We start from the raw sequence: 263,656 nt of genomic DNA on the forward strand, positions 1-263,656 counted from the left end.
TTAGGTTAAGAAGCTTCATGCCGATGGCATTCTGACCTCCACCAAACAGCATTTACACACTAGCCACCAAAACTTGCTCCTTTCCTGGGGTTTGCCTTTTACAGTTAAGGTAAATGATAGCAGAGTAAATCTCAGCCTAAGCTTCCTCCTGATTTTAGCTAGTCTTCAAATTTTTCTTGTAGGATTCTTGCACCTTCCTCTGTTTACCTCTGTCTCAGGGAGAAGCTCAAATGTTTTTACTGCTGGATTGGTATACCAACAGGACCCACCTGATCTGGCTGTAAGGTGAGCAGATGTCCCAATAGTAGGGGCTTTATTTTACATAGTCACTCTTCTAATCCTTAATCTACCAGATGTCCTGCAAAAATTTCATTTTAAAACATATTGAATGTGGTCAATACTCCATTGAAAGTCAGACGGACAGCTTTGGCTTGAACCTAGTGGATGCTTGAAAGCCAGAGCAGTGTAAGTAGACATTAATGTAAATGAGAATCAGGCCCATAGTCTCCTGAATGAATTGTATTTTATAGCTCACCACCTTTTTCCCATGGGAACAACATTTTAAAACTCACAGCATTTAAAATAAAATGTTTTAAGTTATAATATCGCTACAGTGCTTTTAAAATTCAATTGCTTTTATATGAAAGGCTGTTCAGTTCTTCGTAGCTGTTCATTGCTGCTTTCTTGTGGGGTTAGTGAATCTGGAAGATTGTCAAGCACAGACAACACAGTTTTCATACTGTCTGCAAATACTCAACTATAGATTTGGAAGTTTTGGTACAAAAATGAAAAATGCCAGCCAGCTCCCTTTAATTAAAAAAAAAAAAAAAAAGACAAAGCTTGTAATACTGCCAGACTAACACTGCCACTGGTTTATCTGAAGAAACTTTTTCTATGGGAATCCTTTTCTAATATTCATTTAAATTCTCCTTTTATGATGAAAGTCTGTCTCTCTTCTCCTTTTGATAACAAAAATATGAACTGGGCTCCACTTTCTTTTACAAAAATAGTGGTGCTTACAAAGTGAGTAATAAGGGATTTTAAACTTTTTTTTTTCAAATTTTTTATGAGATCTGTAAAACAGAACTTTTTGGTTCCATGTAATGTCAAGGAGCTAACTGGGAAGATATTTACCCTATGACTGGCTGTTTTGTAATTAGCAGTGTGGTATTATTCTAATATTTCCATTGCTTCGTCTGTGGCTCTGATGTCAAGTAAAGGTGCAAAGGTGATGAACAGTCAATAGAGATTACATATTTCCCTACCAGACAAACTATAGACCCCAGTTCTGGAAGGCATCTCAATTCAGGTAGAACTTTATGTATCCACTAGTGAAAATTTTAGCAAGGATTTTTGGAACCAGAGATACATATTCACCATACGAATCATTAATTGCATTGGTTAAAAACTAGGGTATAGGTTTTGCAAGTCTACTTTCTAAGCTCCTTTGAAATGGACTTTTAAAGACTACAAATGTACATATGCAGCATCTCAGCTAGAGTTGGATGAATTATTCATTATGAAAAATGCATCTGACAAATACTGGCGCCTCTTGTATTTGAAATAATTTGCAAATCGATTCTGTTACTATGATTGTATTTGTTATCCATAGGTATCCATTGAATACTTTATGAACAAACTCTGGCATATGCACTTTTCATAAGCTATTTTCTGTCACTATTGCTTTGTGTATTCACTACTCATTGTTTGGGGTGTATAACTGATCACTTAAGTCACCTGGTATTACTTATGGCCTGTGACTGGACAGTGAACTTTTAAACAGGATAATAGCGAATAACAATTAACTTCTTGGTTAGAAAAATAATTTTAAGCAAAAAGCTTATTGTATGCAATATAAATTGAATATTTTTATTTCAGGAAGACCCAGTCACAATGGGCCTGATCCATAATCCATTTAATTCAGTGGTAAGACTCCCATATGAGCTGTCCTTTTAATTAAAACTGCTATGGCAAGCATGAATTTTAGGTGGTATGATAAAATTCTGTTAATTTATTTTATCAGTAGGGGCTGGCTGGCCAGCCTGCCCATCAAGGGAGATGAGACGGCCTCGCCTGTGAAAGATCAGCTGCTTCCCCAGCTGATCATGATCTGCTGGGAAAGTGGGCAATTCAGTTATCAGACTCAGCTGGGGAAGAGCTGGGTGACTGCCATCAAGGGCTGGGAAGGCTGAGTTGGTGAGGAGAACTGCATGAGGGAGGCTGTGTTCTGTGACTGGTCCTAGGGAAAGGTTGATAGGGGAGAAGGAGACTCCTATTGTGGGCCTGGGAAAAGGCCAATCCCCAGGCAGATTGCCTGGAGGTAGACTGGGAATAAGGATCCAACCTGGGGAAAACCAGATTGGGGGAAGATTCTAGGAGAAAAGTCCAGAGGGTGAGCACTATGAGTGAATGCAGTGGAAGGATAGTCTAGAAGGGGCAGAATAACCTTTTGTTTTACATTCTTTGGACTAGAGACTGCAGTATTATCCACAAGAAGAAATCCCAAATCATGAGTCAGACCCCCCAAAAGAGTGGGTGCGTGCGTGTGTTTTAAACAGATGATATTGTGGGTTTTCTGGCCGGTCTTGATTTTTGACCTCTCCCTAGCCATCCCCAATGTGTGTGGGTACGTGACAGCTTGTTTTGCCAATTCTCTCAAATTTCTGGGGTAAGATGATTTTGAGCCCCTGCAACAGTACCTCTCATCCCCCACATCTGCCCATCAATTAAGCCTGTCCTCCCTCACCTCCACATCAATCCTGTTCCCCAGTACCTGCATCAGTCATGCTCCCATCTCCATCAGTTCTGCATCCCCAAGCCTGCAATCAGGTCAGCTGTTGCCCTCACCTCCGCTCTTCTGGGGATACTTCACCCCCTTTGCTAGGTCTGAGGGCTGCAGCTGCATCCCCTCCCCCCATTCAGGCTGGGGGGCAGCTCCAGGGAGGAGGAGCCGACGCTGTTGCTCACAGGAGAGGAGGGGGCAGAGCTATGCTGATCTGCTCGGCTCTTTCTGTCCCCGAAGCCTCTGAGAATGGCTTGGGGTTGCTGGGGGGGGAGGGGTAGGAGAGAGAGCTCTTTCTGTGACAGCACTGATGGGTTGCTCTGTCCCGGGAGATGGGCAAGTCGGGCAGCAGCCAGTCAAAGGGTTTTCCCCAGGCAGGGCTCAAATTCGCTTGAGGGCTGAAGCTTTTGGGGTCCTTGTGAGTCTGAGCCCCAGCCAAAACCTGTCATTCGCAGAAAAAACATGAGGGTTGTCAACACTGAGACTGCTGCTTGGCAGGGCCTCGCTGACAGAAGGTAGGCCTCTCACAGGGAAATGGAGGTGGAACCACTGCCACAGTGTGCCACAACGGGGCACAGGGAAGTCAGCTTGCCACAGGCTTTAAAATAGCCCATAGAGCAGGGGTGGCCAAACTGTGGCAGCTCTTTTACAGTTAAAGTGAAGCTGGTGGAGCCGCCCCTTCCCATCTCTCCCCTGTTCTCCGCCTACCAGCCTGGGGACGGGGGAGCTTGGGACCTCTGCCTTGCAGGAGGGTGGTGAGGTAGGAGCTTCTGCCCAGTGAGGAGAGGGATCTTAGGGCTTCAGCCACATGGGGCATGCCTGCCAGGGCTTTAGCAGGAGTGGAGCAGAAGCCCTGAGCCCTGGCAGGTGCCTCACATGGGGCAGAAACCCTGAGCTCCAGCAGGTGCGCCCCGTCTCTCAAACTTCTGAAGATTGTCATATGTGGCTCGGAGGGCCAGTAAGTTTGGCCACCCCTGCTATAGAGTGTAACTGGCTCAGCCTCACAGTAAAGAGCATATCAGGCTCCTGACAGTCTTGTTCCTGTATTAACTGTGAATGCCGCCAAAGCCTGTGCTAGGCTTACTGAGACTGAAGGGGGCCTTCAGATTAATTTCTAAGTTTGCTTTTGTGGTGTATTCAAAATTGTTAAAATTGCAAGCTGTTGCTTTAAAATCTCTAGGGGTTTCCTGGTCCTGCTTGCAGGCTAAGGTGTGATCTTGACCTTGCAGCAGTCTGTCAGTAGCCAGCCTGCCTAGAATAAGGTGGGGTGAGTTGTGCCTCTCTGTTCTAGGGAGCAGACTGCTTTGTTACTTTGTCTTGCGGCAGTTTGGTGTTATCATTCTGAATTCCAAGGAATAAAATATTTTTACGCTGCAACCTTCAAGCAAGAGTATTTTATGTTTTTCTCTGACTTCTCTTTGTATGCTGTGAAACATGTTAAGCCATCTTCTTAGACTTTGTTCTCAAGAACTTTGGGGACTTTTTGAGTCTGGCTTGTGCTGCCTACCTTTTGGAATTTGAGGGTCTTATTATTGGTTTCAATGGGATTGGGCACTATTGGTTTCTGTTGCCATGGTCAAAGTCCTGTGCAGCAAACAAGCCATTGAAAAGGATGTAGCTCCACTGCAGAGCTATAAAAATATCCATGGTTAGTCTTCAAAATTTGTTTGGAATGCAGCCAAGTTTTAAGTAGGAAAACTGTAGGTATTTTTGTTTTCTTCTGTGTGTGGAATCTAAGCAGCGGGGCTGGATAGGGACATATATCTTATAAATACACTATTTATAAAGAGATTACTTCTTTAAACAATGCACACATACTTCCTGAAACTGACACGCACTTAATAGTAATGGCAAGAACTCTGAGTGATTTAATGCTCATCCTGTAATTCTCCTGTCCTCTTTATTATTTAAATAGCACTCAAAAGTGTACTAGGCACTCTACAGAAAAAAATAAAATGGCAAGTTTACTTACAATCTAATTTTCGATGTGACTCTCTGAATGCGAGTCATAAATGAGGGTAGGGTGGAGATGAAATTGAGGAAAGATAAGGGTAATGGTAAAAAGATTCTGCAATAACTCAATCATGGCTATCTTCGTTTGTCTTTTTATGAATTAAATAAGGCTCTCCTCCCACAACTGGCCTTAGATTGTAAACTGTTTTCTGGCAGGGACATTGTCTTCTATTACATCTTATGCTGCATGCACAGTTATGATGCTCTATAAATAATATATTTAATGATATTCCTTATGTATTCAGACTTATATTTGCAAGTTCCTCTGATTTTTAATTCGTGTGCCAATAGAAATAGCAACCTTAAAAAATTCTTTAGCCAGAAAGGATGTTTAAATAACCCTTCCAAGCATCAGAACATGACTGCTAGACTTAGTGTCTTTCATATCCCTTTACATTTGTCATCATTTTGTTGCGTGGCCTCACAATTTGGTAATTTAGTCATTGTTTACTTTTATCTGGAAATCATACACATTAGGAGCCTTTATCCCCATGCTCTGAGCACCCTTTCCCACAATAAAAGCATAGTAATCACCAAGAACACAGAACTGCTACAATTTTCCCTCTGCTACATTCAAAATGAAAAATATCAAATAGTATAAAAACTGATTGTATAGTCGTCTGTTCTTTAATGGGGGTCGTCTTCTGTTTCATCTAAGAACTTAGTTAAAGAAACTGGTTCGTGGAAAAGCAAGTATTTTAAAATAGATTTGTCTCGAAGGACAGGTTACCATCAACATGTTTTGCCTTTTAGCATTCATGTGTAGAACTTTGCCAGGCTCTTATATGGATGTATTTGTTTTGCACATGAGAAACAGCTAGTAAGGGGTCAGCAAAACGGGTGAAATGTTAGGACCTTTCTGCCCCAGCATATTTCTGACTTTAATATTTTGTGTGAGAATTCAGTTGAATGACCTGGAGAACTGAAGGCCTCTTTTTCTCCACAGGACAAGTGCAGCATAAGCAGCAATAGAGATCACTTTTAGAGTAGCCACTCTTAGAGGTAAAAAGGTCACTCAGTCTCCATGCATGTAACTAACGTACAAGCTCAGTATAACACAAAGAAAAGCAGCAAGGAGGCAAACTGGCTCAGTGGATTCATAGATTTTTAAGGCCAGAAGGAATCATTTATGATCTGATCTGACCTCCTGCATAACACGGGCCATAGGGCTTTCCTGAATTAATTCTTGCTTCAAGTCCAACAGCTGTGGGTGAACTTTTTTTTTTTTTTGTAAAGAAAAAAAATCAATCTTGACTTAAAAAATTGCTAGTGATGGAGAATCCACTGCAACCTGTGGTAAGTTCTAATGGTCAATTATCTTCATTGTTAAAAATGTGCACTTATTACTGCTTGAAAGCTTAAGCAGACCTGGTCAGGTGAAGAAGCTAGCTGTGTTTTAAAAATAAAATGTGTGGCTGTCATGGCAAACTTATCTTAAACAGCAGACATTAGGAAAAATAGGATCGCTAGAAATAATTTAAAACAAAATAAAAATCTCTGCTTGGACACTGTCTAACTGCAGTTCATACTTCCTACCAGTGAACTGAATAGCATCCATATTAACACAGAAGTCTTATCTCATGTTGTTGTTTCCCTGTAAGCTGCTGCCTTTTAATTTCTTTTTGAGTTTAGTCAGAAACCCTAGAGCCAGTTTAAGATATTAGCAACCTATAATTGTCATAGAACAACTGGAAGAGTCTCTGCTTGACCTTTTATTTAACAGGAAGGCTGTCTTGCACAGAAATACTCTGCTGCTATAGCTTTTGCAATGTATCATTACAATCAGTATCTTTTGTTCCAAGCTTTCTCAGCATCTGTGAAGCAGCAGCTGGTTACTTGTCTTCATCATCAAAGTGTGTTCAAGGACATTGGTCTAAAAACTTCTAACAGAATTTCATTGGTTTGCAAAATTAAAACTTGGGGCTTGAATGTTTTCAAAGATGGGTTGAACAAGATAGGTAGAAAATAATGGAAGGGATCTTCCATCATGGAAATACTTACGTTGGTCAAACAGCTCTTTAAATTAAATAAATTCTACTTAGCAGCAGGATTTTCATCTCTTTTTCTTAACTTTATTTTAAGATTTTAAAGAGAGAGATGCTGCAGCTAGAACTACAACTACTTACCCAAACCCCCAAATGTTGGTGGTTCAGATAAAATGAAACAGAGGTTGAATACACCTCTGTTTGGGATTTTCTGAGCCACAGTATAAGGGAGGCTTTTCAAAACTCTAACCCTTCCTGTTTCTAAGCATCTTTAATTTTTCTGTATGCTAGAAAACGAATGAGGCAGATTATTTGGCAGCCACCAGTCTAGGTTTTACTACATCCAGCATGGTCTCTAAAAGCTACAGTAGGATTCTGACATCATACAGCAGTCCTCCGCTATTTAGAAGCCATTGTTCCAGGAGCATGTACTTTACCTCGCTGTTCTTATATTTGTGTATTGAAGTGGGGATTTTTGTTGCTTTACTATTTCATGAAGCTTATAAAAAAGAGTTTTTCAGCTGGTAGCTTGTTTTAAGTTGTCCTGGGGAGATTATTTTTCTGTTAGGAAACGTTTGTTGAATGACTAAAAAGAGTGCCGATTCGGCAAAAAAAAAAAATGCTCAAAATGATCAACACATTAAAACAAGCTAATAAAAATAGGCACCAGCAGGAGTTAGTGTAGAAAGCGTGGCACATATGAGAACTGACTGACCTTTTGCTCTATTGTCACTTATGATAAAGCCAGCAGGGGTGATAATAGTAACTACACATCAGTAGAGCCATGCATGCTTCTGAACAGCATTAATAGTACCGTATGTGGGCAGCTGTCTGATCTTTATTAAACCTAGAAATACAAACTGCTGCTTGTTTACAAAAACTCTTTGTAGTGACTGAGACAGATGCCTTTGGAAAGAGATCCAACAAGGTTTGAAACCGGTGAAGTGTTTGTCTACATAATGTCAATGCAACCTTTGCTTATGTGAATGATTACTCTGTCTCCTTCCTGGCTTGTCTTCACTAAGCTGGTTAAGTGTTGCAAAAATGTAGCTGTATGTGATTTTCAAGGTACTGAGGCCCAAATTCTGATCACTTCTGAACATTTGTCCCTGGGAGGTTTGAGAGGCTCTGTTAGGTTCCATACCCACTAGATGCTCAGAAAATCTGATTTGTTTGTTTGGCAGTTTCAGGGAGTTGAAGGGGCACACTTCATTGCAAGAGTTGGCTGGAAGGCTGGGACCCTCCAAGGGGCCTAAGTGAGTTGAGCACTTTCCTCCTCTTGACCTTCAATGAGAGTTAAGTGTCTATTTCCCTGTAGGTCCTTTTGAAAATTTCAGCTTTACTTGTTACTAATGGAATTCTGCTACTCTTTTTTCTTTCTCTTTTTGAGTGTTGTAAAAATTCAGATGAACCATTGATTGAAGCCGTCTGTATTTCTCCCTCAATTATTTCCTTTTTCCAGCAATATCCTTTTTCTAACTAGTGTCTTTTCTGAAATTTTTTTGGCTCTTGAATTATTTGTAGCCTCTCAGGATAAAGATCTCCCATCATATTTCACACTGTGTTTGCATTCTTAATTACTTACTAAAGGTCTCCTGTACAGTACGTTCTCCCAGATAAAGTGGATAGTGAAAGATGGAAAAGAATGTGAACTCCAAATGGGAAAACCAGACAAATGGTTTCTGGCATGGATTTATTTACTAGAACTGTTAATATATCAGTAAGGGCTAAATGTTGAAGTTCTCGCTCAGTTTTTAATCCAGTCTCTTTCTAAGGGCTTGTCTACACTGCTCTGCAGTTTGGATTTTGGGGGTGTGAATAGCAGTGTGCATCAAAGAGCTGTTGTGTAACATGGATGCTGTGGGCATAAATTAAAAGATTTGCATTAACATAGTCCAAATGTGAACAAGGAAACTATTAGTTTGCAACTGAAGCATCCAAATTGGGGAGTTACAGCACAGCACTTTGATGTGCACTGCTATTCACCCTCCCCCCCTACACAGTCTGAACTGCAGGTTAATGTAGACATAGCCCAAGGCAATGTTTCATTGTGGCCAAGGATCTCAGCCTTAGAAGAAATATGGTAAGAGGTTTTTAATCCCATTTATTACCAATTTTTAACACCTATGCATAAAGAGATTTGAATAGTCATTAAGGGATGAGAACACATACTTACTAGTGAGAGCTGATTGGGAGAAACACTTAATTCTTTTATATGAATTGCAGGATATAGAAGAACGTAAAGTATATGTGTCTATGAGATCATGCTTGTATATCAAAACAAATAAGAATGACAGAAAACATTTTTAAGGAGGAATTGAAAAAACAAGGCAGGCTTATGGCTTTCAGTGCAGTCAAGATTTTTAAGTACCACACAATCTATGCATTTTATAGTAATTAGAAAACTATTGTTTACCTATTCCATCTCCCCACCCTTGCTGTTTGCACAATCCCAGCATTCTACAAGTATCTGAGGTTTGGCCAGTCAAATACTCTTCCTGGATGCGCATTCAGATTAGAACCAGGATGCAGGCAACAGTAAGATAGTCTTCTAGAAGAAACTTTTTTTCACCCCCTGATTTTTACATAAATGATAAAGTTTTACCAGACCAATTGGAATGTACCCTTTTTCTTTTTCTAATTTTGTGTAGCTATCACATGCTTCATTTTAATGAAAGGCATGAAGTCTTTGATTCACTGTTGTGGAGTAATTTGTCACCTCCAGATGAAAGTAATCCTGCTTTTTTGCTAAGTCACACACAGTCCAGAGTGTCATTGTCTGTGTCATGTCTCCTTTACCCCGTGGACCACTATCTTCTTCTTTTGTTAAATATGAGGCTTTCAATGGCTTTATTTAGCCATTGAAAGGGAGTTTTTTCACATTTTCTGAGATTTTTTTTCCATCAAAATAACTTTTAGACATAGTTTCCATTTAACCTAGCAAACAACATTCCCAGTTATGAATATATATGTACTTACGTTATGGAAACCCTGGGTCTGCTCCTGCTCCCACTTAAGTCAGTGGTAAAACTCCCTATTTTTTCCACCTTTCTTTCCCTCCTAATATATTTAACAGTTCTATTGGTGTAGGGAATTTGGAGAAGTTTAAAGATTCTCTATGGATACTAACAATTGTGTAGTTCTTAAATATCTGCATTGCTTCAATCATAGTGGGTCAAATTCTGTGGTTTTTAATCGAGCAAAACTCCTGTTGACTTCAATGGGAGTTTTACTCAATTTAACAAATGCAGAGTTTGGCCTATAGCTTTTTCTCTATTAAATTAAAGGGTATAACCATGTTTTCATGAAATAAGCCTACCATTCCTCCCCTCCTCCTCCCTTTTTGCTTTTCCTCTCCAGGAACTCATTTCCTCCAAGGCATTCTGGCAGCCCAAGATTGTCCCTCAGGAGCATTTCCTGGTGCATAAGCCCTGGAATCTTAGTACTCTGTAAAGTTTTATGCCATATCATGTGTGTTTTTAATAATGTTAGGAAAGATAATTTTTCAGTTTGTTCTTATACACACATTTGCAAGACTTTTGCTCTTAACAGTAGCTTGACCAGCTGCCATATGCAGTATCTGAACTACAGGGGATACAACATATACTGCAACTAGTCAGTCAGGTAATCAGTCTTAAAATTAGAGGCCAAACCTCTTCTCTCCTCTGGAACAGAGCATATTAAAAAGTTCATAGCTTAAACCTGGGTCCTTTTTCTCACTGTATTATTTACTTATCTACTGTGAGCTTAGCATGCTAATTAAATGATTGTTCAGCAATATCTGAATGCTCTTAAAAGAAGAGATGAAAACTTAGGGCCTGGTCCATCCCTCACTGAAATCAATGGAGAGATTACCATTGACTTCCATAGGAGAAGATAATGAGGCTCCCTAAGGGCTCTGTACTAAACTTTTTTTTATTTTGCCTATCAATGAGATTAGAAATTTACAACTGAAACCTTGAGGGCAACTGCCCATCTCACATCTTGCACTGCATTGGTGCCCATGACTACTCTGATACGTGGGCCTCCATCCTAGCTGAGCTCTCATACGTTCAAGGAGTTGCAGTTCCCGTTGACAGCTGGAAGGGCTGGTGTGGCTCTTACTTTCAGGCAGTTAGGTGAGCACCAGGTCAACTGAAGCACCCAAGGCTGAGGAGGTGGAGGCTGTAGGTGTAGCAACTGGTTAGGGAGTCAAAGATGCGGGGTGAGTGGGGGGGAGACAGAATACGAGTCTGAAGGGGACAAACTGAGGGGGCAGGGGCTGAAAGAGGAAAAAATGGGGGTAGAGTTCCAGAGGGAGCAAATGAAGGGAGCTACCTTAAGTTCCCCCACAACCTCTACAACCGTGCAGAAGCTTCCTAGCTAGATTGCCCTTGGCTCTCTCTCCCCACACTCAATAACTTTCCAGGCGCTCCCCCGCCCCCCATGGCAATACTAACCCATCCCCATAGTGGCTTCTGTCACCTTCCAATTCCCAGTCCCCATTTGTGTCCCCTGACTTCCCAGGGTGCCTCTCCCCCAAAGGTCCCTTGGCTTCTGAGTAATGCAAAACTAGGCTTCTGCCTCCTTGAAATCTGTGGGACCCTGAGGAGAAAAGTTACAAATGGAGCTGCGCAAAACTTGCCAGCTATGAATCTTTTTATCCAACACTTAAAAGATGGTGTTTATGTAACTGCTGGAGTTTTTACAAGTATGAAGGGCCAAGTGTCTTAATCTGTCATGTGCGGTATCGGTAATCAGCAAAAGCTGAGATTTTTCTCTCAATTTTTTAGAATGCAGAACAGCTTACAATGTTCTCCATGGTTTTGAATACCCTGGTTAGGGTTTGCACCAGAGCAGAGACGTTAAATAGTATGTCACCAGTATACCCTGATAACATGTTGGGGCTGCCACTTGTTTTTCTGAACCTTTTATTCCGTTCCATTTTTCTCCTTTAATAGTGTTTGATGGAATCCTGTGTGTAAAAGTGAATGCACTGTAAAAGAAGGTGAAGAGCCTGTCCAATCCAGCAGTTGTGGGGTTGGCAGAGTAAAGATGTATGTGTTACCTGGGGGTACTGGAGCATTACTGAAAGAGTGCAGAGTTAAGGATGCATGGGGAACCTTACATGTGCATTTTCTGTTTTTTCAGAAGTTTGATTTTTATTCCTCTCAGTGTTCTGCTAGCAGACGACATACAGCCAAGCAACCTTAACTCTGCATTGATGTGGGTTTTTTTGTATTGAATTCCTAGTTTTTTGAACAGGAAAAGATATGTCGTTAGTAGGAGTAAGTAGTCATTTAGTCACTTGTACATATGCCTCAATTAGCAGACCAAGCCAGACGGCCCCCTCCTGCCCACACACACATCAGCTAAGCCACATCAGTCCTGCTTTGGCACATCTCCTCTGCCATGCCCCTGACCCATTCACTCCATTCTCTCTTCCAACCTCATCCCCTCCCCACTACTGTACCTAGCCCCTCCCTGAAAGCAGGGAACCCGTCTCCCTGAAGTCCTTACTCTCCAGTATATAAACATTTCTATTGCCATTGCTTGTCTCCCTCCTGTGACCCGACTCAGATGCAGTGCCTTTAATGACAGACAACTGTATTACAGTGGAATGGTGTTCCTGGTCATGTTTCAGAATAGTTGGAAGGTGGAGTTTGTGGCAGGGCTGGTGAGAGAATCACATACAGGGTTTCTGTTCCAAAATACTGACTGTTTTATGTTTGAGAGAAAGATTCTCTGATCCCTGTCCAGTAGCTGTACCCCATCTCTGAAAAATAGTGAGGTGTCAGAGCTTGTAATGCTTCTGTGACATACAATTTCACACACACATTTTCTGGTCTGTCATGACCCCCTCCCATTTCCCAATTAATGTTCTTCTAACACTTATTAATAGCTTTCATACTCTCGCTGTATTCAGACGCTTAGCCAAATCACAGAAAACTATCACAACTCCTGGACACAAATCTTTGATAAGGTCCAAATCTGATTTCATACATTGTATGAGGTGCACACCAAGAACAAGGCCCCGATCATTTCAGTCTGTATGAATCACCACAATGTCTGGTAGATCACAGCCTCTTAAGTCGTTGGTTAGACATTGCAGAGTGGGCAGAAACATAATGCCAAGACAGTCCATCTCCCAATCAGTATGTAGTCAGCAAAATCCCCATGTTGTAGTGTATTCCATTCTCTTCTGCAAACTTCTGCAACTTCATAATTTAGGAATTACCCAGAATCCATATGCTGGCAATCCTGACAGCGCAGACGTTTCTTTTCCCTTAGCAGTCAAGATACCTGTGCTATCAGTTCCAAACCTCTGTGTTCTATATCTTTGGAAACACCACATTAATCTGCTCTGAAATCAGGAAGTAACCACTCCCTGCCCCCTCCACTCCTCCTCTATGGGCTACTATGATACAGATTTTTCCCAAACAACCAATCCAAGGTTTATGTACCACTCATCCTCATTTCCTCCCCCTCAGCAGCTACATCCTTTGTCCTGTCCCCAAATTTAGATCACTGATGCTACACCATACCCCCATGAGTCACACCAAATTTCAAAGCAATTCAAATAGCCATGTGCATTTTAGAGCAGTTACAAGTGTCAAGTTCTAAAGCATACAGAATGCTGGGCACAGCACGGGTGCTGGAACAATTTTTATAGTGCGGGTGCTGAGAGCCACTGAATCAAATTATAAACCCTCTACGCGATGGGAATCACTGCAAGCCAGGAGGTGTAGCAGCACCTGTAGCACCCCTGGTTCCAGTGACTGTGGGGAACAGTAGCATTCTAGCTGGTTTTCTGTACTGGCTCTTGCACGCTGCAAAAGAGCACATTTTCTCAAACACCGTGCTCAGTTTTGGTCCCCCAAAGATGTAACGGGTGCCAGGCCCTACCTTGGTAAAACTCAACAGAGTGAGTTTCAGTCTGCATCACTTCAACAGTTTGATATCTAGTCCCGTGCAAAAAATCCCCCTCCCCCTCCCCGGTAACTTTTTGAAAAATGGCTATTTTTAAGAGCTTATATGTCTGCAACCTCTAGCTCAGATGACTCCAAATTTGGGTCACCAACCCTAGCCTGAACCCCCCCGAGACACGTGTCTTTGATCTGAGAGGGCTTAGAAATGTTAACCTTTTAAACAGAAGGTGTGACGTGAGCTTAACAATAGTGGTGCTGCCACGCCACTGTTACATAACATAAATGACGGGGTCATAGAATCAATGTCCCTTTTTGCATCCAAGTTTGCAAGATCAGTTGAGCCACACTATTGTTAGGTTACTAGCTATTATAAACAGTTGAGGTAGTCCTACTTACGACAGTCAGTCTAGTCTAAGTACAGCCAAGAATTTTAAACAAATTAACATGATACGCAAGAATTTTACCAAGTCTACATGGGTCCTATGAAAAAATAAACCTGTAGAATGAATGTCGCATTGAACTGAGTGAGCTATTTAGATGGTACACTGCTAAACGTTTACTGTTATGGGGCCCACTGTACAGATTGATGACAGCAGCTGTACTTACACTAAACATTTATAAACTAATTCAAATGATGCAATATCATGAAACAAATGAGAAGAACTATGTTCAAAGCTGGGGTTTTCTAGGGTGCAGTCCTGGCTCCATGGAGGTCAATGGGAATTTTGCAATTCACTTCAATGGAACCAGCAGTGCAGTCCTGATCTCAAGCTCAGTAATAGCTTATAACAAATATTTGCTTATTCTGTATGGAGAGGCCATTGCATAGTACCCATTATTGGGCAATTTTAGCTGCCAGTTGCCTTTGTTCTCTGAGTTTATTGAGCATGCCACATAGCTAATGTTGGCAAAATGATTTGACAAAAATAGACTGACTCATTGTTGAGTAACTCTGAGGTGAGGGTAAGCCTATAGATGTTTTTCTTAATGCTAAATGTACTTAATAAGAATGCCCAGACACTGAAATGTACGTAATGGTAATATTAGTCCCAAATCTCATGTTGGCTTGTAGTTGACATCTTTTAGAGTATAGATAGAGGAGAGATGTGATATGGGCAGAATTGAAACCTCTTGCTCCTGAAATTGTTGATATGGAGACAGTTGTCTGGAAGGCTGGCTTGGCAGGACAATTACACTTTGACATAACACAGGCATGCTTTTGTGAAGAAAAGTTTATAAATATCAAGTTCTTTAAAAATAAATCTTGGAGTCTGTAGGAAAAAGCTAAACTCTCTACAAACTTTCCACACCTGCAGTTTTCCCATCATTTTTTATTATTACCAAAAAGTCATGTTGATTTTAGGCAACACCCCTGCTTCTGTCTTCCAATCTTTATATCTTCTACCGAACCTTCTGTTTTGCCCTTTAATTTAAGGATGTTTGGTCAGCAACAGAGCTCTGCTTCTTGCATAACATAGTAATAACCACAAAAAGCATCTCAAGAATACATACTGCATTTAACAGACTAAAAAAGTTTAATGTATCTTTGTGAGAGTTAAATAAGATATGTGGGTAGTTCTTATTGTCATGTAAACATTTCCCCACCAATCCTTTGTTGCCCAGCAGACCGCATTTCCCCTCACCAAAAAGGAACTCCTTAGCTTAGTACAGAAGCACAATTGTAATGCTATTAGATGCTCTCATACATGTCTCTGTACAGACCCAAGAATTCCAGTGACCTACTTCTGCAAGAGGAAGTGCTGCATATACTAATTCTACAGGAGGAGATGCAATTGGTGCTATGTGATCAGCAATACGAGTAGTTAAATTGACAGGGTACTGCTGGTAGCATCACTAGGGTTGGTCTATATATAAGCATTTAAATGGTTTCTTTTTTCTTACTAAGCACTTTTTTGGGCTAGTCTGAGAAATCTCCCAGTGTAGTGTTTTGAACTCTGGCTCCATATGAACATCCACACAATAGATAAGATTTTGTTTTAACAGCTGTAGAAAGAGAGTAGTACTAATCTTTTGCCAGAGGTTTCCTGCTAATGGAGGGTCGAGATATCAGAACTTGTTAATTGACACCTCAAGATTATGAAGAGTGTAATGAAATCTAACTGCTTTCTCCTTTTTTAATTTGTTTTTCATAGTATGAGAACAAATGTGATTAAATTAAAAGGCTGTACATTTATAATCAATTATAGTAAATACAGGTACCATATCAGTTTGTGAAATGTAGTCAATTTATGGAATTCACAGGAGTTTACCAGGATAAATACTGTGGTTGGATTTGTGTATAAAAATTGGATAACATGATCTTTAATATAAATAGCTATAAAGGTAATGGTAATCCTCTTTTGTGCTTGTGTTAAAGGGGCACTCTTGTAGGAGTCAGGAAAGGACTCATTCATGCTGCTTTTATGGTACTGTATTGCACAAGGAGCTAAGCCAAAATTTTCACACTTGAATACTTGAAGTTAGGAAATCCATATCTGAGCACCTAAATAAGTGGCTTGATTTTCAGAGGCGTTTCTAGGTTAGCCCAAATTACTCCTGAGGTGCCTATTACAGGGTGGCCCTTGAATACTCCAGGGCATAGTGGTTTAAAAGCCACTTTTGAGCTCAGAGACTATAAACAAGCAAACAATTCTTGGTGACAAATTCAGCCTTGATGTAAGCAGGTGCAATTCCATCGACTTCAAAGGCCTTTCACTTACTTAGGCCTGGCTAAATTTGGCCCTTGTCTCCTCCATTTCAGTGAATAGTTTTGAATGCCAAGATGAACCAATTTAGTTTAGCCACCTGTGTGTACAGAAAACAAAAGATAAAATAACCAAATCAATAGTGTAGTTGGCAGCAGTATTCAAGTTAATCAGGCTCTTGATGCTTTTGTCTTCTATGCTATCATGTGTTCTTTAGCTAATCTGGCATTCTGGGACGTGACAAATCCAGAAAATTTGTGTGTTTAAAAATCCAAGCCAAAGCAAATTCTAATGAAGTGTGGGTCAACTTTGTGTTTGTAAGTAGTGCAAGAGGTATTCCTCCTGTTCAGTCATATGATATGGTAATTTAAATTTTAAATGTAAATGCATGAAGAGGAGTGGGGGAGAGAAATCTGATAACACTCTTCAAATATGTTAAGGGCTGTTATAAAGAGGACAGTGATCAATTGTTCTCCATGTTCACTGAAAGTAGGATGAGAAATAATGGGCTTAATCTGCAGCAAGGGAGATTTAGGTAAGATGTTAGGAAAAACTTTCCAGCTATAAGGGTAGCTAAACTGGAATAGGTTTCCAAGGAATGTTGTAGAATCCCCATTATTGGAAGTTGTTTTTAAAAACAGATTGGACAAACACACTCAGGGATGGTCTAGGTTTACTTCTTCCTGCTACAGCGCAGTGGACTGGTCTTGAAGACTTCTTGAGGTCCTTTCCAACCCTGCAGTTCTATGATTCTATTATTCCTTTTAACTAGGAAAATGAGTGACCTAATTTCTTATTAAGCTATCTGACCTTCTAGAACTCTTGGAATCAAAATGAGAAGAATGTTTTTCTTCAATCGATAATGAGATGCTTAAACAGTTTTTACTGCTTTCTCCCTGACACAATTGTATAAACAGACATTTTTGCCAAGTCTTTACGATGATCAAAATCTTGGTCCCTTTTTGAGTAAAGTGCACGACAAATAAATTGGCACACAAATTTACAGTATCATCTTTTCCGTATTCAAAAACTGTCTGAAGCTCATTTGATTAAGCTTAAAAATAACTCTGTGAATGTCATTAGAAGTGCTGATGAATATTCAATGTCAGTTGCCTGCATTTGTATTCTGGTAAGGAATTATTAAATTGCCTGTTAGTCTTTCCTCTTGTAAGAACTTGATTGTACTTGCCAGAGCCTGAAGGAATTATTTTCATATTGAGAGTTTTAAAGGGTTTAAATTTTCCACTTTCCATTGAAGAAGAAAACAGCTGGTAAATTAGTGAACACTTGTTACAATTTATTTGGCTACTGTAATCTTCTCTTGCTTCCTTGGTAAATAGAACTTATATAATACAAATCTTTTGGTGACACCATGTAGTATTTAGAAAAAGGTTGCAGGGGAGGGGAGGAAGAGGGGGAGAGAAGGGAAGCAATGTTCCTCTGAAACCTGTCGAAATGTTTCCACAGAGATTAGTTGGTTATCTTCGTGCTTGACTTTGTTTTTCTTATTCACCAGTTCTCTGCTTCTGCCTTTCTGTCTGGTGGTGGGTTTTGTACTGCAGCACAACTGACTGAACAAGTGCAAAGTCCTTTACAACTGTGCTGGTTCCTACTAAGTCAGCATTACATGGCTGCTTGAGTTACGGAAAATGTCTTCTTTTCTTCATACCTGGGTACTCCTCTCTCTCAAGAGAATAATTGACTGAGGTCCAGAAACCCCATGCCACCTCATTTTGAAATTGAATTCCCATAATGAACTCTTCAGGAGACCAGGGAGAGCATATTTCAGAGGAATTGGACTACAAGAAAAACTATTAGTATGTATAAAATCTAAGTTGTAATGCAGAGAACTACATGTAACTGTTCATACTATTTCTAGAGATCTAAGCACAGCGGGATGTTTTCAGGAAGACGTCTAGGCCTTTTGGCTAAGATCCATGTAATACCAGCGTACTATTATTCACCTTCTGAACTTCCAAGGTGATAGCCTCTAATATCTTACAGTCTTTTCCATATTTAACTTCTATGATCCTCATTTGTTCATAATGTTATAAACTTCCCCCCTAATATGTCCATAGTGTCAAGTGTTTCCTCTGTCTACATTCATGATATGTGCAAGGCCACGGAGATGTAAATTATTTCTTTTTTTCAAAGTAACATAATGGGCCAAATTTTCCCCTGAAGTCAAGGATGACTTTGGTCCAGAGTATTTCATTTAGCATAGCTACTGTTGAAACTCTTCCTAATGGCTAAGGAAAATGAGACTGTGGAACATTATACTACACTATAGAAATTCTAAACTCTGAAAAACAATTAAGGTAAACTTAGATAAATGTATTAAACAGATAAAACTGAAATCCTTCCATGAGGCATTGGGATGGACTAAATGATCCATGTGGTCTTCTATCAATGATTATGCTATCATGTTTGGTAACTGGAAGAATGTTTAACAGAAAGACCTTTTAAATACCCTACTCATTCCTCTTCCATTTAAATGAGGCTACTCTTAATGAATGAAAGTGTTATAAGGAAAAAAGTCGAAGTCAGTTAATTCATATAGGTGCCACATTCCAAAGATCATAAAGGTCAATGGGAGTCTTTTTCATTGACTTTTGGATCAGGCCCATACTGTGCTATATGATCTTACTCTTTCTAGGAACAAATGAAAGATGAATGTGAAATATGTGTAATAAGGTAGTGTGTGCCTCGGACTAAGATCAAGCGACTGGGAGTTGGAACTCCTGGATACTGTTCCCAGCGCTACCACTGGCTTGCTTTGAAGTTTTGAGCAAGTTACTTAAAACTCCTGAGTCTCAGCTTCCCTGTTTGTAAAAGGGGGAATAATACTGTTGCACCGTCTGTAGTGGCTCACAATTGTGAGTGCCTACCTCAGGGCAGACTGTCAGAAATAGGGCAGATTCCCCAAGCTGGTGGTGTGTTCTAGAATTAGATTTCACCAAGTCAGTAACAAATGTGAACTCCTGAATCACTATACCAATCTTACCATGGAGTCACATACATTCCTTAGGCATTCCAGTCTATCTCACCACCCAGATAAACAGAACTTTGTGATAGTGGTCACTTACAGCAAAAATCACACCACATCAGTTTGTTCGCAGTCCTAAGAGACCAGTCTCTTCCCCCAGATCAATTGGTACTCTGGATCCTTCACCAAAGACAATGCTGGCAGCCAATTCTGTAGTAAACTAAGGAAAGATTTATTAGCTAAGAAAAAAGAATGAGAGTTATTCAGAGCTGAAAGCAGGTAAAATATATGTACAGGTGAGTCACACTTTGTAACTCTAACTGGTGGCAGTAATGTAATAAACTGCCAGTTTCCCAAAAGTCTTCTCAGGGTATCCAGATTGTCTCTGGGGAGCTCCGCTTACTTCCCTGTAAGAGTCCAAACAGTCCAGAGATGAAGGCTCTTTCCTTGATTCCATATTTATAATTTCTCACAGAAAGCGAGCGGACAGTTTCTCTCCCACGTGGGCTTTTCCTTTGATGACAGTGAGTGAGGAATGTACTTTGAGTCATTGACCTCCGGTCAACACACCCAATGGCCATTTGCTTTTAAACTAGAACTTTTTCTGATAAAGTCCTTCTTTAGCATTCTACAAGGTTTCTTTGATGAATTATCTAGTTACAGGGATATACACAATGTAAATATTTGCCTCCGCATCATAACAGGATACAGATAAAAGAAAACAATGTGTGTAAAGTCCCATTAGTTTTATGAAGTCTAAACACCAAATACACTCTTCTACCTTCAACAATCACTTTGATCTATACTAATATGCAAGTGACTTGTCCTGAATACACTCCGGCATGACCTGGTCTGCCAGCATCACAGATACGACTTATTGACTTTCTGCAAAGCACACTGAGATGTTCTATTTAAATACAAAGAGTTATTAATCTCATCACATCATCCTCTATTTTAGTTATTATAGAATTTTGTGTATATGTTGTTGTGTGATCAAATTATACAGTTACGATCACATAGTATATGGTACTGATGTATGTGAATTTATGCAGCTACCTCCTTGTGCACTGAGACGAAGTTATGTCTTGGGGATTAATATTTCTCTTAAGTCATGCTTTACACCACTAAGTCTAAAGAAAAATGGATATGATTTATTCCCAGTACTCGAAGCCAGTTATCCTTACTATTTATACTCCTTGTCACCAAGGTTATAAAACATCTTAACTTCAGCTGCTTGGGTGAGGTAGATGCTTAATAAATTGTGATCTGTGTTTTTGATTTGCTGTAATAGCATCAGGGCTGTAGGTAGCACATCACCTTTGTAATATGCTCAGGATTTATCAACCTTAGCTACAGTAGGGTATATTTCCAAACTGGGAAGTGAGACTGTGTCACTTGCTATATAGTTACTGTTATGTATCAGTTTTTATTATACACTCCTGCACTCAGTTGTTCAATTTTCTGAAACTGTAACTTTTGAGGCTGAAATTTCCCAGGCTTGGTATCAGCCCCAAAGTGAATTTTATTTGAAAGTTGAAGAAGTCACGACCATTTTTCTGTGTGAGGATAATAGAGAAGGGGGAGAACCCACTATAATTTTTTCAAACATTTAATTTTTTTTTCTACAGCCAAAAAAGCTAGAAAGACAATTTTTTGGCATGGAATAGCTATCACTCAGAAGAGGTGCCTTTGATCCACTGAAAATTTGTTGTTGACTTGACTGAGTTATGAGCCTTTGGCAGTTGCATTTTGCACATGCGGTATAGCTTTTGAGCATGATTTTTCATTAAGCTGGTAAAGTGCGCAGTCTAAGTATGCCGGCATTGTGTATGCTTGTGTAACTGACTTAACTGTTCATGTAAACTGTAGTTTCCTGATTACTCCCAAGCGCTCAGGCCCCATTATCAAATGTTTCAGAGAAATGCAGGGTCAGGTAAAAGGAATGGAATTTCTCCTTGTAAAATATCCCTTTAGTGTAGGGGAATGAGCACAGGACTGAGAGTTGTGACAGTCTGAGTTTTGTTCCCATCACTTCCTTTCACTGGCCTTAATTTGCTGCACATTAGTAAGGCCTCATACTACGTTCCTAGCAGCAAAATACTAATTTGTAGTCAGGATAACTGAGGTACAAAGACGTTAAATATGTTGCCCAAAGTCACAGAGGAAGTTTGTGGTAGAACTAGGAACCAGAACCCAGATCTTGGAGGCAATAAACCCAGATCTCTGCTGCTAGAGCCCACAGTGCTTTTCAGGAAAAAGTAAATGCCACAGATCTTGGTTAAACTGCCTCTAAATAAGGCTAATCATGCATTCTTGCCCACTCTTGTCAAGTGCTTTGAGGTGTACTATCTTTGGAAAGATACAGCTGCGCTTAAATAATTTTTTATTTATTTTATTATCTGCCCCTGGAAAAGTAGGAGTAGAGAGTACTGCATGGAGCAGAGCAAGCTTCCCTTCCTGAGTTCCAGACCTATTGTCTTACACAAAGCCCAGTGAGCACGGAGGGTTCTCTGGATATGTCATTAGAAGAGAGGGTTGCAGGTTGGATGACAAATGTTCATCACAGATACTTTGTTCTATACAGAGAAAATCTTTAAAAAGAAAATGAAGGGGGAGGGGGGGGAGAAGGTACCCAAAGTAGCAATGAAAACTTAGGCTGGACCAGAGGGGATGTTTTAGTGGCCTAAATAGTAGATCTGCAATGTTTTACCCTTTTCTGGAGCCACAGGTGGTAACGTCTTTGGTGCTTGAACCATCGCTTTTTATTTGTACTGTAAAGCAGGCAAAACGCTTCTGGGTGTTTGTAAAAATAAGAAATACTAACTCCATGCATTGGCGGGCTGTTGTTTTCCCCAGAGCATGCAGCAGTGTCATAGTGCTATAGGTATACAATGTGTAAAGTGCTGTGATGAAAGGTGTCATATAAATTTAATATGTACGTTTACATGTACTCTGCTTTACTGGGACAGAGTATATTAGAATAGCTGTGATTATTAGGTCATCTCTCAGGAAGTTAGCTTTGGCTAATGATAATGCATGGTAACGGCAGTTGCTCAATTGGGACAGTATTAGCTGACAAAGCACTCTCAGTCAAGGGGATCCAACTGTGGAATGAAAATCTAGAGATGGCTAGTTGAATCCAGAGTCTGACCATCTCTAGGAAATGCTACAGAACCCTCTTCTTTGAAAAAGCCTTTCTTCCATAGCAGGAATGACACTCCCACTGTTGACACCTGAGACAGCCCCCTTAAGAAACCCCCAAAACTGAAACAAACACACACGCACACAAAAAAACCCAAGAAGTTGTTTTTACCGTGGAAGGGGAGAAGAGCCAAAGATTCAACAAAGTCCAGCAGGAACTTTGCTATTGTTGTTTCGTGTGGAAGATGCTCAGATACTATGGTGATGTGTGGTAGTTTAAACCCCTTAGATAAGATAAAAGAAAAGGAGTACTTGTGGCACCTTAGAGACTAACCAATTTATTTGAGCATAAGCTTTCGTGAGCTACAGCTCACTTCATCGGATGCATACTGTGAAAAGTGTAGAAGATCTTTTTATACACACAAAGCATGAAAAAATACCTCCCCCACCCCACTCTCCTACTGGTAACAGCTAATCTAAAGTGATCACTCTCCTTACAATGTGTATGCTAATCAAGTTGGGCCATTTCCAGCACAATCCAGGGTTTAACAAGAATGTCTGAGGGTGGGGGGGGGTAGGAAAAAACAAGGGGAAATAGGTTACCTTGCACAATGACTTAGCCACTCCCAGTCTCTATTCAAGCCTAAGTTAATTATTGCAAATGAATTCCAATTCAACAGTTTCTCGCTGGAGCCTGGATTTGAAGTTTTCTTGTTGTAATCGCAACTTTCATGTCTGTAATCGCGTGACCAGAGAGATTGAAGTGTTCTCCGACTGGTTTATGAATGTTATAATTCTTGACATCTGATTTGTGTCCATTTATTCTTTTACGTAGAGACTGTCCAGTTTGACCAATGTACATGGCAGAGGGGCATTGCTGGCACATGATGGCATATATCACATTGGTGGATGTGCAGGTGAACGAGCCTCTGATAGTGTGGCTGATGTTATTAGGCCCTGTGATGGTGTCCCCTGAATAGATATGTGGGCACAGTTGGCAATGGGCTTTGTTGCAAGGATAGGTTCCTGGGTTAGTGGTTCTGTTGTGTGGTATATGGTTGCTGGTGAGTATTTGCTTCACGTTGGGGGGGCTGTCTGTAGGCAAGGACTGGCCTGTCTCCCGAGATTTGTGAGAGTGTTGGGTCATCCTTCAGGATAGGTTGTAGATCCTTAATAATGCGTTGGAGGGGTTTTAATTGGGGGCTGAAGGTGACGGCTAGTGGCGTTCTGTTATTTTCTTTGTTAGGCCTGTCCTGTAGTAGGTGACTTCTGGGAACTCTTCTGGCTCTATCAATCTGTTTCTTCACTTCCACAGGTGGGTATTGTAGTTGTAAGAATGCTTGATAGAGATCTTGTAGGTGTTTGTCTCTGTCTGAGGGGTTGGAGCAACTGCGGTTGTATCGCAGAGCTTGGCTGTAGACGATGGATGGTGTGGTGTGGTCAGGGTGAAAGCTGGAGGCATGTAGGTAGGAATAGCGGTCAGTAGGTTTCCAGTATAGGGTGGTGGTTATGTGACCATCGTTTATTAGCACTGTAATGTCCAGGAAGTGGATCTCTTGTGTGGACTGGACCAGGCTGAGGTTGATGAGATGGAAATTGTTGAAATCATGGTGGAATTCCTCAAGGGCTTCTTTTCCATGGGTCCAGATGATGAAGATGTCATCAATATAGCGCAAGTAAAGTAGGGGCGTTAGGGGACGAGAGCTGAGGAAGCGTTGTTCTAAGTCAGCCATAAAAATGTTGGCATATTGTGGGGCCATGCGGGTACCCATAGCAGTGCCGCTGATCTGAAGGTATACATTGTCCCCAAATGTAAAATAGTTATGGGTAAGGACAAAGTCACAAAGTTCAGCCACCAGGTTAGCCGTGACATTATCGGGGATAGTGTTCTTGACGGCTTGTAGTCCATCTTTGTGTGGAATGTTGGTGTAGAGGGCTTCTACATCCATATCACGTGACCAGAGAGAAAGAATAAATGGACACAAATCAGATGTCAAGAATTATAACATTCATAAACCAGTCGGAGAACACTTCAATCTCTCTGGTCACGTGATTACAGATATGAAAGTTGCGATATTACAACAAAAAAACTTCAAATCCAGACTCCAGCGAGAAACTGTTGAATTGGAATTCATCTGCGAATTGGATACAATTAACTTAGGCTTGAATAGAGACTGGGAGTGGATAAGTCATTGTGCAAGGTAACCTATTTCCCCTTGTTTTTTCCTACCCCCCTCTTCCTCAGACATTCTTGTTAAACCCTGGATTTGTGCTGGAAATGGCCCACCTTGATTATCATACACATTGTAAGGAGAGTGGTCACTTTAGATAAGCTATTACCAGCAGGAGAGTGGGTTTGTGTGTGTGTTGGGGGCGGTGGGGGGGGTGTGAGAAAACCTGGATTTGTGCTGGAAATGGCCCAACTTGATTAGCATACACATTGTAAGGAGAGTGATCACTTTAGATAAGCTATTACCAGTAGGAGAGTGGGGTGGGGGAGGTATTTTTTCATGCTTTGTGTGTATAAAAAGATCTTCTACACTTTTCACAGTATGCATCCGATGAAGTGAGCTGTAGCTCACGAAAGCTTATGCTCAAATAAATTGGTTAGTCTCTAAGGTGCCACAAGTACTCCTTTTCTTTTTGCGAATACAGACTAACACGACTGTTACTCTGAAACCTTAGATAAGATAAGATAATATGGAGGGTTTTCTGGATGTAAATGGATTTTTTTTATTATTGTTATCGGAAAAGGTTCAGAGAAGAAAATAGGAAAGAAAAGGCATAGTATCTCATCCCATAGAACTATCATGAGCATATGTAATTAGTTTATTAAACCAGAAATATATAAGTTGAGGGAGAAGTCTGATCATTTTAATGCTAGAGACTTGATAAAAGAAAGAGACTACTCCATGTACTTAAAGTTAGGCATGTGTTTAAGTATCTTGCTGAACCAGGAGTGGACAACAAGGGATGGATTGCTGGGTGATTGCCTGTTCTGTTCATTCCCTCTGAAGCACCTGGCATTAGCCACTGTCGGAAGCCAGGATACTGGGCTAGATGGACCTTTGGTCTGACCCAGTATAGTCATTCTTATGCTCTTATGACCCCCTTAGAGAATATTACTTTACGTAAAGGGCTAACCTCAGTAGAAAAGAGAGAAGTCATAGTTGTGTTGAAAGCCAAGGAAACGTATTTTGTAACAAACTTAATCTCACTCATTTGGTGTTAATGTGGTGTTCTTGCAATGAGGCACACCCAGTAACTAGTAGGGCTTACAGGACAACAGGGACAATGAAGGAACAGATCAAAGGGGAGCTGTTAAGCATGGTAGACATGGGAATCATAGCAGTCTCAGACAGCCGCTGGGCTTCCCCATTTGTCCCAGTCACAAAGAAAAACCATACAGTAAGCTTTTGTGTGGATTATAGTAAACTTAATGCTGTTAAAAATCCCAGATGCTTACCATATGCCTCATATGGATGATATGTGAGATATACTTAGCAGTAGGGCTGTTGAGATTAAAAATATTAATTGTGAGTAATTGCGCTGTTAATAGAATACCATATATTTAAGTATTTTGGGATGTTTTCTACATTTTCAAATATATTGATTTCAATTACAACACAGAATACAAAGTGTAAAGTGCTCACTTTATTTTTATTTTTATTACAAATATTTGCACTGTAAAAGAGAAAATAAATAATATTTTTCAATTCACCTAATACAAGTACTTCAGTGCAATCTCTTTATCATGAAAGTTTAACTTACAAATGTAGAATTATGTACAAAAAACTGCATTCAAAAATAAAACCATGTAAAACTTTTTAGAGCCTCCAAGTCCACTCAGCCTTACATCTCGTTCAGCCAATCAGTCAGACAAACAAGTCTGGTTACAATTTGCAGGAAATAATGCTGCCTACTTCGTGTTTACAATGTCACCTGACAGTGAAAACAGGTATTCACATGGCATTGTAGTAGCTGGCATCGTAAGATATGTGCTAAAGATTTATATGTCCCTTCATGCTTCAGCCACCATTCCAGAGGACATGTGTCCATGCTAATGACATGTTCTGCTTGATAACAATCCAAAGCAGAGTGGACCGACACGTGTTCATTTTCATCATCTGAGTCAGATGCTACCAGCAGAAGGTTGATTTTCTTTTTTTGGTGGTTCGGGTTCTGTAGTTTCCCCATCAGAGTGTTGCTCTTTTAAGACTTCTGAAAGCATGCTCCGCACCTCTTCCTTCTCAGATTTTGGACGGCACTTCAGATTCTTAAACCTTGGTTCAGGTGCTGTAGCTATTTTTAGAAATCTCACATTGGTACCTTCTTTGCGTTTTGTCAAATCTGCTGTGAAAGTGTTCTTAAAATGAACGTGCTGGGTCATCATCCGAGACTGCTGTAACAAGAAATGTAGGAAAAACAGAACAAGAGACTCCTCCAAGGAGTTCAGTCACAAATTTAATTAATGCATTTTTTTTTTAATGAGCATCAGCATGGAAGCATGTCCTCTGGAATGGTGTCCAAAGCATGTTTAGCACAGGGATCGGCAACCTTTGGCACGCGGTCCGCCAGGATAATCCCCCGGCAGGCCGGGCTGGTTTGTTTACCTGCTGCATCCGCAGGTTCGTCCGATCGCAGCTCCCACTGGCCACGGTTCGCCACTCCAGGCCAATGGGGGCTGCGGGAAGCAGGGTGGGCCAAGGGATGTGCTGGCTGCCACTTTCTGCAGCCCCATTGGCCTGGAATGGCGAACTGTGGCCAGTGGGAGCTGCGATCGGACAAACCTGCGGACGCGGCAGGTAAATGAACCTGCCCGGCCCACCAGGGGGCTTACCCTGGCAGACCGCGTGCCAAAGGTTGCCTATCCATGGTTTAGCATATCTGGCAGGTAAATACCTTGCAACACTGGCTACAAAAGTGCCATGTGAACATCTGTTCTCACTTTCAGGTGACATTGTAAATAAGAAGCAGGCAGCATTATCTCCCATAAATGTAAACAAACTTGTTTGTCTTGCCAATTGCCTGAACAAGAAGTAAGACTGAGTGGACTTGTAGGCTCTAAAGTTTTGCATTAGTTTGTTTTTGAGTGCAATTATGTAATAAAAAAAATCCACTTTTGTAAGTTATGCTTTCATGACCAAGAGATTGCATGACAGTACTTGTATGAGGTGAATTGAAAAATACTATTTCTTTTGTTTATCACTTATACAGTGCAAATATTTGTAATAAAAATAATATAAAGTGAGCACTGTACACTTTGTATTCTTTGTTGTAATAGAAGTAAATATATTTGAAAATGTAGAAAATCATCCAAAAATATTTAATAAATTTCAATTGATATTCTATTGTTTAACGGTGCGATTAATCATGATTAATTGTTTTAAGTGCGATTAATTTTTTTGAATTAATTGCATGAGTTAACTGCAATTAATCAACAGTCCTACTTAGCAGAGTTAAATATTTAACTATTTTAGATTTAACCCACGGGTACTGTCAGACTCCCTTGGATACTGCATCACAGAAAAATTCATTACCATTTTGGGACTTTTTGAGTTTAACGTATTACCCTTTGGATTAATTCACATGGGAGCCAGATTCCAGAGGCTGGTCAATCAGCTGTTACCTGAATTCTAGGCCTTTGTTCTCAGATGATATTCTTATTTAGCAACACCTGGGAGGAACATAAAACGCATGTGGGAAAGGTATTGAAAGGCCTCAGGAAGGCAAGGTGTCACAGTCAAGGTGTCAAAATGTGCGGTGTGGGCAGCAAAAATCCTTGACTTGGGTCATTGGGTGGATGGAGGTCAAATCAACCATGATCCCCTGAATGTGGAAGCTATTGTGAATTGGCCTGTCCCCAAAACTAAAGAATATGGTCAATATTTTATAAGTCTGGCTAACTATTATCGAAAATTTTGTGAGACTTTTCAGTGACACTGTTGCTCCTATCACAAGTCTATGCCAGAAAACAAAACCAGAAAAAGTGGTCCGATCAGATGCCTGTTTAAAGGAGTTTGGATAGAGTGAAACAAATATTATCAAATACATCCATGTTGCCCAGTGCAGATGGTCTCTCCTTTTCCCTCACACATAAAGTTTAGGAAAGGTGATATTTTGTGGTCCTCATCTGCATAACATACTATGTTTACTATAATCTCTCTATTATGGCAAAGAGTCCTGTGGCACCTTATGACTAACAGACGTATTGAAGCATAAGCTTTCGTGGGTGAATACCCACTTCGTCGGATTGCATGGAGTGGAAATTTCCAGAGGCAGGTATAAATATGCAAGCAAGAATCAGGCTAGGGATAACTAGCTTAGTTCAATCAGGGAGAATGAGGCCCTCTTCTAGCAGTTGAGGTGTGAACACCAAGGGAGGAGAAACTGCTTTTGTCGTTGGCTAGCCATTCACAGTCTCTGTTTAATCCTGAGCTGATGGTGTCAAGTTTGCAAATGAACTGAGGCTCAGGAGTTTCTCTTTGAAGTCTGGTCCTGAAGTTTTTTTGCTGCAGGATGGCTACCTTTAAATCTGCCATTGTGTGTCCAGAGAGGTTGAAGTGTTCTCCTACAGGTTTTTGTATATTGCCGTTCCTAATATCTGATTTGTGTCCATTTATCCTTTTACATAAGGACTGTCCAGTTTGGCCAATGTACATACCAGAGGGGCGTTGCTGGCAGATGGTGGCGTATATTACATTGGTGGACATGCAGGTGAATGAATCGGCGATGGTGTGGCTGATCTGGTTAGGTCCTGTGATGGTGTTGCTGGTGTAGATATGTGGGCAGAATTGGCATTGAGGTTTGTTGCATGGATTGGTTCCTGAGTTAGAGTTACCATGGTGCTGTGTGTAGTTGCTGGTGAGAATATGCTTCAGGTTGACGGGTTGCCCATGGGTGAGGACTGGCCTGCCTTCCAAGGCCTGTGAAAGTGAGGGATCGTTGTCCAGGATGGTTGTAGAGCACTGATGATGCGTTGGAGAGGTTTTAGCTGAGGACTGTATGTGATAGCCAGTGGAATTCTGTTGTTTTTTTTATTGGGCTTGTCTTGCAGCAGGAGGCTTCTGTGTACACGTGTGGCTCTGTTGATTTGTTTCCTTATTTCCTCGTGTGGGTATTGTAGTTTTAAGAATGCTTGGTGAAGATCTTATAGGTGTTGGTCTCTGTCTGAGGGGTTGGAGCAAATGCGGTTGTACCATAAGTGCTTGGCTGAAGACAAATGCTCATGTGGTTTGTCCGGGATGGAAGGTGGAGGCATGAAGGTAGGCATAATGGTCGGTGGGTTTTCGATATAGGGTGATATTAACGTGACCATCACTTATTTGCACCATGGTGTCTAGGAAGTGGACCTCAGTGTAGATTGGTCCCGGCTGAGGTTGATGGTGGGGTGGAAGCTATTGAAATCGTGATGGAATTCTTCCAGGGTTTCCTTCCCATGGGTCCAGATGATGAAGATGTCATCAATGTAGGGTAGGTAGAGAAGGGGTGTGAGAGGACGAGAGCTGAGGAAGCGTTGTTCCAGGTCAGCCATAAAAATGTTGGCGAATTGTGGGGCCATGTGGGTGCCCATAGCGGTGCCACTCATCTGGAGGTATATATTGTCCCCAAATTTGAAATAATTGTGCGTGAGGATAAAGTCACAGAGCTCAGCAACCAGTTATGCCGTGACATCATCAAGGAGACTGTTCCTGATACCTTGTATTCCACCTGTGTATGGGATGTTTGTATAGAGAGCCTCTACATCCATGGTGGCTAGGATGGTGTTTTCAGGAAGATCACCAATGCATTGTAGTTTTCTCAGGAAATCAGTGGTGTCACGTAGATAGCTGGGAGTTCTGGTGGTGTAGGGTCTGAGTAGAGAGTCCACATATCCGGACAGTCCTTCAGTGAGAATGCCAATGCCCGAGATGATGGGGAGTCCAGGATTTCCGGGTTTGTGGATCTTGGGTAGTAGATAGAATAACCCCTGTCAGGGCTCTAAGGATGTGTTGATTTGTTCCTGTGTTAGTGTAGAGAGTATCCTGAGTAGATGGTGCAGTTTCTTAGTGTATTCCTCAGTGGGATCTGAGGAAAGTGGCCTGTAGAATTTGGTAGTGGAGAGTTGTCTGGCAGCCTTCTTTTGGTAGTCAGACCTGTTCATGATGACAACAGCACGTCCTTTATCAGCCTCTTTGATTATAATGTCCTCGCCCACAGACAACCCGCCAACCTGAAGCATATTCTCATCAGCAACTACACACAGCACCATGGTAACTCTAACTCAGGAACCAATCCATGCAACAAACCTCAATGCCAACTCTGCCCACATATCTACACCAACGACATCATCACAGGACCTAACCAGATCAGCCTCACCATCGCCGATTCATTCACCTGCATGTCCACCAATGTAATATACGCCACCATCTGCCAGCAATGCCCCTCTGGTATGTACATTGGCCAAACTGGACAGTCCCTACATAAAAGGATAAATGGACACAAATCAGATATTAGGAACGGCAGTATACAAAAACCTGTAGGAGAACACTTCAACCTCCCTGGACACACAATAGCAGATTTAAAGGTAGCCATCCTGCAGCAAAAAAACTTCAGGACCAGACTTCAAAGAAAACTCCTGAGCTTCAGTTCATTTGCAAATTTGACACCATCAGCTCAGGATTAAACAAAGACTGTGAATGGCTAGCCAACTACAAAAGCAGTTTCTCCTCCCTTGGTGTTCACACCTCAACTGCTAGAAGAGGCCTCATCCTTCCTGATTGAACTAAGCTAGTTATCCCTAGCCTTGATTCTTGCTTGCATATTTATACCTGCCTCTGGAAATTTCCACTACATGCATCCGACGAAGTGGGTATTTATCCACGAAAGCTTATGCTCCAATATGTCTGTTAGTCTATAAGGTGCCATTGGACTCTTTGCCGCTTTTACAGATCCAGACTAACACAGCTACCCCTCTGATACTCTCTATTATGGTAAACTTTCAATCTGTTAATATTTACAGTTTGGGGTGAGTATGGTTTCTGTGCAGGGAATACTTCATTTAGTGTCTCTATCATCTCAGAGACCGTCCCATGAGGTCTGCATTTTATGCTTTTTTTCAAAGGCTAATACCAGAACCAAATCACCTATATCAAAAGGCTCTATCACATGCCTTTTAATCATACCATGATTTTTGTATAGCTTGAATTTTTCTAGATTATGCTGTACCAGCTCCATAATAGATTTTAGCTCAGCCCTCAATTTCAAGACAAATTAGACTCATAGATATTAAGGTCAGAAGGGACCATTATGATCATCTAGTCTGACCTCCTGCACAATGCAGGCCACAGAATCTCACCCACCCACTCCTGCAATAAACCTCTCACCTATGTCTGAGCTATTGAAGTCCTCAAATCATGGTTTAAAGACTTCAAGGTGCGGAGAATCCTCCAGCAAGTGACCCATGCCCCATGCTACAGAGGAAGGCGAAAAAACCCCAGGGCGTCTTCCAATCTGCCCTGGAGGAAAATTCCTTCCCGACTCCAAATATGGCGATCAGCTGAACCCTGAGCATGTGGGCAAGATTCCCAGCCAGATACCCAGGAAAGAATTCTCTGTAGTAACTCAGATCCCACCTCATCTAACATCCCATCACAGGCCATTGGGCCTATTTACTATGAATAGTTAAAGATCAATTAATTGCCAAAATCATGTAATCCCATCATACCATCTCCTCCATAAACTTATCGAGTTTAATCTTGAAGCCAGATAGGTCTTTTGCCCACACTGCTTCCCTTGGAAAGCTATTCCAGAACTTCATTCCTCTGATGGTTAGAAACCTTCATCTAATTTCAAGTCTAAACTTCCCGATGGCCAGTTTATATCCATTTGTTCTTGTGTCCACATTGGTACTGATCTTAAATAATTCCTCTCCCTCTCCGGTATTTATCCCTCTGATATATTTATAGAGAGCAATCATATCTCCCCTCAACCTTCTTTTGGTTAGGCTAAACAAGCCAAGCTCCTTGAGTCTCCTTTCATAAGACAGCTTTTCCATTCCTCAGATCATCCTAGTAGCCCTTCTCTGTACCTGTTCAAGTTTGAATTCATCCTTCCTAAACATGGGAGACGAGAACTGCACACACTATTCCAGATGAGGTCTCACCAGTGCCTTATATAACGGTACTAACACCTCCTTATCTCTACTGGAAATACCTCGCCGGATGCATCCCAAGACCGCATTAGCTTTTTTTACAGCCATATCACATTGGTGGCTCATAGTCATTCTGTGATCAACCAATACTCCAAGGTCCTTCTCCTCCTCCGTTACTTCTAACTGATGCGTCCCCAGCTTATAACTAAAATTCTTGTTATTAATCCCTAAATGCATGACCTTATACTTCTCACTGTTAAATTTCATCCTATTACTATTACTCCAATTTACAAGGTCATCCAAATCTTCCTGTATGATATCCCTTTCCTTCTCTAAATTGGCAATACTTCCCAGCTTAGTATCATCCGCAAACTTTATTAGCTCACTCCCACTTTTTGTGCCGAGGTCAGTAATAAAAAGATTGGTCCCAAAACTGATCCCTGAGGAACTCCACTGGTAACCTCCCTCCAGTCTGACAGTTCACCTTTCAGTATGACCCTCTGTAATCTTCCTTTTAACCAATTCCTTATCCACCTTTCAATTTTCATATTGATCCCCATCTTTTCCAATTTAACTAATAATTCCCCATGTGGCACCGTATCAAATGCCATACTGAAATCTAGGTAAATTAGATCCACTTGTGTTTCCTTTGTCTAAAAGATCTGTTACTTTCTCAAAGAAGGAGATCAGGTTCGTTTGGCACGATCTACCTTTTGTAAAACCATGTTGTATTTTGTCCCATTTACCATTGATCTCAATGTCCTTAACTACTTTCTCCTTCAAAATTTTTTCTGAGACCTTGCATACTACAGATGTCAAACTAACAGGCCTGTAGTTACCTGGATCACTTAGTTCCTATTTTTAAGAAAGGGGGGAAAATGTTAGCAATTCTCCAGTCATACGGTACAACCCCTGAGTTTACAGATTCATTAAAAATTCTTGCTAATGGGCTTGCAATTTCATGTGCCAGTTCCTTTAATATTCTTGAATGAAGATTATCTGGGCCTCCCGATTTAGTCCCATTAAGCTGTTCGAGTTTCGCTTCTACCTCAGATATGGTAATATCTACCTCCTTATCCTCATTCCCATTTGTCATACTACCATTATCCCTAAGATCCTCATTAGCCTTATTAAAGACTGAGGCAAAGTATTTGTTTAGATATTGGGCCATGCCTAGATTATCCTTAACCTCCACTCCATCCTCAGTGTTTAGTGATCCCACTTCTTTTTGTTCTTATTTATATGGCTATCGAACCTTTTACTGTTGGTTTTAATTCCCTTTGCAAGGTCCAACTCTACTTGACTTTTAGCCTGTCTCACTTTGTCCCTACATGTTCTGACCTCAATAAGGTAGCTTTCCTTGTTGATCCCTGCCATCTTCCACTCCTTGTAGGCTTTCTGCTTTTTCTTAATCACCTCTCTGAGATACTTGCTCATCCAGCTTGGTCTACAACTCCTGCCTATGAATTTTTCCCCCTTTCTTGGGATGCAGGCTTCTGATAGCTTCTGCAGCTTTGACTTGAAGTAATCCTGGGCCTCCTCTGCCTTTAGATCCACAAGTTCTTCAGTCCAATCCACTTCCCTAACTAATTTCCTTAATTTTTGAAAGTCAGCCCTTTTGAAATCAAAAACCCAGTCACAGATTTATTTTTGTTTATCCTTCTGTTCAGTTTGAACTGAATTAGCTCATGATCACTCAAACCAAGATTGTCCCCTACAACCATTTCTTCTATGAGGTCCTCACTACTCACCAAAACCAAATCTAAAATGGCATCCCCTCTTCTTGGTTCAGCAACTACTTGATGAAGGAATCCATCAGCTATTGCAGCTAGGAAAATCTGAGCCCTATTATTATTACTAGCACTCATCCTCCAGTCTATACCTGGGAAGTTAAAGTCTCCCATGATCATGCAATTTCCATTAGTATTTACTTCATTAAAAACATTAAAGAGGGCTCTATCCACATCCAAATTAGATCCCGGTGGTCTATAGCACACCCCAAGTACTATCACAGGGGAGACTTCAGTAGTTTTCTTCCCCAATGTGATTTTTGCCCAGAAGGACTCTGTCTTCTCCATTCCATCGCTTCTTATTTCTTTACATTCTACCTCATCCTTGATATACAGTGCTACTCCACCACCTTTACCTTTATTTCTGTCTTTCCTAAACAGCACATACCCTTCAATATCTGTAGTCCAGTCATGACTACTGTTCCACCATGTTTCTGTTATCCCTATAATATCTGTTTCACTTCTTGCACCAGTAGCTCTAATTCCTCCATTTTGTTACCTAGGCTCCTCGCATTGGTGTACAAACATCTTAATTTTTGCTGCCTGGCCTCGCTCACATTCTTTACCTGATTAGGCACAGACATTCTACAGCCAGTATGACCTATTAGACTGGTCACTGCCCTTCCTCCTTATGTCCATTCTCCTACCCATGGCTGTATCCTTTCTTACTTTGTTTTCTTCCCTCTCAATGCTAAAATCCAGTGTGGAGATTACCTGGACATCTCCCAACCATCTCCCCCAAATTCCTAGTTTAAAGCTCTCTTAATCAGTTGTGCCAGCCTCCATCCTAGAAGTCTATTTCCTTCCCTACTCAGATGAAGTCCATCCCGAGAGAACTGTCCTCTGTCCATGAATGCCTCCCAGTGGCCATACATCCCAAAGCCCTCCTTATAGCACCACTGCCTGAGCCATCTGTTGATAGTCATAATCTTGTCACACCTTTGTTGCCCTTCTCTAGGAACAGGCAGAATCCCACTGAAGATCACCTGAGCCTTGATTTCCTTCAGCGTCTTCCCCAGCCTGGCATAGTCTCCCTTGATACATTCCAGTGAGAATCTACCGGTATCATTTGTTCCCATATGAAGGACAATCAGTGGATTCTTTCCCTCCCCCTTTAGGATCCTTTGCAACCTCAAGTCCACATCCCGTATCTTAGCACCTGGAAGACAGCACACCCTTCTATTCAGTCATTGGTTTCCCTTCTGATTCAATGTCACCTTCCCACAAGTCTCTGACCAGATCTAGGGGGCCTCTGAGCTTCCTTCCATACACAAAGTTGAATGGGGCAAACCCTGCTGATTCTTGGGGTACTTCTCTGTAAACAAATGATAGGTAATGCAGGAACATATCCCAGTCCCTTGCCTCCTGGTCTATATACATTGCTAGCATGAATTTCAGTGTCCCATTAAATCTTCAACTGAATCATTTGCTTCTGGTGATATGGGTCAGACATGAATTGTTTTACCCCACACCTTTTCCACAATTCAGAGAATATGTGGGACATGGAATCTGATAAATCAGATAATCTCTTTTGGGAAACTCACCTTATTAAATATAGAAAGGAGAGCAGTTGTCACTGTTTCTGTTTCTATATGAGCTAGGGCCACTGCCTCTGGGTATCTTGTGGCGAAGTCAACCACCACCACCATGTGTTTTTTTTTCCCCATTTTTGGATGGCTTAGGGAATGGACTAATAATGCCCATGGCAACATCCTGGAATGCTTCTCCAATTACAGATAATGGTTGCAATGGGGCTTTACAGAGATTTAGTCTTTCTGTTTTTGGGAAAAGTCACAGGACTTATAGAATTCCTGGACTTATAGGTTTATTCCAGACCAGTAAAAATTTTTCTGTTGCCTTTTAAATATCCTCTGTATTCCTAGATGTCCAGCGAATGGATAGTCATGGGCTAAAGTAACACTGACCAGCACTTTTTAGGCACTAGGCATTGTTTGTGGCATTATCTGAGACCCTTGATCTTACCCACTGGGGCTTCCCTATATATCCTACTATCTTTCATAAAATGCCTCCCCCATTATCCTCCATATGGACATTGTTATAAAGTGTTTTCCTAATGCTTTCTAGGAAAGGGTCTGTGTCCTTATCTTTAATAAAGGCTGATTGCCTCTGACTGGTTTTAGAGCTGCTTTGGTAAGAAGAGCTGATGCCCTTTCCCCAGGAATGTGTTCCCACCCTACAATGCAGGCAAGGTGTCCTTCCCTTTGAGGCTTTTGTTTGATACCCATTCTGGCCTCCTCATGCAAAACAGCAGCCCGACCAGCCACCTGCAGTGCATCAGGAGATTGTTTCCCGTATGACAGCTCTGATTTTGTCTGGGAATGCATTCATTTATTCCTCCTGCTTGATTACCTCATCCTATCTAACCTCCCTCAACACCCATGGACTTGAGTTTGAGTCAAGAAAGCTCATCATCTTATACCAGAAGAGAGAGGAAAGGAAAAAGCCCCTTTAAAAAGGAGACTAGAAACTCAGGTCTGCATCAAGAAATGTAGGGACGGTCACTTGGCATGCATTCTCTCTGAAATGTTAGATCCCTGGTACGCTGGGAAACTGTTCAAAGGTAATGGGTAACTTCCTGCTTAGAGGCTATCCCTCAGTTTTTGGATGGTCTTTAGTTCAAATCCCTTCTTTTTGAAAGGGTTTCTCCTTTTTTCCTCTCTCAAACTATGGTGACTCATAGTTATTCAGATTGGGGAAATTCAAGGTTGGATGTCTGAAAGTTCACAAACAGGCTAATCTAGCCCTAACAACTGGGAATGAGTGGGTTGTGTTTAATAAAGGTGAAGCTGGAGATGATGAGGATTTTCGCATGGAAGGCAGTGACACAAAATGTTGGTCTCTACAAAAGCAGGTTTTGGAAGAATGTGAAATGAAGAAGTGTCATTAATGCACGAGAAATGTGTAGTGGAAATATAGATTGTTATGGAGGTTGCAATCCAAAGTTGATTCAATAAAATCCAAATGCAAAACGGGTAAACCCCCCAATGTTTCTGTAAGAAGTGGATTATAAGACAAATGAAGGGCATTAAAAATGCAAAGAGATGGAGGAAAATTGGGAGAACAGTACAAATATGCAGTACAAAGTAAAAACTTAGTAGCTAAAGCTAGGAAGGGCAATAAGAAATGACAAGTGGCAAATTGAAGAAAATATCCCAAATAAAAATAAGGGACCAACTTCAGTTATTGTGTAAGTGGATGCAACTCCACTGAAGTCAATGAATTTGGTCCAAGAGATTTTTCAAATAAGTACACAATAAATAAAGGATAGAAGAATGTTTGGCCTGCTTACAACTGAGAACAGAGAACCTATGCTAAGGGTAAGGAAACAGCAGAGTACTAAACTAGATTCTATTCCCTAAATATAAAAAAATCTACTGGTCAAGATTTTAAAAAGTGATTCTAGTGATTGTTGGGTGCATCAGTTTTTGGGTATCCAACTTCAGACACTTAAAGGGGCCTGATTTTTAAAGGGTAGGTCCTCAGCACCTTCTGAAAACCGTGCTCCTTTAATTGTGACTGGTTGGGCTCCCAAAGTCAGAGTCACTTTTGAAAATTTCAGTCCACTCTTCATAAAGAAAATCAAGAGTTGTTTTTGGGGAACAGCAGGACAGAGGTTTAATATTGACCATCTATATTCCTAAAAAGACAGTGTGCATTTTATTAAAAAAAACTTCAGTACACATCAGATGAAGAGGGTGGAAATTTAAGTGATGGATTCATTTCCCAAAACAATCCAATCTCTTTTTTTCAGTGAGCTAAGGGAGTCTGTCTCTCTCCATCCTCTCCCCTGGGTCCAGTCAGTATTTGTCTTTTCTGTACTCTCTGGTTCTCTGAAGAAGAGCTTTATGGATCTAGAAAGCATGTCTCTTTCACCAACAGAAGTTGGTCCAATAAAAGATATTACTTCACCCATCTTGTGATTCTCTCTAGGCACTCCTATTCTTCTCAAAGATATAGTCTCCTAGGAAAAATCCTCCCCTGTGAGGAGGACCGGCACAAGACCTGTGCTCCACTTTAGTTCCACTTAAAACTGCAAAATAGGGACTTCAGTGGCGCAGACGTCCTTGTGCAGACTGTCTACATGGATGTGACTTTCGCTGTATCTTGTTTCACTTATTGAGATGCATTGTTCATAGAAGATAAATCACTGTTGCTGGGGGGAAAGAGTACCATAAAACCATCCTCACTCTTCTATGTTATATTCATTCAGAATGTATTTACAAGATGTATAATAAAAGACACTATATGAAAGGATGCAATAGGAATCTAAAATTATAAGGGCTTAAACAGAAATGAATTTAGTAATTTGTGACTGAGGCTATTCTTTCATCAACTATTGTACTACAAAAAATAAACACAAGAAAATATACAGGTGAATAAAGTTTCTCCTGACAGATAAAACTGTCCAACTTCTCACATAATATTTGATTTTAAAGTATTTTTAACATTGTGCCCTTCTGCTTTCTGAGCCTCCTCCTTTCCTATTGTCCTCTTTCTCTCTTACATAAGTGCTTTCTGAATAAGTATCTCCTCAAGGAGCAATTGATTGTGAATTGACTTTCTACTCAGCTGTGTCCCAAAACCCATTTTGAGGTTAGGGCAATGACTGAATTAAGATTGCTTTCCCTTACACCAGTATCTAGACCTGGGTCATCAAGAAAAACTTTTTAATCAAAACTGCTATAGATGATTCAATGACCTGCATCCCAGATATTGGGCTCTTTAAGAAAGGAGTTTGCCACTATACCTGTGATCTAACTGAGCTATTAGTAACTTTGTAGTGTTTTGTAAATCTTTTGTCTGTGTTGTTTTTTTTTTACTGTGTTAACGTGGCTTGACATACAATACATATACTGACAATTGTTCATATAAGATCTGAAACATATTGCAAAATATTTAATGCATTAACCTTACACATGTAGTTATCTTAGTTTCTCAGTTCAAATTATGAACAAAATTGTGGTTCAGATCACAAAACCCACACAATTGGTCGTGTCTCTGGCATCTGCATAATGTGCTCAGAGTTACAGGATGAGTGTGTGTTTATTATCCCTGGATCAACATTTTTGAAACAACAGTTTCAATACATTTCCTAAGTATTATGTTAACATGTAATGTTTAAAATTGTTTTTGTTCTATGAAAATTTGTATAGAAATGTAAGTTGGTGTAAAGGAACGATACTACATTAGGGTCAGCATAGGTAAGTACCCACAAACTTCTGGATGACTGCAAAATAAGTCCATCTGCCAGTAACCATGAAGATAATCTCCCTACATCAAACCATATCTCAGCACTAAAACCTAATTTTCTACAGTGTTGGTGGATGTTCCTGTATATAGTTTAGATCAGAGTCTAAACTAGTTTTTTTTCCAGAAAAATCATATATCATTATTGTGTGTGTATATATAATATATATATAATGTGGGTGAGAGAGAGAGGAAGGTTGTTCAATACACAGTTATTAACCATTATCCTTTATTAGACCTCACAGAGGTGTAAACTATACATACAAATACATTAGAAAGATACCCTCTTACAGTAATGCTTCACATTTTGGACCTGATACCAAGAGGGTTGCAAATATTTCAGTACATTCTACAAACCAAAGGGTGCATTAGCCTTTATGTATACAGAATGACAGAGCCCTTTACTGAAATCAAAGTGGATAAAAGTGAAAATCAGTCAGCTAGCTTTTTCAACCTTTGGACCTACCATAATGCATATAAAAGCCTTTAGAAGCATGGATACACTATTATTTATGGAACAATGTTTACTGATTTAGACAGTTTGTAGAGAGAGGGGAAGAAAATGGCTAAAATGGCATTACATGAACTGCAAATTAGCAAGAATCCTTGATTAGCTTTTATATTTGTACATATTAAAAGCTCCTTTCCTTGGACTTGATGTTTGTTACTAGAAAGCCTGTCAGTGCTAAATGGGGAGAATAGTGCAACAAATGACATTGTTGAGGTATTTGGGGGGGTTCTGCAACACGATGTTACATACACAGTATGAAATATTACTTGTCATCAAGTAGTGACATCACATTGTGTGTAAGCACAGGATAATAAAAAAGAATGAATCCAGTTAGAGGTTTAGTAGGAAGTTTACGGGGTTGAAAGTGAACATATAACACTCATCACTGTTGGGTTATAATGATTTGTATTGTTAAAACTAGCATTATTCAGTAGTGATAATCAGAAATTCAAGTGTCCACATTCATGCCTGCATCATGTAAACCCAGGCTTATTCAGGAAATCAATTAAAGTCTAACAATGAATAAAGACAGATCAGTTAATATTTATCTATGGAAAAAGTGGCATCACAATCATTCTTGGATCTTTTGCTGCACTCCCATATATTTCAATTGTACAAGTTCTTCATAAATCAAAGTATACATTGTTTTCATTCACTGAGCGATATTAGGTAGCTTGCATATTTCTATTTTACGCAAACTCCTCACTTAGTGGAAATAATGCTCAATTAAAACATAATTCATCTAGAATACTTATATCTATGTTAATCTGAAGGATTAATTTATTACAGTAAAGTACCAAATCATTAAGGATAAAATTCACCCCTGTGTACTTAGCCAGCATGAGGTTTACAGTGCCACTTAAATCCACAAAAAAGTTCATAAGTGATGTGTGGGCCCCTATATTGGGCCTTTGCACAAGGTGGAATTATATCCTGTAATAGCAAAGTGTGATTAATAAATTAAAGGTAATGGAACACTTATTTACATCTGAAAACTCATCAGTATAATATCCCATTATCAAATATAAATTTGATGCAACAAATCAGCTCTAATTATAGTTTTCTGGATACAATTTTTCTTTAATTCAAGAGTATATTAAACATTACATTCATTTTAAAGTGTTACCAAGATAGAAATTCTTTCAATTCTGCATTTGTTTTGTTCTGATTGCGGGGCAGGAGGGTAATAAGATTGTATTATTGAATTAGAATAAAAGACACTGAGTTTTATTGTATTTTATCAACTATTCTTAACCAAAGCAAAGTGTGAAATCACATGACTCTCTGTCTTAACTGGATTGTTACTGTGTATTTGTTAGAAAGAGCTTTCAATCAAATGCTATGTAGAGGTTTTACATAGATGCAGATTTTTACAAGTATGTTTAGTGTATGCTTCAGGGAAAGAGTGGGTAGCAGCGGAAATATCATATTAGTGATTATCATGAAATGTATGAGCCAAATTGGTAAACAAAATCAGATTAAAGAATAGACATAGATTAGAATTGGTTTTAAAAAAAAAAGTCCTTTCCACTTTTTCAGTATTTGTCTGTGTGACTGGAAGGTCTGAAGTCTTAGAGAACTATTAAGTCCATTTATAAAGCTTATTTAGTTGACATAGGCATAATTCAGATGACAATAAATGACCAAGATCCAAACTCTCCCCAGTTTATAACACCCTTTGTTCCTATGTCAAAAAGGAGACCTTAACAATTTTTGTAAAAAAGGTATGTAATGAAGGATGAAATGAAAGAAAACACTTAGGCCAATATTTTTCAAATTGGGTGCCTAAAGTTAGGGTCTTAAATCCATACTTAGGCACCAAAATAGGTTTTCCTGATTTTTTTTCAATAGAGTCTGTAAATTCACAACATTTTTGAAAATCTGGCCATCTATTTAGAGGCCTAAATATGGATGTTGGATCTATCTTTAGCCACTGATATTTTAAAATCTTGTCCTGAAGTTGGAAGAAACATGGAAGAAATTCATGAGAAAATGTGAAAGAAGCAGAGAAGAAAAATTTAATATGTTATAGGTCAAATTTCACTGCAGATTTTTTAAAAAAGCACAATATACACCCTTTATGCAACCAGTATGAGACTTCCTAATGTAATGTAAGCATTAGGGAGGTCCTTGTTTTTGTCTCTGTCAGACTGATATCTATACTGTACTATATGTAATCAAGTTTCAGATATTATAATTTCCTTCATGTAAAAATCAAACAAAAGATGTGTATATATCGGGTATTGTGTTGGACATTGATCATCCTGTAAAATATTACAATGCTGTGACAAGCAAAACGTGTAGTGTAGGATTAAAATGAACAAAAAATTGCATTTATGATTTTTTCTCTTTCAAGACAGAACTTTGATCCATTTGCTTTACTTTATGCTATTTCCACAGGTAAAATGGATAATTTGTGAAGAGTCTTGCCAAGGCAGATTTAGACTTTTTGTCAATTTGTGAAAAAAATCCTTTAAAAAAACAAAACAGTGATGCAAAGGCATTTTAGCTAGATTTGCCATTTGAAAAAATAACAATGGAAAAGTCTGTTTGAGTGAAACTTTGGCATCTTTAAGATTTGTTTGAATTGAAGAAGTGTTCCTAAAAGAGTAACCAGCTGTATAGGTTGAGTCCCAAATAAATTATCACAATTCCTTTTCAGTCTAAAAATAACTTTAAAATAATTTTAAATAGATGGATTATAACTTCATCAGAACATAAGTATTCTAGCCTATAGGTTCAAAGAATCTCTATTTGGGTTTAACTTACTAACTCTCATTCAAAAAATAATAAAACAATGAACTGTCATTTTTTTGCACATTAAGTTGTCCATAGTGACCGTATAAAGTTAAAAAAAAATTCACAGACTATTAGCCATATCTTTCAACTCTTTCTCACAACTCAGAATTGCTTAGTATTAGAAGATAACCTGTTTTTCATTGGCAATGCTTTTTCTTCATTTCCCAGCATGATCAGAGACATACTTTGCATTACTTTCTGTACAAGCAAAAACCTTATTGTATGGCTTGAGGATAATAGTGAAGGATGGAGGGCTAGGCAGGAGAAATAGGGAGTTCCAGATTAATCATTCCCCTGAATTAGAACCTGGACTATATTGTGTCACTGACTATAAGCAGAACCCACCACTGATTTCAATGATATGGGACCTTCCATTGACTTCAGTGGGCTTTGAATCAGACTCATGGTCTCATGACTTTAAATGCTTTCCTTCATCTGTAATACCCACTTGGAATAAAATGTTGATAATTGTATTGTGCTTGAAAGCCCTTACCCTGGCCCAATCCCTATAATTTAGCAGATTTCTTCATGACTTTTTTGTGATTAAAAAATTGAAAAGTTATGGCTAGACATTTCTATTTCAATAAGCTTATCTATATAATTGTCATTTTCATACTTTAAAAAAATATTTATATGCTTTCTTTTATATTTTAGTCAAGTACTTTCTTAAACAAAACAATAGCACCACTTCGGCATTGTTGGCCAAATCGGTAAAAGGTAACTCAAATTGCTACATGTTCTTTTCTGAACTTGAGTTGTAATGCATTTGCTTGTTGAAACCGAGGGTCATTGAGCCATTGTACTTGGCATACCAGAGGCTTCATGCATGCATTCATACATGCCAACCATCAACAGAAAGGGCAATCTGAACATGGCTACTGCTTATGGATAAAATTCACTCCTGCCTAAGGCCCATACAAGGCCTATGGACCACAAGCCTTACAGACACACCTAGGCTGCATGTTCTCTTGGGCAGGGACCATCTTTTTTATTACATTTGTGAGCTAGTACCGTACAATATGACTCTGTTCTCTGATTGTGGTTCCTATTTATGCCATAATGTAAATAATAATAATAATAAGCCTTGTTCAGGCCCTCCTCACAGGTGTGAATTTCACTCTATATGTACAATTTTCCAGCTGTGCAGAGAATTTATTTGTGCTATCCTTTCAAAACGGTTAATGGTTAGTGCTAATTATGATTGAATGTGGGCTCAAATCTTGCAACCATTGAAGTAAATAGCAAAAAACATATTGATTTCAATATGTAAAAGATTGAGCTCTTTTTGCACTGCTTGTTAGTCAACAGTCAGGTTTAACTCTCTCTTTTCTTTTAAACTTCAGTGAAAGTCTATATAGTAATTAAGTCTTATTTTTGTATCAAATTTTAGAAGGTCAGGATATTTCCTGAAATTTAGTAATTTAAATTTAACACTTTAAAATTTACTAAGGGGTGGAGAGCGCAAAGCTGTCCAGATGCAGGGAGTAGAGCTATGTTGCACATCTTGAAGGGGTGTAGCGTTGTGTGTGCTCCTCCCCATAGTAGGTCATTCTGGTGCTCCCTCTGCAACAGTGTTGGTTTCACAATACCCTTTGTTTCAGAGCTGTTTTAGCCTTGAATCAGAGAGTCACATATGAAGGTTCTGTGAAATGGCAGCGATTAGAAACATACAATCTTATTCCTCCATCAGCAGGGTATCTGGGTGTATAAACGGTACAAAGTTACAGTCTAAAGAACTGCTCTGTCCACTTCTCCTTGCAGATTGTTTTTTCTGTTGTTTGTAACTGATGATCAGGTTAGCTTTTCTGATTTACAAAGGGATGCTGCAGTGTAATTAACACTCGATTTAGTCACATAGGGATGTGGGAAGAAATAAGAGTATGATTAACCCCCGTTATAAGAGCAGAATACTAATGTTTCTTAAGGATTTAGGGCCTGATCCTACCTATTGAAGACTGTTGAAGTTTTTCTATTTACTTCAGTGGGCCTGTGTGTATATGTCTGTGTTCAGAATTACTGTAACTGTATTCGTGTGTTACTATAAATACTAGAATCCAAATCTCAAAAACGAAACTACTAGAACTTCACATCGTTATTTTCTTTTGAAGGTGAGAAACAATTTTGAAATAAGAATCTAAAGCACTGAGTCTTTTAAAAAAATATACTTGTGTTTTTTTGACCTACTTTCTTTTATTTCATCTTTGGCTTAGTTTTCTATCTTTACTTTTACCTTTTACAGTTTTGGCCAGACCCTTTCATATAACAGATTACAAAATAGCACCATTGTACTATAAAAGAGAATTTTACATACTGTTTGATATATGTGTATTATTGATATGCTAAATTTTACATATTGCATTATATGGTGGAAAAAAAGTTATTTATACCATTGCAAAACAATTTGTTACCTGAAACAATCAATGATGGTCTAATAGCCTACATATGCTTTAACTGCTTCTAACAATCATTTGCCTCACAAGTTGCAACTATTTGCATGTTAGCAAGATGTGGAAAAATAAAGCTTTGTCTTAAATGTATTTAACCCATATGCTGTCAAAATGCCACAGATGGAATAAATGGATGTCTAAAAGTTGTGTTACTTTACTGCTGCTGCTACTGGGAATATCAGACTGTGCAAATATGAAAGGGGTAGACAAACAAAGTTATCAGACACTGTAAAACAAACAGCCTGTTCTTGTATAGAAGTGCAAAAAAAAAAAAAAAAAGACCAAACAAAACAAACCCCCAACTCTACGCCAAGGCTGATGAATGACTCCAGCGGCCAGGGTTCATAGGTTAATTTAGTGCAATTGGATCCATCAAAGGCCCATAAATTTGCAGGCTTTTGAGGGGCACAGGATTTTAAGAGTTTTCATGCAGGACATTTATAACAGGTTAATACTCAAGCAGCATTGTACCAACCTCAGAACATTTTTAGCACTGGGTTGGTTTATAACATTCTGCTCTCTAAAGACTTGATGTTGGAATGTTTACTTGCATTGTTTATTGGGAGAATGCCCACTGGTTGAGATTTCATCAAGCTCATTAAACTATAGTTTTTAAGTCTTCCAATGTTTAACAAATAATTTATTTACAGTGAAGTGTCCTGCAGATGGCACATTCATTCTTCATTCTTGTGGATGGCATTTTCTTACATTCTGTAGTTCCTGTTTCCTGTGTTCCCTCTACTTGTATTCTTCAAATGCACTTCCTGAAAGTTTAAAAAAATATATTTTAATGAGTTTTTAATCTGAGATATGGTTATATGAATAACTTGGGTGGGTGGAATTAGGATTAGGAATCATTAACTCCTCCATTCATATCCCTGGTTCTGACAGTGATGCTGTCTGCGGCCTTGGGCAAGTCAATCATGCAAAATCTACCTTGTAGATGTTTGTGGCAATTAATGAAGGTTTGTAAAACAACTGGAAGATGTAACTCCCTAGAGCCTGTGCAGTAGTGCATACTCAAAGGCTGATGGTTTCCAGACATGTTTTCTGTCCACCAATACAGATATGAAGATGCAGATATCCTAAGTGCGGGTGGTATTAAAGTTCTAACACCAAAACATACAGCACTGGGTCCTGCAGTCCCTTTGCACCCAGAACTCCCAGTGCTCCTGGCATCACCAGAAAGAAAATTACATCCAGTTATTTATCTGATTTGATCTGTAATCCTGCTCCAATACTCCTGTACCTTTCAACAGTCTCACCAGATAAAAGTTAGCAATCAAGGGATACTCCAATGATTAGTTCAATGAAATACCTACTCCCCTTTACCAGATATTACTTCTTAATGTCACTAATAAATAGTTGCCTCATATACCTTGAACACATGGGTAGATACATTTAAATATGATCTGGATCCACTATAACTTCAGGTCTCATTTGCAGCTTCCTTGTGGAGCCTGATCTATAGATTATAGATTGATTATATTGATTACTTAAGGATGACCATTTAACACTGAGGGTTGATAGGTTCTTGTCCCAAGATCAGGCCCAGTATTATTCAAATTATTATATAGTTGGGAACCCCAATGTACACAGCTGCAACACTCACACTATAGGAACTCCTCTATATTTACAAATAGTTTATTAATACATTCAGCACAGTCACAAACACCCCAACTCAGTAAGGTACATAGCAATGCTACAGAATGTATATCTGCACATCCATATACTCACACCATCCCTTGTAGAACAACCTGAAATGTTAGCCATCATCTTTCTCATCACCATCACCTTCTTCATCATCATCAGTGGCTATCATTCTGGCAACTCCCAAAGATTACGTCTCTTTCTCCTACTGTCCATAGGCTGGGATGCCCCTTTTATAATATGTTGTACTGATGCCACTATGTCTGATGTTTGTTTAGTAGGGATTTCCCCCCTTTTTCTTATTTGTATATTCTCACTATACTAATGATGCAGTTTTCTTCTCCTATCGGGTGGTGTTATCAGTTATCTCAACTTCTTATAATATACATCAATTCATTACCATGGCCCTCTTGTGGTTCGGTATCTGCTGATGTAGCTCATGTACCTGTTATGTATGTCAAGTCATTGTTATGACGTTCTTTTGATTGGACTCATGTTTCTGTGGTTGGAAATTCCTCTTAAACATTCTATTTTCAGCTCCCCAATACTTGAGGTTTTCCGTTGGGCTGTATATCTGTTCAAAGTTTATCTGTTCAAAGTTCAATGGCCTCAGGCCTTATGATAACTTGCAGAAGCTAATGTTTTTCAGGATACAGGCCTGTAGGTTCCTTGCATTACTGCTGAATATAATAAAAGAAGAATATAATGCAAAACAGTGAATATAATAAAAGTAAGCTGGCCCAATGTACTATACTTGATTTTGCCTCTCCCAGGCTTGGCAAAATAACTTTCCCTACCTGTCTCTAATTTTTCCCAAATGACTTCTCCTCACATACACTCACCCCAGATGAACCCTTTGGTTTTCACTGATTCATGTTGCATTTATGCTGCTGGCCCCATATCTTAAAGATTCCAAGGATCCTACCCTAATCCACCCTGATGACAACAACAAATGGGGAAAGGATAAATTATTTGTATCTTCAGCCTTACAACTTCTGCTATGGCAATGGCTTAAAATACCAGCATGATCATTGTTGCTCCAGGATATGTTCCGCCTCTAAGAAGAATTTACTAAGAGATGGGGAAGGGACAAGTTATTTCACACAATAATTTTTTCCTTAAGTCAAGTATTCCAAAAATTTTCCAAGTATATTATCTATAAACTAGAAAGTAGCACAAATGACTGTTCTTGATCTACAGCCGTATTGCATGGTAGAGGAAATGGCTTCCAGAAACTATTAGACTGATAATGAACCATGCAGTTTCCTAATGAGCAGATATATCTTCTCCACTGTTGTTGTACTTTGAATTTATGATAGCTTAGTCATCAAAGCAAAACATAGATTCTGATGGGCCGGGGTAAAATCATGTTTCAGTACTGAGATATGGCCAAATGAGACATTGCTTATTATCCTGTCATAGCACATGGAATTAGGTTTGAATCTGAGAAACGGTGGAGTTGCTCCTCTGTTCTGGTCATGGCCTCAGCATTTTCATCCCTGCTGCTAGACAGAGGAGGCACTGGTGGCGGTGGCAGCCGCAGTGCATGCCAAAAAAAAAAAAGGACTCTGCCCCAAGTAGCCCATTTCCTACTAACATGAACAGCTGAGACCATTCAAAACTAACTGGAATGTCTGGTTAGTGTTTGGATCATCTCCCAAGGTCTCACATCTGGCCTCTTCATGCAGACAATGACAGCAATAGAGTAAAAGTATGCGGGGAGCTTGGTCTAGCTCGCATCTGCTGGTTCACACATGTTGGTTTTAATTCGATCATGCAGGGTTTTCTCAACAGCGCATGACCTATCCCAATCACGTTATGCGGAGTCATGCAATGTGTGCCCCCACTTTAACTGATCTCCAAAAGCCTAAGTTGCTCTGTCCCAAATTCAGCTAAAAAGCCCCCTTGCATTTCTGCATCTCGCTGAATAGATAACAAACAGATGGAATCTAATTCACCGTATTCTTGATGAGAAATCGGTAATCATTAAATACAACATTATATAAAATAAACTGGGGCTGATCATCCAGCCAGAGTGCCATTCTTTATCATTTTTTTATGGATCTTGGAACACTCTGATGTATAAGAATGAAATTCTTAAACTGAACAAATAATACAACAAATTATCCCCAAAACATCCAAAAATGAACAAAGTGAAGAAAAATAAAGACCCTAGTATAGTCCTGATCCAAAGTGCTTTGAAAGTCAACGGGAGCCTTTCCAATGATTTTAATAGGCTTTGAATGAGGCACTTGGTCACTTATGCTGACATTAAAATCCGGAAACATATATTTTTTTAAATGGCTTTTTTCTTTTTCAACTATTTGAGAATCTGTTAGCAATTATTAAATACAGAAAGCATTAGCTATGGTCTTGTTCAGATGCTGGGTTCTGGGATAGACCTCTCCTTAGTTGCCATAACAGACAGAGATAAGGACTACAGGCAATTTTTAACCGACAAAGCGAAGTAGCCATGCTTTTGCAAAATGCCAAATGCCTGGTTTACCTGCACAGAACCAGCAGAGAGTGCACATTGGCGCCAAGCCTTCCTTTACACCTGTACAACTCTAATTAAGACAATCAGGCTGCGGAGGCATGAGAACAGAAATTGAGCTTATCTTCTTCAGCTCTGACTTCTTTCACAGAAAGACCAGCCAACCTTTGGAAAATGACTATCTCCATGATCTGAAGGGTCATTTAACTGAAACTGGCAAAGAGGATTAGGAAGCATGCAGTGGTTTTCTTAAGCTTTCACGGTGGACATTCAAACCTAACATTGGCATAAAAAGACCTCTCTGCTTTACTGGTAATAATAATAAAAAGTCCAATGTTTGTAGTTTACAGCCACTATATCTTAGTTACGAACCCTCTGGAGTCTATTTTGAAAAGCTTTTTAGCTTTGTGGGCAATGTGGTCAGCGACAAAATAACTAGACTGAAAAGTCTTAAAGAAAACAGCCCAAATTCTGTTCTCTGTTACACCTACTGCTTCCCATTGACTTCAGTGGTGTGGCATGAGTCCAAGAGGCGGTAGGATTCATGTCATTGTGCATATTTTGGCCTATGAATATATATATATATATGAATTGTTAATTGCCAATCACCAGAGATGCTGCTAATCATTCAGAAATAAGAACTAAATCAGTCTCCACTTTTCCTCTTCTAATGATGTTTTCTTAATATAAAAATATTAACTTCCACAATTTTTTGTTGTCGAAAAGTCTACTTAGGGCCAAAAGTATAGATACAATCTTTCTGAGATGACCAAATATCTGAATTTGTTAAAGATCAGCTATGCTACTTGTACCTGGATGTTACTATATGGGGGGTAGGGAAAATAAGGCCCTACAATAAAAGAAAGGGGGAATTAGATCATGAGTTGTCCCCTTCTCTGGCCCTTTTGCTAGAGGGTGAGCGGATGGTCTGGTAGTGAGTCTTTGTCTTCCCCTCTAGCCCTGATGTCTTTCAGAGAGATAAGGTTGGCCTGTTAACTCCAGAATTTGCACAGTACATGGGGTCTAAAACAAGATTTTATTTTCTTGTCCTTAAGGTTGGCTGTGACATCCTTACAAGAGTGGCCAATCATGCATTCCCAGAATACTGGACATTCCAGGAACAGTGTGGGCCTTCCCCTGCCAGTATGGCCTTGAATGCATGGTGCATATAAGGTCATGCCACACAGAGAACACCCTTGTGGAGAGTACTCTACCCCCACCAGTGTGACCTTGCATGCTGGCTGGGGCAGAACAGTGCACTTTTCAAAATGGCGTTCCCCCCTCCCCCAATCCCTGATACCAGACAAAACTGCATCCGGTTTTGTCTCAGTACTGGACAGGCGACAAACCATTTAAAAACAGGACTGTCCATATTAAAAACCAGATGAATCGCCTGCCTAATCCTTACATGTACAATGGTGATGGTGCCTTTTAATCTTAAGTCAACAGGTCTTTTTGTGCCCACTGTGGTAACCACAGCACTTTGATGTAGGAAAAGCCATAGCCTTCCCTATATCTTTGATTTATGTACAGGCTGTTGTGGTAATCTCTCTACCTCTTTGCCTGGACTGAAATTAATTTCCTTTGAGAGTGCTGGCCTGTAATTTTTCCAAATAACTGTCAAAACCCAAAACTCAATTTAGAGATAAATTGACTAAGTTTTTGTTGGCAGAAGAGAAAAAAAAATCAGAAAAATAAAAATGTACGTGCTTAACACAGGATGTACAGCCCACTATATCTAGAACTATAAACTTAAATTCCATAGGAAAGCTGAGGAAAGCAACAATGTTACCTCATGGCCTAAATAATGGAGAGCTGCTCCCACAGTTTTATACTGCAATCTTAGATATTTTATACATGTTCTCCGAAAATCAGATTTCTACCTGAAAACCAGTTTAGTAATTGGTGTAATTCAGAGTTTGGTATGAAGGTGTTACAAAGTATAGTGTACTTTGTACTTAAAACATCGCTTTGCTAATTGTAAAAATATAGTGATGTCTTTTTTTCTTGGTATTAGGCACATTAGCATATGATTAGGTTATGTCCTCTGTAGTAATTTGTTTGCTTCTTTACATGGATAACTACATTCACCTTAGCTGGGATTTAGGTATAAAAACTTTTCATCACACAAAGACTTTCAATTTTAGACAACGTCTTATCGTTTAATGATTCTGGCTAGATAAATAAACACTTTTTTTTAAAACAGACTTCAGTTAACTGGCCTATTGTATTGCTAAGAAATCTAGGTAATATCTTCCTGCAGAGTATTCCAATAACATACAAATGAACAAGCACTTTTAGCTACTTTGGATAAGCATAGTTGAGTAAAATAATGAAATCCAAATAAATTTAGGTACGATTAAAATTAGACAGCTATGTCACAATACATACTCAGTGTTTAGGGATATTAGTACCTAAAACTCCATTGGACCATACAGATTGAATCAGAGGTCTATCTCATTAACAATAAACTGTGACCATATGTGGGACTGCCCTTAAACTCAGTGAATGTTCGAAGACTTGGGTTGAAATTCAGTCCTGGACAGAGTGCCAACACAAAGGCTGTTCGTAACCTTTAAGTTCTATTTTGAGGAGTTAAGTGGGATATAAGTGGTGCATAAGTTGTGTGCTGACCCTCTGCATAGGGGTGAAATTCATCCTTAATGAATTTGTATATATTTGGTGAAACCATGGCCCCACAGATGTCAATGGCAAAATTCCTATTTACTGCAATGGAGCCGGGATTTTACGCATGAAATTACTGCAAATCCTAAACATATAAAGTATGTTTTGAAAATATTTTTTCAATCTTCCCAGAATGCAACATAATAAAACTTTAGTTTTGAAATATTAAATAGACTGTATGTGCTGCAAAAATATAATGATATGTATTCAAAGACTAAAAATTCATTTAAAACTAGTATCTTAAAAACATAGAGTAATACTGATTTTTAAAAAATGGATTAAACATGTTAGTTTAAAATGCATAGTCTAGAAATGGGCGGATACTGAAACATCCATCAAATCTCTAACCTGTCAAAAGAGGACACCATTAAGTCCATAGGATTTTTAGTATAATTACATCTGCTTTAAATACAACTGTTTTAAAAGTAGATTCTGTGTAATTTATTGAATTTAGAGGGTTTTAAGACCCAGCTTGACAAAGCCTTGGCTGGGATGATTTAGTTTGTGTTCGTCCTGTTTTGAGCTGGGGATTGGACTAGATGACCTCCTGAGGTCTCTTCCAACCCTAATATTCTATGAGACTATGAATTCCAATGTATATTTGAGCATATAACTTTTCTTATGAAATTGCAGTATTCTTTTCCCAAAGGTACTTGGGAGCTCACGATTTATATCTTGAAATAATTTATTGAGCAATAGTATGTCATCAAATTGTCCTATGTGTATTTTACATTGCAGTTGCAGCCAGTTGGATCAAATTCTGCTCACAGTTACATTGGTGTAAATCTGGTTTAGCTCCACTGGCATTTTTGTAATTCACTCGCAACTTCGGAATTTTTCATGTGTGGCTTGGAAAACTTTGCAATAAAACATACACCGTTTAACAGTTTAACTGTCATCTAAGGAATCAATGCAGTTGTCTGTGGAACCTAATCTGTTATAGCAAGGGGAAAAATTGCTGCTGTCTGGTACTGGTAAAAACATATGTAGTACTGATAATTGTTTCTTGCTAATTTACATGCAACCAAATAAGGTAGAATAGAGGAAAATTACTGGTGAATATTATTATTCTGCATTGATTATTTCAAGTTAAGATAGCTGTAAATGTGTGATTTTATGTTTGCAGTCTTATATGTGCTTTATTTAGAATAAATATTTAGTTGATCACCACAACATAAAGGCCCCAGGAAAAGATGTGGGTTTGAGTGTTACTGAAATTAAACTCAGCATATGTTGAAAAAAATTAATAACACCTAACTTGCTTGAGAGAGGTTGGAAAATGGTTTTTGACATGGGACATTTTACAGCACTGATTTTACAGATTAGCCTGTGTCGCTTCCCGCAGCTCCCGTTGGCCGGGAATGGGGAACCATTGCCACTGGGAGCTGTGGGCGGCTGTGCCTGTGGACAGTCAATGTAAACAAACTCTCCTGCAGCCCACCAGCGGATTACCCTGATGGGCCATGTGCGGGCCGCAGGTTGCCCACCACTGGATTAGCTTGTTCAATGAAAAGCTGGAGTTGGTGAGGATTTTTTGGTTGGCCCTGACCCTGCACACACTTACACACATGCTTAACTTTACACATTGAAATAGTCCAATTAAATTCTATGTTTCAAGTGAAATGTTTGCAGGATTGGGATTGTCATGGCTGGGTCATGGTCAGCCAGACCTAGTAGTCGGAGCCAGAGTCTGCAGTCACAGGACAGGAGCCAAGAGTCAACTGGGTGGGGACACTGGAAGATCAGAACCACGAATTGGGGACCAGTCAGGACAAGTCAGGATATTGGGGCCTGGAGGTTAGGAACTGCAAGTCAGATGCCTGGAGTCAAGCCAGGTTGGAATGCCAGTAGACTAAGGGAAGGAAAAGTAGGTAGTAGGTAGCAGGAAGCACAAGGCACACAGTCCAGAGCAGGATGGAGGCCAGTTGTTCATACAGCTTCCTGTTCCTGCTGCTGGCTTAAATAGGGCCAGCGAGCCAATCAGGTTCTTTGGGACTCTGCCAGTTGGACCTCATGGATGGAGCCGGCTTCATTGGTCTCAGGTAAGTTATTGCCAGCAGGCTGCTAGGTGGAGGGATGGAGTGTGGCTGCTCCCATGAACCTTGTGGGCCCAGGTTGGAGACCTATAGGTCATGACAAGGCTCTTGTTTTGTAATAATACTAGAGTGACCTACAAAAGGCAAAGTATTAAATTCCAGTAACTTCACCAATATCTTCACAAGTCACTTTAAAAAAAGGCAATTACATCACCTAAAACCATTTCACTTTTTTTATTGCATTTCTCTTTCAGGCTCAGGCCAGCTTCCACTATGCTGAGATCAGAGTGATCGGCGCACCCTACAGGAGAATGGAGACAGCTTGTAGATGGTAAATGTAAGTTATTTATTTATTTTATGGGAAGGCGTAATGATCTATACTCTTATGGTCACCACTTTTACAAGACTATGATAAATTTTGTACACCGTATGCCTTATTGAGGTATAGTTTGAAAATTGTAATCTGTTGAACATTATTGTCCTGGTAAAATATATGATCAACATTGTATGTAATGTTATAAATTTCTACAGTATAATGTTGCTGTAACATGTTCCAGAGTTAGACAGGCAGGCTGAAACCAGTTTTTCCGAGACAAAAACACACTAGCACCCCAGACAGGTGTTAGAGGGCCATCACCTATTTAAATGGCCATCCTCCAGCTGGGGGAAAGGAGAGATGTAAACAAGAAATTTACATTTAATCACATGGACAATTCAAACCTCACGTCTGCAACGGACTGTGTGTCACCATGACTCAACAGGGAAGTTTCTAGCATTAGCAATTGAGTTATAAAGGGGGAGGAAAACATCTGACTACACCTTTCCTCCTCTCATCTCTCTGTTCATGACATCATCAATGCTCAAAGAACTGAGCTAAAGGGGGAGTGGTCCCAGGCTGGAAGGAGACCCAGCCTGTGAATTTTACAGTAGTGTATGATGAGACAAAACCTTTGCTTTTAAGGCCACTTAGTTTGTTAAGTTAGATTATTAGCTTGTGTGTTACTCTTTAATTTTCTTTTGTAACCAATCCTGACTTTTATGCATCAATGTTTAAAATCTCTCTTTCTGTAGTTAATAAAATTATCTTATTGTTTTATTTTAACCAGTGTGTTTGGATTAGCGTGTATGGAAGGCTCCATTTGGGATAACAAGGCTGGTGCACATATCATTTTCCTTTCATGAAATGACAGACTTTCTATGGGCTTACATTGTTCAGAGGTGTGCTGGACAGTACAAGATGCACATTTCTGGGGGAACAAGGCTGGGACTAAGAATTTTCGGGTGTTACTCTGTAGTTTAATTCATTAGTGACTGGTCAGAGACTCATGTATTTATCTGGGAGTGAATTTGCATGCTGGAGGCTGTGTGAACAGGCCAGTACTGGATATTCTGACTGCAAAGCAATGTAACAGGCACCTCAGGCTAGACAATTAAGAGGACACAGCTGTTTCATGGTCCAGATTGTATCCTGAGGAATGTCACAGAAGGCTGATGATTTTCTTTCACAGATCACTTTCAATGGAAGAATACTTTTCAGCACAAGACTGTGTAAATGGTACCTAACTTTCAGCCCAGATTTGAGTAGTTTCTGACTAGTCAAAATACTTCGGTCTAGCCACAATGGTTATCTCAGGCTATGACTCTAGAACAAGCTATTGGCTTTTTCAACTATGACTATTTAAACTCTTGGTGCTGGCTGGACTGAAAATTCCATTATAGAATTAGCGCATTTTTAAATTAGAAGTGCAACAGTGTTCTCACCTTCAGCAAAGCCTGTGAATTTTGCCAGTTGAGCTTGGAAGTAAAAATTTTTGATATGTCGCTAGAAACAATTGTAGTTTTGTATTGGAGAAAACCATTTTTCATGATTTAAAAAAAAAAAAAAAAGCATTTCCTGTCCACAAATAGTCCTTTCTGCCCAGAGGAAAAACAACAACCTCCAGTTGGCTGCCCTTGTATGCTGGGACCCCCAAAAAAAATTAGTATCTTGGGACCGGGGACAGCCTTATCTTTCTTGTTAAGTAGGGCATTAAGGCCCAGATCCTTAAAGGTATTTCTGAGCTTAACTCCCACTGAAATGAATGGGAGTTAGGTGCCTAAATACTCTTGAGGCTCTGAATCTAACTCCCTGGTTAGCGAGTGAGTATAGGGGTTCCTTTGGCATCCTTTCAGGTGGCTGCCTGCGAACAGGTTACTTCCCAAGGTTTCCACACTGAGGACCGATAGAAGCTATGTGTCATTGTAGTTTGCAATCTCCCCTAACTACCCATATCCTGAAATCTTGCTGGAAGGATACCATATAAGACTGCACTTGCTCAATATGAAGTTTATTGTTGGCCTGCAGCCCCACCAGTTCACCTTTCTGCACCGATCACTTTATCAGATTATTTCCCCCCAATGCTAGCAATTGTGCATGTTTGGCGTAGTAGTTGGCTATGCTGGGAGAGGGCCATTTAGCAGAGCAGTGAAAGGGGGTGATGAGAGGTTGGCATTCTTAGGAGGGCAGACTTACAGTTGCAGTGTGTGGTCAGTAGTGTGCAGTAGTTGTAACAATATTTTTTAAAAGAGATACCCATCATTGATGAAAAGTAGGACTGCTAAAGAAAAATATGAGCCAAAACCCAAATTCAAAGTCTTCCTGTCAGAAATTTATGAAAAGAAACCAAATAAAAACTACATAGAAAATTCAAAGGGAATAAAAACTAACCACGTGTGAAATTTCACTTTCATTGGCCATCAAGTTTTAGAGCAAAACAAAAAATTATGCTCCATTTTACAACTCACTTCTAACTGTAGAAGTGTCTCCATAACAGGAACTCCCTATATCACATAGGTATTGTGAGGCTTAAATTTGTTGACACTGTAGCTGTGAAGTGCTTTGAGAGCTCAGGGAGAAAAGCATTGCAGAAGTGCAAATTATTGATTTAGTTCTGGGACCTGCAGGCCTATGAGATGTGGCTCTCACATAGTTTTTCCTCCAGAGAAGAAGGAGCACACATGTGAAACTTCTGTTTCTGAGAAGCAAATATTTATTTTCAGAAGATTCCCCAAGCTCAAAATCTGCATTAACCTCTCATAATGGGAAATCAAATTGAGACTTATTCTATTTCTGTGTTATAAAACTCAAATTGCCTTTTGCTGTACTATGGTAGTCTCCTGAATTTGATTTCTGTTGTTCCTCATGCTACATCTTTTTATGCAAAACCTGTATGTAAAGTATCAGCCTGTTACCTTCTATCTGATGAACATACTGGGTCAAATTCCTCCTGAAGTCAATGGGGCTGAATGGGTGTAATTGGGTGTAAAATTTATCTCATTGACTTATTAATAGTTTTTACTGTAACAGAAAAACTCAAACTTCTCAGAAGACACTCATCAAATCATAGGAAGCCATGACTGAAATATAGCTTATTCATAAATAAATATGCTATTCCAATCTTACTTATATTTGTGAATTGGCTCATCACATTAGGGTCACTGAAATAACACAGTGAATGTTTAAAAGATTTTCCAATGACCTTATCAGCAGGCTATTATAGGGGTTCTAAAGACCTCCAGAACACCTGCTTTCATGGGCAAGAATAATCACTGTTATATTTGTATTGGCTTAGAGTCATGTTATGATGATGATGATGACCTACTTCTAGTAACTTAATTTCATTCTGTGGAGCTCTATTACAGAAGGATTGAAACATTTAGGCATAGTCCAGAATTGCCAGACTTTGCTCAGACATGCAGGGATAGAGAAGTTGATCCCTTCCTCAGAAAGAAAAGTAGTCTCCTTCCCAAAAGTGCTTATGCTGGCTTTGATTTTCAATGACGTTCAGATATTTTACTGGACTTCAGAGTCTCATTACTCCCCTAACCTCAGTACTTGTTGCTTAATAGTACACTCCTATGTTGGCCAGCATGTTGGCACCAGCTACATAAGAAATCTTCAACAGTGTCTTTATGGTAGGTGGGTAAACATGGGGTCAAATCCTCAAATTCCTACTCAGTTTTTGTTTAGGCAAGTCCCTCTTTGACTTCAATGGGAGATATGCTTGAATAAGGATTGTCAGCCCCAAGGTCCCATTTTTTCAAGCTATTCTGCACAGGAGGATCTTGGTACCCACACAGAGGCCCACTGAAGAGAGTGGGGCTCTGTACAGACACAGGATCTGCTTGCAAGATTAGGGCATAAGCAAGAACTTCAGGATCTGACCCAGAGGGCCTGCTTCAAAGCCCACTGAAGTCATTGGAAAAACTCCCATTGGCTTCAGTGGGCTTTGGAGCAGGCTTGTGTTTAGGAACTATGCAATGGATATTCTAAAGCAGACAAAAAAATTGTGCACAACCCCAATTTTTTTTCCCATTTAACATAATTAATTTCATACATTAAAATGAGAGTGCCAGATCTACTCCATGGGTTAGCCATCAGCTAAATATATTCATAATATGGCATGCATTAGAGGAAAAGACCTGAACCTTATTAGTCTATTAACCTTGCCTTCCCCAATGGACACTTCCAAAGTTGATTGCAAAAGCTGTGAAATTTATTAAATTTGAAAATGTACCTATTACAAAAATTGATTGCTTGCCATGTTTTCTGTTGTTTCATCTGTATGCTACATAAAATGTGAAGGTCTGTGAGCTTGTATTTATTAATTTTTTATTTCAAAGTGAATTTATGTTCATGAAAAGTCCTGTATTGACAGCCCTAGAGACTGAAGTCCCGGAAGCTGCATGAGCTTTGAAATATCCTACATCTCTATTTATTTTGGCATTCTGGCTTTGCATTTGTAAGAGCTTGAATTCATGCTCCAATTAAATTTTCCCTAGGTACCATAGTTTTGGAAAAGCTATTCCATGCAAGGAACAATAAAAACACATATTACATTAATTTAAGTGGTTCATAAATATGGTGTTTCTCAAACACTAACTCCATCACCTATAAAAGCCATTATATAGTATAACTGTCCTTTTTATTGAAATAAATTTAAAACTTGCTTTTCAGTTATAACATCTAGATGCACATTATTTCTACAAGTTCCTGAGTTAGTTAATTCATCCTCCTTTACAAAGTCTGCAGTATATTAATTGCATTTTGAACTCTCTTGCCTATGCGCTGTAGGAGAATCCACTGTTAAAATATTCTCTCATGCTTATTTTCATTTCATGGCAGCGGTTAACATAGATGAATAGAGGATTCAGGGAGGAAGAAGCTCACCAATTTTGGTGGCTGTCATCAGGCAGAGGAAAGTTTGTCTCATCAAACTTTATATAAAGCATTCTTCTAAAAATGTTCCATTTGTCTTTGTTTTGCTTTCTTTTTGCATTTCCCCTCTTTCCCTCTACTTTATCCCTTCATCTGCCGTAGATCTGAGTTTATCATTCCTTCCATCTCTTTCACCTCAGTCTGATTTTCCCCATGGTTAATACTTAGCAAACATTTCAGTTCATTTTTCTCTGATTGTTCTTCTTTCACCTCCCTTTTCTCATCTTTTTTCTGACCTCCTCTTTTCAACTCTCTTCCCCTCCCAGTTTCCCCTTATTTATTTTCTCTTTCTTGAGCTGATTTTTTTTCTCTCCCCTTTTTTGAACTCCAACTTTTTCTGTTGTTCTTGTGATTCCCTTTCTCTTGGTTTCCTTGAGTTCTCTCTCAGCCTCCTTCTTCTGTTCTCTTTCCATCTTTCCATGTATTCTCTCTCTTCCTCTCAGGTCCCTTAATCAATCCCTCCTCTCTTCTTTTTCTCCCAGAGTGTGCTCTCTTTCTTCTTCTCTTGTCCCCATTCCCCCTTGCTTATCTCCCACTCTCTTCTGGATTTCCTTACCCCAAGCTTCATTCTCCCTCTCCTTTTGCCTCCCATCGTCCTCTTTCCCCCCTCCTGGTTCTCTCAATAATCCCTCCCCTTCTCTCACTCTTTTCTTCTTCCAGTATCCTCTTCCAAGCTCTCCCTCCCTTAGGATCATACTTTATGTTTTGCGAGGATGTGAGGACCTTTCTGCTAATCCTTCTTCCCTTTGTGAGGAGAAGTGTGTTCCAATGTGATGAGGGCAGCCCCATCTTTTGTTTGTGTGGAGAGGAGAGATGTCTAGAGGGTGACTGATTGTTCTTGTGGCCCTCAGGAGGAGGTGTGTCATGGGGAACCAGTAGGGAGCTGCTGGGAATCTTCTCTCCCTTCAGCCATGGTGCAACTATTTTTTCCCCGTCTCCTGAGGTCATCAAAAGGGTGTGGAGCACAAAGAGGAGTTGCCATGGTTCTTCTCTTCTTTTTTTCCCAAGGTCATGAGCATTGAAATGCTGGGACATACAGAAACCACATAGGTTGCTGCTCTATGGTTGATCTCTGCCTGGAGAAGACTCTACTCCTCATACATTCATAGTGGGAGGTACATCTCTGTGGTTGACTCTCAGCAAGTATTACAGAGCCATTTTTTCAGAGGGCTGACAAAGCCTTGGGGAAGAGGTGGGAGAGGGCTCACGTTCTCTCAAAAAAGAGCAGGATGTTGCATTTCTGACAAGACATTCAGACCTTAGAATTTGCTTTTAGGACTATATAAATTCTACTTTGCTCTTCTGTAACTTTCACTGAAAATGCTTTATCAGCTTGACATTTTGCAAAATATAAATCTCAATATGCTGAGACAACCATTAATTTTTATTTAATTTGATTTAATTTAAATCCTTTTCTCACTACCTTTTGTATGATTATGAATTCAGCTGTCAATTTGGATTCCGTCTTTGAGAAAAAATCCCTCGTGTAACTTTCCAGAGAGGGTCCTTCAGGATAGAGTTGTGACACCAGGCCACTGCACACTGTACTCAGTCAAATGGCCTGGGCAGACAGGCCTAACCCCAGAAAATGTGCTGCACAATGTAAAAGGCAAGTAACACATAAAGGGGAGATGCTCAGAGGCCAAACAGGAGACCAAGGTGGAGACATGTCCAGATGTGACAGTGGCCATGGCAGCTTACTTAGAGTCATTTAGATTGTAAGCTCCTCAGGGCAGGGACATCTTTTACTACATACATGTACAGCACTTAGCACAATAGGGCCCCGATCCTAGATGGAGTCTCTAGGGACAACTGCGACACAAATAATAATAATGCGGGACTCAGAGTGCTAGTGTAATGTATATGTGAAATAATAATGGAGAGCAAGACCAAAACAAGGAATCAGTGGACAACATTTATGCCTGTATATAATAGCTGTGGTGAATATTAAATTAATTTGGTTCTGGGGAAAAATGCCAGAACTACAGCTTTGGAGACTAAAATCATCTATTAATTTACAGAGCAGACACAGCACACATGGGCAGCTGAAATGCAAGTTTCTTCCCTAATGTCCCCTCATTGTGCCTCTGCTCTGAGCTAGTGAGAGAATTCGGAGGAGATCAGTTCATGATCATTTAGTGTTTGGCTTCTCTATTAAAAATGGCACCTACTGCCAACAGTAGTGATGATTTTATGATGTGAATAATTGTCCAGTGGGATCTGGAGTGAGGTTATAAACTCACTTCCAGTAGATCCACAATAGCCATCTGATTACATTTGGAGAGTGATGAATTGGTAACATAAGAAAGTAAGAAAATAAGAATGGGCATATTGAGTCTGACCCTGGGTTCATCTAGCTCAGTATCCTTCTTTCAACAGTGGCCAATGCCAGGTGCTTCAGAGGGAATGAATAGAACAGGCCATCATGGAGTGATCCATCCCCTGTTGTCCACTCCCAGCTTCTGGCAGTCAGAGGCTAAGGACACCCAGAGCATGGAATTGCTTTCCTGATCATCTTGGCTAATGGCCATTGATGGATCTGTCCTCCATGAACTTATCTAATTCTTTTTTGAACCCTGTTACAGTTTTGACTTTCACAACATCTCTTGACAACAAGTTCCACAGGTTGACTGTGCGTTGTGTAGAGAAGTATGTCCTTTTGTTTGCTTTAAACACGTTGCCTATTAATTTCATTGGCTGACCCCTGATTCTTGTGTTATGTGAAGGAGTAAATAACACTTCCTTATTTACTTTTTCCACATTGTTCATAATTTTATATTTCTCTGGCATATCTGTCTCTTTTCCAAGATGAAAAATCCCAGTCTTTTTAATCTCTCCTCATATAGAAACTGTTCCATACCCTTTATCATTTTTGTTGCCCTTCTCTATTCTAATATATCTTTTCTGAGATGGGGTGACCAGAACTGCACAAAGTATGCAAGCTATGGGCATACCATGGATTTATATAGTGTCATTATGATATTTTCTGTTTTATTATCTATTTCTTTCCTAATGGTTCCTAACATTCTGTTATCTTTTTTGACTGCTGCTGCACATTGAGGACATGTTTTAGGAAAACTATCCACAATGACTCCAAGATCTCTTTCTTGACTGGTAACTGCTAATTTATATCCTATCAGTTTGTATGTATAGTTGGGATTATGTTTTCAATTGTACATTTCTTTGCATTTATCAACATTGAATTTCATCTGCCATTTTGTTGCCCAGTCACCCAGTTTTGTGAGATCCCCTTGTAACTCTTCACAGTCTGCTGTGGACTTAACTATGTTGAGTAAGTTTGTATCATCTTCAAATTTTGCCACCTCATTGTTTATCCCTTTTTCCAGATAATTTATTAATATGTTGAACAGCACTGGTCCCAGTACAGCTTCTGGGGGGACCTTACCTCTCTCCATTTGGAAAACTGACTATTTATTCCTATTCTTTGTTTCCTGTCTTTTAACCAGTTACTGATCCATGAGAGGTCCTTTCCTCTTATCCTGTGGCAGCTTACTTTGCTTAAGAGCCTTTGGTGAGGGACCTTGTCCAAGGCTTTCTGGAAGTCCAAGTAGACTATAGCCACTGGATCACCCTTGTCCACATTTGCTGATCCCCTCAAAGAATTCTAATAGATTGGTGAGTCATGATTTCCCTTTAGAAAAGCTTTGTTGAATCTTCCCCAGCAACCTGTGTTCATCTATGTGTCTGCTAATTCTGTTCTTTACTATAGTTTCAACCAATTTGCCTGGCAATAAAGTTAGGCCTGTAATTGCCAGGATTGCCTCTGGGGTCTTTTTAAAAAAATGGTGTCACATTAGCTATCCTCCAGTCATCTGGTACAGAATCTGATTTAAGTGATAGGTTACATACCATACTTAGTAGTTCTCCGATTTCACATTTGAGTTCCTTCAGAACTATTGGGTGGATACCATCTGGTCCTGGTGACTTATTACTGCTTAATTTATCAACTTTTTCTCAAACCTCCCCAATTGACACCTCCATCTCAGACTTTTTTTCAGATTTGTCACCTAAAAAGAATGGCTCAGGTGTGGGAATCTCCCTCACATCCTCTTCAGTGAAGACCGATGCAGAGAATTTATTTAACTTCTCTGCAATGGCCTTGTCTTCCTTGAGTGCTCCTTGAGCATCTCAATCATCCAGTGGCTCCACTGATTGTTTGGCAAGCTTCCTGCTTCTGATGTACTTTTTGCTGTTAGTTTTTGAGTCTTTTGCTAGTTACTCTTCAAATTCTTTTTTCTCCTGGTTAATTCTAATTTTACCCTTGACTTGCCTGAGTTTATGCTCCTTTCTGTTTTACTCTGTAGAAAACTTAGAGGTGAAATATTCCACATTCAAGGAACCAGGCATTCCCTTGACAGACATTACTTTCCAAAAGTGCCACTAAATCTTTGATACCTATATTTGAAACCTACGGGATATTTTAAATAAGATTCACAATCATGATGCTTTTCCTTATTAGGTAAAACACATACTACTTGCTACATGACCAGGCTTGAGTAAAATCTCCTACCCTTTGTGCTTTTGGCATATCAGTGTGGCGCTGAGCACGTACAGAGCGTGCAGATTTGGGTGGCTTGATAGGAGCGCAGTACATTTCCAGCCTCCTCAGGTCACAGCTCTGGAAGCAGCATTCATCCACTATTCCCTTGTGGTGTAAACGTCTACTGGTGGATCCATACCCTGTTGGCTTACCTGCACACAACACAAATGGGAGAATTTTATTGTTGGGGAAAAAATGCAAAAGCCTCAGTAGCACTCCTATAATAGGCTGCATTATTATAGCTGGAATACTAGTGACAGCCTTAGTTAAGGCTGCCTATATGTTTCCATTCTAAGACCCTTTCTTCCATTGCTCATAACTCTCTGAATCATTCATCTGAAAATGGGCTATTATTTTTAACATTTGAGCAAAACCATAACTTTTCTTATAAAATGTTGTTAAAAGCTTTTTTGGAACTATTTTAGCACTAAAGAGGTTGAGGGTAGGAAGCTTAAATTTGGCAACGTACCGATCATCATTTAGGTGAAAACTGACTTTGAATTGGTGGAATTCGGGGTGTTTAAAGATCATAGTTTGTTCATAAACATCATAGAAAAGTAGGACTGGAAGGGACCTTGATAGAATCATAGAATATCAGGGTTGGAAGGGACCCCAGAAGGTCATCTAGTCCAACCCCCTGCTCGAAGCAGGACCAATTCCCAGTTAAATCATCCCAGCCAGGGCTTTGTCAAGCCTGACCTTAAAAACCTCTAAGGAAGGAGATTCTACCATCTCCCTAGGTAACGCATTCCAGTGTTTCACCACCCTCTTAGTGAAAAAGTTTTTCCTAATATCCAATCTAAACCTCCCCCACTGCAACTTGAGACCATTACTCCTTGTTCTGTCATCTGCTACCATTGAGAACAGTCTAGAGCCATCCTCTTTGGAACCCCCTTTCAGGTAGTTGAAAGCAGCTATCAAATCCCCCCTCATTCTTCTCTTCTGCAGGCTAAACAATCCCAGCTCCCTCAGCCTCTCCTCATAACTCATGTGTTCCAGACCCCTAATAATTTTTGTTGCCCTTCGCTGGACTCTCTTCAATTTATCCACATCCTTCTTGAAGTGTGGGGCCCAAAACTGGACACAGTACTCCAGATGAGGCCTCACCAATGTCGAATAGAGGGGAACGATCACGTCCCTCGATCTGCTCACTATGCCCCTACTTATACATCCCAAAATGCCATTGGCCTTCTTGGCAACAAGGGCACACTGCTGACTCATATCCAGCTTCTCGTCCACTGTCACCCCTAGGTCCTTTTCCACAGAACTGCTGCCTAGCCATTTGGTCCCTAGTCTGTAGCTGTGCATTGGGTTCTTCCATCCTAAGTGCAGGACCCTGCACTTATCCTTATTGAACCTCATCAGATTTCTTTTGGCCCAATCCTCCAATTTGTCTAGGTCCTTCTGTATCCTATCCCTCCCCTCCAGCGTATCTACCACTCCTCCCAGTTTAGTATCATCCGCAAATTTGCTGAGAGTGCAATCCACACCATCCTCCAGATCATTTATGAAGATATTGAACAAAACCGGCCCCAGAACCGACCCTTGGGGCACTCCACTTGATACCGGCTGCCAACTAGACATGGAGCCATTGATCACTACCCGTTGAGCCCGACAATCTAACCAGCTTTCTACCCACCTTATAGTGCATCTATAAGGTCATCTAGTCTAGTCCCTTGCACTGAGGCAGGACTAAGTATTATCTAGACCATCCCTGACAGGTGTTTGTCCAACCTGCTTTTAAAAACCTCCAGTGACTTCGGGCTAGTCTACACTAGAAGGGCGACAGTGGCACAAGGGTACCGATGTAGCTGTGCTGCTGTAGCCCTGCTATAGCAGACACTTTGGCCCAACGGGAGAGAGCTCTCCTGTCAGCATAATTACTCCACCTCCCTGAGCAGCGGTAGCTTCTCCTGCTCACGTAACACTGTCCACACTGGTGCTTGGATAGATGTAACTTACGTTGCTCAGGGGTGCCTTTTCTACACCCCGAGCGACTTAAGTTCTAGAAAAGTAAGCACAAGTGTGTGCAAGCCTAGAGATTCCACTGCCTTCCTAGGTACTTTGTTCTAGTGCTTAACTACCCTTAAAGTTAGGAAGTTTTCCTAATGGCTAACCTAAATCTCCCTTTCTGCAATTTAAGCCCCTTGCTTCTTGTCCTGTCCTCAGTGGTTAAGGAGAACAATTTGTCCTTATTGAATTTCATCCTACTTATTTCAGACCATTTCTCCCGTTTGTCAAGACCATTTTGAATTCTAATTCTGTCCTCCAATGCATTTGCAACCCTCCCAGCTTGGTATCATCCACAAACTTTACAAGTGTATTCGGTATGCCATTTATCCAAATCATTTATGAAGATACTTAATAGAACCAGACCCAGAACAGATCTCTGCAGGACCCCACTCAATAGCCCCTTCCAGCTTGATTGTGAACCATTAATAACTACACTCTGAGTATGATTTTCCAACCATTTGTGCACCCACCATATAGTAGGTTCATCTAGATTGTATTTCTCTAGTTTGTTTATGAGCAGGTCAGGTGAGACCGTATCAAAAGCCTTACTAAAGTCGAATTATATCACATCTACTGCCTCCCCACTATCCCGACTTGCTACCCGGTCAAAGAAGAATATTAGGTTGGTTTGACAGGATTTGTTCTTGACAAATTCATGTTGACTATTACTTATCACCTTATTATCTTCTAGGTGCTTACCTTGATTTGTGCTGGAAATGGCCCAACTTGATTATCGTACACATTGTAAGGAGAGTGATCACTTTAGATAAGCTATTACCAGCAGGAGAGTGGGGTGGGGGGAGAGAAAACCTTTTGTAGTGGTAAACACCCATTTTTTCATGGTTTGTATGTATAAGAACATCTTCTGTATTTTCCACAGTATGCATCTGATGAAGTAAGCTGTAGCTCACGAAAGCTTATGCTCAAATAAATTGGTTAGTCTCTAAGGTGCCACAAGTACTCCTTTTCTTTTTGCGAATACAGACTAACACGGCTGTTACTCTGAAACTTGATTGTTTGATTATTTGCTCCATTATCTAAACTGACTAGTCTATAATTTCATGGGCTGTCCTTTTTCCTCTTCTTATAGATAGGTAATGTATAGTAGTTTCTTTAAGATAATGGATAGTGCTGTTAAGATACTATTTCCTAACATTTTAAACAAAAGGGGGCTTCCTTGTGCCTGCATGTGAGGCTAAAATTAAGAGTAAAGGGGAAAAATATAGTGAATTTCTACAGACTGTAAGATGTTGTTTAATCAGAAAACAGTAAGCAATAGAAAGTAAGGTTGAGTTAGCAGTGTCCAGTAAAGTGCTGTAAAAGCAGTAAGCATTAAGGTGCATGGTGAGTGAGGGAATGCTGAATACTGCTGCCTAGCACTGTATAGTTATGACATAATGTATGAAACAGGCCTGGTATTGCTTACTGTTTGCTGCTTATTGTACACTATGGTCACTGAGCAGTTGCGATAAGTGTGTGCTCTGTGAACGAGGCAGTGTTTGCCCATTAAATGTTTGTGAAAGTAAAACTTGATTACACTAATGTTTACCCGATGTGAATACAACAGGGGAACCAATGCAGCAGAAATGAATCCACTTAATAACTCAAATTAATGGTCACAGAAAATGTTTTGCAGTATTAATCCAGCTCTAGACAACAGTGTTATTAAAATCCCCACAACATCCACTTCTATTTTTCTCTCCTTCTGATCCATGGCTTCTTTCTTTCTGACTGTCTTTTTTTGATTTCTCATATAGTTTCTGCTTTTCTCTCCACTCTTTGACATTGGGCAGGGAGTTGGGCATGGAGCAGCCATCTCTTTGCTGGGCGTGTAGTTTCACTACTATCCAGTGATGACATCCAGTTGCACTGTCAGGAGACTGAGTTTTAGGAAGGGACCAGGGACTCAGGCTGGATGAAGAGTGAAACTGTTACAAAGTTGATTAATTTAGTTTTTCATTGGGAAAATTTTCCTTCTTGCCCTTTTACAGTAAATTCTGGAGGCACATCCATAAAGACATCCTGGACTTGTCAGTTTGGGAAGACAGTACAGTTTGTACTCCTTTGTAATTAAAACAAATAATCACTGATCAAGAGCCCCTGAGACCACAGTACATCCATTAAAAAAAAAAAACTTTTTTAGTGATAAAATATGTCTAACTTTTTAGCCAGGGATACCGTCAGCTCAGAACTAACTGTCCCTGAGAGCTTTGTAAACTTAAACAATAGGGTTTTTTTAAACATCCTTTCCCAGGGATTATAAATTAAAGAAAAAGAAAAACATGCTTATTTAGTACATTGTAATCCACTGAGGACCTCTATACTGTACATTCTCTCCTAAATTATTCCTTTCATAAGGATAAACAGGACAGCAAGCCAGTAATAGATTATAGTAATATTTTATGGCATAGGTTTGTTTTTTTGGGGTTTTTGTGTGTACCACTGAAATGTCTTATAAATGTGCAGAGATAAAGACATTTTTAACGGATTATCTAGATTATTTTCACCCAGTAAGGAACACTACTACCTGTGAGATATGCAAGATCTGATTCTGAAGCTTTCTAACTTGATCTCCTCAGCATAACTTATTTTATAGAATTTAGTGTTTAGGGGTCAAAAATAGGGTGGCACTTATTTTACTTGATACTGGGAGCTGTCTCAGATTCTCTTAGTTATTTTCCATTTAAATAATTTCAGGTTAAATTATGTCCCTGCTTGTGCCTGTGTAACTCTCACTGACACAGATCTTCCAACTATTCCTAGAAACTAGTTTATTTATCAAATTTAGCTTTTTTCACTTTACATATTGCCCGTTCACAGATTGTAATTTTAAGAAATCTGTTGTGGCTTGTTTTAATTTAGGTTGTAAAATGTTGAGGTCAAGAACTTTATTTTTCACTTGACATGTGTTTTTACAGTACCTAGAAAGTACTAATCCTGACTGGTTCCTTTGGGTGCTACTGAATTACTTAGGACCTGGGAATCATCATCAAAAAGTCAGTCTGTTCTCAGTCATTCTGCTTATCTTCTTAAGGTATGTAGAGTACAGACATAGCACACCCAGCTAGCACTGGTATAAATAGCAGTGTAGACAGTGAGACACTGCTTAGGTGAGTACAGAGACACACCAGAACCCTACAGTATATACCCTACATGGCTGTCTACATGCCCAAGCAGCACCTTCTCTATCTACACTGCTATTTTCATCAGTGTAGTGTGCCACTACCTCCCCGCTGCTGGAGTCTTCCCCTGCTGCAGTGATAAGCTCTGGTACTGGGAAAAGGCAGTAGGGAAAGGCTCTGGGAGCTCCCCACTGCTGGAGCCTTTCCCTGCTACCTCCTACTTGCCACAGACTCTCACAGTGTGGACTTAGACTTCCTTTCACTGTGACAAGGAGCTACATGTACCCCACATGCTGCTGCAAGAGTAGACAGTCTCATACGGTCCTTATCACCATAATATCTGAGTCATTGGGAATGTCACCATTGTTTTTCATCGATCTAAATGCTATGAGATTTTAGCGATAATCATAATATTTAATACTTCTTTATCACCTTTCATGAAAAGATATCGCAAACAATAAAGCCTCCAGATGGGGAAATTGAGGCATAATAAGATTAAGTCACTGTCAAATACTCCTATAAAATATCAGTCAAGTTGGATATAGAACCAAGTTCCCCTTCACTGACTACATGTCTTGTGAATGACAGTGTTTTATGAATTTCCCCGAGAAGATAACAGTATCCCTGGTTCTTTAACAAAGCCAGTGAGGTGTTACGCAGATGTATCAGAACATTTTTTACACTAACAGTTTTCTTTAATGGTAATTTTTTGTCTCACTGCTGTTGCTATTTGCTGTGAAGCACTGTTGACTGAACTGACATTTCTGAGACATTTGTACTTAAAGAGGCTATAAAGGAAGTAGTCAAATTCAAAGAAAGTTTAAAATGCCTGAAAACTTCCCAACTATATTGAAGTGTATTACAGTTAACATTTGATTTTGATATGAATAAACAAATCAGAAATGAGTTAGTAGTTTGAAATGATTCTACTGGAAAGCGTTTCCTCTCTTTTATGGATCAGTAGACCCTGCCAGTGTGCTCAGGGACATTCTATATTTATATAGTATATGCTTTTATTTTATCACTTTTTCCTAGGGTCAAGCGTTTGAGCTGGTGTTTCTTTTCATACATTAATCTTGACAAGCACAGATAAGGGAAAGCCTAGACATACTATAGCTGATATACTGTACTACATTTTACTTTCTAGTATGATACTTAATCATCTCCCAGAAGGCCACTTGATCTTACATTTACTGTGACCAGTAAAGGGACTCTAGCTGTCTGTTCCAATTTTTACATGACTGACTTAACTCTCTGCCGTGGCTTTAAGAAATCAAGATCTGCTCAATACATAAATATTGGAATTAGACATGCTTTTATTTGTGGAAGTAGAAATACAAAACAAATATTTCAGAACTATCTGGGAAGGAGTGTTGTGTAATAGTAGAGCATTGGAGTTGGGACTTCTGGGCTCTGTTCTCAGCTTTACCACCAAGTTACTGTGTGATGTTGTGCAATTATGGAATTCCAAATCATTATTATTAGTCCTAGTAATTAATGTATTAATTTATTATACTGGAACTACTTGCAAGCACTGAATAATAAACTTAGAAGGCGAGACCCAGAATCTTTAAGGAACATTAAATAGGCAATTTGGAATGGAAATCCCTGGTATATTGGTGTCACACTGAACATATCTGTGTATACATCTTGGTATTTATTTATGTGTGGGTGTATACATCTGGCACATGACATCTTGGATTCTCATTTTGCATTAACAAATAATACTTAGAGCATATTAAGGCTAACTGATATCACTGTACTGGAGATCAAAGAACAATCCATGTTTCATAGATTAAAACATCCCCATCTATGCTGCTAGTTAAAGGGAAAAGGTTAATTTGATAGCTAATCAGTTTCAGAAAATGAGTTTAAAAGGTCATTTCAGGTCCTTACATGGTGTGCTGTTTTTTGTGGATCTCATTCTAAGGCACTTAGCTCTTTCCATTCATTGTGCAGGGTGCCTAGGTGCATAACTCAGGCTTTGTGGGTTGCAGTGTTGCTCCGTTGATTGTCTAGGCACCTAAAATTTAGGTGTTGTAATGCTGAGCATCACAATGCCTAAGTTGCTTTGTAGTTTTGGCCTAAGTGCTATCAATACACAAAGGAGGCGAACAAAGGAAAATAGATTTTTTTCTCTAGTCTCTTTTGGTTATGATAATTTCAGGTGTTACCTGTAACACGTCAGTATTAGAAAAATGAAACCTTTCAGACAGAAGCATGATTTTTAAGCTGACTGTATCCCCTTAAATCAAGTGCTGCAGTATACAATAACATTTATTATCCCAGACAAGGTCCCAATAATAATTACAGTCAGATATGATAACTACTTCACTGCAGACCTGACAAGGAGTTCTTCCTGCAAAAGGACTACAGGATCAGGCCCTCTGGTTCCTATTCAGCAAAGCACTAAAACATGCACTGAACTTCAAGCACAAGCTTTATTGATATCCTAAATGGGGATAGACTTAAGCATGTGCTTGGAATGCTTTCCTGGATCAGGCCCTACCTGAGTGACCGCATGAGAAAATATCTAAAAAAGGCAAGTAGGCCTACACATGCAACATCAGTTGTCCTATTCCCAAGAAATTTTATAATAAAAGGAAATAGGCTGAAGGGGAGTTCATTCAAGGGAATGAGCTCCCTAACCTTTCATTGCTCATATTGTAAACTGTTACCTAAAAGCTACGATTGCCTAAAAACACTGACAGGTTTCAGAGTAGCAGCCGTGTTAGTCTGTATCCACAAAAAGAAAAGGAGTACTTGTGGCACCCTAGAGACTAACAAATTTATTTGAACATAAGCTTTTGTGAGCTACAGCTCACTTCATCGGATGCATGCAGTGGAAAATACAGTGGGGAGATTTATATACATAGAGAACATGAAACAATGGGTGTTACCATACACACTGTAAAGAGAGTGATCAGGTAAGGTGAGCTATTACCAGCAGGAGAGCGCGGGGTGGGGGAGGAAACATTTTGTAGTGATAATCAAGGTGGGCCATTTCCAGCAGTTGACAAGAACATCTGAGGAAAAGTGGTGGGGAGGGGGAGAATAAACATGGGGAACTAGTTTTACTTTGTGTAATGACCCATCCACTCCCGGTCTTTATTCAAGCCTAAGTTAATTGTATCCAGTTTGCAAATTAATTCCAATTCAGCAGTCTCCTTGGAGTCTGTTTTTGAAGTTTTTGAACAAAGCCCATTGCCAACTGTGCCCACATATCTATTCAGGGGACACCATCATAGGGCCTAATCACATCAGCCACACTATCAGAGGCTCGTTCACCTGCATGTCTACCAATGTGATATATGCCATCATGTGCCAGCAATGCCGCTCTGCCATGTACATTGGTCAAACTGAACAGTCGCTACGTAAAAGAATAAATGGACACAAATCAGACGTCAAGAATTATAACATTCAAAAACCAGACAGAGAACACTTCAATCTCTCTGGTCACTCGATTACAGACCTAAAAGTTGCAATTCTTCAACAAAAAGACTTCAAAACAGACTCCAATGAGAGACTGCTGAATTGGAATTAATTTGCAAACTGGATACAATTAACTTAGGCTTGAATAAAGACTGGGAGTGGATGGGTCATTACACAAAGTAAAACTATTTCCCCATGTTTATTCCCCCCCTCCCCCACTGTTCCTCAGACGTTCTTGTCAGTTGCTGGAAATGGCCCACATTGATTATCACCGCAAAAGGTTTTTCCCCCCCCCCTCTCCTGCTGGTAATAGCTCACCTTACCTGATCACTCTCATTACAGTGTGTATGGTAACACCCATTGTTTCATGTTCTCCATGTATACAAATCTCCCCACTGTATTTTCCACTGAATGCATCTGATGAAGTGAGCTGTAGCTGACGAAAGCTTATGCTCAAATAAATTTGTTAGTCTCTAAGGTGCCACAAGTGCTCCTTTTCTTTTTAAAAATACTGATTGATCCTGATATGCCAGTATGACCTATCCAGTCCTACTCACCCACATAATTCTTCCCTTGCGTTCTGACTCAACTTCAAAACTGCTCTCTGGCTGCCATCAAACAGTTCTTTATATTTACTCAACCTTCAGAATGATGCCTTTGGACATGTAACAGTCCTAGGAATTCCTTTCTGCTGATGTATACTGATGTCCATGGAGGTTTGTTTCCTTTTTTGTCAGCTGTTAGCTCCAAAGAGGTTTCATATCATGTAGGTTAAAGTTTACTTAATAGAATTTTTGGCTACCATTTAATCTACTGTAGCAAAGTATTCTGCTGTTTCTTGAAAATGAGCCAAGTTATAGAATTCCAATGGTTAAACAGCTGGCTTCTGTAATAACAGCACTTCCCTTTAAACAATGCGTGGCCATGAAGTAATTTAGTAGGGCCTTTTCTATGCTAGACTTTTCTTTTTGCAGCAAATTCTCACTGCTGAGAGCACAGTTCAGCTCTACTGGTAGTAGCAATGTTGGGAGCTCTACTGTAGACAGCTACAGAAGGTCTAACCATCCTGCCATCTAGACCTCCTCTGAGGATTAGAAGCTGCACTAGTAATATTAATAATGAGAAATGTCATGAAGAATAGTCCAGAAGAAACACAGACCTAGCTTACTACTACAAGGGCTCTGGAAGGAATTGTGGCATCAGCTAAATCTGAGTCATTACCCAAGTCTTCACATTGTGCTGTAATAAGTAAAGTGTTTGTCATTATGGGAGCACAAGCTGAGAGTGATGTTTAGGCCCTGATTCAGGAAACCATCCCAATTTAGGAAACCACCTAAGCACATGCTTAACTTTAAGCATAAAATGCAAAACGTGAAATCCAAATTAAATATCGTCAGATCTACAAAGCCAAGATTTTTAAATGTGACTAGTGATTATGGGTGCTCCACTTTTGGGTGTCTGATACTGGCCACCTAAGCAATGAGGTGCCCAAAATCACATTTGAAAATCTTGACTATGAGGGGGATCATTTGCTATTGGCAATGGGGGCAGTTGCCACCCTGGCATCCATCTTGGTTTCCCCTCCCCACCAGACTTTTCATATGCTTGTGTGTCTTCCACTTTTTGCCTCCTCCATGTGACTTTGAGGATATGATACCGTCACACATAATGTTCTATATGCTGACACAACTTTGCCTCCCAGAATTTTTCTGCAATGACGCCCCTGTTGATGACTAAACTGTTCCCATTGTAACTTCTGCATGAGTTTACTTCTGTGGCATTTCTTTAGGGTTTCCAGTCACTACTGGGAAAACTAGAGGCCTGTGTTAAATCAAAAGGAAATGTCTGTGTTTTGATGATGGTATGGAAGATTTACAGAAATCTTGCTACCTGTAGCAAAAGTTCCTGTACACTAGGAATGATTTAAAACTTAAATCTAGCAAGCAAAGCTAGCAGATTTTAATAAAAATGTAGTGCACTTGTTTCGAACCCTGAATCCTTAGTTGCAATTTTGCTTTTATGTTTTATTGAGTGTTATAAAATTAATATGTTTGTTTATGTCCACCAAAGTGAGCATATATTTGTAAATATATGATGAATGGATGTACTAGCTCTGAAGCCTAATTTTTACATGTATGAGACTAAAGGATGAGTTTTATCAAAATATACCAAGTAACATTTGAATGAGAGTTGTGCATTTTTTTTTTAACATTGAGAACACTAGATTGCAGGATACTTGGTTCCATTGCATTCTAAATGTAAAACAATAGGGGATATCGTCTCAAATCATTGTAAAGGGCTTTGTCTTTGCAAATCCTAAGAGAGTTTTGTTGGGAACGCAAGAGCACTCAGGTGGCATAGCCATGTAACATATGAAATCATATGACTTTACTGAGAGTTTTGCCTGAGGAATCATATAATCATAAAGACTTAGGGCTGGAAAGGGACCTCAAGAGGTCTCTAGTTCATCCCCCCCTGTGCTATGGCAGGATTAAGTGTATAAAGACTCACGGATTAGGTTTTATGAGAAAAAAATCACTGTGTTTTGAATAGAGAAATCCACACAGACAACAAAATCAAACATTGTATTTCAGCTCTGTATTAATAGACTGTAGCTAAACCTACTTAGAAGGAAATTATTACTTCCATCTTTGTGGATTTAGTCTCCAGTTTAACTAAAATTAAAAATTAACACAGTGTTTGTCAGACAACCGGCCACATAATTGAACAGGGTAAATTTCTTCCCCTAGGAATCTGCTTTCAGAAACAATTTTTTGCTCTTCACTGGATATTTAATCTTAATTTCCCCCACCCCCAAGAAAACCCAACAATCCCTCTTAAACTTGTTTCCAAAGTACAGAGTTTGTAACAATTTACCCTCACACATAGGTGCATTGCACTATGCCATCTGCACAGAGCTGCTATTTGGAAGCTATTAAGTGTACTAAACATGCAATAAGGCCATTATTTGCCACATGGTAATTTCCAAAGTCAGTTGTGCTGATGTGAAGAATAAGGCCTATAAGCTTGGGTAATATTGCACTGGGATACGAAGCAAATATTCTATAGTTTTAGAATTCTTGAAACAAAACAAAACAAAAATCTGAACAAAAAATTGGGAAACAATGTGATGTATTGCTTTAGACCAATACAATTCTCCAGGGGATGAAAACCTTGCCAACACAGCACAATTTACAAGCCTAGGTCAGATTCCAGCACTGGAAAGTGCTGGACGCTGCCAAAAAAAATATACTTTGGCAAGAGAAATGCTTTGCTGGACAGAAATTCATTTCTAAGAGAATAGCCAGGTTTATCAAGGTCTAGGATAAGATAATCAGAAACCAGTAGATCATTGTTACATTTGAATTCACAGAATGTTGCATACTATGGTGCAGCTTCCATGGAGGACATTGGTATTGCATTCTTCCAACTGTAATGAGAATATATTCCCTATTCTTGTTACAATAAAATAAATTAACATTACACCATATCCTCTTTTTCTTGTATTTTTTCTCACAATGAAGTACTGCATAACAATTTTCTGTGGTAGTGGAGATGGCACTGCTCTCAGCTATCCAAGTAAAACATGGACCCCCAAAATCCAGTTTAGATGGGGATAGAGGCATCTTTAATATTGTTAATGAAATAAATATTGGGAATTGTGTGATTATGGGAGACTTTAATTTCCCAGATATAGATTGGAGGACAGGTTCTACTAATAATGGTAGGGCCCAGATATTTCTGGATTTGATAGCTGCCAGATTTCTTCACCACATAATGAACCAACAAGAGGTGATAATATTTTAGATTTTTGTATTGGTAAGTAGCAAGGACCTCATAGAAGAACTGGTTGAAGAGGGCAGCCTTGGTTTCAGTGATTATGAGCTAATTCAGTTTAAACTAAATGGAAGGATAGGGTCTTTGATTTCAAAATGGCAATCTTTACAAAATTAAGGAAATTATTTAGGGAAGTGCACTGGAACGATGAACTCAAAGATCTGAGTGTGGAGGATGCTTGAAATTACTCTAAGTCAAAGTTGGAGAGATTATCTGGAGTCTGCATCCCACACCAAGGGAAAACATTTGTAGGAAAGGGTTGCAGACCAAACTGGATGAATAAGCATCTCAAACAGGCTATTAAGAGAAAGCAGGGAGCCTACAAGGAATGTCAGAAGGGATAGATCAGCAAGGAAAGCTACCTCTTGGAGGTCAGAAAGTATAGGAAAAAAGTGAAAAGCCAAGCAGGGCTTGCAAAAGAAATTAAAACCAATAATATAAGGTGTATAAATAAAAAGAAAACAAGGAAAGAAGAAGTAGGATGGCTAAGCACTGAGGATGGGGTGGAGATTAAAGATAATTTAGGTGTGGCTAAGGCTGCGAGTCTGTCACGGAGGTCACAGCAGTCATGGATTCCATGACTTTCCAAGACCTCCGTGACTTCTGCAGCAGCTGGTGCTGGCCCAGAGCAGCAATTTGGATGTGTGGGAGGGGGCTCAGGGCAGGGCTTTGGGGGTTGTGTGAGAGGTGCTTACCTGGGGTGGGGGGCCTCCCTGAAGCTCCTAGGCAGTGGAAGGAAGGGGGGGGTGTGTGTCTCTGTGCTGCCTGCACCTGCAGGCCCCATCCCCGCAGCTCCCGTTGGCTGTGGTTTCCAGCTAATGGGAGCTGCGGCAGCCGGTGCTTGTGGCGGGAGAGCAGAGGAGCCCCTGCCCTGGCCCCTGCCTCTGCTGCCTAGGAGCTGCAGGGATGTGGAGCTGAGTAGGGAGCCCCTGCCAGCCCTGCCAACTTCCCTAGGGCCTGCGGGGGTCCTGGGTCACCTCCCCCAGCACCCATAGTGCCACCAGACTGCCCTCCCCCACCAGAGCACCTCCACCCAAGTTTTAGTCATGGTGGGTATTTTTAGTAAAAGTCATGAACAGGTCATGGGCTCGTGAATTTTTGTTTATGGCCCGTGACCTCTCCATGACTCTTACTAAAAATACCCATGACTAAAATGTAGCCTTAGGTATGGCTGAACACCTAAACAAATACTTTGCCTCAGTTTTTAATAAGAGTAATGAGGAGCTTGGAGACAGTGGCAGGATGGCTAATGGAAACAAGGATATGGAAATAGAAGTTACCACATCCAAGGTGGAAGCCAAACTCAAACAATAATGGGACCAAATTGGTGAGGCTCGGATAATTTCCATCCAAGAATATTAAAGGAACTGGCACATGAAATTGCAAACCCAACAGTAAAGGGCTGTAACCTATGACTGGAAAATTGCAAATATAGTATCTATATTTAAGAAAGGGGGAAAAAGGTGACCTGGGAAACTACAGGCAGATTAGTTTGACCTCAATTGTATGCAAAGTCTTGGAACAAATTTTAAATGAGAGAGTAGTTAAAGTCATTGAGATAAATGGTAATTAGGATAAAATACAGCATGGTTTTACAAAAGGTAGACCGTGCCAAACCAACCTGATCTCTCTTTTTCAAGAAGATAACTGATTTTCTAGCCAAAGGAAATGCAGTAGATCTAGTCTACCCAGATTTCAGTAAAACAGTTTATACAGTTCCACATAGGAAATTATTAGTTAAATTGAAGAAGATCGGGATTAATATGAAAATTGAAAGGCGGGTAAGAAACTGGTTAATGGGGAGACTATAATGGGTCATACTGAAAGGTGAACTGTCAGGCTGGAGGGAGGTTACTAGTGGAATTCCGCAAGGATTGGTCTTGGCACCAGTCTTATTTAACGTTTTCATTAATGGCCTTGGTACAAATAGCATGAGTGTGCTAATAAAATTTGTGGATGACACAAAGTTGGGAGGTATTGGGAATACAGGGGAGATCTGGAATATCATACAAGACAACCTTGAAAATTGGAATAATAGAAATGGGATGACATTGAATAATGCAAAGTGCAAGGTCATGCACTTGGGGACTAACAACACCGTCATGAAAAAGGCTAATGCAATCCTAGAGCATCAGGTGAGGTATTTCCAGTAGAGATAGAGAAGTTTTATTACCATTATACCAGGCACTGGTGAGATCTCACCTGGAATATTGTCTGCAGTTCTTGTCTCCTATGTTTAAGAAAGATTAAATAAAACTGGAACAGGTGCAGAGAAGGGCTACTAGAATGATCAGAGGAATGGAGAACCTATCTTATAAGAAAAGGAGTACTTGTGGCACCTTAGAGACTAACAAATTTATTTGAGCATAAGCTTTCATGAGCTACAGCTCACTTCATTGGATGCATTCATCGGATGCATCCGATGAAGTGAGCTGTAGCTCACGAAAGCTTATGCTCAAATAAATTTGTTAGTCTCTAAGGTGCCACAAGTACTCCTTTTCTTTTTGTGGATACAGACTAACACGGCTGCTACTCTGAAATCTATCTTAATGAGAGGAGACTTAAGGAGCTTGGCTTGTTTAGCCGAATGAAATGAGAAACGAGGGGAGATATAAGTGTGCTCAATAAATACATCAGAGGAATAAACACCGGGGGGAGAGGAATTATTTAAATAAAGAGCCAATGTTTGCAGAAGAATGAATGGATATAAACTGGCCATCAACAAGTGTAGGCTTGAAATTAGATGAAGGGTTCTAATCATCAGACTGAGCTTGATACATGTATGGAGGGGATAGTATGATGAAATTGCCTACAATGACATATGGCCCATTTGTGACTGCTATTAGCAAATATTTCTGATGGCTGGAGATGGGACACTAGATGGGAAGTGCTTTTAGTTACCATAGAGAATTCTTTCCCAGGTGCCTGGCTGGTGGGTCTTGCCCACACGCTCAGGATCTAACTGATCATCATATTTGGAGTTAGGGAGGAATTTTCTCCTGGCTCAGATTGGCAGAGACCCTGGCGTTTTCGGCTTTTTTTTTTGCTTTCCTCTGCAGCATGGGTTAGGGTCATTTGCTGGTTTGAACTAGTGTAAATGGTGGATTCTCTGTAACTTGAAGTCTTTACATCAAGATTTGAGGATTTCTGTAACTCAGCCAGAGGTGATGGGCATATTACAGGAGTGGGTAGGTGAGGTTCGGTGGCCTGCGATGTGCAGGAGGTCAGACTAGATGATCATGATGGTCCTTTCTGACCTTAAAGTCCAGTGAGTCTATGTATCCTTTCCTTGCCCACACTCAGTAAAGACATGGTCCTGAGAAGAACTATTATGCCTCTTTTATACCCATCTTTTCCTATGGTCAACATAGCATCTCCCTTTTTCTGGTTGGATTAGTGGGCGAAAAGCCATGTTAAAGCCATTGTTTGAGTAAAATCTTGGCTCCATTGAAGTCAATCTCAGAACTCTTGTTGACTCCGGTGGGGCCAGGATTTCACCCTAAACATTGCCTGCAAGAAGCTGCTTATGTAGGCCCTGATCCAAAGTGCATGGAAAGCGCATCCAAAACTTCCATTGTCTTCAGTGAGCTTTGGATCAGATCCATAGTGAATAATTCTCTGCTTTTCCTTCCATCTGTCCTGATGGAGAACAAACATCAGCTCACTAACATGTAAAGAGAATGGGGTCAATGGATGTTTGGGGAGACCTTGAAGTAGGCAAGTATAAAAAAAGCTAGTGAGAGACCCTATATCAGAATGATCATTTTCCTGTGGTAATGCTTGTGAAAATGGAAGAGAGTTGACTAATCTGGCTACATAATAAAGTTTCTAACCATGTAGTGCTCCTTGTATGTCCTTCCTTAGCTGTATTCTGAGGAATGATAGAAGATAACAAATGACACTTGTGGTGTTCTTCTTCCTACATTTCAGCATCGATATCTTGTTAGGGACAGTAGGATTTAAGCGCTTTTGCATAATATATAGAATAGTATAATATAGACATAATAGAATTTGTTTCTCTGTGGCATCTTTCACACTCCAGATATGTCAAAATACTTTACAAAGATGTGTTAGCCCAGCGACTGTGTAAGACTGCACACAGCCATTATAACCCATGTTGTTATGTGATTTTTATTTATCCTATGATAACCTCCAAAGGTCCTGATCACAATCAAGCTACCATTGTGTTAGCCTCTTACAAACATATAGGTAGACAATGCTCCCTGTCTCAAAACATTTACAATCTCATTAAAGACAAGTGAGAATAATAAGCAATAGGAGGGACAGGAAGAGGGAGACTGAAGATAATGGTAATAATATTGTACAGTTATATAGGTTTGCAATGTGCACAATATGATAGAGGCTCAAGTTAACATTACAGAGCTCTTGATCAGCAAAGCAGCAGCTTCATGCTCTAGCCTACATGATGCAGAAATACAGAATGAACCGTAAATAAGCCACTAACATTTCATTCTGTATCTGTGGCTTCAGGTTGAGTAGCATTGTTTGAATCAGCCCTGACTAAGAGCTTTGTCGTTCCAGCTAGGGTACTTTTCTTTAGGAGTTAAAGGGTGATTGGTTACCAGAGCTGTGACAAGATAATGACTTAAATATGGCTTCTTACATAATTTCAGTTTGTAGATTTCTTATGCCCATAATTTTAAAAGTGAGTTATTTGCCAGGAAGTAGAATTTTGGTTTACTGCCACTTCCTAGCTATTGAGGTACCTATATGTCCCTGTCATCACTATGTTCCCAATGCCTCCCAAGTATTTGTGAAGATATCCATGCAGGAACTCTGATAGCTAGTGATGTATTTACCTCTTTTTCAGGTGGGAAACTAAAGCACAAAGAGATTAATAGTTGTATTAGTTCATCCCTTCTTATGTTAAGTAGCACCTTGCTCAAAGTTCAGAAGGTTCCTCACGGAGCAAGAGACTTCTCAACTTGAATAGTGGTGGCAGAATCCAGCCTGAAGTGATTTGCCTAAGGGAAGTCTGTGACAGTGCAAGGAAGCAAAGTTAGATCTCCCAAGGACCAGTATAATGCCTTAATCACATCACTATCTTCCCTTCAGCCCTCTTTTTAGTTATTAGATTTATGCTATTGGCTTGTAAAAGAGTAACCTTGAAAGAAAAACATTCCTGCAAAGTCATGATGCTCCTGTTAAACTTGTTTAATGAGCTAAAAGAAAAAGTGAAGCTTTCCAGTGGGGCACATGGTTATTAGAGAGTGAGAATAAAGTCACAGGTGAGAGAGGGACAGTGAGTTGTGTCTGGGAAAAAAAACAAACAAGTAGCTAAAATATACTGGTGGTCCTGATTCATCTCTCTCTCTCACTGCTTTTACATTACTGTAACTCCATTCACTTTGATGGATTTGCTCTCATTTAACACTGAAGTCAGTGAAAAGAGAATCCAATTCAGCGATGGCAATAGAAACAAAAAGAAAAGGAGTACTTTGTGGCACCTTAGAGACTAACCAATTTATTTGAGCATAAGCTTTCGTGAGCTACAGCTCACTTCATTGGATGCATACTGTGGAAAATACAGAAGATGTTTTTATACACACAAAAAATGGGTGTGATAAACACCCATTTTTTCATGGTTTGTGTGTATAAAAACATCTTCTGTATTTTCCACAGTATGCATCCGATGAAGTGAGCTGTAGCTCACGAAAGCTTATGCTCAAATAAATTGGTTAGTCTCTAAGGTGCCACAAGTACTCCTTTTCTTTTTGCGAATACAGACTAACACAGCTGTTACTCTGAAACCTGTCAATAGAAACAAAGAGCATGTTTTGAGAAATAAATGAAGCTTCTCCAGAGATGTTCTTTGGATGATCGAACACCCCCTGCTGCTGCTGAGGGGGTCCTAGAGGGATCAGCTCTGGTATAATGCTTGTAGGACCACAGAAGACTGTTTACAGGCAGTGAAATTTGGGCGCAAACAGGAAAAATTCCTGAACTTGCAGAGCTGACAGAGCCCTCCTAGTCCTGCTTTTTTTTTTTTTTTTTTAAAGGGCCACATGCTTTTCTAAATGGGAATTTTTGAGTTCTTACTAACTTGGTATAGTCTTTTTAGTGGAGTTTAAATGATACATATGTTAAATTTCCCCTTAAAATTGAGTTTCATAAGTAACCAGAGTAATTGCTTTCTTGTACTATTTCCACTCCAACTTTTCTAAAAACTTGAATGATAACGGAAAGCCCAGAATCATTTAAAGATGTTTCTCTGAGATTTCTCTTTTATTTGGCAGTCTTTCTGTCGTATTCTTTCACTAGGTTCATTCTCTGGATGAAACAGGATCATTGTAAATTTTAAGAGAGGTGTGGTTATGTTGAAATCTGTATCTGAAAGGAATCAAGTTTTCACTCCCGCTCCTCCTGGGATTAGTATAACTCTTAAATCCCACATGCTATATTAAAAGCTCACAGACTTCTTTTGAGTCCACAGTATTACCCAGATACAAGGATTTATGCAGAATAATCTAGCTCAGTTTATGATGTGGAGAGACACGATGAAACAATAGCTCAAAAATGTGTGAATTTTTTCATTTATTTTAATGCTATGTTAACTTGGAATCCTAGAATTGACCATTTAAATGTCCATGTTGATGGATGTGTTTTCCTCTTGATTATTCTTCTAGAAAGAGCCAGACAATGTTTTTGCCTAGTCACATCATGACAGCCCCTTCAGTGGACGGGATGGTTCAGAGGACTAATGTTGCATGTTTTGAATATGCAGTTAGGCAACAGTCAGACTATTTTCTACTAATTTTTAAACTGGGTTAAACGTGAGGTTTATAGTGACATGGGCTAAAAGTGGTTGACTCAAGCAGTGTGGTTTTTGGAATATTGCAGATTTTTGTGGGATTTATGTTCAGCTTCATTGACACTTGGGCCTGGTCTCTCATTCCCCAGGCGAACAGAAGTTAGGAGTGTTCTGGAGCAAAAATAGTAGCAAGGGCAGGAGGGAAAAATACTTGTCTGTAACATACTTGAGAGGTTTATGGGCCACAAGTGCCATATTAGTGTGGTAGTAAAGGAGGGCTGAACAATTTTTATGAAATAAATATATTTCTACAAAATGTCTTGTACTCCTGTGTAGATTATTGGAGAGCACAGTCTCTTTTAACTTTCTAGCCTTCAACATCTGTAATTCAGTTTTCATTTCTTTAAATGTTAATATTTCCAAAGCCTGGAGGAATTTGGAGGAAGCTTTGTATCACCTGCATGGATTCTAAATTGCATCTGAAGCAACTGCAAAGGTATAGACCACTGTATGGATGTCTTCAAGCATTTTTTGTTGTGTGCCCTGAGGTTCTTAATCAGTTCAGTCAGAGTTTTCTTAATCTATCTAAATGTATCTAAAATGAGTAATCTGTTATTCAAGAAACTAGATTAATAGTTCCAGTTTCACATAAGGAAGTGATGTGAAACATGCTCCCTGGGAACCAAAGTTTGATTTAATGAGATGATAGACATTTTTGACTGACTTGAATATCCTTGAATTGTATGCAGTGTAGTTGTAACCATGTCAGTCCCAGAATATTAGAGATAAAGTGGGTGAGGTCATATCTTTTATTGGACCAACTTCTCTTGGTGAGAGAAACAAGCTTTTGAGCCACATAGAGCTCTTCTTCAGGTCTGGGAAAGATACTTCAAGCATCACAGTTAAATGCAAGATGGAACAGATTGTTTAGCATAAGTAGTTAGCACATATTCCACTCTACCTTGAATGTTTCCTTAGAATGGAATATGTGCTTACTACTTATGGTAAAAACAATCTGTTCCACCTTGCATTTGCTGTGCCGCTTGCAGCACCTTTCCCTGACCTGAAGAAGGGCTCTGTGTGGCACAAAAGCTTGTCTCTATCACCAGCAGAAGTTGGTCCTATAAAATATATTACCTCATCCAACTTGTCTCTCTAATATCCTTGAGTTTTACAGTTATAGCTGGTATTGAAATACAAGAGCTGAGACAAGTAGGATAGAAAACAGAAAAATCCCCACCACAAAACTGTAGACTTTGGATCAATCCCTGTGATTTTGGGGAGATAAACCTTTGCAGATCTAGCAAAATCACCATGCATTGCTATGGCCTCTGCTGATATCATAGGAAAGGATATGATTAATTATTTTATATATATAAATGCGTTTTGTTAAACCAGAAGCAGTTTGTATGTGAAATTCTATTAACTGTGGGTACAAATGAGGGACCATGTTTTGAAAATCTGACCCATGATGGAACTGATCCAATAACTTCAAAGTGTTTGTGTTTCATTGTACACTTGTATGCATTGAATTAAAAATATCCACCCCCTACCCACACCACTAAGGAAAAATGACTGGCAAGTTATTTGATAAAATCTCATTAACTCTTTTAATAGTTTTTGACACTTTGAAAGAGAATGTTTCATTACCATGAAAATGGGGAGGAAACTCTTGAATGCAGTATTACATTCCTAAACATTTCTATAGTGTGACATGCACTGTGTTTACTTTTTCCCATGGTATCAGTATTAATGATTAGTAACAGCTCAATTAAAATGGTAAGTAATCCATTTTAAATAGGTTTAATTTAAATAATATGGGATGATGAAATATGAAGGTGCAAAAGACATGAGGTTATTTTGTTTACCTCTTGCCATTGAAGGACAGTCCATACAGTATATTCTAGAGTAGCTTCTCCAGTCTAACTTGAAATGACTCAGGTAATGTGCAACAATGTTCCCTTATGGAGAATATTCCATGGCCTAATACCATAGATGTCAGTGTTAGGAAGAGCTTCCTTACACCTTATTTGGATTATCATTTCCTTGACTTACTTAAAATTTCACTACTCTTACTAATACGCTCTTGGGAAAGTCTAAGTAGTTCTGCCACATTCTTGTTGTATTTACACTGTTCAAATGTTTATGTAGATGTCTATTGCACCCCTCCTTTAGTCCTCCTGTACCAAAGCTATACATAGTTAGTTCTTTCCATACAGAGTGATTTTTGGATAAAATACGACTGCTCCTCTCACAGCACCTTTGGTCAAAATTTGTACCAAATGAGCCTTTTTTGTGATTTGGGAAAGTTGGATTAGCTTTTTGCCTCTCGTTATTTTTTCATTTCAATGGGAAGTCCCAGAACAACCCAATGAGGTTGTTCAGGTTGGCTGGAAGAAGGAAGTACTGGAAGTCTAATAAGAGAGTCAATTCATGTAAAATTTCCAAATTAATGTCTTCATCATGTGAGATGTTTTGTGCCTTCAACTCCCATTAAGGAGAGGACGCTCAATATTGGCTGCTCAGCACCATGCAGACCAGACCTTAATTTTGCAGATCCCCAAAATTTGTAGAGCTCAGAAAAGATTCAGGTCAGCATCTGGGGTGAAATTCTGCCTATGCTGAAATCAATGGCAAAGCTCCCATTGACTTCAGTGGGGCCAGGATTTCACTACTGAGCTTTTGGAGGCTTACTCAAATCAAATCTTTTGTAATTTGCCTTTGCTACTTCTGATCTTTCCTCATATGTCAGCCTCTCATGCCTCTTGGTCGTTGCTGCTGCTCTTCTTTGGTTTCTCTGATGTTAGTCATTAACTTTCTGCTAATGAATTGCCCAGATCTTGGATAGTAGCATTCAAGATGCCTTTTTCTTTATCCCTCTAGCAGTTAGACGGCAGTTATTAAAAAATAAAATGCAATCTGTTTAAAAGCCTCACAATTATATTTTTCATCTTCTATTTGTTATAATAAAAATGTTCTGCAATAAGCCATGATCATTCAAAATTCTTAGAGATTAAAAGATGATGACAAATAAACTATTGAATGAAGCCTCATTTATACAACACAAGAGTTATGTAATCTGGAGGCTATTCACATTTTAAAATATATATAATTTGTTGTTTGCGAGTAATGAACAGTCACCATAAGAATGGTTTATGGTAATATTTTTGTTATCAAAACTGAAGCTATTAGGACCATATTAATATAACAATCCCAAAACAAAGTGTGAACCAAATGTTTTGATCCATTATACAATTACATATTACAGTTTTGTGTGTGTGTGTATAGTTACATCAATAGATGTGTAGATCCTGGTATGTGTGCAGTTATACTGGTATAAAGGTACCACTGGTATACTGGTATAGCTTAACCCCTTTCACTTATGGACGAGGCTTTTAGGTACTTAAGGAAATTTTGAAAATGGGACTAATTTCCTTGGGCACTTTTGAAAATTTTATCCTACATCTTCAAGTATTTGTTCTCTATTTATTTTTTACACATTTTTGCATCTTGACACAACAGCCATAGGAACAACTGTAGAAATATAGATGAGTTGCTTCAGTGTTGAAAGAATTTGGTCTCCCCATCCCATTTCTTCCCATTCAGCTCAATGACTCATCTGGTTCTTTTATCTGTCATGATTCCATCTGTGAAAGAGTTTCCCTTTCTCCAGGTGGTTGGTTAAATGAGATACCATCGGAGCCAGGACATAAAATTTTGAGGGAGCGTCATGGAATGGCACTACGTAAGCTGTAAGCAGCTGAGCTGGAGACAAGAAGGAAGAGAAAATGGGAGAGGTAAAGGGTTATTTATTTTCCCTGTCCTAATAGTACCGGTTTAGATGTCTTGCCTTAGCCAGCACCCTGTGACTCCATTTCCTAAAGTTGCTTCTGCATAAACCTGGTGTGGCTGACCTCAAATTCAGTGGCAAACTGTCAGAGCTGAGCTTTGGAGCCTGTGACTGGTTCCCCTCCTCCTTCACAGTTTGGGATACCTAGAAATGTCAGGGGCTTATTTTATCTTTGATTTAAGAATAAATACGTTTCAGGTTCTTTTCTTGGTAAAGATAACCTTGAAAAGGTAAAACATTGTAAATTGGTTAGTAGGATTGAGTTTGTTCCAAATTTTTCCTAAAAAAAACCCCATAGGTTATTTAAGGTCCTTCTTATAGCCACCCATGGATGGACTTTGGGGTCTTTTGAAAATCATGACCACTTGTCGATCCTCGTTAGGAGGATCCAGATCACTTTGTGGACTGAAGGAGTTAATTATATTTTGGTGGAAGAGAAATTATTGTGCTAGTTCACCTCAGAATGCTTAGACCAGCTCTACAAACTGTAATAGGTGCTTTATGTGTACCCAGACATCACAGATACAGTAGATTACAAAGGCAGGATAAGTCTTAACTGTAGCAGAAAGGCTCCCCCTTTTGATAAATTCCTCTGGTCTTGTTTATGTTGGAATTGAAAGTGATTTGACGAATCAATAATACTAAATAAAAATTGGTGATAAGTATGTGATTTTCAGGAGGTAAAATTCCTGTTGATCACTTTCCCCTTGCTTTGTGAACATCCAGTCTTGTATTATGAATAATTTCCTGTTTTCATGGCTATCAGCTATGTATTCACGTAACTATAGGTAATTGTTTAAATGTTACAGATATATTGATAGCGGATTAAATGATTATAATAAAAAACAGATGCTGAAGAACAGAACTGATTTAAGTGGTTTTCTGCTATATACAGAATTATTTTACTGTCAATCCAGCTAATCTTCCTTCCTTTCCAGATTAAATGGAAAATTATGGTAAAAAATCTGGCGATATAAATTTAGGGCAAGATTCTGATACTCTACTTTAGTAGTGCTTTACTCCAGAAATAGCGGGTCCCAATGATTTCAAAGGGACTGCTTGTGGAGTAGAGGTACTATTCCATGTAAATAAGTATATCAGAATCTGTCCCTAAAACCTGATGATAATTTTTTTTATATTGCTACTGATCTCTACAGACTTAGTTTTTAGCTTTATGCCACTCCTTGTCAGCTTTGTGCTGTGGAATGTCACAGGGCTGACAGCTGGTGGTGTGGAGATGAACAGCCCAGTCCTGTTTAGCGTCAAAAATATGCTTGGAAAGTATTGCCATAAAGTAGAAAGACAAGACACTGTAACTGCTGAAAACAAGATGTGCTGCTTATAAAATCCGTGACCTATTGTTTCCGACTGTATCAGAGAACTCCGTGTTGGTTCTAATTAAACATATATGTGTAGGTGTGTTTCACCACCATTCCTCAATAATGCAGCCATTCCTCAATAATGCAGCAATGAGGAGATAATCCTTGCTTCCTCTCCAAGGTGACGTCACTGCATTAGATCTCTTGTGCTGAGAAGCAGGACTTAGAAAAGGTTTATGTTCTTAGCACTAGCATTTAAAAATATAATACTCATTTCAATAGAATAATTTTAGCTCTGCTAACTCTTAATATTTATCTTGCAAGATCATTAGAAAATTCTGTAATCATTTATCTCCAGTTTGGGGGGACGGGGGAAGAGAGAGAGAGAGAGAGAGAATGGGGTGATCTAAAGATAAATAAACTTTGTGTTGTAGTGTTCCTCAACCACATCTGGCAAGTATCTAGAATATCTTCCAAACTGATATGCTGAAAAATGGCTAAGTAAATTCAATATTTAGGAGTTCAAACATATTGTTAACATTTTAGTGGTGAAGCTGGCAATAATTATTGAGTATATTTGTTCTCTAAGACAGTGGTTTTCAACCTTTTTTCATTTGTGGACCCCTGAAAAATTTCACATGGAGGTGGACCTCTTGGAAATCTTAGACATAGTCTGCAGATCACAGGTTGAAAACCACTGCTCTAATAGAGCTGAAGTTTCTAATGTATGATTTCACATTGCAAACTTTCATGTCAGACACTGCACTGGCTGAAGATGTCGTGTCAGTGATAGGGCACCTGCTTTTTCATACACACATACTTGTGCCATCTTCCATATCTTCTTGAGATTCATTTTGACTAATTTCCTTCAGAAATTGCTAACGCCTCTCCATGTTTGCCATAGGCCATGCATTAATTACTACCTCTGTCCTGTTGCACAGACACCTAAAGCCTCTTCTATTAGATATGGAAGAAGAAAGTTAAAAGGGTTAGGTGCTCAGGACTGGCCCTGTGGCACTGGCACAGCTCACGGTGGGGACCACTGGGCACCAGGAACAAGTTATACACTCTTATTGTGCAAATGGTACATGTAATAATTTGATAGCAAAATATCTCTGCTAAAATGAACAAAAAATCTTTGTACAATGATCATCAATCTAGTGGAAGAACTGAGGTTATAATAATCATGAAATATAAATTGAGATTTCTGCCATAGACTATTACCAACCGAGTAAACTATAATTAAGGTTGCATGACAATTTCCATTATGAGACCCTGTTTTCGGTTACTTATAGCCTAGAAAACTAAAACCTTTTGGGTTGAAATTTTTATGCAAGATGGCTGTCCCAGGCTTAATTTTTTGGGGACGTTTCAGCTAAAACAGTTCTGCCATTTCTAAGAATGCGATTAGGGCCAAATACATTGTTTTGCCCATATTAAAAAAAAATTGTTCAACTGTTTTGTTGAGAAGCTGTACCACTTTCATGCTGCAGAGCAGAGACTTGAAATTTGGCAAGTAGGGTTGCCTGGGTGTCAGGAATGTGCAATTTGCCATGTGTGTGAAAATTTTCCCACATTTGGCCAAGTTATAAGCCTCTGAAATATCTCAGTTTGCACATGCTGAATAGAGAGTTGTTACAGTTTGGCAGCTATAATCTCTGAAAACTCCATCTGTATTGAGCTTTGGTTCAGGCCCAACATATCTCCTACATGCTGTCCAGACTGTGCATGCGCTGTCCCCAGAGAGTGACGGACGGTCAGAGGGGAAGGAGCAACGGGAGAGCAATGGCAGCAGGAGCCGGGGGGGGGAGGGGGGGGCTAGGGAGGGGGGAAGGGACAGGAACAGAAGGATGCATATGCACAAGGGCACCTGTTGTACAGGCAACATTAGGCATTTCCTAACTCCTGAGTGCGTGAATTTTCAACCTTGACCACATAGACGTTTGTTTTGTTTCTATGTAATATCACTTGTAGAGTGCAGTGGCACTGAAAGGGTCACAAAGGCCCAATCTGTGCCTAAGCTATGACTGGCACAAAAATCTGAATGAATGAACCTATTGGACTAAGAGAGCAAGAGTCTGCAGAGACAATGGAGCTGTCTTTGAAAACCATGTTAAAAAGCAGTTCAGTCTCAAAAGATTCAGAATTTCAATTCAGGTAAGATAAGTTCCATCCCCTAAATAGATACGTAGCCAAACCCTTTGAAGGCAACTCTCTCCTCTCTGGCACCCTCCCAAGTCTCATCCTTGCTGCCTTCCAGACCAAACAAATTCTTCAATCATCCCTGACTATCCTCTTCACTTCCCACTAGCACTCCCGCCTTTCTTTCCAGTCCAATGCTAATTCACAATTACTATCTTTTTGAAAATAGGATAGAAAATTAGCTTCTTTAATTAAGAAGGAACATCCTAAAAGTTCACAATAGAGGGGTTTTTTTGGCCTTAGGAAATGCAGCAGCTAAAATGGAGCAGGAATAACTAGATTGAGACTTTTGAAACCTCAACTGGTTTCCCGCAGTTGCTCAGAAATCCTTACAAACGCTGCTTTCAGCCTGGTCCTGAACCCACTTCAGATACGCATGAATGTAAGTGTGAAACATGCTGAGTGGCAACTGAAGCTCCAGGGAAATCTCTCAATTGAGTCTGTTACTCTTTCGGGATTGATTTACAGAAACATTTATAGGGAAAGGAGTGGCGATGCTGCCCTGTCACTAGGAGCCTTTTGGCTCATCCCTGATGTGGCATTGGCTGAGTACTCTGGAGAATGAAGAGAAGCTGCTTGCCAGGCTGCACCACTGAAGTGGAGCGAAGCAGCAGTAGTTGCTATGACACACCTAGGGAGAAAGGGGGAAAACATGAGCTGGAGGCTCAGAGAAAGTTAAAGGATGAGGAGTCAGAACATACCTAAAAGTAAACTGAAGACTGGAACTTGGTACTTAAAACCTAACTGCACCAGTTTGCTCAGCACAGCAATCTAAAAGCTTATGTGGTAAGAGAAACAAACCACTGTGTAGAAAGATATGAATTATGGTTGAAGATTAATGCTATAGATGGTGACCCACAATATTATTAGTTGTATTTATTATTTATTAATATCCTCCAAGAGTCTCAGAGCCCGGTATCAGAATTGGAAAAACAGTTTTTATCCTTCCCTTAACATTTCGAATGTATCCAGCACAATAATGTCGAGGTGCCTTTTACATAAATAAGGTACCTAACTATTGTTCTGTCCAAAATAGATCTAAAACATTCTTTCTCACCTTTATTTTATCTAATTATGGCTGTTTTTCATGAGACCATTGCAGGAGATCATTATTATTGTGGGAAAGCCTGCTCAAGCAGATCATGCTCTATACCAAGACTTAGGCTCATGCTAGTCCTCTGGTGTTAGAGAGCTTCACAGCCTAAGGCCTTGCATCTAGAATACCTTGCCCTTGAGAGTTTCATTCTAGGGATTGCTAATTGCAGTATTGTGTTTGACCATAGCTGATACATGAAGCATGAAGAGAGAAGTGGGCTCTGAGATAACACGGGCCTATCCCACTGAGGGCTTTTGATATTCAGGATCAACACCTTGAACTCATGCCAAAATTAGATGGGAGCCTTTGTAAAGTGCAGAGCACTGATTTTTTTATTTTTTTATTTTTTTTTGCTCTTTAGCCTGTCACGTATTGAAGGCATGGTGCACCAGCGGCAGGAGTTTCAGCCTCCTTATGGTTGCTCCTCTTCCTCCCCTTACAGGATAAGGAGAGAAGTCCTCCTTAGCTTTGCTTGGATGCAGTGGTGGTCAGATCAGATTATAGGCACTATTACAACACCCCTGATCTCTCCCTTTAGGACAAAAATCCAGTTCAGTCCTTGTTGGGCATTATGAGTAGGTTTGGAAGTCATTTCCATGAATTCTTTAGTACTTGTGGGCTGATTTGCACTCCATTAGAGTTCCCATATTGGATTTGATCTGGGATTGACTCACATGGTGAGCACATTTGAAAGAGTCTGTTTCCAGAAGGGGTTTTCTTGCATTTTATGTCAGATGCAAATAATATAGTACTCTACCTCCCTTGTCCTCTCTTTTTATGTGGCAAGCTGAGCAGCCTGGTGCACAGAGCTACACCAATTCATACAAGGCCAGTGTAGTCCTGACAATAGCCTCCTGTTGTCATCGACAGGTAAATGGCAAGCTGAGTAGCATGGTGGAGCAAGCTGTGCCAGCTTATAGAAGACCAGTATAGTCCTGGCACTAGTCTCCTCCTGTTTAAACTAAGGGCTTGTTCGCTCTGACATCTCCACTGATCACAACTGTTGAGGTACCATGAAAGGAGAAAGGTGGCTTCTTAGATAGCTGGGCTTTATAGGTCAAAACTAACCTGAAAACAAATTGGAAGCAGAGCAGGTTGTAGAGCATATTTAGCAAGCTGCCCTATAAGACATTTATAAACAAATGAGCCACTGGATTCAGCACTAGCTGACATTTCCCAGTGATCTTCAGATATAGCCCTGTGTAGACAGCAATATTATGGAGGTAATTCCAAGGTGGCAAAGGAAGAGTTAACTGTAGCAAACTCAAAAAGTAAACTTATGTTTTAGCTATCTATGAAATGGATCATTAAATTATCAACACATTTTTCATCCAAGCATGTGGGAAGGCTGAAATCTAATTCTGCTGAAGCCAAAGGTGAGATGTTTGAACACATGGGAGTTTTGTTGATTTCAATGGGGATGGAATTGGGCTCATATTCTGCTTTTAAACCAATGTTAAAATAAGTCCTTTTGTTTGGAGAACAAATCTTAATACAAATCATGGACCCAATCCCATGCTCTTTATATTGGCAATGTTCTTGCTAGTGTGCTCTACGTTTAATTTCCATGAAATTTTGTATAATGGTACAGAGATTTACTAAAAGCTTTGAAGAATTCTGTGCAATCACGTGATATACAGTAACAGTTTTTTTTGAAAGCTGTAGCTAATTTTTATTTATTTATCAATTGGAATGTGTTTATTGCATTTGCTTGGGCTTATTCTGGTAGCTGATTATAACCTATAATTTCCTGGCATGTTCGTATTGCATTTTGCTTAAAATTTGGATTAGTTTTATTCCAACAATGCAATTATAGATCAATGAATTTCTAAAGCAAAAGAAAAAAAAAGAATTTATAAAAGGTGGAAAACATTCTTGAAAACATACAAAAAAGACAAGGTAGAAAAAGAACAATTGAACCTTATTGTGTCTAGTAAAACAGTTTCATTACACTCTAATATGAATAATATTTATATTGTTCTTTTAATCAGTGGATCTCAAAAACACTGAATAGGTTAACTAGGTTCCTCCTTCCCAATTTGCAGCTCCCACTTGTGGATTCATGGACTGTATGGATAGGGGCCAAGTTAGCCTTAATGGTGTCTTACTGAACTTGACCATTTCAATAGCTAACTGCTATTGAAGCTGCTAATAAAAAATTTCAAAAAGGAATATTTAATCTCTTGGTCACCACTTTGAGACCATGCCAGTTTGGTAAAGTCATTACCATCTATTGGCCGCTTACTGACCTATGTGAAACAAAACTGGCATTTCAGTCTAGTTCTTAGTTGCTATACATCCCCATTACAAAATCTGTTATCATAGTTAGTCACTTTGGGCAGCCCAAGTGATGGCTTAATTATGCACCGAAAATGATGAACTACTTCTCTCATTCCTAGAGATGGTCACTCTAAGTCAGTGTTCAGGCATGCTGCCAGAACAATGGTCATGATGCTTGTATTTTATTGGTGGTGAAACCTGCCCCTGCTACCTCAATTCTGTGAATAAATAAAGGATTCCAATTTCTACTGCTAGCGTTCTGGCTTCACAACCTCTACATTCTCTTTTTCTTACTTAAAAAACACCAAAGAGCTCTCATATTTCAAAAAAATATCTTGAAAGATGCTTTTATTCACCATATGTGACTGTTGAGATTTTAAGTTGCTGAATGAATGCATAGTGCATTTACAGAAGTCACATTGCTATGGTTATGAGTTACGCAACGACACAGTGTCAGTCTTCTGACTGGAATCATGCTATTTAGCAATACCATTTGGACGAGCGAGTTCACATACTGAAGCCTGTCCAACAGTTCTAAGAATTTTGTATTGAAAGTATTCAGTATATTTCTTTATGTATTGCGGCATGTGTTATTGTTCTCCACAAATCTCAGTGAACTTGGGGTCATTGGATTGCTTTCTTACTGGCTGCACTGAGACTGAGCAGTCGTCAGTGCACTTACTGTAATTTTAAATGCATCTAAAATGGACCACAAAGCAGTGCTTTAAAATAGTATTACGGCTGTACTTTTAAAATAGAATGAAGGAGGAGTCAGAGACTGAAGAAAAGGTAGGTGATTCAAAGTGTAGTTTGTTACTCTGCCCTGGGGTCATGCTGCTGTGAGATTGTGATGCTCGACTTCAAAATTCCTAACTTTTGTCAGCTTCAGGCACAGTCTATTTATTCTAGTTTCTTTGTGATTGTAGGCCTTTCAGTAAGGAAATAGTCTTCCACTGGTATACAAATAGATCTGAGTTTGCCTCAGGGATGTGTGCAATCAAACTCCTCTGGGGCCGGGGTGGGGAGGGCGAGCTCCTCCATCCCGGGCCAGGGCAGGAGATTACAGCTCCTCTGGTCCTGGGGCCGTGGGGGGAGATCCAGCTCCTCTGGCTGCCAGTGGATAGCGAGCTCCATGGGCCATGGGGGGAGTGGTGTAGAGTCAGCTCTACTGGCCCCAGGGCTGCGGTGGGGAGATCCAGCTCTTCTGGCCTTGTGGGGGGGAAGGGAGAGCGAGCTTCTCCAGCTGCGGGAGGCACAGGAAGTGCCCCTCCAAAAGTGGCCACATTTTTATTCCTGCACATGCCCCTGCTTTGCCTGGATAGCTCGCCATATATTGCGTTTAAAAGCAACTAGCAAAATGAAATCTTTACTCAATGTATACTCCTCTTGCTTTGAAAACATAGAAACAAACAGCTATCAGTTTCTCTGTTCTTCTGAAAAATTCAGGTCAAAGCCAGTTAAGATGGACTCATTGGGAAAAGCCTGATTTGTCAGTTCAAATTGTTCAAAGTAGACATCAGTTTTTGAGAGTTGCACACAATGGTGAGAGAAGAAAAGCCACAAAGGGAGAAAGCAATGTATAATGGCACTTTGACACATAGAGAGGACTGGGATGGTTCAAGGTATTAGTGGGGTTTTTGTGGTTCATCAGTTCAATTCCAACCAGACTCAATAAGTGAAATGCGTTACAATCTGTAAATGGTTGGGAAAAGAGTTAGTCGTCTCTGTTATAGTTCCTAAGGGGCAATAATTCACATCACAAAACCATTGGCACTAGCTGGCACTCTTGTTAGTAGTTTCAGTAGACTGGCAATGGCCGAGTGAGCAGAAAGCCTGAATTATACTTTCACCCCTAGTAGCCTGGAGATAGTCAATCCAGCTCAGGGCTGAAACACATTACACCTTACTGTGAGGGATGCTTACACAACTGCTGCAAGTTCTGCACTTGTGGACTAATAAAGAGTTTCTGTCTCAATGTTTCTCAATGTTATCTTTCACTAGCTCCTACATTAACTTTTAAAAAAAAGACAGAGAAAAGAAGGTTGTCATAGTTCTTTTCTTTTCTTTTCTTTTCTTTTCTTTTCTTTTCTTTCAGCTAGCTAAAACCAGGAAATAGAGGAAATCATAGGAAAGAGTCAGATTTCATGAGATTTCCAGACCAAATTGGTTTACATTGGATAAGAAAGCTAAACGAATTTCTGAACCTTTTGAGGTTCACTGACAACTTTTATGCTGGAGGCTTTACTGATCTAAACTGTGCTCAGAGAAATATATAGAGAAGAGATGTTGAGGTGTGGGGAGTTTAAGAAGTTATTGATATTCTCTTAAGAGGGTTTGCTATTACAGGGTTTTCTGTAAGTAAAATTGGAATATTGTACATTGTATTGAAAGATACACTGAGTTTTCTATAGAATATAAAAGTTAGGGAACAAGCAAAGGTTTTGTTTCTTTGGTGGCTTGAAAAAGATGTTGAATGCAGTGAACAATGAACTGAAAACAATATCAATTTCTTCTTAGAAACAAACCTAGAAATTGTTCTAAACATAGTGCTGAGGTCGGCAAAATACAAACCATCTTTAGAGGAAATCAGTGAATATAGTTAATTGCTGGATACAACTTTTAAGGAGCTAGGAAGGAAAAATCAAAAGGAGAGGAGGAAACATGAGAGAACATTTTTAGTGACTACACACATACACTGAAGCCACCCTCCCCTCAAGCTGAAAGAGGGTTAAGGCATTATTGTTAATCAGAATCACTGTAGTATCTCAGAAAAGGAGGACGTGTGGCACCTTAGAGACTAACAAATTTATTAGAGCATAAGCTTTCGTGAGCTACAGCTCACTTCATCGAATGCATCACCTCAGCCCAGAAGGTGTTGGAGGCTGGACGGATCAGTGGAAGACCAGGAGGGAGACCGAGGCAAAGCCATGGCCATACTGCACCATGCAGTACAGGGGCATGTGGGAGAGCATGGCCACACAACCATTCATTAAAGTCTGTGAGTAAAACTTTCAAAAATGCCCAAGTGACTTAGCAGTCTATCTTCTATTTTCAAAATTGACTTAGGGCCAGACTTTTAAAGATGCTTATGCTCCCAAAGATGCAGATAAGTACCTAGTGGGATTTTCAAAAGTGCATGAGCACCTAACTCCCACTGATTTCAAGAGAAGTTAGGCACTTAGGTCCTGTAAAAATAGGTGTCATTGTGTAATTAAAGACTATCATAATATAGAATCTGATTTGCCCAAAGCTGAACAAAGGAGCACATTTAAGGTTAATAGATTTCCAGCCCAGAAGGGAACATTATGATAATCTGGTCTGACTTTCTGCATAGCATAGCCCATAGAACCCTCCCAGAAGTTCCTTCATTTAGCCCATAACTTCTGTATGAGCGATAAAATAGTTTTTTAAAAAGACAGCCAGCCTTTGATTTAAAGATTTCAAGTGATGGAGAATCCATCACATTCCTAAATAAATTATTACAATGGACAATTACTCTCACTGTTAAGTTTGCCCCATATTTGAAGCCTACATTTGATTCGATTCCAGTCATTGGCTCTTGTTATGCTTTTGTCTGTTTGATTAAAAAGCCCTCTACTATTAGAAATTTTCTCCCCACGTAGGTATTTATAGACCATGATCTAGTCATCTCCTAACTAGACCTGGTTGGGAATTTTCAGACTAAACTGTTTTTTTTTTGGTCTGAAAATGTTGATTCATCAAAACTGAAATTGAACGCTGCAAGGGATTGGTTTTGACAAATCTCCTGGTTTAAAAAAGGTTGGGAAAAAAAGGTTTTGAAACTTTCAAAATGTTCTAACATACTGTATTCAAAATGAAAAGTTTTGTTTTTGCTTCAAAATAACTTTTTGGTTTTATATGTTAGTGGATTTATACTAAAAAAAAGGTTAAAAATGTTAAAAGGTGGAAATCAGTATGAAACAGTTTGAATAATTGAAATGAAATGTTCAATTTACCCAATCTGATTTTTTTTCAGATGATCAATTCATGAAATTTTTCACAATTTCGACTTTTTATGCAGATTTGGACAGGAATTTTTTTTAGAAATCTCAAAAGTTTTCATGGGATGGGAAAATCATTTTCCACCCAGTGGTAGTTCTAACCTTCCATCTGATAAGACAGACAAATTGCTTCTACAGTCTTAAAAATCAGTCTTAATGCTGATACTTCCTAGCTTTTGACTACTTAGTCACATAACTTTGAGACCATACTTTTAACATATTTTTTATATGTAATACAATTGTGTGTGTGTGTGAAGTGTCTTCTGTTGAAGGATTGTAAGATGAATTGGTATATCAGACATCAAATAAAGTATTTCTGATTTACATTACTATGGGCTTCCCACATACCCTTCCCAAAATAACCAAGCCTTTGTGCCTGTTTACATATTGAGACACTGGCCAAAGATGGGGGTGATATCACACCTTGTCTGTATGTCCACACAGCAAAGAACAACCTTTGGCTGGCCCATGCCAGCAGACTCGGGCTGGGGCTGTGAGGCTGTTCAGTTGCTGTATAAACTTTTGGGCTCCGGCTGCAGCTCAAGCTCCGGGACCCTCCCTCTTCACAGGGTCCTAGAGACCAGGCTCTGTCCCAAGCCCAGAAGTCTACATAGTAATGAAACAACTCCACAGGCGGAGCCCTGAGAGCGTGAGTCAGCTGGCATGGGCCAGCCTCCTCCCCCATTTTTCTGTGGTCTGTAGACATACCCATACATTCCTGCATTCTTAGTGAGTACTTAGAGAAGATAAAGGAGCAATACTGGTATCTTATAGCAACAGAGACTTTTGCAGATCACCAACAATTCCTTATATTCTTCAAATTGCAAGGAATTTAAAATTATTTAAATACAGTTAGTTGCACCTCATTGTTATGGAGACCAAAACTATGGTCAGATTATTCAGAACCCACAGAAATAAAATCCTTTAATAATATGGGCAAAACTCCTTAAGAGGTTATGAGGTATTTTTATTTATACTGTTCTACATATGAGACATTGAAGACATTAGAAAACATGCATTGTCTTATGCTTCCTGCATCAATTACTGTTTTTCTCATACTGAATTTTTATCCTCTATTGTTTTTGTCCCACATTTGGGTTTTGGCATGTTGTAGGGTCTTGCAAGCAATAACTTACAAACTTGAGGTTTTGCAGTCTTGATTGACCACCATCTGTTTCAGACTACTTCCTGATATAGAATATTTGTTCATATTCAGCTTTCATTATTTTTAGCTCGCTCTAGAAATTACCATCTTTCATTTCATGTTTTACATACTTATGTTAGAAGATTTTATATTAAGCATATTAGAATGTTTCACATCCGAGAGGAATCACTATGCCAATTTTTATTTGAGAGTTTTTTATGTCTCTCTCTTTTTAAAAATGATCATGTTTTTTCACAAGCGGTGACAGCGTTTACAAACACTACACAAGTCTGCAAAGGGTTAAACAGCTGCTGGGGGTCCAATCAGCTACACTCACCCATAATATCTGAAGCAGGTAGGCTTTGAGGAAGAAGGTAAAAAGGGAGAGCTCAGCTCAGTTGGTGACTGACTGGGATGAAGAGCAGGCCTTCAGCTTTCACTGTGGGAGTGAAGGCTGCCTGGGGTGAGGAACTGAGGACCTCCCTGAGGGAACATAGACTTGGCCTGGCCTGTTTGCTTTGTTTGGTTGTCAGTGACCAACTTAGACTTGCACAAGCCCATGCTGGGCAGAAGTGTTTGTTTCTTGGTATGCTGCTGAGCCCAGGAGGAGTGGAGGAGTTTGTATTTCTTTGTTTATTTTGGACTTTGGGCATCCTGGATGGGGTGAAACTTCTATGTGACCTAGCCAGAAGGCTAATTCACCTCAGCCCAGAAGGTGTTGGAGGCTGGACGGATCAGTGGAAGACCAGGAGGGAGACCGAGGCAGAGCCATGGCCATACTGCACCATGCAGTACAGGGGCATGTGGGAGAGCATGGCCACACAACCATTCATTAAAGTCTGTGAGTAAAACTTTCAAAAATGCCCAAGTGACTTAGCAGTCTATCTTCTATTTTCAAAATTGACTTAGGGCCAGACTTTTAAAGATGCTTATGCTCCCAAAGATGCAGATAAGTACCTAGTGGGATTTTCAAAAGTGCATGAGCACCTAACTCCCACTGATTTCAAGAGAAGTTAGGCACTTAGGAGCTCCTACGTTCCACTGGTTTTCAATAAGACTTAGGGCTTGTCTACACAGCCTTGTAATTTGGACCACGGGGGTATGTGTGTGTGTGAATCAGGGCTGGCTCCAGGCACCAGCTTTGCAAGCAGGTGCTTGGGACGGCATTCAGAATGAGGCGGCCGTTCATGTCCCACGGTGGCAATTTGGCGGCAGCTCCGCCGATCTTCCAGGCACGGTGGCAATGCGGCGGCAGCTCCGCCGCTATTGCGCTGGCGGTATTTCGGCGGCGACTGCTTGGGGCGGCAACATTGGTAGAGCCGTCCCTGATGTGAATTGCACATGCCCTAGTATTTTGCACTGAAACTCCCCTGTGTGGGCACTGCGGGCTCAAACTGAAAGGTACCCAGTTTGTGTTAACGTAGTCCTTTTGAACAAGGATTACCTTAATGCAGTCAAGATACCTTTTAGTTCATACCTGCAGCTTCCACACAGGGGATTTACAGCACAGCACACTAATGCCTGTTACAGTTCAGGACTGCAGGGCTATGTAGACATAGCCTTAAGCTCCTAATCGTAGACCATGTCTACATTACAAGCTTACAGCGGCGCAGCTTAACTGATACAACCGTGCCACTGTAAAAGCGCTCATGTAGCCCTGTTATGCTGATGGGAGAGAGTTCTCCTGTTGAAATATTAAAACCAGCTCAATGAGTGGTGGAAACTGTGTTAGCAGGAAAGCTTCTCCCAATGACGTAGTGCTGTGCATGCCAAGTGCTTATCCCGGCAAAACTCATGTTGCTTGGGCTGTGTATTTTTTCACACTGCTGAGCGACAAAAGATTTGCTTGCAGAAGTGCTAATGTAGACATGGCCTAAATAACTTTGGCCAATATGACTGAGGCTTCTAAGTCACTCTAGGGGATTTGGAAAATTCACTCTCTATGCGCAAGTGATTGGTGAACCTCAAGCAGTACACAGGTTGCTTATATAAGCCCCCCAAATGAGTGTTTGTCTGAAGCTCATTTGCCCTATCCAAGCCAAGTGTTGATAGTATCTGTCAATAGTCCCACAGCCACCCTGCTTTTAAACAACCAGGATGCACAAGTATCAGTCGTGCAGGCGGTGGTTCTTAGGGAACCCAAATGACAGTGGACATACAGAGAGAAAAGGTGGGTGAGGTACTCAGAAACCAGACTGAACCCAACCAAGAGAAACAATCTATCTGAAGCTCATGGCACCTGCAGTCAAAAGGCCCAAAGAAACCAGCCACAGAGATGAACGGGAGTCTTTTCATTGACTTCTATGGACTTGTGATCAGGCCTGATCTGATGGGGCATGGTGGTCTGGGTTGTTGAGACTATTCATTACCTGTAAGAATTCAGCTGATTGGTTCTTTAAGTTTGTTTTTGTTTGTTTAGATCAAATTTTTCTGAACCTAAATATGGCTGAGATTTGGCACAATTAGAATTTTGGACAAAGGACTGAGTAGGTTCTTATGTTATCCAATCTGGTTCTCCCTCCTTTAGGATAGTCTGCACTAGTCTTAGCTTTGTAATTTCTGCCTCACTTCTGCTCTGTGCATATTTTTTCCCGTTAGGGTGCTAAGTATTTATTAAAGCTGGGTGGAGTCCTACTTGTTTAATAATTCAAAAATAATCACTTTAAATTCAGAATCTGTTATCTATTAGTTGATTCTTTTTGGTGGTATCAAATCTGATTTATTAAAAAAGTTTCAATCTATTTCCACTCAGTTCAGGTTGATCTGTTTGAAATCAGGTGATCCAGTCTAGAACTCACATTTGAAAAGAGTCATAGAAAAATAGGATACCACCACCACCATCGATTGTCTTCTCTTTATGAGTCTTACTCTTTGTGATGACAATTAGGGTTACAACATCAACCCCTGTGGGTTTTGAAAAATAATATAAGATGCTTTTGCAACAGATATGCTCAACTTAAAACAGAGCTACGATAACAGAGGTAAACTACAGTGTTTGGAAAAACGAAAAGGCTAAGGGTCAAATTCTGTTGTCTCAGTAAATGTTGCATTTTGTAGTTCCTGAAAGAGTAATTCATGATCCACAAAATATTTTCTTAAAAATACCTAAAAAACATTCCGTGGTGTGGACAATAAATATCAAATTAAAGGAATTGACCTAGTGCAGTGATTAAGAGTTACGTGCAGTCACATAATCTGATAACGTGCTATTATTTCTTTTGAGGAGACTAAATTATTTTGACCACAGCTTGTGAAGCTAACATTGTATTTAATACATCTATTACTTGACCAGAGGGGCTATTTAGCAGTGTTTCTAAAGAAGTTAGAAGTCAATGTTGTGAGCATGTATTTCTAGAGCACGCCCTTCAGTTTTTAAATTGCTGACCCCAACACATTATTACAGCTTCTCAAACCTAATTTTCCGCTCACACTATGAGACAGACTAATTTTTTTTCCAAACCAAGTCAAATTGGTACAAGCCAAAATATTAAGATAGGGTTGAGAATGACAAAGAAAACAACACGATTCAAGTAAACTACACATTTATCTATTCATAGCAAATATAAATCATCCTCTTTGTTTTTTTTAGTGCTATTCTCTGGCTCTCCTTGAAGAACGTAACTATTGAAAAAAATTGGCAAGATCCAAATAACTGAAGTACAGTCCTGGCCCCAGCAGTTGGTTTGGAAATTGCAACCACAGCAATTAGCATTTCCAATTTCCAGTTCACAGAAGGTCAGGCAATGGGGTTATCTTTGGAGCAGTTATATTACCTTGGAGAAAAAGAAAAACTGAAGGGATGGAGTTAAAGGGATTTTGCATTGTTGAGTCAGCGCATGAATTGGTAATGTCCTCAAGCAGAGTTTTGTCTTGTTTTCTTCAATCAATTGTTCTACCACATATATATCCACTGCTGAGCTAAGTAGAGCTACACTATCTGTTACTTTATTGAATCCCCCCAAATGCATATAGAACCTATGGGTCCTCCAAACAGTTCAGCTTAGTGTCATTCAGTGTCCACTTGCTTTTTGAAATATGGTCCCTTTCCCCATGTACTTTGGGGCACAGCATTATAGTACAGATGCTGTTTCTTTCATTGTCAAATTGAACTGTCCAATGGGTTCAGAGATAATCCTTTTATAAAAACAACAAAAATGCTTTCCAGATTCAGAGCTCAATCTTGGCTTCTGGTAAAATTGTCTCCTCCGTCTCTAAGAAAATTGCATTGAGTCAATTTCTTCTATGTATACTCATGGAGCAAGACACTAAATATGAGAAAAGGTATCAAACCTGTCCCTGTATTTGCACATGGGTGAATCATAGAACTGGAAGGGACCTCGAGAGGTCATCTAGTCTAGTCCCCTGCACTCATGGCAGGACTAAGTATTATCTAGACGATTCCTGACAGCTGTTTGTCTAACCTGCTCTTAAAAATCTCCAATGATGGAGATTCCACAACCTCCCTAGGCAGTTTATTCCAGTGCTTAACCACCCTGACAGGCAGTTTTTCCTAATGTCCAACCTAAACCTCCCTTTCTGCAATTTAAGCCCATTGCATCTTGTCCTATCCTCAGAGGTTAAGAAAAACAATTTTTCTCACTCCTCCTTGTAACGACCTTTTACATACTTGAAAACTGTTATCATGTCCCCTCTCAGTGTTCTCTTTTCCAGACTAAACAAACCCAATTTTTTCAATCTTCCCTTAGAGGTTCTGTTTTCTAGACCTTTAATCATTTTTGTTGCTCTTCTCTGGACTCTCTCCAATTTGTCCACATCCTTCCTGAAATGTGGTGCCCAGAACTGGACACAATACTCCAGTTGAGCCCTAATCAGTGCAGAGTAGAGCAGAAGAATTACTTCTTGTGTCTTGCTTACAACCCTCCTGCTAATACATTCCAGAATGATGTTCGCTTTTTTTGCAACAGTGTTACATTGTTGACTCATATTTAGCTTGTGGTCCACTATGACCCCCAGATCCCTTTCTGCAGTACTCCTTCCTAGGCAGTCATTTCCCATTTTGTATGTTTGCAACTGATTGTTCCTTCTTAAATGGAGTATTTTGCATTTGTCCTTATTGAATTTCATCCTATTTACTTCAGACCATTTCTCCAGTTTGTCCACATAAGTTTGAAGTTTAATCCTATCCTCCAAAGCACTTGCAACCCCCCCGCCCCAGCTTGGTATCCTCCACAAATTTTATAAGTGTACTCTCTAAGCCATTACCAAAATCATTGATGAAGATATTGAACAGAACCAGACTCAGAACTAATCCCTGCGGGACCCCACTTGTTATGCCTTTCCAGCATGACTGTGAACCACTAATAACTACTTTCTGGGAACAGTTTTCCAACTAGTTTTGTACCCACCTTATAGTAGCTCCATCTAGGTTGCATTTCCCTAGTTTGTTTATGAGAAGGTCATGCGAGACAATATCAAAAGCTTTACTAAAGTAATGAAATAACCACATCTATTACTTCCCCCATCCACAAGATTTGTTACCCTGTCAAATAAAGCTATCAGGTTGATTTGACATGATTTGTTCTTGACAAATCCATGCGGACTGTTACTTATCACCTTTATTATCTTCTAGATGTTTCCAAATTGATTGCTTAATTATTTGCTCCAGTATCTTTCCAGGTACAGAAGTTAAGTTGACCGCTCTGTAATTCCCTGGGTTGTCCTTATTTCCCTTTTTATAGATTGGCACTATAATTGCCTTTTTCCAGTCTTCTGGAATCTCTCCCATCTTACATGACTTTTCAAAGATAATTGTTAATGGCTCAGATATCTCCTTAGTCAGCTCCTGGAGTATTCCAGGATGCATTTCATCAGGCCCTGGTGCCTTGAAGGCATCTAACTTGTCTGAGTAATTTTTAACTGGTTCTTTCCCTATTTTAGCCTCTTCTGAGCCTACCTCATTTTCACTGGCAGTCAAATACAACAACTGACTTCTCATGATACCCAGCAATACACACCATGTATTGTATTTTAAGAAGCTGTTCATTTTCCTTTGTACCTGGTCTAATCTGTATATACAGTGATTGCCTTCTCTTTCCACTTTTGCTGTACCAGTGTTGAGTTCGCGCTCTTACGAAACTCCCACTGAAGTCATCAGATGTTCTGCTTGAGTAAAAGAGCAGGAGGAGGCTCAGCTACCATGATCCACGTGAGCAGATCCCTGTGTCCATGCAGAGATCCACTGACGTCAGACCCAACTAACACAAGCTCGAGTTTCCAAATGTAGGTCTGCAATCTGATCTGTTTCAGAGTAGCAGCCGTGTTAGTCTGTATTCTCAAAAAGAAAAGGAGTACTTGTGGCACTTTAGAGACTAACCAATTTATTTGAGCATAAGCTTTCGTGAGCTACAGCTCACTTCATCGGATGCATACTGTGGAAAATACAGTGGGAAGATTTATATACATAGAGAACATGAAACAATGGGTGTTACCATACACACTGTAACCAGAGAGTGATCACTGAAGGTGAGCTATTACCAGCAGGAGAGCGGGGGGAGAGGGAGAACCTTTTGTAGTGATCTGTGTGAGCTATGCCCACGGTGGAGTCTACCGGAGTCAAGTGCGGGTCTGAAAGGCACAGGAGACCGCTTGTTTGGATCAGATAGGAGGATCCAGGCCTTAATGAGGTTTGTAAAATTAGAAGTAAACTGTCATAAAAGGAAACTACAGAGAGGAACCGCTAGCATTATTACATTATGCAATATTTCTAGCCTTATATCTTTCAGGTGCATGTACTCATATAAATGAAAAATGACACAAGCTTGTCACTGATCATCAGTCTGAGAAAGGACTTAGTGAAGAGAAAAACATCTTATCTTAATTTGACAAAAGAATCAATGGAATATTCAATATAGCATGGAAGGCGGAATTATTCTAACAACACACCTCTTCATGCAAAAATGATGGGAAAGTAACATCAATGTAATTGATCAGAACCTGGTAGAAAGAAAATAATTACTCTAATAAGGAAAGTTTGTTTGCTGAATTCCAAAGTATAGTTAGGATCAAACTGGAAAAGGTTTCACTAGGATCCGTGTTTTTGTTCAGTGCCCATTGATTTAGGGGACAGTGCCAAAAACAATTAGAAAAGGAGCCAGGAATATCTTATAAAGCAATGCACAGGTATATTTGCATTTGATCTTTGTTATATATTTCAGGAATAACAAGACTTCTATACAGGATAAATATTTGGCAATAATACATCTGTTTAAACCAAGAAAAATTACATGTATTATTAGTAGCTTGCTCCCAAATTACACAAGGAGAAATTGGATACATTTTCAGTAGCTTGCTCTAAAATCTCTTCATTCCATGAGTCACCAGAGTCACTCTGCCAAACTAAATATGTCTCTGAAAGGCTGGAAACTTTAATGGAAAGAAACATAAAACTTAAAATACGTAGGAAAATTTAAGCTTCTTGGATGACCTATTGGCTAGTAATTCAGGAATTTAGGGGATGCAGAGGCGCGACATTACAACCTTCTAATCTACAGGAGTTTTGAAGTATTCCTGAATGTGAACATGCATATTAAACTAAAATAGATGTCCAAATTAACTCCCAAAAAGCTATTGTGGCTGATGAAAAGTTACAAAAAGATGTTTTAAAAAAGCTCTTAGTAATAGTACAAGCACTTGTCTGTTAATTGACAGAGTTGACTGACATAATAGAAAACATTAGTATATTGTGTGTGTATATGCATCCCAAACAAAAACTCCTTTATAAACCAGTCAAGGTTGCTGAAGTGTATACAACACCAACACATCCATCAAAAGCACAAGGGAATTCCAAATCAGGATTTCCTCATCTTTTTCAACCTGCAACCATCATTTCACCTTCTCCACACATTCTCATCCACAACATATACACTTTCTCCCTCCACAACCACATAAAACACACAGCATTTAAATCTGACCATGTAGAGTCGTTTGTCAGTTGGATGTTTGTCAGTTGTTTGGAATGTAGAATTGGTGTTGCATTGAAAGAGATGGCAAGTGTGTAGGGTTTAGATTTTTATCTCATGATTCAGTAACTAGTGTTGGATGACTGTTGGAGAGAATTGTTTAAGCTTAAATAATTTGCTATAGTGTTTATCATTTTGGTTAGTTTGCAATATTTCTGGTCATGCTATTTTGTTGCTTACCTCATTTGGAGGTAGAACTGGTCAACAGGTGTTCACCCTTTATTTATCTTCAGTAATAAAACTACTTGGCCAGGGTGATTGGAATGAGTCACTTCCATTCTTCACTTTTCATAAAAAAGGGTTTACATGATAGAGATTTAAAAACCAGAATTTTAACTTAGATTGCTGCCATAACACTGACAAAATAAACCCATCTCTAGAATGGCTTCAAATCAGCGGTGAAGTTTTGGGAAGGGATATCATTTAATTTTACTCCCCTTGATAGAAGTAAAGCAATTTGTCACCCTATGCTGAGAACTATTGGTTAACAAGTGACTATGATGAGCTATTTTGGATCAGGAAGGCAGTGAGAGACATTTTAACTAGATTCACTTGTCTAAACTTGTGCTTATAATGACACTGTTAAACTCTAGATTGTTGTGTGCAGCCCACTCATCAGTGTATGTTACATGTTCCCTTCTGTGCCTGATGCACAGAAGATATGGATCTGTTCATGCTCTCCCTTTGAGAACCTGGGTCCCTGGCTCAGAACTGTGGAGATATGTTTTGAGCTCTGGTTTTTAGCTCTTTAATCTCTGATGCAGCAGTTTAGATGGTGACTGTCATATTTGCACTAAACCAAATTGTAAAATAGTTATGAATTTCTGATATTTTTCCCATTTGACATAAGGGGCCCTAGAGTTACTCCAGGCATTAATTTGGCCCAATATCTTTGGTAGGAGTAGCATGAAAGAATTTGATATCACTTTTTAATTTGTTTTTTATTAGTTACATTGAAATATAACTTAGCTGCGCATAATTACTTTCATTTGTAGTCATAGTTTTGAACAAATGGGCTCATTTTAAGTATGAATGTTGATATTAGGTTTGGTTAAATAAGAAACTTATCCCAGACGTTTTGCAAAGCATTAGAACGTATGCTCAAATCCATCCTTATTCTACCAAGCACTCAAGCCCATGCTTACATCTAAGCACACACTTACATTCCATTGAAATCAGTGGGACTTAAGCACATACTTTGCTGAATAGACATAGACTGCTGAATTGAGTCACTAGAGAGGCTGCCGTATGAATTCCCTGTCCTGAAACACTTACAATATGGATTGCCTCAGACGCTCAAGCATTTAATGCAAAAGGTTTGAATTAAGAGACTGTGTGGGCTTGGTCAAAATTGTATGATTTGTCTTTGTGACTGTAGCAGCTGTGATCAAATATTGCAAAGCCATTAATAATATCAGGACAAATGCAGAGGACCATGTGCAAAGGTTTTGGCCAATTGCATAAAGGAATATGTCAGAAGTAAAATGAGTCAAGGGTTTTTCTTGGTATTTAAGGTTCAGTGAAAAAGTAAGAGGGGCAGCAATGCCAAGAATTAACACTGAGCTTGCCAATTGCTTCTTTAAGTGACTTTAGCCAACATGAGACTAAACAATGCATTAAATACACATACAACTAACTGCAGTTAAGGAACCAAACGTCAAGTAACAGCTTTTTGCTAAATGTTAAAGTTGAGCTAGCACATTGATAAAGACAGACATCATGACAAGCTTTGTCATCTCTTTTGTCTAACCACTGATGAGGGCACACATAATTTGAATTTTTAGGAAACCTACTGCACTCTCATTTGGATTTAATAGTATAGGGACATTTCACAAAGATGTACATGTGTGAAAGTTTGCCCACTGCTTCGGCTTCAGAGCGGCCAGGCAGCTGATCACTGTGCTCAGTGTAGTGTCATTGAATGAAAAGCAAATTTATTTGTATTGTGGTTGGGACACTCTCTAGGAGAACACAGTGGCATGAGCCCCCCAACCCTTTCCAATGTGGCAAAAATTGCAGACTCTCTCTCATAGGCCTTGCTTCTTTTTAAGGCACTCCTCCATGTTTCTTATGAATGGCAGTAAAATGTAGGTCATCACACCAGGGATTGAATTGGGAACTGCAGAGATAAAAAGCAGGAGCTGCTGCATCTTGAGCTAAACAGCCAAGACTCTATAGGTGGAGGTTGGAACAACTCATACCCTCTGTGGATTGGCACAGAGCAGGGATCCATAGCACACACTCACTAGTGGGTTATATAGACACAAAAGAGGTACGTGTCAGATCCGATTTGATTCCACAATTGTTTCAATCCAAAACTGCGTGGTTTCCATATTGTTACTACACGGGCTCATCTATTTCACCAGCATATATTTTTGAAATGTCTATTAAAAATTTCCCTAATACAGTTGAACATAGTACAGTAATTGCAACTTTTCAACATTTCTTTTCAGGGCTTGGAATAGATCATTGCTTTCAGCTTGGGACATTTAGAGGCGTGAGCATCTATATGGTTGTCATGACCCCCCCCCCCCGGTATGGGAGAGGTATGGAAGAGGTATGGAATGCAATGCAATGCAATTCCATCTGTTGTAATTACATTGATGAATTCTGCTGTCAGGCCTAAAAATCCTAAAGCCATTTTAAAAGCAGACTTTGAGCAGCTATTGATTAATAGGGAGGAAAATCATTGTCCTGGTACTTAGCAGAAGCACTGTGCTGGTCACATAACTACCTATTACTGGGCCACTGATTTCCTTCTCTGCAGGATACTGACTCCTTCATTTATACCTCCTTCCTACACAGCATGGGAGGTGTGATGACAGGTCTCATTTTAGAGATTCCTGCCCATTAACTCTTCCTGACTTCCTGGTGAACTGGGAGTTTGGAAGAATAATCCAGTATTCTCATGACATGTACAAGGGAGGGGGAATATCTCTGAGCATTCCCAGGGACACTGCATTGGTTTTGTTGTCTCAGTGGAAGAAAATCAATAGTAAAAATATGCCATAATAGTCCACATAGTGGTTGTCAAAAGCAATGGGAGGGCTGGATACTGGGAAAGCCTAAATCTGCCCATCCCAGTTATTAGAGAGACAAGGTGGGTGAGGTAATATCTTTGAGGTAATATTTGACCAATTTAGATTAGTGAGAGAGACAAGCTTTCAAGCTCTTCTTCAGGTCCATGTAGCTCAAAAGCTTGTCTCTCTCACCAACAGAAGTTGGTCCAATAAAAAATATTATCTCAACCCCCTTGTCTCTCTAATATCCTGGGGCTGTCACAGCTACAACAACACTGAATACATTCCTGTTCAGAAATTCTTTCTTCTCTGTAAGGAAGCATGTGTCAGATCATTCTTTGAAGAATGTTGGAAGAGCTTCATAATGCTAGGTCCCTAACTTTAGCTTCCATTTTTATACATGGCCCCAGGTACATATTACATCTAAGTTGGGCCTGAGAAATTAGAGTGACTCATTAAATTATGTAAGCATCTGAAAGGCCATTTATTTTTTAACACTTATATGCACCTTTAACTACATTAACCATCTCTGTTTGGGAATGTGGCAATGCATATTTCTTAAAGAAGAAGGAACTGAATTGAAAACAATATGACTTGTTTCCTAGAGCAAAATGCACATGGTCTCCTCTCCCAAGCTAGTTCAATTTATTCATAACATAGAAGTGTGAGCTAGAGTAAACTGTATTCTGTTATTCTCTTTGAATTATATAAAGAAACAAAGAAATAATATCCTTTTAGAGAAATCGACAGAATAACTATTACAGGAAGAGTACAACACTTACAGCAAAATTCTACCCCTCTGATCTGTGCTGTAGCTCTCCGGAGCATGTTCTGCTTCTATTCTTTAACTTTGAAGTGTCTAGTGAAATGTGAATGATGGAAGAATAATCTTCTTATAACACTATTTTCCTGAGCAAGTTACACTCAGATTTATCAGTTTGCCAGGCGAAATAAGCACGGGGTCTACAATGTATGAACCTGAAATAACAGGATGTGAGAATACAAGGTCTACATTGCCTAGAAAGCTATGACAAGGAAGGATGATCTTGAGTTTCACACACAAGACTGCGTCAGGACGAGATCTGTGTTCTGTACCTGGCTTCGTTACAGACTTCCTGAGTTTCCTCAGGCAGTCACTTAACTGGTTTGGTTTCAATCCAAAGCAGGTGACCCTTGAAGGTGTCAGTTGAGTTGTTTGTGTTCATTCTAACCTGAAACTCTGAGTGAATCATAGATATCTGACCCCATATTTAGGGAAACAAGGGGAAAGGTCCACACTGATGGCAAACCAAAACTGCAGAATTCCACCTCAGTGTAGCAATATTTATCCTTTTAACTTTCTGCTTACTTATGGTAATATCTTAAATGAAACGGAGGGTGGTTCAGGGAGTATAATAATTTGAAACAGAATCCTTAAACTCAAGATCACTAGGGCTGAAAGTGAAATGAGTGATCACTGCTGACTAATATCTTACTTTTATGTTTACCCCTAAGAAACCTAAAGAGCTCTACATACACTGGGTCACATTGTGTGGCATTAGTTGCCACAGTTGCAGTAAACAGATGCAGTGGTCCTTTGCACAAGCAACAGAAATTCTGCATGTGGAGAAAAGACTGCTAAGGAGTACACACAGGACTCTCACACCATCATGGGGCCAGCACATGCTTCTCACAGTATTGTCCTCAGCTGCCAACTGGTATGGACGGGGAATGGTACATGGTCATAACCTGCAGTGGCATTATGGCCATCCTCAAACTCCTACTTAGTGAACTCAGAGTGTGGGATTCAGGTTGCCTATTAGTGCAGGAACAGAAGGACATGCAAATCTCCCTATACTTCCTCTGCCCATGTCAGAAACCATGCAAGAGAAGCCAGAATGTGGGCTTTTATTAATCTACCACTTCATGGAATGTACCAGCTGTTGAACATTACTGGATTCAGTGTTTAAAGCATCATGTGTCATAGGATGGAGAATTGACTGTCCCTTCAGGGCAGAGCCCAGTGTTTTCCATGTGCAGCAACTGGATGCCATGTGGATAGGCACTTTAGAAATTCTGATAAATAGATAGTGATAGGTAGATGTGAAACACAATAAAGAAGGATTCAATTACATGCATGCAGGGAGGTAGACTGACTTCCCAAACTAGCCCACTGGGGCTAATTTTTCTTCCCTTGTAAAACATGAGCTAGGATCTTTTCCGTGGTTAGGACTTCTCTTAGTCTCATCCAAAGGATGGCACCTTCCTAATAGAATACTTTGTCACTGGCTCAATACTGACTTCCAGGGAAGAATACCACTTACTGAATATGCATCTCCTGCAGCAGCTTGTTGTTTTCCTTGGGGCTCTCCCGTCCAAATACCAACCAGGCCCAACCCCGATTAGTACACTAGTTCTAACAAGGTAGCAACAGAAAGCGATGCGGTTGAATTGAAGGATTCAGTCTCGTAGCTAATAGACAGGTGCTCACATCATAAAACTGCCATCATAGTAAGTACTATTTAGCACTCTTGACAGCATTCTCAGGAGAGAACTCCAAATATAAAAGCAGTGTGTAGAATGAACTACCCTCTCAGCCCTAGAGATGGTCCCTCCGGATCAGGGTTGAGGCACACTGGCAGAATAGTGTGGGGAAACTTGCACTGCGGCTGCCCATTTTGTGTTTGTTCTGTGAATAAGCAGAAGACTTCAGTCTGCCAAGCTATCAGTACAAAGCCTATTAGAAGCACTGCATTCACCTAAAATTCCATGGTGTTTAATACTTAAGCATTAGTTAAGTTTGCTTCTCCTCAGTGGTAATGAAGATAGCATGTGCTGTAACTAAATACTTGGCTGTGCTAGTAAATGGAAATTTAACTTTACATATAATTACACACACAACCCTCCACCCCATATTAAAAGAACATTATGAAGGTTGCAAAATCGAGCACTCAAAAGTGCCAGCATTAAGTTACCTATGCCCTTTGCATATGCATTATGAGACAGTTTTTAATTACATGGTCACATACTGTTTTTGCCACAGGACTCCTGCCTCTTTCAATGAATAGGATGGACTGTGCTCACTGTGAGAAACCCTGTACTCTAGTGGGTTCAGACTGTTCTGCCTATTTCTGCCCAAGCTTGAATGCTTCTGCCCTGTCCCTATCCCAGTCCTGTCTCTTCCCCGCCCTGGCTCCTCATCCCAGTCCCATTCTCCTCACCTAGCGAGTCCCAGTCTCCACGCCTCAGGCTTCTCATCCCAGTCCCAGTCACACTGCCTAGCATACACTAACCTGACCTCTCCAGTATCCCTGTCCCAGTTCCCCCTTCCAGTTCTTTGTCCAATCTGTCTCTCTCCCCCAACCCATGCCCACCAGTCTCCCTTCCCAGGCTCCTTGTCCAAGCTCAGTGTCTCCCCCCTAGTGCCCTCAAGCTCCTTGTCTCAGTCTCTTTGCCCAACTATTCCCAGTTCTCCCCCCAAACCCTGGCTCATAGTTAGATTTGTGTACTTTCCTCTCATCTCACTCTTCTGCCACACTGGTTCTCATCCCAATCTCAGTCTCCTTGTCTAGCCAATCCAAGTCTCGCTTACCTCAGCTCTCAGTCCCAGGCTTCCCACTGAACTCTCAGTTTCACTTTTCCTCTCTGCCACCCCCAGCCTCCAATCCTAGGATCCCACTCTCAAGCTTCTTGTCCAAATCTACTTCCTCTGTCCCATCACAGGTCTGGCTTTTGTCCCTTCTGCATTCAATTTGGGTAGTTTCATTTACTGCCTGGGCCCAGTGGGGGTTCATTGAGAGTGCAAGAGATTTTGGGTCTGATGCCTAGCCCCATCATGGCCTGCAGCATACCAGAGCAGCAATTGCAGGGAAAATCCCACTCAGCCCTGGGCTTGCGAATGCCCAGTGTGGATGGGATCTCTGGTAAATTTAGCTGAGAGGCTCTCTCAAGTCTTTACTGAATATGTGCAAACTATGATTTTTTTCAAAGACTCAGAGATTGGCCAAATTTGGATGCATTTTCATGGGGATGGGAAAAAGCACATCCCAGGACAAAGACTAAATTCCAAGATCTTGCTGCAAAGTATGGGGTGCTACAGCTTCTCAAAGACACCAGAAAATTTTAAAATGGGCAAAATAATGTATTTTTCCCCTTGTCTCCTTCTTGGAAATGATTACACTGTTTTGGGTGAATTTTTTTTTATTCAGCCTAATGTAGATACCTGGCATGGAAATTTCAGCCCAAAAGTTGGCAAAGTTATAAGCAACTGAAACCAGGGAATTATAATGGGAAGTGTCAAGCAACCTTAATAATAGGCAATGCACCAGTCTCATCGATACTATGTTGTAAAACTCCTATTGACTTAAATGGGGCCAAGATTTACCCTACACACACACACACACACACACACACACACACACACACACACACTATTGTCTATAACCAGTATAATATATAATTTAATATCTATATTAAAATACTGAGTATTATTGAATGACAGCAGTTGCAACTGAGGTTTAATTACATAAGCCTGATTTTGAACCTCGCCCCTACCTCTTAATAGACAAAACAAAACAAAAACAAAAAAACCCACAACAGCCATGTACTGGCCTCAAAATTTGTGGCTTAGATCTAGGGTTGACATATGATTTTTCTACAAAATTTGAAATGACTTGAACAATGTTTTATTGAACTATGACACCCTAAACATAGAAGTGTTCACCAGAATTCCAGAAGTCTTCCGAGGATGGGTTTTTTTGGCACCAAATAAACAAAAAGAAAGCAGAAAAGAAATGAAACTTAATTTATTTGATTTCCTAGCTGATATCTGGGGCCTAGTCCAGCATAAATTAAAATAGCTGGGAGTCTTTTCACTGACTTCAGCGTGTATTTCATTGGACAGCTAGTGCACAGCATCAGAATTCATATGATGAAAGTCAATTTGAGAAGTTGCCAACTTTTCAGTTGAGATGTTGCTCTGGAATGTTGGCTTTGGTGAACTTAGTACAGCTCTTAGTAAGCATCTAGCCCCTTTTATTGCATACATAGACCTAAACATGTAACTTATTCCCAAATGAGGCTTGGTGAAATAAAAGATAATTTTTTCCAAAATGGTGCATTATGGGCTTTGAGCCTCCTCAGGCTCATGGGATTTTGCACTTGTACAGACCTATGAAGATTCACAGGAAAAGGGGGAATGACCTCTCTGCTCTTACCTCAAGCTACTCCTTCCTTGTACCTACTGAGGTTTTCCTTTGGGAACTGACCCAAAGCCCATTGAAATCAATGTAAATTCTTCTGTTGACTTCAATTGGCTTTGAATCATGGCTGTGGTCCTCTGTGGCGGCAGCAGTCCCCTGTGACCAGCCCCAACAGGTTTGCTGAGTGGAAAAGGCAGGGAAGTGTTGAGGGATAATGTGTGTATAAGAGACACCTTACTTATTTTAGTCTGGGGAGAGCAGTGTTGGGCTGGTTGAAAAAAAAATTGATCTAAACTGTTTTTCAATAGAACATTTTCATGGGAAGTGCCTGCTTCCTGGGGGAAATTTCAACTTTTTGTTGAAAAACCAAAAACTTTTGTTTTATTTTTCCGCAGGAGAAAATAATAATCTTACAAGCTCTAGAGGCATGGTAACTTGGAGCAAAAGGCGAGCTGGAAGGTGTCAACCCACAGAATTTTAAGTACTGAGGGTCAACATTTTCAGGAGCTCTTGAAGATCTCATAGGAGCCCAAGGTATAGTATATAGTATATTCTTAATATTCCTTAGGGGGAAAAATCCCAGACAAATCTTCATTGTTAAAGTAAGTAATAAACATCAGAACAATAAATATCAAGAATGTTACACTTAATAGAAATAATAAGGAAAGTTTTATATATAGGTTTAATTACTCATATAATTCAAGCATTTGAACTACTTCAGGAGTATAGTTATCAATGGTTCACTGTCCAACTGGGAAGATGTATCTCCTGGGGTCTTGCAGAGGTCTGTCCTGTGTCCAGTACTATTCAATGTTTTCATTAATGTCTTGGATAAGGGAGTGGAGAGTGTATGTATAAAAATTACAGATGGCACCAAGATGGGAGAGGTTACAAGCATTTTGGAGGACGGGATTGGAATTAACTGGAAAATTGGACTGAAATCAACAAGATAAAATGCCATAACAACAAATGCAAAGTTTACTCTTAGCGAGGAAAAATCAAATGCACAAAACAATATGGGGAATAACTGGGTAGGCAGTAGAACTGCTGAAAATGATCTGGGGTTATAGTGGATCACAAATTGAATATAAGACAACAATGTGATGCAGTTGCAAAAAAGGCTGATATCGTTCTGGGATGTATTATAGGAATGTCATATGTAAGACACAGAAGGTAATTGTTCCACTGTACTCAGCAGTGATGAGGCCTCAGCTGGAGCACTGTGTCTGATTTTGGGCGTTAAGAAAGATGTGGACAAATTGGAGAGAGTACAGAGGAGAGCAACAAAAATGGTAAAAGATTTACAAAACTTGTCTGGAAAGATTAAAAAACTGCGCATGTTAGTCTTGAGAAAAGATGACTGAGTAGGAACCTGATAACAGTCTTCAAATATGTTAAGGACTGTTATAAAGAGGACTGATTAATTGTTCTCCATGTCCACTGAAGGTTGGACAAGAAGTAATGGGATTAATCTACAGCAAGGAAGATTTAGGTTAGATAGTAGGAAAACCTTTTTAACTATAAGGATATTAAGTACTGGAAAGGTTACAAAGGGAGGTTGTGGAATTCCTGTCATTGAAGGTTTTTAAGAACAGGTTAGACAAACACCTGACAGGGATGGTCTAGGTATAGTTAATCCTGCTTCAGTGCAGGGGGCTGGTCTACATGACCTCTCGAGGTCCCTTTGAGCCCTATATTTCTATGATTCCATGATACTTCCACAAAAATGTAAACATGTAAAAATTAACATTAAACTTTACAATTACAGCCTCAACTCTGACCCCAGGACATAGCTTTCAAAAAACATAGCATTTCAATTTTTTAATTATAGAAAGATAGTTATAAAGATTTAAATAACAGTGTTCAAAGATAAAGCACTAACAGATCTACAGTAACTATAATCCCTTGCACCAAAATACAGAAACAACACATTCCAAGGTCTATTGAACACAAACTTTCTATCAGAATGTCAATATTTTATAATTATTAAACTATGCAGACATTGTGCAAAGAAGAATGTTGCATATTTAATACATGTAACGTATCTTTGTCCAGTACACCTTCTATTATGGTAATATATAATATCTATACATTTGGGAGTTGTTCTTATGACCTGTGCAGCTCTAGAACATATGAATTTTGAGGACAGTGGTTGTACATAAGTAGAGACCTAATGTACTTGGTGTGATATTGCCAAAGCAATGGAAAGCCTGTAGGAGACCAGGTAGAAGGATATTTGGTGTTGGAGTTCACAATAAAAGCATGAAGGAGATAGAGGTAACCGTGTCAGAAAACTGATTGTGCTTGTGGGAATTGGGAAGAAAAAGAGGAAGTGACTTCATTATTGAAGTGAGGTTGGGGATGGCTGGAAAGAAAAGGAAGGATCTGAATAGACTGAAAGGACGGAGAAAGCATCCAAAGATTTGGATAAGCTTCAGGTAAGTGTCCAGAATTGAGGCACTTGATCTGAATCTTTTGTGGTTTTCCGAAAATGAGGGCTAGTAGAGGCACAGAGTGAACCTCATACCAACTAGAGTAACCTTACCAGATACTGAATGGCTTTTCTTTAGCAAATCACTGAAAGTTTCATTAGAGGCCACATGTCTTTCCGTGGACTCAAAAGCTGCAATCTGAGTAGTTACCAGACTGAGATGCACTCAACATGAGTAAATGTGGAAACTTTGATATTTTGAAGCGTATCAGTGGTACAGCCAGAATATGCTTGATATCAATGCACTGGAATCTTAGAATAAGCCACCTTTCAGGTAGGAAGTGACACTGAAATTCCCTCTGTTTCATAGCTTTACTCTTTTTGAATTGCAGACCACTTATAATTGTTTAGTATCAGAGGGGTCGCTGTGTTAGTCTGTATCCACAAAAACAGTGAGGAGTCTGGTGGCACCTTAAAGACTAACAGAAAGCTTGTGCCCAAATAAATCTGTTAGTCTTTAAGGTGCCACTGAATTCCTCGTTGTTTTTGTAATTGTTTAGGAAGGTATAATGGGTTTGAATTACCACTGCATTATTCCGGTTTCATACAAAAGAAGCTAAGTCAGTGAAATATTGTAGTGGTCTATCAAGGCCAATTTTTGGGATATTGCTCAGAATAGGAATTCATGCGTTAACTTATGTTCAGACTTATAGTTCATTCATTTGAAATATTGGCTGCATTTGTGATTATTGTTTTTTATTACCCCAATGCAAATTAATTTTGTCTTCGCTTGAACTGAATTGATGTAGTGTATGGATATTCAAATGTTGTAACTTTCTGCCTTCCAGATTTCCTCTCTCAAACCAGATCTTGGAGCGTAGTGTGTTTTTAACATGATGTGGTATGTACTTAACTTGTTTACTATTGCTTGATATCTTAGTACATAGAACATCCAATAATATACAAATTGGTACATTCATGTATCACTGTACCTACTATGCTGCCACATGAACCTATCAGATCTAGCATGTCCTGTCATTCCATTGATTTCAATGGAAGGCCAGCAGAAAGTAGCAGAACAGCAGGTGGAATAGAAGCAGCTGGGAAGTGGTTAAAAGGAATAACATAGCTGAAAAAGAAAACCCATTAAAACCTCAGATAAGCTGAACTCAGACTGTGCTCTATGCTTTATTGAAACTTCATGTTCACTTCGGATTTGGATAACTCCACGATTTAGGATAGTAGCCATACTTCACAGTCTGGTTTGATTATTCTTGTGCATGCTTGTAGTGGTTGCAAAACCCAAAGGATTACATGGAAAATTTTTGAAGCTGAACGATAGAAGGGGTTGACTTACTGAAATAAAAGCCTCTGTCTCCACATACGAACTGAAGAGCATCAACCAGCTCAGCACCACAGAGTGTCTCTGGGCCAGCGGTGGCAGAATTGGTTAAGGTAAGCAAACACAGGCCAAGGTAGAAGAGATGAATGTAGGACACAGTGTGCATCTTCACCTGCCAAAGAAGCAAAACCACTGCGTCAGAGTTTCCCAGTAGAGTCCTAAAGAAAATGAAATACTGCACCCCAGTGAGTTGCGAATGCATACGCAGTGTAATTTGTTAAATAAAAGTAACCACATATTAAGAAAGCTCTCATGATAATACTGTAAGTCTTTACATTTTCCATTGTATGCATTTTATAACCTGTTTTTTTCTTCCTGGTGAACATTCATGGTTCATGTTTACACAGAGTTAAAGAACCTTCTAAGAATGGACTTTGACTTGTTGCAACTGCATGTGGAAGCGATAGAAGGAAGGCAAGGGAACTGAGGGAGGCCAAAATAACTAGGGTGGGAGAGAAAAAGCAGGAAACAGGAAATGTTCAAGAAATTAAGATGAAAATTAGTCATGGTTTATGGGCCAAATTCAGTTCAGTGCCAACAGGTGTATCTTCATTGAAGTTAGAATTATACCCATTTAGCTTAGATCTGAACTTGACCATATTCAGAAGAGCTTACAATTACTTTCTCTCTTTTGTAGTTGTGGTACAGACTTAGTTTTTTCTTTCCTAGAAAAAATATTAAAGGTCCAAATTCTCAGCTGATGTAAATTGACAGAGCCACGTTTGTCTCCATTTCTGTATTGATTTACAGCAGCCAAGGATCTAATCCAATGTGTGCAGTGCTACAGAACCCTTATGCTGTAGAAATGACATAGCAGTTTTAGAAAATACCACTGTTAAAATAGTAGGAAATCCCATTTATGTTTAGTAGTAGGGGCAGTGAGTGAGACAAACAATGAGCCAAATTCATGCCCCATGCTTACCAAGTTGCAGAGTTCAAAAGAAGAAAACATATAAATAATTTGGAATGGTTTCCCTTTTTTCTAGATGGCATTTTTGCTGTGAAAATAACCAACAAATCCAAATCCCTTAGTATGTCATACAAAGTATGAGAATAATTATATTCCCATTTACAAGAGTCTTTAGCCAATTTTGCCATGGAAAAACCAACAAAATGTTATTGCATTAAAATGACTTCAATGGTAGATGCAAGAAGATCAGATTATAAATGACTGACAATATCGGGCATTATTTCTTGTAAGGATTCCATATTTTAACACCACCAGTTTCTTCTTTCCCCTTCCATACTCTTGAATTTAAAATAAGAAAGTGATGCACCTGCAATTTAACATAGCTCTTACTTCAGAGGAGATAAATCAGAAAGCTGTTAAACACATAGTCTCAGTAGACTGAAAGGCTTTGTATATATAAGAACATTATGTATTTAACAGTTTGTTCTTGAATAACATTTGGGACTGCAATAAACATAAATCCTAAGAATTTAACAATTTTATGTTTTTCAAGAGTTTTCAGCTGGGTTACATGGTAAGATAAATATCAGCATGTAGCTAGGACAAGACAGATTCTCCAGTGTTTTTCCTTTAGTGCAGGCCAAGAAAGCTGCACAGTCCAACCACAGAGAATTTCTGCAGTTTATCCCAAAATATAAAACAATCAAGAACTTGCAGACAAGTTAAAATGTTGAAAAAAGAAATGGATTCACATGTTCATAGGGCTCAATTGATGGATTTAAAAAAAAAAAAGTTAAGTACTGTTCCCTCCAAACTTATTCCGGAACAGGATTTATTTTCTTTATCATTTTAATTAAAGGTGCCATTAGTTGATTCAAGATGTTTGTGATAAGATTAAAATTCTCATTTACATCTCAGGGGAATATAAGAAAAATACTTTCAGAAATGTAACACAATTGGTCACAGGTTTTTTACAACAGGTTAGGGTGTTTATTGTGAGTCCAATCTGAATAGAAAACCGAGGTATTTAAAAAAATGCACTGGTTGGTGGGTGGGGTTTACTGAAGCATTTAATTACATTTGGACACCAAATACAGGTACAGGATGAGCCTGAGTAAACACTTCTGTTAATTACATCAAATGATTGATCATATTTTCACAGCTGGAATTTCCATGGATCTTTCTTCAGTAACATAACCAGCTATTACTGCAGTTCTGTTCCAACAGTGCAAAATAGTGGCACATAAATGAACTGACAGAGGCTGACCACTCCAGAACTCTTTTACACCTTTCATGTTTTCTAATCTCCACCCATCGCAAAAACTTTAAATCAGTTGGCACAAATTGTATGTAAATAATCTTTACATTTATGAAAACAGTTGTCCATTTAATTACATTTACAGTTATAATAAATACTATGTATAAATACCAGTAATGACATAAGTAGCATGTATTACAGCGTAAAATAGAATATAGGGTTATATGTATCTTCTGCAGGACAGGTTGCATATGAAACTGCTGGACCGAATTACCAAACCAGAGTATCTGAAGAAACATGTAATTACAATGTAATAACATAGTATTCACTAGTAATTATCATGTAAGTAAAGTATACATTTGGACCAGATCCTCAGCTGGTGTAAATCAGTGTCGTTCCATTGACTTCAATGGAGTTATGCCAATTTATACTGACTGAAGAATTAGCCCATTATTTTTAGGTCTCTTAACTTTTAGCATTGCTCAGCTCTTTCTTTCTTTGTTCATCTTTCAGGTATGTTGGAATGAGGTGCCTATCTGGATACCAAAAAATTGTTCAATTGCAATTCACATATTTTACTTAGAAAAGCTATTATGAATTATAGTAAGGAAAGTGGATGAATTCTGCCTGTGACAGGCACTTTTTTTTAATGAATTGGGCCCTCGGGTAATTCTGTGGAGCTGAATAGCTGTGGAGTCTGTGTCAGCTTCTTAAAACTGTGCTTGCAAATTGGAAAAAAAATCCCAACATAGTTCTTGAAAGATATGATTTTGCTGAGAATGGAAACTTGAATGGGGGCCAGTTGATTGAAACGGAGGTCGGTGCATCTATTGCAGTCCAATTTACCTAAAGAGAATTGACACTCCTGAATAGAAATGATAGTATTGTCACATGAAACTTTGCCTGAAAAAGCCCTCCCTACAAAGAGAAAAGTTGGACAAGATGATGGGGGAATATTTCCACTTTCCTTATGTACAATTGTTTAAACTATATGAATATGCAAGGTCAGCAAGAGTTGTAACTGGTTTCTAATATAAAAGGCAAACCGAACTTCATTTTTACTTTTAATAAATGAAAGCACAAAAATAAGTAAATGTAATATAGTGGCAAAACATTGCTGCAATGCTACCTTCACCTATAAGTTTGAACACCATAAAGTATGAACATTTTATATATTGTGGGCATAGAATAATAGTACAGTACTTTAACCTTTACAATGTGTATAATGCATATATCAATATAAACCTCTGCACCTGCAGAAAATATCTAAAAGTTCTTATTCTATGTTGAACAACATTAATTAACTATAGATAATAATGTAACTGGAAGCTTTAATATTGACATAACAGAAATATTGTAAAGTTTTCCTAACAGAAGCAGAATTTAAAATAATTACCTGCAATAGTTCTACCTTTACAGTTGTTATCGGTATGTAATTGCAACTATCACATACAGCCATTTTTCAGATAATATAAAACTGCATATTCAGCAATTTATAAATAATTTCCAGTTCAGAAATAATGTTACTAAAAAGTGCATAACACTCTCTTAGCCAGAAGCAGACAATCCACAATAAAATAAAACTCCAAAATGATTTCAAATAGTAATAAAGATTTACCTTCAAGAAATCACAAAAGCAGCACTTTAATAATTGTGTTGAAAGACTCTTGATTTTTTCCATTGCTTCTTAAAAGTGCAAAGTCTGGAAATGAATTTGTTAGCAGAAATAATGAGAAAAAAGAAATCCAGAGAGATGTGGATGTTGAGAGCAATGTCACATTTCAATATTGAGGACTTTATTCCATTGCACAGGCTCTATTTGCTCTGATTTTAGCAGTGACAGTGAGATTTAGCAAACAGAAGAGGGATTTAGAGAAAATCCTCACATTTATCTACATTACACAGACACTGTAGACAGGAAACAGCTGGGGGAGCATTTGCCTTCTCTCTCTCTCCCTCTTCTGGCAAAGTTACCGAGTAAGGACTTTTTTGGGCATGGTGACAAATAACATCATACCTTTGTATTTTAAAACTAGAGCACAGAAGCATATTTTTTTCCCCTTAAAAGAATGTGCATTAGTGACAAAAGTGTTAGCACATGAAAAAACTTATGCTGCCGTGGAAAACAAGAAAGTGTATTACGGTTAACTTTCAGCTGGGTATCTATCTATCAGGTTATACACCTTTGCATTGTTAGGGTTGGAAATTTGGTAGTCTATACAGTGAGTAATAATTGAAACCTCCAGCTTGTAGTGATATTAACCCTAAAATAGCAGTTAGCAATTTGATATAAATATGAGGCTCGGTGAGCACTTACTTGTGCTAAATAAGACAAAATACCTTTAACAACCTCATGGGAGAAGTGATAGCATTTCCTAGAACCTCCTGGAGTCAGAATATAGCAGTGCTATTGACCTAGTATGGGTCACTGTCTCATGACTTTGCTCTTTTTTTGTGCAGTAAAAATAAAGTGAAATTTACCCTTTCACTAGTATTCTTCATAATTAGTCTTGGTAACAAGTTAAATGCCAAGAGGCAGGAGATAATTTTACTTTGTTAGTTTTATAATACATAAGTTTTGCCTTTTTATTTTTCCTCAGTTATGTGTATATTATAAATAACACCAGCTGGCCAGCAACATGCTCTCACGGGTTATGATGTCATTCAAATCCCTCAACTGTTAGTGGCTTGCAACACAATCCAAGCCAGCTGTTTTTCTGTTTATAATGTATATTGCATTTCAATTTTTGCCATTGAGAATAAAGATGTGATGATATTTCATAGATGCAATTTTTGCTTGTTATCCTTTGGGTTTGAGAGGTGGCCTATAAAAGAAGATTATTAAACAACATTGCATGGCCAGGGACCAAACAAATGCCATATGCAGTGCATTATTTCTATAAAAACTGTTTATTTACATTGCATTTTGTCGTTATCTCTTTCCACCCTCCATATAATGAGGAGCTAGTTGGATGTTATTAAAAATCACGTTAGTTCATATCATTACATGTGTAATGGTTCAAGTCCAATTTTCAGGTCCACCTTGGAGTACATCATATCAGTCAGGCAGAAAAGATACATGACAATGATTAATCAAACAACATTTGGTTATTCCAACACTCTCTCGCTGGTTAATACCCCTTTGATTATATTCTCAGTATACCGTTCTAGGTGGCATACAACTGACCAAACTGAATACTCTTTGGTAGGGACTTCTCTCTCCTAATCATGGGTAGTAAGGCTGAATCATTTGTACTTCTGAGCTAAATTAAATATTGGCTGCTCAGATAACACCCAATATTAAAGGGATCTTCATATTCATGTGTGGTACAGGTACTGTATTTTATTATTTTTACTCTCCAGAGTGGCTTCAGTGTATTTTAACCTTGTCAATATATTTCAGAGAGTCCATTGAATAATCACATGGTCATGCAGAGAGTCAGACATGTCCTGCTGTAACTAAGAATGCATGTATCACCTTACTTCATCAATTTAATAGGATTGTTCTGGAAAAGAGGTGATCAAAGCACTGATCTCCTATAGAAGTAACCCTTATAGCAATGAAGATGAGTATGCTTGATCCTTCCTCCACACTCTCCCCTAACCAGTAGAAACTCCAAACACAAGCCCTCTCTTACTCCCTCCCTCAGTCCTTCCTTCCTCCATCCCTCCAACCTCGCTAGACCTTCCTTGGTTGTACTCCTAGCAAGGTGGATACAATTATATTGGAAGATGGTATTAATATAGCTCCTATGGTGGTTGGAAAGATTTGTGGTCTCTGGTCACTTCACATCACTGCTAATTCTCCCTCCATACATGGATCCACTCTGAACTCCTGTAGTGAGGCGGAGTGGCTTCCCTCTGAGCCAGAGGGTGAGGGGCTTCTCTCTGTGCCTGGGTGGTGAAGTCAGGCTGAGCTCCGCCCTCCCACTGGAAGTTGAGAGGTAGAACAGGAAGTATAAGAAGCGGGGACCACAGCTCAGTGGAAGAGGAGCCAGGGAAGGAGACAGATGCCTCTTGTTTGCTGCAGGCCTCCAGCCTTGTAGCCAAACTGGGCTGCAGCCTGCTCCCAGAGAAGACCAAGCCCAAAGAGGAGCATCTGGGATTGCTGGTGGCCTAATACTGCGAGGAGATGGAGGACCTGTGGAGCCCGGAGACCGTCCCCAGATTGTGGTAGGAAGTGGCCCAGGGAAACCAGACTTTAGTCCATTTTGCTGTCAGTGCTGGAACTGGCATGTTTCGGTAGGATCTCCACTGACCCAGTGGCAGAGTCCTCCACCAATGTCAGGTCCTGGGCTGGGACCCAGTGGAGTAGGGTGGGCCGTGGTCCCCTTACCCCCTGCTGCCAATCCCACTTCTGGGGTGGCAGCCTCCCCACCTTAGGCCAAACAGTTTGTTTGCTGCTCTTCCCTGCCTGAGGGCCAGAGCTCACTGGACTGTTTGCTGCCCTGCCCTACTTGAGGGCCAGAGCCCCCTAACCATTTGCAGCTCTGCGCTGCTTGAAGGACAGGGCCTCAAAGATCATACCCTTGAGTCTCTAATTCCCCCTGCAACTGGGCTGACCCACAGTGACGCAGTGAGGTGGAGTGGCCTCTCTCCTACCCAGAGAGGGAAAGATGACCATTAAACCCACTACAACTCCACATTCCTCACCCTGCCTAACTTTCTGATGCACTTCACTTCTTTCTTCCAGTTCTTGGCCTAAGAGTAAGGTCTTGAACAGGCAACCAGGGGGAGGCTCAGAGAGAGAGCAGACCATGTTAAGGTGACGTTCCTGGCAGTGGCCCATTTAGACTTACTGCTAGTAAGACTCCTAACCTGATCTCTCTTCCCATCATCCACAAACCATCCCTCTTACAAAACCCCTTATCAGACTCCCACTTACTTCCTCTAGAAAATTAACCATTCCATAGGTGACATCTACCTTTGGTTTTGCTAGTTCCTGAAGATGTAAGGTACAGAGTCACAGCTCCTTTTTCTGGTGGCCAAATTCCAGTAACCTCTTTCTAGCCCTATCTTGAAGACAGTATTTGTTTAAATGTGTGGCCTAGCTATTGGGCATAAAACAAATAAAACTGATTTTTTGGTGAGTTGTAATCATCCTCATCAGCTGCCCATTTTGAAACATTCTAACTTTAAATGATAGGTTTCAGAATAGCAGCTGTGTTAGTCTGTATCCGCAAAACGAACAGGAGTACTTGTGGCACCTTAGAGACTAACAAATTTATTTGAGCATAAGCTTTCTTGGGCTACAGCCCACTTCATTGGATGCATAGAATGGAACATATAGTAAGAAGATATTATATATATATATATATATATATACACACACACACACACAGAGAGAATGTGAAAAAGTGGAGTAAGAGGCTAATTAATTAAGACGAGCTATTATCAGCAGGAGAAAAAAACTTTTGTAGTGATAATCAAGATGGCCCATTTAGACAGTTGACAAGAAGGTGTGAGGATACTTAACATGGGGAAATAGATTCAATATGTGTAATGAAACAGTCACTCCCAGTCTCTATTCAAACCCAAGTTAATGGTATCTAGTTTGCATATTAATTCAAGTTCAGCAGTTTCTCACTGGAGTCTGTTTTTGAAGCTTTTCTGTTGCAAAATTGCTACCTTTAAGTCTGTTACTAAGTGGCCAGAGAGGTTGAAGTGGTCTCCTACCTGTTTTTGAATGTTATGATTCCTGATGTCAGATTTGTGTCCATTTATTCTTTTGCGTAGAGACTGTCCGGTTTGGCCAATGTCAATGGCAGAGGGGCATTGCTGGCACATATCACATTGGTAGATGTGCAGGTGAACAAGCCCCTGATGGCGTGGCTAATGTGATTAGGTCCAATGATGGTGTCACTTGAATAAATATGTGGACAGAGTTGGCAACGGGCTTTGTTGCAAGGATAGGTTCCTGGGTTAGTGTTTTTATTGTGTGGTTTCTGGAGAGTATTTGCTTCAGACTGGGGGGCTGTCTGTAAGCAAGGACTGTTCTGGCTCCCAAGATCTGTGAGGGTGAGGGATCATTTTTCAGGATAGGTTGTAGATCTTTGATGATGCGCTGGAGAGGTTTTAGTTGGGGGCTGAAGGTGACAGCTAGTGGCATTCTGTTATTTTCTTTGTTGGGCCTGTCCTGTAGTAGGTGACTTCTGGGTACTCTTCTGGCTCTGTCAATCTGTTTTTTCACTTCAGCAGGTGGATATTGTAGTTTTAAGCATCCTTGATAGAGATTTTGTACGTGTTTGTCTCTGTCTGAGGGATTGGAGCAAATGCAGTTGTATCTTAGAGCTTGGCTGTAGACAATGGATCATGTGGTGTGTCCTGGATGGAAGCTGGAGGCATGTAGGTAAGTATAGCTGTCAGTAGGTTTCCGGTATAGGGTGGTGTCTATGTGACCATTGCTTATTAACACAGTAGTGTCCAGGAAATGTACCGCTTGCGTGGATTGGTCTAGGCTGAGGTTGACGGTGGGATGGAAATTGTTGAAACATGGTGGAATTCCTCAAGGGCTTCTCTTCCATGGGTCCAGATGATGAAGATGTCATCAGTGTAGTGCAACTAGAGTAGGACAAGAGCTAAGGAAGCGTTGATCTGAGTCAGCCATAAAAATGTTGGCATACTGTGCGGCCATGCAGGTACCCATAGCAATGCTGCTGACTTGAAGGTATATAGATTTCAATTTGGGGAATGTTTTTTATTATCATGCAGGACTGTCTATTAACTGTCACTGCTAACTACTAGAAAAGTGTCCATTCTTTCCTTGCTAATTGTAATAGCCTTTACTATATAAACCACAGGGAATAATGTGCCATATGATTACTATTTAATGACTGAGTGATTACACGGTTACTTGTGCCCCATAAAATTAAGCACATCTATAAACTACAGATTACATTGTAGTCATAAAAATGATCACCAAGAAATGTTTAGGTCACAAACAAGGATTTAATTTGAATGTATGTAATCAATCTAAAATTACAGAATGATTGCATGGGTGGTGCTTTGTTTGGTGAGAGTTCATCTTAACTGGATCCTGAAATTATATAATACCCATACAAATAACTGAAAACATATGAGATAATTGGACTTTTGGAGATTTATATATTATCAGTGTCACCTTTTGCACTTTTAAGACCTGAATTATATCAATTACATGCTGTAATGGCTGTTTGTCAAATTTTCCAACAGGCACAATTACACCTTCTCTCTTCATCCCTATTTATACATGGCAGGAGCTCTTGGTAAAAATCTGCAAGGCTATTACAATAGCCTTATTTAAATCTCTCCTTAAAACCACTAATGGTGTGATGCCTGCAAAACACTTGACAACGGGTAGGCAATTGAGATGCTGTGACTTCTGCTTAATACACAAATCATAACCATATCACTGTTACTTTGTGTTCCATGCATCTGTTGGTTATCTCTGGTCTTATACATAGATTGTAAAGTCTTTGGGGGCAGAGACCAAGATGGTGTGGGGGAGGATGAGAAATACAGTGTCACCATTCTTGAGCAGGGAAGAAGGTGGGATGTAGGACGGCAGAAAACCATAAACAGAAATCGTAGTGAGTAATTTTGCTTCATTGTACATTTCTCTTCTCCCACTCTACACAGAGACAGGGCAATCATCTTATTGTGCTGCTTGAAAGACAATGATACTGAAAGAAACATTCAGAGAAGCAGTGAGATCAAGATGGTAGTGCCTTAGGAATGTGAGGCGATATGTTGTCTTGAATATCTGTGGTGAGATTCCTTCAGCTCTCGTTCCCCAAGAAGTAGAGAGCCCTCCGGCGTGATGCCTAAATAAATATGATTGACTAGGTTGCTACTAAATTAAAGTCTTTGGCCTATCTGGCAATTGTCATTTTTCTGGCAGCTTTTCCTTTGGGTCCTTATTTGCTAAATTGATGTTAATGCTGAGATTTCCAAAGGGATGAGAGGCACCCAACTCCCATTGAAAATCAATGCCTAATTGCCTTTGAAAATCACAGCCTCAGCTTTGTAAAGTGGGGACCATCTCTTTTCATACATTCTGTCAGTCACCGCGCACGCTTTTAGAGGCTGTAAAATTACAGGTACTATCTCCTGAAGCACACCATGATTGTTTGGCTTTTCTAAACTCTTGTGAATGAGGTGTAAAATGTCACATTAACCCTGGACAAATGTAGTTTTTAATATCCTGGGAGGAAACTGGGCTTGGAGAGATGATGGGGGGAGAACAACAGTTTTATGAAATTCTGTGTTCCAGTAAGGGATAAAGTCAGGTGGACAATGAAAGACCATGTTCATCATGCTGGAAGTAGTGGGGAGTAATAATGAGAGAACTCATCTTATCAATTTGCCTAGCAGAAGTGGTAGCAACTAAAAGGGCTGCTTTAAAAAGTGGTTCCTGCAGGGGCTCCTGACTTAGGGTTTTTTCCATGAAGTTATAACTTATTTTTGTGGAAATGTAGGATTTCTATTCAGCAGGTTCATTGGTTGTTTATTTTGCTGACTTACAAAGGAACAAAAATTAGAAAGTATATTATAGCCAGGTTACATATTTCCACACAAATCAGACAGTGTGAGGACATGGCAGGAAAACCTGTTTTTATCTTATCATAGACTGAAGCGATCTTGTGTGAGGTTTGATAAGGAATTTATTTACCAATGTCTGCAGTTCTATAAATTTCCTAGAAACAACCATTAATGGGGTTGAGGGAGATGGTTCCAAATGGAAAAAGGCAAGCCAAACCGTCCATTCTCTTGTACTCACCCTCCAGCCACATCCCATGCAAGGCCTATGCAATGATAAAAGATTAATAATACAATATTAATAATAGACTATTACAAATAAGTTGTAAGCCCTTAAACATATGATATAAGGGTCTACCCAAAGCCCATTGAAATCAGTGGGGAGGCTTTCCTTTGACTTCAGTGGATAATGGATACTTAATGATCTAGCAACCATCTCCCCCCATTTCCCTCACCCCAAACAGTTTTGACTGGTCAAATTATATTTGCTTTTCACCCTGAGGTACAAACTAGATTGGGCTGGTAGGTACTTCTTGCATTAGGGACAGTATCTACCAGTATGGAACAGTTGTCCCTGAATGTGTTTGCCTAAATCCTTTGGTGGCTCTCTTCACATCACTGAGCAAGAGCTTGCCTGTCAAGCCAGTTTATTATTCACCGTCAATCTCTTTTATCCCCAGCAGCTCTTCTTTTTGGATTATTTCTTTGTCCATAATGTTAAGTTTCCTGAATGGTGCTGGCTGCCTGGTTCATGGAAACTAGTTGTGTTAACCCACAGTTTCACATTTTAGAGCATGTGGGTGCTAAAGAAATAATAAAATAAAAGCACATCTTTAGACATTTGTAATTTTTCTCAAATATGTTTCTGTTGAAAGTGGCTCCTAGTCCCACCTCTCCCTCTGAATTGCTGGGTGACCTCAGGCAAATAATTCTTCTCTCTGTGCTTCATTTCCCCCCCCCCATCTGGAAAGAAGGGGTAATGCCACTTGCTCTCCTTTGTAAAGCACTCAGATCTATGGATGAAAAGCAGAGATTATTTATTGGTAGGGTGACCAGACAGCATGTATGAAAAAATTGGGACAGAGTGTGTGTGTGTGTGTGTGTGTTGGGGGGGGGGAGGGGGGGAAGGATAATAGGTGCCCATATAAGAAAAAGCCCTGAATATCGGGACATTTGGTCACCCTATTTATTGGAAAACATGGGAGCACCCTGGTGGCCAAAGTGACATCTCTACATTCTTGTAGGTAAGAAGTTACTATGTAACCTAGGTTACATCGACACTACAAGCTCGGAGCGCGATTCCCCTGCTCATGTGCACATTTTTGCTGTAGCCCTCATTGAGCTAGTGGGACTATAAATAGCCGTGTAGCTGCACTAGTGCTGGTAGGGTCAGCAGAGAGGCATGGCTGAGCCATGCTGAATACAAACCCACTTGAAACCTGGGGGTGCGAACTCGGCACAGCTCAGCCACGCCTCTGCTGCTGCGACCTATGCTACCAGAGCTAGCTCGATGAGACCTAGTGCAAGTAGGTGTGCGCGAGTAGGAGAATCACATGCCTAGCTCATAGTGTAGACGTAACCCTAGTGGTCACTGTCCATCATTTTCCCCAGGTGTTGATCATCGCTGGATGAATCTCCAACAGCTCTTTGCTTTGACTATTCACATCCCCCCTTCTATACACTAGTCACAAAAATTCTTGTGACCAAGGTTGTCACCCAGTTGTTTGGGAGGATGGCTGTTCTTTGTTCCAGTGTTAATATTAGTGCATAATAAATATGCATGGTTCATTATTCTCCTGGTTAAGAAGCTCCAGTTGTTCAATCAGGCAGAAAAAACCCACACAATATCATGGCCCCATTCTTCTCTCTCATAAGCCAAAGTAAAGCCGGAGTTGCTCAGCTGAAGTCAGTGGAATTACGTGAGCATAAACCAGAGTGATGGGAGAATCAGGGCCCACGAAACTTAGGGGACCAGCTGCTTGCTATTCATCGTTTGTGATGTATAGGTGAAGTGAACAGTTACAAATAACCCATAGACTGAAATTTGTTCCCATAAATGATTTGTCCATCAAAAATTCTGATTAGAGAATAAGACTGTGATCCTACAATAGGATCCACTAGCATGGAATCCCATGCTCATGCAAAGTCCCATTGCAAGTTGCTGGCTCCACACATGCGTTTGCCCAAGGGGATTGTCAGGGTCTACATTTGAACAAATTGAGATCCGTTGGCAAACAGAACCGTGGGCCTATTTTTGAGATGTGCTAAGCATTTGAAGTTGTGGGTGCTCCACCCTTCTGAGCGTCAGGCCTTATTTGACAGTTGTTTGTCATTCTTAGTGATTCTATTGCCCTTTCTCCTTCTATGAGATTGGAGATGAATTTTTGCCACTGCTTTCAAAATAACTGAGCTGAAAAGTTTTATGACATGTAGAAGGATAAGTAAGAAAAAGGACAATTCAGCTGTAAAAAGAGATTTATAAAAATATTTTATTAAAGGGTTAGCTGTTAAAATGGTGAGGTGAAACAAGGTACATTTAGGGCTAAATTGGTCTTTGCTTAGAGTTTCTAAACCTATACACAGAAGTTTTGATTGAGGGAGGGAGGAGACAGCTTATGCAAATTGTGCCCGAAACAATACACTCCTTTCTGATGGGGCTGTTTTCATAGCTAGCACATTTATTGTGCTAAATTTTTTTTTTTTTTTTTTTAAAAAAAGCTTGGCTTCAATGCACAGGAAAATTTCTGGATCAGGTAATACTGCTGCTTCTTTAGAGAAGTGCTGCCTTTATACTCTGACAGTTTATAATCTTTTCTTTTGTGAATAAGGGCATCATGATCGTAAGAGAACTGAACACTTCTGCAATGTGTGTGTGTGGGGGTGGGTTCATCCGAACAACAATTCTGATTAGACTATAAATGCATTGGGTTTTATGAATGGGTCAAAAATCTCTCCTTGTGAATGGATTAAAAAGGGGTTCTCTTTATTTACAGAAATGAGTATTTCTGCTTCTATTTATATGGCATTTAACACAAGGGAAAGCACATGCACAAGATCTATGGCTTAAGCAGGTATTTGTGCAACAATCCAATATTTTTCTCCCCATTTTCTAGTAGCATATTTTTACTTTTACATCTTTGGCAGAATGATTCAACCTGCTGCAAAACACAATAAACCAGATACTCAGCTGATATAAATTGGCATGGCTCCAGTGAAGTCAAGGCCATGAGAGGATATGCCACTTTATGGCAGCTGAGAATCTAGAGCAATATCTGATTTCTAATACTGTTAATAATTCTCCCTCTCTGGATAGGATGATCTCATTACCAAGACACAAAACATATTCTGGCTTCATTAGAAAGTTCTAGAGCCACTTCCATGAACAGTTTTTTAAAATTATATCTACATTACTGTAAATTATTGCCTTCTGAAAAAAATTGTAAGTTGTCTTACCTGTTATTTGCTGCTGTTGTTATTTTATTATGTTACAAAAATGTGCTGTCAAGATTTTGTCATCATTTATGTATTCAGTTCTAACCATGCCAAAAATACATGTGTAGCAAGGCGATGACTCACCAGCGTGGCACCTCCTGCTGGTTGTCTTGGGAATTAGCTCTCCAGCCTCTGGAGCGCCCTCTGCAGGCCGGTGTCCTGCTTGCTTCAGGCCCCCGTGTCCCTCCTGGACCCTGATGCCCCTCTACATCAGGGTTCTGCCACCTGTAGTACCCCCTACAGTCTCTGGGTCTCCCCACCTGCAGGAATCCCCACCCTCTAGCCCCACCTTGACTCAGCAGCTACTGCCAGTCCTCATCTAGCCCCCGTACACTGGAGCAGACTTCAGTCTGTGCCACTCATCATCGTCAAGGAGGGTTTGGATCTGCTGCCTTTGTCTAACCTTGGGCTGCCCCTCTGCAACCCCAGTTTCTGCTTTAGGCCTTCAACAAGGCCTGCAGGCTGGGGGTTTTCCAACCTGGAGCGCCCCAGCTCCACTGGTCTTTCCCCAGCTCTGCTTCACTCTAGGCACCCTAGTGAGCTCCTAAGCAACCAGACCAGTCTCTCTCTACAGCTAGAGAGAGACTGTCTGAGTACCTGGCTCACAGTCTTTTATAAGGCCAGCTGTGGCCTGATCGGGGCATGGCCCCAGCTGTGGCTGCCTTCCCAATCAGCCTAGGCTTTTCCCTCAGCCCCAGCCCTCTCCAAAGGCTGGCTTTAACCCTTTTGAGCCAGAGCGGGGTGACCGCCCTGCTACAACATGTATGTGCAAATCCTTTTGTTCAATCCTTTTCCAGGTGATCTGGGGCATTTCTTCATACCAAGCTGCTTTGCCGGTTGAGCATTTATGGCACCTCATTTAAGGTACCTATGACATAGTTTTTATATGTCTATGTACAAAGTTAAAAATGTTATTTAGGTTGCAAAGTTAAGCACTCAAAAATTAGGAAATGTCAGATTTACAGCTGCCTCTGCAACCTTAATTCAGCCTCCTTATGTATCTAGCCTGTACACTGAATGAGGCAGTTGTGATAACATAATTAAAGATCATAATAAGGGGGCTGAATCCAGGTTGCATTGATAACGATACATTTGGCATTTCCTAATCCATTTTCCATTTCTGCAAACATACACGTGACTAGTCTCATTGGTTTCAGTGAGATTACTCATATATGTTAAGCACATCTGTACAGGTTTGCAGGATCAGGGCCTTAGTTTGTCAGCAACCATACCATCTTGTGTTGTGATCTTGTCATGTCTCACACTCAAATAAAGGTTTAATAAGGTAAGTATTTGAATGAAAACCTGTCTCAAAGAAAAATGCTATCCACTGCAAAAATTGTTTTGTCAAGTGGCCCTCTTCCAGTAAGGTGTGTAGACAGTCTGGCCTAGCAGTCACAGCTAGCCTGAGGTCTGCCTACTAGAGACAGGAGTTGCCAGGCAGGAATTGAAGGAATTGCAAGGCTGGGTCCCATAAACAAGAGCCAGAGTCAGAGACCAGCGGTAGTACGAGGTTAGAATTAAGAGGCAGGAATCAGAGTCCATGTCAGGCTGGAGTCAGAGATCAGGAGATGAGGCAAAGTCTGGCATTGCAGCAGACCAAAGTCTGTGTGATTGCCCAGACAACTTCCTTCCTGGGGCAACCCCTGGGTTTAAGTAGTGGCATTTGGCCAACCACAGGGCTGTGGGGTACTTTCACTCTAGGTCTCTTGGGCTGTATTTCCTGTGGCACCTGCGCTCCACACTGCTTCCTGGCTGTGCCTCCTCTTGGCCTCCTGGTGGCACTGTGGGAATATCAGTTGCCCTATGTTCCTGGGCCCTTACGCATCGCCAGCATGGTGCGAGTGGGCACTGTGCTGCTGGAAAAGCTGCCTTTTATTTCTTTTTAACTTTATTGCAGGAATGAGGGGCATCCTGACAGATCCCAATAGGGTTCTGTATAAACTTCCTACATTCCCCTGCAATTTCAGTTGGCTATGGTATTCTGGATGTTTTGGTGTGCAGTCCTTTGCCGTGAAAATCGGTGCAGTGTGCCACTCTACTGCTGCATGAAGTGCGACTTTTTTTGCAACGCACTTTAAGATTCTTCAAGATACACACTATTATGTACTAATTTATTGTGTTTCCTGGCCAATGCGATCTATATTTAAAACACGATCACCTAGCACTTTGTGCACAACATCGTAATTAAGGTAATGTTTGAGCTATAGACTGGAGAGAGAGGTTCCATAACAAAGGGTCAGTTACTTACAGACCAGGTTCTGCCACCTTGACTCAAACTGAGTTGTACCTTATTACATTCGTATTCCCAATCAATGAGACTACATGCGTTTTTAAGTATTATTCAGTGTGCATGTAAAAGGGTGGCAAAATCTGGACCCACGTTAAGTAGAGGAAACTTGCAAGAAATCCAGTGAAATGCATTATATCTTGCAATACATTTTTTCAAACAAATGTGAGGTGAACATCTCATCTCTGGGTGAATTCATGTGTTATAAAAAACAGCTGAAGTTCATGATGTAACCATGTTAACACTTTTTTATAGCTCTGTGAGAACAGAACAAAATTGTGTTTAATGGTAATCATTTAAAGAAAACTCCATATGTTCCAGATGTTGAGTATGTAATCTTTTTCACTGGCAAAAAGAGGTGATTCTGCCATGTCTATGTTCACTTTCAGTGACTGGAACGTGTGCATGAGTAAAGTTGTTATGTTTCTTTATAGACTATACTAATAAGCCAGAGTTTGAATTGTGTGTGAAAATAATAGTGAAAGAAAGAGAGAGATCTAGAAAAGCATTTTCTTCTTTTGGTTTGGGACCTTTAGTCCCCAGCAGACTATAGTCCAGGCCCACAAAACCACTACAATTACAATGACTGGCAGACTCGGCTCTCATTGTCAAACTAGCCCTTTAAGGTAAATTTATAAGAACTATGAAAATTTAGCTAACACCAAAAAGTAGAGAAAAGAAAGCGAGCCACAAGCAGATTCAAGCATACCATTAAATAACTGATTTTGAGTAAACCATGAAATTAGATGACCTATATTAACAAAAAACATGACATTTACTTATTTGTTGTTTAAATTTCAAAAACTCTTCCAAGGAAAATTTGACATTCAATATCTAATCAACAAGATAGGTGTGTCTTATTAGACATACAGTAGACAGATATGTCTAAATTTGTTCAAAATGTTAAATAAACATTCTATTTAAGGTTTTAACTTAAAGAAATAAATAAACTAGGGCTTTGGGAGGTGGTGGAGCATTTTCTGTATATCCATTCCACGGTAGTAGCTGTCAAATGTCTCCAGTTGTGGGAATAGGTTAGAATAAATTTCTATTTCTAGGCCTACCTTTTTGCCTCTCTCTATCCTACATGAATTAGGAGGAATTAGTATGGCCCAAATGCTCTTCTGCACCTAGATCTGCTCAAGGGAAATAGGGATGGGTGCAGTCAGGGAACTGATTATAGCTCCTTGATTCTCAAGCTGCACTGGCTCTGACCACAGCCTTGACATGACTATTTTAAATCTACTTTCCCCAGTTACCCCATCCCATCCCCTGATCTCTCTCATGCACACTCTTATCCCTTCTCTTACTCTTCTCCTTAACCTCTTGCTCTCATAGACTTTAAGGTCAGAAGGGACCATCGTGATCATCAAGTCTGATCTCCTGCACATTCCAGGCCACAAAACCTTACCCACCCACTCCTGTAACCTCTGGCTGAGTTACTGAAATCCTCAAATCATGGTTTAAAGACTATAAGTTACAGAGAATTCACCATTTACACTAGTTTAAACCTGCAAGTGACCTGTTCCCCATGCCACAGAGGAAGGTAAAAAAATGACCAGGATCTCTGCCAATCTGACCTGGGGAGAAAATTCCTTCCCTACCCCAAATATGGCGATCACTTAGACCCTGAGCATTTGGGCAAGACCCGCCAGGCAGATACCTGGGAAAGAATTCTCTGTAGTAACACAGAGTCCTCCCCATCTAGTGTCCCGTCTCTGGCCCTTGAAAATTTTTGCTACTGGCAGTCACCGATGGGCCACATGCCATTGAAGGCAGTCTCATCATACCATCCCCTCCATAAACTTATCAAGCTCAGTCTTGAAGCCAGTTAGGTTTTTTGCCCCCACTGTTCCCCTTGGAAGACTGTTCCAGAACTTCACTCCTCTGATGGTTAGAAACCTTCACCTCATTTCAAGCCTAAACTTGTCGATGGCCAGTTTATATCCATTTGTTCTTGTGTTTACATTGGTGCTTAATTTAAATAACTCCTCTCCCTCCCTGGTATTTATCCCTGTGATGTATTTATAGACAGCAATCATATCTCCCCTCAGCCTTCTTGTGGTTAGGCTAAACGAGCCAAGCCCTTTGAATCTCCTCTCATAAGGTAGGTTTTCTGGATCATCCTAGTACCCCTTCTCTGCACCTGTTCCAGTTTGAATTAATCTTTCTTAAACATGGGAGACCAGAAGTGCACACAGTATTCTGAATGAGTTCTCACCCGTCCTTTGTATAATAGTACTAACACTTTCCTGTCTCTACTGGAAATACCTCGCCTGAGGCATCCTAGGACTGCACTAGCCTTTTTTTCACAGCTGCTTCACATTGGTGGCTCAGCGTCATCTTGTGATCAACCAATACACCCAGGTCTTTCTTCTCCTCTGTCACTGCCAACTGATAAGTCCCCAGCTTATAGAAAAAAATCTTGTTGTTAGTCCTAAATGCATGACCTTGCAGTTTGCACAATTACATTTCATCCCATTTCTATTACTCCAGTTCGCAAAATCATCTAGATAGTCTTGTATGATATTCCAGTCCTCCACAGTATTGGCAATCCCTCCCAACTTTGTGTCAGCTGCAAATTTTATTAGCGCACACTCACTTCTTGTGCCAATGTTAAGTAAGATTGGTCCCAAGACCAATCCCTGAGGAACTCCACTAGTAACCTCCCCACAGTCTGACAGTTCACCTTTCAGTGTGACTCACTGTAGTATCCCCTTTAACCAGTTCCTTATCCACCTTTCAATTTTCATATTGATCCCCATCTTTTCCAATTTAGCTAATAATTCCCCATGTGGAACCATATCAAATGCCTTACTGAAATCCAGGTAGATTGGATCAACTGCATTTCCTTTATCTAAAAAAAATCAGTTATCTTCTCAACGAAGGAGATCAAGTTGGTCTAGCATGATCTACCTTTTGCAAAACCATGTTGCATTAATGTCCCAATTACCGTTCACCTCTATGTCCTTAACTACTTTCTCTTTCAAAATTTGTTACAAGACCTAGCATACAATTGAGGTAAAACTAACAGGCCTGTAGTTTCCTGGATCAATTTCCCCCCCCCCTTTCTTTAAAATAGGAACTATAATAGTAATTCTCCAGTCATAGGGTATGACCCCTGAGTTTACAGATTCATTGAAAATCCTTGTTATTGGACTTGCAATTTCATGTGCCAGTTCCTTTAATATTCTTGGATGGAGATTATCTAGCCGTCCCCCTCCCCTGCGATTTAGTCCTATTAAGATGTTTTTTCCACCTCGGATGTGGTAATTTTTACCTCCATATCTTCGTTGCCATTAGCCACCCTGTCACTACCTCTAAACTTTTCATTAGCCTCATTAAAAACTGAGGCAAAGTATTTGTTTAGGTGCTGGGCCATGCCTAGATAATCTTTAATCTCCAACCCATCCTCAGTGCTTAGCGGTCCCCCTTTTTCTTTCCTTGTTTTCTTTTTGTTTATATAGCTATAGAACCTTTTACTACTGGTTTCAATTCCCTTTGCAAGGTCCAGCTCTGCCTGGCTTTTGTCCCTACACTTTCTGACCTCCAAGAGGTAATTTTCCTTACTGATCTTTTCCATCTTCCATTCCATGTAGGCTGTCTGCTTTCTCTTAACCTGTTTGAGATACTTGCTCATCCAACTTTGTCTGCAATCCTTCCTACACATTTTTTCCCTTGCTTGGGATGCAGGCTTCAGATAGCTTCTGCAACTTTGACTTAAAGTAATTCCAAGCCTCCTCCACATTCAGATCCTTGAGTTCTTCAGTCCAGTCCACTTCCCTAACTAATTCCCTTTATTTTTTAAAGTTAGCTCTTTTGAAATCAAGGACCCTTGTTGCAGATTTGTTTATCCTTCCATTTAGTTTAAATTGAATTAGCTCATGATCACTTGAACCAAGGTTGTCCTCTACAGCCAGTTTTTCTACGAGGTCCTCACTACTCTCCAATGCCAAATCTAAAATGGGATCACCTCTTGTTGGTTCAGCAACTATTTGGTGAAGAAATCTGTCAGCTATCACATCCAGGAAAATCTGAGGCATAAACGTCCATAAAGCTACCTCATTAAGAAAGTAAAATCCATTGACTCTGAATATTGGTGACACCAGAGCAAAATTTTTGGAAGCCTTCTTGATCCATCTCTGAAGATTCAGCAGCTAACATCAAAGTGATCTGCAAGCACCTTCTATCCACCTATTCGCTGGTTGGCTCCTACTGAGATGACCTGCCAACATTCCTTCCATGATAAATTTCTTGAGATTATTTCCATCTCTACACCTGATGTGACCAAAGTACATAAGTTTGCGCCTGTTGATTTCTAACAGTATGGTATGCTTCTCTCCAATATTATTTCTAACATAAGCATTTGTCTTCTTTTCTGTCCAGGAGATATGCAAGAGTCTTTGCCAGCACCACATCTTGAAGACTTCAGTTTTTGTCTTGTTAGCAGCATTAATTTCCCATGATTCACATCCAAAAGTCACTAAGGAAAAAAATTAAGCTTTAAACCAGTTGAACCTTCATACATTTCCAGCTGCCACATTTTTTCCAAACTTTTGTAAGTGAGGCCATGGCTGAGCGAGACAATCCTCGTCTTTTTCTGATTTCTTTTGAACTGCCTTCTTGGTTATATAATATATATATAATCCGGGATAATTTAATTCATATACTACTTTTACAACTTGACTATTAATTGTGTTGTTTGATTGCATCTTATTTTTGTTAATCATGTCAATATGCAGGCATTTCATTTTTGCCATATTCAGGAACAATCCATATTCCTCACTAACTGTTTTTACAGACTTACATTGCCCTACAAGAGTGGTTGTAGTCAAGAGAATCATATCCTCATCGATCTTAGGTCAGTTAAGAGGTGTCCACCAATTGAAATCCCAGTTCCTTCCACTTTGTCAAAACTTTCCAGGGTGTCTCATAATAAATTCTGTGTGCATGTTGGAAAGGTCTGGGGACAGAATACAGCTGTGGGTCACACCCTGCCCAGTACAAAACCAGTTGCTGTTGCCTGCTGCTGTTTGCACCATGGTCTCTTGTTGACAGTAGAGACTCATGATGAGTTAAATGAGATGCTTTGGAATCCCCATGTCTGCCAATATCCTCCAAAGATGGTCATGCTGGATGGTACTGAGTGCTTTTGAGTAGTCAGTGAAACATATGATCAATGTGTGACTGTGCTCCCTGAATTTTTCAATGATGTGAAGGATGTTCACTCTTTGATCACATATACTTCATCCCTCTCTGAAACCAGCTTGTTGGGGTCATAGTTCTGCTTCCATTATTTTCTTCATCTGATTCTAGATTATGTAGAGCAGAACTTTCTTGTGTATGATATCATGGAGACGATACTATTATTATTGCATTCTGTTATGTCTCCTTTCTTTGCTAAGGGCAGAAAGATTTGTCCAGTTGTATAGTCAATTTCAGGTAATCCATATATCATTATTCACCTTCAAATCCTTATTATCCACCTTCAGCTCTCTCCTCAAAACTCTCCTTTGCTAAATGTTACGCTCTCTGGAGTGGCTCACGACTGTGAGTGCCTACCTCAGGGCAGACTGTCAAAGACAGGTCAGACACTCCCAGATGGTGGTATGTTCTAGAATTAGATTTCACCAAGCCAATAACAAATGTGAACTCCTGGATTGCTATAACTGTCTTACCATGGAGTCATAGACAGTCCCCTTGGGCACTCCAGTCTATCTTGTGATCCAGACAAACTGGACTTTGTGATAAATGGTCACTTACACCAAAAATCACACCACATTCAGATTCCTTCCAGTCCCTAGAGACCAGTCACTTACCCTTTGGTCAATTGGTTCCCTAGATCTTACATCAAAGACAATGCCTGTAGCTAATCCTGAAATAAACTATCTAAAGGATTATTAACTAGGAAAAAGAAATAAGAGAGTTATTTACAGGTTAAAGCAAGCAAACATATACACACAAATGAGTTATTATCTAAATCCTAAGAGTGACAGAATTGTAGTGCTCTGTCTAATCAAAGGTTTCAGAGTAGCAGCCGTGTTAGTCTGTATGGGAGTGGGGCGTTACAGTTTCAGAGCAAACACTTTTATAGTTACAGAGCAAACACTTGAATATTACCTTATAACAATGGTTTTCAATCTTTTTTCATTTGCGGACCCCTAAAAATTTTTGATTGGAGGTGTAGAACCCTTTAGAAATCTTAGACATAGTTTGCGGAACCCCCAGGGGTCTGTGGACCATCGGTTGAATACCACTGTTCTGTGGTTACAACAACCATTCTCGGACCCCTTTGACATAGTCTGTGGAACCTCAAAGGTCCGCGGATGACAGGTTGAAAACCACTGCCTTAGATGATGGGCTATAGATATTATAAGTGAGATTAATGCATGCAGCAACATACAAGCATTTCATAGAGTCTAAACACTAAATACATACTTGTAAGATTAATACCTTTTTGAACAAAACTAACACAGGTGACCTGGTCTGGTCCCCATCTGTTCTTAGTTAATTCCTGCAGCCTGGGCAAGAACTGGCACCTGGCCTGCCAGAGTCTCACTAGCATGCCTAGAAAAAACTTGACAATAGTTAAGCTGTTGATATGCAGGGACCCCAGTGTTTTGTGCTGATCAGTATTGTCTCATTGTTCACTTAGAGTTAGCACTTAAACTACTTGTTGAGTCTCCCAATGATTTATGTGAAGGGTTATGACATTTTACAAAGACATATGATTGACCCTGGTGTGAATTGGGGAACTGAATGTGTGTGAAATGTGTAGTTCTAAAATACAATTTCCCCACTATACTTGTAATCCTCATTATTCAGGAAATACTACCAGAGAGCTCCTATAGCTAGCAAACGTACATTGTTAATAAAGCCTGAGTCGTGTGATGGATGCAGTGTCAGGTTTACATCACACAGGTAGTGAATTCAAATCTAGCTGTACATATTCTTTTATTAATAGCTGGCTGCCTATAAAAACTTCTTTTGGGGGAACACTGGCCTTCCCAGAAGATGCCTGAAAATGAGTGATAGAGATGCTCTTAGGACAGTGGGAATGGCTAAATGGAAAAGGGAAGGAGGCTCCTCAGGTTTGTTCTGGGAGGGGGTGGAAAGGTATCTGATGGAGGGATATAGTGAGTACAGGGGCCTATTAGTGGGAAAAAGGAAAAAGAAACATGCAGATTTCATTAGAAAGTTGGTGACTTGCTCTGTTTGTACCAGTTTCATCCAGAGGATTTGCGATTCAATCATCCCTGGGGAGAAGAGACGGGTTGGAGGACAAAGTGTTGTCTATAACTTAGACAAGTCAAACTGGACAGTTTTTGTTGGCCCAAACAGGATAAACCAAAAGTAGCAGATATGGCAATCCTATATGGTAGCAAAGATAGGCTCATGTGGATCCCAGCTTTCCTGAACGTTGGGCCCTATCCTTATAATAAGTCAAAGCCTTGAAGCCAAGCATCCCCATGCATTGTAACTGAAATTGAGGTTCAAAATCAATATTTACATTTCCTGGTTTGGGCCTGTCCTACAGGAGTTACCGATAAAGCATTAGATAATACTGCAACTTGTGGCCTCGATATACAGGCTTGTATTAATGGCAAAGTCTGCATCAGTCATTAATTAAATCTTCCTGAAACTTTTTTCTGTTGCTCTCATTTCCTTGTATCACTGCAACCAAAAGAAGTTGTAGTGGCTGGATGTTTTTAAAATAAACAGAAAAACCCTTGCTGTTATTGGACGAGATGTTCTTGATAATATGTTGCCAACAGAAAAGTTCTCATCGTTGAAGAAAGTTTTTCAAGTGGTCATGACACTCTCAGTCATATAAGCCTCTCTTTGGAACAGACATTCAGTGCCCTCAGATCACTCTCCAGACTTGGCTCAGAAACAGCCTGACTCAAAAGGGGCTAATTAACACACTGATTTTCATGTGGAGGAATCTGGTTTCTAAACAGATTTTTACCAGCAATACAGCTGACAAACTGATTCTGCTAGGGCTGCTTCCTTCCTTCCATTTGAATGAAAATGGAAACAGAGAGGGGGAAAAATTTCATTCCTGTGATGATGCTGACATGATGAATTCCTTTGAGCTGAACTCCTGTCATGTCAAGGTTCTACTTGAATGAAGCAAGACACACAATTTCAGGGTAAGACAACAGATGATACTTTATTTAAAACAGACAAATGTTAACTGTGCCATGTGCACAACAGGACAGTGTGTTAGTCATCCTCTTGCTAGTACATATGCCAATTAGGTAGAAAGATGGCCCTATGGCTAAAGCGCTGGACTAGACTGGGAATAGAAGCTTTATCTTCACACTTCTTCCATAGACTTTGTGTCTCTTAATCCTGCTGTGTTTCAGTTCAGTCTGTAAAACTGGTTACAATAAAACTTCTCTACTCTAGTTTATGGGCGTGTCTAGTCTGCATAAACAGGTGAATATGAAAGAAGCCATTTGTTGGCCTCCGGTGGGGGTGATGACTCTGGTAGGATCCAGAGACTAGACAAAACACTGACCCCTGTGAGAGGCATATGTCCTCATTGAGTTGGGTCACCATTGTCTCCTTTGACTAGTGCAGTCTGTATTTCAGCTGGATTGATTTGAAGGCAGTTACTGCCCTTCCAGGTCCCAGGGGAGATTAAATATACCCCTGTCCCCACTAAAGGAACAACTACCTAAGGTTGATAACTAATTGCTCCAGACTAATCCACTGAATGTGCACATCAGACTGGCAGGATATTGTATTCGCTGCTATCAAGGGGTTCGGGAGATAAGAACAGGTTAAAATATGTTTTAGTGCATTACAAAGAGTCCATTGAAACATTATGCCCTTTGGATTAACATTAAAGAAATGTCTTCTTTGTCAGTTTATCAAAGGAAAATTAACGCTCTTGGACATCAGTTATATTAAACATGAGCCTTTAATCAAACTGACAAGAAAAGATCGAGAATGTATTCGAGCTGAAGAATGTGCTTATAGCCTTAATGTTGGGCCCCTGGATTTAACTCTGTGTCACCTACTGCTTTTAAACCAAAAGAAAGCAAAACAAAATAAACAATGGTCCCCCCCTCCCCATTTCCATTTCAGAATAAAATATTCCCGTAAACTTCATGATCATGATCATGACATCTGACACGTACAATATGTAATACACTATTTTTTTATTCCACAAGGTGTTAGACATTATTCCATATAACTGTAGCTGTATATTCAGGAACCACTGAAAGGCACCAGCTGTTTAGCAGCCTGCAGCAATACCAGATAGTAGTTTAGGACTGAAGAGCCTGATTTTCCTTTACATTAATGACAGGTTTCAGAGTAACAGCCATGTTAGTCTGTATTCGCAAAAAGAAAAGGAGTACTTGTGGCACCTTAGAGACTAACCAATTTATTTGAGCATGAGCTTTCGTGATGCATCCGATGAAGTGAGCTGTAGCTCACGAAAGCTCATGCTCAAATAAATTGGTTAGTCTCTAAGGTGCCACAAGTACTCCTTTTCTCTTTACATTAATGTCTCTGTATACCACCCTGGCACTGTAGAGGGCTCTTTATGCGAACGTAATTATAATTTACAGAGCACTATAAAGGGGCCTTCATGGAAATAAGAATCAGGCCCCAGATGCAGATCTCCATATCCATTTGAAACTGCAGTGCAGTTGCAATATTACCTAAGTCAGAGTATAGTCAAAATGGTAAGATCAGGAAAATTCCCCTACTCTTGGAGAAAGATCTAAGGGATCTTTAATGAACACAAGTAGTAAGGACCATATTTTTATGTCTAATTCAAAAGATAGCGCTTCCAACAGCATAATAAAGTGACCCAGGGGATGCAGTAGAAGACGATGCCTCAAACCTTAGTGGGGAAGTCCCCGGTTTCATAGGGCCCTGGGTCGGACCTGGTGGAGTCGGTGGAGCCAGGTTCCCCTACCACACTCCACAGACCAGTAGGCATGGCTGCTGTTTGCTCTTGGTCCCAGCCCGGAGGCTCAGGGACCATAGACTGTTTGTTTGTTCTGCCCCACCCCAGAGGCTGATTCCCCAATTGCAACTGTCTGCTCCAGCCAGGAGGCTCAGGGGCTATAAACTATTTGTTTGCCCTGCCCTGGCCGGGGGCTATAGAATGATAACTGTTTGGTCTCACCCTGATGGCAAGAACCCTAATTACTACCTCCTGCCTCAGACAGGAGGCTTGGGGACCATAGACTTTTTGTTTGCCCAGCCCTGCTTGGGGGCTATAGGCTGACCTTTGTTCCACCCTACCCAGAGGGCCAGAACTCCAACTGTTGTTGTTGGCCCCAGCCCGGAGTCTCAGGGGCTACTGGCTGTTTGCTTGCTCAGCCCCACCAGGTGTCCAGAGCCCACCATATTGCAATTACCTGATCTAACAGGGAATCCCAACAACTGGATGACGGGTGTACCAACCCCACACTGGGCCAATGGGGGCGGCTCAGCCAGACAACGGGGCCCCTCGTTACAATCACACCACATCCGACAGCATCTTGGGTGTTCACCGGAAGTCTAATATCCAAATAGTGAATAGACCTGACCCTCTTTACATCTCTTGCAATCTCAGCTCAAGGTGGTATGACTGGAACTGAAAATGCTGAAAACTTCATGCTTCTGCTGCTTCACTGAACCTCATAGTTCATAGTGTCTCAACCCCAAAATGATGTAAAGAACCAGTGAAAGGGCAGTAGTGAGTGCAAGAAGATCCTTTCCAATCTTGCTGCTCCTGTAGAAAAAAAATGAGTTTCTGGTGTTATCCCTTAAAAACAGAAGGGGGAGCAGGCCAATTAGCTGCTCCCTCAAGATCTGTGTGTGGAAAGTGGGTCTACCAGCCATCCTCTAAAGATGAGAGGGACAAGAGAAGGCCACTGATCATCCAAACCAGAAGATGGCTAAAGATAAGAAAGAGATTAGGTCCTGTCACAAGAGGTTCTTGGCTGGATCTGTTGGCACACAGTTTGAACCAGGTCAAGACTAACTCCTGAGTTTCAATGAAGCTTGACTGAACTTCTGATTAGTTTTGGATTTATAAACAGTCTAAAGTACCTTGTTAAAATGTGTTCAATCCTATTGAACTTCTTTGAACTTGAACATAGGCTTGGGTCATCACATCCAGTCCCCAACTTGATTTGTCCATAAATCTCAATGTGAATGCTAGTCCAAACTATGCAAAAAGGCTGTTTTCTGACACTAAGGGATAAAACTTCTGAATTTTGATTTGTAATCTGAACAGCATAACTGTATCTCTATTTGAACGGCATCAACTGTGGGTTTGGGCATTTGTTCAACACAGGTTTTCATGAAAGTTACCATATAAATACTACAAATGTTTTTGCCAATAAATCTTGCAGGCTGCTGAAAGAAAATGTTGAGCCACAGGAAAAAGAAACTTTTTCATCTGGTGTGTGAAGACCATGTCCTCCTATTTTGGGGGTGTCAAGTTTAGTGTGATATCTAACCACAGTCCTTTATAGTGGTTGATGTCTAAACTTGATCCAAGTGCGTGTTTAGCCAGATGTCATTTGAGATTGCAGGAATTTGGACTTTTAGATAAACCACAAACCTGGATGAATGACTGTTGTTCCAGATGCATTAACTCTTAATCCTAAAGAAAATAAGATTGGAGAGGAAAGAATAATATAATTTTTCCCTGTATGAGCACTTATAACTAGGGTTAGTCCTTAGCCTATTAGAAAAGATTAACCCACAGGTGTATAAAATTTTAGCCAAACCAGAGCTGAGGATCATAGTGCCTTTAGTGTCCCTCAGATCCGTAAAGAGGCATTCAAAATTATCTGAATTTATTAATTAAAGAGATTTCTTTGGGATAAGAAATTTTAGGTTAAAGCCAGGGATGGGAGAATGATGCAAGATGCATTGAGTCAAAAATGTATCCATGGTCTTAAGCCATTTTGAAAAGATCTGACCTGGTGAATGTTACAATTCTAAATTTTTGCTGGTTTATGTTATACTAGCATCATCCAGCTAGTGGCAGTGCTTGGAGCATATTAGTGTGCAGTATCCTCATGGTGAAATGTAGCTATAGAGCAGTGACCTATGGGCTTGCACTGTTGTCAGGAAACAGCATAGTGATATCTGTGAGTAAAGCAGGATCTCAAGATTAAGACTTTGTGATGGTGTGAAAGAAAAGAAGATGTGAGGAGGAGAGAAGGAATGTGTAGGAGAGTTGGGGTAGGTGGAGAACCCAGGGCTCCATGATCCCGATTAGTGCATGGTACAGATGTTCTGTAAAAGTTGCACACAAATACTCTTCCTGAGATGATTACACATCAATTTCATCCAAACTGACTCCCTGCAGCTGCAGCTCTGTGCTCTGACAGAATGACCAATCAATGCCGTTGTGCTCAGTTACTTGTTCTTATATAATTAGTCTTCTGGAGTGACAGAAAAAATGTAATTAAAAAACAAAGGGGAATATAACAGGAAAAAAAATCTGTACGCCTTTGGCTCACCTTCAGTTCCAGTAGCATTAGTGCTACCCCACCATTCACTGGTTACTTAGCTGAAGATGCCCTCTACACTTTTAACAGCACTGGGACTAATACAACCTATCATTAAAGTTAATTTCTATGCAGATACACTCATTCACAAAACAGTATAGTCACCATGAATGACAAAGCATTTTGTTAGGTCACTAGGATTGCTGAATTATAAAGAGAGAAAAGGAGTACTTGTGGCACCTTAGAGACTAACCAATTTATTTGAGCATAAGCTTTCGTGAGCTACAGCTCACTTCATCTGTAGCTCACGAAAGCTTATGCTCAAATAAATTGGTCAGTCTCTAAGGTGCCACAAGTACTCCTTTTCTTTTTGCGAATACAGACTAAGACGGCTGTTACTCTGAAACCTATAAAGAGAGAGAGCATGCAAGTGGATTGATAGCTTCCTGAAGGAATGAAATAAAGGAGAAAGTTCTCATTTTTTCTTATTTACAACTGGACTGTTGTGGTAAGCTGAGGGAGAGAAGTAGACTATCCAGATAAAGGGTGTTTATAACTTCAGTGTCAAAAAGAGGAATGATCAATGACATTGTCATCCAACTTTTCCATTCATAACACATTGTGAATACAAAAAGAAAAGGAGTACTTGTGGCACCTTAGAGACTAACCAATTTATTTGAGCATAAGCTTTCGTGAGCTACAGCTCACTTCATCGGATACATACTGTGGAAAGTGTAGAAGATCTTTTTATACACACAAAGCATGAAAAAATACCTCCCCCCACCCCACTCTCCTGCTGGTAATAGCTTATTTAAAGTGATCACTCTCCTTACAATGTGTATGATAATCAAGGTGGGCCATTTCCAGCACAAATCCAGGTTTTCTCCCCCCTCCCACACAAACCCACTCTCCTGTTGGTAATAGCTTATCTAAAGTGACCACTCTCCTTACAATGTGTATGATAATCAAGGTGGGCCATTTCCAGCACAAATCCAGGGTTTAACAAGAATGTCTGGGGGGGGGAGGGGGCTATTCTCTAAAGAATGTCTCTATTCAAGCCTAAGTTAATTGTATCCAATTTGCAAATGAATTCCAATTCAGCAGTCTCTCGCTGGAGTCTGGATTTGAAGTTTTTTTGTTGTAATATCGCAACTTTCATGTCTGTAATCGCGTGACCAGAGAGATTGAAGTGTTCTCCGACTGGTTTATGAAAGTTATAATTCTTGACATCTGATTTGTGTCCATTTATTCTTTTACGTAGAGACTGTCCAGCTTGACCAATGTACATGGCAGAGGGGCATTGCTGGCACATGATGGCATATATCACATTGGTGGATGTGCAGGTGAACGAGCCTCTGATAGTGTGGCTGATGTTATTAGGCCCTGTGATGGTGTCCCCTGAATAGATATGTGGGCACAGTTGGCAACAGGCTTTGTTGCAAGGATAGGTTCCTGGGTTAGTGGTTCTGTTGTGTGGTATGTGGTTGCTGGTGAGTATTTGCTTCAGGTTGGGGGGCTGTCTGTAAGCAAGGACTGGTCTGTCTCCCAAGATTTGTGAGAGTGTTGGGTCATCCTTCAGGATAGGTTGTAGATCCTTAATAATGCATCGGAGGGGTTTTAGTTGGGGGCTGAAGGTGACGGCTAGTGGTGTTCTGTTATTTTCTTTGTTAGGCCTGTCCTATAGTAGGTGACTTCTGGGAACTCTTCTGGCTCTATCAATCTGTTTCTTCACTTCCACAGGTGGGTACTGTAGTTGTAAGAATGCTTGATAGAGATCTTGTAGGTGTTTGTCTCTGTCTGAGGGGTTGGAGCAACTGCGGTTATATCGCAGAGCTTGGCTGTAGACAATGGATGGTGTGGTGTGGTCAGGGTGAAAGCTGGAGGCATGTAGGTAGGAATAGAGGTCAGTAGGTTTCCGGTATAGGGTGGTGTTTATGTGACTATCGTTTATTAGCACTGTAGTGTCCAGGAAGTGGATCTCTTGTGTGGACTGGACCAGGCTGAGGTTGATGGTGGGATAGAAATTGTTGAAAGCATGGTGGAATTCCTCAAGGGCTTCTTTTCCATGGGTCCAGATGATGAAGATGTCATCAATATAGCACAAGTAGAGTAGGGGCGTTAGGGGACGAGAGCTGAGGAAGCGTTGTTCTAAGTCAGCCATAAAAATGTTGGCATACTGTGGGGCCATGCGGGTACCCATAGCAGTGCCGCTGATCTGAAGGTATACATTGTCTCCAAATGTAAAATAGTTATGGGTAAGGACAAAGTCACAAAGTTCAGCCACCAGGTTAGCCGTGACATTATCGGGGATAGTGTTCTTGACGGCTTGTAGTCCATCTTTGTGTGGAATGTTGGTGTAGAGGGCTTCTACATTCATAGTCGCCAGGATGGTGTTATCAGGAAGATCACCGATGGACTGTAGTTTCCTCAGGAAGTCAGTGGTGTCTCGAAGGTAGCTGGGAGTGCTGGTAGCGTAGGGCCTGAGGAGGGAGTCTTCATAGCCAGACAATCCTGCTGTCAGAATGCCAATGCCTGAGATGATAGGGCGCCCAGGATTTCCAGGTTTATGGATCTTGGCTAGTAGATAGAATATCCCAGGTCGGGGTTCCAGGGGTGTGTCTGTGCGGATTTGATCTTGTGCTTTTTCAGGGAGTTTCTTGAGCAAATGCTGTATTTTCTTTTGGTAACTCTCAGTGGGATCAGAGGGTAATGGCTTGTAGAAAGTGGTGTTGGAGAGCTGCTGAGCAGCCTCTTGTTCATATTCCGACCTATTCATGATGACAACAGCACCTCCTTTGTCAGCCTTTTTGATTATGATGTCAGAGTTGTTTCTGAGGCTGTGGATGGCATTGTGTTCCACACGGCTGAGGTTATGGGGCAAGTGATGCTGCTTTTCCACAATTTCAGCCCATGCACGTCAGTGGAAGCACTCTATGTAGAAGTCCAGTCTGCTGTCTCGACCTTCAGGAGGAGTCCACCTAGAATCCTTCTTTTTATAGTGTTGGTATGGAGGTCTCTGTGGATTAGTATGTTGTTCAGAGGTATGTTGGAAATATTCCTTGAGTCGGAGATGTCGAAAATAGGATTCTAGGTCACCACAGAACTGTATCATGTTCGTGGGGGTGGAGGGGCAGAAGGAGAGGCCCCGAGATAGGACAGCTGCTTCTGCTGGGCTAAGAGTATAGTTGGATAGGTTCACAATAATACAGTTAACAATAATACAGTTTTATTACATACTGCGTGATGAAACATACATAAACACCAATATTGGCTGTCCTTTCAGGTAATACATAGGTATATATGGAACAATTTATGAAGGGCTTTGGGGAATTCTCCATCACTGGAAATTTTAAAATCAAGGTTGTGTTTTGTTCTAAAATACATGCTCTAGGTCAAATGGGAATTAATTTAGGGAAATCTTATGGCTTGTGTTCTGCAGGAGGTCAGATTACAATGGACTCTTCTGGCTTTATAATCTGTTAATCTAAAATGCACAAGTAAATGTTCTGTTGTGTTGATAAGGAAGTACCTTTGTGAAGGGAGTAACAGAAAAATGTAATTTGTACTTCTATAGGACTTTTCATGAAAGATCTCAAAGTGTTTTACAAACCTTGATTAATACAGCTTCACCACTCCCTTCTAAGTATTTGTTAGAGCAAAATTTCATTTTGAATTTCTTATACATCTCTAATTATAATCCCCATTTTGCAGAGGGGAAAGCATATGCTGTTTTATTTATGTAGATTTATCAAGTTGCCCAAGAAGGCTGCATAAAGAGTCAGTGACAGAAGGCCTAGAAGCCAGACACCTAGTCTCTTGTTCTATACCTATATCACATTCTGTCCCTAAACAGCAACAACAAATCCCCGCTTTATCTGTAAGAGTGACATTGCTTTCTCCCCAAGAAAGAATGAAAAAACAGAGAACCAAAGGAAATAAAAGAAAAGCTACTATAGGTCTAGCATTCTAAGTTTCAGCTTTGTTCAGTTGATCTATCTCAGGCTGGTTTGGAGGCTGGCCTTGTGGCTGACAAGTTCTGTTCAGGGGTGGAAAGAAAATTCTATAGCTAGTGCTGAATCATGTCCTATCATTTGGAAATGCTATTGTGGAGTTACATGCAACTCTGTATGTCATTACCATCCTGCGTATAGAGTTTGCACACAGGCTGAGAGAAGAGACTGTGAGCTGGAGTTAGTTTTTCTGCGTTCTGGTGGGGCCTTCAGTATGTAAACACTGAGCTATATCACATCCGGACAGTCCTAGAGTTCTCTCTCTCTCTTCATAACACCAGTATTAAGTGAAGAAAATATTGTGTATTGCTGTTGGTTCAGCCTGTGCCATGAGAGTGATTGATCGTTTCTGAATTCCAGTTGTGGAAGGAGCCAGAGAATGAACAGATGTAGAGGTATAGGAAACAGTGACATGGTCTGAATATGCAGGATGCGGAAGTCAGTGATGCTAGAAATATTACTGTTAATATCTTAGCAAAATATCCTGGGTCTTCTCACAGCATATATATCTTTGAGATGTCTATGGTTAGCCAGATGATGAAGATTTGATCAACCTCTTATCAGTAGCTAATTGGTAAGGGTTTGTGCCAAAGAAGAATGGTATTGTTTTAATTAGGGACAGATATTTTATGGGAGAATTGTCTTATTGATGCCATATGTCATCCTCCAGTCTTGGTGAACATTGCTATAATGAGGAGTGCAGAACTGTGGGTAGTGATTCTTTCCAACCACAACTCATTAGGATCTGGATGAAAAGCTGAAAATTTGCTAACATGCTGCTTAATAATCTATATCTGACTACTTAACATTTGACTTATAGGTGCCAGTTTAGTCCTACTTGTATCTTGTTTACCTCAACCATTTAAATGTCTAGTCCTTGTCTGGCTTGGTCATTTTAAAATAGATGACACATCTTTATAGGGCTGAACTTTCTCCTATCTTGACTGCTTTCAGAGATAATATATTTTGTCTCAACTATTATATCTGTTTTCACTCTTATTCTTTGGGAAAGTAGTGAGAATAATTAATGGCATTGATAATAAAAATTATTAAAAGAATATGTACAGCTAAATTTGAATTCACTACCTGTGTGATATAAACCAGATGCTACATCCGTGATGCTACTCAGGCTATGTTATCCATGTCCATGTGCTAGCTACAGGAGTTCTCTGATGGTGTTTCCTGCATAATGAGGATTACAGTATAGTGGGGAAATTGTATCTTAGAACTACACATTTCACACGAATCCAGTTCCCTAGTTCACACCAAGGTCAATCATATGTCTTTGCAAAAGGTCATGACAATTTGACTTATGACAAGGTAGAAAGGTGTTCCACAAGACCCAGTGCATGGAGAGTTAACCCTGCCTATCCCCTGGGTGATCAGGGTTGTACATATAAAGTTGGAGGGGAAGCGGTCGTGGTGATGGTTAATTTGAGGGACGGATGTGTTGTTTCCTCTCCCAGCTGTTGAGAAGCTGGAAAGGTCTCTTGCAGCTGGCATTCACTGTTCTGAGTGACTTGTTTTGGTCTTGGATCCTTCATTTATGACTCAATAAAAGAAGACCCTGAGGTAAGGCACTGAAACTCAGCTGCTGGTGAGAACATTATTCATTTCCCCTGGCTGGTCATTCTGCCCACAGACTCAGTATGTCAAGCATGTAGATTAAACAAATAAATGACATGATGAACATCAATTTTCTTGCATTTATTTATAAATCTTTCCATAAATAAAGCCTCTATTCAAATAACTTTTCAATATGATGTGATTAGGTGTGTGCAAAACACAGGAAAAACTAGATTTCCAATACTTGCTAGAGATTATGCTCCTTTTTACCTTCCTCAGCAGGATTTGACTTCCGATTTTGAATGGAAGCCTTTTCTCCTCTAATTGCCTCTTTTACTCTGTTGATTAGCCATGGTGGCATTTTTTGGTCCTCTTACTGTTTTTTTTATTTGGCATTTACATTTAGTTTGAGGCTCAATTATGGTATTTTTAAATAATTTCCATGCAGCTTGCAGGCATATCACTCTTGTGACTTTTCCTTTTAATTTCCATTTATCTAGCTTCCTCACTTTTGTGTATTTCACCTCTGAAGCTAAATGATATTGCTGTGGGTTTCTTTGGTATTTTCCCCTTCTACAAGGATGTTAAATTTAATTATGTTATGGTTGCTATTACTGTGCAGTTCAGCTATATTAATCTCTTGGACCAGATCCTTTGCTCCACTTAGGACTAAATCAAGAATTGCCTCTCCCCTTGTGGATTGGGAGTAGGTGCTCCAAGAAGCCGTCATCAATAGTGTCTAGAAATTTTATTGCTGCAGCCCACCCTGAGGTGGCATATGCCAAGTAAATATGGAGATAGTTCAAATCCCTCATTATTACTGGGTTTTCTGTTTTTGTAGCCTCTCTAAACTTCCTGAGCATTTCACAATCACAGTTACCCCTCCCCCCCGGTCAGGCGGTTGGTAGTATATTCCTACTGCTATATATGGTATAGTGTGATTCATTTAAGATTTTTACTGCATTTGACTGTATGCTTTCTTTCACATATAGTGCCATGCCCCCACCAGCAAGAACTACTCTGTCATTCCTCTATATTTTGCACCTTGCTGTTAATGTGTCCCATTGATTATCATAATTCAATCAAGTTTCTGTGATGCCTATTATGTCAATATCCTCATTTGATACCAGGCACTCAAGTTCATCCATCTTAATATTAAGACTTCTAGCATTTATATATAGGTACTTATAAAATTTGTCAATATTTAGTTGTCTGCCTTCATGTGAAGTAATTGAATGGGACAGTTTTTTTGTTTGACTGTTTCTCTTCAGTTACTACTTGTACTTTATACATTTCTATTCTCTCCTCTTTACTACATCTGGAGAAATGGTCTGAAGTAAATAGGGTGAAATTCAATAAGGACAAATGCAAAGTACTCCGCTTAGAAAGAAACAATCAGTTGCACACATACAAAATGGGAAATGACTGCCTAGGAAAAAGGGATCTGGGGGTCATAGTGGATCACAAGCTAAATATGAGTCAACAGTGTAACACTGTTGTGAAAAAAGCAAACAACATTCTGAGATGCATTAGCAGGAGTGTTGTAAGCAAGACACAAGAAATAATTCTTTGGCTCTACTCCGCGCTGATTAGACCTTAACTGGAGTATTGTGTACAGTTCTGGGTGCCACATTTCAGGAAGGATGTGGACAAATTGAAGACAGTTGAGAGAAGAGCAACAAAAATTATTAAAGGTCTAGAAAACATGACCTATGATGGAAGATTGAAAAAATTGGGTTTATTTAGTCTGGAGAAAAGAAGACTGAGGGGGGAACATAACAGTTTTAAAGTACATAAAAGGTTATTACCAGGAGGAGAGAAAAATTGTTCTCCTTAACCTCTGAGAATCGGACAAGAAGCAATGGTCTTAAATAGCAGCAAGGGCAGTTTAGGTTGGACATTAGGAAAAACTTCCTAACTGTCAGGGTAGTTAAGCACTGGAATAAATTGCATAGGGAAGTTGTGGAATCTCCATCATTGGAGATTTTTAAGAGCAGGTTAGACCAACACCTGTCATGGATGGGCTAGATAATACTTAGCCCTGCCATGAGTGCAGGGAACTGGACTAGATAATTTCTTGAGGTTCCTTCCAGTCCTATGATTCTAAGACTCTATGATGATATAGAGTATCCCCTTTAATAAATCCTTCCCTAAGGGATGTTTCATAGTTGCCTCCCTCCCATGTCAACCCTTGGAAAGCTGGGAAGAGAGCACTATTGTTACTTACTTGTCTCAGGTCACTCTCATGATCTTCCGAACTAGACAGTAGTTTTAGAAATATGTTGCCTTTTTGCTGCCTGAAGTTTTATGTTTTAACTTTTAGCAGTAAATGTGTCACCCATCCAGAAGTCTGATTAACTGGTACATACTCCATTATATCACAAAATACTAAATAATGAGTCAGAATGATTTGCAAAAGCCAATGAATAGAATGACAAAAATAGATGGAATAATTGCGAATCTCAAAAAGGATGTTGAGATGTACAACTTACATAAATCAAAAGTGAAGTATGTACAAGACAGCATGAGTCATCCTGTGAATAAGGGGAAGATGAATTCAAATGTTGTGTGCCAGTACTAAAAGATGGTACCACTTGGGTTCTGTCAATCTGCTACATAATAGTGATGCACCTGATCCTGCATTCCAAATACTGTACAGGAAGTCAGTGGGAGTTTTGCTTGTATAAGAAATGCAGCACAGAGCACCATCAAATTTCTGAAGTTAAATAAGAAGAGTGAATTGCATTGGTTTGCCTTCGGATCCCACTCTGGATGAAGTACATGGGAAAATGTTCATTAACATTAATGGGAACAGGAGTAAACACCTGGATAAAAATAAAGTATTTTGTTGGTGCCAAAGTGAAACCTTAGATAAATTGCAAATAATCAGTCTAATATTAATTTTAAGGCCCCCGCAGTATAAAAAGCTTCCATGTATGTCATTTCAGTACTGAATTTTACCATCCCCTATGGTTGTGCCAATAAAAGACCAAACAGGAGAAAGCAATTCATTTGAGAGGCAGTGTTAGATTTATCTGCATTTATTTTATATTGCATGTCACAATATACATGAAAACAAAATGCATAATAAGTACGCAGCATGAGATTTTGGTAACTTCACTTGGGTAATGTTTGTTCCTTAGTCCTGGTAAGTGAAGATACAGAGCCGAAAAATCCAACCTGGTGTAGGTGGGCGCAATTACATCGCATCAGGTCTTAAATTGGTCTCGAGTGTTCATCTTTGGAACAGAGATTGTCAGTTCGAATTCAAATGGTGTCTTTTTCCATGGGAAATTCAGACAAAGGATAGGAGGACCACAGATGGTTCTGAAAGTCTCCATTGGTTTTTAGGCTTTTGGGCAGGTTTGCAGAACTCAGCTTTCAAGTACCTTCAGAAATGAACATGTACCTCCATCTTTCCTGTTCCTATGTGTAGATTCTCATGATGAAAACTGTCCAAATGTTTTCTGTTTTACTGCTTCTGTGAACCTGAGCTCTCTGCATTTTCAGCTGTCACTGTTCAAAACAAAGAATACTGGCATTTTTGGTACTATGGAATTTATATTATTGGTGCTCTAACCGCAGAAAGACTTGGTTACAAAAGGGATAAAGAGAGATGAGAAAGGCAGAGGGGAAATAGAGTTGAAGGAAAGAGTCTGAAAGAACAGACAAAACAGAAAAAGGAAGAAAGTTTGGAGGAGAAAGATGGGCCTGGAAATAATAAAAAGGGCAACTTAATTTTTGGAGTAGAGAGAAGTCTTGGACTCTTAGAGCAGAACAAAACAATGAAAGAGGATTTGGGGACCAGAGAGAGAGAGAGGAATCACACATTGGACAGAGGGAGAGGGAAACAGAGAGACCAGGAAATAGGGCTGAAAGAAAGATGTGGGGGAGAGATGGAAAAATGAGATTTTGGGAGCAGTAGAAGGGCTTTGAAAGGACAGAGTTAAGCAAAGAGTTATGCTGAAGGATCCAACTCTGTGAAATGTCAGCCAAGGTGGCTGTCTGTAAATCTCAGGGTTTGTTTATTTTTTCTTGCCATAATATATAAAGGAATTTATTTAGTTAGGGAAACATATTTTTATTGCATTCTGCAGAGCCTATTCTCCTTTCTGTGTACATGCTAATGGGAAATAGTTCAGCAAATCGGTGGGAGAACAGATGTCTCTGAGTAGTTTTTCACCGCCTTACCATTTTTAGAACTGGAAAAGTCCAGAGAGAATACAGATAATTTATGCAGTGCAAGTACCCAAAAGTTGGAATGTATCTCACAGGTGAAGGACTAGACTGTGTAACTCTTAATCACTTTGTTGAACTTTTAGGCCAGAAAGTTACTTAGGTGCTTAAGCCCCAATTTTAGGTACTACTGCAATCCACAAAACTTGCATGCAGCTACTGCCTTCCCTGTAGGCACCTTAACTCACTTGGTACTTAGGTTTTTGCAGTAAAAGTTCCCCAGGCACCTATGGTTCTGGCTATGGGCACATGCATTGCTGCTTAACTGAACACCAACATCCCACCTAAGCCCCAGAACAATCCACAAATTGGGGGAAATAAGTGCTCCTCCACCTAATTTGTGTATGGGCCACGATCCAGTAGGTGTGCTCATAGGCTGCCAGATCTACCCAGAACACGTAGGGGTAGGGGGGAGGATGATGATGATGACAAACTCTCTTCTAACCTTTAGTTCAGTAGTTAGGGTACTCACCAGGATGGTGGAGACCCCTGTTCAGTTTCTTCCATCTGTCTAAAGGATTTGAACAGGGCTATACCACCGCTCAGGAGAGTGCTCAAACCACTACGCTATGGAATAGTGTGATGTGGATTTCCCTCAGTCTCTTCTATTGAGGTTCTTCCACTTTAATTAAATAATTAAATATTCATTGGGCCAGCAAGAGTGTGACTGACTCTATAGTCCAGTGGTTATGGCACTCCCCTGAATGGCAGCAGATCCCTATTCAAATCCCTTCTCTTCATAAGGGGGAGGGGACTTGAGCTGGAGGTCTCATTATTCCAGGTGAATACTGTAACCACTGAGCTGAAGGTTTTACAGGTCTTCCCTCCACCCCAGCTGCTTTGTGTAGATCTAGGTGGCCTCTGTGCACACCTATTGGACTGGGCCCTGCATGTGAGTTCAGCAGAGGAACACCTATCTTGGCCTGGTTTGTGGATCACTAGCAGAGATAGGTGCCTCCCTGCAGCCTGGACTTACGTTCTGATCTCTGCAAGAGGGGCAGGGCTTAGGACACATCCCTCTCATGAGCATATCCCATTGGCTAGTTTAGATAGCTCTCTGCCTAGCTTGATGGCTTTATGAATCACATTTTAAGACTGCCTATCCATACAGGGACCCTAGGCACCTAAATGAGGCTTTGTGGATCTCAGTGTTGTTTGTGTGATTTTTCTAGGCACCTAAAAGTTAGGCTTTGCGATGCTGAGCATCACAATGCCTATGTCCCTTTGGGGATTCAGGCCTTACTCACCAGAGCAGTCCAGTTGGGTACTAGTGGTGCTACTTATGAAGTGCTCACTCATGTGAGTAAGGATTGCCCATTGTAGTTCCCAAATGAGCACCTCTGATGGTGAATTTAAATAGGCTGCATGATTAATATAGTTTTTACTAAATGGATTAATCAACCATGGGTGGAGGGTTGAGGGTAGTGGTGGTAAAGAAGGAAATGGAAGATATAAATTGGGTCACATGTGCTCCAGCGGTATAGAGCTTCCATTAAAGAGTTTGGAAGATTTTAGCCAACTGTATATTTATAATGAGATACAACTGTTAGGACTAGATTCTTCCACCCTTACTCATGCAGATTAGTGCTTTACTTCTCTACTAGTCCCATTGAAATGGTGGGACTGCTTGAGAAATAACATATTACTCATCATAAGGTTGAGAGAATCTGACCCTTATTGAGTAAGATATTAAAGCTACTCCTTCATCCTTTCTTTATTTCCCCATGGCAGGCAAACGAAGTCCCAGCATAGTATCATCCTGCTTCCAAAGATTTTATTCCAAACACATCCTGTTCTTCTGCTTTCACCACCATACGTAACTGGGAGCAAACCCAAACTAAAGGTGGCTAATCTTTGCAGTTTTCCATATGCTTAGTGTTCTTAAGAATTTTTCCAGTGGCTTGTCAAGGATTAACTGTATCCAAACTTGTAGATATGTGGTAGCAAAACTTATTACATTTCTCATGGCATCTCCCACAAATGTGATTCTTGCTGGGATGTGATAAAACCTAGTGCCATGATGACTTGGGATTGGGATCTGAAAAAACAAAAATTAAAATTCCTTTTACACTGAAAATAAGCTACAGTTTTGGATCCTTCCTCAGCTTCATTTGTATGTTTTCTTGTTATAGCCCCTAAAAAATGTTTTCTTCTCTGTGTGTCGCATTGACACACGAATGTCAGACTAATATAAACAGAGGCAGCAAAAATATGTTCAGACAGGTTTTTGTAAACTGGTGTGATGTGGGCAGAAGGGATAACCCTTCTCCCTGCTTGTCTTTGGATGTGGTTTCTCTCTCTCCCTGAGTAGAGGAAAGAGCACAGCTATATGCAATAAGTACAGGGATTGTCAGGATAGCAGGGTTGGGCCAGCTGTCATGAACTGAGTAATTCCCCAGCATGCTGCGAGGGAAAGTTAGGTGGGTGGCATGAGGCGCCGGGTCCTTCTTTGGGAAAAGAGAAAACCGTTGGCCTCTTTGAATTCTGTTTCAACAATGACTTATAAGCACCTTCTGTGTATCAGAGCAAATGGTTGATGCACAAAAAGAGGGCCGGTATCACAAGGCTTGCCTTGCAACTGACCTCAATGAGACTTCATCCACAGCCTCCCATAGGGATCTGAGTGAATACCAGACTCCCTTTAGGTCACAGAGCTCTGCCAACTTGCATCAAGTTTACATTAAAACAAGGAAAGGAGAAATGAATTCTCAAACCTTTCAGATGGGGAAACATTTTTTGAATTAAGATTTATGACTTGGTTTCATAATCTGTTACTTGACAGCGGCTGGTCATACAAAGTGTGGAGTCTATTGGATTAGTTTATATAACAGATGGTTCTGTTTTCAAATTTACTCCAAATGTTCAGATGCTGGACTAAATTAATATTTACCATGTGATAATACCCGATGGGCTTAGCTTTAATCTTTGGTCTTTCAACAAAAAAGAGTGAATAAAGACCATCAGGGTTCACTGACATTTGATTTTAACATGACAGATTGGAGAGTGACAGCACAAGCAATGCCAAATAACAAGGATGAGGAGAATATGAGATTTTTGTTAGAAGTACAGTATATACAGTCTTGTGTTTTGCACTTCCACAGGCCCTTTCATCTGAGGATCTCAAATCTGATTACATATGTTGGCCTAGAGCCTATTTTCCTTGCACCTTCCAGAAGTCCCACTAATATACATTTTGAGGGTGTAAGGAAAGTAGGACTGGCCCAATAAATTAATTAAGCCTTACAACAGCCCTGTGAGATTGGGAATATTGTTGATGTCCTTTTCCAGATAGGATACTTGTAATTAATGGGTCATCTGTGTGTAATTTTGAAGGGGGGGGGGGGAGTGAAGCCAAGTCAGCCCCAAAAGACCTACAAACAGTACATTATGTTCTCTGTCTCAGGCAGTAGTCTCTCTCTCTCTCTCACACACACACATACACACATTGCTGTATTAAACTCTTTCTCTGTCTTTATCTCTAATTATTTCAAAACAAAAGTATTTTAAAAGAAAATTAAGGTGGCAAAGTCAAGCATTCAGAAATTGCCAGAATTAAGGTTGTCTGTGCAACCTTAATTTGGCCCCCTCATGTGTGTACATTTTGATAGTTTTTAATTACATGATCACATACTTTTTTTCCACAGGACCCCTGCCTTCTGAAGTCCACAGGAGGAATGGTAGCTATTCAATCATTCTATTTATCCTCATCATTCAGTGTAAGGCCCCATGCATTATTTACTGCATACCATCCGAACCCTGCCCCAAATACAGAATTATTATTTCCTCCTAAGTGTTTCTATGGCTCTCATTTTAGTGTCTTAGCTTTTTTACAAACAATAATGAAATTTTCTTTGCATCACCCCGGTGAGGTGAGGCAGTATTTTACACATGGGGAACTGAGGCACAGAGATTAAAGCCAAACTTGCCACAAGTGTCAAGTCCTTTTAGGTGCATAGTTTGACACGCTTAGGGTCTGATTTTTCAGAGTACTTAGCATTATCTAGACCTTATACGTACATAGCTCCTACTGAGCTTCCATTGACCTCAGTTGCTGTTGTGATTGCTCAGCACTTCTGCATATCAGATGTCTCAAGTTGTGCACCCAGAAAATAAGGAATACACAATTAGTGACCACTTGTGAAAAGATTGGTTTAATGGCTTGCCTGGCATCACATAGGAACTCTATGGAAGAGGAAGGGATAGAAACCAGTTCTCCATGGAAGCATTCAACTGCTGTAGCCACAAGACTGTCCTTTCTCTTCCTGCAATCCCCTGCTTCATTCACAGCACACTGAGAGTTAGATCTCCAGGACTAGACCCTCAGTCAGGGCTCAGTCCTGTGATACACTGAAGACCCTCAAATCCCTAATTGTCTTGGCCATGTATACTACTCTGACTGTGTTACCTCAGGCTTTGATTATTATATTCTATTATTTTTCTTAACCCTGTTCATTTTATTCCCTTTCCATTCATCTAGATTCTCCGCCCCCGCCCCCCAGTGGTGAGTTTTCATTTACTATAGGCCTGATCCAACTCCCACTGGAGTCAAAGGAGTTTTGCTATTGACTTCCGTGGGAACAAAATCAGCCCCTTCCTATTCTTTCTCTCGTCACTGTCCCACAGCTGTCATCCATCTATTCTTGTGTTGTATTTCTAGTTTTTTTAATCCTCTGTCCAGTATTATAAACTTCATATTTTTTTAATATTCCCCTGGCCTCTTCATGCGCTGTAATCTGACTCTTTTGCTATTCAATCTCCTTAACATTTCACACACCCATTCCCCCATCCCTGTTTCATTTTGTTTTGCATCCAAATCCTGGCTTCCCAGTTTTAATTTCTCTGACTGAAATAGGAAACAGAAAAAATAAATGAAAATACAGAGCACTCTACACAGTAGCTGATCGAGGCATGGAGTTGGATTAATCGAAGGAAATTCATTTTTCAAATTTTAATGACCAGCTAGAAATTCTGTTCGTAATTCATCTACTTCAGAGTTGCAGGAAAAGTTCCAGTGATGAGAATTGAATTTCCAGGCAGAAGTTTCAAAAATAAACTAGCGTTTCCTAAATATCAACTTTTTCTGCCTACTCATTATCAGTTCTTAAATTATAATGACTGAATTATCATGGATAATTATCATATCCATATAATGATAGAGAACCTCTACATATGAAGATAGTAGGATAAGAACATAAGAATGGCCATACGGGGTCAAACCAAAGGTCCATCCAGCCCAGTATCCTGTTTACCGACAATGGCCAATGCCAGGTGCCCCAGAGGGAATGAACCTAACAGGTAATGATCTAGTGATCTCTCTCCTGCCATACATCACCACCCTCTGACAAACAGAGGCTAGGGACACCATTCCTTACACAATCCTCTTATTTCAGGAGACTGAAATAATCTATTTAGCCACAAAATAGGTAAAGCACAGGCAACAGCAGTGCAAGATTCTCTCCCTCTTCCCTGCCAATGTACCTTAAGCCCTTACTGGAAGGACAGCCTCTAGGAGGAAGAGGACAGTTAAGTCTCCATGGCCTAGTCAGTAACCAGAATTCCTGTTGAGAATGTCAACAAGAGTATCAGTTGTGGAACTGGACAGAGACCGCCAGCCTCATTTCTCAGAGGGAACCAAACTGCTATCAGGTTAATAAGACAAGGTGGCTGAGGTAATATCTAGAGCTCTGTGTAAGCTTGAAAGCTTCTCTCTCTCACCTACAAAAGTTGGTCCAATAAAAGATATTACCTCGGGTGACCAGACAGCAAGTGTGAAAAATCGGGACAGGGGGTGGAGGGTAATAGGAGCCTATATAAGAAAAAGACCAAAAATCGGGACTCTCCCTATAAAATCGGGACATCTGCTCACCCTAATATTACCTCACCCGCCTCTCTAATATCCTGGAACTGACACAGCTACAACAATACTGTGTAAATCAGGTTAGTAATAATTTTCCTCATCACTGAGCTAGAATGGGTTTGAACCAGTGACCTAGAAATGAATGGAACACCATTATCATGAGCTTTAGTTACAATATATCCAAACAGGGGAGGGAACTCACCAATTTCCATGGTGGTAATGATTATTCATAGATTCATAGATATTTAGGTCAGAAGGGACCATTATGATCATCTAGTCTGACCTCCTGCACAACGCAGGCCACAGAATTTTACCCACCACTCCTACAAAAAAAACCCCACACCTATATCTGTGCTATTGAAGTCCTCAAATAGTAGTTTAAAGACTTCAAGGAGCAGAGAATCCTCCAGCAAGTGACCCGTGCCCCATGCTACAGAGGAAGGCGAAAAACCTCCAGGGCCTCTTCCAATATGCCCTGGAGGAAAATTCCTTCCCGACCCCAAATATGACGATCAGCTTAATTATTATTGCTTAATATTTATATCGTGGTATCACTGCAAGGCCAACCAGGGTGGGCTGTGATGTTCTTGGTGCCATCTAGGATATCCCCCAAATGCTTACAATCTGAAAGTGGTTGCATGTCATTATGCAGGTTGAGGTCATGTTGTATCGTTTGGTATCCTGGGAACTGGCTTGGAGGAGAAAATGGAGGCAGTGGAATGAAGGTGTCTGGACAGAATCTGTCCAACTCCTGAAGACCTACCACCACCAAAAGGTGTGTACATGTGAAGAGTATGGAGCTAGATTGGGGAATAACCCTTGTGCTCCCAGGCTCTCTCCCAATCCCTACCTCACCCACACAGCCCCATTTGGAGTGGCAGGAGGGAGAGAAATTTGACAGCTGTGTTCTGAGCATCTGGTCCCCCATGGTGGTTCCTATCCCTCTCCAGTGGAGCAGAGCTAAAGAGACAGAGCTGCATGTTGGAGAAAGGAAGCAGGTAGGGGATTCCAAGGTTGAGCGATTCTTCTTCTCCTCTCAAGTGCCAGTGCCTAACCATTGACAGGCAGGAAAAGCTTGGAACTTTATAAACTCCTCAGTCATGGGTCAGCTTCTCCTGCCTGATGTGTCCTTGTTTCACCAGCCAGCGAACAGACAGAAAGAGGTGGGCTGACCTCCCTCAAGCTCAGGAGAGGATAGGAAGAAGAACCCTGCCTCTTCACTTAGCAGAAGAAGTGGAGCTAAGTTCCCAAATACTCCTCTTTCTTTAAGAATCTCTAGCTTGCTGGACAGATGCCAAAGATGTCAAGCTAGCGAATCCTTTTTTTTCTGGGCTTATGTCAAGTTGCAACCTGAGCATAAACCAAGGAAAAACCTCCCATGCTTGCTGGCTGTGTATGAAGGTTTAGATGTCTATGACATCTATGGATGAGAACTTCTGCATTGTTGTAAGAGGACAATCCACAAGTCACTAACTGAGCATCTTTTATCATGTTGGTGTGATGTCAAGGGGCAGGCCTCTGTGAGGTCACTGACCCAACAACTCTGGTTTGATGTCAAGAAAAGGGCTGCTGTGTGGTTACAAGATCAGCACCTTAAACTTTCTGTGCTCTTTTCTTTGCACAGATTACTGTATGGTCTCTTGTTCAGAGACCATGCATCTCTAACTTTCTGGGTTGATATCATGACTCTGAGTTCATTGGCAGAGCAGCTCTAGTTTTCACAGAATCATAGAAATGTAGAACTGAAAGGGACCTTGATAGGTCATCTAGTCCAGCCCCCTGCACTGAGGCAGGACTAAGTATTATCTAACCCACCCCAACAGGTGTTTGTCTAACCTGTTCATAGAAGCCTCCAAAGGCGCAGATTCTACAACTTCCCTAGGTAATTTTTCCACTGCTTATCTCCCCTTATAGGCAGTGGTGAAAGTAAGCTGGTACAGGCCGGTATGGCGTACCAGTACAAATGCGTAAAATAGGCTAGGTTTAACTGTAGTAATAACAAAAATCAGATTTATAGCTTGAATTAAATATATTTTACATTCTCTAGAAACAAAATGCTCCTCTTCAGTTTTCAGTTTTTACTTCTTGTCAGGTGGAAGACATACATGTGGTTCGGAACGTTAGCTTTTGAGTGCCATCATGGTAACCACTTGCTTCTTATTGGTCAAGTCTGTTGTGTAAGGTGCACAATTTACAGTAGAAAGCACCCGATGTGACTGTCCCCTCCGTTGGAACAATGTAACTAAATGTAGTTGATTGCAGAATCACACACTGCATAATTCAGCCTTCGCTAAGAGGGAACAAGTCTTCGGAGCGGAAATGTTGCTGGAAGGGGCCCAGTGTTGTGAAATCCATGAAGGCAGAATGGATTGCAGCAAACATCCCTCTCTGCAAGCAAACTGACCACCCTAAACGTAGTTGGAAAAGGAATTAGAGTTGACCTCAGAGAATAGGGGAGCTGATAGGTGGCAGGGGGTCCTAAGGAGCGCAATGCGAGCAGGACCTAGGAGTGTGATTGTGCAGAAAGCCCCTTGTTCCCCACCCGGTTCGCTCTTGGGCTGGTTCTCCTGTGGGCCACCTGCTCTCCAGCATGCAGATCCACACGCGCGGGCCCTTGGGGGACAAGGCAGCTTGGGGAGCGAGTGTTATGTGCATGCTGCAGGACGGAAGGGTGGCTTTGCACTCTGTGCCCAGGGTGCTGCGCTCTGCTTCCAGCCCTTGGGTTCATTCATTATTCAGCCAGCTGCGGGAGGGAGAGGTAATCTGGCTGCAATCGGGGAGAACCAGAGCCAGGGACCCTCCTTCCTTCTCCTGCGCCCGGGATCTTTGGGGAAGTCTCTGTAGCAGTCTCTGTTGCAGGAGGCTGTGGAGTGCCAGAGGCAGGAGCCAACAGCAGGAGGGGGGCATGTCGTGGGGCTTGGCCTCGCGCGAGCTGGGTTCCGAAGCAATTGGTGCCCTGGGTGAAACTTCTCCATCTCATGCCTCTTTCCCGGTGTGGGGGCTTGCTGCTGTTTGCTGGTCTCACCCCCCCAGGCCTCTGCTCATCTTACACACTAATTGGTATTTTTAAACGTAAAAGTGAAGAAATGGGGGATTGTCAGTCAAAAAGAAGAGCAACAAATGAAGAAGCTGAAAGTCATCCACAAAAGGGTATGTCTACACAGCCGACATGAAAATGCTGCCGCGGCAGCCCTTTAACGTCAGCTGTGCAGATGTACCCTTAAAGCTACTACCAGTAATCTGGAATAAAACTAATAGCTACTGTATCAAAGTCATGCCAAGGGATCCATGAAATTAAGTGTATAGGAGTGGAGGTGAGATAGGGGTTTGTGATATGACTGTACCAGTAATAAATTTAAGTTACTTTCACCCCTGCTTATAGGTAAGAATTTTTCCTAATATCTCACCTAAATCTCCCTTGCTGTCTTTTAAGCCCGTTACTTCTTGTCCTGTCCTCAGTGGATAAAAGAACTATTTCTGGGTTTATGACATAGTACGAGCATCTGTACAGCTAGGATTCACCTCTTCCACACCTCCAGTTTGAGGGATTTTTGGAAAGGTTCAGATGGGCAAGCATCTCTAGCTGGCTGGGATGATGCAAAGGTCCTTTTGAGATTACTGTCTCATCACCCAACTTTGCCTAGCCAATGGGGAAACGCAGGTCTCTGAGACCCTTTCCAATATTTCCAATTGTCCAACGGAGAGAATAAAATTAATACACTAAAACTGATCATATTATCTCATTGTTACCCTGTGCTCCACTCAGTCTTCTGTATCCTTCTGTTGGTTGTCTTCTTTTACTTAGATTATGACTGTCTTTTTGTTACCTGTTTGTATAGTGCCTAGTACGATGGGGCTGGGGCTGCTAGACAGTATTGCACTACAAATAAAATCTGTATATATTCACATTGTCTTGTTTCATTCTTTCCTTGACCTACACATTCATATGCCTTTATTTTTGACTGAAGTAATACAAAAATAAAAATAAGCAGGAGTTATTACTGGTAGGAACATGCTCATACTGCCTGCTACTAAGTGTGAGGTTCAGAAGCAGGATCCTCCAGCAGGAGGAGATTGGTCTGTAGGAAACAGAGGCCCCATCACCTGGTCTTGAAGACTAGGTGAGTCATAGACCTGAGCCTGTTCATGGGCAAGGGGAGGTAGAGTGGGAAGAGGAAGCAGGAGGCCATGACTGAGGAAAGTGTCTCTTTTGGTGCTTGAGGACTTGGTAGATTGTTGATGAGCTTGCAGACCCAGAGATGGAGGAGGAAAAGGCGGGACCAGAGGCTGTAGGAGGAATCATGGGACTGGAAGGGACCTCGAGAGATCATCTAGTCCAGTCCCCTGCACTCATGGCAGGACTAAGTATTATCTAGACCAGTGCTTCTCAAGCTATCTGGCTGGCAATTTTTTTTCCCAATGTGCACGGAGACCGGCAGCTAATGGCTCGCGGACTGGCACCGGTCTGTGGACCACCACTTTGAGTAGCACTGATCTAGACCATCCTTGACAGGTGTTTGTCTAACCTGAGCTTAAAAATCTCCAATGATGGAGATTCCACAACTCCTCTAGGCAATTTATTCAAGTGCTTAACTACCCTGACAGTTAGGAAGTTTATCTTAATGTCCAACCTAAACTGCCTTTGCTGCAATTTAAATCCATCTGTTCTTGACCTATCCTCAGAAGTTAACAGCAACAATCTTTCTACCTCCTTGTAACAGCCTTTTGTATACTTGAAAACTATTATGTCCCCCCTCAGTCTTCTCTTCTCCAGACTAAACAAACCCAATTTTTTCAATCTTCCCTCATTGGTCATGTTTTCTAGATCCTACCTCATTTTCACAGGCATTCATTGTATTAGATGGTGAAAACTGAAAAAAGTTATTTAGCACTTCTGCCATTTTGACATTTTCTGTTATTGTCCTACCCCCCACACACATTGAGTAATGGGTTTACCTTGTCCTTGGTCTTTCTCTTGCTTCTAATGTATTTTTAGAATGTTTTAAGAACATAAGAACAGCCATACTGAGTCAGATCAAAGGTCCATCTAGCCCAGTATCCTGTCTTCTGACAGTGGCCAATGCCAGGTGCCCCAGAGGGAATGAATAGAAGAGGTAATCATCAAGTGATCCATCCCTTCAGCTTCTGACAAACAGAGGCTAGGGACACCATCCCTGCCAGTCCTGGCTAATAGCCATTGATTGACCTGTCCTCCATTAACTTATCTAGTTCTTTTTTCATTTTATCCTTTATGTCTCTAGCTAGTTTAATCTCATTTTGTGCCTTGGCCCTTCTAATTCTGTGCCTACATACTTGTGTTGTTTGTTTATATTTATCCTTTGCAATTTCACCTAGTTTCCATTTTTTGTAGGACTCTTTTTTTGAGTTTCAGATCATTGAGGATCTCCTGGTTAAGCCAGGGTGGTCTCTTGCCATACTTCCAGTCTTTCCTACGCAATGGGATAGTTTGCTCTTGTGCCCTTAATAATGTCGCTTTGAAAAACTGCCATCTCTCTTGAACTGTTTTTCCCCTTAGACTTGCTTCCCATGGGATCTTACCTACCAACTCCCTGAGTTTGCTAAAGTCTGCCTTCTTGAAATCCATTATCTTTATTCCTCCTACCATTCTTTAGAATTATGAACTCTATCATTTCATGAAATTCTCAACCAGTTCCTCCCTATTTGTCAAAATCAAATCTAGAACAGCCTCTACCCTAGTCACTTTCTCCATCTTCTGAAATAAAATCTTGTGGCCTTGTTCCCAAGACAGCCTGGGAGCTGTATTTCCCAGGAGGCTGGTGCAAGAACACTTTGTAATGTGCACACTGCTTCCTGCTGCAAGGCATAGAAAGTGCTGTGTTCCCCAGAAGCAGTCACTGAGCCTCTCCTCATTTCTCCCCCAGGTATGTGTGGTGGAAACTTATTTTTGAATTTATTTGTCAAATTCAGAAAAATGTGAATTTATCAGTCAAGATCATGTCATCCACAGCAGCCTGTGCTCTCGGTGCAGCTTGGGGTGACTGTTGGTCACTAGTTTTCCTTCTCTGTCTCCAGAAAGAGCTACATTGTGTTGAGAAGTCTACCCACACTCAAGATCCCTCATACCAACAATGGCTCCCCAACCATGAGATGCTGACCATGTGTACTCATTTCCCCATAACAATCTCCTCTGTTTGTCTGAGACATATCACTGTTTTGCCATTAAAGACATGCCCGGCTTGACTCTCTCCTTTCAAAACGCTCTGCACCCCAACCTTCAGGCCCAAAAGACATTTGGCCTGGTGGAGCCGTTTAAAACTGCTACAACCATAGGCTCTTTAGATAAGAAAGTGTTCTAAGACTCAGAGTTTAGGATCAAAGGGGCCCAAATGAGCCTTAATTAAACATTAGCAGAATTTGTGAACAGGTGACACATAACTCCTGTAAATGGTTATTCTACTTTTAATTTATTAAATTAATATTTCATATACATGTACCCTGACTGAGAAAGTTCTCATTGCCTGTCTGACTGCTATCTCAGATTTTATGAGATCATTTTACTTTAATTTATTGCTTAATTTAGTATTATCGATTAGGCACCTTTTTAGATATTCAGATCTGAGCTACTGATGAAGTAAACTGAGGTGTCAGAAGGTGTAGTTCATCATTCCGCAAAAGATCACTGCATCGGTGAACTGGTGTTTTGAAGGGTTACATGAGATTTCAGTCATGCATTGTCCGTATGCAGGACTTCTACACAAGGGTGAATTCACCCTATACGAATAGTCCAAAAACCTGATTATACTAAACATAATACAGTGTAATTAAATTAATGATCAACAACCCAAGAGTGTACAATATTCCTTGTAGCAATACCAAATTGCTATGACTTGTGTATGTTTGGCTGCATTAGACACCCCATACTGATATTTGTACTTACTCTGCGTGTACCGGGGAAAGCTTAGGTACTGTCTAATTCTGAATCACGTGGCTTGAACAAACCAACTGTATTATGGATTAGCAAGATTCTCTTTTGTGGATTGAAATGGAAGTCTAACAATTCTAGCATTTAATTGTTATTAATCATAAAGTATTATAGACCTTCTCAGAGTCTGCTCTTTTCATCCTTAGCTTATTTGATCTTTAGCCAAGTAACCAGCATGATTCAGTATTCTCCCAGGATATGCTATTAAAGTTTGCAAACGTGATTGGTAAATGCTTTAATAATTTAGAGGGGATCATTAATGACATCTCTTGTCAGTGACCTAACTGGGATAATAACTTTCTTGTGACTTGCATCAAAGATTTTTTTTTAAATGATTTCTAAAGGTTTCTAGATGTCTTTCAATTGTTTGCCAGTGACAGAAATAGCTTTTAGCTGTGGTGTGTCTTGAGGTTTATGCATTCATTTCTAAGAAAATGCGATAATCGGTTAACCAACTATTCCTCTGTAGTTGGGCTAACTCTTTAACCTAACAACTTCAGCAGTAGTTGCTATAAATAAAAATAATAATATATAATTTTCATCATAATATTATGCTGTTACTAACTAGTTTAAGATGGCAGCCTGTTATTGTCACACATTATGTAAGTATAATATAGAAGAAAAATATTTAAACCTGATCTCTTGTAGAACAGCAATTAACATTATAGAATTTTGATTAGTATTATGTATTCCTTTTCCTTCTTAATATTTTCATATCAAGACATTTATATATTCACATAGGGTGAGATTATGACTTTAGGTGTAGCCATGAGTAGCCCTGGCAGGCACTGTGATTCTGAGACACAGCTCTGACTCACAATTGCCTACCTCCTTCTCCCAGCTCTGGGGAAAGAATAAATTACAATACCCCTTTTTGTGGAGCAGCTTACTTCCTGCCTTGTGTGCCCAGCCATTTTATCTCTCTGTCTAGTGGGAATGCTCCTCCCACTCCCTTCTGTCTTCCCCCCCGCCTACAACTTGCTTACCTGTGGGAGTATCAAGTGAGTAACCATTGCTCTCTCCTCCTTCCCCAGATGGAGTTACAGTCTGAGCCGAGGCCTTACTCCCCTATGTGGCCCAGTAAGGAATGTAAAAATCTAGCCCCTAGGGATAAAGCATCAATCTCCACCTAAGTAAGGAAGCTAAGAAAAATGTCCTGGAAACTGCACTGCAAACTGTTAAAGCAATGAGGAGGAAAGAAACTCAGTACAGACACAGTGTCTTCACAAATCTGTGCAATCAATCTCATAGCCACTTCCTTCTTTGGCTGGCCTGGTGTAAAGAACATAGCTAGCAGAATGGTCACAAGAAGGTTGTCAGGATTTATGCCGAGGCAGAGGTCCTGACCATGGTCCTTAGTTTGTGAAGCAACACCCCATTTACCTCTTCTATGGATCCTTGCACTCCAGTGAAGCTCACTTCCCGTTTGCAGTGTGCATGGTAATCAGCAAAGCTAAGATTTTGTCATGATTATTTTTACTAAAAGTCATGGCCAGGTCATGGGCAATAAACAAAAATTCACAGAAGCCATGACCTGTCTGTGACTTTTGCTGTTGCAGCTCCATGGTTTCCCCCAGCACCATGGTAGCTGGGAGCTGTGTGGATCCCCCTCTGCCCGTGGCAGCTGGAAGCTGCGGGGAGGGGCCCTCTGCCCAGGGCGGCTGGGAGCTGCAGAGTGACCATATTTCCCAAAAAGAAAATGGGACACCTCCAGCCACTCATCTGAGGCGTCCTCCTCCCCACACATGAGGCTGTCGCCTGTCGCTGGAACCCTGAGGAGGGCCCCCTCAGGAGTCTGTCACCTGTTGCGGGAACCTTGCAGGGGGCCCCTTGTCGCCTGTCGCTAGAATCCTGTCAGGGCCCTACTGGCTGCCAGCTTGAGAGTGCCACAGCCCCTGGCGCTGAAGCAGAGAATGTCAGTCTGGTCTCTGGAAGTTGTGGATTCCATGACTTCTGTGACCTCCGATGCACCTGATGAAGGGAGCTGTAGCTCACGAAAGCTTAGGCTCAAATAAATGGGCTAGTCTCTAAGGTGCCACAAGTCCTCCTTTTCCTTTTGTGACATAAACGTCGTTTTAGTAACCTGTATTTTACATGTATGTTTTTTCCTACTGGTTCCCCTAGTTGTGCATTATCAGCAATGATCCAACTTTTGATTCTTGTGCACTTGCATTACCAGGTTCAGAATAGGGCCTATAGTGAACATACCCAATAAAAGGAATAGGGTGTTGCATTGGTATAATTCATGGTGTATCTTGTGCAGAAAACAAGACAGCTTGGTTAATTTGAAAGACGATATTTTTCCTTTACCATTCAAATGACTGTATGCCTGCTGTAATGCTAAACACATCAATTAATACTGCAACATCATTTTCAGGTTCATGTTATTATAAAGCCTTGACAGTATACATAGTGTGGTACAAAACAAAGCAAAGGACAGTCCCTGCCCTGAAGAGCTTACAATGTAATAGATAGGCATAGGAAAGAAATGACAAAAGTAGAGAAGCAAGGGCGGGCACTGACCTGATGATTTCATTACTCTCCAAAGCTCCCTTTTTGTGGGCAGTGCAGTTCTGAGCTGTTAGAGAGGAAGGGAAGAGGAGAGAGTAGTGGTCTGTTGAATGAAGATAGGGATGTTGCTCCAAGCATAAGGGACAGCGTGGCAAAAGGAATGGGAGAAGGAAACAAAGTGGGTATTTAGGCTAGGTTTTGGCTCAGGTTCATTTTCACAATCGAGTGGGTTTGCAGATGCAATAAGAGACCATGTCTGAGATGTAGGCTGTGGCAGAGTTGCTCAGGGTATGTAAGGTGAGGGAAATTAAATTGAAACAGGATGTAGTGGACAAGGGAGAGTCAATGAGGGATCTTAAGGATGGAGAGGATGCAGACCTTGGCATACATTATTGAATTGATACCCTACAAACTCAGTAGAGTCACCAGCGAGGCATACACTACTAATTTTGAAAGACAATTTATGTGGACAAGGATCATTCTAGTTGGGTGACTCCACACAAATGAAGCATTAATGGTAGTACTCACTTATATAACACTTTGTGGGCTTGATTTGCTCTCATCTTGCACCTTGTGTAATAATTTAAATCTGTGCAAAGCGGGCTAAACTTCTCCAGGCTGGCCAAGAAGCACACAGCACAAATCTGGAGGATGGCAGAATGACCAAGCTGGCTTTGAGCCATCTTTGTGGTTCCCTAGACCTGGAGCCACTACACTTTAACCTGATCCTTAGCACACACACTCTTTGTACAGTTGTGAACTGTGGTATATTGAAAACTGTATTAATTGTAAGTAGGGCTGTCAAGCGATTAAAAAAATTCATCGCAATTAATCATGCAATTAATCACGCTGTTAAGCAATAATAGCATACCATTTATTTAAATATTTTTGGATGTTTTCTACATTTTCAAACATTGATTTCAATTACAACACAGACTACAAAGTGTACAGTGCTCACTTTATTTATTTTTGATTAAAAGTATTTGCACTATAAAAATAGTATTTTTCAATTTCCCCATTACAAGTACTGTAGTGCAACCTCTTTATCATGAAAGTTGAACTTACAAATGTAGACTTATGTACAAAAATAACTGCATTAAAAACAATATAAAACTGTAGAGCCTAGAAGTCCACTCCGTCCTACTTCTTGATCAGCCAATTGCTCAGACAAACAAGTGTCTTCACATTTGTGGGAGATAATGCTGCCCACTTCTTGTTTACAGTGTCACCTTAAAGTCAGAACAGGCATTCGCTTGGCACTGTTGTAGCCATCGTCGCAAGATATTCATGTGCCAGATGCGCTAAAGATTCATATGTCCCTTCTTGCTTCAACCACCATTCCAGGGGACATGTGTCCACGCTGATGATAGGTTCTGCTTGATAAAGATCCAAATCAGTATGGACCACTGCATGTTCATCATCATCATCAGATGCCACCAGCAGAGGATTGATTTTCTTTTCTGGAGGTTCAGATTCTGTAGTTTCTGCATCAGAGTTTCTGAAAGCATGTTCCACATCTTGTCCCTCTCAGATTTTGGAAGGCACTTCAGATTCTTAAACCTTGGGTCAAGTGCTGTAGCTATCTTTAGAAATCTCACATTGGTACCTTCTTTGTGTTTTGTCAAATCTTCAGTGAAAGTGTTCTTAAAACGAACAACATGTGCTAGGTCATCATTTGAGATTGCTATAACATGAAATGTACGGCAGAATGCAGGTAAAACGGAGCATCTTTTTTTTACATTTCAAATGCTGTAAAACAGAAACAACTTCAAATTTTTTAATAATGGTCATGAAATTGTTTTTCTGTTTGTTGACAAATTCAGATAACTTACAGGATACAGTAGTGTGCATATATTTTATATTCGGAGTTAGCTGGCTTATGCAACTACTTACATAAGTAAAGCTATGCACATCCTTGTTTGAAGGATCAGGGCCTTACACGTTGGCCCAATTAGTAGATGATGTAAACATCATAAAATGATTTTTTTTTAATAAGTGGATATTTAAGACCACATGAACCCCAATTCAGCTGTCCATCCCTATGCTATAAATCACTTAAGCACATGCTAAAACTTTTGACTTTGGTGGGAACAGAGTTCGGTTCAGATTTTCAGAAGTGCTTATTGTTGGCCTAAGTCTATGTTTGCGCCCTGATTTTCCATTTAAGTTAATGGGATCTTTGCCACTGACTTCAACAGGAATAGCATGAGGGCCTTGTTGCCAGACTGATACTTTTACTCACTTTGGATAGTACTTTACACCACAAGAAGCCTCACTGAAATAAAGAGTAAGATACTACTCATTGTGACTACGGTGATCACACCTTGATTTTAAAGTAGTAACTTTTTACATCAAGCTCTTAGCTTCTGTGTGAGCTAGAACTGTATTATGGTAATAATAATAATAATTAATTATTATTATTACCATAGCACCTACGAGCCCTAGTCAGAGACCATATCTTTTGGAAGATTGAAATTAAAAATTGATTAAAATACTTCAAGTGATGGAGAATCAACCACCTCTGTTGGTAATTACCCTCACCTTATTTTCAGTCTGAATTCATATAGTTTCAACTTCTAGCCATTGGATCTTGTCATGCCTTTGGCTGCTAGGTTATTAAGCCATCTACTATCAAAACTCTTCTCCCCATGTAGGTGATGAAGTCACCTCCTTATCTTCTCTTGGATAAACTACATATATTTAGTATCTCTAATCTCTCACTTTTTTCAGACCTTGGCTCATTCTTGCAGCCCTTCTCTGAACACTTTCCAATATTTTACTATCCTTTTAAAAGCATGGACACAACTGAACACAGTCTTCCAGTAATGGTCTCACTACTGAGAATGAAGCCTAAAATATCTTACTAAATACATTGCTCAAATACTGTTGTGATAGGGACCATATAAGTACCTAGCTAGACAGATATACATAATATCTGTAATAGCATTCCATTCAAACCTTTCTTTTGGTTTTGGGTCATGTGGTTATGTTAACTTGCCCTGTTCATTTTGCTGTAAGTTTTGAGTATTCCAAGAAACACTACCAGCACTCCCAGCTACCTTCGAGACACCACTGACTTCCTGAGGAAACTACAATCCATCGGTGATCTTCCTGATAACACCATCCTGGCCACTATGGATGTAGAAGCCCTCTACACCAACATTCCACACAAAGATGGACTACAAGCCGTCAAGAACACTATCCCCGATAATGTCACGGCTAACCTGGTGGCTGAACTTTGTGACTTTGTCCTTACCCATAACTACTTCACATTTGGGGACAATGTATACCTTCAGATCAGCGGCACTGCTATGGGTACCCGCATGGCCCCACAGTATGCCAACATTTTTATGGCTGATTTAGAACAACGCTTCCTCAGCTCTCGTCCCCTAAAGCCCCTACTCTACTTGCGCTATATTGATGACATCTTCATCATCTGGACCCATGGAAAAGAAGCCCTTGAGGAATTCCACCATGATTTCAACAATTTCCATCCCACCACCAACCTCAGCCTGGTCCAGTCCACACAAGAGATCCACTTCCTGGACACTACAGTGCTAATAAACAATGGTCACATAAACACCACCCTATACCGGAAACCTACTGACCGCTATTCCTACCTGCATGCCTCCAGCTTTCACCCTGACCACACCACACGATCCATCGTCTACAGCCAAGCTCTGCGATACAACCGCATTTGCTCCAACCCCTCAGACAGAGACAAACACCTACAAGATCTCTGTCAAGCTTTCTTACAACTACAATACCCACCTGCAGAAGTAAAGAAACAGATTGATAGAGCCAGAAGAGTTCCCAGAAGTTACCTACTACAGGACAGGCCTAACAAAGAAAATAACAGAACGCCACTAGCCGTCACCTTCAGCCCCCAACTAAAACCCCTCCAACGCATTATTAAGGATCTACAACCTATCCTAAAGGATGACCCAACACTCTCACAAATCTTGGGAGACAGGCCAGTCCTTGCCTACAGACAGCCCCACAACCTGAAGCAAATACTCACCAACAACCACATACCACACAACAGAACCACTAACCCAGGAACTTATCCTTGCAACAAAGCCCATTGCTAACTGTGCCCACATATCTATTCAGGGGACACCATCATAGGGCCTAATAACATCAGCCACACTATCAGAGGCTCGTTCACCTGCACATCCACCAATGTGATATATGCCATCATGTGCCAGCAATGCCCCTCTGCCATGTACATTGGTCAAACTGGACAGTCTCTACGTAAAAGAATAAATGGACACAAATCAGATGTCAAGAATTATAACATTCATAAACCAGTCGGAGAACACTTCAATCTCTCTGGTCACGCGATCACAGACATGAAGGTCGCTATCTTAAAACAAAAAAACTTCAAATCCAGACTCCAGCGAGAAACTGCTGAATTGGAATTCATTTGCAAATTGGATACTATTAATTTAGGCTTAAATAGAGACTTGGAGTGGCTAAGTCATTATGCAAGGTAGCCTGTTTCCTCTTGTTTTTTCCTACCCCCCCCCCCCAGATGTTCTGGTTTAACTTGGATTTTAACTTGAAGAGTGGTCAGTTTGGATGAGCTATTACCAGCAGGAGAGTGAGTTTGTGTGTGTATGGGGGTGCGGGGGATGTGAGAACCTGGATTTGTGCAGGAAATAGCCCAGCTTGATTGTCATGCACATTGTGTAAAGAGTTGTCACTTTGGATGGGCTATCACCAGCAGGAGAGTGAATTTGTGTGTGGGGGGTGGAGGGTGAGAAAACCTGGATTTGTGCTGGAAATCACTTTAGATAAGCTATTACCAGCAGGACAGTGGGGTGGGAATAGGTATTGTTTCATATTCTCTGTGTATATATAAAGCCTGCTGCAGTTTCCACGATATGCATCTGAGGAAGTGAGCTGTAGCTCACAAAAGCTTATGCTCTAATAAATTGGTTAGTCTCTAAGGTGCCACAAGTCCTCCTTTTCTTTTTCCAAGAAACAAAGTGAAACTCATCCCAAACCTTCCCCCCACCCTCAGCCTTATTTTGAAGTGATGCAAAAATGTGCATTTCATTGAAGACTAAAATCATTTGGACTCACTTTTCTCGAGATTGGGTCATGGCTTTCTCAAAATATTTGCAATCATTTCAAGGAACATCAATTGCATTTAGAGATTGTAAGGAAGTCTTAAATCAGCTGACTTACAGAACTCACTTGTGAACATTTTTCTTCACTATAGTTAAAATGGCTGAGCTTTTAATATTTGAAAATTGATTACCAGTGGCCAACTCCTACTTGCCTTCACAGGTAAGTAGCCCTATTGAAGCCAATGGGTGCTTAACTAATTTGTTTTTCTTCTAATGTGTTTAGTACATAGAATAGGAGTGAGGGGCAAAGGCAGTCCATTCAAGTCTGGTATTAACAATAGAGTTTGATGAACGTGAAAATGAACCCATGTTCCTGGCACAGTTGCCAACTTTCATGCAGTAAATAAGCACCCCAACTTTCACAATAAGCCAAAAATCAAGTTAATCCCATTTCAAAACAAGGCCAAAACAAGCCAATCCCTAAGAACCCCAACACTCTGTGACTAGATCCCCCTGCTGTGCACCCCTGACTCTCTCCCCCGCTTGTCAGGAGCCGATTAAAAAAAGAAAAAGGCAAGAAGCTACAAGCCAAACAAGAAACAACCTACAAGCCAAAAACTAACCAACAAGCAACTCACAAGCCAATTAAGCCAAAAACAAGCCCAATTTCTGTATTTTTTTCACGGGTTTGGCATGTCTGGTTCCTGCTAGCATACTGGGAATATGTTTGAATCCTTGAGTTAGCAGTCTTCTGAAAAGACAACACAATGTGATGACAATTGTCACACAACACGGTGTTTTCTGACCAGATTCAAAATGTTCTGGCTTAGTTAGGTAGACATAAATGCAGGTGATTCCCTTAGCATGGGATTTCTGCCAAACTTTCCCAGCCATATCACAGACCCATATTATAGTGCAACTGCCCTGTTTTATCCATATATCAGAGCTGTGAAAAGCAAGTCTGGGTCAATTTATGTTTTGAACTGAAAACAATAAAACCTGGCTGTTTCAATTTAGGGTTTTTTTTAAAACTTGATGCAATCCTTTATGCAAAATGAAAATGAGAAAAAGAAGGCTTTGGCAGCCTTGCAAACTAGACCCAGCTCTACAGTCCAAATAAGACTGGACTTCATATTAAGGGCATGTCTACACTTACAGCTAAACTGGCACTGCAGCGATCAATGCAGTGGTGTCAATTTAGTGAAGACACGCTAAATCGATGGGAGAACATTTTCCTGTTGGCTTCTGTACTCCACCTCCCTGAGAAGCATAAGGTAAGTCAGTGGGAAAACATCTCCCGTCAACATAGCGCAGTGTAGACACTGCTGTAAGTCAACCTAAGTTATGTCAACTTCAGTTATGTAATTTATGTAACTGAAGTAGCATAACTTAGGTTGACTTACAGCTTTAGTGTAGACCAGCCCTAAGGGTGAGATTCAGTGCAGCGCCTCTGAGGTTGAGAGGACTGTGGTAGATTTAAGTTACCTCCTGATCCTCACCTTAATCACAGATGATATAGATACAAAGTGCATTTTAAATTTGTCAGATAAGTTTGTTTCTAAAGGGAATATGTGTTTACAAGTCCTCTGTTTCCCTTAGAAGCAGGAGAATTAAGCCCTACAAATGTATTTTCAAATAATACTAATTGCTACACTTCCAAAGCAGTACAGAGGGATTTAAAACATGTGAATCCTATTAACATCAAACAGTGTCATATTGCTAAATCTCTGTGCTTTTCCTTTGAAAATAAAATTCTGAATTCAACCCAAGAAGTGGACAGCTATTGCTCCATCTTTAATTCAGCTCCTTATACTTAGTTCTTGTAAGGAGTCACAGAGCCATGAGTGACTTTCTACTCTGTCTTATGGAAAGCTGTGCAACACTTTTGATAAGAAACCTGGAGTCATTCAAAAATCCACTGTTTCATTGGAACCTCAAAATCCAGGCCAGTTTTTCTGAAAGGTTCAGAAATCTTAAGTGAATCATAGACTCGGTTTTGAGAGAGCATGCACCAATTAATGATTCTGCATCTAAACCAAGGGAAATTGTGGTTCCAACTAAGCTCTGGGGTTCATTCCCTTTATTGGGTCAGATTCTACTCTGTTACACTAATGTAATTCTAGAATAACTCAGTTAAAGTCATTAGTGTAAATGATAGCAAAATCTAAACTTAGGGGATGCAAATGCTTGTGAATCAAAACCAAAGATAAGGGGCCCAAACCAACCCAATGGGTTCTTCCATTGACTTTAGTGGGAGTAGGCTTGAGAACAGAGCAAGGCCTACACTTAAAAGTTTTGCCAGAATAGCTGTACTGGGCAGGAGTTGGAAAACATCACATCCTTAACTAACGTAGCTATGCTGGCAAAAGCCCTACTGTAGACGCAGCTGTACTGGCATAAATATTCTTTTGCTGGTGTAACTTATTTCATTCAGGGGACTGGTATAAGCTGTACTGGCAAGGGAACTATTTTACAAGTATAACCTGTTTCTCCAATAGAGGCTCCACTATAGCTATATCAGCAAATCTTTTCTAGTGTAGACAAGGCCCAAGTTTTGCACAAATCCTTGTAAACCAAAACCACCATGTTTCACACAGCCCTGCTCGTATATGCTACAATACCTCAACACAATGGGGTGAGTTAAGGACAGAGTTTCCGTCCTAACTCTGAATTTCCTAGCTTTTATGGGCTTACATCATACCCTTAATGCTTTTGAAAGTATTTCTTTGTGGTTTAATATATACCATAACTTGTTATTTTGTGACAACTGGATTTACACTGGCTTAAGCCCTAATACCACTGGAAACTGGAAGCAGGCTCACAATGTGAGCCTGTTGTCCAAATATTTTAAACAGACAGCAACCATTCTGCACTGATTTGGTTTGCACTGCTGCTGTTCTCCCATAAAAGTTCTATGTGGCATGTTAATTAGAATGATACCTCTTACGTCAATACCACACTCCACTTGTTGGCCTTTCAGCCGGCTAAATGTTAAAGTAACCAGCAAAGGAACAAAAATGTTGTTGTACCCTTTTTTCACCTTCTTCTTTGTGTTATACAAAAAGGCCTGAGGAATGATGTTAACTTAAAGTAAAGAAAAAAAAAGTGAGTGGGAGATTTTGGTTTTTCACATTAGAAATTCAGCTCTTGTCCACCCTGTTTTCTTGGCAGACTCTGGATGACCAGGGGGACTCAGAGGTGCACTATGGCACAGCAGCAGAACCAAGGAACTTGCTTTAACTGAGAAAGGGAAGTGACTTTTATTCAGGCTGTTTACATCTTTTACTCTTTGTTTTCATGAATGCCTTTTTAACTCAAATGTCTAACAAACAGTTGGAAGAAAATACTTTTTTTTTAAATCAATACCTCACTCCCTCTTCAATTAAGAAAGGCTGGAGAGAGCACTCTAAGAAACCTCCCAGGACTTTATAAAGAAATAAAAGAGACACAGACTTTCTTGCTTTTACTTTGCAGGTCATCTGTGAGGAGGCAATTTTAACATTGCCTTGTTTCCCTTAAAGTTTTTAGTTGTGAATGAGAATACTGGGCATTTGGCAGACAAAGGGTTAATGTTTATCTCTTATATTTCACCACATACTTGTTTCTTTTACATATGCTAAGGTGCTGGGCCTGGGCCTTTCTATGTCCTCTTTGTGCTGCCCAGTCAGTGCAAAGGGGATGGAAAGCTTGTGTAGGTTGTATAGGGGAATCTTTAAGTGGTATAAAACTGGCATAGCTGGCTGGTTGTCACCTGCCCCTCTTTCTCTCCTCCCCACTCTTTCCCCATATAAAGGTGTGGCCAGACAGCATGCTGGGCTCTGGCAATCCTGGCTGGCAAAATAGTCTCTGGCGAAACACTGATATTGGTGAAAGCTAGAATAGCCTTGAGAGTGCTTTACCTTGTGCCAAGGAAGGATCTGGCTTGGTTTGGTTTCTCCCTGCCACTGATTGCTAGTAAAAGGAAGTGATGGCCAACTGAGAGGGGGGACACTTGAATCTGGAGGAACGTGCTCAGATGCTCAAAGGCTGCACCAAATGGATAGTGTTTATATAAGGCAGAAAGCATGGTAACGACGGTTGCTGCTGCTCCTCTCAGGAGATCAACTCTTCACTACTAATAGGGGTCTTTCAAGAATATAAGGGGTCCTTTTCGTTTTTCATTCTTTTTGGGCTGTGAGTTCTAACTCTTTTTGGGCTGTGAGTTCTAAACAGCCAAGAGCTGAAGACTTGGACTTGGAGTTTGTTATGCTGACTATCTGAAAATAAACCCTTGGGAGTGAAGGGGGTGGGGAACCCTTCTTTTGGAATGTCTATGACTGTTTGACAGACAGGCTCTGTTAAAGGCTCAGCCATGATGCTGAACCAGGTTCCAGCTTCCTCTTAGGAGTTGGGTGCAGAAAAGTGGCAGAAAGCAATTGCCCAATCCTGTAAACTCTTCACGTGTGGAAATACCATTTGAATCAGTGGGTGATCTTCATGCAAAAAGCTTTCAGGGCTTGCTCCTACATGTCCACAGTATTACTTTAATGCTTAATTTTTCAAAGCTGCTGAGTATCCACAGACCCCATTGACTTTGAATGGAATTATGGGTGCTCAGTACCTCTGAAAATTGGGTCCTTAACCTTCAAGACACTTTGACTTAAAACTAATCGCTCAAAAGGGACTTAAAAATGTAGCATCTGGTATTTGGGTTTATGTACAGTTTTTGCTCAAGGTGACATTTCCTGGAAAAGTTACACTGCAGGAAAAAAAAAAACTAAACAAAACCCCCAAACCCCAAATCCTGACTTATTCATAGTCTAATACTGTGCTTTTAAAACTTATAAATGCTCTTAACCACAAACAATTTGGAGCAACCAACTGCAATCTATTAAGTTTCAAGTCATAGGAATTTCATTTTTTCCCCCTCAGCCCTTTCTTGTATGTTACACAAGTATTTATATGAAACTCACAGATCGTACTGTATTAAAACATAAGTTTGTGTGGAGAGGCACACTAATGTCCACACTTCCCAACTTAGACTTCTGAAATGGAGAACAGTCTTCACTATTGTTTGATGTATATTTTCTGTACTTTGGCTTTCTTTGGGAAGTATATCATTTAGATTTACAGGACCAAATCTTGCCTGACTTATGCATGTAGCATCATGGAGGATAATGGAACATTTATCCTTTTACTTCCTTTGCTGTGACTAAGGCAAATATGATTTGACCTGAAAAACAAATATTCCCAGATTATTCTTTCAAGAAAAGTCCTATCATGTGACACATTGTTAGTGATCCTTATCTCCGTATGAATGGTCTTCCGTACAATTGTTAATAGTTTTAATAGTGCACTTCTCCTAATAACCACAATACCAAGCAGTTCTACTTCTCTCTTTAATCAAATAGTGACATTTAAGAGGTTCCAGTTAGGACTGACATATGTTCATATCAGGGTAACTTTGCCAGAGTGACAGGGGTGATTTATTTTTTTTCAATATAATAAAAATGCCAACAAAATTCCATTGGTGTATCATCCTGACAGGATTTCCCCCTCCCCATCTTTGAAACTTGATTTTTTAAAAATCACATGCAATAGATACTGTTAGAAGAATGGCTTTATTATCTGTTTGGTTAAGCCAGGAACTAATGAAATCTAATGACTAAAGCCTGTCCATAGATTTTATAGGGTTGCTCATTATGTGCTATTCTTCTTTTATAGATTTATTAAATATTTTATGGAGAGGGCTTATTTCACATTTTATTAGGATTTGTTAGAACAGCAGGTCTTGGTATTTGGGAATAGATACCTGGCAGATGAGTGAAAAGCTTTACAACGCTGTTAAAAAACTGATTAAATGCAAATAATGTTTGCTTTGGGACTTTCGTGATTTTTAAAGTTATTAAAATATTCATTTTATGATCCTCCCACACTGGTTATAGAACATAATGTGGGCCAAATTCTTCTCCCAATTTCACCAATAAAACCCCACTGAAGAGAAAGTGGTTGCACCAGCTTGAGAGTAGAATTTGGTCCTGTTGTATAAGTAAACACTAGAAGCCAATCCTTAAATTTTATCTCTGCTTGATTTGTTCTTGGAAAGATGGGGTATTTTGGAGAATTGATATTATGTACTGTTCACTTCCACATAAGTGAGGAAAGTACTTATAAAAACAGTTTATAGAGTATCACTTGAGGTTACTTGCATTGTGCCAAGTATCTGATCTAACACAAAGATGTCCTGGAATCCTGTCCTTTTGAATGTAGAGGGAAAATACTTTTTTTGTAAGCTTTGGACAATCAATCAATCAACTATCAGTGGCATACAAATGGAAAAAAGATGTCTTTCACACATCAATAAATATAAGCCTTGTTAACCTAATGCAACACTAGACACATACCATGTCTTGTTGTTCATTAATCTTTTGAAAAACCAACTTGTTTATAAGTTTTGAAAATAAAAATGGCAGGGCCAGATCCTCTAGCCTTTGTACAAAAATTTCGTGGTCTTCAGTGTATTCCAAAATTGGGTGAAGATAGTTTGAAGATTTACAGTGGTAGCAAATGGTAGCTAGATATTACACTGAAGAATGTTCTAACTCATCTAAGGATGTTGTTTCAAAATTTCTACAATTTGTTTGTGGTAAGCCTTATTTTCCAACCAGAGACTAGCATGTTCTTGGTATATACAGGTCTGGGTTTGGGCAAGTCAAAAATAAAGACTTAACTCACACAGATCTGGCTCTGTATGTTCCCTGCACTCTCTGAAACATTGTAAACTCTGCAGATTAAAGTTGATGAGTATATTGCAGGGAAACTCCCACTTGTCTAAAATTATTAAAATTCTATTTTTCTCCCATAGCATTTTTTTGGGGAACTTACAGTTTCACTGAAGATTATCTTGAATGTGACATCACCAGTACCAGTCATCACCCCCATGCAGTGCATGGTCTTTGGCATATTGAGTGAAGCATTCGGAGGTATCCTTAGTTAACCGGAAATAGGAAGAGGACTTAATTCAGGGAAAAAAAATGTAACGAAGATTAATTAGAACTTATTTCTGTGCTGAATACACCTCACAAATTTTATGAAATGTGATCACTGAATGGTGCTTGACTCAGTTGAAGATTTTTACTTTGCAGTTGACCTTTCACAAATTAATGACCCAGTTTGGATGGTAGGGAACTAGTGATCTGCCAATGGCAATGATTAAATAAAGATACCAAAGGAAACCACATAGGCTGTTGCCTAGCATCGAACCAGAGCATTTTTCCAGCAAGCGTAATGAACATATTTTCCAGGTTTTAAAAATGCTTGTGCATTGGACAGACATGGAAACTGGGAAAGAGTAACTGTGGGTATTGGTTATTAATAGTACTATATATAATAATAATAATATCCTAACAGAATTTCAAAGATTTTTATGAAAATAATATAATGAAGCGTTTGAGCTTTGAATCCACTTTTCAGCAAAATGCTTAACTTTAAATACATGATTGAGCAGTCCTACTGAAGTCAGTGGAAGCCAATGGGATTGCTCCTGTGCTTAAAGTCAAGCTTATACCAGAATGCCTTGATGAATTGAGGCCACAGAGAGGTTATGCTATAACTCTTCCTACAGCTATAGCTACACGTGCAGCGTGCTGTGTACATACTTCAACTGGGACCTGTTTATAATCTTATTTTGTAAATGTATCTATTAATTTTCATCCCAGTATGAAAAAGTAACAAACTCATGAACACAACAGAATCTTAGAGAACCCTCCTAATGCTTTGAAATGAACAAACTTAAAATCTGGAATTAGAATGGTTAAGACATTTTTGTAATAAAATCCATATAACATTTAGATTAAGCTGAGTTTCAGGACTATTGGCTGAACATAGGCCAAATTTCAAGGGAATCTGGACCAATTTAGGGGTGGGGGAGAGAACAGATCAATTGGATGGAGCCAGGCAAAAAGTAGGTTGGTTTCATTTGCCTTGCTTTGTTTTGCATTTAAATTTGCATTCTGGATTTGAAATAAAAGACATGCAATGCCAACGCTCTCTTTCCCCTCTTCCCCGATTAATACAATTCAAAGCACAGTTCTGCTTCAATCCTTCCTCCACGTAATGGAAGGGCTGTTATTGTTCTTTCTCTGCTTTTTCCTCAGCAAGATAAGGGCAAATCCATTTGCTGCTGCTCTTAATTTCAGGAGTTACTTTACTGTGACCCAGTCTGCATAATCTATTTGTTCTACCTATTTCTACTATATTCATCACCCGTGCTTTCTGGGTGCCAACAAAATTACAATAAGTGACAATCCGTCATAAGTATTGTACTCTTAACACATACATAGCCCTGGTCTACACTAGGACTTTAGGTCGAATTTAGCAGCGTTAAATCGATGTAAACCTGCACCCGTCCACATGATGAAGCCCTTTATTTCGACTTAAAGGGCTCTTAAAATCGATTTCCTTACTCCACCCCTGACAAGTGGATTAGCGCTTAAATCGACCTTGCCGGCTCGAATTTGGGGTACTGTGGACACAATTCGACGGTATTGGCCTCCGGGAGCTATCCCAGAGTGCTCCATTGTGACCGCTCTGGACAGCACTCTCAACTCAGATGCACTGGCCAGGTAGACAGGAAAAGAACCGCAAACTTTTAAATCTCATTTCCAGTTTGGCCAGCGTGGCAAGCTGCAGGTGACCATGCAGAGCTCATCAGCACAGGTGACCATGATGGAGTCCCAGAATCGCAAAAGAGCTCCAGCATGGACCGAACGGGAGGTACGGGATCTGATCGCTGTTTGGGGAGAGGAATCCATGCTATCAGAACTCCGTTCCAGTTTTCGAAATGCCAAAACCTTTGTCAAAATCTCCCAGGGCATGAAGGACAGAGGCCATAACAGGGACCCGAAGCAGTGCCGCGTGAAACTGAAGGAGCTGAGGCAAGCCTACCAGAAAACCAGAGAGGCGAACGGCCGCTCCGGGTCAGAGCCCCAAACATGCCGCTTCTATGATGAGCTGCATGCCATTTTAGGGGGTTCAGCCACCACTACCCCAGCCGTGTTGTTTGACTCCTTCAATGGAGATGGAGGCAATAAGGAAGCAGGTTTTGGGGATGAAGAAGATGATGATGAGGAGGAGGTTGTAGATAGCTCACAGCAAGCAAGCGGAGAAACCAGTTTTCCCGACAGCCAGGAACTGTTTCTCACCCTGGACCTGGAGCCAGTACCCCCCGAACCCACCCAAGGCTGCCTCCTGGACCCAGCAGGCGGAGAAGGGACCTCTGGTGAGTGTACCTTTTAAAATACTATACATGGTTTAAAAGCAAGCATGTGAAAGGATTACTTTGCCCTGGCATTCGCGGTTGTCCTAGATGTACTCCTAAAGCCTTTGCAAAAGGTTTCTGGGGAGGGCAGCCTTATTGTGTCCTCAATGGTAGGACACTTTTTACCACTCCAGGCCAGTAACACATACTCGGGAATCACTGTAGAACAAAGCATTGCAGTGTATGTTTGCTGGCATTCAAACAACATCTGTTCTTTATCTCTCTGTGTTATCCTCAGGAGAGTGAGATATAATTCATGGTCACCTGGTTGAAATAGAGTGCTTTTCTTCAGGGGACACTCAGAGGAGCCCATTCCTGCTGGGCTGTTTGCCTGTGGCTAAACAGAAATGTTCCCCGCTGTTAGCCACAGGGAGGGGGGAGGGTTGAGGGGGTAGCCACGCGGTGGGGGAGGCAAAATGCGACCTTGTAACAAAAGCACATGTGCTATGTATGTAATGTTAACAGCAAAGATTACCCTGAAAGAGTGTAGCCACTATTTTATAAAATGTGTCTTTTTAAATACCGCTGTCCCTTTTTTTTTCTCCACCAGCTGCATGTGTTTCAATGATCACAGGATCTTCTCCTTCCCAGAGGCTAGTGAAGCTTAGAAAGAAAAAAAAATGCACTCGCGATGAAATGTTCTCCAAGCTCATGCTGTCCTCCCACACTGACAGAGCACAGACGAATGCGTGGAGGCAAATAATGTCAGAGTGCAGGAAAGCACAAAATGACCGGGAGGAGAGGTGGCGGGCTGAAGAGAGGGCTGAAGCTCAAATGTGGTGGCAGCGTGATGAGAGGAGGCAGGATTCAATGCTGAGGCTGCTGGCGGACCAAACCAGTATGCTCCAGTGTATGGTTGAGCTGCAGCAAAGGCAGCTGGAGCACAGACTGCCACTGCAGCCCCTGAGTAACCAACCGCCCTCCTCCCCAAGTTCCATAGCCTCCACACCCAGACGCCCAAGAATGCGGTGGGGGGGCCTCCGGCCAACCAGCCACCCCACCACAGAGGATTGCCCAAAAACAAGAAGGCTGTCATTCAATAAATTTTAAAGTTGTAAACTTTTAAAGTGCTGTGCTTAAAGTGCTGTGTGGCATTTTCCTTCCCTCCTCCACCACCCCTCCTGGGCTACCTTGGTAGTCATCCCCCTATTTGTGTGATGAATGAATAAAGAATGCATGAATGTGAAGCAACAATGACTTTATTGCCTCTGCAAGCGGTGATTGACGGGAGGAGGGGCGGGTGGTTAGCTTACAGGGAAGTAGAGTGAACCAAGGGGCGGGGGGTTTCATCAAGGAGAAACAAACAGAACTTTCACACCGTAGCCTGGCCAGTCATGAAACTGGTTTTCAAAGCTTCTCTGATGCGTACCGCGCCCTCCTGTGCTCTTCTAACCGCCCTGGTGTCTGGCTGCGCGTAATCAGCAGCCAGGCGATTTGCCTCAACCTCCCACCCCGCCATAAACGTCTCCCCCTTACTCTCACAGATATTGTGGAGCACTCAGCAAGCAGTAATAACAGTGGGAATATTGGTTTCGCTGAGGTCTAAGCGAGTCAGTAAACTGCGCCAGCGCGCCTTTAAACATCCAAATGCACATTCTACCACCATTCTGCACTTGCTCAGCCTGTAGTTGAACAGCTCCTGACTACTGTCCAGGCTGCCTGTGTATGGCTTCATGAGCCATGGCATTAAGGGGTAGGCTGGGTCCCTAAGGATACATATAGGCATTTCAACATCCCCAACAGTTATTTTCTGGTCTGGGAATAAAGTCCCTTCCTGCAGCTTTTGAAACAGACCAGAGTTCCTGAAGATGCGAGCGTCATGTACCTTTCCCGGCCATCCCACGTTGATGTTGGTGAAACGTCCTTTGTGATCCACCAGAGCTTGCAGCACTATCGAAAAGTACCCCTTGCGGTTTATGTACTCGGCGGCTTGGTGCTCCGATGCCAAGATAGGGATATGGGTTCCGTCTATGGCCCCACCACAGTTAGGGAATCCCATTGCAGCAAAGCCATCCACTATGACCTGCACATTTCCCAGGGTCACTACCCTTGATATCAGCAGATCTTTGATTGCGTGGGCTGCTTGCATCACAGCAGCCCCCACAGTAGATTTGCCCACTCCAAATTGATTCCCAACTGACCGGTAGCTGTCTGGCGTTGCAAGCTTCCACAGGGCTATCGCCACTCGCTTCTCAACTGTGAGGGCTGCTCTCATCTTGGTATTCATGCGCTTCAGGACAGGGGAAAGCAAGTCACAAAGTTCCATGAAAGTGCCCTTACGCAAGCGAAAGTTTCGCAGCCACTGGGAATCATCCCAGACCTGCAACACTATGCGGTCCCACCTGTCTGTGCTTGTTTCCTGAGCCCAGAATCGGCGTTCCACAGCATGAACCTGCCCCATTAGCACCATGATGCATTGCATTGGCAGGGCCCATGCTTTCAGAGAAATCTGTGTCCATGTCCTGATCACTCACGTGACCGCGCTGACGTCACCTCCTCGCCCGGTATCGCTTTGCCAGGCTCCGGTGCTGCATATACTGCTGGATAATGCGTGTGGTGTTTAATGTGCTCCTAATTGCCAAAGTGAGCTGAGCGGCCTCCATGCTTGCCTTGGTATGGCATCCGCAGAGAAAAAAGGCGCGGAACGATTGTCTGCCGTTGCTCTGATGGAGGGAGGGGCGACTGACGACACGGCTTACAGGGTTGGCTTCAGGGAGCTAAAATCAACAAAGGGGGTGTCTTTACATCAAGGAGTATTTCAGGCAGGACTTCACGGAGGGTTCCAATAAGAAATGGTGCACCTAAGTTATTGTTCTTATTGGAACAAGGAGGTTAGCCTGGCCTCTGATTGATACATGGCTAGATTTACCTCGCTGCACCTTCTCTGTGAGTGACTGCAGTGTGACCTAGAGGAATGAGTCCCCTAGACAGGGGTTGGGGGGAAGCAAATGAGTACAAAACAAATCTGGTCTATTTCTTGTTTTGATCCACTCCATCTATCTTTTACATCTTTGGCTGGCAGCAGACGGTGCAGAAGGACTGCATGCCATCCACATCTCATGGCTGCTCGGCAGAAGATGGTACAGTACGACTGCTAGCCATCCTCATCTCTTGCCTGCCTGGCAGAAGATGGTACAATACGACTGCTAGCAATCCGTATTGCCTGCCTGCTCACCATAAGATGGTTCAAAAGGACTGACTGCAGAAATAAAGAGAATGACCTGGTCAAGTCACTCCAAATTTAGTCCCTGCGCCCATGTCTGCCCAGGCGCTCCCAGCCGACGTGGCCAGGAGCACCTCGGACCTGACGAGGACGACTAACAGTCGTACTGCACCGTCTGCTGCCAGAAGGCAATGGGTTGCTGCTACTGTGTAGCAAAGCCGTACCGTGTCTGCCAGCACCCAGGAGACATAGGGTGACGGTTACCTGAGCGGGCTCCATGCTTGCCGTGGTATGGCGTCTGCACAGGTAACTCAGGAAAAAAGGCGCGAAACAATTGTCTACCCTTGCTTTCACGGAGGGAGGGAGGGAACGGGGGCCTGACGATACGTACCCAGAACCACCCGCGACAATGTTTTAGCCCCATCAGAGTGCTCCATTGTGACGGCTCTGGACAGCACTCTCAGATGCCCAATTATTTGCCGTTGCTCTGACGCAGGGAGGGGCGACTGAGGACACGGCTTACAGGGTTGGCTTCAGGGACCTAAAATCAACAAAGGGGGTGTCTTTACATCAAGGAGTATTTCAGGCAGGACTTCATGGAGGGTTCCAATAGGAAATGGTGCACCTAAGTTATCGTTCTTATTGGAACAAGAAGGTTAGCCTGGCCTCTGATTGATACATGGCTAGATTTACCTCACTGCACCTTCTCTGTGAGTGACTGCAGTGTGACCTAGAAGAATGAGTCCCCTAGACGGGGGAGGGGGGAAGCAAATGAATACAGAACAAATCTGGTCTATTTCTTGTTTTGATCCACTCCATCTATCTTTTACATCTTTGGCTGGCAGCAGACGGTGCAGAAGGACTGCATGCCATCCACATCTCATGGCTGCTCGGCAGAAGATGGTACAGTACGACTGCTAGCCATCCTCATCTCTTGCCTGCCTGGCAGAAGATGGTACAGTACGACTGCTAGCAATCCGTATCGCCTGCCTGCTCACCATAAGACGGTTCAATAGGACTGACTGCAGGACTAAAGAGAATGACCTGGTCAAGTCACTCCAAATTTAGTCCCTGCGCCCATGTCTGTCCAGGCGCTCCCAGCTGACGTGGCCAGGAGCACCTTGGACATGACGATGACAGCTACCAGTTGTACTGTACCGTCTGCTGCCACAAGGCAAGGGGTTGCTGCTACAGTGTAGCAATGCCGTACTGCGTCTGCCAGCACCCAGGAGTCATAGGGTGACGGTTACCTGAGCGGGCTCCATGCTTGCCATGGTATGGCGTCTGCACAGGTAACTCAGGAAAAAAGGCGCGAAACGATTGTCTGCCCTTGTTTTCACGGAGGGAGGGAGGGAACGGGGGCCTGACGATATGTACCCAGAACCACCCGCGACAATGTTTTAGCCCCATCAGGCATTGGGATCTCAACCCAGAATTCCAATGGGCAGCGGAGACTGCGGGAACTGTGGGATAGCTACCCACAGTGCAACGCTCCGGAAGTCGACTCTAGCCTCGGTACTGTGGAAGCGCTCCGCCGAGTTAATGCACTTAATGCACTTAGAGCATTTTCTGTGAGGACACACACACTCGAATATATAAAACCGATTTCTAAAAAACCGACTTCTATAAATTCAACCTTATTCCGTAGCGTAGACATACCCATAGCCTCCTCCTGCTGTAATAAGTGATTGGGCTGTATAAGGAAGTTTCTGTTGAAGGGCTTTAATGTTGGTTATTTCTTATCATGAGGGAAATGATTTCCTGGGCAGTCTTGTGGGTTATTGTGAGAAGTCTACATCAAAAGCTTTGTTTCTCTTTTATTCTGAGGCGGTAAGATCCATTGTTAACCTGTTTTCTGGAACAGGCTTTCCCCAGCTTTTGTGTCTGCTTCTGGGATTTCCCAGCTCCCAGCCTGTGGAAGCTTTCCCCTGGGTACAATCAACTACATAGCCCTGGATGAAGACAGGAGTCTTGGAGCATTGCTGGAGAGAGACAGACGCAGAGTGCCAGTGTCCAAGCCACTGACAGCTTTGAAGCTTAAGGCCAGAATCTTGACTAGGATCTTGTATTGGCAGGGAACAAGTGCAGTGAATGAATCCTCAGAGTCATATGCAACCCAAGTTGTTTGGTATTGTGAATGCATGGGTATGAGTTGAGTGTGGAGGCTCTCATACTGCCTTCCGTGCTTCAAGGACTTCCAGTTGTATGACGAGGCCACATTCTGTGAAGAGACTGTCACATCCATTGCCTTGTGTGAAGTCTTATTTTCCTAGGATCTGGAGAACTCCTTCTGGATCTGGTCAATCTTTTCTGCAAAGTATATTGAGAATTCCTTGCATCAGTTGGTGCTAGCATCTGAGAATGAGTGAAGGCAGACAGTTCACTATCACAGATAGTTCCTTACGGGAAACTTTTGCATCTGCTACTGTGAAAGAGGAGGTTCTTTGCCAATTCTTTCATGCCAATGGCACAGGATACAAGTGTACCTTGAGCTATAGTTTGTTAGGTAGCCTTTAGGAGCCAATGTGTCAATTTGTTGACCTTCTGTATAGCCCATCTATTTGAGTGGGCATTGGTGCGGGGGTGGAGAGAATTGAAGGGAATTTGTCTACGGGTGGTTTTAAGCTGTGTTGGTCACATGACTGATAAAGGTCCCAATTCAGCAAAGCATGTAAGTGTGTCCTTAAAGTTAAATATTTACTTAAGCCCTTTGCTGAATTGGGCTCCAACTTTTGTCTGGTAGCGTGTGAGGAAGTAATACTTCTGCTTTGTTTTGTTTTTTTTAAGTTGTCCTATGTTGGTGTATGTTAACTGTACCTAGAGCTTTTTGTGGTCATCTTTTTGTATGTATGAAATTTGTATGACCAAAATCTAAATATATATATTTTAGCAGACAATACTCTTTGGAAACTTGATCCTGTGATTGGGTAGCATTCTTGCATAAGGTCTTGGGAAGTTTATTGGGCTCATAAGTTTTGGTGGGTGATTATTTTCTTTTCCTGGCAGGAGTACTACAGTCCTTTGTGAGGCAAAAGTCTCATTGAAGTCAAATGGAACATTGCCTGAGTAATGACTCCAGGATTGGCTCCATGAAGATAAGCACAAGTAATTATAGACTGGAGGAACCAGAGTATTCCATTTGTGGATCATTAGTCCCCCCTGTACGAGCCTTGAATGTATAATTGCATCTTATTTTATATTGAATTTCAGAAGGCTTCACTTAAAAGTAAGTCAACATTAATTAAAAGGTGAATATTTATATCTACCTGATGCCCAGATTACTTGGTTTGATGCATTCTTTTCTGGCAGAGAAGGAGCATCAGAATAATTTGTGTTAGTGCTATTTTTCTTGTCTCTTTGGTGATTTGGGTCCTATTTTAGTGGTACATTCCAAATAAGAATAAGTTATCATTTGCTTGTTTTGAAGGCACTGGCTTCCATTGCAGGTATTCTGGCATTCACTGTGATAAAGAAACTGAATGGATTCTGATTTGTTTTCCTTTGTGAATGAATATTCAAATAAGTTGAGCTCTCCAGACATGAAGAATCTCCATGTGATATTCACTGTAGAGGTTAACCCTGTCTCAAAAAGACCAGAGTAAAATGATTGAATGGACCTTACTTACGGCATTACCACTGAAATAAATTGGGGAAAATACTTCATCACATGAAAAACAAATAAAAGTGTCTCATAAAAGGGTGTCCCAAACCCAATGAAACAAGGATATGATTGAGTCCAGTGAAAAAATTGAGGGAAAAAAATTGAAAAAACTTTTAGGGAACGATGCCATTTTGTTTTACAGAAAATGAATGGATAAGATCCCATTTCTGTGGAAAACTGTAGAGGTACCTCATATAATTTATAATTGATTTTCCACTAAACTGTTGAAATTTTTTTGCTTCAACAGTTCATATGCAACACCAGCAAAAATCTGCAGAACATCTTGGCAAATTCTGCAGAATTTAACTCTGTCTCAGAAGCTTTAAAGCATGGTCTTTCCCCCCCTCATATTTGCAAATGAGAATAAAGTGAATGTGTGGAATACATTAGTTTCATGGATCAGTAAAACATGTCACAGTATTGTAGTAGCTCTTTTTAAACAACAGTAACTTTTAGTAAAGTATTACAAATGATGCTGTCAGGTGAATTTTACATTAAAAATCAGTTCACGTGTTTTAGATATTAAATGTTTTTATAATTAATTAGAGTACTCTGGGTTAGTCTGTGGCTCAGTTGCCATGTGGCAAAGCAGAATACAGACTGAAGCTTCAAATCTGGATTTAGTTTTTCACTCCTTAGAGATGTAAAAGCTGGGTATGACAGCTTCTTAGAGTCAGCTCAGAGGTTTTCTTATTGGATACTTTCAGCTGTAAGTTATCGGTTCAACACCAGCCTACTGTAGTAGCAACCAAAAGACATTATTAACTGGAGGCGTTTAGTGGTCTATGTGAAATGAACTAGTGGTCTTAGTCCAATTTCTGGTGAACTTGTGTCCTTATAATAAAAAGTACTACAGTTCTACAATTAGCATTAATTAGCAATTACAGCAGAGAGGTCAAGGCCATGGAAACTGAATGACCTTCTCTTCCCTAAAATAGTCCCTTCTGTGCAGCGCTGAGGCACGTTGATGGGGGATGGTGCAATGAAGCATGCATTTCCATTGCTCCTATTGTATCTGTTCTGTGGAGACAGAACTTCAAGGCTGAAATCCTGGCCCAGTTAAAGTCAATGTGAATTTTGCCACAAACTTCAGTTGGGCCAGGATTTCACCTTTGCTTTCCAGGGCTGTCAAACTGACATCTTTCACAAAGCACTAACTTGACTTAAAAATGATCTCCACAGCATCCTTTCCGAAGTGTTTCGTGGAGCAACTGGTTGAAGCAATTAAATGATAGCGTCTCTGTGGATCACTCTGCGTCATTGTCTGCAGCTTTGCTCTCATCACATTTATCAGCATAACCTGTACAATAAGCTGTAGTTCAGCCATCAGTGTATCAAGTTGGTCTTGCTGGAGGTCTGAACAATCTCTTGAAGCAGGCCAGTAATAGGTTCTTTTCATTACTTATATTCTTGGCTTTGTATGTTTCATTTTATACTGATGAGGCTTTTAGGTACTGCTTGCCAATATAGATCTGTTTGGCCAGACTGGGATCCACTAGTGAGTTATTTAAGGGTATGATTTATACAATACTCATGTTTATAATCTGTTGGCAGCACAGAATGGATTTCTTCTGTTATGCTGTTGACATAATGGGCATTTGCAACAGTGTGTCCTATCTGATAGAAATCCAGAGCTGGATAGCTCTATATTTTCTGAAACAAAATGCTTCAGAGGGATATTGTAATATGAACCAAATATAGATATTTGTAATTATTATTAGTTATTTCCTACCCATGTGACATCCAAACCAGTACTGACAACATTACCTTTGGAAATGTTGTTTGAAACACGTTACAGCCAACTCTGCCCTTCAAACAACATAGAACGTCTGTAGTTTTGGCATCCATGAAATGTTTGCACTCTTTACTGTCTCAATCATCTAATATTAAAGTGGGGATTTCTCCCCTTGATAGTTGATGTTTCCAAAATAGGGTATTGCAATAATTCAATCAGATTGTTGCACACACAATTCAGGTAGGATTTTTACCGCTATCAGGAGGTCTGTTTCTTATACCTGGCATTTCAATCACATCTCTCATCCATATCTTCAGTCAGGCCCCAATCCCGCAAAGCACATAATTTCATTGGAACTATTCATATGCTTAACTTTAAGCATGTGTTGAAGTGCTAAATTAGGACCTCAGTGTGCTGGGCGGGGTGGGAGGAAGGGGAACTGTGGAATCTGATCTCCTCTTGCCCTTTGATCTCAGTTGCACCCAGAATTCCAGAGAAGCAGCCATACAAAAGATGCCCATTTAATGGTGCAAGGCTTCCAGCCCCAGCACTTTCTGCTATGGAATTTTGCTATGGAATTCCTGGAAGTTGTGCTTTATGACTATGATGTGGTTTCATTTTGTAAAACACTAAAGACTCATTTATTTTACATGACTTATTCATAATTAGTGAGGCTGCTAATTTTATGCCTATGTAAAGTTCTCTGGGATGTGTATCATGATGGGCACGATAAAAGAGATCTTTTGGTGTATTAAGTGATGATTTCAGTAATAGTCTGAGGCTGCACTGGAATTAAAATATTTCTACACCATGAAGAAATGTTTTTGGGAAAATGTTTAGAATAAAATACACTGAATCCATAAATTTTAAAAACAATATTACATAACTGTTCAAAGAACCATATACCTGGCTCTTTAGTTGTGCAACTTCTAGTAACCATAAAACCCAATGCAATAACTTGCAAATTTATGGCTGAGTGAATTGCCAGAGCTCACAAAATGGGAAGCTACCCTATCATACAGTGGAATAAAGAGGCAGAGCAGCACTAATAAAGCATAGAATGCTAGCCTTAATTTCATATTATTCATGTAAAACTAAATGTAACAAAACATAATTTAAATGTTGTGGTTTGTAAGTAATTTCCCATATATATATAATTCTTTAAAAGAGTGAATCTTTTATAAACTATAAATTTGTTATTTGCCCAGAGAAATCCTTTAATTCATATAAAAATATAAAAGGTGGGAGTGAGAGATAGTGGTTAGATGTGGGATTTCTGAGTCCTGGATCCATTTCCCACCTTGACTATCTAATGGCCTGAACCACTGAAGTCAATAGAAGGTTCGGCATGAACTCTGAAGCGCCCTTTGTTTTAACAATATTGAATAGAGATTTCGCCTCCCCCCCCCCCCAACACAAATAGGCATGATAGCACATCCTGTTAAGTATGTTGCAGAAGTCAGGTGTAAGTGTATCACAAATTGCACATGGGTGTGAAACACCACTTGTCAGTTGTGCTGGTAATGGTGCCTATTTCAACCCACATGTTATCTCTGTGTTCCATTTTTAGAAGGTAGTGTACAGCAAGGGCCAAAACATATGTATCAGGTGATCTAATTACTATGGATCCTTTGACACCGAGACCCACATGTGCCAACATGTTGGCACATATAGTATGCAGAAGCATACATATAGCATGCAGAAGCTTCCTCTTGAGTATTGTACAAGTCTTGGGCTTCTTCAACACTTCTACCGGTGATGGACTTTGTTACTTCACCACTGGAAAAGACACCAGCAATGAGTGTTTGTGTTAGGCGTGCTCCTACGTTCTCAAGTGCATTTTGAACCATGTTTTCACAGAGGAATTTTATGAGTGAATACCATGTTTAGAAACTTTTTCCATGGAGGTACAGGGTGTCCACCAATCACCTGGTATTTCCTGCATCCCACCTTAGATCCTGTCTGGTGCTGTCTTTCTGCAGTTTTCACAGCGTTATTGTTGTCACATCTGTCAAAGACTTTGCTTACAGAATTAGCTTTGTCAGATCCTTTTAGGAACCACCTCAAGTACTCAGCAGCCAGTTAATTGTATGTGTGGAATTTGTCTCCAGCCATTTTGAGAGAGAGTCACAGACATGGCATCTCTGATGTACAAGATGATTGCTTTGTTGCATGCTCTTAGCTCATGGATGCTTTCAGCTTGAGCTTCCAGCTGATGCCCTAATTCAGCTTTCTGTTCTTCTCATTATTCCATTGGCATGGAGGGGGGACATAGGCACAGGTTCTATTGGGTGACTAAAACCAGTTTCCACTGAAACATCATCTCTGCATCTTGCTAAGAACAGGGCTTTGTGGAAAACAATCAACTTACAGCTGCTATGATTGCCCCTCTTTGCCAGATTTAAATTGGCTCTTTGAGGCCATGTTTTGATGCCAGATATCTTGGCTAGGCAGACGAAGCTATATGCACCATCAGAATCAAGTGCACTTCTCCCAAATCTCTCCATCTGTTATTCACCATCTGCTGTTTTCTGTAGAGACTCTTGTACATCTGATTTACATGCAGTCTAGTAGCTATGTTGATAAGCACCTCTGATGTGATCCAGGGTCAAATGGGTTTGTCATATTGTTGATGACATGGTTGGTAAGAGCTGTAACATAGTCTTCATCCCTCTTCAGTGCAGAGGCAAGGAGTTGTTTGTGGACTTTGTCTTCACTGCTTCTTATTAGGCCACTTCCTTCTCTCACAGCTTTCGCATATTCACTCAGGACATGTCTTGTGAAGGTCCATCTCACCCAGAGCAGTTTTTTTCCTGGTCAATCCTACAACCCCGCTACTGTCCTTTAAGTTTCTAACAGTTTTCTCTCTTCCCCATGTCACTCTAAATTCCACCAGGAGTCTGGCACACAGTAAAATCCTCAGATTCAAAGACATGGTGTATTTCTTTAGGGAGAATTACCGTAACGAGAATGTAGATTGGTATCTCCCTGGCATAGCTGTGCCTGTTTCAGCAAAGTATGGAAGCATGGCTTGTTGTACGTGTAGGTGAAGTTTCCAGCAGGGGCACTGAAACAATTTATATAGTGGGGATGCTGAGAGTCATTGAACCAAACTGTAAACCCTGTATATGATGGCAACCACTTCAAGCCATGGGTTGTGGCAGGCCCCCCAAGCCTGCCTAGTTCTAGTACTGATGGTTTCCAATCATGCTCTCACTTTGCATGGACATTTAGAAGTAGTAACTGCATAACCTGGAGAAAATAATCCCAAAACTTGAATGTAGGCAATGGGGCACCATTCCCATGTCTGAAATTCCTCCAGTAGTGGTAGCATATGTTGAGTTATAGCATTATCAAGCTATTTAATGACATGTTGTAAGGCCTTGGTGTCTTCAGACTCAGACACCTTTTGAGTATCAGCCAACATTTGCCAGACAGATGCTGGAACTATGTGAGTACTTCCTCCCTGCTTGCACTATTTAACAAATGAATAAAGTTTTAGAGCACTCAGGGCCACAAGTGCTAGTCAAGCCATATAGAGCATGGTTGAATTGCTTACCAGCAAGCATTTGTTCTGCAGCACAAACTGCATACACATTGGAATCAATGAGAAGGTCCAGGAATCCTGCATCTCCCCAAAATTTCCCAGTACCTGCAATAAAATAGCAGAGGGTGTGAAAACCACCCAGGCAAATGACATTAGTATCAAGTTCATTTGGGAGAATCCATTTCATTTGCTCAGCAACAGCCTGCAGCTCTGAATGGCATGCTGCAGCCCTAAAGTGTTTGACCGTTTCAGCAAAGTAGTATAGACTGGGACCACGTCTGCTGGTTTGACATCCACAATACATGCATATGTAAGTGCTGTGCCAGTGCTCTTGTTGCACGCTTGTGGTTGAAACCAGTTCAAAATGGAATGGTCTGCATATGAACAATATCAACGTCATTTGGTATTTGTAGGACATCCAGAGATAGCAGTCTTAAGACACCAGGAGAGATCTTAAACAGTGTTCATTTGAAGGTGACAAGTTTATTTTTCATGGTGAGTCAGTTCTGGACGTGTTCTAGGTTTTTCAAATGCTGACCCACTACATAAGAAACTCAGGGCAGGTCTACACAGTGAGGTTGAGTTGACCTAAGTTACACAACTCCAGCTTTGTGAATAACATAGCTGGAGTTGACGTAGCTTAGGTTGACTTATTATGGTGTTTACTCTCCCATCGACTTACCTTACTTTTCTTGTTTCAGTGGAGTACCAGAGTCGACGGGAGAGTTGATTTAGCGGGTATTCACTAGACCCGCTAAAATCAACCCCCACAGCGTCTATCCACGGTAAGTGTAGACATACCCTCAGATTGCCTGAGGAGAGTAAGTGACTTTTCTTTCCCATGCTTCAGTGATAATTCAGCATCACAGGAAATATCTGCAGACTGTTCTCAATATACTGTTCGAGCCATTGAATGGAAGGTATTCTTTCAATCAATGGTCTCTATGTTGATGTCTATATAATCTCCTTCATGGATGAGATTTCCACCAGCATGAAGTGGTACCATTGTATTTGGAATCTTTCCACTTCAGATTTTGCAGAACTAATGATGAACTGATGCAGAATCCATGAAGGTGTAGTGTGTGTCAATTAACTTGTGAGACCCAAATTCATGGTATAGCTGTGCAGCAAGACTTGTGTCCAGTGGTGATAATTTTGGAACCGTTCAATACTGTGTACTCCATAATTGAAAGGCACCTTCTTTGAAGGTCTTCTGAAGGATGATACTCATTGTTGGCTGCATTATATGCCTCTCTATCAACCAAAAGACTGCAGAAGAAAAGTAGCTGACCTCTGTAAACTACAATCACCTGGCTTTTGTTAATATTGAGACACATTCATTGTGACTATTTCAGACGGTTTGAAGTGACATTATACAAAATCACTTCTTCCTTTGAAAGCTGTTCATCGAGCTCACTTGCCAGAAGAGCATCCACAAAACATTTGGATGACTTAAGTTCCTGCTGACCAAGCCGCTAGTAATGTTGTGCTGCATAGAACAATCAAAGTTGCCTTGTCCATGCTGTTTGTGGAATAAAATTATAAAAATACTATAGTTCTGCAATCTTGCCTGTAATTTGCTCCTGCTTGCAATTACTACTTCTGAGGGAAGTGCAGCTTTATATCTTTGTAGTTGCTTGGTCAGGAGAAGAGCTTTCTTGTACATAAGCTTGTTGTCTCTCTCTTCAATCAACTGATAAAATGCTATGCCATAAGGCGACTGTATTGTTGCAGTGTCACTAGATGGTTTTGTTTTAAGATTAGTTTTACTCAAGTAGACAGAAAGGAATATTGAATGATAAACTTCATTCTTAGCCATCAAGTCTTCCACAGGTATTCTGTGCAACATGTCGTCATTGCCTCTTTGAAGTGCTGCCTCCCTTAGATTAGTTGAGCTCTCAGATGTTTGTATTTTATTAAGTTTCTTGTCTTTCTCGTGTGCGTATGTGTAGTTTTTAATCAAGTAAACAATGGAACAGGACCGATCACTGGAGGACCTGCTTGCTCTGGTGGCTATACATGCAGGTGAACATGAGCCCTCTGATCAGATTCAGAGTTTTTTTTTCCCCCCTGGGTTCAATACAACTCTGACATGTGCCAAATTTAGGGTGACCAGATGTCCTGATTTTATAGGGACAGTCCTGATTTTGGGGGCTTTTTCTTATATAGGCACTTATTACCCCCCACCCGCATCCCGATTTTTTATACTTGCTGTCTGGTCACCCTAGCCAAATTTGACTTGTGTGAAAGCAACCCCTCTGATAGTGTTGGTAGCACATCATCTAAACTGGAAAACTCATCCAGTAGCCGTCAATACAATTTCTCTCATGAATTCTACTATCAGCATCACAAAATTCTGTCCAGCACTGGTGGCTTTTGACAGTTTTTTCATTCTATTGATTTTTCTTGACACTTTTTTTCAACGTTTGAAGACTCTTTCCTCTTTGACGTAAGTTTTAAGGGGCTTGTATCCTCCATGTCTTTGTGTACTGTAACTTCCCTGTAGAGGTAAAATTCTCAGGAGTATATTGTGAGCATTCCCAGCACCACTATCACCATTTTTCATTTTATTCAAGTATTGTGCTAAATTAAATCTATATATGTTAGTATCAAAACTGCCATTTTAGTTTAGTAAACACTTTGATTGAAGCCTCATATGAAGCTGTGGCTTGACATATAACACTAATAATGGCCTGTGCATAAAATGTCACTGAATTAAAAAAGATAGTTTCTAGAATATTTCAAAGGCTTATACTGCGAGCGTAGACAGTTACAAATTAAAAATTGTATGTACAAAAGCTTACACATGGAGAAGCATTACATTAGGAATAAATGTACATTTATATCTACCCAACATGTTGTGCAAACACAATCTGCTGCTACTGGTTCAGAGCCTGCAGTCTGAGACTGATTTGGTCAGCAAATTTCAGCTGAAAATATTGAAAACTATTGTAGTCACTTATGAAATACTTTGACATTTAAGAATATGCGATGTGAAAACATTCCATGTTAATTATATTGCAAAGTGTCAATATTCACCATGCTACACACCTTCTTCACTTCTGAAAACAAACAAAAAAACCCAACTTACCCATGCAAACCAATAAAAATCTTTTAATACAATGTAATTTGGAAGCTTTGACCAAACACCACCACATTAAGTTATTGAAATTAACTTAAACAGTAAAAACTGTTGTCATAGTCATGTGGCAGTATTTCTGGAACTGTGCAAAAGTGACATTCATTTTTGGTACCATTGTTTCACCTTGCCTATAGGACTACTGCACCAGATGACAGCTCCACGTCATACCTCATCTAAACATATACAAAATAAGCTTTCAAACTATATATGACATGGGTATGTGTAGGGTACATTAAACGCCAAAAATACAGCCCTTTTTGGAGAATTGCCACACACCTGTATCCCTCATAAGTTAATTGCCCCTCCAACCCACAAGGTATTAGAGGAAGGTCCTGGTATTGCAAAGGTTTACATATGGGAGCAACTTTACACATATGAATGCTCCCATTGTTGGACAGGAATTTCTTACTTGTGTCTTAGACAGCACCAAGGAAATTGTTGGCACTTAAATTATTGTAACTTGCTACCGAAATTCAGAGTTTTAGTACAGCTATTATAAGGCCTTACTAGCAATGCCTATAATATGCAGCAGTGCTGCTGATAGTTAAGGCACTTTCTATAATAAAGACCCTCTTTTAGTTGCTTATGACTTTGCTAAACTTTAAACAGTTTGGGCTAAAGTTTCCCATATCAGCAGTTTGCTTCAAGCTGAGTGGTGTATTGTTCTTGTGGTATTTTTTGTGAAATGTTCAGCTAAAGCGGTCCAACTGTTTCTCAGAATGAAGCTGGGGGGAAATATATTGTGTTGCTCTACAAAAAAAAAAAATCATACATTTGTTTCATTGAGAAGCTCTAGCGCTTCCATTTTTTGGAGCGGGGACTTGAAATTTGGCAGGGCAATTACCCTCATGTCAAGGATGTGTCTCTTCCTGTCCCCATGAAAATTTATCCAAATTTAGTAAGTTATGAGCCTCTGAGTCTCACTTCGCACACGGTCAGTAGAGATTTGTTAGTTTGTCAGCTAAATTCTCTGTGGAATTCTCCCTAAGCACTGGGCATGCTGCGTCCCCTTCCAGCTCCTGTCATCCTCACAGAGTGACTGAGGCTGCTCCAGCCCAGGACTGCAGGCTTTTCCCCTGCAATTGGTGTTAGCTATTGGGGCATTGAGCTCCAGAACTCAAAGCAGAGACACTCTCTCCCTGCTGCTGACTCCAATCCAGAGGAGTGAGGAATGAGGGTGGAGGGAGAAAGATATACAGGGCGGGTGGACAGAGGCATGAATTCATGGGATGGGGGAGATAAAAGCCTGAGAGGAGGGGGAGTTGGGGATAGGGAGTGGAGATGTGAGGAGGAGCAGAAAATGGAGTGGAATTCTGGAGGAAAAAGGAGGAAGCAGCAAGGGTCAGGAGGAGGATGGGAGGGCAGGAAACCTGAAGGGGGGATAAGAGCGAGAGGGTCAGGAGTGAGACAGGGTGTAAGGATCCAGAGGACTAGAATCTGGGTCTTCAGGGTTCCAGATGACCAATGCTTCTACACTGCCAGCTGGGATTATAAACCCTTGGAGGCTAAGCTCCCCAGTGACATCCATCGAAGACCCAATTGGAAGCACCCCCCCACCCCCAGGACCTCTGATTGGTCAAGGCATGCCATTTAAGCATAGAGGTAGCTATCTGTGCAATTTGGCAGTACATGGCTACAACAGACCCTGCTCTTGTTCCCTGCTTTGGATCCTGGCTCTGTACTTTGGCTCTGATCCTTGGCTTGTCTCCTGATCCTTGACTGTAGTTATGGTCTCTGACTAGGATTCCAGATTCCTGACTCTGACCTACAGCTTGACTCCTAGTTTCTGGTTCTGACCTCTGGCTTGATGCTCGATTCCTGTTCCAACCACCTTACTCCTGTGTTGTCCCAGTTGTAACATGGGGTGTGGGAGAAAGTGAGCAGGAGCTGTAGAAGGGGACAGGGCAGGAGCTGAAGGAGGGGGGATAGAAGAAGAAGGGAATAGGGAGAGAGGCTGGAGGTACAGGGGAAGTAGTGTCTAACCACTAGACCAGTGGTTCTCAAAACTAGGCCACCACTTGTTCAGGGAAAGCCCCTGGCAGGCCGGGCTGGGCCGGTTTGTTTACCTGCCGTGTCTGCAGGTTCGGCTGATCGTGGCTCCCACTGGCCGCGGTTTGCATTAACTACAATCCTTCTCTGTTCCTTGAAATATGATGTTCTAAACTGACTTGAGTATGATAATTTTGGTGATGTGCAGTGTGCCTCGTGCAAACCAGTACTATTTTTTTCACCTTGTAATTTTCAATTCACCATCTTAATGGGTTAAGTTATTTTTATTTTTCTAAGTACATGGTTTTTATGCCTTGATTTTTGGCTGAGTCCAAAGGTTATCTTAATCTGGAATATATGAGCCAGATTCACACTGTACTCCAGCTTTACCTTAATGTAACTCTGTTGAAATTGATGGCGGTACACTGGGATAAAGGTGAAGTAACAAAATGGTGATGAGGCCCTGAAGATAACATTTTGAAAAGTTACCAGTGATTAAGTTTTTGAGCACATAATTTAAGAGCTCTTCAATAATTTTTGGATGGCAGGTGTGCAACCTATTATGGCAATAGGGTTGCTTTAAAATCTCATGCTGAGCATCCAAACAGAGGCCCATATATTTTTGTACAGTTTGACTGTTAATTTTCAGTAAAGTAAAGTATAAATAAAAATGAAACAGTAGACAGCTAACTTGGAAAGTTGTCTAATGGCCAGCCTTTTTTGGTGGGAAGTTAGATTCTTAAGACTATGTTGTCATCTCTGAGTCTGAATGTTCATTAAAGATCTTTGTAGCGTGCACAGGTTACGTATACAAAAGGCACCTGCATGCGTCGGATAAAGGCTACAAGGACTCTTGAGTTCCAATATCTGGCTTAATTAGTTTTGGCTTCTGCACAGTGTTTGTGTGCGCTGTATAGTCGCCAAAGCAAGGAGAAGAATTTTAGCAGCTGAAGCTGTTTTGACACCTTCCAAATGACTACTAAGGGAACTATAGATGTTGGATGTTATTGGAATTTTTGAAACTTACTTTTTAATGTTTGAACAGTCAGATGATCCTGGAAAAGGGGGAGTTTATTAGCGTCATTTCTGGCAAGTCTCCGTGATTCTCAGTTAATTGTATTATCTGTTCTCTCTAAATTCAAGTGAATTCTGGCTGCATTATATACTTGAGCAGTGATTCTCAGATTCTTGCTCGAATGTGTCTGATTCCATCATCTTAGTCTTTGGCTCACTCTCTCAATGAGATTCTTGTTGGGTTGCTTTGGTTTGTATGTGTCCAAGGTCCAGATTTTTCAGGTCACTTGTGTTACTTCAGAAGGTGGTGCTCACATTTTTCAGGTCAGATGGAGTTTTAATTGATCAGTATTTTGGATTAGTAAGTGTCCTTTTTCTGCGGAGATATGTACCTCTGTAACGCCTCATGAAGAATTATGAGGATTTTAGTGTCAGATGCTGATTTCAGAGACATTAGTGTAAATCTGGAGTAATTCCCTTGACATCTCTATTACCAGTTGAGATCAGAATTTGCCATTAGTTCACTTTTTACGACAGTTTTGCAAAATATTCACAACAAGCTGAAAAACAATTTGCAACTTACCTATGTTGGGTTTTGTTACTCTCTGGAATCTCAGCCCAGGCTTCAGAAAGATTTGTGAACCTGTGCTGATTTATGGTTTTTCAGCCACACCCAGCAATATTTTCAGCTTTGCATTGTTTCCATTTGAAAGTGAAAATCATGGTTGGTGATTTTGATTGTTTTGTGATTTTAATGCAAACTCAATCTGAAACTCAAGTAGTGTGAATCCAACCAGAAAAAAAGAAATGAAAGTGTTTTAAAACCACCGTGTGAAAGTAGTATTGCTAAGCTGTGATTTCTTCCAACAATTGTAAAGTTGAGAGGACTTGAAGTGAGGACTCATCTTCTCTTAGAACATCAACTCAGAGACTCATAAGTCACAGGCAGAAAAAGACCTCTTAGGTCCTCTCTCTCCCAGTATGATACTGCATTGTAGTATGCATGGCATCTACTAGTGTTTTGTCCAGTCTACTTTTAAAAGTGTCTCAAGCGCTGGAAGATTATGCCACAACCAAACACATCTGTCAAGAGATTTTTCCTGATATTTAGCCCCTATTTCCCTTTCTTAATTTCATTCCATTACTCCAAGTTACATTCCCATGTATCATCCTAAATAATTTCTCACCCATTGCTATTTACCGCCTTCAAATATCTGTGGATGGTTGTTGTTTCCCCCCATCCTCTTTGTCAACATGTAGCCAGGCTATGCTTTCTTAGCTCTTTTTTAACCTTTCCTTACAAAGCAATTCCTTCAACTCACTCATCATTTGCAGTGCTCTTAGTGTCATGCCTTGTTGTTCAAAAGAGCCTGAATCCTGCAAAGATTCATGCATTTTACGAAGTCCCGTTGACTGAAATGGGAATGCTCACAGTGCACAGACAAGCATGTAAATCTCTGTAGGATCGGGACCTTAGTGTCAATCCTTTCTAATGGCAGAGCCATATTTTGTGAGTGGCCAATTAAGATGGACAATATAGTTCTAAAAGTCCCCCCTACATAGGCCAGATCCTAAACTGCCTCACTTTACAGTCCTATTTACTGGTTTCTCCAAATCAGAGATGTACAGACAATGCCATTCCTATAGTTCAAGGCACCTCAATCAAAGGAAACTTCAAAAAAAGTAGCAAGCTGAGAGATTAGTCCCGTGAATCAGGCTGTGGCAGGTGAATATTGTCAACAGTGGAATTGCCTGTGGATGTTTGAGTTTTAAGGAGAATTCTAAATCTTCCATTCCAAATTTAGCTTTTTCAGACTAGCCTGTACTTCCGGCAATCCCTGTGTTTCCTCTCTGAAACAGACCAATTGCTCATCTTATTTGGCATTCTCTGTCAGACAGTAACTAATGCAGCCTGTTTCATAGAAAGGTGCAAAAATATCGTGATGCATCTGGACAACTGTTCATAGGGAACATTTAAAATAAGCTCTGGACAGTCACAACCATCCGTCTCAGGTGGCAGGTTATGCATGGAGAAGCCTTCGCGTGGTTCTCTTCATTTTGGTTTTGCCCCTTGTAATAGAAGTAACTTGCAGTTGTTATGCCTTTGTTTTCTATGTACTGCACCTTCCCATTTCTAAGAACTCTGTCTCTTGGCAGAGACCGCAGCCATTTTGTTCTCAGAGTTCCTGTATTCTGTTATAGCAAAGACACATTCACGGTGTTCTGTCATGGAGACTTCCCTTTGTCATCTTGGTTTTTCCAAATCTAAAATAAGAATATGTTTAGACTAAAAAGCGTATGTTTTGGCTCTGATATATGGAAACATAACACCCCTAGTGATACTAGAAATGCTTTCACTAAAAGTTGAACTGATAGGACCAGCTCCCTTTTCTCAAAGGAAAACTGGAAATTTGCTTTATCTACTTAATAAACAAGCAGATCCTGAGGTCAGTAAGAAGATACATATATAGTCTTAAAAATTACAGATAAAAATACCCCACATTTTATTAACAAATCATTTTTCATCCTCTACTTCCCTGCCAATACCTGAAAAATCATTTAGTGATAAGTAACAACCTGTGTGTAGTGAACATTTCCATCGCCTATTAGAACCCTACATCCCAGACCAGTGCAACTTCTCAGGTGTTTAGTAGAGTCCATGTAAAAGTTCTAGCTGAGTTAAATTGCCTGTACATATCAGGCAAAGAGTTCTTACACTCTTCTTGTAAATTTATCCTATCCTTTTCTCACCCCGTTTACCCTTTCTCCCTGTAATGCCTGTGACCTCCTGCCAGACTTTCTTGAAAACTAGTATACTTTTTATTGGCAAGAGCAACAGAAGCAGGAGCAAAAGAGTGAAAGAGAATGCCACATGAGAATGAACAGCATATAGAGCATGAGAAGGAGCACCAGCGATAGTTGGAACCACAGCAACTGCATCAGCGGGCAGTCCCCGGAGCGGTAAGTGGGGATATACACATTAGAACGTCCCAAAATGAATTCTAAATTAATTTTCCAGTATTGGAGGAAGGCACATGGGCTAAATTCTCTGCTGGTGTAAATGAGAAAAGCTCCTTTGTCTTAAAAGAAGATTTTTGCCCATTTACAACAGCTAAGTATTTGGCCCACAAATTTCATTTCTTCCTTGTATCTAAACAATGAGTCCGAGAAGACTTTGAAGATGTATACCCACTTAGATGCAAATGACTATTCCAGTTGTGACTGGGTCAAAACAACCTTCCTGAAGTATTTTTACCTGACACCAAATGCTTGCCAGCTGGTATGTTGCTGAATTATGCTACTTTTCTGTTAGATTTATATTCAGCTGGGTACTTAATAGAATGGGATTTTTATAAATGGAAATAAGCAGTTAATGACACTGCTTCTAAGATGTGGCCAAGGTACTAGAACAGGTGCAGCTTCACAAAAGAAGCTCAGTACTTCAGCTGAAGTCTCTTAGGGTTTGTCCACATTACAATATCTGTAGCCTGGTTCAAGGGCAAAACTAAGAGTCATGTCACAGCTATTTTACAAGATAGAGAGTAGTTCAATCAAGAGGGGTGACAAGAAACATTGTTACCAGATCCCAGAATGTGTTTGTTGTTGTAGTATAAACAAACCCTAAATTAGAACCAGGTGTCAGCACCAGAGAACACAGGAGGGAGCTAGGAATTACGGCAGAGCTGCTGTAATGCCTTAGTTAAGAAGGTTGTAGTCAATTGTGCTCTTAGAGTAGGAGTTCAAGCTGTTTATTTGATACTAAAAATGTTGTGAATCTGTCCCAAATTTTCAGTAGCCAAAACTGAGAACAGCCTGAATTTTCTGAGAAGTTTCACCTTCAGAGCTGGGTGATTCTTCAGGCCCTTAAGGTTGTATATTACAAACTTTAGAAAAGCAAAACATTTCTATTAGTGATTTCTACTGGGGCCACATAATTTCCTCTTTTTTTGGGCTAATTAACAAAATATTAGTGTTCTTCATAAGTGAATCCATCTACACCACGGTCAGCCAATCGAAAAGACCTTCTGGTTCAGTGACTTCTACTCTCTGATGCAGTGTGAACAGATTAGGAGAGAAATACAAAATTGCTTTTTGATACAGCTCAGTACTGTTTCCTGGATGAGGGTATAGTGCATAGGGAATGGATTTTAATTTGATTTGCATCAGAGAAGAGTGGAACAATTTCACAGTGACCACAATCTGACAAAGTAATTGCTGGTTCATCAAACACTAGGACCCTCATGCACTCCGAAACTATTCGGCCAGTTCCGGAGTGAAATTTAAGTGTGTGGAATTTCACAGAGCTGTGCAGAAGAGATGATATAAGGGGGAAGGTGGGTGGGTGCATGCACACTGAGGAAGGCAGTGCTGGCATTCCTGCTTGGCTAGAATGCAGGTTGTGGTGTGTTCTGTGGTGTATGGTGGCAGGTATGTGTCTCTGGGTCAGGAGTATAGAATATATACCACTGATAACTTTTCATTTCCTTCCATTCTAATTTTGTGTTAGGTATATTATGTCTAGAACAACTTTCACACACTGCCGTGCTTTTGCATTGTAATATAAAAGGGGATGGGGAACAGTTACTACCTTGAAAGGGAAGCAGGCTGGTGCTGACACCACAGGGACACTGTTTTCACCCCTATATTCCAGAGATGGATGACGAGAAGGACAAGTGCTAGGATTTCAGAAACTGAGGCTTCTCTCATATGACCACTACCCAGATAACACACCAGGATCAGATACAGGGCTTGGAGGACTCCTGCTCTGAGTTCCAATTTTGTTAAGTGCTTTGAGCATGAAAGCGGGGGTAGGAGTGTGTCTATTTCCTCCTGCAGTTAAGTATACTTAGCATACCAGAGTCTAACCTGCATTACAAACACTATACCATGAACATGCCATATGCCGATTCCATGGAATATCTGCAGCCAGTGCAGATTAATGGAAGGATTATTCAGGGTTAGAGGGAAACAGGCATAACATTAATGCTAGTGAAACACACTGTGTGACTCACCCTGGGCAAATGTTTCTCAACCAATATGACTGGGATTAAAGAGCTGGGCATGGCCTGGATTTCTGGTATTCCCAGTAATCAAAAGGAGGGAGAGGGTATTCTGAATGTTGGTATTTTGGATGATGTGCCAGTGAATAGTATGCTGAGGAATGAGATTAGGGGGAGGTATTATGCTCAGGTCCTTGAAAGCTGATGTCAGAGGTACAATATGTTTAATTACAAAATTGATCCTTGCAGCTATTGGGGCTTTTGAGCATGCAAAAGCCTACCAGGTCACTTAAAAGCTGATTAGTCTGCAGAGACTAGGAGGAGATTCCAGAAGAAAATCAGTGTCAAAGTGCTGGACATCTCTTGCCTTGGTTACTGTAACCTATTCCTGTCTGGTCCCACTGTTGCTCAGGTCTCCCCCTCATGTCTGTCCTTAATCTTTCAGCTAAAGCCATCTCACTCTCCTTCTACATCTCAACCCTCCGTTGGTTTCCCGACTCTTACCGTGTCAAATTCAGGCTGCTCGTCCTCACTTACCAGACCTTTATTGTGTGCCCCCACCTGTATATCCAACTTCATTTCCTCCAACTCCCTCTCTCACATCTGGGGCGCCTCATCTGGCTGCAGTTTTCAGTGTTTGTAGCCCATGGAAGACAAGAGAGCAATGAAATGGCCTTTAAGTTATGGGCTGGTGGGAGCGAGGGGTACTAAGGTACATCACTGGTGGAGCAAGGGGGAGGGATTGTGTGACTGCCCCACTGGCAGTCTTTAGGTGTATTTATGGTCCCTTTCCAAACATGGCTGAGGGGAAGCGCACCATGGCACTGCCAGCTGGCACCCAGGTCCCACTGTGCATCATCAGGCAGGCCAGGTGTGTTCCCCTCTGCATCTTGCCGTTAGCTGGGCCCTCATCTACTGGTGCTGAAACACTGTAGTGGCTCTTCTCAGTGCTGGGGACTGGCTGGGTCTAGGAAGTGGGACAGATCCATCACCCAAGGGCCTTGGGCTCTTCAGCAGGGAGGTTAAAGTATGGAGCAGGGCAGTATGAGAGAGGTAGGGACTCCAGGAGCATTGGGCTGGTGTGTGTGGGCTCTAGGAGGGTCAGGCTGGTGCCATAGGAGAGGCGGGGCTCCAGGAAGGTTGGACTGATGGGGTGGGGATGGGTCCATTGAGGGCTCTGTGAGGTCGGGTTGGTGCAACAGCCCTAAATGTGAGTAGCACCAACTAGGAAGGAGGAGGAGGAGACGGGACACAGGGAGATGATCTGCTTTTGTAAGGCTATGGAGCCCTGACTAGAATCTAAATCTACCTTCCTTGAGAAGGACCCTGAAGTAAGGCATACCTACGGTTTGTAATCCCTGTACTAGTGGGGATGAATTGAGCCCTATATCTGCCACTCTGATTGACTGATTTTCCAGGGAGTTCAGTTCTTCATAGGGTTATGGTTCGCTCAGGACTGAAGTGAAAGCTAGGAGCTTCAAACCACTTTTGCACTTCCTCTATTTTTAGGCTGGCCCACTCTAATTTACTCTCAGCTATCTATGGCCAAAGAAGGCCCTTCTGGCATCTGAGAATATCTAGCATTCAAAGGCATGCCATCCATGTTCACTTCATCCTGGCCACAGCACTGTGATGGTGGCTGTGAAGAGAAGTTGCACAGAGGTGTTACTGTGGCTATCCTGTGCCACCTGAGGATTCCTAGGCCAGATCCACTAAGTTTACGATCCCTGTATGTTGCCTGAGTGGCATAAAGAGTGTTAGATACATCAGAGAATCAGGCATCTTGAGTATTACTTGAAGGCCATTTAGTAAAACACATCAATTACTAGTATTTTTTTAGTCCTCAGCCGAGACATGCAGCTGAATGCATTTTGCATACTAGCCCCAGAGCCCCAAGGATCCCTTTGCTTCTTAGCAGTTTTGCAGTGTTATCTTGGTATCCACTGAAGATTGCATGCTGCAGCATTAGGGTGAGCACTAAACAGACATAGGGTTGAGGCATGAGAGAGAAAATTATGATAATTTGATGTATATACACCATTGGTTCTCAACCTATTTACTATTGTAGTCCACATATGCAGCTCTGTTATGTGGGCTGTAACCACACAATATATATGCTATCTGTATGGCCCTAGGATGTCACATGGGCTGCAGGTTTGTGCTGATTGGGCTGCAAGTGGCCCTCAGGCCATAGGTTGAGAACCACTGATATACACCATCAGATATTTTTATCTCATATGTACTTTTATGTGGTTACCTAGATTGGTACTTGTTTGGGATCTCTAGGAATCTTGATGTTGGAAGGTCTCTTCTCTTCACTACTACATGGCCCCTTAAACACTTCCCTCCTGGAGGAGATGATTTACAGGAAACTCCAAAAGTTGAAACTTTGACACTTATGGCCTCCTTCTGCAGGTGTCTCCAACGGAGGTGTGGATCTGGCCTAATAGTAAACAAACATGAAACTCTAGGTCTTTTAGATCTACTTATATTGTAAGCCCTTTGGAGTAGGGACTGTCTTTTTGTTCTCAGAAAAGGAGTACTTGTGGCACCTTAGAGACTAACAAATCTATTTGAGCATGAGCTTTTGTGAGCTACAGCACGCTTCATCGGATGCGTCCAGTGGAAAATACAGTGTAGCTCACGAAAGCTTATGCTCAAATAAATTTGTTAGTCTCTAAGGTGCCACAAGTACTCCTTTTCTTTTTGCGAATACAGACTAACACGGCTGCTACTCTGAAACTGGTCTTTTTGTTCCGTGTTTCTTCAGTGGCTAGCACAGTGAGTCTTAGTTTTGTGACTGGGGCTCCGAGATTCTATCACAATACAAATAGTAATCTTTGTATTTGTGGTTTTCCATAATATAACCAAATAGGATAATACTTTTTACAGGCTTCTTGGGTTTCTCATTTTGGAGGCAGATTCCCCCATTATGGATACATTTTAAGGCAGTTTTTGAAGTATGTTACTTATCTGAAGAAGGGGTTTGCAGCCTAGGTTTCTATGAACCACTGCCAATTTCCCTCTGCATATGGTAAAATCTTCCTCTTTCAAACTATCAGTTTACAGTTTATCAGTCAGTCAAAGAAAATTTGTTCTGATGATGAAATGCTTGTAACTCAATAGCCTCCTTCAGAGTGTCAGTGGATGGAATTTTTCCAGAATTGGATTGAACTGGCTTTTTCCAATTTTTAGAGAAGAATTTCTCTCTACTTACTTGTAGAGTTTTAAATGAACAATAAGAAAACTTAGTATATATGTAGCTCTTAATCTATAGATGAAGTGCTTGTTAAAGATTATTCTCATAATTAAGCTAAATTGAATTAATCTCTTAATAAATTTGTGTGCTGTCACCATTCTAATTGACTTTTGCAATCCTACGTACTCATTACTCTAATCTGAATAGAAAGATTGATTTTGCTTCCTTTCAAGGGTTTAACTCTGTTATACCAATAATGGGACAGGTCCTCGGGTGTGATGTGGCCACTTTGAATCTTGTCACTAATGTAACTTGGCCATATCCTTAGTTTAATAAGATCATGGAGAATCACCTCTGAGTGAGTGAGCCTGTATTATCACACAGCTGACATATGGGCTCTAATTGAATGTTTGTATGTTGCTGTACAGGTTTAAAACTGGAGCTGGTTGAGAGTTTGAGGGCACATTTTTGTCAAAAAATACTGATTCATAGAATCTGACACTTTTCACAAGAAAGGGTCAGTTTCAACAAATTTCTCAACTGGCAAAAAAGTTTCAAAACTGTCAAAATGCCCTATTTTGGTATTTTTGAAAAAAGTTTCGGTTCGAACTGAGTTTTTGTTTAAAAATTTAAGTTCTGCAGAGTTTAAAAAGGGTCAAACTCAATGAAATGTTTCAAAATTTTTGAAGCAAAATGTTTTGCTTTTGAATCTTTGTTTTTATTTTCGGTTCACAAACATTTGAGATGGTGTTTTTTGTCCCAATTTGGGATGAATTTTTTTTTTTTTTTTAAATCTTGAACATTCTCACAGGATGGGAAAAATGTTTCCTGCTCAGTTTTACTGAAGACCTTCAGAATGTTGTCTGGATTCTTTTATTCTTGTCAACAAGTAAATGCACAAGGTGGAGGCATTTTCTGTTTATGGAATCCGGGTTCAAACCAAAGGCTGAGTCCTGGTCAGATTTGCACAGTTTTGTTTTGAAATCTATTATGAAGTGTTATCAAGTGGGGCAAAGAAGGATCCTGCCTTGTTCACATAATAGTTTCTGTTGAAAGTGGTGTATGGGGCAAGGTGCTGTTTTGCCTATACGATTCTCCTTAAAAAAAATGAAAGCAGGTCCAACAAAAACACGTGTGTGCATGCGTGCACCTGAGAGAGAGATAGTTACAGTGTTTTCTGCACTGTGGTGTTCGTATCAAGGCTGGAGATGCACAAATTGCCTATCCTTACTTGCACACAATGATAAATGTATTGCTGGTAGAAATTGGGCTAACTGCCTTGACTTCAGTGGAGTTTTTGCTGCCTGTGCCAGCAGTGAATTTGTTTCAGCATCTATCAGCAGTGAAAAGCAGAATGAAGAGGGAAGAGTGGGGGCTGTAGGGGGAGGGGAGGTCAATGATCTCTTTATGCAGCTACTCAAACACATTGATTGTAATTTGGGATTTTTCAAAGCTGCACATGTTGAGTAATATCTGCCAATAAACACAGCACAGTGGGTGAGAATTCTGTCTGCCTCTTGCTGAGGACTAAAAGTAAAGAGACACCCAATGAGCAGCTCCTGCCCCTGTAGGTCATGCCCCTAACTGGGGTACTTGTATTCCAGTTTGACCCTCATTCTAGCCATCCCTATCCTCCTCCTCCGCTGCACTATTGGTGGTCTGTTGCATGCTGCACAGATGTTTTCCCCATGCTATTATAAGATTATTTTTCAAGTGGCTTCTTGGAACAGATGTTCCAGTGTGTGCACCCTCCTTCCCTTGGCTGAAAGTGCTCTGCACAAAGAGCAGATTGCATTGCTGCTCTCCTTTTGATCTAAGGAGGGGGAGAAAAAATCTCACATAAATTATGCTGGTTTTTGTTTCAGGCTGCTTGGCAATGGTGCACCTGGGTGTGGGTCTTCTGCTTCCCTTCTCCCTCTTCGCTAGTGCTGCCTGCAGATGTTTTTTTGGGGCCTTTCTTCTTCAGCCCATTTTTTCCCCTCTGTGACCCAAACCCTTATTCCCACTGCTTTTTAAATTTTCTTTCATCTTACTCTCTGGCATCACCGCTTCCAGATGATTCTCTTGACCATTGCCAACACCTCTTCTTCATCTCCTTCCTCCTTTTGGCAACTACCACACTGTATGGATGGATTATTCTCACATGATTGGGTACATGTCCTGTCCCCTTTTTGCCTCTTCGTTTTGAGCATGTGGCTTAGCTTTACACTCTGTTCTTGCTACAGACGCTTGGTGTTTGCGGTCCACCTTTAGCTCCTGCTGTTTCTATTCTTTGACTGTCTTCCTCAGTTTGAGTTGAGGACACTGGTAAAACTCAGGGGTTACCGTTTTAGGCTATTCTAGCATAGCTATGTCAGCATAGCTCTCTAGTGTAGACATAGTATACACTGACAGAAAGTGGAGTTCTGCCAGTATAGAAATGCCACCATCCTGAACAATGTTAACTGATACCAGCCCTCTTCTGTTGCTAAAGCTGCATCTACACTGGGGGTTTTGTCAGCATAGCTATGTCACCCGGGTGTGAGATTTTTCCCACAGCCCTGACTGACATAGCAACATTGGTATAAGATAACTGTAGTCCAGGCCTCTTGAGGATGTAAGGCCTGCCATCACCCAATCCCCGTTTTGTCCACCAGGCCAATGTAATGGGATGTACATATGCAGTGCTTAATTTATAATGAAAGAGGTGTCGGGACTGAAGTAATTTTTTTCCATTCGTAACTGATGCAGCAAGCCCAGATGTGCCAAGACTATGAACTGCCCAAACCTAGAGGTGGCAGGCCTCAGCCCTAGCACAAATTAAGCACTGTATGTATGTAACCAATTAACAGACATTTCTATTGCCCAGATATGACGTGCATACTATCCTCTGCATTCCCATAGCTAAGGCTTAATCAACCTGGCCTCAGCCTCTAGGGTTAAAAACCACTGCACTTATTTGACTTAATCCAGCCTTTTAAGGAGACAAAAAAACTCATCCTTGAACTGAACATAGCCTTCATTAGAGAGAATTTCCTGCATTCAGCTGACCTGAATCCAGCCTCTATGGAGAGAAATAAATATTTGTCCTGACAGCCCATTAGTACAGACTATGAGGGTGTAAACAGATGCAGACTCACCGGTGGCACCTCCTGCTGGTTGTCTCAGGGAATTAGCATTCCAGCCTCTGGAGCACCCTCTTTAGGCTGGTGTCTCACCTTGCTGCTGGCTCCTATGTCCCTCCCAGGACCCCAATGCTCCTTTCACTGGGTGCTGCCCCCTGGCAGTACCCCACAGTTCTGGGTCTCCCTCTCCCAGGGGAACCCCCCCACCCACTATCCCTACCTCACCACAGTCATAGGCTCCTGCCAGTCACCAGCTAGCCCCTGCGCCCTGGGGCAGACTGCAGTATGAGCCACTCATCACCGGCAAGGTTGGGTTTGGACCTGCTGCCTCTGCCTGCCCATGGCTGCCCCTGCAACCCCCGTACCCAATAGGCTTTCCTAGGCCAGAGCTCCCCAGCTCCCTTAGCCTTTCCCCAGCCCTGCTCCAAACTAGGTCCTCTATTCAGGTCTCTACAGCCAGGTCCCTCTCTCTCTCAGAGCTAGAGAGAGAGTACTTGTCTGCTCCTGGCTTTTATAAGGCCCGCTGGGTCTGTTTGGGGCGTGGCCCCCCAGCTGCAGCTGCTCTGCCAATCAGCCCAGCTTTTTGCCTGCCCCAGCCCTCTCCCAGGGCTATCTTAAACCCCTCTGGGCCTGAGCGGGTGTCCACCCCGCTACAGAGGGCCAGATCTTCAGCTGGTGTAAATCAGCATGCCTCCATTGGAATCAAACTGATTTGCGCCAGCTGAAAATGTAGCCTAAACATGCATTTAGTAAAACTGGCCATTATTGTTCTTATTTTGAAGTGGCCAGTATTCTCTGTAGCCATATCTTGTCTTTAAAGCATCCCTTACAGAAAAGTCCTATAGCATTTAATTCTATAGAATTGTCATATCAGATTTATAAAATTCTGTAGCAGGATTCTCTATTTAATTGTATAGGATGCCTTAAAAATTCTCTAGAGGAAATATAATTCTCTATTATAGTATAGGTTTTTATAGTAATTTCTTTAGAAATCTGCTGGTTTACCCTCTATTCAAGTATAGAACTTTTCCATAAAAGATTTAAAGCACAGTTATAAACCCCCTTTTTTGGCTTGCCCTGTGTGACTATTATACTGTACTGTTGTACTACAGAGCATGTCAGAAAAAAATTGTGCACTTCTTAAGTTCAATTTACCATGATTTTGTTGGTATTTCCCATTTTAAGTATATACGAAATACCTAAGATATTGCTGTAAATAGAAAGGGACAGGGGCAAGATCCTCAAAGGTATTTAGATGGCTAACTCTCATAGAAATAAATGGCAATTAGGCACCTAAATAACTTAGAGGAGTTGTGCTCCTGATCCTCAGTTGGTGTAAATTGCCATAGCCTCATTGAAGTTAATGGAGTTGTGCCAGTTTACAGCAGTTGAGGATCTGGCTCAAATTCTTTAATTGGTGCTCACTGTACTTGACTTTAAAGCTTAAATAACAACTATAAGACCATTTCCATAGTGCTTTGTGTAGGAACACAGGAATTGTCATTTGGGAACAGTCCATTGATGAATCTAGTCAGGTATCCAGCCTCTATTAGCAGCCAGTACTAGATGCTTCAGAGGAAGATGCAGGATCCCCATAATGAACAAATATGTATTAAAATTTCCAGGGGTGAAGTTCCCTAATTCCAGGCAGCTAGTGGTTGGTTTGCCATGAAACATGAGGATTGATACATTTCTACCCAGTTAGTATAATTATGAATGATGATAGTTTTAGTAATATAAACAGCTAATTCTTTTTGGATCATACTAACCTCTATAGTGATTTTATTTTGTTTTGTTTAGTTTATATAAATGCACCTAACTAGTGCTCTGGGCTCATGCACATTCAAAAAACTATAACAATTTGAACTGACATCTACCAGCTGATCTCTTGCAAGACCCACCAGATCCCCCTAAAACCAGAACTCTTCAACTATCATCCCATTGACCACCACTACACATGGAGAAACTGTTTTTACTGTGTGGTCCTGAATGACATTTCTCCCTCAGTTGTATGCACTGTAATTGTAGCCGTGTCGGTCCCAGGATATTAGAGAAACAAGGTGGGTGAAGTAATTTTGTTTATTGGACCAACTTCTGTTAATGAGAGAGACAAGCTTTCCCAGACCTGAAGAAGAGCTCTGTGTGGCTTGAAAGCTTGTCTCCCTCACTAACAGAAGTTGGCCCAACAAAAGCTATTACCTCACCCACCTTGTCTCCCTTACTTGTCCCTCAGTTGTTACAGTTAGTTTAGAACATATCCTTGTGTATGAGTGATTCAAATTGTTCTTTTCAGTTCATGTTACCTTGTTTAGACTACACTATACTTCATCTGCATTCATGTTGCCAATTACCAACTTTGTTAGGTCTTTCTGAAATTCCTCACAATCATCCTTAGCCTCAACTTACTTATAATATGTGACATCTGTAGATTTGGCCACTAAGGCAATTACTGCTTGTCTTTGATGGAAGTATAAATTCTTACTCATATGGCAATTTGTGGACTCTGGCTGAACTGAACAGTTTAGCGGGAGAAGATGAAAAATGAATCCTTGAATCAGCCTAACACAAGAACTAACAGGTGACATCATAAGTGCACATAGTCCAGTTTGAATCCAAAATTAGTAGAGGAAGACCAACCAGCGATTGCTTGGATGATCATATTTGACTTATTGAGCTAAATTTGTGGTGGCAACAGTATTACTTACAGTCAGCAATATTTTTTCCCTTAGAAAACTCAAAATGACAATTTTTGCAATTGCAATTTTTTAACTGACAATTTCATTTTTTCTCCAAGCACAGTGTGATACACACAGAACTGGGAGAGATTGAGAGAGATATTTATGTTAAACTGCCTTCATTGAAATTCTTTGAATACACCCAGTTGTTGATTTACATCTCTGTAGTAGTAAAAGTAAAACCCATAGAAATTCATATATATATAAAAATAATCCCTACAAGCAAATTCTTGAGGCTGATACTAGTGCTAGACCCTTTGTATGTGCCAAGTTTACACTACAACCGTAGTGTTCTTGGTCAAGATGAGACCTCCTGTAACCCACCTTTTCCCTTCCCCGTGTGCCCTTCAAAAGAATGTAGAGCTAGACTGTAACTTTGGACACAGCCCTGTAGAAGGGGTTGACATATAAGCTGCACCACCCCAGATGGCATTGTGATGCAGTGATAAACTTACAGGGCACAATTCCTTCTTGCTCTGGGGTTCAGGGACAAGTAATTTTCTGCTGACCTATACAAGCAATGGCTTATCATACCCTAGATGGCAGCTCAGCTGCATTGGCTAGACTGCAGCAGTTCTCAAATTTCATTGCATCACAACACCCTTCTGACAATAAAAGTTACTATGCAACCTCAGGAGGGTAGAACCGAAGTCTGAGCCCTGCTGCTCTGGGTGTGGGGACCAAAGCCCAAGGGCTTCAGCCCTGAGTGGTGGCCTTCGGCTTATCCCTGGACCCCAGCAAGTCTAACACCAGCTTCGGTGACCACATTAAAATGGGGTCACGATCCACTTTAGGGCACTACTCACAGTCTGAGAACCGCTGAGCTAGAGAGTATTGGGAGCCATGGCTCTGCCCCTTACCTAGCTGCCCCATGGAAAGCAAGCATGCACCTAGAGTCAAGATCTGGGTAGCCTGTGCAGAGCTGTAAGGGGAATTCTTCCTCTTTTTGTGGGTGCTTATTCCAAGTCATAATCTAGCCCATAGTGAATAGCAGTCATCTGGAGTTGAAGAAGTGATCAGCTATTTTATGAATTTGGTATGTCTGTCCAGATATTTTTTTAAATAGATGCTACATCAAACTTTTTGAATACGTTGCCATATGTCAGAACTTGGAACCTGAAGAGGGTCACTTTCATGATAAACTAGAAAAAATAAAGGTGATCATACTGAATTTGTTAACTGTTCCAAACAGGGATAGTAGCAATAGTGAGAGAGTACCCAGTAAACCAGATCATTAGAATGTGGATTTCCAAATGCAGTGAGCTAATACAGAGCAAGAGGAATGTGAAGTGTTAACTATTGGTTGTACAAATGAATGGCACAGACTCAAAATGAATGGGACTGAACTTTTCAAGATAGATTTTACAGGGATTGGATTAACATTGGACTCTGCAATCAGAATATTCAGACAATGCAGGAAAGTAATAAAAAGGAAAAATAGGTTATGAAAATATTATTTACCATAGAAGGCTGTAGAAGGTAATTTGAGGTAACACAGTGTATTGGTTAGGCAGCAGTTAGAAGTAGTGTAACATGTAGACCTGGCCAATGCACTTTGAAAGAAGTGTCAAGCTTTTGACAATTCTCCAAAGGAAAAAAAATCTTCACTAAAATTAATTTTTGGCGGGAGGCAATATTGGTACCCTGTCGAGGACTGAACCTCACATGGGGCCTGGTCTAAAGCCCATTGAAGTCAATGAGAGTACTCATGTTAACTTCACATCTTTGCATCAGTCTTTTGGCCATCCCTGGTGCATGACAGGTCTGAACGTTTCTGTTCAGCTTAGACCCTGATCCTGCAACTTGTAGACTGTGGCTGGACTTGGGCCCCTACTTAGATTTGAAGTCCATGGGGTTCCAACTGTTTGCAACAAGTTAGGGCTCTTAGACTGTGGGCTCTTTTGGGCTGTACCATAATATAAATACCTAGTGTGACTATTTCTCTTTGAAGAAGATCTATGCCTTTTTCTGTTCTGAACAGCAGCCAAGCCTACAGTTGATACTCAGTAAGTAACAACAATGCTCCTGAAAGATACAGAAAAGGAAGGATTTTTGTTGTTACCCTTAATATTGAATGTTCCCCTGTCTCTTGTGTTCTGCCCTTTTGTTCTGTAGTTGCCCTTTTAGTCAATATCGAGTGTAGTTATACAAAACTGTAATTTATTAACAACTTGTATAGTTGTTTTCATGGTTCAGAACTTCAGCAGGACTGCTCATGTGCCTAAAGTTAGGCGCATGCTTAACTGGCTTGCTGAGCCAGGGCCTAAATCACTAGATCTCACCAGATGTGATTTTTGCCACACAAACAGCAGTGAGGACAGCAGAATCAGGCCCACAGTAAGTAAATGGCAGAATTAATATCTTAGACTTGTTGAAGACTGAATTTATCTTACTAAGAAGCAACATCTTAAAAGGAGGACTTGTAATATAATGGGATGAATCCCAAACTGTGACACACCATACTAAGACTGAAGCTGATAAAAATTGCAGTTAGCTAGCTAGCAATGGCTGATAGAGTTTGCAAAGAAACTAGAATAGGCTTGTTTGATTTGGAGATTGTTTTAAGTAATATTTCTTAATTGCACAATAGTTTTTAGAGTTTGACCCTGAGTTAGCAAGTAGATTGCAGCATTTCCAGTTGCTAAGTCCATCTGTCCAAAGTTACCTAAAGGGATCTCTTCCTGATTGCTAACAAATGTTACAAAATAACATTTTTGTCACTTCAGTGAAATTGATTTCATGAGATATTTAAATGCTGCTGTAGAAGGCTTCCTTCAGTGGGACAGCAAAAATTTCTTGGACTTAGTGCCAACTCTGTTCAGATTCTTCTTGGTCATACATCTGTCTACTTGCACTACTTTGCTGGATTTGTAATGAGTCTTTATGGAAATATTTGCAGCTGCTCTCAATTAAAACAAAGATTGTGATTCCAGCAGTCAACATAAGCAAACATCAGCTGCCTAAGAGATATAAGCACTCTCTACTTACTAAAATTTAAGAGCGTTATAGTTCTTGGTGCTTCCTATAAGGCTGGACTCAAGTGCTGGAGAGAGGGAGGGTGGTGGGACTTTGAGTATGTCTACATTTTGAGCTGGAGGTGTGATTCCCAGCTTCAGGAGACGTACCCGCCCTAGCTCTAATCGAGTTAGCATGCTAAAAATAGATTGTAGCCATGGCAACGTGAGAGGCAGGAGAAGCTAGACATCCTGAATATATGCCTATGGTCTTGGACGGAGACATATTCGGGGTGGCTAGCCCCTCCTGCTGCTCACACCACTGCAGCTGCGGTCTGTTTTTAGTGCACCTGTTTGATCAGAGCTAGTGTGGGTATGTCACCTTGCACTGAGAACTGCAACTCCAACTCAAAGTGTAGACATACCCATAGTGACTTGGCTGCTTGCTCTGAAATATCTATCAGCATCCTGTACATTTGCCTGAAAGGACAACTATTAATAATTACATAGTGATCAGATGGGAAAAAAATTAAGAGCTTTTTCTAATCACTTTGGGCTTGATTGTCGCAGCCCTTACTCATATTTGCAGCGGAAGAAGCCCTCCTGCCCTTTACTCCCCTACCTGGATCAGCTCAGATGGTGCCCCAACTGCTGTGGGGAGGGCAGGGGCTGCTCGCTCCATTACATGCTTGTATGGGTGGGGAAAGGGTTGAGAGGGGTGAGGAGTGGAAGCTGTCGTGGCTCCGTCACCCCAACTTGCTTGCAAAGTATCTGGCTGTGTACCTGATCCAACGCCCACTGAAATCAATGAGAATATTTCAGTTGACTTCAGTGGGTTTTGAATTAGGCACCAGGTGCACAGGGTGAGTAAGCTGCTACACAAAAAGGGGTAAAGTAACTTATTCCTCCCTCAGAACATGGGGAAGCATGAAGAACTGTGGCTCTCTGGGTGACTATCCTTTCTCTGCTCTGCTCCTGAGGCAGTGCAGCTACATGTGGCCCCGTATTCTGGTCAGATTGTCGAGTTACAAACGATCACTCTTTTGTCCACATTATAGACACCATTTTTTGTAAATGGCATTTCAAGAAACAGTTGGTTGTTGGTAAGAGAATACATAGGATACTAATGTGAAGTTTGCTGATTCAGCAGTTTTGAACATTCAGGGGTAATCTAAGATCAAAAACACTTAATAGAATCTATCATTTCAGTGGAGAAAGAATTACAGATCTTTAATACCCACAGGAACTATAACTGATTGTGACTTTGGCAAAGTACCAACCCCCAAGTTCCCTGAAACAATTTGGCCAACTTTCTATTTGCGATAATCTGCATGAAATATATTTCTGGGTTTTTAAAATAGTTTTTTTTTGCTTGAAAATGGTTAGTTTTTTTTCTAGGAAGAATACAAATAACATGGCAGATAAAGAGCTCACAAGCAAATAAAATTTGAGGTTACAGGCCAAGCAAGTTCACTGTTACACAAGCCATCTAAGTCTACTGATTAGCAACCCATTGCTAGTCTTCTCCCCCTCAAATTATAATGAAACGTTTTTTCAAACTGCATATATATTCTATCTTGTAATCATAAAGTGTCAGTGCAATAAGAAGTGTAAAAAGTGCTGTAGGTTGAGCCCTTGGGGGGTCATTCAAAATGTAGGAGCTGACTACATAACAATTTTCTGGTTTTCTTGTGGCTAATGATCTATCATTTTGATTGGCTGTTGATGATGTGATGCTGTGCAGCTTCATTCAATTCCTTGTCTTCAGTCTTGCAGGTTTGAAGTCAGTCTCAAGCTGCTCTTTCAGTCCCTCCTCGTACGTTGCTGCACTGGAACTAGCCCAGGAATAGCTTTTTTGTTTTTTGCCAAGCTCTAAATGAAACCCCCCAAACCTGATTTAAATAATTCCATGGGATTGAAAACTAGAATATATCTTTGCTGTTTTGCAGCTGGGTTGCTTCTCCTAGTTGGTGGGAGGGGAATAAGGATGGCTTTCATCCTCTCTTCCTTTTTGATTTGTCCATGGGGGAAAAGGAGTCAAGTATTTCTGCGGTTGTGGTATATTCCTGAGGAGGTGACAGAAGATCCCTTATGGATCAGCTCTAGAAATCTCTCTGTATTGACAAAAAGAAAAGGAGGACTTGTGGCACCTTAGAGACTAACCCATGACTATTAAAACGTTCACAGTTTCTCTGGAAATCACATAGTACTACTACGACAGCCACATATAAAACTAAGGCAAGATATCCTCTCTAATTTTATGTTGAGTTCCCACCTTCACACGGGCCCTTTACTGAAGCACCGCATGGCATCTGTTCACAGATTGACAAGGACCCTCTGTGTATAAGTGTTTTAGTTCTAGTTCATTCTAGTTCCAGTGAAATTGTTCTGTATTTGTACAGTGCATCACACAATAGGGACCTGATCCATAACTGGGGTTCCGAGGTTCTACTGCAATACAAATCATTAATAATAATAATACAATATTTCTGATTCTAGCACCATTCCCCATTTTGAGGCTAGCAAACGTTGCTGAAACTTACCTCTAAAGCAGAAATGAACTATTTAAGTGCATTATCTGTATCCTTTTGATGTGCCAGAGTGCTTGCCAATACAGTAATGTAACTGACTAGAACAGTGCTTCTCCACCTATTTACCAGTGTGGGCCACATATGCAGCTCTCTGTGTGTTATGTGGGCCAGAGCCACACAATATAGATAAGGAGTACTTGTGGCACCTTAGAGACTAACCAATTTATTTGAGCATGAGCTTTCGTGAGCTACAGCTCACTTCATCGGATGCACGAAAGCTTATGCTCAAATAAATTGGTTAGTCTCTAAGGTGCCACAAGTACTCCTTTTCTTTTTGCGAATACAGACTAACACGGCTGTTACTCTGAAACCTGACAATATAGATATACAACCTGTTTGGCCCTGAGGATGTCACATGGGCAGCAGCTGTGTGCTGATTGGGCTGCAAGCAGCCAGTGGGCCGCAGGTTGAGAACCACAGGGCTAGAATAATCTAAGGACTCTTATGAAAGCACTATCAAAAAGCCAGAATTGGGAAAAAGTATATTTCTTGTTGCTGGGATTTTCAAAGGAGCCTAAGGGTAGTTAGTTGGTCTGCTCCCATAGAATTTTAATGGGATTCAGGCCCATAAGTCCCTTAGGCTCCTTTGAAAATCCCAGAGAATATCTATAAGGAAAGAATTCAACTCACTGGATGCAAGAAGGAAAAAAACTAATCAAATGTTGATTATGGAAACGAGGTAGGCCAGCGTTTCTCAAATTGTGGTCGGCGGACCCCTGGGGGTCTACGAGCTGTGGAGCAGCTGTTCAGCGGCATGCAGGAGGCGCTGGAAGGGAGGGGGAGGAGTGGGGATGAGGTGCACTTGGGGGAGGGGGCGGGAAGAGGTAGGGCAGGGTGTGGCCTTGGGGGACTGCGTGGAGTGGGGGCTTGGCCTGGGACTGAGCAGGGGTTTCAGGGGTTCGCAAAATTTTTTAAATCAAAATGGTGGTCCTCAGGTTACTAAAGTTTGAGAACCACTGAGGTAGGCCATGGGTGTGGGAGACTAGGTATGGCAGGCATCGTATGATCAGGCACACAGGAAGGCAGGAGTCATAAAATGTTCTGCTCTTTTTGGTACTACTTTGGACACAGAGGGCCTGATTCTCATTTACAGTAAGGCCCCTTTACAACAGTATAACAAGATCTTAAAACAAGTGTAAATTACACTGCTGAGGTTGGTATGGAGGGACTATGGTGTAAATGAGAATCAAGACCTCTGTGTCCAAATTAGTACCAAAAAGAGCGGTAGTGTGGACATACAAGTGGTTTCTCATTGGCCTATCGGATCATCTACTCTTACAATTAATTACTTTATTTGTTTTTAAAATCTTTTGTCTTACTAGAAACAAGTCATCAGATTAAAATCTTTGTGATGTGAGACTCTTCATCTGATTTGAGGGGGAAAAATCTATTTCAACTTGTCATTTATTTTTAACAAATGTGGTTTTGTCCCAGTGGTTATCTTGGTAGGTAACAGTTATGCTGCCTGAATGTTACATTCCATTGATATCTCGTAATCATTTTATACATAAGGGCTTAGTTAAGATTGTGAGTTAGAGAGACAAACAAACTGCTATGATAACATGTAAGAACTGGAATATGAGTTTATTTACACTGACCTCACCAGTGATTAGAAGTGACCTTCACTGAGAGTAAGAGGTGCAGTTTGCAATTATAATTGTCCTGTAGGAAACAGAGTATTGAACTTGCCCACTAGGGGTCAGATTCACAAGGGGGACTTTGGCTGAGACTTTTAGGTGCCCTGCTGCCAAGTAGAATTTACAACTGTGAGTTAGGTGCCCTGGCTCTCTATACAATGCATGGGGAGAGTTAAGAGCCTAGAAAAGGATTCACAGAAGACAGCGTGCTGCTGAGTGGGGGAGACACCTAAAAGCTAACCAGTAGGTATTGCCAAGGAGAGGGGTGTGGCCTATGCCCTGCCCCTCACAGAGAGTTGGGCACTTCCATCCACTTGGGATTCAGAGCCGCGGACCCTCACTTGGAGCAGGTGACTAAGCCTGGTGCTTTCTCAATGAAACAATGGCGGTGGCACCTCCTGATACCCAGTTGCTCAGTAGTTAGAGCACTCGCCCAGAATGTAGGAGACAGGTTTAAAACCCCCCTTTGCCTGAGATGCAGCAAGGATTTGAACCTGTGATATTCATTGGTGGAGGAACTGGAATCTGCATTGCCCACATCCCACTGAGCTCCCTAACCACTGGGCTATAGAGTCAATCTTTGTCTTTGGCTCAGTGAATAGTTTAACTGTTTATATGAAATGAAACAACTTCAATAGGAGAGACTGAAAGAAACGCACTCTAGAATGCCCTCCTCTAGCCCAGTGCCCTCCTCTAGCCCAGTGCCCTCCTCTAGCCCAGTGCTTAGGGTCTCATCTAGGAGGTGCGAGACCTGGGTACAAATCCCACCTTCACACTTGGCAAAGGGAAGAATTGAACCTGGGGCTCCCACGTTCTGGGTGTGTGTTCTAACCATTGGGCTTGCACCTCCAGTACCACCCCCACCCCCAACCTCCTCGGGCTGTGCTTTATGTTAGGCCTGATCTTGTGGATGTGCTTTAAGGCAGCCTCTGAGTACATTTACCAGATTGGGTCCCACAGGTGAGATATGTGGTGAGACCTTATCCTGTGAATCCCGCTAGGGCTTAGCTGTGAGTTAGGTGCCAAGCTGATCAGCAGTGTCAGGACTGAGGCGACTGTGCACATATCCACAACAGAAATGTAGGTACCTACAGAGGTAGGTGGCAGCTGAGCAAGGGCTTTCTGAATGCCAGGAGTACCTAAGTGTTGGACTTAGGTACCTAAAGGGGCAGTTAGGCACTTAAGAACCCCTTGTGAATCTGAGCCTAGCCATCTCCTTTGCTGATGCGAAAAGGGAGGTCCTGCCAGAACACAAAGGGCTAGATACTGCCAGCTTTTCTCATGTTGGGCCAGATTGTGGCCTGTCTTGCATACTGGGCAAGGGAATAGAGGAGTTATAAGGCTTCCCTTTCTCCCTTGAGTTGGTGCGCACTACTATTGCTTCCTGGATGCTGTGGGAAGCAGGTTGATGATGTAGCCCCTTGCATTCCCACTATCTTACTCTGTAGTCAGACCCATTGATTTCAGTGAGATGACTTGCAGTGTAAGGTACAACTCCATAGCCAGATTCTAATGTCTTTAGCCAATGGGCCTTGTTGTGGAGTTAGGTGCTCCTCAAAATGAGTCAGGCCATCAGACTCTGGTCCAGAGGGCCAATCTGTGTATCTCTTAGCTAGCAGTTACTCCCATTAGTATTCCCGGTGATTTCAATGGGATTAACCCCAGAGCAATGAGCTGTACACTGAGGGGAATAAGGGGTACACAGTCTGCCCTGCTTAAATTCCTCTTTGCAGGAGACATACCTCACAGCTTATTCACATGAAAGAGAAACCTCAAGTGTGTGGGAAGCAGTATAAAGAATGCCTGTGTGCCAAGACTATGCCAGTTACAGAAAACAAGTCAATGAACGACACGCTCACCTAAACATAAAACATTCACAATGAAGGGAGGGAGAGACCTTTTTTTCCTACTAGTAACCAATTAGGTAAATTCACAGAGGTGTTAATAGATGGCAATTGCATAGTCATCTGGATAATTGTAAGATGCTTGATTGCTAATCTGGTCCACAAGAAGCACTGAGGACAAGCTAAAAGTCACAAGAGCTTTCAACTGTCTAGTGCTCATTTGGGGATTAGTAAGGGCTAGACTGTGCACTGGTCTAATGCAGTCATGCAGAAAAGCAGGGGAAGCCATACTATTGCCTGGATCTAGGATCTGTGTATTGTGGGCAGAGCAGGGGCAGTACCGCCTGATGCTCGCTCCCATGAGCAAGTGGGTAGGGAGGGGTGAAGCCATAGATCCATCCTTCCACCATGCACCAACCAGCACAGTTGTTTGGACATGCTGGGGGAAGCAAGCTGTGACCTTGTAAGGCCTGTAGAAATTTACTCCCAATACAACAGGGGAGCACAAGTGGAATTGTGCCTCAGAGGCATCTGTGTATCACCCCCTATTCTGGGCTGGGGCAAAGGGCACAGTCTAGCCTGAAATATTCAGTGACTATATTCTCAAAATCAAAAGGCAGGACACTTTTTTCTGGCAATGTATTTTAAGGTTGTAAAATATTCATAAAAAGACAACTGCACTTTAAAACAATGTCATCTGGTGTCGCTGCTGCCTACATCTGACTCCATGGGATTATTTCCCAAGAGTGCAGAAATTTTTTTTCCCAGAAATTTAATACTCCGAATGAGGTTACCATGAAACACTGAAGAAGTGTTAAATATAGCTCAGACCGACATTTTGTAGTTAAACAATCCAAACAAAAAACATTTGAAATGACAAACTGGGACACAAAGAAGTTCCTGGGATCCCAAGACAATCGATGAAACACTGGGAAGTCCTGATAAATTCAGGCTATATGGTCACTGCACCTAAATATATTCACATAAAGTATCGTGTGGAAAGTGAAGAGGACACATGTAACATAAGGAACATATCTGCCTGACCACAGAAGTAAGAGTAACAGCTAACTTATGATTTCCACAGACAATATTCTAGCATGTGAAGGATATAATACAATAAGGGGATACGGCTATAAAACAAGTGAAGTGTGGACCTTTGCCCTTTTTGGCATTCCAGACCAATCTGGTGTAAACAATAATTTTCAATTTACAAGCTGTGATTTTGACTCTATTAAAACCTGTCCCCTTTTTCCAGAATCAACAGGAGAAGAAAGAAATTCTGGAGAAACAATGGGGCAGGACAGCTTTCACTAGGGCCTACTTATCTACAGATCAACTCCCATAGAAGCAACAGGTGCCAGTTCTGATAATTTGGGACAGCAGTTAAGGATTACAGGCTAAACTGAAGACTTGTTTAAATTGCATGTTTTTGGTGTATGTTAGATGACTTTCACTTATGCACATTTTTCTGACTAATTTGCAGAAATCTGGGAATTCATCAACCGTGTAGATGTTTGCAGGGAGAGACATAGGGTGAAATCTGGACCCGTTTGAAGTCAGTGGCAAAACTCCCATTGACTTTAATGAGGCCAGGATTTCACTCCATCTTTACCTTTCTTTGTAAAGAGCCACATACATGTGGCATTTTTTGCAATGGTATCCAGGATATCTGAGCATCATGTAAGCAATAAATTATACATATGCATTATAGAGGTGACTGGCAGTGGCTCCATAGTTGACATTTGTATTCTAATATGGTCTTAAAATGGGGGCATAAATTCCTGTTTTTCTCTAAAAGCAGGTCTCCAATCACTCTGAAATTTCACACATGGTTAGTTTTTATGCCCTTTACATAGAAACTTCAGAAGTTTATAAATTTCTAATAAATAATCTTTGGATTTCGGCGGTGGCTAAAATTTTTCCTTGGCAGGTCTTTCATTGTAGATCATGTATATCTTAAAGAAACATCGGTCAGTCTACACACAGCTTGGTGGAGGTGCAGATCTTGATATCTTTAATAGGTAGGTTTGTTCTTTTTAAATGCTGGACTAGGGTCAGGGGAGCATATGGGTGGGTTTCCCTTAGCCCAGTTCACCACAGTGGATATTGCTTTGTGTGAAAAGGGAAATAATTTTACAAAAGCATGATGCAGACTTCTTTTTAACTTAAAATAAATGGTTGCTTTGGGTTTCAAAGTTGGAAGGAGGGTTCAGGTTGGATTTCATTTTTCTATGAGCTGTCCCCATCCATAGATTTACTGTCCCCATTCACAGATTTTGATGGATTTTGAGTAGCTGGCAAACAAGCAACATTAGTTTTAACTCAGAGCTAATAATATAAAAGGGAGATTCATTAAAGGTTGGAGTGTAATTACGTTTCTATTGCTACTTGAGTCCTACAGTAGTTTTCTCTTGGGTGCAATTTAACAGTCATTTATAGTGTTTTTGGAATGTGGCCATGCAGCAGGGACTGAGCTGGGGCAGTCAAGTTATAACAGGCAAGAATCTTGATCCCACTAGGAAAACAAGTAATTTTATTATACCTGTGAAATAATTTGGCCACTTTCTCTGTCACTTCATTCCAGACAGCTGTTTCTTTTTCTGCTTGCCATGTACAGAAAAAGGGCCAAATCCTATGACCTTTACTATTGTGAGTAGGCCCAATTAAGTCAATTGGGCTACTCATGTGAGTAAGGATTAATTGCCAGATAGGTGTTATAGGATTGGTCTCCAAACTTGGAAACAATGTGCAAACTCAGTGCAGCCTAGTTTAATTGTTTTTAAACTTAAGACCAGAACAAATATTTTTACTGGATTTGGTCCTGTTTATTTTAATGGATCTAGTCCTGCCTACCTCCTAAGTAATATGGACTATTCTGTGCAGATAAAAATGAAAGCATATGAAAATGTAAACCCTATCTGCAGTCATTCATGCATAAATTACTTCTTCCTAGCTATTTCTATTGCTAGAGCAATGCAAATTGTTTTCCAGGCAAAACTGAAGCGTGCACACTTTGTTCTTCATTGTAGTTTTTTTAAAAAAGATGAATAATAAAAGGGTAAACAAATAGCAGAGATCAGATCCCCCCCCCCAGCACCAAATAGGTGGTTTTCTGAATGTAATAAAAGCAATCCTTTTGCAACAGTATGTCGCTTTCAATCAAGTTGCAAAGAAATACCAAAGGAGAATCCGTTTAGGAAAAACAAACAAACCAATTTTGATTCAGAAACAGATTTCTTTGTCAGGATACATTTACAAAGCAAGGTTCCAGAACAGGCTGTTTTGTGACACTGGAAATAAATGAACTGCATAGTGCATTTGAAAATAGTTTCTGGAACTGTGTGGCATAATCAAACAGCATATGCAAAAAGGTTAATAGTCACCCAATGTCAAAACTGAAAACTGTTCTTCAAGCACAATGAGCCCATGTGGCAAAGGCACACTGACATCCCTGTGCTGAAGTCAGATACCACTCAGTACATTTTAAAATAATGGAACAGGAAATCTTATGTGTGCTTGGTTTTGAACAGCACACTGTACCTGTAAATTATCAGAAAGGGTATATAATCTTTCTTTACTGTACAGAATACAAATAATCTTAAGTTGGTGAGATATTTAAATAGAGAGGGATTCATTAAGAATATAATACATCACACAGATATAGGTCCTGGTTTGCTGCCAAAAAAATATGCAGTGCAAGCAATCCCTTTCGGACCTAGTGAAAAGGTAAAAGTTGAATGTGATTGACTTGTAAAATTAGATGTTTTTGAATGAACTCAGACACTAGCTGACCGAGTTAATGGTATGGTTACCATAATAAAACCAAACAAATTAAGGATTTGTTTAGATCCAAAAGATTTGAATAAGGCCATGAAAAGTGAGCCCTCTCCGATGAGAACAGCTGAGAAGGTCATGTCTAGACTTCAGAATCTAAGATTTTTTTTTTCCATTTTAGATTTAAGACAAGGGTTTTGGCAAACCCAATTCAATACAGAAATTCCTCCTTTGGTAGATATGTTGAACTGATTCGCTTGCAGGATTCCAGTGGTACCTGAGGTACACCAAAACATCTTTGGGGATCTGGATGGAGTGTAAATAATTATTGATGATCTGCTCATTTGGGTTAAAAATGATTAAGTGCAATGAGAGACGGTGTAATGTGTGCCACTGAACAAAAACAAATCTCTAATTGGGATGTGTAAGACTGGTTATATATGAAACATACTGTGATTATTGTGCTTGTAATCTCAATGCTATTCTCTATTGTCATCTAGCAGCATGCGGAGTGGAGCATTTTTTTTATAATAAATTAGGAAATTTATCTCTGTAAGGCCTCATTGTTTGGGGGTCTTTCCATTTGTCCAATTGCCCTTGCTTGGTTGATCCCAAAATGATGAAGCCTTACAGAGATTCATCGGCATGTTAACATATCTAAGCAAATTAATCCCTAATTTATCATAAATAAGTGCTCCATTCAGCATGCTGTTAGAGGACAATTCAAAATAGCAGAGGACTTAATTTTTGGGAGTTGTCACAGAAGCACTAGTACTGAAAAGTTTTAAGTAAGGCTGTCAATTAATCACAGTTAATTTACATGATTAACTCAACAAAATTAATTGTGATTAATCGCAGTTTTAATCGCACTGTTAAACAATAGAATACCAATTGAAATTTATTAAATATTTTGGATGTTTTTCTATATTTTCATATATATTGTATTCGGTGTTGTAACTGAAATCAAAGTCTATATTATTTTTGATTACAAATATTTGCACTGTAAAATGATAAACAAAAGAAATAGTATTTTTCAATTCACCTAAGTACTGTAGTGCAATCTCTTTATCATGAAAGTTGAACTACAAATGTAGAATTATGTACAAAAAACTGCATTCAAAAATAAAACAATGTCAAATTTTGGAGCTTGCAAGTCCACTCAGTCCTACTTTTTGTTCCGCCAGTTGCTCAGACAAACAATTTGTTTACATTTACAGGAGATAATGCTGCCCGCTTCTTATTTACAGTGTCACCTGAAAGTGAGAACAGGCATTTGCTTTGTAGCCGGCATTGCAAGGGATTTACGAGCCAGGTATGCTAAACATTCGTATGTCCCTTCATGCTTCAGCCATCATTCCAGAGGACATGCTTCCATGCTGATAACACTCATTAAAAAAATAATGCGTTAATTAAATTTGTGACTGAACTCCTTGGGGGAGAATCGTCTGTCCCCTGCTGTTTTACCTGCTTTCTGCTATAAATTTCATGTTCTAGCAGTCGTGGATGATGACCCAGCACATGTTGTTCGTTTTAAGAACACTTTCACTGCAGATCTGACAAAACGCAAAGAAGGTACCAATGTGAGATTTCTAAAGATAGCTACAGCACTGGACCCAAGGTTTAAGAATCTGAAGTGCCTTCCAAAATCTGAGAGGGACGAGATGTAGAGCATACTTTCAGAAGTCTTAACAGAGCAACACTCGGATGCGGAAACTACAGAACCTGAACCACCAAAAAAGAAAATCAACCTTTTGCTGGTGTCATCTGACTCAGATGATGAAAATGAACCTGCGTCGGTCCGCTCTGCTTTGGCCTGTTATTGAGCAGAATCTGTCATCAGCATGGATGCAGGTCCCCTGCAATGGTGGTTAAAGCATGAAGGGACGTATGAATCTTTAGCGCATCTGGCGCGTAAATAGCTTGTGACTCTGGCTACCGCAATGTAAAGCAAACGCGTGTTTTCACTTTCAGGTGACATTGTGAATTTCACACCATTACTCCTGTGTTGAGCCATAGGACAGCCTGGGTTTGAACCCAAGCAGCTAACGTGAGTTAAATGAAGAGTTGCCATTCTTCATGACTATTTTAACCCAATTTAGGTAATGCAGGATAGCCAGCCTGAGGTGAGAACACATTTTTTTTTGCAGTGTCGACAAAAGGGATCCTGGGAAGACAATAAATCAGCATAATTTATAGTCCTGCTGTAGTGGGGTGATATAAAAGCACTGTAATTCCAATAACTGATTATTAGGAGCAAAATTGTCACACCGTCTACACTTAACTGCCTTAAGGATGCAAAGAGAAGCAAGCTAAAAGAAGGCGGGGGGCAGAAAGGCAGGAGAAAATAAGAATAGCCATACTGGGTCATACCAACGGTCTGTCTAACCCAGTAAACTGACTACTCAGAGTGGCCAGTGCCAGATGCTTCAGAGGGAATGAACAGAATGGGCAATTTATCAAATGATCTATCCCAGTGGTGGGCAACCTGCAGCCCATGGGCCGCATGAGGCCCATCAGGGTAATCCACAGGTTGCCCACCACTGATCTATCCTGTCATCCACTCCAAGCTTCTGGCAGTCAGAGGTTTAGGGAGCCCCAGAGCAGGGGGGTTCATGTCTGACCATCTTGGCTAATAGCCATTGATGGACCTAGCCTCCATGAACTCATCTAATTGTTTTACTTTTGGCCTTCACAGCATCCCCGGAAATGAGTTCCATAGATTAACTGCACTGTGTGCAGAAGTACTTACTTATATTTGTTTTAAACCTGCTGCCTCTTAGTTTCATTGGGTGACCACAGGTCCCTGTGTTATGGGAAGGGGTAAATAACACTTCCTTATGCACTTTCTCCACACCACTCATGATTTTATTGACCTCTATCATATCCTTCCCCCAGTCATCTCTTTTCTAAGCTGTCTTTTTAACCTCTCCTCATATGGAAGCTCTTCCATACTACTTATCATTTTTGCTGCCCTTCTTTGTACTTTTTCCAATTCCAACATATATTTTTGGGATGGGGCAATCAGAACTGCACTCAGTAGTCAAGGTGTGGGGGTACCACAGATTTATAGAGTGGCATTCTGATATTTTATGACTTATCTACCCTTTTCCAAATGGTTCCTAACAGTCTGTTAGCTGCTGCTGCGCATTAAGCAGCTGTTTTCAGAGAACTATTCACGATGACTCCAAGATCTCTTTCTTGAGTGGTAACAGTGAATTTAGACCCCATGATTTTGTATGTATAGTTGGGATTATGTTTTCCAATGTGCATTACTTTGCACTTATCAACATTAAATTTGTAAGTCTCTCAGGTGCCACAAGTCCTCCTTTTCTTTTTGCAGATACAGACTAACAAGGCTGCTACTCTGAAACCTGATACTACTGTTAGTAGTTCTGCAATTTCATATTTCCTTCAGTACTCTTGGGTGAATACCATCTGGTCCTGGTGACTTATTACTAATTAATTTATCAATTTGTTCCAGAACTTTCTCTACTGATACTTCTATCTGGGACAATTCCTCAGATCTGTCACCTAAAAAGAAGGGCTCAGGTGTGGGAATCTCCCTCACAATCTCGCTTCCCTGCAGTGAAGATGGATCCAAAGAATGCATTTTGCTTTTTTGCAACAGCCTTGTCTTCCTTGAGTGCTTCTTTAGCACCTTAATAATCTAGTAGTCCCACAGATTGTTTGGCAAGCTTCCTGCTTCAGATGTATTTAATCTTTTGCTGTTAGTTTTTTTTTGTCTTTTGCTATTTGCTCTTCAAATTATTTTGTGGACTGCTTAATTATACTTTCACACTTGACATGCCAGAGTTTGTTCCTTTCTATACTATCCTGTACCCTGGTGTATGTTTGGAAGTAGCATTACTCTGAGAGAAATGCAGGTGCTGGGCCTGTCACCTGGAAGGGGTGTCCACAGAAAGATCGAGAGAGGGGTCAAAGGTACAGCTTACCCTGAACCATGACACATGGTGTTTTCTGTCTGTCTCTCCTCACCTCCCTCAATGAAAATTGGTTAATGTTTGCAAAGTGCCTTAAAGATGAAAATTGCTCCACAATTTCTAAGTATTCCGTGCCATCATCTGATGGCATGAATGCTATGGTATTTTGAACTACAACTGGTTGAAATGAGATCTTGATTTAAAATAACCCAAACTTTTCATGTGTTTTCCACCTTATCAAATGCTTCTGTTGTATCAGAAGTGTTGAAGTGTTCTTTTTCTCAGTTAGGAAGCATGGTATATAGAAAGATAGTATGCCCTCTTACAGAAAGTTGGAGAGTTTAGAATTAAACAGGCAGAGTTACTTGTGTCCTTTTTGGACTAAATTCTCTAAATTTGAGCTCTGCCTGTAGACATTCACAATAGCTGCACCTGCCCTTTTATTATTGTTTCTCAAGTGTAGCACAGTAGCACCTGGAGGCCCCAACTGAGATCAGGTCCTCATTGTGCTAGGTACTATGCAAACGTACAGTAAGAGACAGCCCTGAACTAAAGAGTTTACAGTCTAGATGGACAAGACAGAAAATGATGGGGAAAAGGTATTCAAACAGAAGACTAGGAACTGTGGGACAGATTAAGGTGAAATCTTGCCCTCACTGATGTCACTAGGAGTTTTGCCTTCACTTCAGTGGGGCCAGGATTTTGCCAAACGTGATGTCCAAGAATACACAGGAAGTCTGTGGCAGGGACAGAAATTTGAACATAGTTCTTGTGAGTCCCAGTCAAGTGTCTTACCAACGAGATCATCCTTCCTACCAAAGAAGAAGGGTGACTTACACTTTCATGGCTTGACCTTGTCTTCTCACTCAGGTTACTGGGAGTTCTATGCATGGACAGCTTACAGGATTGGGTCATTAGTACCTGCTATATCCCCTTTCTTCGTCTCTTTAGTAGATTATAGTTTTGGAGGTGAGAAATGTGTGAAACTCAGCAGGTTCACACAGGAAGTTCATGTGAACCTTCTTCATGGCACAATCTGAGTTTGGAATTTGGAGTTTGAGGTTTTAGGTTTTTTAAAAGGGAACGTCAACTGAAATGACCAATTTTTGCCTGGTTTGGGGTCAAAACCATGTGAAAATACAGAATTTCAGATAGTTCCTACCTAAAAACATAAATCCATGCAAGTTCACTCAAAACCACCTCAAACTCTCTTGAAACTCAGGACAGGTTCACAAAATGGCATGGAAAATTACATCTGTTGAAGTTTCATGTTGGTAACAAAGCTATAAAACAGATTAAACTTGGTTGGTTCCAGGATTCTTTCACTTCTAAACTTTGGCACAAATCCAGTAGCAACCTAAAATGATATAGTACCAAGATCTTTCTAAAGAGTTAGTAGGCTCTTACAAAGAGTTCACTGAACAATTTTTTTATATGTAAAATTAAAACTGCTGCAATGTAGAATAAAGGGATAGCCCTTCATGTGGACTGAGAGTGTGTTTGCTGGGACATCCTGTCTCGTGATATTATATGATGAATTTAAGACACACACAAAGTGACTTGCCAGCTAGATAAATTATGCTAAGCCTCACTAAGCTTTGTGGGTTTTTTTTAGTTTCAGCTTTATAACTGTTAAAACACAAATTGTCAACATCACATGTCAAACTATACAAAGTAAATATCCTTAAATCAAACTCTAATAGTTCTCAAGCAGCATTTTTCTTGCTTTGCCCATCTGTAAATTTTGGTTACTACAGATAGAAATATTTTTCATTGGTTTGTGTGTGTACAATTAAATCAAAGTTTACCAATATTTATTGATTCTAATCCTTCTGAGCCTAAATTTAGCGTCAGTCCTGGCTAGACCAGTGGTCTGTTATCTTAAGACAAAAGGGTCCTGGTTTGAGTCTCAGCTGTAGCAAGAGCAGAATATGCACCTAATAATTTCTACACCAGGAGCACAGTGTTGTCTGGTTATTAGCTGGCAGCCCCATCAGCCTTCCTGGAAAGCCTCTGCTACTGGCAAAGTCATGATGAACCATCCAGAAAACAAAATAGAGAGCTCACTAACTGAGATAAAGGCTAAACAGAGTTATCTCCAAAAGTATGCTGGAAGGGTTCAAGGTAGCAATGCTTACATCTGTTTCCTGCAGTACCTGTTGCATTATGAATTAATGGACTAAGTGGATTTAAACCATGTTCCTTCTATATAGTTTAATAAATCAGTCCTGTCACACAAATAAAAAAGCATGGCAGCAATGTTAGTCCAGAAACAAAACACTAAGGAAGCTAACACGGAGATTAAGAATAGCTTTTCCATGTGAGGCAAAGTTTAATTGTTGTATACAGAAGATTCATCTGAGTTGCCCAGTGAAATTAGAAATAAAGAATGGGGTCTTCCTAGAAAAAAATATCAGCTTTGTGTTGCCAGTTTTAGACAGTCTGTCTATTTGCAATAGTTACCCATCTTTTGCAGATGCCTCCCTTTAATAACGGGAGCAGAAAGATGATGGAGCAAGAAACTAAGGAAGATCAAAATTGCAAGTCAAGCAATTGAACTTTTGGGTGGCAAGAAGAGGGTCCTTTTCAAATACAGCTTTGCTTTTCTTAAGATTGTTTGTATTGCTTACATGCCACAATGACTGGTACTGTATAAATGCCATGGATAGTTGCAATTAGCTCCACATGTGCCATTAAGGAGCACTTCTGTCTGATCTGCAGGGCACATGGTAAGTATTTCACAAAGTAACCTTCTGATTTCATTTCAGTGCTACCATCTGGTGGGCAAAATGCAGATAGCAAATAGTTATATCATTATAATACTGTGGAACATTCTGATACAGTGAGTTTTTGTTTTATTTGAGGAGGAAACATAAGATATTATTAAAACAACTAGAACATCTGGTTTGGGGATAAAGTCATTTTACAGTGTTGCTGCCAAGCCTCAGGGCCAAGCTTACAGAGAACAGCCTCCCTTCCAACCCCTCCATAAAGCATAATACCAAACTGTAAAAATGCATATTGTCCAACACAAATGAAGAACAAAATATACTGAAGCTATGGGTTCTCTTAGAGACATTCACCTGATGGATGAAAAGCCAGGGAATTGCAGAACAGTTGTACTTCATTTAATTCTGTTTTCATAAGCCCATTTCCCCATGTGATTCAAGCTGTATAACTGTGAAGGCCAATGAGGAGGGAAAAAAAGTTTTGTGTTTTAGTATGGGTAAGTCCTCCATGAACAAAGTTAAAAATCAGTGGTTTCCCCTTACAATAGGCATTCTGAGTAAATGGAGAGGAAAAGGGAAAACAAACCCAACAGCATAAATCCTGGTAACCATTTCTTGAAGAGCTCTGTTGAGCTGCCCTACTGGAGATCAACACCCCTTCCTTTGGAACATTTGAAACTTATGGTGCATGCATGCAGAGAAGGGCCAGGGGCAGACCCAGCCCTCCTCCTCCCCAGCCACCACCTGACCTTTTGTGGCTTTCTTAGAGAGGAGCCATGCCAGTCAATCCAGTTTTGTATAGCTCTGTTTCAGATGCAGCTGCTCCCCCAGCTTCTACCATTTTTACAAACTTCTTCTCACCCACCAAAAGTTATATGAGACTTAAACCTGAGCCTCCTGGTTTTTAACTTCGACAAATCCATAGGGAAGAGGCTTTAAAAATATGAATTCCACCTCAGGGTAACATCCTGGTCCCACTGAAGTCAATGGGAGTTTTGCCATTGAGTTCAGAGAGACCAGGATTTCACCTTGGTGTTGTCCATCTACTCTCTGCTGATTTGAATCACTGACACCATTAGAGCTAGCCACTGACATTTCAAACACCTCCCGTGCCCTTTTAAATATTGCCTTTGACCATCTGCACACACTAGATACTGAAACATCTTTTGAAATTTGATTCACATGATATCATACCATCTGGGATCCCACTGACTTTTAGCCTGTTACCTGACAAATCCTTGAAAATGAGATGCAACTTAGTAAAATTTAATCAATAATGTTATTTTTGGACCAGATATGTGTAAACCACCATAGGGCTCTGATCTTGAAGAAGGATACATTAAATCCTTTGGCTGGTTTGCCGCAACAGAATTTATACAATAATCCCCTGTCTTTAAATACTCATATTGCTTTCTCTCGAGTTTTGGGCATTCGAAGTCTGTCAGTCCAGTAGGTGAGCCTCAGGTGATAAATCTGACCAAATACCTTGAAAGAAGTTACACTAATGAGTACAAGAACAATCCATGACAATTTCAACCTGGGGAATACGGTTAACAAAAATCTGGTTAAGTAATCCAAAACTCCAGTATCATGGAAGCTAAGAGGTCTTTGCATTGTAAGTGATTAAGAACAGATGACTTCCCCCCTGCCAAGGTTTGTTCCCATGCCCATTTTCATTATCAGAGCCCCCACCAGCCTGCCTGTTGTGTGGGGGAGCTGCCCATGCAACTCCCTCAACCAACAAACAGCTATTCTCTTGTATGTGGTTGATTGCTACACCTGCTACACTGGTCTTGGCCCCTGACTTTACCATAGTGGAGAGTAATGTTCAGTTCATGAGCGTTTTTTTCATATAGTTGATATACTGCATGAGAATACATGGACTCTTGATAAAATACTCTCCTAGAATTTGAATCATGTTATGTTTTTATAGTGAAACGGCAATGATAACGGGAGAGCCACATATTTTTTTTAAGGCCACAAGGGACTACTATACTCATCTAGTCTGACCTGCATAGCACAGGCTATACAATGTCTCCCAGTAATTTTTTCATGACCCCATAACTTCTGTTTGGACTATGGCGCATCTTTTAGAAATATATCCAGTCTTGATTTAAAGACTTCAAATGATAGAGAATCCACCACATCCATTGGTAAGTTTTTTCCAGTGGTTGATTACTCTCACTCTTAAAAAAAAAAAAAAAAAAAGGGTGAAATTACAGTTTTGGCTGTTTGGTTAAATCTGGATAAACCCCCCAAAATCTGGATGTTTAACTGAACCTCTTCAGCCTGCATAATCAGTCTGTAAAATCCCTAACAACATTTTCTCAAGATATTGAAGTATTTCCTTTTCCTGTGTTTCCCAGCAAAACTCCTAGGTACAGAGTCAAACTTCAGTGAAAAATAAGCACACCTTTTCCAGGCTAAACAAAGTGTTTGGTCTGGCCTCTATTTGAGTTTTGGGTGGAGCTTAAATTTTGTGCCTGTTATTATCTGCACAGGTTCAACCATTCCTAATGATGATCAATTTTAGATGATAGTCAGGCACCGCCTCATAAAATTTAGTGAGTTAGTTAATGATAAAAATGTTGCTGATAAACTCTAATTTGTAGTAACTCTTACATTATGGTGGGCATCTGTGTATTTCTGTACAATTATTCTATACTTTTTGGCACACTCTCTCACTAGCATCAAAGGATTAAAGTCAGATACCCTTACTTATCTAAAGTAAAATTCTCAATTTTAGTATCATGGATTTCAGTGGGACAATTAAAATACTATTCAATATAAGCAATGGTTTCAGAATCTGGCCCAAACTATGGTTAAATTGTGCTGGATGAACTATTTAGAGTGAACAAATTATTCCAACTATTTTCTATTCCGGAATCATCTGAGAACAGACTTTGTTTTTTAACACTGGTTTTGCATTGTAAATTGTACCACATGGCATATGAAAACGTATTTCAGCCTATGGATTATTTCCTAACTATTTGTCTCAAACTCCCACTATGTGATTGGTCAGGATAGATGAGTGTCTCACCTCCAGAGCGTATCCACATTTTCAAGTGCAGTGTTGCAGACTTTTTTAAAGTTCAGTGCTCCCTTTAGCCATTCTGGTTCCACAGCAATCTGTCATTTTCTGTGGCCAAACCCTCCAGCCAGGTCACTACTTAGTCCATTCTCCTTCTAAGGTAAACAGAAATGTCCCAAAATAGGAAACTCATAGGCTAATGGCCTTCAAGCCTATCTCTTGACATCTGGAACTTGTCACTTTTGGCCTCTTTTAATACCTGATCTAGGGGAAAGATTGAGGAACCCAGGCCTGCCTTTTCCTCTGGGTTCCAGTCTAGGGATCCTCTTTTGGTCAGATAGGGACCATTTCTTCGATTCCTCAACCTCTTTCCTGAGCTGTTCATACCTTCACCCTGCTTGCTAATGTCTTCATTGAGTCTCTGCTATCCCCACCTGAGAAACCTGGATCTGTGGTTTCTCATAGCTTCTCCTTAGCCAACTAGGAAGATGCTTTCTCAAAGACTGTCCCCAGCCCTTCTCTGCAGCACCTGGGCTGTTTTGTGAGTCGCCACTCTTGTCTCTTGCCTTTAGAGGAGTTAATGGCTCCCTCTTTCATACAGGAGTTCCCCTTCAGCCCTCTCTCTGGGGCTGGGGTTTGTGTCTCAAGCCTTTGGCCTTGGAATAATCAGCTGCAAAGCTTTTGCCTGCTCTCTTCAGCTGAACATCCTCTCAGATTAGCCTTCCAGCCTGGAAAGTTCAGCAGGCCAGCCTTCTTCTATCCATGTCTGCCTTCCCTGTGAGGTGAGCCTTTCTGCTGTCCCCTTTCTGCCATTGATTGGGGAAGAGTTGCCCCTTCCACTGTGCCAGAGTTATTTAAAGAAACCATGTCTATCTTTCTCCCAATCACTACTTATTTCTGGAACTGCATCTTCTCTATCCCTATCCCTGCTTAGCTCTTTGTGGCTCTTTATTGGGCCTTAAACTCTTAAAGGGCCATGCCAGGTGATGAGATGGGCTGACCACTATGTGCTACCCCCCCTTAAGGGTAGGCCGCCCTGTCACAGTCAGCTAATACGGTATTGTTTCAGCTCCCTGACTGGGGGACGCCCAAACATGCAAGAAACTTCCAAGTTAGCTGCAAAGTTGAGCTTTTGTATATAGCTATTCTCATGTGCATTCATAACTACAGCTAGCTGAAATCTTTCAATTGTTTGTTGAAAAATGTCCTTTTTATTAAATCTTGAAATTAAAATAAAATAGCAAAAAAATTCTGTTTTTCCTTGTTTTTTGTTTACTGAATTGGAAAATGAAAAAAATTAGTCAATATTTCAGTTCTCCTTCCCCACTCCAACTTTTTCCTTTTCTACCCTTCCTCCCTTCCATTTTCCTTTTTTAATTTTTCCACTGAAAAAAGGAGGAGGTGGGAAGTAAACAAATGTGGAAAAGAGGAAAACTTAAAAAAGGAAAAGGAAAAGGGGGGGAAGGAATGAGGGGAGGAAAAAAGGAAAAACAAAAACTGAAAAAGCAAAACTTTAATAAAAATGTTTTTTAAAAAATTGAGTACATGAAAAACTGTTCGTATTCTAAACGTATCAAGTAAAATTGACTTCCATGGTCCCCCACCACCCATTAGGTGGGGAGAGGCAGCCTTTTCATCTGAGTCAGACCAAAGCACTGGAGAGCATATTATTATACTGAAGGGAACAAACTTGCTCTAGCAAGAGGATGATCCAGAAGATCTGATAGATCTTTCCCATTTGCAACTTCTGGGATTTCATTATTTCCAATTGCTGATTGTCCAGGGAAACAAGTGTCTGAATGTTGTTCTCACACCTGGAGAACATATGCATATGTCACCCTAAGAATCTCTTAATGCCAACTGGCAGAAGGCCCACTATACTGTAACTGATATCAGGCCTTACACACTCACTACCCCCAACACACTGTTGTATAATATGTATCTAAGATGTGTCACATAAGGTGTATGTGAACTGTTGACACGTTGGTCTCAAAAATCATTGCGTGGTGTATGTATGGGTTGTATGAGAAGAATTATGTATGTGTGCTGGAAATATGTTCTTCACATGTATTTGGAAGGCAGTGCATAAATCCAGCCTGCCCTAGACAAAGGAAAGTGGATTTATCTGTCGGACTGGCTTGATTCCAGGCAGAGGACAATGAAAATACATTTACATATGAGGTAAAGAAAGTCATCAAGCTACCAAGTGGGGGAGGAAACAGCCTGGTGAGCACTCTGGGGGTCTGAGTTTGCACCGCAGGAAGTCTTCCTTTCTGTTGAGACAAAGACAATGAACTTTGGGAACTATAAGGGGGAGCAAAAAGACATTCTATTTATCCATCACTTAAGGAATAAAAGGAACAGCACCCTCTGAATCTGTGCAAGTTGGATGCCCTGGTCTGGAAGGCTCAGGATGCTGGTAACTTGATGTAGGTGAAAAAACTGCTTCTGCAAAGATTGTAACTTGCTTAAGTTAAATTTTAGTAACTAGAAATCATTGGGTTTTTTTGTTTTTTGTTTTTTTTGTAACCACCCTGTCTTTGTCTCTTGCTTTGTATCACTTAAATTTCAGTTCTTTTATTAATAAACTTATTCATCATTTTAGTATAAACCATCTCCGTGTTGTTATATTGAAGTGAAGTGGGAGTCTTCAGCTACACTAACAGGCTGGTGTGTGTTCTGTCTCTTTGGAGGCAGCTAACTTAATTTCTGTGAGCTTCCACTGAAAGGGGCCTGACACTGCAAAGAGAAGTCTCTGGGGAACTCGGGACCTGGTGTTCATTGATGGTTACCTGCATGTGTAAGACTGGCAGAGTCTTGAGGAGTTTGCTGATGAAACAGACAGACTGGCGTGGCAGGGCGCTGGTTCACAGTCTAATCTTTGGCAGGATTAGAGCAGAGTGGTAACACAGCGACTTATGGTTCTGGGCTGCCCTGAGAAGAGCGTCAGAGCACAGCAGCGCCACTTGTCACTATCAGAATGATCTGCTTGCTTTATTGACATTTGTATTTTCTTGGTCATCTCTCACAATCATATCCACATCCCTAGGCACACCCAGAGACATGAAGATTTTTGGAATGTGGTCAAAGGGAGCTGCCTACTTTATCCCTTGAGGCATTCACTTAATCTTTAAAACCCATTGCAATAAGAGTTCTATATTTTGACATGTCTAACACTCCGAGCCTTGAGGCAGGCAATTTCTGGTGTTTGAGGTTTCAGCAAAGTGAACGGTGAAGTAATGGCAGCTATCAATAGCAACATCTCCCGCACCCCCGCCCCAGTGGAAGCCCACTCCCCTTTCATAGAGCAGCTGATTTCTATGGGAAGGCCCTGAGGCTGGACCCATCCCAAGAGGTATTTTCAGCTATGGTGCCTGGATGTGCTTCAGCTAAACTGCAGGATATCCCAATAGCCCACAGGGTGTCTGTGACCTACCGGCTAGCCTGGGATCAAAAGGAGTGGAATAGCTCTGCAGGGGAACTGAAGCCATTACAGTGCAAGTGCATTGGGCTTCTATTTTATTAACATGAAAATTAACAGTAATGTCACATACAATACACCTTATCACCAGGCTTGCTTGTGCCTTGGGTTCTTTCCCCCAGATTTCTCAGCCCACGCTCTAGATCCTATCTCTCGAGAAAGCCTCTTCCATCTCCCTTATATCAGGGTGGGTAGCAAACCATCTGCCTCAGTGAGTCAGCCGAACTGAGAGAACATTTCTCACCAGGATCAACCTGATAATAGGGAGGGGAGTTTCTGGCAAATATATTAGTTCATTTAAAGAACCCGAAGACTAGTCTTATGACGTTTTTGTGTCTCACAATGGCATCTGCCATTAGACTGCTGGATTAGGGTCAGCTTAAGAGAGAGTGAACATACCCTCACCTCCCTGCAGAAATTCTGTAGATTTGGGGAAGAAGCCATGAAGAATATTCAGGTTGTAGGAGAAAATTCCTACATAACTAGCTAAAAATTTCCCAGAAGATTACTATTGATCCTGTGTGTAATAAATGATAGTACATATTTATTTATTTATCCTGTTTTAGATCTGCAGTACAGTGCTATCAGTTAAATGGTATTGGATTCCTGAAATACCACTTGTCAAATCCCTTGTTTTTTTTTTCTGTAGTATTATACCAACACTTTGCCAAATGTACAGAACAAATTCCAACAATTCACATGAGTTTGCCATGTGTTTCAGCTCTGTAAATTTCAGAAGATGGCAGTTTTGAGTTGGAAATTCATCCCCCTGCATCAGGGCAGGATTGATTTAGTTGTTACTTTGAACATCTCCAAATATGGGGATTCCACAACTTCTGGGAGATGTTTCCTGTACTAACAATTCTTATGGTTGTAAGGTCTTTTTTCTGATATTTAACCCAACCTTTTCCCTGCTGAAGCTTAAACAATTCTTGTTGTGTCATTATTGCATAATGACAATAATTGTTACCTCTCCCCTGAATAACAATATCCTTAATAGTCTACTATCCCTATAGGCAGTTATCATGTCTCCACTTGGGCTTTTCTCTAGACAGCTATGCAGATTTCTATTTAACTTTCTTATAGATTTTAATCTACCCAATTTTCTATCATTTGTATAGTTTTCCCCTGCCACTCACGCTAAGTTTTTTCTCATGTTTGACAACCAAAATAGCTGCATTTATGTAGATCAGTTTATTCTAAGAAGCAGACTCCAGTAATTGTAATACATGATCTTCCCATGTGTCTATCTCAGTGGATGGAGAAAGAGCATTTGATTTGACTTGGTTGGAAAAACTTGATATACAAAATTTGGCCAGCATTTGGCCTCTTAGAATGAATTGTATTGATGTCAACATTTTGGGCACCTAACTGTAAAAAAGGCTTTGTCTACTCTTATTTTAGCGTTTTCTAACCAGGTCCTGCCCAGGAAGATACAAGCTGGCAAAGTTCCTTTATTCCTGGTGGTGTATTAACCTTTGCTAAAATTTCACGCTCTATATTAACAGCAAAATTGAACCATTATTAGCTCAACAATCAACAGCTTTTCCAGGTCGTACCAATCATTGGAATCAAAACCAGCTTTAGGATGAGCTGTTGGTCACCTGTTTGATAAATGTTGTATGAGACCAGGGAGATTTGATCACAACCACGGAGTCTCACAGAATGTATACATGGAGTCCCAAATTTTAGAAAGGGGCCTATAATTTAGGGTGCTGCTGGTTTTGGTGCCCACCTTGAGGCTGTAATTGCCTAATTTTCATAGGTGCTGAGCACCCACCACTCCCGTTAACTTTAAGTGGAATTGTGGATGCTCAGCACTTCTGCAAATGAAGCCCCAGATTTCAAAAACTGCATACTCACAAATAAAGGCACCTACCACTAGAGGCCACTTTTGAAAATTAGGTGAAAAGCATATTCTGCAGGCCATACTGCGGTCTCTAAAGTTCCTAGAACATATCAACTTCCCAAGGCTGGTGAGTCTATTAAAGTGGGGTCCTACTCTGAAAAGTAAAACAGCATCAGAGGGTCCTACATTTGTCCATCAGTCTGTGTCTGGCCTGTGCCAGCTGACTTGGGCTCGCGGGTCTTGGGCTAAGGCGCTGTTTAATTGCAGTGTAGATGTTTGGGCTTTGGCTGGAGCCTGAGCTCTGGGACCCTCCCACCTTGCAGGGACCTAGAGCCCAGACTTTAGCCTGAGCCTGAACATCTACACCACAATTAATCAACCCCTTAGCCTGAGCCCTGTGATCCTGAGTCAGCTGGCACAGGCCAGGCACGGGCGTTTAATTGCAGTGTAGACATCCCCTCTCTGACCTGCAGATGAAATCTGCTCAGTTTCTAAGTAAAAAGGTTGATTTCTGAACGGACAAAACCACTAATTCAACCTGGAATCTGAAGATCATGTTGTTTTCTTTCTGTCCCAGGCACTACCAGCAACAGCGATGTGGCAGTTAGCATTTATTAACCATTTGAATTATGTTAGGCAAGTCAGAACTGACTCCAGAACACTCTCCTATTGCTCTTTGGTCTCTACGTTGCTAATTGGCATGTTAACAAAAAAACTTACTTTAGCGAATAAAGTAAACAGATATGTCTCTGAATGCACACGGAGGGTAGATACATTTTTTTAAATTTAAATTCTTTCTGTTTTTTATATGTAGTCATTTCAGAGAATGGATGGCACTTTTAAAGTGCAAGAGAACAAATTCATCACTGGTGTATCCTGTCCAAAGCTCAGGACTGGTGCTCCATCCTCTTCTTCCTTGACCTCTCAGCTGCTTCTGATACCTCCAGCTATGCTCCTTGTTGAAATCCTATACACCCTCTGCCTTTTTGACTCCACTGTTCTCCTGGTTCTCCTCGTACCTCTCTCATCCCTCCTTCACGCCGCCTCTCATACTTAGATTGTGAGCCCTTCAGGGCAGGGGCCATCATTCTGGTATGTTTGTACAGTGCATAGTGGAACTCAGGCCTATAGGTGCTACAGCAATTCAAATAAATAATAATAATAAAATAATACTGTGACTCCATTGAAGGCAATGGCGTTAAACTGTGCCGTACTGAGCCCCAGTGCGTATTATTTATCTCCTTTGGTAACACACGTTATTATCTGTTTAAAAATAAAAGAGTGTCAAAAATGAATAGGGAAAAACTGCCATTGACTTAAATGGGCTGTATGTTTGGAACTACAATAGCTAAGATTTGTAAAAAAACCAAACCTAACAAGACCCAGACGTCTATGATACAGACGGCCAAAACTAAGGGCATGTAATTAAATAAATAATAAAAAGATCTTTCCATACAGCCAAGAAAAAGTTCAAAGTGAAAGCAAGACACTTTTTTACTTATAAGGGAGATTTATGATCAGATTAGGGGAATATTTAAATATGACGGTTGCCATGTTTATGAGCTACATAGCATGTTCACTTGTGGACAAATAATGTATATTTCAATATCCTTAGACTAGCCTCTGTTGTTGTGCCAGTATTCAGGCTAACAATAAGAAGTTGCTACTGCACATGAGAGGAACTTTATCCAGCTGTTGGTGATGGTAAAGGAGAAAGCAGATGCAGTGTGTTGAATGTAGAGATGCTATTATTGAGGGATTTATCTCCAGTATTGCATTTTGTAATGTGTGGATGAAAGCAGTACGTGAGCACAGGTTAGTAATGTTTCTACAGCTGATGAGTATACAGAAGAGTCAGTATGAAACAGATTTTGCATTTGGTTCTGGATACCCATGATGCATCTGGTTTATCTTCTGTGCTTATGTACAATTCTGTGTCTTTATAAAAATCCAGATTTTCTTTAAGACTCCTTTGGGAGTTTTGAAGAAATTCATGTAGGCTTCAATATCAAACATTCTTATCCCTAATATGTTCACCATAGAAGCAAATAAAACTTTCATTGTTGGCCTAAGTACCATGCTACATAAATGTTGAATTTCCCACATTGTCTGATAGGCTGTAGTTCTTTCCATTCTGGTGTGGCCTTGCTAGGTAAATATCAGAGGGGCAGCCGTGTTAGTCTGTATCCACAAAAACAACGAGGAGTCCGGTGCCACCTTAAAGACTAACAGACTTATTTGGGCATAAGTGTTTGTGGGTAAAAAACCCCACTTCTTCAGATGAATGGAGTGAAAATTGCAGATACAGGCATAAATATATATTGGCACATGAAGAGAAGGGAGTTAGCTTACAAGTGGAGAATCAGTGGTGAAGGCCAATTCAGTCAGGGTGGATGTGGTCCACTCCCAATAATTGATGAAGAGGTGTCAGTACCAAGAGAGGGAAAATTGCTTTTGTAGTGAGCCAGCCACTCCCAGTCCCTATTCAACCCCAAATTAATGGTGTTAAGTTTGCAAATGAATTGTAGCTCTGCAGTTTCTCTTTGAAGTCTGTTTTTGAAGTTTTTTTGTTGAAGAATGGCTACTTTTAAATCTGTTATTGAATGTCTAGGGAGATTGAAGTGTTCTCCTACTGGCTTTTGTACATTACCATTCCAGATGTCTGATTTGTGTCCTTTTATCCTTTTACGTAGAGACTGTTGGGTTTGGCCAATGTACATGGCAGAGGGGTACTGCTGGCACATGATGGCATATATCACATTAGTAGATGTGCCGGTGAATGAGCCCCTGATGGTGTGGCTGACATGGTTCGGTCCTATGATGGTGTTGCTAGAGTAGATATGGGGACAGAGAAGGCAACGGGGTTTGTTACAGGGATTGGTTCCTGGGTTAGTGTTTCTGTGGTGTGGTGTGTAGTTGCTGGTGAGTATTTGCTTCAGGTTGGGGGGCTGTCTGTAAGTGAGGATTGGCCTGCCTCCCAGGGCCTGTGAGAGTGGGGGATCATTTTCCAGGATAGGTTGTAGATTGCTGATAATGTGCTGGAGAGGTTTTAGATGGGGGCTGTAAGTGATGACCCATGGTGTTTGGTTATTTTCCTTGTTGGGCCTGTCCTGTAGTACGTGACTTTTGGGTACCCATCTCGCTCTGTCAATCTGTTTCTTCACTTCCCCAGATAGGTATTGTAGTTTTAAGAATGCTTGATAGAGATCTTGTAGGTGTTTGTCTCTGAGGGATTGGAGCAAATGCGGTTGTCTCTTAGGGCTTGGCTGTAGACAATGGATCGTGTGATGTGTCCTGGATGGAAACTGGAGGCATGTAGCTCAGTATAGCGGTCAGTAGGTTTCTGGTATGGAGTGGTGTTTATGTGACCATCGCTTGTTTGCACTGTAGTGTCCAGGAAGTGGATCTTTTATGGTGGACTGACCAGGCTGAGGTTGATGGTGGGGTGGAAATTGTTGAAATCCAGGTGGAATTCTTCAAGGGCCTCCTTCCCGTGGGTCCATATGATGATGTCATCAATGTAGCATAAGTAGAGGAACTAGGGGACGAGAGCTGACTTAGAACAACACCTCCTCATCAATTATTGGGAGTGGACCACATCCACCCTGACCGAACTGGCCTTCAACACTGGTTCTCCACTTGTAAGGTAACTCCCTTCTCTTCATGTGCCAATATATATTTATGCCTGTTTCTGCAATTTTCACTCCATGCATCTGAAAAAGTGGGATTTTTACCCACAAAAGCGTATAATAAGTCTGTTAGTCTTTAAGGTACCACCGGACTCCTCGTTGTTTTTGCTAGATGAGGAGTGAGGCACAGGGAATTCTCCCTTTATTTTGGAACAATCATCCCTTAATTCACAGAACTACAACTACTCCTTGTGGAACATAAAATCACTGGAACCAGGAAATTGGATGTACACATAGCCATCCTCTGACATTTAGTGAACAAAATTCATTTCTAGTCATACGATGAAGGCATATCACCAGTCCATGGGGATTGCACCAATGATGGATTTGCCCAAGTAAGTATCAGACTAGAATACTTACTGCATCAGCCACTCCAGAATTTCAATTTGAAAAAAAAAAAAGAAATCAAGATGCTGCTCCTAAAGGAAAGTGGAATATAGCTGCCTGAGAATTTTTGAAAGTCAGAGTTATGTTAATAGCTGTAGTTATGCACTATGCCACCCCTCGTATCGATGCAGGTTTGCTTTGGAAGGATGTACTTAAACAGTGACATAAAAGTTCCAAATGGAAGCTCAGTCTGTTCGTATTTTTGTATAGACTCACCATTCACTCTGACCTTGGATGTCAAAAAAAGTATTTTAATAGGTGTGATATTTATGGGGGGACCATAGAGCCAAACTAGTGGGAACATTCTTGTTGTTCTTCACCTTTTTCATGTTCATGTGAAAGTAGCAAAACATCCAGTGAACAAGATACATGTGAGGTAGTGTGTGCCAAAAGGCTCTGCCGAGATCTTTCATGGGTTCTTAGAATTTAAGAAAGAAACATTATGATAATCTAGTCTGACTTCCTGTATAGCACAGGCCATGGAATTTCAACCAGTAATTCCTGCTTCAAGCCCATAATTTTTGTGGCAAGGTCATTTATTTGGCTTTTTCCCTTCTTGTGAAGAGAGCAGGATCATGGTGAGTAAGAAGACCATTACTAAGCCACTCTTTGACATCAGAATCAGTAGGATAATGGAAATCCCTAGGGGCCGATTTCTCTTTCATTTGATAGATGTTCTGGCCACTCTTGCTTCATTATAATGCACAAGACAGACATTTTCTCACTCTGAGGCTTACTTTTAATTTAATTCACATAAGCACCAAATACCGGTCATTGATAAAATTAATAAGACAAGGGTTGCTCTATTTTCTGTTTCAATAGCCAGGTTTTGAATAGTCTGAGAAAGTGCTACTGCATTTCTGTTGTTTTACTTCTGATGACTGCTCTTGTTTGTTACCCTCAGGTCTATAGTGCAGCGAAGAATGTGCCTCCCAGCACGAGTACACAGACAAGTATTAGCTCTGCTCAAGCGAGCACACTAAAAATAGTAGGATGGTGGTATGGGTGACAGCTCGGGCTAGCTGCCTAAGAGCATAGCCAAGGGTTGAAGGGGCTTGTACTAGCCGAAGTGGCTGTCTGCGCTGCAGCAGTCACACTGCTGTTTTTAGTGAGCTAGCTTGAGCAGAGCTAACATATATGTCTTCCTGCACTGGGAAGCACCCTCCCAACTACTGTGTAGATGTACCCTAAAGCAAAACACTGCCACAGTAACCTCTACTACACAGCAGATTAAAATCTTGCTTGCAGAGAGATGGGGGTGTGAAGAATGAAGAATAACGCTCTTTGGGGTAGAAGATTGTTTGTTCTATGTTTACACAGTGACTAACACAGTGGGGTTTTTGTCTGGGACTAGGGCTCCTAGGTGCTATGGTACTACAAATGATAACTAATTAATGCACTTCATTTATACAGTATTTTCATCAATTTACATCTGCTAATAATGCTGTGTTCATTGTATTTACTGCCTGGTTTAGATGCCTTCCCACAGCTAACTTAATACAATATTTTTGTCTTTCTTTACCAAGTCTCTGCAAGTAGGGAGCTGAAGTGCTGAATTTAGTCATCCTGGCCACAGTATGCTCAGCAGAAGGGATGCAAAGGTGGCTTTATATCACCATTGCTGTCCTTCATCTTGGGGACCCTGGTACAGTGCAATGTAAAGCAGCCTGAAGGTTGCGCTACATTACACTAGCCACCCATGGCCCTCACAGAACCATTCTGGCAGTTGCAGATCACTGGCATGCCGCATCTCTCCAGATGGACTTCCTTTCCCTTGGCCACACTCTTCAATAGAAGTGGTGTAGAAGCTGTTATGACATCCCTGAGTCACCACAGAGTTGTGAGGACTCTGGTATCAAAGCCCAGTCTCAAACCCAGGCCCATTGGGTTCTTGAGAAGCAGCATTGGCTGTCACACCACACTGGCTCATCAAATTACTAGGGAATTCACAGAGGTGGGCGGGCCACCCTCCAGTCTTCCGCTACTTGCAGGGTCTTAATCTTGATTGATTAGTGACCATATATAAATTTCCTGCTTCCTTTCTGGCCTTGTCTGAGCAACAAGCTACTGCCCACTAGTTGCTAATCAGACCCTGCTTGAGTCTGCCTTGCTGCCTTACCTGACTCTGTCTTGCCTGACTCTGCCCCACCCAGTTCAGCTTTGCTGCCTCACCCAATCCCTTTCCCCCAGCTGCCTCACTGTATCTTCCTCTTGGGTTGAATCTCCTGGCTATCCAACTTTGTGTGAACTCTGACTACTGATCTGGACTGCCCTTTGATCTGCCTGCCTCCTGGGGATCAGGGTTTGCTCAGACAGCCTTCAATTTCACCTGGTCTCACTCCTTCTCCAAGGAAAGAGGGCATGGAACCCACAGGGATAGTGTCACTGGCACCCGCCAGAACACCAAATCCTCAGGAGCAAATCACACTCTTACAAGCAGAAAACCAAGCCCTATGGCCTATGGTGGACCACTTCCAGGTAGAAACTCACATCCTTCAGGAACAGATTACAAGAATGCAAAGGAGAACGCCCCATGGCTCACAGCTCCTTCAGTATCTGAGCCCATAGTGCCTTTACTAGAGCAACATGATTGTACCTGCAGTAAGTTCTGTGAATCTGTGCAGGCTCCTGTCAATGCTGTGTCTCCAAGTCCACATGACTGACCAGGCCAAGGTAGGCCTGGTTGTTAGTTTTCTCACCAGTGAAGCCATAGACTGGGTTTCTGTCCTATTAGAATGGGATCATCCTGTGTTGGCTAGCTGGGACTCCTTCTTGGGGCTTTTGCAATGATTTTCTATGATCCTCACCAGGCCCGCACCACAGAGGCACCCTTACAGAGGCTCCATCAGGCTCCAGGATGAGACAAGTTGCATATGGACTGCTTCCAACAGCAGGCAGCAAATATGGCTTGGGATGAGCTGGCCCAGCTGCACCAATTTCAGCTAGGCCTAAGCAATGAGGTAAAAGATGTACTGGTCTGCATGGAGTCCCGCAGAGGACTCAATGCCTTCTTTGAACTTGGTGTTTGACACTCAGCTTAGCAAGTTGCAAAATGAGAAGGAGGATCTATTTCATGTCCAGGCTCCACCTCAACCTCTCATGCAGGTGAACTCAGCTTGAGCGTGGCTGAAGCTTTTTGAATGGGAATGCTGGCACTGAGAGAATTTATGTTTTCACTGTAGCAGCATGGGCCACATGGCATCCATCTGTCTGGCCAAGGTCCCAAACCAGGAGGGTTTGGGGAAATGCCCCTGAATGCTTAGCTAAGGGAGTTGAGCTTGGGTAACATAGGAGACCCCACTCAGCAAGCCCTGCTAGGCATCTGCCCCATCTCCTTGAGGTCATCCCCTCACCTACAGCCCCAAATACAACTCTGACTTCAGGGCTCCAGACAAGCTTTTCCCCTCCAGTGGGCACTGACTGACTCCGGGTTAGGGGATGCCACTGTAGCCCAATTACTCGGTCTTTCCATACAGCCTAAGACTACCCCTGACCTGGACACTGCTCATTGCTTGCCTCTGGTCCCATCAGTCTGGAAACTGTGTTTCTGGAAGCAGTAATTGGGGAACACCATGAGCTCCTTTGGTTCAGCCTAATCTAGTCCCCATACTTTCCTGTGATACTTGGGATCCCCTCATTGGACACGCATGTCCTAAGTATCTCCTGGCAGCAGCACATTATGTTGCTTAAAGTACTTTGAACTAATTGGCTTTTAGCTCTGAGGCCTGGATTCCAGGCATCCCCAGCCAGACACCCTACCTGGGTTTCACGTACGTTGCGGGGTATACAAGGTTGAGCAGCAGAATGAGTCTCCTTACTTCTAGGGTCAGTTGTTTCTCTCCCCCAGAGATGCCAAGAATTTGCAGACGGGTTTGAAAAATGAAATACAGATACCTTTGCCCCTGCCCTCCCCATTATTATGACTGATCAATAGATTTTCAGCCTGATGCCAAGATACCATTTTGATGTATATACTCCATGTCTGAGCCTGAACCGGTAGCTCTTAAAGAATATATCCACAAGAGTCTAAAAAAGCATTTTATCCAACTGTCCACATCTCTATGCAAAGCTGGAAAAATGTATCTTTCGCAACCTACCACAGAGTTTCTAGGATATATATTGTCTCCTGAAGGGTCCACATGGATCCCTGTAAGGCAGTACAGATCTGCAACTAGGCAATGCCCTGAAGCATTCAGGAAACCCAACGCTTCATTGGGATTGCAAACTTTTATTGGTGCTTTATACGGGGTTGCTCTCAAATTCTGGCTCCAGTAACCACCGTGCTTTGAATACCTGCCAAATTCATCTGGACATCGGAAGCCCAACATGCTTTTTCATAGATTCATAGATACTAAGGTCAGAAGGGACCATTATGATCATCTAGTCCGACCTCCTGCACAACGCAGGCCACAGAATCTCACCCACCCACTCCTGCAATAAACCTCTCACCTATGTCTGAGCTATTGAAGTCCTCAAATCATGGTTTAAAGACTTCAAGGTGCAGAGAATCCTCCAGCAAATGACCCGTGCCCCATGCTACAGAGGAAGGCGAAAAACCCCCAGGGCCTCTTTCAATCTGCCCTGGAGGAAAATTCCTTCCCGACCCCAAATATGGTGCTCAGCTATTCCATAACTTCACTCCTCTGATGGTTAGAAACCTTTGTCTAATTTCAAGTCTTTTGAAAGCTTGAAGGAGATGTTCATCACTGCGTCCATCCTCATGCACCCCGACCCCTGTCAGCCATTCATCCTGGAAACTGATGCCTCCAATGTTGCCATTGGGCTGGTGCTGTCACCAAAGACAGAGTCGTGATCAAGAGATCCATCACTGCACATATTTCTCTCAAAAGCTCTCCCCTGCTGAACGTAGCTATGAGATTTTGGAAAAAGGAGGTGCTTGCCATCAAAGCAGCTTTTGAAATCTTGAGGCAGTACCTGGAAAGGGCAAGATGCCCTGTGCAGATATATGCTTGATCACAAAAATATGGAGTCCCTACATTCTTCTAAAGCCTTGAATCAATGATCGTTATGCTGGGATCTCTTTATCTCAAGGTTTGATTTTACCATTATTTACCGCCCTGGCTCTAGGAATAGAAAGGCAGATGCACTCTCCAGAAAAGAAGAGTACGCCAGTGATCCTAGGGACTGTGATGTAGAACTGCCCTAAATCCTAAAGCCATATCACTTCCTTGGAGGGTCATTACTGTCAGACTTAATGACAACCATATATTCTGTTCTTTGGGGTTACCTTTTGGCCCAGAAGCACCTAACCTCTGTTACCTAACCCTTCGCTGAAATTACACAGAGGGATTGACTCCTTCACATTTATAGGCATATTTATGTCCCTGAGGAAAGCCTTCATCTGGAAGTTCTACACCTATGCCACCATGTCCCTCGGGTGGGTCACTTCAGCCAGACAAAAACCATAGGCCTGGCACTCCAATTGTTCTGGTGGACAAAACTGTGGTCTGATGTTCAGGCTGATGTCAGATTCTGCAACACCTGTGCTCTTACAAAGATACCTCTAACTAAGGAGGGAAGTTGTGGTACCTCATTGATTGGTAAGGATAGAAGCCCAAGGAGTGGATCTAGGAACCAGCTTATCATGTACATGCTTCTGAAAAAGTCAACCCCGGCCACAGGGTACACCCAGATAAACCCATATCCCCAGCACCCCAAGGGGATGTGATGTCAAGAGCCACTGGGTTCTTGGGAACCAGCCTCTCACTGAATTACCAGGGAAATCACAGACGTGGGTGGGCCAACTTCAAGGGTTCCACAACCTGCTTCCTGGTTGGCCACATGGTCTTGATCCTGATTGGCTGGCAACCTTATATAAACTTCCAGCTTCCTTTCTGGCCTTGTCTGAGCAACAAACCATTGCCTGCTAGTTGCTTGTTGGAGCCTGCTTGACTCTTGGCTTGCTGCCTCACCTGCCTCTATCTTGCTGCCTAACTTGACCCCACCAGCTGCCTTGCTGTATCTTCCCCGTGAATTGGATCTCCTGGCTATCTGACCTCTTGTGTGAACTCTGACCTCTGATCTGGACTGTCCTTTGACCCACCTGACTCCTGGGTATTATGAGGACTCCTCTATATTGGAGAAATCCTTCTGCAGCTTTCAAATCCAGATGTAAGGTTTCTTTGTGCCACTGGAGTGGTGCATAACAGACTTGTCAGGGATGAAGATCTGTCCTGAACTCTAAGCACACTCTGAAGGGCAGGCAACGAAGAAACTCAGAATCCATTCTGTATGTGCTGGCCACAATTCCTGCTTCCCCTGCCAATATGCTTATGGTTTGGCATCTGTTGAAGCACCAAAGCTATCTAGCTGATTAACTGACACACTTTGGGTGGCCTTAGTCTCTTGAGATTTTACAACTGCTGTTGCTCTACCAGACAAGAGCCAAAGGCTTCCAAACTCTCCCACAGAGACTTTCCTTGTACACCGGTGTCAAGTTCAGAACAAGAATCCAGAGCAGACTTTTTATTCCTCCTAACACTCACCTCCTGATACTGCTGCTCTCCCTCAGCTAACTGATGTATGTGATGAACCCATGTTTAATGCCCTATTTTCCACAGTATGCATCCGATGAAGTGAGCTGTAGCTCATGAAAGCTCATGCTCAAATAAATTGGTTAGTCTCTAAGGTGCCACAAGTCCTCCTTTTCTTTTTACTTCACCCTGGTAATCAGTAGTCAGTAGTAGTTCATAGTAGTATCCCTGACACCCAGGAGTGCTCTCCTCATGAAATATGAGGCATTTTGTACGCTTGACACTTGGATCCAAGATTGTAACGAGAGTTTGTTGCAATGCACTGTGCAGTTCTGATTCCTGGATCTCTCTGCTGCGTGTGCTGCATGCTCAACACCCAGGTAAAAGGGACTGTTTGCTGACGGTGAGACAACATGGAAAAAACAATGTCTCCAGCAGGAATTTTGGAAGGATAACTTGACTGATACAGTGTTAACACCACTCAATTTATTAGGTCATCTCCATTTAAGGTTCACACCGTAGGTGAAGGTGCTTGGACTTTGTGTAGAATGCTTGCTTTACTCATAAAAAGAAAAGGAGTACTTGTGGCACCTTAGAGACTAACCAATTTATTTGAGCATGAGCTTTTGTGAGCTACAGCTCACTTCATCGGATGCATACTGTGGAAACTGCAGCAGACTTTATATATACACAGAGAATATGAAACAATACCTCCTCCCACCCCACTGTCCTGCTGGTAATAGCTTATCTAAAGTGATCATCAGGTTGGGCCTGATGCACATTGTGCACATCATGCACATTGTGTAAAGAGTTGTCACTTTGGATGGGCTATCACCAGCAGGAGAGTGAATTTGTGTGGGGGGGAGGAGGGTGAGAAAACCTGGATTTGTGCTGGAAATGACCCAACCTGATGATCACTTTAGATAAGCTATTACCAGCAGGACAGTGGGGTGGGAGGAGGTATTGTTTCATATTCTCTGTGTGTATATAAAGTCTGCTGCAGTTTCCACGGTATGCATCCGATGAAGTGAGCTGTAGCTCACGAAAGCTCATGCTCAAATAAATTGGTTAGTCTCTAAGGTGCCACAAGTACTCCTTTTCTTTTTGCGAATACAGACTAACACGGCGGTTACTCTGAAACCTGCTTTACTCATAGAACCTTTTCACAATATGCAGCATGGATTTCTACCACTTCCCCCTCTCTGGCTTCAGATGGTGGAAGGTGAGAACATTCTGCACCAAGTTTTGATATTCCAAGGTTTTCTGGGCCATTTTGAGTATTCCCATTCTGTTTCAACATCTCCCACATCATTAAATGCAGGCAGTGTGCAAAGCTAAGGTCACAGACAACCCCACCTTCATGCACAGCTCACACCAGACTGGAACTGCTGTTGGATGCCATGAATACAGGGGAGGAGAGAATTCATTAAGTTATGCACGTCCTTTGTTTTGCACAGCATGCCATATCTCAGAATTGTGCATACATGTGGCTGCTGCTTCCGCCACCAGCCAGCACACAAACAAGCCCTTTTTTCTATTCACCACCTAAGCAGACCAAGTGGGTGCTCTCATTCAATACTTTATAGGTCGGTTTGTCAGGAGGATTTTCTTGCCTTTAGATTTCTCCAAAGAAGAGATCCCTGTATCCAGCAGCATTTAGAACAGCTGTAAAACTGTTCTTGAGGAGAAATACATCCTGCTTGATTCTTACCATCTGGGGGCTGCCCATGGCCTCAGTTCCCAGGGGGATTCTCACCTTGTATAAATGAAAAGGACAACACATAACTTCCAGGAATTCACTTGCTTTGGCATTGAAAAAACCCACAAGGGAAAGTCCTGAAGAATTTAATGGGATGAATCCAATAGATTTCCAGAGAAATTACTTTAAAACTATATTGAATTTAATAGAGTGATATTCTTTCTCTAGTTTTTAAAAAAAACAATTTTATAGAATTCTGTAACAGGGATATAATTTTTCAATAAATTCTATTGGATTGTTCAAAAAACCTACAGTACACTTTTCATTTTCTATTACCTTCTATACAACTTTCCTATAAGGGAAGGACCATTGGGTATTTTCAGCACAGTTAGGGCTGTATTTGAGGGTCTCACCAAAAATCAGGTGAGTCATTCACTTGATTCCTGACCTTATTGAGGGATGATGGTTTTGGGACTGCTTTTGCTCGGCCTTCTTAACAACAGCCATTGCTCTGATGGATTCAGCTGAAGAAGTAGCTCTTCCTCTGTTCATAACCTGCACTGACAGCAGTGACACCCCGTTACTGCTTCTTCAGTAGGACTACTTTCATGAGTGAGTGCTCACCAGCCTAAGTAAGAGTTGCACAAGGATATGTCAGAGCTTAGGTCCACCCCCTACAATGGCTGTCAAGACCCCAGCTACTATTTTGCCTATCCAAGCAACGTATCCCTTTTACTCACCCCTTTTCCTCTAGGTCACACCCTTGGCTCAACTCTTTTAATATTGATACCTGTGAGACTCATTGTAGCTGGGGATATTGGTGGCAATTGCCTATACAGATATAGTCAATGCTTCACTTCTAGGTTCATGACCCACAAAAGTTTCACTAGAAACCCCAGCTAATTTAGTTTCCATGTGATTTAAAGATGGGCAGAGAAGTCCGCCTAAGGAAATTCAGTTTGACATGCCATTTAAGGTGCTGTAAAAGAGGACACCATCTTTATTCCACTTAGAAGCTTACACATAAATAATTACAGCATTGAGCTCTAGGATTTATGTGTGTGTGGGGGGGACTTGTAGACTAACAGGGACCCCTGTTTCTGGAGTGGTTTTGCTGCATTATGCTATACTTATAATCTGCTTAGCAAACAAGTAACACTCTAGTTCCCCCACGCGGCTATTTATGGTACAACTCAAAATCAGCTGAGTGTCTCAACAAAAGGCTAACCTAGCTCTCTATTGGTCAGTCCAGGAATACAAGATAAACATTCCATGGACCAGCGGTGCTCTCCATCTTCCAAGAAACCTGCTATCTGAAGGTTATTATGGTACCTCTGCTAGAATGACTTTTCTTCATCAATGACCATTCCCTGCAAAGTTTTCAGTCATGCTGTGCAGTAACTCAGACAACCATCCCTTCCCCCTCACCAGCATGAAAGTTTCTGTGCTGATAGCATTGCTACCGAGAAGAAATCCATGCAGTTCCACATTTTCATGATAGCTACTCATGTCCTCTTAGCAGACCTAAAAGATGGTCTTTTGCAGCTCTGCTCTGGAGGAGAGTTCAACACTCTGTTGCTGGCAGAATTTTCTTTCTTCAGCATTCACCTTCATACTTTTTTTAAGAAAGGGAAAGGAGAAGATAACTTCTGAGCTGGGATGGCCGAAATATTTGAAAAGATCCATTTCATATCTTAAAATTATGCGCAAAGTTAGATTTCCAGGAGTTTTCAAGTTAAGGCAAGGGGTTGGTGCAGAGCCAAATATATATGCAGGCCCCAGTAACCCCAGTTGTTACGTGATTCAACCTGCACGTCTTTGTTTGCTTATTTACTCTGAGTGACTACAAGGGCACTTGATGTGATAAAACATGGTCAATGTCCTGGGTTCAGTTGGAGAGTTAGGTTAGGATGTTATCTTTCTGGAGATTTTCCCTGCAGCAATGATACATGTTCTGGGGTTAACTTTCTGTCGAATAAGCAGGGCAAGTTTTAAGGCACGGGTCCAGATGGTAAACAAGTCTGTCTATTTGGAGCCTGCATTGGCAACTGTGCTGAGGTTGTTTGTATTAAAATATTTGCCAAGCAATTCTGTATAAAGCGAGGTATGTTTCTGTGAAAAGGAGAGATAACGCTGGTGCTTTGTCCCATTTCCAGCAGCAGTACTCTTGCTCCCTTTGTTACCACTGATTACTCGCAGCAGCTCCAGTGCGCTGAATTCGGTGCTGCTGCAAGCCTGGAACTGGTCTGGCTGCACTTTCTGATTGGCTGTCTGCCCAAGAGGCAGGAGCAGAATCAACTCAGTTGCAGAATTCCAGTGGCATCAAATTCAGTTCACCAGTGCTGCTGAAGCCAATCAGTGATAGGGAAACTAGTGAGGGTCTATCAGAATAGGGGAAAATCAGGATGTAGCACATATAAGTTCAGCTCATCCCATTCTCACGTATAAGCTCTATACAGCAGGGATTGTCTTTGTGTTCTGTGTTTGTACAGCGCTGCGAACAATGGGGCTGTGGCCAATGACTCGGGCTTCTATGAGCAAAATAAGTAATAATAATAATTTACAATACTTCTGTTCCCATCTGGAGAAAAATTGAACAGTCGGAACAAGACTTAGTGCAATGTAAAACTACTACAACTATTTTTGAGACAAGGCAGGTGAGGTAATATATTTTATTGGCCCAACTTCTGTTTGTGGAAGGTACAGACTTGTGAGCTACACAGCTCTCTTCTTCAGATCTGGGGAAGGAAGCAGAGTGTCTGAACTAAATACAAGCTGGGACTGATTGTTTGAGCAGAAAGGGTGAGGTAGTCCCTTGACGTGGGCAATTGGGGGTTAGATGATAATGCATAAAGGGTTTGAAATGGCCAATTAAAGGTTAGCCAGTGGTAAGGTTTGTTAAAATTGTTTTAAAGAGCGTAAGACCAGTGTCCCTATTAAGTCCATGGTTATTCATAGCAGAGTTATGAATTTAAGTTCCCAGCCTCACCTTTTGAAGGGATTGTGTAGATTTCCCATGAGGACGAGTATTAAAAGATCAAGTCTGGAGTGATCGCTTTGTGAGAAGTGTTCGCTCCTGGCTGCTAGGGTGGTTTTGTCTTTTTTAATTTTTCTGTGTGAGTTCATTTGAGAGCAGAGTGTTGGCTGGTTTTACCCATATCATTATTTTATTTTATTTATTTGGCTATGTTGTTTTTATTAGTTATGTATTATTCTTCATGTGGGACAGATCAACCTAAAGGTGCACAGCACTTTTCAAACAAGTAAAAGGCACAGTCCTGGCCTCAGATCTGGGTCCTGTCCTGCATTCCTCAAACACTCAAGCTTCCATTGCCTTCAGTGAGTCATGCAAAAATGTAAGGTTGTTCCTTATATTTTGATATTAGATTATGAGTGATAACAAGGGAAACGAAGGAGGGTATTGGAGAAAGGGGGATGACTGTTGCCGAGGCTGGTGTGCGCTTCCTGAAGACTCTGGTTTTGTTGTCTTTTGTTCATTTTGTTTGCAGTTGGTTAGGATAAAGCTGTTAGTGATAGCTGCAGTCCTTTTAGCTTC

At 40.8% G+C, this 263,656-nt stretch overlaps 1 protein-coding gene and 2 long non-coding RNA genes across 3 annotated transcripts; 2 read left to right on the top strand and 1 right to left on the bottom strand.

Annotated features, from left to right (window-relative positions):
• Positions 1 to 223: 223 nt before the first annotated feature.
• LOC140902904 (uncharacterized) lies at positions 224 to 87,102 on the top strand. Its single transcript, XR_012156136.1, has 4 exons — positions 224 to 285; positions 54,587 to 54,669; positions 83,752 to 83,822; positions 87,000 to 87,102. It is a non-coding gene; the product is annotated as an uncharacterized lncRNA (long non-coding RNA).
• IGF1 (insulin like growth factor 1) lies at positions 46,154 to 123,389 on the bottom strand. The gene is made up of 4 exons (XM_073323488.1): positions 123,038 to 123,389; positions 119,207 to 119,363; positions 64,121 to 64,302; positions 46,154 to 46,231 (listed from the first exon to the last, which is right to left on the bottom strand). The coding sequence occupies exons 1-4, from the start codon at positions 123,098 to 123,100 to the stop codon at positions 46,172 to 46,174; spliced, it is 462 nt and encodes a 153-aa protein (XP_073179589.1). The 5' UTR covers positions 123,101 to 123,389; the 3' UTR covers positions 46,154 to 46,171.
• On the top strand, positions 115,822 to 119,332 carry LOC140902912 (uncharacterized). Its single transcript, XR_012156137.1, has 3 exons — positions 115,822 to 115,952; positions 118,698 to 118,750; positions 119,140 to 119,332. It is a non-coding gene; the product is annotated as an uncharacterized lncRNA (long non-coding RNA).
• Positions 123,390 to 263,656: the final 140,267 nt, after the last annotated feature.

Source organism: Lepidochelys kempii, chromosome 1 (genome assembly GCF_965140265.1).
Source record: "Lepidochelys kempii isolate rLepKem1 chromosome 1, rLepKem1.hap2, whole genome shotgun sequence".
NCBI classification, from domain to species: Eukaryota; Metazoa; Chordata; order Testudines; family Cheloniidae; genus Lepidochelys; species Lepidochelys kempii.

What these genes read in the sequence shown, in the direction of transcription:
- IGF1 (XM_073323488.1), bottom strand. Translation starts at nt 123,100, where the DNA reads ATGGAAAAAATCAAGAGTCTTTCAACACAATTATTAAAGTGCTGCTTT. An exon ending in GCTTTTGTGATTTCTTGAAG is followed by an intron (nt 119,364 to 123,037) that starts GTAAATCTTTAT and finishes CTTCTTTGGCAG; the next exon opens with GTGAAGATGCACACTGTGTC. An exon ending in AGACAGAGGCTTTTATTTCA is followed by an intron (nt 64,303 to 119,206) that starts GTAAGTCAACCC and finishes TGTTGTGTGCAG; the next exon opens with GTAAGCCAACAGGGTATGGA.